This window comes from Haemaphysalis longicornis, unplaced genomic scaffold (genome assembly GCF_048455015.1).
Source record: "Haemaphysalis longicornis isolate Haplotype H1 unplaced genomic scaffold, Haemaphysalis longicornis Haplotype H1 scaffold_5, whole genome shotgun sequence".
In the NCBI taxonomy this organism is placed as follows: domain Eukaryota; kingdom Metazoa; phylum Arthropoda; class Arachnida; order Ixodida; family Ixodidae; genus Haemaphysalis; species Haemaphysalis longicornis.
Genome location: NW_027526385.1, coordinates 183,877,629 through 184,121,421, shown reverse-complemented (window position 1 = coordinate 184,121,421; position 243,793 = coordinate 183,877,629). Strand labels below are relative to the sequence as shown.

At 50.4% G+C, this 243,793-nt stretch overlaps 6 protein-coding genes and 1 non-coding gene across 14 annotated transcripts; 3 read left to right on the top strand and 4 right to left on the bottom strand.

The window, feature by feature from the left end:
* Window positions 1-1,279: 1,279 nt before the first annotated feature.
* Window positions 1,280-43,877, bottom strand: LOC144138880 (lymphoid-specific helicase-like). 3 transcript variants are annotated; one of them, XM_077671379.1, is made up of 16 exons: window positions 43,528-43,877; window positions 39,666-39,878; window positions 36,664-36,772; window positions 35,716-35,771; window positions 34,778-34,894; window positions 32,956-33,186; window positions 28,267-28,541; window positions 26,252-26,390; window positions 25,391-25,516; window positions 23,820-23,962; window positions 20,894-20,923; window positions 17,877-18,105; window positions 15,721-15,866; window positions 13,478-13,728; window positions 7,480-7,685; window positions 1,280-1,585 (listed from the first exon to the last, which is right to left on the bottom strand). In XM_077671379.1, exons 1-16 carry the CDS (start codon window positions 43,639-43,641, stop codon window positions 1,544-1,546), a joined length of 2,427 nt encoding a protein of 808 aa, XP_077527505.1. In that variant the 5' UTR covers window positions 43,642-43,877; the 3' UTR covers window positions 1,280-1,543. The 3 variants fall into 3 exon arrangements, with proteins under 3 accessions (XP_077527505.1, XP_077527506.1, XP_077527507.1); XM_077671380.1 differs by having other exon boundaries at window positions 20,900-20,923; XM_077671381.1 differs by lacking the exon at window positions 20,894-20,923.
* A 155-nt stretch (window positions 43,878-44,032) lies between these two features.
* On the top strand, window positions 44,033-46,126 carry LOC144138885 (intraflagellar transport protein 27 homolog). Its single transcript, XM_077671388.1, has 7 exons — window positions 44,033-44,116; window positions 44,229-44,308; window positions 44,379-44,438; window positions 44,617-44,676; window positions 44,742-44,859; window positions 45,443-45,552; window positions 45,616-46,126. Exons 1-7 carry the CDS (start codon window positions 44,080-44,082, stop codon window positions 45,712-45,714), a joined length of 564 nt encoding a protein of 187 aa, XP_077527514.1. The 5' UTR covers window positions 44,033-44,079; the 3' UTR covers window positions 45,715-46,126.
* Window positions 46,127-46,222: 96 nt separating this feature from the next.
* Window positions 46,223-50,565, bottom strand: LOC144138883 (PHD finger protein 10-like). Its single transcript, XM_077671384.1, has 2 exons — window positions 49,869-50,565; window positions 46,223-47,464 (listed from the first exon to the last, which is right to left on the bottom strand). The coding sequence occupies exons 1-2, from the start codon at window positions 50,469-50,471 to the stop codon at window positions 46,304-46,306; spliced, it is 1,764 nt and encodes a 587-aa protein (XP_077527510.1). The 5' UTR covers window positions 50,472-50,565; the 3' UTR covers window positions 46,223-46,303.
* A 320-nt stretch (window positions 50,566-50,885) lies between these two features.
* LOC144138884 (uncharacterized) lies at window positions 50,886-76,081 on the top strand. 3 transcript variants are annotated; one of them, XM_077671386.1, is made up of 9 exons: window positions 50,886-51,059; window positions 55,178-55,552; window positions 60,126-60,215; window positions 60,323-60,358; window positions 66,567-66,644; window positions 71,403-71,591; window positions 73,748-73,891; window positions 74,139-74,268; window positions 75,479-76,081. In XM_077671386.1, exons 2-9 carry the CDS (start codon window positions 55,178-55,180, stop codon window positions 75,535-75,537), a joined length of 1,101 nt encoding a protein of 366 aa, XP_077527512.1. In that variant the 5' UTR covers window positions 50,886-51,059; the 3' UTR covers window positions 75,538-76,081. The 3 variants fall into 3 exon arrangements, with proteins under 3 accessions (XP_077527512.1, XP_077527513.1, XP_077527511.1); XM_077671385.1 differs by having other exon boundaries at window positions 50,895-51,059; window positions 55,178-55,558; XM_077671387.1 differs by lacking the exon at window positions 66,567-66,644 and having other exon boundaries at window positions 55,178-55,558.
* An 810-nt stretch (window positions 76,082-76,891) lies between these two features.
* LOC144138881 (putative ATP-dependent RNA helicase DDX5) lies at window positions 76,892-101,491 on the top strand. 2 transcript variants are annotated; one of them, XM_077671382.1, is made up of 12 exons: window positions 76,892-77,042; window positions 80,394-80,565; window positions 83,792-83,888; window positions 84,920-85,053; window positions 85,599-85,664; window positions 86,400-86,541; window positions 86,730-87,063; window positions 88,550-88,595; window positions 89,587-89,713; window positions 89,883-89,942; window positions 98,737-98,976; window positions 99,447-101,491. In XM_077671382.1, the coding sequence occupies exons 1-12, from the start codon at window positions 77,020-77,022 to the stop codon at window positions 100,007-100,009; spliced, it is 2,004 nt and encodes a 667-aa protein (XP_077527508.1). In that variant the 5' UTR covers window positions 76,892-77,019; the 3' UTR covers window positions 100,010-101,491. The 2 variants fall into 2 exon arrangements, with proteins under 2 accessions (XP_077527508.1, XP_077527509.1); XM_077671383.1 differs by lacking the exon at window positions 76,892-77,042 and adding an exon at window positions 77,340-77,555.
* A 12,647-nt stretch (window positions 101,492-114,138) lies between these two features.
* On the bottom strand, window positions 114,139-114,301 carry LOC144140101 (U1 spliceosomal RNA). Its single transcript, XR_013316317.1, has one exon. It is a non-coding gene; the product is annotated as a U1 spliceosomal RNA (small nuclear RNA).
* A 3,219-nt stretch (window positions 114,302-117,520) lies between these two features.
* Window positions 117,521-129,149, bottom strand: LOC144138878 (uncharacterized). 3 transcript variants are annotated; one of them, XM_077671376.1, is made up of 6 exons: window positions 126,194-126,308; window positions 126,102-126,132; window positions 122,898-123,004; window positions 121,974-122,093; window positions 120,787-120,860; window positions 117,521-119,318 (listed from the first exon to the last, which is right to left on the bottom strand). In XM_077671376.1, exons 1-6 carry the CDS (start codon window positions 126,291-126,293, stop codon window positions 118,029-118,031), a joined length of 1,722 nt encoding a protein of 573 aa, XP_077527502.1. In that variant the 5' UTR covers window positions 126,294-126,308; the 3' UTR covers window positions 117,521-118,028. The 3 variants fall into 3 exon arrangements, with proteins under 3 accessions (XP_077527502.1, XP_077527504.1, XP_077527503.1); XM_077671378.1 differs by lacking the exon at window positions 126,194-126,308 and adding an exon at window positions 126,955-126,974 and having other exon boundaries at window positions 117,523-119,318; XM_077671377.1 differs by lacking the exon at window positions 126,194-126,308 and adding an exon at window positions 129,001-129,149 and having other exon boundaries at window positions 117,524-119,318.
* Between the last annotated feature and the right edge of the window lie 114,644 nt (window positions 129,150-243,793).

The following is a 243,793-nucleotide window of genomic DNA, read 5'->3' as shown; positions in this document are numbered from 1 at the left end:
CGAAACCAAGCTGAAGGCCAATGCAATGGTTAACAAAAACTCTTGTAACAACCCCAGTACAATAAATGAGCACTAGCAGCTTCGTTTTTTTACTGGCTCAAAAGGGGCTCCCTACATACAGAGAAAAACGAAATCTAGTTTGCTAAGCTAGTATACTAGTATTTTCACACTAAAAGAAGCCCTGCCCAGTTTCTGTTCAGAGAACTTATGTTGTGTTCCGAGGCATTCGGGTTTGGCCATCCAACAAAGCATGTATGCACATTTTCCAGGGGGGGGGGAGGGGCGGTTTCTGGTCTTCCAAAGATAGGAGACCCCAGATAGTACACACACAAGCACGGGGAATGCTGTTTCAGTACACCATTACATACAGTGGCAGTGACTTCAAATTGGAAGTTTGTACTGTGTGGTTGTTCTTTCTGACATCCGAGTTTCTTTTTGTGCAGCAGTACTCCAGTTATGGATTGCCATCGTGCCCGAGGCGCTACCCTAATTATGCACATAGACGAGTGCACTTAAAGCTACAGAAAAATGTCACTCCTAAGCTTTCATGAAATGAAGCCAGCCATCTGTGAATGGCACATAATGTAAATGCATTGCTTGACAAGCTGATTTTCTACAGCTCCACTGTAGCAGCGGCCGCATCAAAGTGCAAGGATAGTGTCAGCATTGTTGACAACGCAATCGCAGTGCCCTCTTTTTTATTCAAACGGAGCAGCGAAGGCATGTCTTGTAAAACCATGATACGTAGGGCCACGTTTTAAAACCTATAATAATTTTGATAATGTAAAGAGTGTTTTTTTTTGTTATAGACATCATCAAAATGTACTGTTGCATATTACTACGCACATGGGTTGTTTTTTGTTCACAACTGTTGTGCCCTGCACTAGTAGTCAAAATTTTTAAATACACATAAGTAACATGGCCCATTTCACGAGGGCCTATGCATCCACATCTAGCAGTGCGTCAGAAGATATGAAGAACATCTCACCCTAAGCTGGATGAAAAAAAAAAAAAAAAGGTGGAACTGGGTGAAGGATGCAGACTGGGGCGTTTAGGGAACCAGCTTCAACAACTCCCCACTGAACTCGACGTTTGAAGTTTGTGTTAATACTGGCACTGTTGTCACTCCGTCATGACACTCTTTCGAATGAACCAAACTTGTGCTTTGTGTTCGCCTTCCTTTTTACCTGTCTCGCAAAGGTTTGGCAATGTGCATACCTGTACATGACTTGGCAAGAAAGAAAAAGCACCGAAAAAAGAAAGAAAGAAGACTGCACACTGTTCCTGGAAACAGTTTTATTTATTTGCCAAACGCGGACTTTGAAGAAGGGAACAATGCAGGCTGAGATGACCTTTGTGACATGACTTTGTGACCTGAGCATGTCGGGTAAATAAGGTGATATTTTACACATAAATAACGTTGTGAAAGACTTCGCTGTGCAACAGGGCCGCCAAACCTCTGGCCCTTCGCCTACAAAACACAAAAATGAGTGATGAACTTGTTGACGCCTTCAATTGCGAAAAGTCTAGCCAGTGGCCGCTTCTAGCTGACGCTGTCAATGGCCGCTTCGTTCTTCACAACCACCTGCAAAATCATACAGGAAAAGGTCACGACACAGACGGAATGTTAAAACATCGGTGCTCAGTCAGTGTGTCGTAACAACTGTGGCTCACAATTCAAGTAAGAGGGCTTTAACGAAGCGCACGGTGTCGGGTGTACCTTTAGGTGAGGACACACCCCCTCACACAGTTTTTTCGTTGTTAAATAAAGCCACAGAACAGATGACACTCAGACCAATGAGGACACTGCCCTCCAGTGTTGGAAAAAAGAACTACCGTATTTATTCGAATATAGGTCGACCTTTTTTTTCCGAAAATGTGCTTAAAAATATAGGGTCGACCTATAATCGTGACCGAAGAACCTCGACCTATAGTCGTGATCAAAAATGGCGAGCGCACCGAGCGATCCGTTTCTCCGTCGCGCCCAGCGCTCCTCAATTTGAGGCGGCAGCGCGGAGCATATAGAACAAAGACAGGCAAGAAAATAAAGGAAAAAATAACAAAACAATCAGCGTAAGAAAACCACCCACAGTCACTGCCGGCTATCGCGCATTACCTGCGGCCGAACCGGACACGAGCGAGCATGCGAGCGAGCTTACGTACTGGCTAGAGAGCCAGATTGGCTTGGCTTGGTGTCTTCGGAGCCGCTGTAGCGGCTAGCGCGAGGTGGGGGTAAGGTGACTTTCGCCACCTAGCGTAGCCACCTCGTGAACGGAACGGCGTTGCCTGCTTCACTCGCTGTCTCTACTATCTCCCGCTCTCCGTTTCATGCGCTTTCTTTGTGTTTGCTTCGTTGTGATTTCCGCACACAACGTTTTTCTCGTGCGCATTTCGCGATGTCACGTCGGACTTTAAGCGGCGGGTGATCCTGTTTTCTGAGAACTTGAACAACTGCGCCGCTCAGCGAGAGTTAGTCGTTAATGAAAAGCTGATCAGGGGATGGCGGAAACAGCGGGACGACGAACTTTTTGCTTGTAGGGGACTGCGTCGTGCGTTTCGTGGTGGGAGGCACGATGCTCTCGAGAAAAAACTCCGGCTGCACGTGGAAGAGGAGCGTGCGAAAGGACACCGAGTGTCCTGCGAAGATATTCAGACCAAAGCTCAACAGTTAGCGCTGCGAGGCGGGATTGGCCGTTCAGCCTTCAAAGCCAGTCGGGGGCGGGGGTGGGTAATGAACTGCGGCGCAAGTTCCGACGACGACGCAGTGTGCGGCTCCGACCAGTGAGGTGACCGCGTTGTAAATAAATGGGAGTTTTAAAAAGTTTCCTCAAGTTTTTTTCTTAAAAGTATGGGTCGACCTATAATCGAATATATTATTTTTTTTTCGGCGACTTCAATTTTTAGGGGGTCGACCTATATTCGTGCTCGACCTATTTTCGAATAAATACGGTACCTAGAAGAACTACCTAAGCAAGTCACTCTGAGTTGTTCAAATCTTTTGAGCTCCTTGCCAGGCCTTTTCGGTGATCACATGCCAAATGAAGGTGCATGTGTGCCCTAATATCTGCTGAACACTCGCACAACGCAACGTAAAAATACGGTGCAAATGCTTTACAAAGGATTGCAAGGCCGACAAGTGCAGCTGGCGAGAGGTGACTTTATTTAATCAACAATCCCTGCGATCCTAAACGAAGAAATCCGTGCGGTGCAGCAATCCCCCACCAAGACCGTCTGTTGACCAGCAAGGATGCCACTTGCAGTCATCATTTGTCCGAAGACGGGACTATGCGAAAACAATACTTTTCGGAGCTTAGAGGGGAATATTCGCTCAATGTCTAAAACGTGTGCGCTAGCGTTACTAAATAAAGGCTTTTAGAGTATCGGCAATCTTTTCTCTCATTGTTATGTGCCACCGGGATTTCCATTGGTCGGTCGGCACCACGTGATGTTTGTTTACATATGGGCGCAGCCATTTTGTTTTTGGGCGCCTCTCTCTCTCTCGGCTGTGCGAGCGCTTGAGCGGCCGGTCGCACTCTGCCCGTCACAACCGGCGGCGGTTTCGTTCAGAGAGATGGCAACACTGCAAGCCAGAAACAAAATGGCCCCCAGACGCCTCCGGGTGCGCGAAGTGGAGCGTAGCTTATTTAGTGACGCTAGTGTGCGCCCGCAAGCAATGCTGCACCATTGATTTTCCTGCTCACGGCTGCACTGCAGCACCAAACCTCAGCACAACCAAAAAGGAAGGGTCTGCTGGTGGAGCAGTCACCACGAAATACAGCCAGCTAAAGCTTGAATGGCTGAAGCTAGTTGCGGGTACGCTGATGTTTCGTTGTCGTGAATAATGAGATTGCGCAACTTGGGTAGGTTGCTACACAAAGCTGCGGAGACAAAGTACGGCGTCAAATTCTCCTGCGGTGCCTAATTTTCAGAAGAGCTCTTTGGCACGGGCTTAGATCAACAACTGAAGACGTCCGCACTTTCGCAGCAGCATGAAAAATACCACCCAGCTCACATGCACATAAAATAGGCATGTATTTCTTGTGAGAAACGGCCAGAATAACCCTGCTTTACATGCATGTTGCTGGTGCCTGTGAGCAACTGCGCTTCAGACAGTTATTGGTACAGCAATCTGGTAGAGGGGGAGCGCGTGATGTCTAGGACGCTGCGAAGTCACAAGTTTTGCCACCAGATGACAGTTTGCTCAACGGTCTGTGTGCGGCACCTCAATGTCATGTGACAGCTTTATCAACCTCTGTGTCCACACCTAAATATAATCTGACACCATAATGAAGGGGTAGCCAAGTTTTCCTTGCTACCGCAGTGAGAAAACGAGACTTGTTTCCTTTTGCCAATGCGACGAGATACGTCGTCACACTTGCCACACACAAGCGGCTTTTTCCTGTCTGGCCAAATTGAAGCTGGCCAAACAGAAATGCTGGTGAGGCCAAATGGCAGTGGCTGCCAAGCTTCGTGTTTCACCAACTGCTTTGCTTAGAGTGGCTTAATATTTTACAGTCAAACCCGACTAAATCAAACCCATCTACATCGAATTATCCTTTATGTCGAACTATTTCTGGACGCAGTACATTCACAGCGAGAATATATAGCAAACACTGCACTTATATAAAAAATACTGGCGACGACTATATATTGAATGAGCAATGCCACAGAAGTGCCCTCCCAAGTTGGCTTTTCCTCGGGGCAGAGGAGAAATCCCACCGGCAGCGAGCAGCTCTCTCCCCTCGCTCTCCCTATCGTGACTGCTCCATCGCGCCCTGTAGGGTGAGCCGTCGACACCCCCCTTGCAAAAAATGAGCCCGGTCCACCTGCCAAGCTTTCTTTTTTTTTTTTCTTCCTGTTCGTTGTGTTGGCGTCATTCGTGCTTTGTGGGCTTCTTCGGAAGTGTAGCTGGTGTGGCTAGCGCTAGTGTCACCAAAGAAAAGCGTACTTAGTGGCTCTAGCTGGTGCGAAGCTTTCCAATTTCCCTTCCACCGTGAAGCTGGCAATCATAAATCGGAGTCGAATTTGGTGAGAAGTCGAACTCCCTTATCAGGCACGAGATTTTCGAGAGCACTTTGTCAAAGTAAGTTCCGGGAAGGTGTTACTAACGAAACCACCCGAAATGGCTTCAAATCTGCCAGCTTGTGCGTGCCAGTGATGACTGAAAATCATGAGTGCCATGAAGCCACCATCGGTGTTGCCGAAGTGCGGAACGGGCCGTCGGAATTCCCGGACGGCGATGCCTGATCAACAGTCATTGAGTTTTTGAGTGTGGATGTTGGTGTCGCAACCACGGGAGAGTTCAAAGGGCCACGCTGCCGAGCGCAAGTGAAAGCAGGCGCAAAGCAATGACGATTCTCAGTGATAGGAGCACTCGCACTAGTCCAACGCTTCTTCGCAAATGTGAAAGGTTGCGACCTCAGCTTCTCCGACCCTTTAGACAGTGTGTAGAAGTGCATACTGTCTCGGGCAGCGAGGTTGTTCAAGCAAGAAGATACAGGACTATTCTGAGTGAAAGAGGGGGAGTTTCATCAATGAAGTGTTTTATAAAGGCCATGTGCTTTTACGACATCCAATTTCTTGGCTTGCTTATATCGAATTATCCCACATACCAAACTGATAGGTAGTTTTTTGCGAGTTCGATATAACCGGGTTTGATTGTATTTACTAATTTTTATGCCATTCTTCTTGTCAGGCGTGAATGCGACTTTCCCATTGGAATTAGACGCAATTTTTGAAACAAGCAGTGCAAGAATAATGCAACACAAGGAAAACAACACAAACAGATGCAGCACCCTGTCTGTTTGTAATTTCTTCCTTCTTTTTAGTTGTTTCGCACTGCTTGTTATTTCAACACGCACCAACTTGCCCAACCTCCTGATTTAAGCAGATGCAATGAAGCCTTTAGAAAAAGCAAATCTTTAACCCATCAAAGCCGTTGGGGCACAGCACTTTTGGTTTCTCAAATGCTTTATCCAGTGCTTCGCATTGCAACTGGCAGCCAGCAAGTTACAAGTCCAAGTTTCTGCCCACTTCGGTTTCAACCTGTGCTAGTCTGTCACATTCACTACCCGCTCTTAATTAAAGGAGCCATGAAGAGAAAACACAAGTTTGGTTCATTCAAAAGATTGTCTCGTTAGAATCATACTGACACCACTTTTAACGTAAACTTCGCTCAAATAAGCTACATAATTAGGAAAAACGGGAATGGTCATGCGACCCACCAGCTCATTTCCCGCAACAGAACCTATGTCGTCACATGAGCTAAGCTCTGCGATTGGCGGAGGCTGGCAGAAGCAGACGCAAATAAGGTAGAGCTTACAAACTAGACGAACGAGCGATTTGCGCTTAAATTTAGGGCACATTCTTTACAAAGCAATAAGAATGATGGGACAAACAGTGGAAGTTACGAAAGCACATGTAAACATAGAAGTACTGATGCGTTCTTGCTGTTCGTACTGCGCACAGCATGCTTGGTTTCGCTGCTCAGCACTACGGGGCTTGGGGTTGTCTCAGACGACACTGGCCAATTGACGCAAGCAACGGTGTCTTACGTGACCCCATTTGTCGAGCGAGCACTGTTTCAGGGAACGAATATTTTCTCCCAGAACAAAAACAAGCCAGGTTTAAATGCGGGCAAAAACAAACCAAACGCTTGCCACGGTATGGTGGCGCCATCTAGGCTACGGAACGTAAAGAAACGCGGGAACAAACCAACACCGCTGTACAGGGTGGAGACAACCTTCGAACGGTCCCGTGCCGCCGCAATTGGGCCAACGGGCTCAGCGCGTTATTCTTTTCGTTTCCCACGGGACCTAGCAACGCGAAACAGACAATATGATTCAAACTTCTTCAGTAAACCGCGTTGCGGCGATAATTTTAGCGCGGTTTTGACACAATGACTTGCTTCGGCGGCGAGCGAGCAACCGAAAATGGCGGCGTCAGCGTATACGTGTCTCTACCCTGTACGGCGGATGCGTGAATGAAGGAACTCTAGGCTGCAGAGCGGTCGGTTCCCGTGATGTCACTTGGGACCACGAAAACACACGATTGAGCGGGAAAATCAAAATTTTAACCTAAATTGTTTAATTTCTCAGTGAATAAAGCACCGTTTGTATCCGGACAAGCGCTGGGGGCACTATAAAACACGACATCTTTAGAATAAAACCAACTTGCATTTTCTCTTCATGGCTCCTTTAAGCACAACGAGATGAGACCCCCAAGAACCCGCGAGCCACTTCTTGCCATCATTCCAACTACAGTAAACCTTCCATTACGAGTTAACTCTTCAGACCGAGAAAAGCTGCTTTGTTATAAGGGTTATTTTGTCACACGGCGTAGTGGGGGCCATGAAACACTCGGAATAAAGCGATGTCGTCACAACAAGGGTGCACTGTATGCTCGAAATTCCAAGTGCCTGGACCAGCAACTGAGAAAACACTTCTTTCCTTGAGGGGGTGGGAGAGAGAGCCAGCTCACCTCGAACAGCTTGCTGTTGAGGGCCGAGGTGTCGCCGGTGGCCAGCCGCTGCCGGTCGAGCAGGGCGTCCAGGTCGTCCCGGGAGAGCACACTCGAACCGGTGTTAATGACCGCCGAGTGGTCCTCGGACTGCAGCAGCTCCAGCAGCTCCTGTGGGGACAGGCTGGCCTCCTTCGAGCCGTCCTTGCCCACCTTGGCAAACTTGCCTGCAGGGGAGGAGGAGGAGGCCGTGAGGAGAATGCGCTCCCTGGAAACTTGCTGCTCTGCCATCCGGGCCAGTTTGCATTACAGCGGAGTGTCGTCGCAGTGACGGAAACGTGCAGAAAACAGCGCACCAGTCGACTGCAGCGTCCTCCGAGCGCACTCACAGTGTTTGCCACTGAGGCATTTTGAAGGGCTAAATTGCTCTTCTAACAACTTTTCACTGTAAGACTGTTTATTCGCTTACTTTCTCTTGGCTGAATGATTTTCTCGGGAATTAATTAGTGTCATCTGCTTGCACACCACTTTTAGCTATGGTCGTCTGTGCTCTGTGGTGAACAGACGATCAGAGGCGTGCTTTGGAGATCTAAAATTCCTAAATAAACTTATTCAGACACGAGAAGGCATGCAGAGAAGTGATAATGCCAGGAGAAGCTATCGCAACAACATCTTAGTTTTTAGAAAGATGTCTCAGTACCAAAAAGGGCCAGTACACTGAGAAGGCGCTGCAGTCGACAGGCGTGCCGTCTGCCCAAGGCTTACGTCGCGAAAAGGAGCCTACTGAAGGCCTTGGACGGCAGACTAGCCAAATGTCTAGGGACTATAGTGAGGACACACCCTAGGCCTTCCAGGCGACACTCGTCCAAGGGAGACCAGGCAAATTTTTGGTTGACGGAAGCCCAAGAACCAAAGCTACAGGCTGGGCACAAGGAAAGGCAAAGCAAGAGATTCACTCCGCTCGCGCACTCGTTAGTTTAAAAAGAAAGCCAGTTGCTGAAACACGGTAAGAATTCAAGTGGTGCCATTACACACTCAGTCAGGCAGACTTCCCATTTCAAAGGAGAACAATGACCCCTTTGCTCTCAACCCTTGTCAGTCTGACCTCAGTCAATTCAATCCTTCATTTCAATCAGACTAGTGGCTCCCATCCGAATATACACCCATCGATTGCAACTTGCTTCATTCGTTTATAGCATCTAATTTAGCCACACTGGCCAGTCCCGCTATAAATGCACCGACGAGAGTCCATTGTCTATGGAACTGATGCACAGCTCAAGAATCTAAGGGGGCCCATTCAGTCAAATCAAGCTTGGAATGCCCGCTGTCGCCGACCTGGACGGCTTGACTAGCACTTTGGATGACCGCTTAGCACACACCATCACTACTGTTGTGCTTCTAGCAACTTTGCACCGTGTGACCTCTAGTCCCCTCTTCCTGTAGCAGTGAGAAGCTTAGCATCTGAGATGAAATTATCAGCCTATCGGACCATCCCTCAGATGCGCATCAATTGTTTGGGAACACTACACCCAAGCTATCATCTCTGAGCTGAAAAAGCATACAGAGAAAATTAGCACACTGCACTTATAGGTCTTTCAACTGGCACACCTTGCTGAGTGATTCGACTGAAAGGGCTAACTTACAACAATTAACTCGTACCCCTGCTACACTAGCGTCCGAATGTCACTTGAACCAAACGTCATTTGACTCAAATGCCAAGTTTTGCTGCTACACTAGGTTTTGAAATGCCATTCGGCTCAAATGACGTTCGAGCCAAATGAGCACCAAGAGAGAGAGACATTTGGGATTTCAAATGCCATTTCTAGCACTCTCGCACGTGGCATCTTTGATCGACAATGCAAAATATAACACTTCCGTACGTAAAACAAACAAAACATTCTCGTTTGTGTAACTTTGTTCACTGCTCATTTACTTAAAATATGAAATCAACATATTTAATTTTCCTACTCTTAAAACCAGTGAGTCAGTTGCAAAAGCAAAAAAAGAAAAACGCCAACTGCCATCACACTAGAGTCGGAACTGGTCTCTCTTCTAATTTGATATCATTTTACTGCCTAGACTGCTCCTAAATTTGATTGCTGTATTACTGCACGAAAACGGAACGGGGAGACAACAGCGCCACTGCAGCATGGCGAGCAATTGTGAAAGCTTTCAAATGCCATTGAAATTGTAGTGTAGCACGGCAGATTCTGAATGGCGTTCGAAGCACCCCATTTCAGTCAAATGACCTTTGGTTCAAATGACATTCAGACCCCAGTGTAGCCAGGGTGTTACACTGTGATAGGATGGAGCTACAGTAGAACCCCACTCTTATGTTCATCAGTGCGGCATTTTCCCGGCTCCTAAGTTTTTTTTGTCTAGTCCCGGTGCAGCTTACATAGAGCCCCACGTATTAAAATCCTCACTGTTACGTCGTAGCTCAGAGTACGTTCCGGGATCATTCGTCGCAACCTGACACTCCGAACCCGCCCGGGCAACATGCGCGGACATTTGTCCAGCCTTGGCCAGGCTTGGCTACGGAAGTGACCGCATGAAGCCGCATGCGGATGCGATTCGTCACCACTAGATGGCCCCATGTTACTCTATGCTATCATCGTCATCACTGCACTTAAAACGGAAATTTTCACTTCCAAATTTCTATCTGCTTAGATCAGGGCTTTCAACTAGAAAATTATGTGTGCAGTGCCAGGTCCCTGAAACAATCGAACATTTTTTTTCTCGCCTGCTACTGCTTCTCGGCAGCTAGACAACTTCTTTTGAAGGACCCAACAGAGCGTTTGGGGTTGACTTTAACGGTTCCACTTACATTATCCATCGGCGCAACAAATTTCAGGTTTGCAAACAGGGATATGTATATATAATTGTAATCAAGTCTACCTTTCTGCTTCCGGCCGCTTGAATTGCTGAAGGGTACCAATTAATGGGTAAATTGGGTTTCAATCATAACAAAGTTTCATTTTACGGCCTCTGTTTTTCCTGAATTAAATTAGTCTTTTGAGGTCCTCCTGAATTTCAGCAACTGAGTTAGCCCTGGCCAATTCACCCTTGCGGGTACGTGCCAAAAACTCTGAGGGTATCATCATGATCATCATCTTCATCGACTGCCAGAAGTGTGTGTTTGGCATAAAAGCACCACTGCGTGAATAGCACATGCTCTCGTCGTCATCGTGCATTTCAAGCTTTGAGAACCCCGTTGAACTTTGCAGCTGCGAACTGTGTCGTGCCTTGATGGTGTCGTGAAAACGGGAGGTGCTTTCCCTTCAGGAAAAGCTTGGCGTACCAAACGCAGTAGACAAGCAGCTGGTGCGGAAGAGAGTCTACATCACTAGGGACATTGTATTGCCATGCGTGGTGTTTTCAGCGATCGCAAAAAGCAGCAATTCTACGTTCTTCAGTTTTTTAAGGTTCAAAAGCCAAAGTTTCAGAAATGCACGCTTGCAAGTCAAACCTACATGTTCATTTTCGAAGGTTTCCTCACTGCTGCGTTTACCTGGTTTGTGATGTTTTGTTTTCCCGGTCTGGTGAAAAACATATGAACGGGGTTCCACTGTATGTAGCTCCTCTATCATAGTCAATGGCCAACTGACCCACTAAATTATTGCACTCTCATCACTACAGTCAATGACAAAACTTCTTGTGCAGAACAGCTTGTTCTTCCCACTGTTGGTGCGAGCTTCTGCTGAGCGCTCAACTGTGCAATCTTTTGCCCGTACCACGGAAAACCTACCAGCACTACAAATTTCCTCTTCGTTTTGCACTCTTGGGCAACTCGTTTTGCACCAATTTTTTCGCAGATAAGCAGTGCTATTGTGAGCAGACAAGACCCGACACAAAGCGCAGCCCTTCCAAATGCCTTGTCGCTACTACTTTTCCTTTCTCGTCGCTGACCCACGAACCCGTGTTAGCAATGCACTACCCACATCGTCGTCTTCTTTCTTTTGCTATCCCATATTCAATGGAAGCACGGCGCATGCCCTTTCAGGGGTTTAACTAGAACTATTCGTGCAGCAGACATGCCGTAACCTGCAGTACCACAGCAGTTTCTTGTGCTCCCTTGTCGCTCCTACAGCTCACCTTCGACTAGAACAGGCATTGAATATCGTCAGGCTGTCCCACATGACTTTCCATGTGCTTGTCCTTTCTTATGTTTGATGGCCCGTCCTTACTTTGATCTCCGTGCGAGTATGGAAAGCTAGCCCACGTCAGTCGCTGCCGGTTGACGCAATTGGTCCGTTCCTTTTTTGACACGCCCCTCATGTAGGCTGTTGTGCACATGCAATACGCTACACTCCTTGTAACACAAGGGTTGAGGCATGTTCTATGTCAGGAGTTTTTAACAGCGGAGATGTTGTAGATCGAGCCTCCTTGTCTGTGCCCTGAGGGTCGCAGGTCACACGGGGTGGGAGCAGGTTCCCAGACCCATCAATAGAGGGTGGTGCAGTGGTCTTTCAGAGGCGGGTTCCTCTTCCTCCTGCTGCTGCTGTTTAGCTGCCAAGTGCTTTGCACGGGCTGCAGAATCTCCGTGATGATGGTGCTGCTGTTCTCGGCAAGCGCCCGTTGACATTCAAGTTTGCACAAGAGAACCACAGCTCCACCATTTACCGTATTTATTCGAATATAGGTCGACCTTTTTTTTTTCCGAAAATGTGCTTAAAAATTGAGGGTCGACCTATAATCGTGACCAAAGAACCTCGACCTATAGGCGTGATCAAAAATGGCGAGCGCAACGAGCGATCCGTTTCTCCGTCGCGCCCGGCGCTCCTCAATTTGAGGCGGCAGCGCGGAGCATCTGGAACAAAGACAGGCAAGAAAATAAAGGAAAAAACAACAAAACAATCAGCGTAAGAAAACCACCCACAGTCACTGCCGGCTATCGCGCATTACCTGCGGCTAGAGTGAACTGCGGCCAAACCGGACACGAGTGAGCTGACGTACTGGCTAGAGAGCCAGATTGGCTTGGCTTGGTGTCTTCGGAGCCGCGGTAGCGGCTAGCGCGAGGTGGGGGTAAAGGTGACTTTCGCCACCTAGCATAGCCACCTCGTGAATGGAACGGCGTTGCCTGCTTCGCTCGCTGTCTCTACTATCTCCCGTTCTCCGTTTCATGCGCTTTCTTTGTGTTTGCTTCGTTGTGATTTCCGCACACAACGTTTTTCTCGTGCGCATTTCACGATGTCACGCCGGACTTTAAGCGGCGGGTGATCCTGTTTGCTGAGAACTTGAACAACTGCGCCGCTCAGCGAGAGTTAGTCGTTAATGAAAAGCTGATCAGGGGATGGCGGAAACAGCAGGACGAACTTTTTGCTTGTAGGGGACTGCGTCGTGCGTTTCGTGGCCCTACAATTGGGAGGCACGATGCTCTCGAGAGAAAACTCCGGCTGCACGTGGAAGAGGAGCGTGCGAAAGGACACCAAGAGTCCTGCGAAGATATTCAGACCAAAGCTCAACAGCGCTGCGAGGCGGGATTGGCCGTTCAGCCTTCAAAGCCAGTCGGGGGCGGGGGTGGGTAATGAACTGCGGCGCATGCGGCGCGAGTTCCAACGACGACGCAGTGTGTGGCTCCGACCAGTGAGGTGACCGCGTTGTAAATAAATGGGAGTTTTAAAAAGTTTCCTCAAGTTTTTTTTTCTTAAAAGTATGGGTCGACCTATAATCGAATATATTATTTTTTTTTTTTTTCGGCGACTTCAATTTTTAGGGGGTCGACCTATATTCGTGCTCGACCTATTTTCGAATAAATACGGTAAGCAGATTTCACACTGGGTGGAACTGCGTTCAGTTGCCCCACTTATAGCGGGGCTCTCCGATTCCTGGTCACTGTGGATAGTCCGCAGGCAGTCCAAGGATTCTCCGTGTGAACAACAAATGCCGGATCGCTTCTCTGATAGCATGCAGCGAGTTCAGGACTGACAGTGAGGAGCTCCAGTGCTGACCCTGAAAATACTTTTTTCCTCTCCCCTCTAGCCTGGCAAGTAGCCCCCGATGAAGCCGTCCTCCTCACCCTTCTGCATGATAATCTTCTCGAGTCGGCGCTTGGCCCCGGCCATCTGGAGCATGCGCTGCTCCACGGTCCCGCGGGTGACCAGGCGGTAGACGAGCACAGGCCGGGTCTGGCCGATGCGGTGGCAGCGGTCCATGGCCTGCAGGTCGCACTGGGGGTTCCAGTCCGAGTCGTACAGCACCACCGTGTCCGCCCCCGTCAGGTTCACGCCCAGGCCGCCCGCACGCGTCGACAGCAGGAACAGGAAGCAGCTGCAGCGTCACGACAGAGCCACAGCGTGCTGCACTGCAGCCCTGCTCCAAAAACTGGGCTGTGCGAGCGCCCCTGCTTCCTTGCTGAAGCTCAGGGGCTAGTGTGCAGTCGCGGCACCTTGCTAGGCATAGAAACTGGGCTCTGCTAAGTGTTTACTTTTGCAGTAGAACCCCAATAACGCGACTTTCAAGGGACCGTACGAAAGCATCTTGTGACCGGGGTGTGGGTAAATGCCGGCCTAGTAGACGGTCTCATGTGACAGGTGGGCTAAGAACTTACTTAAACTACTATATTTGGAGCATTCGGGCGTTATCCGCGAATCTTTAGCTCAAATCCCAAGTAAAAAAAAAATAATAAAAAAGAAACTCCTACTCTGTGTCCCCCTCCCCTCCACAGTGTCCAAGCTATCCCACCAGCCAAGTGCCGCTGCTACGTGACCCCCGTGCCGTCATGCGCTATTTGTAGCCCACCAGCCCTGCACCTTGTGCGAGATAAGGCTGACGTGGCCGAGAAAATTGAGAGGGGAAAAGGCAAGTGAAATTGCCAAGGCCAAGCAAAATAAACGATAGTACAAGGCGGTGGTGGGGAAAAGGGGGCCAAAAAAGGAGTGGAGCGACAATGCCGCTTTGAAAGACACTGATTAGCAGAGAGCAGAGATAGAAGGAGAGAGAGTATCACGAAAGGAAGAAATTTGGATCGAGCAGGTGAGAAAAGTGGGTGTTCGGTCATCGCCGTGGGGTTGCGTCATATGTGGTTTCGCGTTTGTCGGCTGCTCGATGGAAACTTCAAGTTCACAGTCCGCCAGCCACCTGAACTTTGACTTGTCGCGGTTGGCGCACTAGCATTCTGCTGCCATGTGGGGGCTGTCGACAGTTAACTCCCGCTCATGAGTACCTGCCTGCTTGCTTGCGTCCGTTCAGCAAGTGGTCAGCCTGCACACTTTTGCACATCAAGTAGGATCGAATGGGGGTTAAAATAATGAAAGGTCAAGACAAGGTGTACTTGGCTACTGTGTACCACAGCCGCAATACCACAACCCAATACATTAAGGCCTCCTTTCCAAATGAGAAAGCATTAAATTAGGCAGTGTCCACTTATCTTTCCACAGTTTTTGCTTTTATGACTTACAACTGGCGGCAGCTGCAAGCGCCTGAGTACCACTCCAACTTTCTGGTGACAGATGAGAGGCAATCCACTTGCTCTTGTTTGCCCTCAGCGCAGTGGGCCCACCATGGACCGGCTTTTGATACATGCAGCCTATGGGCAGTTTCACAGCAACTGGTGTGCGCTGAGTAACCCTCGTTGCAAGGGTGGGGGACAAAAGAGGCACTGGAGTTTCAACTCAACTTCAAAACAACGCGAGTCTGTGTCGTTCTCAAAGGCTCGGGAAAGGAGCATGCTCCACAAGAGGCCATGCCGAGGTCCCGATGAAATGCCCCCACCTTTGCTCCATGGTGCTAGGCCACATGATCAAATCATGCATGCATGAAAGCTCTGGACTCCACCATTATATTTGCACACCGTTTGCTTCAACTGCTAGGGTGGTGTCCACAACTATGCCCAGCATATTTTGTCAGAATTTCCAAGTCATCAAGACAACAGACAGCTTGAAAGCTCTGGACTCCACCATTATATTTGCACACCGTTTGCTGCAACTGCTAGGGTGGTGTCCACAACTATGCCCAGCATATTTTGTCAGAATTTCCAAGTCATCAAGACAACAGACAGCTATCCATTGTCCATCATCCCCCCATTGGTGCCCCGGAAACTGAACGAATGGCAAGGCAGCCCAGTGCTCAGCCCAGTACCTTGCAGTAGGCACCTTTCCAGTAGGCACCACCCCCCGTGAACCAGGCTGAGCGTTGGTGATTGTCGTCCCACTCAGCAGCTCCACCAGCGGCAACGCCCTGGCAGAACAAACACAGGCCCAGCAGAGCAGCACCCCTCGCTGACGGCCTGTGCTGCTGTCGCACCCTCCCCCTCCCCCTCACCCGGGGTCGGTGTTGAAGCGGTGCATCTGCTGCTGGCGGTCCTCGACATGCGTGCTGCCATCCAGGCGGCAGTAGGAGAAGCCCCGCAGGAGGCAGTAGTCCTCCAGGATGTCCAGCACCCGGCACATCTGCGAGAACAGCAGCACCTGCAAGGGGGACGAGGATGAGCAGGGAGGGATCAGAACTCTGCCGGAGGCTGCAAAAAGACACACACGGCCTGTACCTGTACCCCACAACACACACGGGCTTGAAGTGGAGATCCAAGGCCTAACAACAGTTCCGTGGCAAGCGGCACGTGCATTCAACCTCCCAAGTCAATGCGACACGATTGCCCAGTGCCACTTTTTCGTTTTGTGCATGCGAGGACAGACCGGTTGCATTGCAGAGTGAACTGCCCAACATCTGCAGAAACATTTTGCTTCATAACTCACACTGAACGCACCGCTCGGGTGGGTCATAAAAAGGGTACACACATTCAGTGCAGTGCAGGCCTTGCAATAGTGCTTTTCAATGCCACTGCTCCGTGCCACTTGCGTGCCAGGCTCATCTGCCCTTCCTACGAGTGGGAATCTGGGCGCCCGCTTTTATAACAGCCGTCCTAATGAATTAGTCCTGGCTTCCACTGCAAATCAGCTGTTCCAGTCTCCCCATCCAGTGCAAGCATTACAAGTAGCATGTGCATGTGCCCCGGCATGTTCCTCGAAAAGAGCCGCACGGGCATCTGGAGAGGCATTGCAATAGCCAGTGCAACAGACACACAGCGGCACAAAGCTACAGCAAAGCAAGCACGCTTCTGCAAATGGCGACGTGATCCCCTCAGAGATGTTGGCACGCCTGGCAGAACCCCCGTGCACAGTACGGTGGCTTCAGCAAAACCCCATGCTCACAAAATCAGTGGGAGTTGCTCGGCTTATCTGCACTTAGCTCCGGTTTGAAAACTTTGGAGTGTTTTGTGCACAACATGTTGATGATGCATGTTTGGCCGCTTATAACACACGTTGCAGGAGCTGTGAAAATACACGCTATCAGCGGTACTGCACTATAAACAAAACATGCGCGAATCCAACCATCACTTTCTTTAGAGCTGTGCTGAGAGCAAGGGCAGTTGTGGTTATCACGCAAGTGCAAACGAAACACATGAACAAAAGGGTGCCTTTTTTTTTCTGTGTCTAAGTTAGAGCAGAGATGGGAGCACGGGCTGGATCAAATGGCTCTACCTCGTTCCTTTGCAATCCTAAAACAATGCCCCAGCTGCGCCGGTCGATCAGCAGACCCGCCAGGAAACTGCACTACAAACTGTGCGGTGCTTCGGGCAACCGCATTATAAGTGGCAAGCATATACACTGAGTTGTATGAGAGGCCTACGGGTGGCCAGAAAAACCGGTGTTACATCTGGTCCCGCACTATCAGCGGTTACGTTATAAATGGCCTACCCTGTACACTTGTCCCATGGCGAGCAGTGCCAGTGTGCTTTGGGGCAAAGCTTGGGAACGTTACCCTGGCCGCCTGTAGTTTTCGTGTGCTGTGACGCCGTCTTCCTTTCCTCGCCATCCATTACGCTAAAGTGTGGCCTCTGGCTCCCTGCTGTCTGAACGGAGGCAACTTCTGTATGCAAGCACCCCACCACGCAGCCACGCTACCTCGGTGGCAAAGGCCATCCTGTCAGGAGCCTGCCTGTAACACTTCCCGTACAGTTTGGTTACAACGAGGCCCCACTGTACTTTGGAAATACTCAAAGCGCTGAAGTAGTGCTACTCTGTTCAGCTTTACTGTCGGCAACCTCCAAACATTTGCACACGCTTCTTCAGGGCACTTCCAAGGCAAACAGGGCTCACCACATCCCAAAAGGGCTGCAACTGTCAAATGTGCGTAAATTTTTCCACAAACAGCCGAGCATTAGGAGCAGACCAACTTTTGTGCAGGAAAAAAAAAAAAAAAAAAAAAAAGCCAAGCCAAGCCAAGCAGCTGCTTCCATTCATCGGGACAATCAGGCTCCACAGTGCAGGCAGCAATACCCAGGTTTTCGGCAGGAATGCCAAAGCGCCTCCCGGTGCCCTCACAAGGAAAGGGCGCAGGACGACACATGAACCGCTTGCAGCAGCATTCAAACGAAGAGAAGAAGAACAAGGAGGCTCGTGCCATCAGCGGAGGCCCACCTTGTGTCCCCTCTTGCGCAGCTCGAGGAGCATGCAGTCGAGCAGGCGCAGCTTCCCGCAGGCCCGCACCAGGTGCTCCCCGTTGGTGCCGTCGTCCTCCTCGCACAGGCCGCGGAAGATGTACGGGTGGTTGCACACCTTGCGCAGGTCCATCAGGGGGTTGCGGCTCCGGCGGAGCTGCTCCAGCGGGTCCCGCTCCTCCCTCGGCAGGGAGGACGACGAGCTGCCGCTGCACGGCCAAGGAAGGCGCCATCACGAGCATGCAGGATGCTTTCCCCCGCGGTACTGCACTTCTAGATGGGCACTACAGTCAAACCTCCATGTAACGAAGTCGATATAATTTGTAATTTACTTCGTGGCACTGAAACTTCGCTAGACTAATTCACGGTTAAAATGAAGTGTCAACTGCATAAAGCACTTCCTGCAAACGAAAACCTGCCGTGCATACACGGCTGGCGCACTGTTTCTCTCGGAGCTTAACCCTTTCGCTGTCCCTGACGTAGCGGTACGTTTTTCAAAAGCATTTCCCTTCGGTAGTGTCATTGATGTACTGGTACGTTCTCCATTGTGCATTCGAAAATTCGCACCATAAGGCAAAGCTGGCGCACCTGGACTGTTTGTACCATCTGTCAAATCTTACTATAGTAGCTCGTATTTTCACTCACTAGCTCTCTTACAACGGTATATTGAAGACTACAGAGCAGCCGCACCCACCACTGAGGAAAGAATGGCACCCACCCTTCATTGCTGGGGTTGCTCGCACGAATGTACTTTGTCAGAATGAGCAGCCATGCAGCATGTGTGCGATTAAGGGTGCAAGGGTTGTTCTGCCATCTGCAATGGGTTTCTAGGTTTGTTTTTTTAAAATCATTATTCTGTTCCCGCATCTGCTTTGGGGCGCAGGTTAGCCCAGCCTCTCTAATAGGCCCAAACATGACTCGATCCCAGCTTTCGCGCACTTGCCGCACCCTCACTTGCCACGCTGTCAGCAGCAAACACGGTTGTTGTTATATCAATGTTTTATCCCCCTTTTTATCTCTATCTGCCATCATGTTTTCATAATGAGTCATTTCTGAGCGTCCTGCAGGCTGCTGAAATGTGTGCTCCCTGCCTGCGCGCGGTTACTTTCGGATGGCTGACCATGCAACGAGAGCTTCGACTGCAGACAGGAGCGATGGTTCTTCCAATTCCAATCCAAATACGAGCCGAGCTCGGAATTGCATTCTGAGAGTTTCTCATCCGAGGAAGGGGTGTGAGTTCCATAGCATCAGATTCTAATATTGAAACGGTGGGGTCGTCGTCCAGGAAGCATGCACAGCAAACTGAAAATATCTGGAAGAAAGGCAATTTCTCACCCACGCTCTTTCCTTTCAACACGTTATGTTTTGGACACTATCATAGCCAAATAAATTACTCCGCTCCTTCCCTGATATCATGGAAACCAAACCGACACTGGGGGTGCGTCACGGCCAGAAACACCCGACAGTGAAAGGGTTAATTGTATACGTGTGCACCAGCGCGAACTGCATGGGGCGTTTTCAGCATGCAAAAACGCGCCTTGCAAGCCACAGGCGCACTAACAGAGCTGCGGAGACCACCCGCACGATACGGGTAGCTCCAGTGACTGCTTCTAACCACTTGCTGAAACGCACATACATGCCAGGTTTGCCGGGATGGCATTAGGGAGTTCTGACGGAGGGGGGTTGTAGCAACAACAGAATGGGTAACCTTACAGACTTTTTTTTATTTACTTACAACATAGCAGGAAATGAAATGTTTCTTTGTCCAAACTACCAACAAGCTACACCACTTAATTAAGTGTTCGACGTGGCTGCCGCCGCCCCTTTCTGAAAGTCCTGGAAACAGTACTGCAAGCGCAATACAAAACAGCAGGAACTGAACTGTTTTGTTCTTTCGTCTAAACTAACAACAAGCTACACCACTGGAGACTTGCTAAATCTTCAGAACTGCCGTCCAGAACGGCCGTGCTCGTGCGTAAATGAAAGCGGCGGTGGCGCTGCGCTTCTATCAACAGTAAACTAACAATGGGACGAACAGGTTCACCGTCTGCGCATGGCCGACTACGCTTTTTAAGCACTTCACTGATAACAATGCCGATTGGCGTCGGGTTCAGGTATACCTGCGGCGCATTGTGGCCAGACTGGGAAAAAGATTTGGCCAAAGATGCGTGCGTTTTCGGGAGATTTTTGTTTCGGTCGTACAATCGTACAAGACCATGAAAATACCGGAGTCTCCCGAAAAATTCGGGAAACCTGGCAGGTATGAACACAACGAGAGGGGCAAACGAAGTTGTCCATGCAGAAAAAAAGCTTATAATGTGACTGAAATTTGCACTGAAAAACGTCATACGTGTCGCTTAGGAAAGTGCCCATCAAATATCCACCTGGTGCTAAGCCTAATCCTCTCTGGCAGGGCCAGCCGGCATCCCCGAGTGCTTCGAAGCTCCCGCTATAGGGTGCACGCCACCCCATTGGCGAAAGTCGTCAGGCTCCTTCCACTGCCACGCGCGGTGCAAGTCAATTTCTGGCCAAAATTTCGTGCCTATACTCGAGGACAACTTTCTTTGGCAATGCAGTCAAGGCTAAAAAAGCCCAACCATGCAATTTCGCTGTGCACCTGGGAGTAGTTGAACAAAAATAATTGGCTGGGTGTAGGTAACCTATAAGCAATTCAAAAACATATGATTCTTATCTTTTAGCTTTGTGGTGATAATACCACTAAATTACTAGCCGGAATTTATGAAACAGAGAGCATTGTGTTTTAGATTTCCAGATTTTTTTGGTTGCAACTGTCACCACCAGCGTCGCAATGGTTCTCTTAACCGCGAGGTTGCACTGGGTGCGCACAAAATGTGCTTGCCTTGTTACCACCAGCGTCGCAATGGTTCTCTTAACCGCGAGGTTGCACTGGGTGCGCACAAAATGTGCTTGCCTTGTGTTTGTGCTCTCCCTCGCCACACGTAAGACATGCACGGGTAGTATATGAAATACACGCACGCGCACCAAGTCATTCCGGGCAGCGGGTGCCTGCAGTGATGTGGCACCGTGACGCGGCTTGCACAGCGCATAAGAGAAGAAAAGGAAAAAGGGAGTGCAAGAGGCAGGGCCACAGTCAAGGAGCTGGCTTCCACAAAGCATAAAAATTGCCCAAAATACTGTATCTGCTCAGCTGTAATGGGCACCCTTCTACCGAGAAACTAGTTAATATTGAAATGTGGGAATTAGGACGGCACGGCTGACCACAACTGGTTTGGCAGTGCACGTTTAGTAATGGTGTCAAAGGCATCCCTAGCTTGAACACACCCACATGCTCTCCAAGCCTTGGCTAAACAGAGCTCCCATTATAGGGTGCGGAGGCCTGCAGGCTTAAAGGGCATTGAAGCGTTTAAAACTGGGTAAAATTCCATTTTTTACAATTACTACATTGGTGAGTGTATGCCTGTAAAGTTGTTTTTTCGGCCTTTTTAGCTTGGGGACAGTGGTATTTATCGATTAAGTTGACCCTACGCCCCGCCGGAAGAGTGATAAACCGAGAGGCAGCGACCGGAATTACTAGCGTCACATTCGGAAGACGGCCACCAACGTGTGCCACCACTTTGCTGCGTCCCAGTTTTGCTGGGCGAAGTTCCGAATTAAGCTGCGTGTAATCTGCACTTTATTAATCTTTACTGTCTAGAGTTGCCTCCGCGTCGATTTTTAACCCTACTGCTACTGTGTTTTCAGATTCCCTAAAGCGAATGAATCCTAGATACCCGAAATATCCCATCCAAGCGTCCGTGACTACTACATTGCTTTAACAAGTAGTCAGGGCCGGCCGTGTCGTCGGGTGCTCTGTGCTTCACACGCAAAGTGGCGGGCTCAAACAAATACGGAGGTGCCCCAGGTTCCCGATCTATTATTACAGGAGGATTAGCAACTTTGTGGGACTGCAACACTCTGGGTTTCCCAAATTTTCCCGATCAACATTGCTGGCTATGACAGAAGCTCAGCTAAGTGTCGACAGATTTTGCGCGTTGCATGAAGCATTTCCTGCGCGCAGAAGTGCTCTGCACGCACGCCGGTTGTGCATGCCTTTACAGCCCACGAAGCGGCTCGAACCACACATGCCGCGGCAGCAACCACTCTTCGCTGCTGTCCAGAATCAAGGCAGTCATGAAAAGCAAGGTGAACATGCAAGGGAGTAGATGATATTGTGGTAAAAAGTTATGTTAGTGATCCTCATCCGATTTAATTTTGAAAGATGTGATCGAATTTGTACCGCGATGCGAAGCACCGACCAGCCGCAGAGGCCCGTCGACGGCAGCAAATGCACCTGCCTGCAAATGCACATGCAAAGGCCAATGGATGGCGCTACCTGTGCGCAGGAATGAACACATCACCGATCACTAAAATGACTATCAACGTGAAACTAAATTTCCATTTGCGAGAAAAGAGATGATAGTGTGGTGAAAACCTGTGTTAAAGACAGTCATTCAAAACTGTAGAAACAGCAGCGACCAAATATCTGCCTCAGTGCTAAGCCTAAAGTCCCCAACATCTGAGCTGTTGGGAAAGATGCTCTTCTATAACTCGTCGTGCGCAAGAGCGTTGCGCTTGGGTTCCCCTACCTTTTGGGGGCCAGCAACTTTCGGTTCCCCAATTCTAAAACTGCTTATGTACAGCAATGTCACGTTCCACTGATTGGCCACGCAGCGACCCAGCACCAGCACCTCCGTGCGACGCGGCAACCGGCGGCGGCCGCATCGCTAGCTGCTGCTTGCACACATTGCAGGCCGCTGCACAGAGCTTGTTACTGTCTGGCCGAATGTAAAAACAAAGTTACACATGCAAGGAAGGGGATGATGGTGTGTTGAAAAATTGTGTTATGAATTGTGACTATACTTGGGAACAAGTCAAGAACGGCAATAACTCATGTACGGTATCACTCCGCCTAAGCGACGGACCCGGATGTCGACGGTCGCGCGCGTTTTGAAAGGAGATTGCTATGAATGCGTGATATCGTCTGCCTTTTCTCACGTAGTTTGTCTGCCGTCGCTGCAGTACTTTATAAGCATATTAAGTCCAAAGAATCACGGAAACGGCTCGTGCCATGTTCAAAATATTCCCAGTAACACACCACTTGCGCCGCGCAGAGTAACACTTGGCTGCGGTGATAAGGCACAGCGGAAACTTCCGCTGCCGTTCTTAACTTGTACCCGAGTATAGCACTGGCAGTGAAAGCGGCGAACCAATTTCTGCACAACTTCTCTGCACCCTAGTCAGCCATGAGCCGTTGGGGGAGAGCCCCTTTCTAAAGCTTGTCGTGAGCGAACTTGTTGCGTTTATACTTCTCTCAGGCTCTCCTATTCTGAAGAAAGATTGTGTGAGCCTTCCATTCACCCAAAAACTTTCTGGCCTGTATCTGAACGGGAACAGAATGAACTCATCAGGTTGAGCGGTCACCGCAGCGCTGGCACTTCCGAATATAACATCGACTGCCGCCGGCCAATTGCAAAAGGCAGACAAGGCTCTGACCGCGCCCCCGGGCAGGGGTTGTTTGTTTTAAAGAAAAGAGATGGTTTGGGCGCATTTACACATGAAATGAACATGTTTTTCGAACTCAGCGTCAAGAAAACCATACAGCAATGTCTTGCACAGCTCTTCGCCAGCCTTTTAAAGCATGGGTTCAAATCTCAACCACTTCAGTTCCGTTCTCTCCGCACTGGTGCCCCTTCTGTTTTTCTTAGTCCCACATGCACTCCCTGTGCTAGCCTTCCCTTTCAGGATTACCCATTCTTGGCCAAAAGAGAGGCCTCACTACAAGTGGCTACACACGCATAAGTAACCTCCTCTGTAGGGTGCGGTTCCCTCAATGCCAATGCGACTACAGCAGACGTGCCGGCACCCGCGAAGGGCCGCAAGTGGCACCCATCGAGCCACGCACCTGATGCCGCTGTCGCGCGAGTCCTCGTCCTCGCTGTCGTCAACGTAGATGTCGTCCTCGTTCGGCTCGACGTAGCGGATGGGCTTCCGCGGGCGCCGCTGCCGGCCCACGGACACGCTCCCCTCGTCTATGCTGCTGTCCTCCTGTTCGGGGCCGCAGCGAGAGAGGCAGCAGCACTGTTAGTGCCAAGGACGACCGACCCAGCTGCAAACACAATGGCTCCAGGCCGGCGGATGTGTTTCGTGTGTGCACGTGCCCAGTGATGAAACTTGCAGGTGCGAAACGTACTGCCAGGGGGCAGAAGGGCTTAATAATCACCTGATGCAGCGACAACTCACACCAACACTGGCTATGGTACGGAAGTCAGGTGCAGCCCTCACTTTCACTGAGCCACAACGTATATACAACGTATGCCAACTCCCAACAATTTTCATGTCCCCACACAATGCCGTTCCTCGCCACTAGTTTATCCCGCCGTCAATCATAACAGTCCTGTCCAGAGGATGCAACTCCTTTACAACTCACTTGAGGCGCCTGATCTGAGTATCTTTGACCGTTACAGCACGTTTGTCCGAGTTGTTAAAAATGTGTCTAAAGCCTGTGTTCTTCTGTGTTGTAGAATCATGTGCGAGTCAGCCATGCCATATTTGTTCCCACTGATGTTATTTTCATTTCTTATACTCTTCTTTCTCTATTGTACACGTCTTCTGAGTGTGTTTTTTTGTGTTGAAAAAATCGTGTGTGAGTCAGTCATGTTATGTTCGTTCTATTGGTGTTATTTTCATTTCTTATGCTTTTCTTTCTCTACTGTACACATCTTCCTTTCTTCTCCTTTCCTTTGTTTCTTCTGTGCATTACGATGAAGGCATCAAGCCGTTTGTGGTCACTTATCCAAATAAATAAATGAAATAAATAAATAAAAATAAATGAATAAATAAATAAATAAATAAACAAACATATACTCTCGCCTGCACGATGACACGGTGCCACTGCCCGATTTGTTTTACAGTAGGCTTGAGAGAAAGAGGGATGGGATAAGGGAAAACTGCGAGTCAGCGACGTCCCTTACGAAATTTCGCCCCACACGGCCATTGTTAGTGTGGCCCGGCTGAGGCCATACCACAGCCTCCTCTCCCCGTTATTTCACCATGCGCCGTGACACCGCATTCCTGGTGGAGGAGGAGAGGGCTGTGTCGCAGGACGCTTTGGAGAAGTGAAGGAGATGGGGACAGCTACAGCCATGCTCTGCTTGGACGGAATTTACAAGAGGACGACGAAAGCTTTCAGCTACCGGTCTCTATGCTCTCCCGCTGGCATTATCCAGCACTGTAAGCGGTGTGAATCCATTGTACTGGCTTGCTCCTTCCCCCTAACAACATCTATCGTACATCTCTATATCTGGGAGAGGCCTTCGTCCCGCAGTAGACCCAAATGGGCTGCTTCTGATGAGGATATCTGATAGGGATGCGCAAACAGACACTTTTAGCACCGGACCCGGATCTAGCACGCAGCGAGTGCACGCCTGATTGGATGCAGTGCAGAAGAGCAGAGACAGGAGGAGCCCCGCTTGCCTTGGGCTCGGCCACCACTTGGAACGCCCGGTCCATGCACACCTTGTACAGCTTCTCCTGCAGCGGGCTCATCTCGGCGAACACCAGCAGCTCCGTCTTCTTGGGCAGCTCCAGCACCACGTCCTCCTGGGCAGGGGGAGGAGGAGAGCCAGCAGCAGGCGTCGTCAGAAGGGAGGCCAGGAACAGATTTTGAAAGCACCACACTACTTTCAAAGGCCATCTCCAGACTAGTGCTGCACACATTTTGTGTCCAGTACAGCCCATGCCCACTTCTCTTTGTCCCCACCCAACTGCAGTTTCAGCAAGAATCTTGCTCTCTGATTGAGCCCACTGTTGCAGCCTAAAATAGGTGACTATTTTTGCGACCAATCTTCTACGTAGTCTTAAATTAATTCCGTTTTGCTCCCACGTGACACAGTTTCTCTCCCAAAAGAACACTGTGGGACTGCCTTGCAAGGTTTTTCATCCAACAACGGCTTGTCCTAGGGTCCACTTGGTACAGCATGCGCTGCATACCTAGACGAGTGACAGGGACAGTGTAAAGGACAGACCATCGACTGGTGCACAAACTTGCCACTGGTTTATCGAAAGTGTTGATCGTCACATATATGACTGCTGTTAAGGGGCGGTGTACAGTACAATCATTGTGGAATTGATTAAACAAGATACCGACCTGCTTATACGCAACGATCAACACTTTCAATAAACCAGTTGCAAATTCATGCACCATTGTAAGGCCCGTCCTCTCCACCGTCCGAGTACGCAACACACGCTGAACTCCAATTCAAGGTGCCTTGTAACCAGTGCAGAAGAATAAGAAAAGGAAGACAAGGTTTGAAGAAGGGAAAAAAGAGAGCCCACCTTGGTGCGCCGCAGCAGGAAAGGCCTGAGGATCTCCTGCATGGTGGCCACAATGTGGTCGGCCTCCTCACGAGCGACAAAGCGCGCCGCCTCGTCGTTGGCACCCGACAGGGACCCCATGTCGAACCACGACTCGAACCTGCACCACGGGGCATGCGGTAGCTGGGTCACGGATCTGCCTGCCCCCTCCCCTTCATGCACGTCACACACACGCCGTCACAACCCTGTGACGCCCCCCACCCAACACCGCTTCGCACAATCTGAGTCAGAGACAGGGTCGAGTGTGATCTCGTCGCGTTAACTGGACGAGTCAGCACTAAGTCACTATTGTGGCACAGTGAAATGCCACCTCGCACGCCTCACTACAAACATGACAATAGTTGGGTCAAGGAGGGGCAGCGGACTTTCATAGTTGGCCTCAAAATTGATGGCCAATTATTTTTGCCTTCCTCCCGAACCACACAAGAGGAAACACCTGCAAGGCTTGCAGCATACCCCAAGAGAACTATAGAGTGGCCATGTGGAATCAGACACAAAAAAGAGAGAAGAGCCAACTTCACAGATGCATGGGCGGGACTAGAAGTAAAGGGTATATAGAGGGCTGCATAGAGGAATAGGATAAGAAACTTCGAGAGCAAAGCAGGCTCTTGGACAGGGAAAGATGGGAGTGGTCGGAGAAGCCCATGGGAGAGGCCCTCCCTACTGCAGGGGACACAAATATGCCGGCTGACGACGACGATGACGACTAAGGCAGCAAGAGAACAGCAACAAGGCGTGGCCTCAGCTGACGCTGCTTGCTTCAAGCTGACCCCGTAGAGGTGCACCACACGGTGTGAAACTGAGGGCCCGTTCGATTCAGCCTGCACCTCCTGAACCGGCTCACAACAGTTCTGTGCCGGTGCTGCCATCCCACGTGAACACTGGAACCAGATGTGCACGTTCTTCTGCACGTCCTCGCCAAGGAGCGCAGGCAATGCCGCAAACTGCATCGCCGGTGAATCGAGCGGCGCGGTTTGGGTGCTGTGACCTGCACTACTGAAACGAATGGCCAAGTGCTGCACCACCTCGGCTGGTGCATGTGTGCAGATGCACTGAACAAACCCTTGGTGAAGCGCCTATCCTGAGGTGCCTCACTCCCATTTCACGCAACACACATTCACAGCCCAATTTTGCTGAAGGCAGGGGGGTTTTAGGGGATATAGGGTTACAGGGAGAACCGGGAATGATAGTAGCTCTGAGTGAGTACAGTAAAGGCTCGCCAATTTCGACTCAAACGAGAGCGTGAATTAGTTCACATTAAGTGGAGTTTGAATTGTCGGGTGGCTTCTAAAATGAGTGGCCATTGCACTGCGCTGCCGTGGCAGAACCCAAACAAGCCAGATCAGGACTTGTTAACATGAATTCAGCCAAGTGAATTCACCAGTCAAGTGCACTGTATGCCTCATGCCTTAATGCCTGTGCTTCTCTCTTGTTAAAGCGAAACCTTTCTTAGTGGTACTAATGGCGTTACTCGAAAATTGTGAAAAGGGAACAGTTCTAGATAAGACAATACATGCATCAATTGTGAAGGAGTGCAATGGCATACCTCCATCTCATGAACCATTTGTTCTTCGCTAGCAATTTGGGCCTATGATGGTTTGACGATCGATTGGACGCACTTTCGGCAAAGCTCTTGACACTATTCTGATGCACTTTTGATGCGAGAAAGCTCCCGTGCTTCTGTCAACTTTCCTTCGAAAGGGCTGGTAAAATTGTTTTACACCTCAAGGAAATTTGTTCTGGTTTGGTGCGGCCCTCCACTCACTATGGGCCGACTTCCGTCTCCCAGAGGTGGTGGAAGCCATGGGCAACTGGTTCCAATTACTTGTTCTGAATACTGACGCGCATGAATGGTTGGGAGATTTTCCCCCTGGGAATACGCAGTGTTGGGCGGGAAACCCAGGTGTCAGTTTGAAACAACTGTAAGCTTCGATTAACCGAGCTTTCACGCTGCACAAACGCCCTCGTCTACGCACGCGTGCAGGTCGTCGAAGATCTCGGGCACGAGGAAGTGCAGCAGGGCCCAGAGCTCGGTGAGGCTGTTCTGCAGGGGGGTGCCCGTGAGCAGGAGGCGGTTGGCGGCCCGGTACTGGGTGAGCTCGCGCACCAGGCGGCAGCGGAAGTTCTTCAGCCGGTGGGCCTCGTCCACCACCAGCAGCAGCCACTCCACGGGCGCCAGCCGCGCCCGGTCCCGCATGGCCACCTCGTACGAGGTCACCACCACCGAGGCCGCCGCCAGCCGCCGGGGGCTCTGGCAGGGCAGGGGGAGGGGGGGGAGGACGTTGTGGGTACAACAGTTGCAAAACTCCGCTCCAGAATCCGGCTGAGGGGCGAGTGCAAGGGCCCGGCACCAAGCTACGGGCAGAAGCTGAACTTTGCCAACACATTTATGTTTTAACTAGGGGTGTGCGAATATCAATTTTTTAATTTCGAAGCGAATTCGAATAATAAAAACAAAGTTCGAATCAAATCGAATATTTTTCGAATACGAATACTTATTGTTTTTTGTAAAATTAAAGTTTTCACCATCTAGAGACGCAAAAACTGCAAATTTATTTCATAACAAATCATACAAAGTAAATTTAGAAATTACACAATACCATTGCACTCAACAGATTAAGGTCTGCACTCACTTAAATGTTAACATGGAGAAAGGTTAACTGCTCGACATGTTCGGGGAGCAGTGACAACCTCCTGCTCGTCACGACTCCACCAGATACCGAAAGCAGCCTCTCACTTGAGACGCTAGTGGCTGGCATGCCCGAGCCCGTGCACATTGCCGCGCGCTGATACAGTAAAATCTCGATGATACTAATCTTGCGGGACCGCGAAAAATATTCGTATCATCCGAAATTCGTATGAACCAACACAGACCAAAAAATTGAGGGCTGAAAAAAGTTTTCGTTTATTTCTTCTCTTACTTTCGCATGAAGAAATTCGTGATTTTTTCTGCTTTTTTTAACCCCCATGTCGCAAAGCAATCCTTTCTGGAGCACGTAAAGCTTCGCGCTCGTCTCCTCACTCGCCCAAGCTCAAGCTCGCTACACCCAAGCTCGCTACACGCCGCAACAGTCAAGCGTGAACCGCATGGTGCGTTTTTGCACGCGATTCGCTCGCCTCGGCTCTGCGAGCGCTGTATTTTCATGCCCGCATCGACGATTTTGCGCCCGCGGTAGCGCCTACCTCGGTCAGAAAATGACGCATGACGCGCGCGGCAGAATGGAGGAGCCTGACTACTTGCGATGAGATCAAGACAGCCGGCTTGGCTCCGCGGAGATGGTTAGGCTTAGCACCCCGGCAAATATTTTACGGGCGCTTTCTAGCGGCGCGGATGATGTTTTATAGTACCGTTTTCGCATGCATTATCATCTCCTTTACCGCACAAGCAACTTCGTGCCTCCCTTGAGACGCATTTTAAAGAGCAGTTAGAAACGGTCGCTTGAGCGCCCGCACCACTTCGCGGCTGGAGCCGACGCCATGTTGACGCCACCGGCCGCGCCGCGCGCAGCGTGGGGGTGGTTTCCCGGTGGTGTCAGCGCGCGCTGGGCGTGCGCAGAGCGTTTTCACGAGCAGAAAAGAACAACACCAATACAGTCTGCGAAAGCACGTACCGTTCGCCGTGTATATGCTTCGCGACTTTGCTGCTGAGACGCTCTGAATTTATTATTATTTTTTTTAGTTTTGGGTGGTTCGAATATTTCGAACCATAAAAGTGTTGTTCGAATCGAATCGAATACCAAAAAATTCGAATCGAATATTCGAAGTTTCGAATATTCGCACACCCCTAGTTTTAACTATAAAATTTAATGGAGTAAAGCCTGCTTTCCACCCTAGGAACCATTCACTTGGGCACTGTTCACTTTTGCTCCCATGGTTTTCCTCTGATGACTTACGGCAGCAGCCCCAACAAGCTCTTGAGCACTACTCCAACTGTCTGCCGACTGATGACAGGCCAGTCAACTTGCCCCAGGGGGCTCACCACGAACCGCCATTTGACACACGAGGCCTGTGGAGAGGTTCGCAGCAACTGGTGTGCGTTGAGTAACTCTGATCAAAGCGTCACACGGAGCTTCAAGTGGGGAGAAGGAGGCTTGGCTAGCACGGAAACACTTCTCTAGCGAGCAAACAGATTGACAAAAAGCCTAGCCTCGTCTACCACGGAATTAGAGCAGTGTCCATTCCTCGTTGTGAAGCGTTGCACCACCGCAGGTATGCACTACTCTGTGGGCATGGAACACTTCACTGGACTACAACGGAACAGCAGCAGCTGCCAGGTATGGGATGGAAATAAGGCTTAACATTACACTTCCAGGTCTTCGAATGTCATTCTGCGCCCACAACTTAAAGTACGGAGGGCATTTTCAAGTACAAGCGCAACGAGGCATTGTCCATCGTTATACGGTTGGACAACTCCACATGCCAGATGCATGTGGAGTTCTCCAGGAAAATAAATAAATAAATAAAAGACAAAACGAGCACAAGCCCTTCGTGGCTTTTGCGAACACATAAGAAGTAGTGTCAGTCTGCCTGGCGTTCATCCCAACTGTCCTTGTGATTGAAGGTGCGCATACTGGCAGTTTCTGCGCCAACTAAGCATGGTCCGCAAACAAGGCCGAACCAAAGGGGGCATACAATACAGCCCAACATGCCAAGCAATGTCATGCCTATTGTAGGTTCAGCTCTAAGTGTGGCATGAAGGCTAACGGCGGACCGTCACATCCTCTTCTACTCACTAACCCTTAGGCAAGCAACTTTTACACTGAGCAATATCGGAGACTCCGCCAAATGCTTGGGTTTCTACATCTGCAAAGCTCGCCCAGGTTGCTCTTAAACAGTGCCCCCGCATTAGAAACATCTGCCCAACAAAGTGGATGGGCCCCCATCGCTCATATTTGGTCACAACCAAACGTCCCAGCGGTAATGTCGACCATCCCGGATTTGCTCAGTAAAACTTGTGGGTCATCCTCGCATGGCCCACAATGCTCCCTGAAAGTGTTTTTGTCCAAAAAGGATTTGTTCTTTTTCTAGCGGCCCTTTTATACCTTCAGGGTTTAAAGCAAACCTACATCTGCGAAAAAAAATCATAAAAAAGTAACTTCACTTATAATGGCCACCATTTTTTGTGAACATCATGTTGAGGCCCTGAGCTGCTCTGTGCCGCATTTTTAAAATATTTTTGCATTTTCTTTGCCGTGATTACGCCATTCAGAAAATACACGATGTCGCGCATTTTCAAATATTTTTAGCAAATACGAGCACATTCTCTCAGCCAATGAAGCACTTGTACCTGTATCTCAGCATTGCGGAAAATTGGTAAAAACTATATTTACGCTGAAAAAAGGCGAAATGTGCGAGAAAACGCTTTTCAAACCTGGAAAAATCTCCTTTCTGGCCCATATTCACCTTGAAATGGCGCACTGTTGTGCTCGTAGTAAAAATATCAAATACAAGCCATTCACCAGTACAAGTGATCCCAGTTTATTTCAGAAAGTTTCATCAGAACAGTTTTTGTTTTAGCAGAGGAAAAAATTTTTTCAATTTGTACAGCGACACTACTTCACCCCGTTGTTCCACAGAGTGTCTTCTCTGCACGGCATGCGCCTGCCTGCATGAAAGAGGCGCGAGCCAGCGGGTTCGCGCTACAAGAATACTTTTCGCCGCAATGGTATTTCGTAGCGTCAGTACAGGAAAAAGGAATAATTCGCGTGTTGGTGAGAAAAGTACAACGTGGAGCTAGCGGTGGTGCGCCCATTACATGAGTACTGGCAACTCAACGGCTGGACATCAGATGTGCATTTAAAGCATCGGGTTATGCAATACCCCGCTAACGCATACAAATAAATCCATTTAACTCGATGACTCCACCGCTGTTTATTTGGTAATTTTCGGCATACTTAAAAGATACCACGTATAACATACCCTGCTTCCTTAAATGCACTTCCATGTCCAGCTAGCCATTGAGTTACCCGTACTCATGTAATGGGCGCACCACCGCTAGCTCCACGTTGTACTTTTCTCACCAACACGCGAATTATTCCTTTTTCCTGTACTGACGCTACGAAATACCATTGCGGCGAAAAGTATTCTTGTAGCGCGAACCCGCTGGCTCGTGCCTCTTTCATGCAGGCAGGCGCATGCCGTGCAGAGAAGACGCTCTGTGGAACAACGGGGTGAAGTAGTGTCGCTGTACAAAGTGAAAAAATTTTTTCCTCTGCTAAAACAAAAACTGTTCTGATGAAACTTTCTGAAATAAACTGCGATCACTTGTACTAGTGAATGGCTTGTATTTGATATTTTTACTATGAGCACAACAATGCGCAATTTAAAGGTGAAAAACCGAGGTGCCACATCCAAGCAACCGATGCCACTTCGGATATGAAACCACCCCCAGCACTCCTCATAGCCCTGCAAAGGGCGTGGGAAGTTGGGCAAGTTGGTGCCGGGATATCTTGCACACATTTCCTAGCGCAAAGACAACGAAGGACTAGCACTAGTCCCGTCCGCCTTCTTCCCTCGTGTTCTCGTCCCCTTTGCGCTAAGGAACGCACGCCCTTCAAAGCCCACCGGCACTAGCTCTGGAAGCTCCCCGCAACTTTCAAGTGTCCCGCAGGTCGACGAGGCATCCCCTCCCAGACCCGACGAGTGACAGAAGACGCCAGACTCACCAGGGCCCAGCGCTCCTCCCGGGTGCCGTGGTAGAGCAGCACGGAGAGGGAGGGCGTGAAGCGCTGCAGCTCGCTCAGCCAGTTGGGCAGGGTGGACAGGGGGGCCACCACCAGGTAGGGCCCCGGCAGGCCGCTCTCCACCAGGGCGGCCACCAGCGCTATCACCTGCACAGTCTTGCCCAGGCCCATCTCGTCCGCCAGGATGCCGTTCACCCCGTTCTCGTACAGCACCTGCACAGCGGTGGCCATCGGGCATGGTCATGGGCAACTGACGATGCGGCGTCACCCACCAACTCGGGAACCCGTTCGGCAGTACGTCTAGCAGACACTGTATACACCCAACTGTCAAATCAAAATTGGCATTTCTGGTGTTGTACACGCCGAATCTGCACCTGGGCTATGGGGCGAGCCATAGTGGGGTCTCCAGTTTAATTTCGACCACCTGGGGATCTTTTAACGTGCACCGAAATCTCGGTTTTCGCTTTTCGCCTCCATCTGAAAAGCTGCAACCCGTATCCTTGGGCAGTGGTACACTTGACTGGGACCAAAGCCAAGGAGGAGAGTCTCGTGTTTTCTGAGTCTTAAATACACCCATCAGAATGGCTTCGCCCCACAACTGCAATGCTGAGTGGCAACAGATTTCCCCCCATTTCTGTACCACGGTATCCGCAAGCAGGTGTTTGACGCAAGAAGGCCGTCCTTTCCATTTATTCCCTTTGGTAGCTTTGAACGTAAATTACGAAAATATGGATGAAAGTTTGTCTTATTTTTGTGGGGCAAATTTATCAAACATTTGCATTCCCAACTTTGAAAGCACGAGGGACACCAGCAGACTGACTCCTTTGGAGCACAAGAAATGCCACACCACCAACAAAATACGTTATTTCCAAATTATGGAATCCAAGATGCCAGAGGCCATTCGCTGGTGCGCATCATTTGCAATTTTCAGCTGGGTTTTACGATGTCCCCAGGACATTCCAACTTTCTGCCTGGGCTAGAGTGTTCCAAGCTGCACCGAGGCGGCTCCATGCTTTTGACTGTGTCAAGTGCCCCCTGTCGCCACTGACGAAAGCAGCGCCCTTTGTGCAAATGAAGTTCCACATGCACAAGTGAGTGACTCCACATTGAACGTAACAGTATTACTAGGGATTTTCATGAGCGTAGCCAATGAAAGTGCTAACGAAACGTTCCTCATACTAGGCCTAACATGGCCAGCTGACATACCTTGGCCACTTGCAACCACTTAAAATTGCCATTACAGGTGCATCCTGCCAGACAACACTTCTGCAAGGTGCGCTCATTGCTGCCATGCCCTCCACCAGTTTGTTTTCCCCATTTGTTTGGAGAACAGAGATAGAAGCAGTAAGAGAAGCAGGCAGGCACTTTGTTTCACTCCATAGAAGTGCACCAACGAAACTCCATGCTTTAGCTTCAGCTCCATGCTTTAGCTTTAGTGAACAGCAAAAGGGCCCTCAATCCTAGCTGCCAACTTTGAGCGCAAGATGGACAATTCTGAATGCAGTTTCAAAGGGTGGTTAAAAACATACCAGCAAACAGCTCTTGAGCGCAACACATACACACAGTGGACGCCCTTTGCTTCCTGACCCTTAACCTTTTTCGCGCCCCTGACGACACTGGCAAGTCTAACTATGCTTTTTGTCGCACCACAGAGTGCGGCCCCAAACCTCAGCAAGATCTGCGGAATTCTTGCTTAGGGGCGAAAGAAGAGAGAAAGAGAGAGAAAAGTGCTGCCAATCCATGTCCCCTCCTCCGGCCTTCCTCTTTACAATGCTGTCCCGGGTGAGAGGCAGGCGGTCCTCACCTTGAGCCACTGGTAGCCCTCAATCTGGTAGGGCCGCATCACACCGCCGGTGAACAGCGAGGGCTGGCCTTCGGGGCAGTCCGCGCTGCGGGAGGGCACCGCCAGTGGCTTCCTCTCCTGCCCGACAACACAGCAGGAGGAGGGAAACGGGCACATGCCGATTACAAAAACTGGCACGCAAATGCAGCGTCATTTATTTGCACCGAAAAACCAGACATCTGGTCCCCCGAGTGGACTCCTCTGAACAGGATGTGCAAACTCCCCCCCCAGGACAATCCACCACTTTATTCCAGACTCACTGTTACGTATGCGCTCAAGACCCACATACGAGTTTGACACCAAACCAAAACCCCCTGGGGCAATAAAAAGGGTGTGCCTGTTCCCACCCTCACTGGCAAGCCCCAAAACGTGCAGGGCAAATTCCAACGCCTACTCGCTCGAGATTTACCAGGGGCTGTGACAACACCTGACAGAACGTCGCTGCAATACCATATCCCCCCTGGACTGTCCCGATGCTTGGTCAAAAGGACCTGGCATGGTGGAGCCCGTCAACGCCACAACCACCACCGTATGCATGACGTGGCAGACCCTACTTGGCCATTCACGTTCGGCAACTCAGGGACCTCCACTCTGTTTCCACCAAGCCCAATCTCTGTTCTCGAATATTCGCACCTACCCTCTGCGCCTGCATACAGACACACACGTTCGTGAAAGAAAGCACACAACCCACTGTAATCATGTGCCTACCAGTGCTTGCAAATGCAAAGAGGTGTTGTCACTGCCCAAACAAATGACACCAAAGTTGTGCTGACTCTGCTCATACAAAGCAAGCACCGGCTGCTACAACTGTGGCCCTCAGCAGTGGAGTCATCTTTAAAGGGATAGGCACTGGCAATCAAGAGACGAAAAGAATGGGAAAATGGTGCGTCGCAACCAACCTGAGCGGACAGCAGCGAGGGAGAGTTTGGTGCAGACGCCCTTGCTCGCTTCGGGTCTAAGAAAGAGAAAGGGAAGAGTGTGGCCACTCGAGAAACTTTTCATCTCAATGGGAAAAACATGCAACATGGCTTAAGAGTAGTTTTTTTTTTTTTTTTCTCGCAATGATTTAATTTTCCACAAAGAACTCTCGACGAAGTTGTACTGCTGAAGGAGTGCTGCACCCAGAGGTTGTTTTGTATTAAAAAAAAAAAAACACGCTAATTTTACTTTGCGACCTCAGCAAGACGATGAATACAGAACAAGCTGATCAGTTTAACCGTCACTAGGTGTGGCAACTTGTTATGCGAGCTAAATGTGCAAGCATAACATGCTATCTCAACTGAAATGTAGACTAGTCAACAAAGTGGAATTCACTCGCAATGTCTCCACGCTGTTCTGAAGATATGAACCCACGAGTTCTGCTAAATCTGCTGCACTAACTGAAATACAACAGAAGCTCAAGTTTGCAGCTGGAGCTTCACGCAACAAAGCTACACATGCAGGGCGTTCCCAATCACTTCAAACCACCTGGAGGCATTTTGAATCTCAAACCCAAAGGTGTTTCTGCATTAACCTCCTGCAGAAAAGAAGCAGAGGAAAGCAAAAGACTCTCCAGCAGGGAATGAAGTCCATAACATCGCACAAGCAGCAACAAAACTGCAGAAAAGAAAAAAAAAAAAAGCACTGAAATTTAACGAAGACAGCACAAATGCTGCTGTCATGCAGCACACATGACAAGGCCAAAAAGCATTTCTGCTGTTAAGCTTCCAATGACATCATTTCAGAGCAAAAAAAAAAAAAAAAAACTTTCATGCCAGATGATAAGTGGGAATAAAGCTTCGGCCTCCTAGACCTCAGAGAAGGGTAGTACATAGCTTCGAGGATCAACCTTCAAGGATCAGCCCTACCTTTGGCCTCATCCAGCCCCTTTCTCTTCTGAATGGACGACCTCGGAGATGACTCAGCACTGCCCGCCTCCTTTCTCCTCAGCGATCTGCCTGGACTTTGGGCTGCCTCCTGGATTTGGGTGGGGTCACACGTTAGAGGTGCCTGACCACAGTAGCGCAGTGGATGCTGTAATAGCACAGGTTAGCACCTGTCCCTGATATCGACACTTGGTGAATGTGGCCCTTCTCAACCACACTAGTATTTAACGTACAAACCAGTGTGTAGGCTGAAGCAATCGTGCCCCAAGCCATCGGACGCTGAACCAAAAGTGAGGTTTCTGATGTGCAAGTTTCAAGCTCACAAATACGGGACGCACTAAAAACTGAACAGTAGCTTTCCCCGATTTGCAGCTCATTCGGGTGAGATGCAAGCATGGTGTTTTGAATTGATAAACAGAGTACCTGGAGCAAAACATGGGCTTGCAAGCTTTTGCTGCATCGCACCGGAAACAGAACAACCCCAGTTGGTATGAACCACCCATTGATACACTGCTGGGTTCCTTGCTGAAATTGGCATGCCGACAGTGAACATTACACTTGCTAACACATTCTCTTGAAAGAAACACACACAGCGCGCAAAACAACAGGACGAAAGACGGAGGGATGTACAACACAGCGCTTGTGTTGTACATCCCTCCGTCTTTGTCCTGTTGTTTTGCGCGCTGTGTGTGTTTCGTTCAAGATGATTTACCAACTCGCCCAACTTTCGGTGTTAACACATTCTCATTCACAGAACAGCTGACCTCTGGTTAGTCACATTCCATTAAAGCTGTAAAAGCTTGGGTGCATGCAAGCATGAAGAACAACAAACATTTGCTGCCTTTTGAGTAGCAGCTCAATACAACGTTCAATTTTCACCTTCAACCACCACGAATTGGTGCGCAGGGGGAGCGCATTGCTCGGATGCGTGTACAAACTCGACGCTAGTAGTACGAGAGAAGCCACTGCTCGGTCAAGCACTACACCCGGTGCACTCGAAACACATTCAGGGCTGTTTATACGCACGCAGGGTGCACCAAACACTGCACAGACACACGCTGATTGCAAAAGGGGCAATGAGCTCCTCTACCCTCACACAGTGACCTTATTCTTTCTAGCGAACTGTCTCGACAAAGCTGGGATGGCATGGCAACCCTTTCCCTGGTTGTTTTGGTGCCACTAAGTTGATGCGCTTTCCCTCGAAAAGTATGGCCTCCCTTTCTCGTCCTACTTTTGTTCCGCATTCATGGCAAGTCAAACACGTGCACAACGTGCACATTCGGATATTTGTTTCAGCAAACAAATAGCCCACGGTTGACCAGCTCCCATGCTGCATCCTTCTTCCCCTCTATACGTGTCACCGATGCTTAATTTTTACTACAACCCGAGGGCCCCAACAGCATGGTGTTAAGGCATGTCCTCACTTGCAGCCCCCCACACGCCACAAAACGCCCTTTCGCAGCAAGATTCCTCTGCCGCGCAAGGATGGGTCTGGACCCCAGGGCGCTTTGCGCCAAACTCAACGAGCCAATCAGCGCCCGGGTCACGCGAGCTGCGAGGTTAGTGCTCTCCCCGGGGAGCTCGGCCGGCGCGGAGAGCCGGTGAGCGCGCAGACCCGTTCTTCCCTGCTATCCCGTCGGAGAGGGCGAAAACTGGTTTGCTCCACCGCCGCCGCCAGTTTCGCGCACGTGCACTCCCAGTAGTGTAGCCTTCAAAAAGCGGTGGCGTTTCTGAGTGCACGGCGCGAGATTACTGCCGCAAGTGAGAACGTACCTGTACAAAACTAATGCTTTTTAGAAGCGTGTGGAACTAAGGTCCACTCCTCGGGGCAGGCGTTTGACGCACAGCATCAGATTGGCGCACAGAAATTGGGTTGATACGAGACATGTCACCGCTTTCAAAGTATCTCTGATGCTGGTGAATGCTCGTGAAAAATAGAGAGCCTCAAAACACTGGTTGTAGGCACAACACGCTCATCTGCCATCAAGGTCAGCCAGAAGTCTCAGGTCAGATTGGGTCACGGAGCAATTATTATTGTGGAGGAGAAACATCGCTTGCTCGGGTGTCATAAAGCCATGGCACTGGGCGCAGAACTGACTAGCCGTTCTTCATTATTTGGCAAAAAAAAAAAAAAAAATGCCCACGGCACGTTTTCCAAAGGAGACAAGTGGCTCAAGGTTGTTCAGTGGCACTTTACCCCCTTCATTCTTGCTCTGTGGCCTCGACAGTGCTTGCGGGTGGTGGGATAAAGTCACGGTTGGGTGGGGAGGAAATGCAGTTTTTGAAAATAACCTGTAAACGGGGCAACACACCCTATGCATCATCTGCCGTGCCGTGGAGAAAACTTCATTTCCTCCTCGCCCAACCGTGGGCTAACGTGACTTTATCCCATAGTTCCATAGTAATATACACTAAAGGGAAATCTGGCGCTGCAATCGCAGGCCGCCGAGGGCGCCGCCATTGCAGCTAGTGACGTTCCTCACCCACTTGGTTTGGTTAGCCACATGGCTTCTTTTTCGTCTCAAATCCAAATTTAACAAAGAAGAGCAACATTTTTTGTTTGTTCATCATGCACGAAGCTTCTAAATAGTCGCTCACAAATAAATACTGTTGGAAACTTCAATTTTATAATAACAGAACAAATTTGAATAAGCTTTTACCCTATTATTGTTGCTCTTTTGCAGCCGGAGGCAACTTTTCAGCCTGTTCATGAGCCTCGCCAAGGACAACTGGAACGTGCCCGCCCGGGACATGACGGAACGCTCGCTAAAGCGCAGCTCCCCTAGACAGTGGCGGCAGTTTTCCCTCTGGTGTATATCAGTCTGACACTCTGTGCTTTATCCCACCGCCCGCAAGCGCTGTTGTGTCCAAGCAGACTCCTCTCCTCAGATACGTCTCCCTCCCTGGGTTGGGTTTCCTCCCCGAGGGCCCGCTCTCACGCAAGACGTGCACACAGCGGGACGAAACGCCCCGGCTTCACGGACCTGCTGGTTGTGCCGGATCTCCTGCAGCTGCCTGCGCTCGCCTGCTCCCCCGCCAGTGCGGCGCAACCCCTTGGCGGCCCGCTCGGCGTTCTGCTTCTCGATGCGCTCGACCAGGAACTGCGAGTAGATGTTGCTGGCGTGCAGCAGCTTCTTGAGGCGCGCCAGGCACGCCTCCCGGGCCTCCGCCTCCTGCTCCTGGCGGCTCAGCAGACGCTGTGGAAAGGGGAGGCCAAGGGGACAGCAGTCACACAAAAAACAGGGCAGACGGCTAGAGCTGCCTCCAAAGAATGGCGGGGGGCACAGCCTGTCACAAGTTGGAGCAACAACGTCACGGAGCAAAAAAACAAGACAGGGAGGGGAACACCGCTTCCTGCCACGGTCAGACAATGTAACAAGCCCTTGGCGCAGTTCATTCAAGCTAGTGGCATCTGCGGAGGGAGAAGAAACTGTGCTGATGTCGTAACCGGTATTTCACTGGGAAGCGAAAAGGTGGCATGGCCACTATCATCCCGTTCATCAGATGCCAATTTATCTCCTATGCTGTCACAGCTTCCAAGCTCTGTAGCCCGCATTAGTAGGTATTCATTGTGGCATTATCCGGCTGCTTGCCCGTGACCGCTGCAATGGCTATTTCGCTTCCTATATACATTCTTGCTCCATGGATAACAACATGCAAGTGTTGACAGGTTGGCAAGTCAACACCTCACCACGGCATTCTCTGCTAAGCTATTCCAACAAGCCAGACATTACCTATGGTCGCCATCAGCCCTTACTTTTAGCTAATGATAGCATGCGAGCTTGGAAAGCATCATGTTTGTGCTCGTGTTATACACAGCTCCCCCTGAAGGGTGCCATCACCCCGACATGTGCTTTTCGTGTGCACATTTCTCCAGTGCATGCCATGATAAGGCACCAAACCGGCTGCACACATATGCATGTGCACTTTATGTGAAGTGTAGACACATAAATTGCAGACTGGGTGGATGCAGCTCATTTCCCTGGGACCCATGTACATGTTGGACACAGGCTAACCCGAATCTAACTCTTTTATTAAATTCCCCCATTCCAGGTTTGTATTTCCCCTACGATGGGGAATTCTGGATGACAATTGAAAAGTCTGGATATTGATGGAGCGAGCATCCCTCAACAGAGGAACTCGTCTTCTGACAAGTTTCCTCGTTAAAGTGATGGCTCCAGCGACATTTCCTTCTTCGATAATTTCTCGTGCCCGGTAGCTGCAAGTTACGCAGCTAAGCCCATTCACTGTGCTACATAGTGCAAATTTTTATTTGTTAAAAAAGATTATCATCCTCATCAACACTCTCATAAGGTCTACTGCCGGACGAAGGCCTCTCCCATTAAAGGGATACTGAAGTGATTTGTAAACATTGCAGGAGTACTAGCGCAAATGGTAGTCTGGAGTCTCTCGGCCATGTTTTGACCACTCTCGCTGCATTTACGAGACTTTATTCAGTAGAAAAATCACTTCAAAAATGCTCCCCCCCCCCCCTTTCTGTATTCCCCTTGCCGATTTCCTATGAGGTTTAGTATGACATCAAAACAAGATGACTTGTATTGACTGCGCCGCTGCTCGGCTCGCCGACCCTCCGACAGAATCGGTCGGCCGGCAGCCAGCGGGTCGACGCAAATTCATTTGCTCAGTTGAAACTAAGCCACGACATGTTTGTGCCTGGAAGAATGTGCTTTTAGTTCATTAATTTGTAGACTGTATCAAGCTCAAAGTTCGAGTCGTTCCACACACACGCTTTGCTGAGTGGTACAATAGCAGGAAAACCTACGGCCAATTGAAGGCCGGAGAAGAGCAAGCGAAGTTAATATAGGTACTAAAGAATTAAAATCAACCAAAACTTTTATCGTACAGCATAAAATTAGGGTGCGAGAAGCACTTTTTGCACTGGGTAAACTAGCACAGCGGTCAGCAGCACGACCCCACATCCGCGAAAGCTTTCCCACCTAAGGAATGCAGTCGCTAGGCATGAGATATTGTGAGAATTTGGGGGATGCTTACTGCGCAAGCGCTATTCAAGAAATGGCCATGTAGGCTGCTTGGAATGCTGAGGCTAAATAAAAATGTAAATAGGTTATACATTATATACTTATACATATAGTTATACATTATTTCCACCCTTGGGAGTACTGGCTTATGTCTGAGTGGTTTGTAGCACTAAGTATAGTGTTTTGTAATTCACAAGTTCAAATCACCGTAGTGCAAGTTTTCTTTTCTTTTTGAAGTTTTTTTTTGGGGGGGAGCATCTGAATTCACTATTTCAGCGCTGTAACGTTCATTACTCCACAAGCGAGTTCGCAAAACGCATGTAGACTGGCACTGACGCGCTGGCGAGTTCTCGTTGGCATACTGTTGCCATAAGCGCTGACTGTATCCGGGCACAGCCCCGAATCAGCCGACCCTTGGCCTGGTGCGAACACGCCTCTCACGATACAGGCATGAGTGAGGCAAGCTACAAAGGTGGGGTAAAAGCGCATTGCATTTGAGTGTCTGCGGTGAGGCGGAGGGCGTTTATCCACTGTGTATTCCCCAGATTGTTACAATTCCAAGCCATGCTGGTAGCTATAGGCTTATCTGACGCATCTTTACAGCCAACAACATGGCAGAAGCGCGGTATGCCGATTACTGAGATATCGATAATGCCCATCTAACGATAACGTTGGATATGCCAAGCATGTGGTCTCACAGAACCGAAACCAAAACTGGTCTGAATTCTAATCTTGGACATCGTCCAATCACGTAGCACCTTGTAATGAACGACACCACTGCTTTAGTAGGTGCAGCCACCGCAAACCACACATGGTAGTTTTTCTTCTCTCGGGCTTTATAAAATAAACGCTGACTTATCGCCCGGATAAACAATGGAAAGTGTTTATTTGAGCCAGTCTGCGCAGTGCAAACGAAAACAGGAGCTTGACAAATTCACTTCAGTGTCCCTTTCACTTACAACCGCTCTCCTGTACTGTGCTGCGCCTGCAGGGTACATTCTTTGCCTCCGAACCCCTCATTCACTCCTCCCATCAGGTCACTGACCTTCCCCTTCTTGACTGACGTACCAATGCAACTAGCCCAACCAAATAATCACTTGCTATGCAGCTTCATAAGAAATTTAAGTAATTTCAAGGATGTGCGAAATTCTACGTCTTTCAACACTTAGAAAACAACCTTTTCAAATTCAGAGAGAGGGAGAGAGAGAAATCGACTTTATTGGATCAAAATTCCTACGGAGGCTGCTGGCGACTTTCAAGAACCCCCCTGGCCACTTCCAATATAAGTTTCATGCGCGAGTGAAATAACCCCAAGCGCCCAAAATGCGAAAGGCGCTAGCCCGAAATGTGCACTAAATATCAACCGCACATTAAAATGGGAGGCCATGGCCGCAGCCCTTGTGGAAGCGCTCTTATTGTAAACTGCGCGTGCACGCACACAAGCGTATATCACCGTCTATTGCATACCGCAGTTAAAATTTTCAAAAGCTGCGGTTAAATGGCAACAATAAACAAGAAAGAGACAAAAAAAGAAAAAGCTACGAGCGTCTATTTCATTCAAACTTTTTCAATGCACGTGCTGCTTTATGGAGGGAACGCGATGAATTTTAAGTAGCCTCCCAGGATAAGTTTTTATCTCCATCTTGTGATAGGAATGTTGTTAATATTGTCGGACTTCACCCGCATATACCACCCCTAAGCATGTAGCTACTGTAACATCGTTACATTCCCCTCGAACAAAAAGACAAATGCGTGAACGCGCGCACGCGACACAGACCACGCAGTGCGAGCGACTGAAAAGGCAGCCGCACGAGGCACCGCCGGGCCATATTTTTGCGCAACATACCTTCTCCTCTTCCTTCTGAGCCTGCTCAAGCAGTTGCTCTTCCTCCTTGACCATTTCTTCGGTGAGAAGAATCTCTCCAGCGCCGGCGCCAGCGGCAGCCATGGCCGTTTCCATGACCCTGAACTCCGTGCCTGCACGCAACACTCGGAAGAAAAACTCACGTGCGCGTCTTGCGAACGCTCCTCTAACTGCTACAAAGACTGTGTGAATTACTTTCGGAGGATGTCACGAGGTAACTAGAACGGAAAGTAATGACTCGCCAGTCCGCGCACAAGCAGACGGCCAGCGTGCGAGCAAGTGCGCACGAAAAACGCGGGAACGCAATGGTCGCGAGACAGGAACCGACAAGAAGACAGACGACAGACGAGCGTAGAGCTGGAACAGTTAAATCGCTGAAACGAGTCGCCTGCGTCGTAAGTTTTTAAAATAAATTATCTCTGTAAAATTTTTCAACCCCTCTAAACAAGAAACTTCGACCCAAAAAACTTGTACATTTGTTAGTTACCATGGTTACCATAGCAACTGTCAAACAGCAGACGACAACCAACTACTATGAGCAACATTCTGCGTGTCAAGTGCGCTGTGGCTGGTAACAACTGCTCGTTTGGCGAAAATTGTTTTCCGTGCATATTGAATTCATCCACGTTCTTTACTAATCTATGCGCGCTAACGAACGCCCCCTTCCATTATTTATTCTTCAGGAGATGCTGCTGTCGGAAAGACAGCTCTGATTCAAGTCTTTCTGCATGATCGCAGCTATTTTCCCAAGAATTATTCGATGGTAAGGGCAATAATGTTACGGGACATGAATGCGATGTCTAACGTGTAGCACTTTTTTTTTTTTTAACAAGACCACTGGAGTCACGCTTTCTGTAGGGAAAGTCAACATACCAGATACCAAGGACGCTGTAGTAAGTATTTCCCTTATTTCCGGGATATAATATCACGACGCCTGAAATTCGAAAGTATTAACGCGTCCAAATGTCAACATTACCTACTCATTAGTTTTACTATATATGAATGTGAGCAATTACGCTCAGGATTTCGGCACGAATCGTATACATATTTAAAACTTGTATGACTTCCTAGGAGCTGTACCTGCACGATTGCTCAGGGAAAGAAGTCTATTTGGATTTTGTCCAAGAGTTGGTAAGTGTACGAGTAAGTGTCAATCAGCAACTTTGGAGATGTTTACTGCCTCATTATTGTTTCAGTGGGCAGATGCCCCCCTAGCGATAATTATGTTCGACACATGCAACGAGTCTTCGCTTGAACACGTCTCACTTTGGGCTGCAAGGCTTTCCAAAAACAGCACGTGCGGACCAAAAATTGGTACGCCAGAACTATATCTATTTATTTATATTATCACTAGATTACAGCACTTGCAGATGTGGTACAAATGCAGCTTTGAAAGCCAATGGCATTGTTAAACGGTGCGTTATTGAAATGGGTTGTCTAAAATGTGCAGCACTTTTACCGAGTAGTTCCATTGTTAGGAGCCACTGAATAACACAGATGCTATAAAAGCATTTTCGATATGAATGATTGTGGGGTGTATTATTGCACTGAAGCTACACATACACAGGTGATGATGCACGCCATAGTGGAGGGCTCCGGGTTAACTTTGACCACCTGGGGATCTTCAGCGTGCGCTCAAATCTCAACACACGGGTGTTCTCACTTTTCACTTCCACCAGAAAAGCAGCCACCACGGTGGGTATAAAACTAACTTCACACAAAAAGACACTCCTTTAGTTGTGCAAGTAGTAATGTCAGCGGTTAAGAAAGGTTGGTAGCATTATTCTTGGCTAAAGAGTGCAAAGTAGACGGGGCAAGGATTAATAAACGAGCACTGCTTTCACAGCTTGCCTAGCCTAGCGCAAACATGGAGACCATGCGAGATGTTCATTTCCAGGCATCTTGGTTGGGACGAAGACGGACCTCAAAGAACGCCGTCGAGTATCTCCCAAGGACGGCCAAGAGATGGCTGACCGTATTGGTTTCCACTACTTGGAATCATCAGCGGTGAGAAGTCGAACTTGCCACTCATTCAGTCTAGCGTCTCCTAATGTGTTCGTCAATCTGCAGAAAGAAGCGGAAGGGGTGCAAGAGCCGTTCTTCTACCTCGCAAGCCAGTGGCACAAGACGCACACCGAAAAGAGCGGCTCAACAGACGATGCATTGTGAAGTGAACAAAGGGCAACCCTTTTAACAGTCACTTTCAATAGCAGTTTCAACGCTTGCCCTCATCTTAAATAATATTCCTCAAAAAACAAAAACACTTGCCACCTTACACTGTGTTTTATGGTGCTGTTCACTGTCCCACACCGAAGAAACACTCTAGTTGGGAGATAAGAAAGCCAGGGAGTCGGGATATCGAGTGTAGAGCACAGAAGCTTGACAATAAAAGCCGCACCTACAATGAAATGCAAAATATTTTGGACCGAGTTAATTTTTCAGCACCCTTAATAGCAAATGAGGCTCCCCAGGTTTGTTAGTGCGAACGCTAAAACTGTGTTGCAATCGCGTATACAGGTGGGATAATGAATTTTCCAATGCCTTTCTTTGTGCTAACCACACGCTTCGTATGACAGGATTCTTCCAAGACCTAATCCAGACAGCAAACTGAAAGTGCTGTCTGGACCAGCCATCATAAACAAATGAAACCAATAAACGTAGATTGAGACAGCATTCGTGAATAAAAACAAGAGTTTGCGCTCGTTTATTTACTATGTACACGGACACTGTGCGAGCAACGACGGCCGCCCTATCATCATCACCGCCCTTTCCGTTGCCGATAGCAGTTCTGACAGTAAATGGTGACGCTGCGCTTGTGGTCGACCGGGTTGGGGCCTCTCCCGTACTCGTGGTGCCACTGGACCCTGGGCCCCTCGGGACCTGGCGTGTTGACATTGCACGTCGCGCACCGGCCACACAGCCGGCAGATCCAGCGGCCCGCGGGGACGGACTTCATGCCTACGCAGAAGCTGTGATAGCCGCGGTCGCACCGGTCGCAGAACATCATCTTCTCTTCGTTGTCTGTCGCCATGCAGACATTGCACATCTTGCAGTCCATGCACTGCCACCGGTACGACTTTATGGCCGCCGCCATCTCCGGTAGGATGTCCAGGCAGGTCACGTGGCCCACCTTCCCGCACTCCGAGCACGAGATCAGCTCCTCGCCCGCCTTCGAGGTGTCCGCGTTGGCGCAGATCTTGCAGAAACCTCCCCCTCCGCCATTCTCCACGTCCGAACCCGGCGAGCTTCCGCCACTCGAACTGCTGCACGAGGAACCGTCCGAGCCCGAACTGTCGTCCGAGTCCGACTGACTACCGTCAGAAGCCGGGTGGGCGTACACGGAACCGATCTCCTGGGGAGGCCCATAGATGACCGTGCTGATGGGCAGATACTTGAGCTCCTGCGACGTGTATGCCCGGTAGTGGTCCTGGTACTGTCCCGGTATCAGCGCGACCGGGTACCTGCGGCGGTCGGCGGGCATCACTTCCACCTTGGCAATCTTCTTCACCGGGTACTGTATCGTGAACGTCTGCAGGTCAAAGCACGATCGGCGCTCTTCCCGCCGCTCCTGGTTCAGGTGCTGGTTGTACTCGGCTGTGGACGCAACGGCCTTGCGGACAAAGTCGGCCATCTTGCACTTTTCGATTGAGACTGCCGAGTAGCCTCGGTGCTTCTCGACGGTGTTCTGCTTGTCGCGCTCGCGAATGCAGTTGACGTACTCCTGGTACTTCTCGGGGTAATCACGCATAAACAAGTCCACCACATCGTCAGCACGGAGCGCGGTTAGTCCAAGGTCGCACATGGTCATTGTAACGACACCGTGCTCCTTCAGAAACTCCTTTTCGTCGAACTCGACGGGCCGCCGAACGAGGTCTGGGTGCTTGCGCTTGAACGACTTGACATTGAGGAACTCGGACACCTGCAAAGGGGAAACGGACATCAACACTGGAGTTTTAGAAGCCTGCAGTGCAGACAATGCAAACAGGCAATGGGTGTTTTGGGACAAGGCAGCAAGCAGTATGCAGAACATTCAAGCAACATGCTTGAAGCCTTCGTGATAAGGATGTATTTCTGAAAGTCACCAAGGGAAAAATCTCAAAACAAGCAAAACGAACTACTCTAAACGTCAAACTAGTACAACCATTCACACATAGTGATGCATTTGGGCTTATCTGTCTTCTGTAATACAGTTGTGAGAATTGTAACTGTTAAGACACTTCTGTCTTCACAGACGGAAGTGACTCAGCTCTGCTCTTAATGCTGTTACAGTCTATGTGTGCTGATGGCACGATAGCTGTACTAAAATGAACTACAACTTTACTGTAGGCCTAGTTGACATGCAACAAATCAGCGGGGCCAATAAAGTAGTGACATAAAAAGCTCAATAATTTGCATCACAATGCAAGCATTAGAGAGAGTGAAGAATATAGTAGACCGTAACCCAAGAGAACTTTATGCAAGACTGTAAAAGACATTAAATATATATATATAGCGAATCAGAAAATGGGAAATGAGGGGCTCCGTGAAATAAGACAGAAAATAAGGGTTGGCAGTCAAGAAAACCTCGGAAAGCAAAGGGGAGGTTGTGGTGGGTCATAGAAAGGGATGAAGAATTTTTCGAGTCGAAAAGAAAGTGGTGAAAAAATGCCCGCAGGGTGGGATCCGAACCCACGACCTCCAGAATACCGGTCTGGTGCGATAACCACTACGCTACCGGCGGGGCTGTTTCCCCAGCACTATCTCGGGTAGTTATGTTAAGTAATTTTTGTTTCCTGCACTTGGGAGTGGTAGCCAGCGCCACTCGGACTACTCGGGGTGAAGGGGACCTTCTTTTTAACCCCGGGGCGTGACTCGAGAGTCTACGACATGTCGAGAGTGGTCGACCAGCGTTGAACCCTCTTAAGCTCCCTTTGGCACCAAGACTGCCAGAACAGAGGCCCTCGCTAAGCATGTAGCGAATCAGAAACAGAAACAGCCCCGCCGGTGGCGTAGTCATCGCACCAGACCGGTATTCTGGAGGTCGTGGGTTCGGATCCCACCCGGCGGGCATTTTTTCACCACTTTCTTTTCGACTAAAAAAATTCTTCATCCCTTTCTATGACCCACCACCCACCACAACCTCCCCTTTGCTTTCCGAGGTTTTCTTGACTGCCAACCCTTATTTTCTATATATATATATATATATATATATATATATATATATATATATATATCAGAATGCACTCCACCATGCTGCTTAGAGCACTTTGTTTTGTTTGTTTGGCATTTGGGCGAACTGCCAAAACCTCAATTTATTATTATTTTTTTCACTCTGTCTAAAGTTCCGTGGGGGCTAAATTAATACATCGGATGTACCCAGGACTCCGATTCTATCACCGTGACTAAAGGTACGTTGGACAAATAAACACAAATCGCAGAGAACATCGTACGCATTTGTGACTCTGTTGGATGTAGCGAACGAAAGACAGCAAATGTCCGTCGGATACGCCTGGTGCTGCATTCTGAGCCATATGTACCGCTGGACAGATCACAGCTTCTGCCGTCCAATTTTTACAGTAGTACGATGCAGCGGGCCTTTACGTGTGCCTCAACAGTCCGCCTTAATTTTTACCCAGTCAAACCTCTATAGTGCACCGACTAGTCGGGATCACTGCTAATCATTTAATATTCCTTGCTTTGGCAAGTGACTCCTGGCTAGTCAGTGAGCAATGGGGTTTGGTCGGTTGGGTAACAATCAAGACAGACCGGCTTTTTCCTGAGTAGTGAAGCAGATGGCAAGTGGAAAGCGCCTCTGGACTGCTTCGAATACGCCAGTGGGTGCACCCATCGGATAGGCACTGTCACTTACCGACTTACGTCGCCCCTGGGGTCTGGGTACGCTCAACATACCCTTGGACAATTTGTTCTTTTTCCCTTCCCTTCCATGGCAGTAGGCCCCATTATTTTGTGTCCTCAACATTGAAGACACTGGAAACTCGCGGGCACGCAGCTTTCTTTCAAATTGGGGCTAGTCACCTTCATAGCACTAGGATTTTACATTTCGCGCAGCGGCCTAGCACAGAAGGTGAGGCGCCTTTAAGTAACGAACGGGTCTCTGCGCCTCCATATTTCGTTAATTTAAACTACGTCACTAACTGTTCCCTTCGAGGAGTAACATATACCGCTATAAGGAGGGGTATGAGAATAATGTGACGGATAAATCGTCCACGACAAGACGGCCCGCTTCCCCGCACAACACGGTTAAAGGAGGTCGATCACGCCAACTTTCCTTTCCATCTACAGGCGCAAAGGTGAACAAAGACAGCGATCATAGCACTGCGCACCTGCTCCTGCAACATGTAAGCGTCTCCACAGTCGGCCGGCCAATGGTACTCGAACAGTTTGTCAGCCGTGATGGTAGCCGTCGCTTCCGAAGTCACTTCGTCATCGGAAAATCGCTTGCGGCCGCTTTTGGCACTGCTGCCGCTGTTCTGCGAATCGCAGTCCACCACGGTAGGGGCGAAGCTCACCACAGGCGTTCGCGTCAGGTTTTCGCCCGAATCTGATGCGGCTGGCTTGGACGGCAGATCAGCCACAGACGATGACGGCTCGCGTCCGTCAGCGTCTTCGTCTTCGGGGTCCTTGGGGGCCGCCGAAGGAGTCGCCGTGCCCGACGACGGTTCCAGGTTCCATGAGCTTCGCGTGTCCTCTTCGAACACGGCCACGCCTCCGTTTGCCGCTCCGTCCGGAGGCTTCTCTGCCGGTGCTGGCGTCGCAGACGGCGTTAGGCTTAGCTTGGGTACGTGGGGCTGGAGAAAAGTGCCGGCTGCCGACGCGGATGCCTCCGACGCCGCGTTCTCGTTCGATCCCTGCGAGTCCGCATCGGCTCCCGTGGCTTCGCTGCCGAAACCCGGCGCTGGCCACGCCTCGCTGCCGTCTGCGGACATCGCTTTGAAAATGCGACGAAAACTTCGATGTGGACGCTTGATTTTTGCAACGAGCAGACGTTTTGTTTTGGCGTCTGTGATGATGTTTATTGCCGTTGGACGTCTATGGCTGAGCTGACTTTGCCCGCGACATTTCCTAACAAAAATGCTTTTTTTTGCAACACGTTTATTCCCAACATAATTTTAATAACCAAAAAGCGAACGAAATCGTTTCTGGAATTATTTTCCGGCTTATTGGGTGATACCACAGAAAAGCTACGTTGATGAGATCCGTAAGTCGGGTGTGGCCGGAGTTACTCAATAGTATCTCTGCGTGTAAGTTGTCCTCATATTAAAGCAACGTTTAAATATTGTAAATCGCTTTGCCTGACCTGGCATTTTTGTTATATTTTCTTTTTGAAGTCGCGGTCGACAGCGCCGAAGACGCCAAAGTAGCCGAAGTCGTATCCGGAAACATCGCAGACCGAAAAAAGTGTAGCGCACCAGAATTCCGCGCCGCTACCGTGCTTGCTTTGCTTCGGTCTCAGCACGGCCACAAAGCTCGTTTGAGAGAGAGAAAGCGAGCGTCAGGTTAACGGGCAAGCCAGGGTGAGTACTGGGCCTTTCAACGCACGTTCCTCTCGCCCGCGAAGCATGGTTAGAGCGTGGACGGTAACTTCGCTGTCAGCTCGAAAAAACACCCGAGGCCCAAGCGTGGTTTAAATGTGGCTTCGCTTTCAGGCTTCTACGTATTCAATTTACAGTTTATAGGGTTACCGGTTGTCTTATAAGCGTTCTGAGAGGACAAACACAGCAGTGAGACCAATCTGTGGCATTTGCTGGGGCCAGAAAGGCCGAGCTTGCCGTGGGTCTACGGGCGCTTCTAATGCCAGTATGCCCGATTGCTGCGATATTAGCTACGACACAGCGTGTATTTGTCTTTCTCAAAAGGTGTGGTTTTTTTCACGGTTGATTGTGCCCTGCCGACAGTTCTTGTGAGTTTTCGGGTACAGCAGTCTCCCACGTCTGTCCCTGTATTCGCATGGTTTTCAACGTTACCGTCGACGTAGCCAGAACGAGCTGCCATTTCGTTTTTTCGTATGTCTTCACTCAAGCTTCGGGGACAGAATACCTGTATTCAACGTTAGCGACAAGCAAGCTGCCTTTATGGACTACAAGAGGCGTTTCATCCGAAAATTGGCCTCTACTGGACCTGTAGTTTCAAACTAGTTTTTTTTTTTTTTCTTCACTGGAGTCCGATACGGGACTAAACATTGCAAAAAAAGAGCAGTAAACCTGATTACCATGTAGAATTGCGTTCCAAGTGTTTGTAGCGCGTGCGTGCAAAAGGCGTGTAGCTTTGGGGTGTGCTAGAATGGGCCTAGAGTCGTGGAATGAAGCTAATATTTACTGGCTGTAACAAATGCTGGTTGCTTTTTAAGCTATGGAGGCTTGCATTCATCGTCTTCTTTAAAACCAATACAGGCTCCCTGTGGTAGCCTGTCAAAAAAGGGGTCAACACAAGGCCAAACCACATTTTCTAGACCGGTGTTAACCGACCAGATTTAGGGGAAATCCCAAGGTGGAGTAAGTTTCTGCGAAGGAAAGTTTGACATCCACCTGCCCCGTTGCAGCCGCATGGCTGCATTCAGGTGGATGTCAAACTTTCCTTCGCACATTTTCTAGATTGTGAGCCCTACATTAACAAGGAAAATGTTTAAAACAAAGTTGACTCTTCAACGGTGGATGTGCTTGAAATTTAAGCACTAGAGCACTCTTCAGCTTGGACCCTGACGACCAGCTTTGGCTGTTACAGGGAACCCATGAAGCCGGGCGGTCTTGAGGGGTCCTGGATTAAGGGCTTTTCCTTCCCCAGGCTAATGGTGATGGTGGCTGTGCCGTTTGCAACAGGCTCTCCAACGACATTTATCGACACAATAATTGAGAAAGACAAAAAAAGAACAGCACACGTGCAGCCTCTCCCTTCTTCAAATACTCGGTGGCAGCATGCTGCTGTGGTCCTCACCAGGCAGCAGTTAGCAGACCTGTGGTGTAATGTCACCAAGGCTCCCGCAATGGTTGTAATGGTGAGAGATGCAACAATGAAGGGCTCATCTGCACGCCAGTGGGCAAAAAAAGTTATCGCTCTCAGTTGCGTGCACATGCAGAAGAAGTATTTTGTTTGCAGCCCCTATTACTCGCTAAGTCATTCTTAAAGCGCAGGCACAGTGTTCTCATTGGTGGCGTCTGTAACGCGAAAACGTTGAGGTGGAAGAAAAAAAAACGCTTCCCGTGGCCAGAATCGAACCTGCGTCCCTCACGTAATGAAGCCGGCGTTTATCCGATTGCTCCGTTTCAACATGGTCGAAACTCGTTCGTAACTCAGGCGACAAATCTGTCACAAGAAAGCTTCGCGTTCAACTATCGTGGTCGGTACATAAAAGGCTGCGTGTTTTTTTTTTTTTTTTTTTTTTTCCCTGAACACACAAAGGAGGTTCAGCTTTCAGGGCTTAACATGCCGAAGCTGAACCTGGGCCTTGGAGGTGCGTTGTTGTGAGGGCTTTAAAATGATTCTGACCACCGAGGGATCTTCTAACGTGCGCAAAAATCGCGCCACGGGGACTTTTTCATTTGAAAAGCATCCTTAAGGCAGACTGGGCTCAAATTTTACTTGCTTGGATTTATTTTGAACGAATAGTACGTACCACCAATCCAAATGGCACATGACTGGTAGCCCCACGAAATGCATTAACCCTCTCGGCCCTGGTGCCATCATTTGACGGCACTGCACAAAATGCACCCTAGCGCCGAAGAACAAAACCAGAACTGCTAGTTTTGTGGGGAAGGGTGCTACGAGGATGCCTCTTGCAATAGGCATAACCAATGCTGAGGTTTCGTGGAGCTGGGGGCTGTGGAAAAGTGGACGCAGGATGTGACGACAAAGGCGCAAAGAAGACTGAAGTCCCGGTCTGTAAAAATATTCATAAATGCGTAAATACTTGCACTGCCAGCTTTTTTTTTTTTTTTTTTTTATAGGCTCAGAAAATTCCTTCTCGACAGAAAAATTTTAATTGCCTAGCGACCTGTAAATTCCTGTAAATTAATAAATACTTGCACTATCAGCTCAATTTTTTGTTTTTATGCTTCTAAGGTCCAAAGCTCCGTGAGAACGGGCAAAAAAAAATCATTTTTTGCTCAAAAGAAACAATTCCAGGGCTGAGAGGGTTATAATCAGGTAGAAATGTTTAAAATAGTTCTGTCACAGACTATGCTGCACCTGCCAGCGGATTGCGCAAGCAGCCATGAAGCGGAAATGACACGCCAGCCGGCTGTGCGCTTTTTCCTCTGGCTGGCCGGGAAAACCGGTCGGGCGCTGCTGGGTGCACTTCTCCAAGGCTCTGACGGTTGTCGCCCGCGCAAAAGCTGTTTCGTGCAGGTTTGCTCCCGCCGGCCGGCCTCTCCTGGCTGCTCGTTCGCCGGCTGCAGTCTCACTTCATCCTGGTCGTAATGGTCGCGTTCTTCTCTGTTTCGGTTTCATAACCTCCAATTTTTGCTGGTTGTTTGCCTTGCAAGCCTTTCACACGCGTATTTCAGCTACGATGTTTTGTACCTCACTTTTTAGGCAGGCTATGCGGAAATAGGGTTTTGAAGGGGTTGAAATTTTGAGTGCAGATGACTTTTAAGCTCAGCAGCACAACACCTTAGCCACTGAGCCACCACGATGGGTTGGATACGCAAAGGTGTAAATCTATGACGTGCAGCATAATGTCTCGACGAAAGTTGACCGTTTTGTTTCATCGCTGTACCTTGCAGGGCCGCTAACTTATCCACTCCCCCTTCATTAATTAAAGGCCCTTCTAGTTGATTTGGGGGCAAAATGGTAACGTTCAACAAACATTTGTGTATAGCCCTCTAACAGCTACCATAGCTAAGTTGAAGCATCTATGAATTAAATGTTCCTTTTTATCCCAAGATGAGAGTTGACGCCTTACTTCCCACTGTTCAGGGTCACACGTGAAGTTCGCTGAGTTTGGAATTTTTGAAGGGATCCTGCAGAGAGGGGGCATTTCACAATTTTATGGCTTAATGTTGTTGCTGGTTGCCTGTAGCTTTTTATGTGTAATTACCTTCTAAACCTTCACCATCTTCTTCTAAATTCGTACAACGGTAATAGTTATTGTGCTCCTGAGTTGTCACTCCGCTTAATAAGCAACACTGCAGTTACTATGTCTGTCAACCCTTTATGCTTTTTGGGGGCATCTATTTGTCGAACAAAATAAACATGCTACTTGCCCAGGTCAAACCCGTGGCCTTAGAGAAAGTAGTGCGCCTATAGTCGTGCTGTCCAGTTGACCATCAACACATCAGTACAGCCATGAGCTTTGACGCAGACACGACAGCGTGTGCCACTTGGTACTGGCCGAGGGATTGGGCACCTCTGCACGTAAAGGCTTCCCACTTTCATGCACATGTAATGTGAGGCAACGAGTTTCCCCTCAGTAGGCTCCTAGTATGAACATGAAGTATTGTTTTTGTCTCGTTTCGTATATCAGTTAAGCACTCAAATGTTTCACTGAATCAATGCAACGTTGCGGAGCTATGAACTGTAACGAAAGCTAAGGTGCCAGGCTTGCGTGGCATTTCATAGGCGTAGGCCAGCTGTGTAGAGCGAGCTTGAAGTGTGACTTCTAACAGAGCAGCCCATATGTTTCCTTTCTGGGTTGCAGATGGTAAGCAGCCGTCTGGCGAACCGCATTGGCGTCGCCGGCGCACGGCGGCCCATGGCGGGAGCGCAGCGACCCGTGGGCGGGGTGCGGCGGCCAGTGACCGACGCGCGCGAGGTCCTCAATGCTCGGGCGGTGCGTGCGGCCAGGCCCAACCCGGCCCTGGCGTCGGCCCGCCGGCTCGGCTTGGCTTCGCGCGGCATTGTGAAGACGGGCCGGGCGCCCAACCTGCGGCTGACCACCATGCGGAACGACCTCGCCGGGACTGGTGGTGGCGGGCTCCGCAGCGATCGCATCACGGCAGCTGCGGCGAGCCGCGGATTCGTCACGACGCAGCTTTCGCCCAGGTTCCAGGGGAGGAGTCCGAGGCAGCTGCAGGTGCAGGTTGGAAATTTGTGGTTTCAATGCCTGAATATGCATTTTGGTGTGAAAGTGGACAGTGCAAACTCAAAACGGTGCGCGCACACTCAATAGAGAAAACCAAGAAGGAATGAAAGGAAGGCCTAGCATTATTTATACCCCCAGGACAGGGTGTATCTATTGTCATTCGAAGCAGATGACATTAACTGTTAATGACATTCGGTCTGGCCGTGTGGGTCTACATGGCGAAGCAAACGTCATTTGCTAATAGTTGCAGTGAGTATTAGGAAGCTCGCAGAATTTCAAGATAATAATGCAAATGCGTCCATAATAACCTTTTACTTTTCAAAAACAAAGTGAATTAACTTTTTAAAGGGACACTAAAGGGTGGGAACATGTTGGCCTGTATCCATGTATTACGGTGCCAAGATTCTAAATACACCATTTTCGTAACCCGCTGCTTAGTGAGGTGTAAAACACTGGAAAAGTGAAAACGGGACAACGCCTCGTACGCTTTAGGATACGACGGTTTGTGATGTCACGAAAGTGGGGAACGGCGGGAGCTGATTGGAGAAGCTTCTATACATCTTTTTCTCAAATAAACACTTCCAAAGTGGTTGAGCGCGTGAAAAAAACGTAAATCAGAGCTTTTCGTGAGCTCAACGTAGCTAGAAAACACAGACTACGGCTTTTATACACTGCGAGGCAAGCTACTTTCCTCACTATTTAGTCAGCCATAATGCTTTCAGTTTCGTTTTCGAAAAGCGTTGCTGTGCGAAGTGAATGACCTGCAACGGTGACGCGAGTTTCTGCAAGAAATAACCTAGCAGGAAGCAATTAAAGTCGCTTTATTAGATTTGGCAAAGGGAACAAGATGCACTGCAGGTGGTTAAGCGACCCGCCTGACCTTCTCATCCCCTGTTCTTCATGCGTGAAGTAGGAGGAGTAACACGTCATTTAAAATGCTGCTGTTGGTAAAACTTTCTGCTAGTGGATAGCTGACTGATCCACCCTTGTGCTTTTCCGTTCGCCTCAGGCCAGCGTTGATGCCGTGTTTTCACGCGTACAACCCGCCCCTGCATATAATCCGCACCCGCGCTTTCAGCCTGTCGGAAAAGAAACAAAAAGGAATCCTCGCATATTGCCCGCACATTTGATACAGGAAAGGCTGCACCAAAGCTACTGCCCAAGCAACTCATCACACACTATGTAGACAGAAAAGGCGTATATCAAGTAGAATACCCTGACTGCAAAGCAAAAGTCACAATTCATTCAGTGTCACTGCTCTAGCTAAAGATATCACTTGAGCCGCAGTCCTCACTGTTTTACACGAGGTGATCTTCACGGCACAACGCGCATTGCCGCGAAGCTGCGCAGAAGGAAAAACACTGCGTATTACCCGCACCCCTACTTTGCGACTGAAATTTTCGCATTTTTGGTGCGGGTTATACGTGCGAAAATACGGCAATCCATAAAGTGTGTGTCGTTTGAGCCAGGGGGAACGTGGGCAGAGGTGAGTGATTACTCGACATGGCTGCCATGAAGAGTGCGGCAAGCCAGGTTTGTGCCGCGTGAGAGAAGATAAGCCAGGCGAGGTGAAGTGAAGGCGCCCTCCTGAACGGTGCCAGCTGTGAGCTTGGGAACGCCGCGCCTGATATTCGAAATGGCGCTTGTTGCTTCAAAGGCAGCTTCACCGCGGCCCTCCATGCTCGCAGCCGGCTTAATGGGGTCTGGGACGCCAGAGTAGGCAAGCTCCCCGGCCGCTGGAGCATCTAAACGCATTTAAACATTTAAGCATCTAAACAATCGCAACCACTACAAACTCCTTGGCCAGGAAAATGTTGCCGGAGTCGGCCATGGCTTGGAGACGTAAAAGCGATTGATGCCAGCATTTACGCTCGAGACTGCACTGGGGCTCGACTCCTATTTGGTGACACAGTCGCTGAGTCATGAAAAAAATGAATTGTGAGCGGGTGAGAGAAGCACCAGCTTGCTTTATTTGATTCTCGGCAAATAAGGCATCGTTGCTCGTTGAACAACAGCCCAGAGAGCTACGAGATGCGTAATCCTTTAGTTGAAACAAAATTTCATCCAGTCTTTATTGTTCCTTTAAATGAAGGAAGGTTAGAGACCCCTTTTAGAGGACGTTAAAATCACAAACCAAGACAAGTAAGCAATGAATCTGTACATTGGTAGCAGCAAACATGGCGGAGCTTTGCAAGGTGTTGGTTACTTTTTTTCATGATTGCTTTACTGGTAGGTTTTAGAGACAGCGCTCAACGGCTTATTGTTAAACTTCCTTGTATAGTAATGGGCCACTGCTGTTGAGGTTACTCGCTCGGTTTGGAAGCTGATGCGAATCTGTTCCCTGAACTTACTGGATCCTGCACTGCTGTTTGCGTAAAAGTCACTTACTATTCTCGTGTAGCGCCAAACTGGTGGCATTCGCAGCTAATGTCATTCCCTCTAAATGCCATTAGATTTTCCGTGTGGCACACATGTTTTCCCCTCATGAAACGATTCGCGGTGTTTCTTCCACACTTGGGAGGCTCGCTGAAAGTCCGGACTCTGAGGCAGGTCAAGTGCTATCTGCCATTTGTGCTTGTCTGGCATTGCAAACCGGCGGCCCTCAGGTTTCATCGTAGGATGTAGCCAAAAGTTGCGCATTGGGTGGGTCGAGTGTGTGGGAGGAAATAATTTCAGCGTTAGTTTATTTTGGTAGAGAATTGGTCGGAAGCTATGGTTAACCCTTTCACTGTCGGGTATTTCTGGTGGTGACACGCCCCCAGTGTCAGCTTGGTTTCCGAAATATGAGGGAAGGAACATAGTGATTTACATGACTATGATAGCGTCTGGAACGTAACATGTTGAAAGAAAAGAGCGTGGGTGAGAAATTGCCTTTCTTCCAGATATTTTCAGTTTGCTGCGCACGCTTCCGGGAAGACAACCCCACCGTTTCAACATCAGAATCTGACGCTGTGGAACTCGCACCCCTTCCTCGGATGAGGAACTCTCAGAATGCGAATCCGGGCTGGGCTCGTATTTGGATTGGAATTGAAAAACCATCGCTCCAGTTTACAGACGAAGGCCCCACACGGTCAGCCATCTGAAAGTAATCGTGCGCATGGAGAGACACAATTTCAGCCGCCGGCACCATGCACAGAAATGAGCGAACAAAAGCTGCGGTTGAGTCATGGTTCGGTTTCTTGGAGAGGCACTGGGCTAACCTGGCGCGCTGTAGCAGACGTGGGAACCGAATTAAAAAAAAAAACAAAAGAACTAGAAACCCGTTCTGCATGGCACAACAGCCCTTGCTATCGTAATCGCACGCGTACCTCATGGTCACTCATGCCAACAGAGTACAGCGCATGAAGCAACGAAGGGTGGGCGTGGTCATTCTGTGCTCTTCAATATACTGTCGTAGACAGCTGGCAAGTGGAAATACGAGCTACTAGGAAGATTTGACCGATGGCGCAAACAGTCCAGGCGCGCACGTTTTGCGCTGTGGTGCGAATTTTGGAACGCACAGTGGAGAACATGCTGCTACATCAGTGACAGCGAAAGGGTTAAAGGGGCCATGAAGACCAAATATGTCTGGCTCGTTGAAAAGACTGCTTTGTCCTAATAGCAAAGATACCAAATTTATCGGGGACTCAAAGAAGCAGAGACATCGAAGAAAACATATGAAGCAGTGGCAACTCCCCGGCCACTTTGGCGCTTTCTCCATGATGTCACAGAACCTTGTTTCTGCGGTTGGCAGCCACCGGGCTGAGTTACTGCCAAGAAACACAACTGTGATTGTAGCGGGGGCTCTAGTTACGTTTGGTCTTATCACTCGAATGCTAACATGCAGTGAGAGCACTTGTGAAGATGTTTTTACTGGAGGCTCATGTTACGTCACGGTAGTGTGAAATTTGAACGTTTTTCAATACCTAAGGAATTCATAGCTTTGCAGTAACGCCTTCCGTTGCTGGAATTAAGCTGAGTGAGATACCAAAGGCTAATTCTCTTAATTTGAACGCAGTTGTGTACTGCCTTCATGGCGCCTCTAAAACCGCCTCTTTTGTGAACAAATGTTTTTGCTGGAGCCAGGCGTACGTGACATCCCGTGGTAAAAAGAACTGGAGGAAAGTCCTGTGACCGGGCCTGTTTTTGTGAGGAACCTCCCGTTTCTCCAACACCCCGTTTCTTTCACGCGTGCCCTCCCTCCCCTCAGGTGCCCAAGCATGTCCTGGTACAAATGCCGTATTTTCCCACAAATAAATCCCTGCTTCGTTATTATTGATGTTATTATTTCGGCAAACTACAGGTGGTGTAAGGGCTGTGCAAGGGAGAATGTTTGTTCCGAGGGTCAACTGGTGGCCTAGCTGGGTTCAAGTGGCCTGTTACCTTCAGGATGGTCCCCCTATCCGTTTCTCCCTGGCTCTCACAGCTGCTTACTAGCTTGAGTGGAAAGCGCTTGAACTTAGAGCAGTAGCAACAGAGACCAGAAAGACGGCAACACAGGCGCTTTGCACTCGAGCCGTGCAGCACCATCTGGCCCCCGTGGATGCGCTGCTTCGTGACCGCTTCCGCTCCTGTCTCCTCCCAGGGATACGGGGGGAGCCCACTGATGCAGCAGAGGCGCATGGGCGTCGGTGGCGGCCTCATCAGCAGCAGCAAGCGGCTGGCCGAGTTGCGGGTGAGCAGAGGCTGGCAGCGGCAGTTCAGCCCCTTGCCCTTCCTGGGCCGTGCGTTGTGGTGCAACTAACCCCCGGCCCTTCTCTTCCTCCTCCTCCCCCTTCACAGCAAATGCAGGCCGCACAGATGGACATAGATGAGCGGGTGAGTGGCCTCTGCATCTCGGGGACGTTGGGGGGCCTGCTGGTACCCCCTGCATGGCCCCGAATCTTTGCAGGGCGCAAGGGTGGGGTGCCTTTTTTTTTTTTTTATGGTTTTTCTGGTGCGGTGTTTGCGAGAGACGTGTGGTAATGCTAAAAACTAGGGGTGTGCGAATATTCGAAACTTCGAATATTCGATTCGAATTTTTTGGTATTCGATTCGATTCGAACGACACTTTTATGGTTCGAAATATTCAAATCACCCAAAACTAAAAAAAAAAAATTCAGAGCGTGTCTCAGCAGCAAAGTCGCGAAGCATATACACGGCGAACGGCACGTGCTTTCGTAGACTGTATCGGTGTTGTTGTTTTCTGCTCGCGAAAACGCTCTGCGCACGCCCAACGCGCGCTGACACCGCCGGGAAACCACCCCCGCGCTGCGCGCGGCGTGGTCGGCGGCGTCAACATGGCGTCGGCTCCAGCCGCGAAGTGGCGCGGGCGCTCGAGCGACCGTTTCTAACCGCTCTTTAAAATGCGGCTCAAGGGAGACACAAAGTTGCTTGTGCGGTAAAGGAGCTGATAATGCATGCGAAAACGGTACTATAAAACATCATCCCCGCCGCTAGGAAGCGTCCGTAAAATATTTGCCTGGGTGCTAAGCCTAACCATCTCCGGCGGTGCCAAGCCGGCTGTCTCGATCTCATCGCAAGTAGTCAGGCTCCTCCATTCTGCCGCGCGCGTCGTGCGTCATTTTCTGACCATGGTAGGCGCTACCGCGGGCGCGAAATCGTCGATGCGGGCGTGAAAATACAGTGCTCGCAGAGCCGAGGCGAGCGAATCGCGTGCAGCCACTAGTGTCTCAAGTGAGCGGCTGCTTTCGGTATCTGGTGGAGTCGTGATGAGCAGGAGGTTGTCACTGCTCCCCGAACATGTCGAGCAGTTAACCTTTCTCCATGTTAACATTTAAGTGAGTGCTAACGTGTTGAGTGCAATGGTATTGTGTAATTTCTAATTTTACTTTGTATGATTTGTTGCGTAATAAAGTTGCAGTTTTTTTTTCTCTCTAGATGGTGAAAACTTTAATTTTACAAAAAAAAAATAAGTATTCGTATTCGAAAAATATTCGAGAAATATTCTATTCGATTCGAACTTTGTTTTTATTATTCGAATTCGCTTCGAAATTAAAAAATTGATATTCGCACACCCCTACTAAAAACGCTTGGCAGGTAGCCTCACAAGCTTTGCTACGCTGCCGAATTTGCAGGTGTGATCGCACCATTGGGGAAAAGGCCTGCCAGCTTTCCACAGGGTGACTGAGCATTCACTTAGTAGTGTGGTGTTCCATAGAAAAGAAAGCTCTCCTCCGTATCTCCCTGGGACGTTCCGTGCGGCATTTGCAGGGCCTCCAGTAGCTGTATTCCACTGCCGCAATCCGCCTCTTTCATTGCGGTGTGCTGCCACCTAGCGTGCCTAGCGGAAGTTGAAGCTGTAGGGTTTCCCGGCGTTTCCTCCGGCTGCGTTCTCGTTGTATGCACGGCAATCCCACATTACGGCGAGGAGCAGCCGAAGTTTTTCTTCTGTGTTGGTGTTATAACGCCTTAAGATGACAGCCCCTGGTCATCACATAATACCAGGCGGCTTCTTATCACTGAATGAGGGCTGGCAGAGAAATCTCGGACAGATCCGTGTGCCGTCCGAGTAGCAGAGCGAGCAGTACTTGGAGTCGTCTGGCATGAAGTGCGATCGCCAGCTCGACAAAGGCCGGCAGTTCGCAAAATGCCTTAAAGCGCTGGACACATGTACGATTGGTACACGCGATTCGCATGCGACTGATCGTTACGACTGTCGCCACGAGTAGTCGTACGCGTGAATTTGAGACGGCCCGATGCGCGCATGAGATGCGTCGTCGGCGTCGCTCCGCCCACTGTTTTTGCTCCACGGTCAAGTACGATGATCGCTGAGCTGAATTTGTAGATTCTGCGCTTTTGTTCGCAAGAAATGGATAAAGCAAGCAATCGTGAAGCATTTTCTGCCTTCGGAAACAGTCCGCGCACACGCCGGCCGCGCCTGCCAGCTCGGCACACTCAGCGGCTCGAACCGGCGCAGACCACGGTAGCAACCGCGCTTGTCGCTGCTCTTCTGAATCAATCTGATCGCTAAAAAGTTCCACATGCGAGAAAGTAGGTGTTAGTGTGGTGAAAAATTGTGCTAGGGATTGTTGTCAGGGCTTATTTTAAAAGCGGCGATCAGATATATCTGCCGCGATGCAAGCGTATACGCTGACCGGTCGCCGCGGTGCGCGTTGCGCCGAGCGGCCGAGAGATGGCGATACCTGCGCGGCAGCATCGAAACAGGCTACGCAGATGTCTTGGTCACCGATCGCTCAAACGGCAGTTATAACTTAGAGTTCCACATGCGAGAAAGGGGATGATAGTGTAGTGAAAAGTTGTGTTGCGGATTGTTATTCGCAGTTGAACAGATAGCAGCGATCAAATATCCGCCAGGATGCTAAGCCTAATGTTCCCATCACCCGAGCCGACACGAGCGACGCAAGCCGCCGTAGCCGATCGCGTGCGGTCGACGGGAAGCGATAGAAGCCGACACCGTTCCCTTTTCGGCACTCCGAGTTACAGCGGAACGCAGCACAAGTTGTGGGCATTGTTCCGCGCACAACGAGCACACACAAAAAATCAAACGATGTAAATACACCCACGACCCCTTCCCGCTTGTGCGGGAGCTGTGGGGAATGTCGTCTGCTGCCCCTACTGGACTGCTTAGGGACTTGGCCGCTAGGAGATTGCGCATGCGCAGTAGGGTTGTGAAAGAGGCGGATTGCCCCACCGTGCTTGCCTTCTTGGATGTGCCTTCGTTGCGCCTTTTGCGCCAGTTGCAGGGCATTCTGTGTTCACAGGGTGTCTCAGAAATGAGGGCCCCACGCGTTGTAGTGCTCAGTTCCTTGTGCTAATGTCTGTAATCACTTTGCTCAATTGATGGGCAACAACTCCATCGAGCTTTCAGCATGAAGCCCACTTTGAGGCAAAGGCCCTGTGCTTCTTCATCACTCTGCGGGGTGCTTGAATCACCGACTGTCACGCAATGGGCTAGAGATAGAGACATGGAATGGAGAAACGTCAAAAACTCTTCTTTGCACCAGCCGACATCCCTTGGCACTGAACTATCCCTGTCACATAGAAAATGTAATGTCACTCAAAGCTAGTGACATTCGGTTTGGTCGTACGCGTCTACACGGGGAAGTAAATGTCATTTGTTGATGATGGCGGTGGCGATTAGAAAACTTGCATAATTTCGAGGTAGTAATGCAATTGTTTCCGTAACAAAATAAGTTTTGTTTTTAAATTAAAAGAGGTGCAGCCCTGTTTTAGGTGGCATTCACATCAAGAGCTGGTACACGTAACAAATCTGTATCTGGGAAGCAGCAAACGTGGCAGGGCTTTGCAAAGGTGTTACAGTTGAACCTCGTTATAAGAGACACTGATGTAAGAGACAAATGGGTATAAGAGACACTATTCACCCACATGGTTGGCTGCCCTATCTTTCCCATTAAATCGACCTCTTTTATAACAGACATTGAATATAGGAGATTGGTTATAAGAGACAAGTCATCCTTGAAGTTTAATCAATAATCTTGCTTGTAACAGGCATTTTAACTTCAGATGCAGTGCCACCAGTCACTAATTGCAGTTGCTTCCATTGTGGAAACACAGGGGGACGACAGACGCCTGCAGTCACTATTTATTATAACTTCAGCAAACACAAAGTGGTTCAGTCAGCTATGAAATGATGATGAGAAGCCCTGCCAATGGAAATGCAACTGACAGAAGTGGTTGAAGCTTACTGCCATCCATTGGAGCGCGACCGCACATGCGGGCTCTCCCACTCGCGTAGCTCCCAATCAAGAAACACTGCAGATGTTGAGTCCTGCAAGCATAATGAATAGCCTGAGCACACAGCGGAAGAAGCTGTCCGCTCTGGCTATTCATCAGGCTTTTGAACTCAACATCTACGATTCATCTTCCACAAACAAGGAAAGGAAAAAAAGCGTGTAGAATTGGTTGTAAAAAACAGTGTAAATACAGTCATGAAGCAAACAAAGTTTCATAAATTCTGGGGCCAAACATTAATTAAAATGAATCTTTTGAAACATGCTGTAGCGTTCTTTTGAGCGTATTTTAGTCATACGGTGCCCATATGGAACTAGGGTCTGATTTGTAAGTGGAAAACATGGTTCCCTGCTTATAAGAGACATCTCGTATAAGAGACAGAAACTGCTCCCCGGTACGTGTCTCTTATAAAGGGGTTCAACTGTATTTGTTGTTTTTGCAATATGAAACAAAATTCTGGGGAAATATTGGTTTAGTGGTAGATCTTAAACGAATTTCTCTACTGTTACTATTAACCCTTTGCAATCTGGAACTTTTACCCACCTTCCTGCCATTCTGGTCCGAAACTATTTTGCCAATTTCTGGCACTGCAAAGAAAAACACAAACTGTGCGAGAAAAACTCACGGGTTATTGATTTTGTCTCTTGCATTGTGCTTGCAACTTTACTGCAGGTTTTGAAGAATAACACAGTTTCCTTCCTGTCTGCTTTTGTTTTTGTATCGCTACGAACAGCACACCTGATGGAGGCACGCAATTCTCTTCCTCACTGAAGTCGCCATTACTTTCACTGAGTGCACCACTAAAAACGCACGTGATAAGAAAGCGGCCATGCTTTTCAGCAAACAGTGCGCACGTGAAAGCGCTCTGGGATCCAGAAGGCCCGTGCTAAACAGTGTGCTGCGCCTGTGTGCAAAAAGAAGCAAAGTTCATTTATCCGTCAAGAGATGGCGCATCATGTATACAAAGGATGCGGGCACATCGCAGTGAGGAAGACCACGAAATTTAACCTTGAACGCCCAAGTCGGGCGTACGCTGAAAGCGGATCACTGCGGCCATGTTGTATTTTCGGGTAGGGCCCAACAACGAACCACAACGGGTTAAGCTTCCACATTTAGGGACGGACCAGTGCTGTCGAGGCTATTTATTTGGTTCAGAAACTAATGTGACTGTGTTCCCTGAACTCATTTTATCTCTGAATGCCATTTTCGGAAATTTCACTCAACATTCTCATGTAGCGGCAAACTAACGGCATCCGGAGCTAATGTCATTTGCTCCAAGTGTCTCATTAGATTTGCCGTGTGACAGGGGTATCACCCTAACAGAGGCACGCTTGCTTCGGAAATGAGACTGAAGCATGCGAGTAGATTGGGACTTTCGAGATGCAAGTCTCATAGGGGCTACACCATGCTCTGATCCGAAAAATGCCGAGTCTGTCCTGTAGTTGCAAAGTAGTATTTAGAATGTCTGTGACATCAACAGTCAGAGTTTGTCTTGCAACAAGAACATGGTCGTGGGTATTCCTTTTTGCTTGGATGACTTCTGCTGAGATGGTCGGCAAAGCAAAAAAAAAAAAAAGACAGTGCTTCCCGCCTTGGGTGAATTTCACTGACGCCGAAGCTGTATTTTTATTGAGCAGGTCTCGGTGGCTTCCCTGAGATGGTCAACAGTGCATCGGCCATTGATTTCATTCCTATGCAGTTGAAACCAATTGTCCAGCTTTAATAAATACTAGACATTGTGAAAGCTTTGCAACAATGGCAAAAAAAAAAGCAATGTCATTTATTTGCAGAGACTCCCTGTTTTTGTGCTAGCAGGGTCGCTCAGAGCATTGGGTATCTTACTCATTTGGGAGCATTTGCTGAGCAGAACATCTCATTTTTCCGTACAGCTCTTGTCCAAGCAGTTTTTGGATTCTTGGCAAATGTAGAGTAATATAACAATGTCCAGCTCATGAGCTGTGGCATCTTATGCAAACAGGGGCGTTTTGGGCTGTTTTATGTGTAATAATGACAGCCTTGCTTTAGGTTATTTGCTGCGTATTATAAGCTTTTCCTTTCTCTACAACTGATCCCGACATGCAGTAATGCCATGTGCTGAAAGTACACTGCGACAAACTGAATGCACAAGAACCCTGGGAGGGGTGTTGGGGAGGGGCAGAAAGCAACCTTTTTTCCGAGAAGCCTGCTACACGACATTTTTGCAGTTTCTCGTCGGCTCACTTTTAGAATCGCGTCGTTGCCGGCAGGGCCTTTCGACGGCTTTTCGTCCCAGACAAACCCATGTGCACGTGCCACCACCCCTCTGGTGCAGATCCCACAGGCGCGGAACAAGCGCATTCGAGTGAACCCCAATGGCATCTCCGTGACCACTGCCAACCAGTTCATCTCGGTGAGTGCCGTATCGGGGGTTGTCGAATGTAATACCGTATTTTTGCGTGTATAACCCGCACCAGAAATGCAAAAATTTCAATGTTAAAGTAGGGGTGCGGATAATACGCGGGTGTTTCCTTCAATGCAGCTTCACAGCAATGCACGTTATGCCATGAAGCTCCTGCGCAGTAACACTGACTAAGCCTTCCATGGCAGCGATTGCGCAAAACATACACGGACAAGGAAGAAAAAACAAGGACGAGCGCACTCTAACAACTCAATTTTATTAGTGAATTGTTACTTCCACCTTGCAGTCAGTGTATTTCTACTTGCTAAATATACGCTGTTTCTGTCCACATAGTATGCGATGTGTTGCTTGGGCAGTAGCTTTGGTGCAGTCTTTCCTGTATCAAATGTGCGGGCAATCTGCGAGGATTTTTTTTTTGTCTTTTCCGGGGGGCTGAAAGTGGGGGTGCGGATGTTATGCAGGAGCGGGTTAAACGTGTGAAAATACGGTAATATGGGTCACTCTTCTGGTCTCTGTAATGACTCCAGCCTTGTGAATTTGTAGTGAAATTGCTCGGTGGGAGGGGGGGGATCAGTCTTGTACTGCGACCCCCATGCTGTTTACAGGGACGCATTTTTGTGGCCTGCTTAATTCTCTGTCGACAGCACGCGGGCCTCTTTGCAGCTGGCCGTTTTCCTTGGGGCCACTCTCTACCACTGTGCTGTTGATCAGCCTGGCTTTCAGGAAGCGCTCTCTATTGTGAGCACTGAAAAAGAGGGCGCATTCATGTGTGCAGTGAGCTGCTTTGGATCACTTTGCGCTGGAGGTACTCCTTGAGCACCAGGTGCTTTCTGCATTGCCAAAAGGAGGAACCTCGCTGCAGAAAACAGTGGGTGATGTGGGTGGAGCAGCATTTGCCCACGATGGGGATTTCGGCATTCACAGTGGGTGGTGGTTTTGTACTGATAGTTCTGAATTGAACCAGATGTATAGCAATTTCCAATCTGAAAATTAGAGTGCACACTTTCTCAAGTGTATGTAAGTATCTACTGATAAGAAAAGAAAAGAAGGGGTATTTAAACATCTTCGCAAGTTTTTTCTACGGCGTGGGAGAGAAGCAGTGAAGCTACCCGGCTGATCTATTGATCACGTCACAGTTTGTGTGGGAGTGATTTTCGGCGCTTGTGTTGGCTTCAACCTCAAGTGCTTCTGCATTAGTGTAATGAACGTATAACCCTGACATGCTGTGATTAGCCCTTCAAGCAAAGGAAAGAGAAAAACGTGAGCGGTGGTTTTGCAATCGCTAATTTTGGTTCTGGGAAGCAAACTCGGCATGTGGGGCAGTGCATCATTAAAGCATAAAAACTAAGCCTCGTTTGTGATACCATCGTGCCTTATGGCTTGGTAGTACAAAAATTACACCATCTTCCCGTAGGGGAACCCTGAGTACTATGCGAAGCAGCCATGGGGTCAATTCAAGTGAGTGCCCATGAGTTTTCAGTTCGTCGTTTCCGTTAGGTTGAGGTACGTAGCTACCATTATACTGTATTTACCGTTTGGTTTCCATGGTAACTACCACACTTTTCACTTACCGGAACTACGAAATGGGAAATTGCGTTGACCCCATGGCTGTTTCACATACTACTCAGGGTTCCCCTACGGGAAGATGGTGTAATTTTATTGGAGGGCGGTGGGGGGTGTTAGAGTGAAGAGGCATTAAAGAGAGAGAGAGAGACGTTGTACGTGGTATGAGTTTGTCTTTATTTAAGCATTATCATCATGATGTTCAACGTAGGTGACGTCGAGCTGCGGTTGGCGTTCCGCTTTGATTATGACCGCCTTATGGTCTGTGAAATATGAAGTCAAGGGCTGTTGTAGTGGATGAACCCTGAAGTTGCTGAAGATGAGGTCGATGCATGTTCCCCGGATGGTTGTGGGCTGCTTGTACTCACGGCCGACAAAACGTCGAAGGCGCGTGAAGCGTGCTCGTCTCGTGCCGGCCCAGGAAGACACCGGCAACACTGTCGCTCCAGGAGCCATAGAAGGGACCGGACGTTCAGCAAGTCGAGCATGCGCAGTGGGGATGTGGACGGCACAACAACAACAACGACGACAACGACAAGGGAGGGACATAGTCCCGACCATGAGATGCTTCGCATCTAATAAAACATTGGTATAATGAAATCCCCAATATAACAAAGTTACCATATTATAGTATAACAAAGTTACCATAGTACAGAGAATAGCTCACCTAACGCCCACTGGAAACCGTGTAAACTAGCGAAGTTACAGTATTACAGAGAATAGCTTACCTAATGCCCTTTGGAAACGATCTGTATTTAACCTCAATGTAACGAACTAAGTGTTGCTGTAATTTTAATACAAATACATTTTTTTACTTCAAGACAATGGACCTGGAAGGAGCATTTCTCTGTGACAATGACGGTTAAGGGGAGAGCACTGCTGGAGCAAGCAGCTTGAGTTACCCACGCAGGAGAGCCTCCTGTGGTGCACGGCATGCCAGTGCCGAGAGGGGAATTACACACCTTCCTCTATTTTAAGTGCAGAGCACTTTATGGGCTCGCCTTGTCATCGTGGCTCACTAACGGTCAATGCGACTGCCAGAATCGGGCGCCGCAATGAGATAACGGACCCAAGTAGAGCCTGATGTACCAGCGTCAGGGATTCACGCTGAGGCTTCGAAAACCACACGGTTTAAATAGTCACAGCCGTTCGAACCTCGTGAACCGCTGGCACTTGTCATACATCTCCCCATTGTTTAGCGCAAAGAAAACTGCAGGTACATTTCAGGCAAAATCTGTGTCTATAACCGGCAGCCCCCGCATTCATTTGGTTAGGAACGCTCGTTGGGTTGGTTTTTACGATGGTGAGTGAAAAAACCGGCCGCGCAAGAAAGAAACGTTCAAAATGACGCAGAAAGGCTCCAGCCGCACAAGAAAAAAAATTACCCGTTCGAAATGACTCAAAACAGCTCCAGCATACGAAATTACAACGAGCACAAAAAGAACAGAACTCCCGCTGGCGCAGTTTCTAGCAGGGGGCGCGCAAGCACTGCGAAGGCGGGAAATTTGAAATGCACTGGTTGGAGCAGTGAGTGGATAACGGCGCTGCAGCCCATTATGGTGAATCACTGCTCTGCACTCTTCCGACAGCTTTCATGATGAGTGAAACGGCGTTAATTTTTCATTATTTTCTCCTTGACCCTCAAAGATGGAGGGTGATGCCACGTGCAGTCTTCCCATATCCTTGCCCTCTTGCCATCTCCCTGTGCTTGGGCTGCTTTTTCCGATCAATGTTGCGCGATGCAATAACCTGGCTCAGTTTCACCAGTGGTTCAGAAGTAGAGAGTGCTGAAAGCGTAGCGTTTTCTGCACGCAAACACGCATAGCGTGCACGTCAGCCGTGTACCCTGGTCGGCACACGGCTGTGCGACGCGGCGGCATCATGGCACTTGTTTCCACTTGCCAGGATGGTCTTTGTGGTGCAAGTAGTCATACATGCAAGAAAAGGGGTGGTAGTGGGGGGGAAAATTGCACTGGGGATTGTCGCCCATAGTGCTAATGAAAGTGGCGATCAGATCTGCCATACTGCTGTGCACCGACCACGGTGGGGTTGGCTTATCCAAACGCCTCGAAACTGCAGGGTTCGAGAACTACGCGGTTGTAACAGCGAGTGCAGCTGAAAAATGCAATAGTGCAGAGGGTTGTGAAGGGGTTCGATTCTCCGCGCATGCACTCGGTCATGGCAGCGAAGACGATCAGGCCAGCCCGGAAGAGGGATGAAGATGCCTGTGAAGTGACGGGGTCAGTCCCAGCGGTGTCACTTGGGAGCACCTTCTCTACACCGACTCTTGCATTGTTGCTGCCAGGGTAGTGACAGGCGACTCCATCGTGCAGGGCGCATTGGGTAACTCACAGGGGGACCCGCGCTCTGACGCTAACGCCATGGGCGAAGCCCCAAGCAACCTCGAAGTGGCCGCTTTGCGAGGTCGATTGGGCTGCAAGATGCCATGCCATTCCCACAGCCCTATGAATGCCGTGTGAGGCCATCTCTTACAAAGGGACAAGCCCCGAAAATGGTCGAAAACTACTGTCACACAAAATGAAAGGTCTTCTGAGTGGGTGCATGCAGCTGGCAAGTACATTGGTGATGTTTGCGCATGCTTGTTGCAGAATTTTAATGGAGTGAAATTTCAATATAATAAAGTAAAGTGCCATTCTTTTGTGGCTTCATTAATTGAGGTTTATGTGTACCGTACTCGCATCGCAGCCCTCCGCTCGTAAATTCCTTTCCCAGTACTGACAACACTGACGGTATGTGAGTTTCATTTTCTGCACCTGCCCTGCCAGTGTCCCCCGTGTAAAGATGGGTTTTGCTAATCGTATTGTAAGGCTGATGTGAATGTGCCAAAAGAGGCCATGATTAATGCTTAATAGGGTTGCAGGGTCGCCAAAGAATCAGAATTGACACCACCGTGTCCATAAAGCTGTATCGCGGTGTCTGAAAGTACAGTTTGGTCATTTCCGTCTTGGATCGAAAATGAAAGAATTGTTGCAGGTTAAAAACAAGGATCAACTGTGGCCATAATTCGGATGGGAAAACCAGCCGTGGGCAGCTGGGCTTTCTTCGGCGCATGGTGCTGACTGCAGGGCCTGAGCATTTGCTGAAAGACTGCGTTCCTTGGAAAAATGACCTTCTCTCTCCCTCCTTTTTTTTTTTTTTCTTTCTCCTCCTGGGCGGGTTCCACAGTCTCGCCCGGGCCTGCTCCGGGGCCGTGGCGCCATCGAGGTTGAGGAGGAGGAAGACGATGACGACGACCTTGAGCGGCTGACCTTGGACGATGTCCTCGGAAGGCCGTCCGCGGCGGGTCCGGCCCGCCTGTACCAGTCCGCCGCTTCCGGCCTCCGCAGCTCCCCCCGCAGTTCACCCCGAACGCCCGTGAGTGGGGGCAGCTGCTGGTGGTGGTTTTCTGGGGCAGTGACCTGAGCTGCACACTCAGGTTCCTTACCCCCCCCCTTTCTTCCTAATGAGAAGCTGCAAGTGCTGGGTCGGCTGAAATCGTGTGTGCCCGTTGGTGGCACGGGCTCTCTGAACGTTGTCCCACCACCCCTTGTTTTGGATGAGCAAGGTGACAACGTGTTGCTGCCTTTTAGAACTGGTGCATGGTTCCGGTCACACTCGTTAACAAGCAGAGTAAGCTTGCGAATGCTGTGACGAAATCGCACTGCGAGCATCATCAGCAGGAGTGTGCCATGGTCTCCTCTTCCTCTACCTTGCGGGTAATTTCGTTAGCCTGTAATCTTTTGGGGGATCTTCTTTGCCTGTGGGCTCCCTTTGGCTGCTGTGTTGTGGGACCCCGAAGGTCTTCCGCATTCTCCTGATCCTGTGGATTGTGTGGGTCATGGGAGCCTCTGTGCCCACCGTCGAGCGTGCGTGTGTGTCTGTCAACCGTAGTCATTTTCACCATTTTCGCGTGGAGTAGTGAGCGATCTAAACGTGCTGCGAGGCTGGCTGCCCCGTGGTTAAAGTAATTAGTACGAGGCAGCCACCGTTTCATGTCTTTTGAGACCTGGCAGGGGAGTTTCTCGCAGCACTTGCTTCTTTTATTGTGCACCAGGAAACGGTTGAGGGCGGTCTGTCTGCCCCCGTGCAGCGGCACGTTGAGTTATGTGGGCACTGCAGCGGCTGAAAGCAGGTGGGGAGGCAGTTTCTGGCACAGCAAATCTCAAGACTTGCGGGAAAGAAGGGAAAATAATTGTGACCAGGAATTGTCTTCTGCCGTCATCACAGGCACTGTTTAGGTCATTCAGATAAGGCCAGAGAGTCCGAATGAAGACAGCATATGGGAATTCTGTACCTCTTTATCACCACCAACTCAGATATGTGAGCAGTGGGCACCAACATGTGTGCGGGATAATGTTCACATAAGCAGCATTTCTCTGGTAGGAACCCAGAGGTTTGAACATCTCCTTGTTTCTTCTTTCAGTATTCTTTTTGCTCGAATTTTTCGTGGGCCTCTTTGAGCCGGTGTTATTTCTATTCCTGCGATTTAGTTGCCCCTCTTCCAGTGATAGGGGGGATGTTTGTAAAATTAAGCGTGTGCACGTGGGAGATCGCATGAAGGCAAGTGGGTGCTGGGGAAAGATAGCAGGAAATGCGGAAGTTCGCTTGCGGATACGGCCATCACTGGGTCCCAATTGGCCCACGTGTAATTTGCTGCCGCATGGCGGTGTATTCGAGTACTCCCAGCTGAGCTCATGCAGTGCTGAGTTGGTCCTGCTTGGGGATCACGCACCATATGGCCTGGCAGTCTTCCTTTGCGAGGCTGTTTTGTGCCACCATGTTTTTGAGCCTGCGCACTACATGACCCCTGAAGATAGCTGGACGGCATCACTTCACTGGAAATTGTAATCGGACAGGAGTGCCGACGCATTGTCTGTGCTTGGGCAGAGTGGCGCAAAATTAATTACGCAGTTATGAACAGAAATGAGCAGTTATGTGTCAAAAACACCGAGTAAAAGCAACAGACACGCGAGAAAGGGAAGGTCCGCTGCTGGTGCAAGGGACCTCGTGGAGTTTTGGGGGGGGGGGGGCAATGGGGTCCCGACCACCTTAGCACGTTTCTCTTGAATGGCTGGGTCAGTGGATCAGAGCAGGTCATGCGACATATTATGGCAAGGCTACAAAACTATGCTGGCATGGCATAAAATGCAGGGCTACTGCAGAAAGTGACTCCTGCCAGTGCCTACCACAGAAGGAAAAAGAAATTGTCTTGTGTAATCGCCTCATCATTCATTTCCTGCCTAAGCTCTGCTACTTTGTTGTCGAAGTGCAGTCAATTCATAATTAAAACTTAACTTGCTGCAATGTAAAGAGAGTGCAGCCCAAGGCCTCTGTGTAGTACGCATCAAGCCACTGGAGAGAGGGCGTGCTTTTGTGAACAAGCGTGCTTGCCTTACAAGTAAACAGACCCTTGGGGTCTCGACTTCGCTGCATGCAGACGTCTCTTTCCTGCGCTCGGCTGGCCGCCAGTGTATGCTAGGCACACCCGAAGAACGTAACAGCCCCCTCCCCCACCTCTTCCTCTGTTGCAGACGTCGCTGAGCCGCATTCAGCACCGGCTGGACGGAGGGGGCCTGGGCACCTCGGCCGGGCGCCGGTCACCCTCGGACCCTCTGCAGGGCGTGTCGGTCCTCGTGGCCAACCTTCACCCGCAGGTCACCGAGGGCGACATCCGGGTGAGGGCTCTGTTCGCACACTTCCCCCGCTCTCTGCGCACTGCTGCCCACTGTTGACAATGGCCGTGGCAGCAGACGGAAGAAGAAGGCCCCCTTGCGCACTGCGAGGGGGCTGGCAGAAAGAGGTGCACTTGAGTGTTGGCGTGCTCTCACCGAGGCATTCCCCTCCCGAGTGCCTGTTTGTGTTCCCCGTGCGCCTTCAGCCCAGAGGGTGAAGTTGTACCGAGCCCCCCTGTCCCTCATGCAGGACCTGTTCCAGGACATTGGGCCGATGCACGATGCGCGCATGGTGGCTGTGGGCACGGCCCTGGCCACCTTCCAGAGGCAGGCGGACGCCATGAAGGCCTACAAGGCCTACAACGGACGCCTGCTCGACGGTGAGGCACGGACCACTGGTGATGCTTGCACACGCGGTGCTTTGATTTGGTATTGGTGCAGCCTAACGGGGACCAGGAATGGTCGCAAACCCTCAGGTGTGGGGCAGGGTGGCATTTGTAGGCTCCAAAAGATCGTTTTGGTGGGGCTTGGAAAGTAGTCCAAATAATAGGAAGTTTGGGAGGGGCAAGGGGGGGGGGGGGGGGGGGAGAGAGAGAGAGAGAGAGAGAGAGAGAGAGAGAGAGAGAGAGAGAGAGAGAGAGAGAAGAACACTAAGAAAATGGTATAGTGGGCAGTTCGATTTAAAGTGATAGAGTATTGGGCGAGAATTTTCAGCTCAGCTATGTCAAGTGACGGTTTGCAAGTGCTTTGTTGCTTTCAAATTAAAGAGCAAATCAAATGAGGAAATGAAGACACCCGCCGCGGTGGCTGAGTGGCTAGGGCGTTGCGCTGGTGAGCACGAGGACGCGGGTGCGATTCCCGGCCGCGGCGGTCGCTTTTCTGATGGAGGCGAAAAGCAAAAACGCCCGTGTGTACGAGATTTCGGCGCACGTTAAAGATCCCCAGGTGGTCAAAATTAATCCGGAGCCCTCCACTACGGCGCGCCTCATCGCCTGCGCTGCGTCGGCGCGTTAAACCCTACAATCAATCAATCAATCAATTGAGGAAATGAAGACCAACATTCATTGGTCTCGTGTATTGCCACACGCCTAAACAGGTTTTTTTTTTCTCCCTGCTCCAGGAAGGCAGCTGCGCTGTGCAGTTCACCATTCACACTGCTTTGTGACAGTGTGACTTGCCTCTCTGGCTCCCTCGGTACTTGTGTGTTGTCGTCAAGGTGACAGTGTGCCCGTGGCAATTCGCCAAGCTACACATGTTAGCGTCTGTGTTCTTCCCTGGTTTCTTCCCCCACCCTTTAATCTTTTTTTCATTCCACCTACTAGCTTCAGAAAAGGGCACTGGAAAAGAGGCAGGGTTCCCTTTGAACTGGCACCCACATAGCCCAGTTGTAGCTTCGGTGCGTTGAACTCCAGAATCTGAATCTAGGTGGTTTGCTTTGCTCTCCCCACAAAATCTTCCCGTTTGCAGTGGCTGGTGAATAAAACTCTGCCGAGAAATGCTCAATTCCTGAAACGGCCCTTAACAGCTCCGCCTTTGAGGCCAGTGGTGCAACTCTACGGTGGCTGCAGCGTAGCATTCTCTTCCCTGCAGGTCAGCCGATGAACCTGACCGTCCTGACCCTCGGCATGCTCCAGTCGAACCAGAGGTGATGGGCTGGCCGGCCGAAACCCGAGCATCATCAGTGGACATGGCCTGCAGGGCGGCCAACTCCATTCGCCGGCTTCTGTTTCGTGCCGTTCTGTTGGTTTTATTTTTGCTTCGCAGGATTTGTAAAGACCACCACCTCAATTTGAGCGCCCCCTCCAATGTCTCGGGCTTGCCCCTTGTTCCCCCATACTTCACACTTCATTTGCGCACACCTGTAGAAAAGGGCTCGCTCCTATCGCTTGTGACCTTGTCATTCCGGATAAGTTAGCGGAAATAAAGAGCACGTATTGTCACCTCTCGTCTCTGCACTGTGTCGGGCATAGGGATGACCAGAACGGGAAAATATGGCAATGAAACAGGCACTTTGGCGATTGGACTGATGTATAATTTTGAAATGCATGTAGAGCTTTGAGTAAATGTTCAAGTGTGTGACATCTGTGACACTTTGTTTTTGCTTACACTGTGTTCTATGTAACCACTTCCTCCCCCTGCTTTCATTCTAGTGCCCTTGTTTCTGAAATAAAATTTCTACCGGCAAAACCTGGAGTTGTGCTTTGTGGCCACTAGTGTACGTGCTCTCAACCGTTGCTGGGTATCTACTGGAGACCAAAACCCACTTCCAATTGGTTCACGACTGTCAGTCAAGGGCACCCTTACTCCCAATGTTTGTCATGTTGGTCTTTCTATGCATTTTTTCGTCTCTGGTATGCACACTGTTGCTTGTGTCACTTGTCGTTCCTTCACATTACTTGTTCTGTTCATTTTCTCAGTTTAATTAAACCAGAATTTAACTTTTCAATATATTCTTATGGAGTTCTCTTTGAAGGCACCTAATCCCCCTTCCCTACCCCTTTATCAGCGGCAGGAGGTAATCATTATTTGATATTGATCTGCACGTTCGTGCAGTGAGCAGGTGTTTTCTAACACCATGAGAAATAGTGCGCTTGTCGCCCTTCGCTGACCGTACGGTTCACGTATCCTGGTGACCTTAGTACTACTTCCATAAAGCACTGCAATGCCGGACGGGGGATTGTTGGGACATAGCTTGGAACATAAATGTATCACAACACAACCGATAGCGCGAGCTCTGCCTCGTAGACCTCATGGAATCTTCCCCATGTCTTCCCGTTGTTCTGGTTGTTCTAAGATGGCCGCAGCCGAAGGGCGCCCTTTGCCCCTGCTTGCTCCGAGCAAAGTAGTGCTCCGTTCACGGTTCACCTTCTTCACCTTGCTTCATTTTCCCGGCCAAGATTACGTTGATCGGGCTCCATTTTCTTAAACTGACACCATTTCAATTCAGGAGAACATCCACTTGCACATTTTGCCGAGCCTTATCCCGGCCAAGCGGCACGTGACGTCACGTTATTGCGCCGCCGACGGCTGGTTTGTTGTGCTACGACAAGCTTGAGCGCGGTGCAGTGCCCTGAGTAGCATATTAAAAATTGAAGTCCGTGCTAATTGATTGGCGGTACCTCTGACCACTCATGTCATTCCGAGATCCCAGAGGGTAAGCGGAAACGTTTGCTTTCGTTTTGATCGCGGCGGGAAAATCCGTAGCGCGTAACGGAGTCCACTATTCAATGGCCGATGCGTCACGCGATCGTTTCACTGCCTGGCGTGTTTGTGCTGTTACGTTTCTCAGGGCTATGTTAATCTGTCCTTGAGGGTTCAGAACAACAGCAAAACCACACGAAGCCTACCGTTGCGCTATGGGCAATGACCCATGGGGCATTTCAACGCTCAACTAGGCAACCAATAAACGGGTTATTTGGGTCGGCGGCGCTTCGCGACACAACAGGGACGTCACCTTGGCGGTGTGAACCGGTTTTGACGTAGTGAAGTGACGCAGCTTGACAAAACTTTTGTTCTGAGGCCTTATTGGTCATTAGTGGACGTTTGATGCCCTTCGGCTTGTCGCCGGTGCGCGAAAAATATACGTGCGGTTTGTGCAGTCCCAGCGAGAGTCGACGAAGTTAAGCCTAACGACAGTCCTCGCTCTTGTCCTCTGAAATCATCCTCGGTCAGTGATTTATCGCACTTTGTCGTATCCTGTCTTTTGGCGTTACGCGGGAATTGTTGTTGCTTTATTTAATTTTACAGTTTAGGCGAGGGTGTTTGTAAACATTAGCCAAATATTTTCGATACGGATGTGAAGCCGTGCATTGCTCCCTGTTCACCCACGGTATCGTTTGTGCGTAGGCTTGTTTCTTAGGAGCAACTCAGCTCTTGCATCTAATCTTGTGCCGTAGCAATATGAGTGGCGCCGTAGTGTATGGTTGCTGTCTAATTTTATCTGGCGGGCTTTCGTGTGCGGCGAAATGGCGCGCACACAGGCGTAGTTCTTGGTCATAAGAAAACAACAACAACAACAAAAAAGAATGAAACAGCTGAGTATAATTTTATTTCCTACATCCCGGTGTACGTGCAATATTGAAGGCCGCTGCGAAAGGTGCGTTATCGTGATGAGCGCTTCTGAGGGGCCCGGCGGCAGTGCATTAACTTGCCGCTTATCGCTGCCGCCCGCACTACCAGTTTACTTTACCCATTGAGGTACGCTTTCTTTGTCACTCGACAAAATAGCTCAATGCGGTTACCACTTCAATTTCAAATTTTGGGAGCTTTCCAGTAATGTTCTGTGCAAGGGCTCCGGAAAGGAGGTCAGAGGAGCTCAGCCCCCCTCCCCACCCTTTGTTATCGTAGGGGAATAGCTCAGCCCCTCCTGGTCTTGTCGTGACTAAACAACTTATGGCTGTAAAACTTTTAAAAAATCAAGCTTTAGTGATTTGAACTGCGAGGCTCAAAAGCCAGTCATTTTGCCAGAAGGCTCGTCCGGTCTGCCAAGGTTAATCGTTATTGCATTTCCCTTCTGTTTCTTTTTTTTTTTTCTTGTTACTCGCTCATTACTGTAATTATAGTCTAGCAAATTTGCTTCCCATATTTTATTCATGATGTCGCTTTTATCACGCATCAAGGGGGTATCAAGTGCTTTTGAGTGCCCGACGAGGGCGTCGTTCTGCTGTACCCAAACAAGTATCAGTCGTAAATTAGTGGATTATTTTTGAATGTTTTAGCTGTATGAATACCAGTCACCTGAAAAAATGATCTTTGATTAATTATTTAGTTGGAAAAGCCAGTGCCAACCCCTGTGAAAAGGAAAATGGACTCTGACTTGTCGTAACGAAACCACAAATAGCAGGGAAAGGGCAAATGATTGGCATGCATAGAATCTGAGGGTCTATTCGATTCAGCCTGCACCTCTTGAACCAGTTCACAGCGGTGCAAAGTGGGTTCCGCCATCGGCGGAACCAGCCCTGCACTTTTTTCGTCTGCTTCTGCACCTCCTCGGCAGGGAGTGCAGGCAAAGCCGTGAACCCGTCCTGCACCCGTCGGCACCACCGGTGAATCGAACGGCGCGGTTCAGGTGCCGCGAGCTGCACCGCTGAAACGAACGGCGAAGTGCGGCACCGCCTGAACTGGTTCACGCGGTGCAGGTGAAACGAATAGACCCTGAGTATCTGTAAAATTGCAATCAAGAAAGACATGTCCTTAGGCTAAAATCAGCATCATCGCCGTTGTCGTCGATTTTGTTGAGCCCCTCCACCTTCGAAACACTTCTGATCATTAGGTCAATGGCACATGAAGGCGCATTCAGCAGCTGCTGTTTAGCTGGCATGATTAAATGACCATGGGTGGCTTGGAGACTTGCGTGTCTGCGGTGCACGAGTATTAAGGTCTATAATGCTACAAAAAATGGAACGGGATGTTTGTGGCATCCTGAAAAGCAAAGAGCACTTCTGTTCCACTTGGTAGCAGATAGAAGGCCGAGTGGAAAGGGGTGATGACAGTTGAAGGCATATGGGGAGAGCAAAACGGTGACAGAAGTCAGGAAACCGGCAACACACTGCCTTCCTCTGGGTACCAAACCACAGAGTAATGTTCAGCTTTATTCTGTGTACCAGCCCACAGGGTGATGTTCCACTCTGAGCTGCTGTCAAAAGGGCCCTGCTTGTTGAACTTTGCAGCGCTGGTTGGAGTCTTGGTTTCTCACGCTAACGGCCCGGGTTCGAGCCCGAGAAGCTAAATAGAAAGCTTCTTTGGTTTCTTTTTTTATTTCTAATGTGACTTTTTTTAATACGAAAGTCTTTTATTCCGGAATACACAAAGATTTCATGACGTCATATCCGTCCTGGAAGTGGTGCCAGTACAACGAAGCAAGCGGCCTATGAAGGGTGCACCCCCGCACACAGGGTCTTCTTGCGGGGAAGCAACGTTTAGTACTAAAGAGTACGTTATGCAGAGGGTTGTGTGTTTTTGGGTTTTATATTTTGACACGAAAATGTTTTATGAAGCCGCGATACGCCAAGATTTCACTGATATCATATCCGTCACGGAAATGACGCGATTACTCCTTTGCTGAATCGACCAGCCGGAAGGGCGTTGCTTGCCAAGCACACCCACAAGACAGCCGCCGACCCGCAAATCATGCAGGGCTGCAGATTTCGCTGCGCATTTCACTCTCGTGTTTTACCGATTTCTACAACAGAAGAATCAACCACAGTTTTCTACCGTAAAATGTTCTCTCAGGTCAATTTTACAATTTTTTTGTAAATACGGGTCGTTTGGTATCTTTTAGGTCGGCTTAGGTGAATAAGGTTGAACCATACGGTGGTCTGGTCCTCAGAATAGGCACTGTTGTCTCGAAGGGGCAGTCGGGCAGTGTCCTACAAGACAAAGGTGGTGCGTCTCTGCGGATTCGTGTAAATGGTGCCTTGGTGTGCACACTTGAGGAGGGCAATTGCACGGATGGGGTGTCGTCGGTGGTGAGGGGGTCAGAGCCATCTCCCGTCTTCCGCCCCAGGAGGGACAGCATGAACCGGTGGGGCGGCCGTGGCGACGATGGCATGCGGGGCAGCCTGAAGGGGCGGCAGCCCGGGGAGCGGCTGCGCAAGCCCAAGTGGGACCTGTCCCGCCTGCCGGCCTTCCAGAAGGACTTCTACAAGGAGCACCCCACCACCGCCCACAGGCCCAAGGTGGGTGCCGAGAGGCCGGTCCGGCTAGTCTTCTGCCTGGCTGCATGCTGATGGCCACTGCTTGGAGCAATGGGGTCACCCTAGAGCAGTGCAGGGGCCGCAATTTCTAGGCCCAGTCTGACACGGCCCAGGCCCGGGCCCGAGAAATTTATAAGAATTGAGCCCGAGCCAGCCAGAGTGTTTGTTAAATATCATACCTAGTCCGACAGGATATCAACATGAACTTGAAGAAGTTTGCTGTTAACCTAAAGAGTGTAAGCACAAAGCGAATACGACTACTTTAGATTTAAATATCCTTTAAACTTGGACCGAACTTTGTACAACTTATCCTCACTTAGAAGCTGTATTTTCGGTAGTCATGCAGCTTCATTTGCCACTTCATTTGCCAGTCTTTGAAATCAAGGCACACCCGAGGATACTTTAAATGATTCTAAGTGGATATTTTTATTATTGCAATTCTTCAGCAGATATTGCACCTTTCGTTCTTCCATTCCTTGCTGAAATTTGATCAGACGATGCGTCCGGTTTCACCATTTGATTTTTGTCTTTCCCTCTAGTTACGCTGGCAGCATGATTTTATCTGCGCTTCTGTTCTTTCTTGCCTTTAGTCATGGCTGTAAAAAATTCTTGCACGAAAAAAATCATGGGCCCTGCTTAGAAAATTGGTTCTTCAAACTCTGCACACACTGCGAAATCCAGGTCACGTTTGTTCTGTTTGTTTTAGTTTGAAAAGGAAAGAGAAAATACAATCATGTTGTAGTCTGTGGCTGGAGTGCCCTCGTTTTCTGGCTCGCTCTCTCCCACTAAGCTGATGGGACCCAGACGTTTCTTTTATTGATGTGAAGGCTTTCTAAGTGCAATCGTCTTTTTTTGACGGCGCCTTTTTTAATCGTCTTTTTTTTTTAACGTATCGTATCTTTTAACGGCGCGGTAGTGAATTAGCACTTTTTTTCACTTTACCTGAAATATCAACAAGAAAGCTTTCTCTTGCCAAAATTTAGAATTTGTGGCACAGGATACCCGGGCCTCAGGAACTGCCCGGGCTGGATCGGACCGGCACGGCCCGACAAAATTTTGGTTCAAGCCCGAGCCTGGCCCGGGCCCGTGCACTGCACTAGGGCTGGGACTTTTCCTAGTGGTGGACTAAGAGAGGGGGAGTTTGGGTTAGGAGGGCAGGCAGCGGGTTGCTTTTTTATTTTGCAGCGTGCTGTGGGTCATGCGCGGATTGCGAGGGAGGCAAGTGGTATGTCAGTTATTAAAGGGGCCCTGAAAGGCATTTTGAGCACACTAAATGAAGTAGCGCAATCGTTAGATTGGGTCGTCAAGGTCATCTGGGCCAAGTATTACTCTTTTACGCGCAGCGGAAAGCTCACACTTTTGTTGCAAAGTTTGTCGCTTTTTTCTCACCCTTCCCTTCGTGTTTTCGGACGCCGCCATCTTCACATGTCTACATCATCGATTCCCAGATGTTCGTCATGAGCTAGACATCCTGCTATTGGGCGGCTTTTTCACGCACTTCCGGCAAAGAGAATGAGTCGTCTGCTCAGCGTCGGCTCGCCGGCTGATCTGCCGGCGGAGTGCCGGAGTGCTTGGACATTTTACGACAAACAAAACACGTGTAAACAAACGCTTAGCCGTTCGTATTGAATGCAACACGGCCATAACACGACATGGATATTCTCTTACCCGAGTACGTTCCATAAAGAAAGTCCCGTCGCACTTCTTTCGTGCAATCGCAGAGAACGCCCTGAGCCGAATGCCCGGGTTTGACGGATACATTTTTTTCCACTTCAAAACAATCCAGAGATGCGTTTCGAACGAACACGACGTCACAACATGCGTTGCAAGTCTGAACCGCGATTGACAGACGATGGGTTGCCTCCTCCTGCCCGTCGTAAATTCGGCACTCACCTCGCACGCGGTTTGCGGGGACGAACAGCAAGTCACTTAACTCTGGCGCGCAAGCCGAGATGGCTTTTAGCCACGCACACTGCACATACCCCATGCGAGGTTGAGTCGTACGTCGCTCGAGAAAGATAATCCAGACCATGGGAAGCACTATCCACCCGCAGAAGCACAACGTCGCATTTCATCGCGAAACAAAGGCGTCCACAACACACACACCATCGCCTCCTGTAATGCCAAACGCATCTCACACTTCCTAATGAGAGTGAGTGGTACATCTGCAGTGCCCACATGTCGCGAGGTGGGGCCCCGAGCTGAACCGGGATCACGCAACCGTAACTGACCTCTGGCGCGGTTTGTGCCTTGTTGCCAAGGCAACCGATGTTTGAGATCGTCAAAGAAAGGCGCTCGCTCCAGCGCTAGAAAGCTCAGAGCCGCGCCGGAGCATGTTTTGCCAACGTTGCCACTCTCCACCACGCGTCGCCCCAAGCTTAACTGGTCACATGATTGAAGCGTTTTGTTTGCGGGTTCTGTATCTGTTTAAAATGTCTTTTTCACATGCCGCCGGCAGGAATTACCACCACCGCAAAATAAGACCCGGCACCAGCGGGGCCACATCTGATACGGCGCTTTTTGGATAAACAGTGCGCGGTGCATGAAAGGGACCGAGCGCAAGATCCTCCCCAGCGGCTGCGAGTTCGCCGCCGATTAAAAGTCACGTGCTGCACTGCAGCAACGCACACCGCGAAAGGGCAAGGCCAGGCCACCGCACACATGCGGCCAGATTTTTCGTTCGCTTTTCCAGCCTTGAGCGGAGTGCGGAATTCATGGTGTCAACAAAACTTGCCCGTAGCAGACGGCAGTCGGAGGAGCGTAATGCGGAAGTACGTCACCGCTGTCTAGCGCAGCATCATGGGAGGGAGTGCTCGCGCGCCGTCAACAGTTGAAAAGAGGAGGAAACGCGGCGCGACGATAATGCGCGGTTTTTGATTTACGATTTCTCAGCTAATACTCATCGCTTTAACAAAATTCTTGCGGGAGGAGATTGCTAATACATTGTCTTATTTGGTTACATGTACATCCATGCATCGGCGGAAGGTATTTCAGGACCCCTTTAAATTCTGCTGTTGGGGGCTTTTGGTAAATGCTAGCACTGGTGTTTGTGAAATGCTGCTATCCAGCTGCTGTCCAGGTGGTGTGGAGCTTGCAGAGGATGGGGTGTTGTCATCCCCCCGCATCCCTGCCTGCTTTTGTGGCTCTGCAGTGTGAGGCAGAGAGCGTGATGTGAACCTGTTCTCCCCCTCCCGATGCATGCGCGCAGCACGAGGTGGAGGCGTTCCGGAAGCAGCACGACATCACCATCCGCGGCAAGGATGTTCCCAACCCCATTCTGACTTTCGAGGAGGCAAACCTGCCGGGTGAGTGGGAAGGAGGGCACCCGAGGGTGGAGGGGGTAGTGCCTCCTATACCCCTGCTGCACTAGCGTCTGAGGAGTGTCGTTTGTACCAAATGCCATTGGGCGCAAATGCGAAGCTGTGCTGCTCCAGTGGGTTTTGAAAATGCCATTCGGCTCGAATGAGCACCCAGAGAGACATTTGGGGCTCTCGAATGCCATTTCTTGCACTCTCACGTGCAGCGCTCCAAGTCAGCATTAACAAATGCTTTACTTCCGCACTTAAAACCAATAAAATATTCCTAATCGTGGGGCTTTATTTACTTTTCATTCACTTAAATCGTGTTATCAAGATGTAGTAATTCCATACTCAGCAACGACAAACCAGTGTGGCGGGACAGCACAAATCTTGCGCCCAAAGAGTAAAAAACCTTAATTGCAATTTAGAATTAAGAACTGTGTCAAAGCTTGGGTTATTTATAATGTGATGTCATTTTACTGCCAAAGACTGCTGCTAAATTTCATTATTGCATGAGAAGAGAATGAGACAGCAGCAGCGCCATGCAGCACAGCGAGTGACTGTTAAAGCTTTCAAGTGCCTTTGAAATTGTAGTGGAGCATGGCGGATTCTGAATGGCATTCGAAGCCCCTCATTCAAGTCGAATGACATTTGGATGCCAGTGTAGCAGGGGTATTCGAGAGGAGTACATGGGGGAGGGTGTGGAGATGCGTAACATTGCTGGCTGTGGCTGTGCAGTTTTTGTAACCTTTAAGTACTTCTCCTATTGGTATTCAGAGCACTTCAGTCGGGCTTGTATGCGGGAATGGCCAAGAGTTTCGCGCTGGAGCTGGCTATGGAGGTGCTTGGCAGGTTAAAGTGCAATGGTCGCCTGCTTTTCGCTTTCACATTTTGCAGTTTAGGTTGCATAGCGTGACACACTTGCAAGTTCGCGTAGCATTGCAAACAGGCATGTCAATGCACAGAGCAAACACTGTTTGGAGGGGGAACAGACGCTTCTGCAGCTGATGTCCTGCTTTGCCCTGCTGCTGCTGCAGACTTCTGCATGACGGCCATCCGGCAGGCCCAGTATGCCCAACCGACTCCAATTCAGGCACAGGGTTGGCCGATCGCCCTTAGCGGACGGGACATGGTCGGCATCGCGCAGACCGGATCGGGCAAGACGTTGGCGGTGAGTGGCTGGGCTTTGTAGGGTCCCTCCTCTGATGGGGAAGTTCTCTGTGCCCTGCAGTCTTCTGCTGCACCCCCTCTGTTGTTCTTTTGTTTGAATTGAGGTCGTCGTGAAGATTTACAATCAGGGTGGCAGTGCATGGAAGTTGCAGTTATTGGCAGCGCCAAAGCGGAGGAAAGACTTGGTGCACTGTAGTTGGATGAAATATTTCAGTCAGGGCTAACACCCCGGTATCTTGTGTAGAGGCTGCAGCCGAAACGTCCTCACTGTTGGGTCCTGGCAGTTTGGGCAAGTAGAGCCCACATGCATGGCCGGGCACCAACCACCCCTTTCATTGACTGCTGCAGAAAGTGGTTCTTTTTTTTTTTTTTTTTTTTTTTTTTTTTTTTTTTAATGCCTCACTCGCACTCTTTGAGTCGGTGGTCTATGGTGGGCTCGGCGTTCGTCTTGAGCCAAATGAGTTGGAAAGAGAGCCTGTGCTAGCTGGAGGTTGTGCACCTTGGTGGCGACTTGTTGACAAGCGTGTGCCCTTTTCCCACCTGCAGTACATTCTGCCAGCCATTCTGCACATCAGTCACCAGCCGTACCTGGAGCGTGGGGACGGCCCCATTGTGAGTGGCATTTTCTCTTCTTTGCTTCCTGCATGCATGCGCAGACAGAATGTGTGCGATGTCACCTAGACAGTCGGTCTCTTGTGGGAAGCCATCCACTTGGGAGCCGGGTGAAACGGGACTTTCGGCTTTCTTGTACACATATGCGCGGGGTGGCACACTTGTCTAGTGTGCAAGGTGTCTGCTCCAAATCGGGAACAAGGGTGGGCGGCGTGGTTGAAACCAGCCGCTGCCGGGCAGCATGGGCTGCACTTTGTTGGCGTAGCCCTGATGGTGGATGCTGCACAGAGTTGACCTATCGTGAGCGCGGCAAAGCCTGGCAGCTGTGGTCACCCGCTCTGGACAGGCCTGGTGTACTGTGCATCACATGCATGGCACCATGTTTCCAAGACAGTGGTCTGGAACAGAACCCGGTGGCAGGTGCCTTCTCAGACCATCTCTCTTGTAAAAGGGCAGAACCTAGCTGTGCTCTTGTGAATCCCCGGTCCATCTAATGGCTGCTGGAGCTCCTCCCGCCAAGGGCATTGTAACTGGGCACGAAGGCTGCCCGCAGGGTTCCTGCTTGCGTTCTGTGGTGGCGGGAGAACGAGAGGGAGTGCTGAAGGCCGCACCCTGCCAGCTGGATTGTCTATCTTGCGAGGGCCACTTAGTGTGTGCCGTGGATGAGTGTTGATGCCTTAGCGCTGGGACGAATGGTGCCCAGCAACCCCTTGTATGACGACGACGCCTGTGCAGGCCCTGGTGGTGGCTCCCACCCGAGAGCTGGCCCAGCAGATCCAGCAGGTGGCGATGGAGTTTGGCCGCGCCTCCCGCATCCGCAACACGTGCGTCTTTGGCGGCGCCCCCAAGGGACCCCAGATCCGGGACCTCGAGAGGGGTCAGTGGCGTTTCATTTCAGTGCGTCCCCCTCGAGGGAGACCAGGCTCTGCGATTGCCCTCTGCCAGAAAGTTTCCATTCTTAGGGTCCTATGCTGACAATTAGTGTAAAGCGGGGCATGGTGTGTGTGTGTGCAACTGCACGCATCCTCTCTTGAAGAGCTTCCCTCCCCCTGCCCCTCCGCTCAGGGGTGGAGATCTGCATAGCGACTCCCGGCCGCCTGATCGACTTCCTGGAGGCGGGCAAAACCAACCTGCGGCGCTGCACATACCTGGTGCTGGATGAGGCAGACCGCATGCTGGACATGGGCTTTGAGCCGCAGATCCGCAAGATTGTGGAGCAGATCCGGCCCGACCGGCAGACGCTCATGTGGAGCGCCACGTGGCCCAAGGAGGTGCGCTCCCTGGCCGAGGACTTCCTGCGCGAGTATGTGCAGATCAACATTGGTGCCCTGCAGCTGTGCGCCAACCACCGCATCCTGCAGATCATCGACGTCTGTCAGGAGGCCGAGAAGGACACCAAGTGAGGATTTGGGCTGGGTCCGGTTGGTAAATGCTGCTTGGGCCATTCGGGTCTGAAACGATTGCTTTTGGAATGGGCGCAGATCTTACGGGGTTTAAACTTGGCAAGGTGTAAGGCATGTCCTCATTTTGACCTCCGCTCTTCCAGCTGGATTGTGTCAGTACAGGCTTTGGGGAGCTCTCACAGGCCTGAAAGATCACCAAAGTGTCACGCATGAAGTGCATACAGGCTGATAAAAGAAATGCACAAAGGAAAGGAAAACTAGTCTAGAAGAGCCACATCCTGTCTAGGAGAGCCAGAGCTTTGTGTGCTTGTATAATAGCACCCAGAAGACAGCCGAGAAATCTTTTTGTGCATGCTTCATTTTGGAACCGCAAACCATTTGCTATTGGTTCCTGTATCCTGGCAGGGGCTAGAATGGCAGCATCCGCACTTGATAGTGTGCATAACGGCCAGCCGGCACATGAGTGCCGGCTCAATTTCCAGGTGTGGTACCAGAATTTGCATGGAATGTTGTTGGCCTGTTGGCATCCTGGCTGCAAAAGAAAACCGGTGCACCAAAACGTGGGGCAGTGCGTACTCCGTATGCTGCAGGTGCTGATTACAGACCGTCACGTGTGCAGCCAGATGCGAGTGTTGTGTCTTCTCGTGCCGGTGACTCATCTGCTGCTCTTTTTTTCTCTCTCCTCTGCCCTGCCCTCTCACCGTCCCGTCACCCTCCTCCACATGCGCGTGCGCGGGCGACAAATGGCGTGGCTCATACACCCTGGCGCCTGCTTTCGGCGTGACGGCCTGGTTCCTCGCACCCGCCAACCCTTGATGGCTCGAGGGGGAGGGCCACTGGGCCCTCCCCTCCGAATGTTGCCTGCCTGGGTGCGAGCCAGTCCGCCACCATAGTTTCTTTTTTTTTCATCTTCTCTCGTTGCTTTCTCAAGGGGGGCACTCCAGCCCAGTTGGTCTAGGGGTGCGCTGCTAGTGAGGTTGAGGCAGCACTCGAGCTGATGAGTCGGGGAAAGGCTCAATTGCGGGGAGAGACAAACTTGAGAAAGCAAAGTCCTTTTGTGATGCATTCCCCGTTATATGGGGTGCTTGCTTGCTTAGCCGTCTGGTTCTGTTGGTGAGATTCTGGCTATCGTTGTACCCCATCAAGTTTATTGGGCAGTGCAAATTTGAGGCGTGAGGGTTGCCTGCAAGCTGCATTGAGAACAACTGCACAAACACCACGGGGGAAGTTATCAAGGTGTATGTGCACGCCTAACTGCTGTGTCTCGGGCCACGGTACAAGCAGGTAGCTTTGTCCGAAATGTAATGAACGTCTTGTCGACTTTGGGTCAGATGTGTGTACCGGTAACGTGGGACAAGCTGCCTGGAGTGTTTGCCTTGTTGTAATTTTTCCCTCGCTGCGTGGTCTGCAATGTGTCTTGGGAGAGGCGGTCTCCGCTGTCCCGATCTATGCCGAGTCGTGACCAGGCGTCGCTCTTTCCAGGCTCTTCAAGCTGCTGCAGGAAATTATGAACGAGCGCGAGAACAAGGTGCGTGTCCCTCAGTGTCAGGCTTCGCACGCCCAACTGTGCTTTATTTATTTATTCCTCCTTGTTTCTTGTTCATCTTCTTACGTTTCTGCCTTGCCGGGGAATGCTTGAGCACGGACGCCGTAATTTGGTCTTCTGGAAATAGCTGTGGTGGTGGTGGTGGTGGCGGCAATGCGTGATGATGCGGTCTGTTGCCCTGGCTATTTTTAGAAATCCAAAGATCAGCACACCCCGGTGTCTTCAGGCAGCCTGCTGTAGCTTAATGTGGGCATTCAAGGCTACGTTTTGCATGCGATCAGTTTTTTTTTATTTTATATATATTGTTTTGCACCGCTACTTGCTTGAGCTCTTGCTCAGTGATAGCTGTTTGGGGCATTAGGAGCAGCTGCTCATCTGCTGAGCCACGTAGTGGGGACATGGGTGGAGGCAGCCTTGAGGGGTGGCGACCTGCCTTCACGTTGGTGGCTCCCCTGTCCTGTCCAAAAATTGGGTGCATGCGTGTGGTGTCGGTGCTCCCCACTTTGCTCTGTTCCCGTCCTTGTAGCCGCGGGAGGCAGCGAGAATCGTGGGGGAGGGGGTGCGGGGGGAGGCACCTAGGCTGGTTCCCGACTGACGCGATCGACTGCCCCCTCCCCCAGCAATTCCGTTCGGTCCAGCGAGCTTCAACGACCACCGCGCTGCAAGGCCGCAGGGCAGGAGGCCTCTGTCCGGCAGCAATTTAGGGAAACTGGGTCGACACTCGAGGCCAAGGCCATTTACTCGGGCACACTTTAGTGAGAGAACACCCTCCGACTTTCCAGAAACTAGGTGGGCAAAGAAAGGTGGAAGTGCTTTTATTTCGTAACCGTGGCTAGTTGACAGGCAGACAACGTACACACGGTCGTGCGCTTGCACTTGTTTGCCCTGCCCTGCGGCGTTGTGAGCCGTCCAAGAGAGCCCCGTCTTGTGCGCTTGCGTGAGAGAGACCCCCCCGGGGTGCGTCACGTTGCAGACCATAATATTTGCCGAGACCAAGCGTAAGGTGGACGAGCTGACGCGCAGGATGAGGCGTGATGGTTGGCCAGCCATGTGCATCCACGGGGACAAGTCGCAGCCCGAGCGGGACTGGGTGCTCACAGGTGGGTGCTCTCCTCTCCTCTCCCTCGTTGGTCGCAGCTACGAGAGCATGATGTTGCTTTCAAGGGGCACATTTGTGGGAGAGGGCTCCATTGGAAACTGCACAAGTGCATTAAGTGGACCCTTGGCTCTGTCAAAGCACTTACACGCATTGTGTTTGCCCGCGAACAGAGTTCCGAAGTGGGAAGTCTCCAATCTTGGTGGCCACAGACGTCGCTGCCCGAGGATTGGGTAAGTAGCGCCGCAGCAGCTGGAAGCTGGCATCCGCTCGTACGGGGAGGTCGGTACATTGGAGCCCAACGCGCCAAAGCATGCACGCACACATCGACTGGCAAGACCGTAACGCCGACGCTTGGGACGAGGGCGCAAAGTGTGGCGGGCAAAGGCGGGGTTGGCGGCGAGGCCGCGGAGCGGATTGGTCGGGCTCCTGCAGATTGGGTTGGCAACTGATGTCGTGGGGGGCCCTGTCTGTGGCTTCACACGGGCTACGGGTACGTTTCGCCGGCAGGGGCCGTTCCAAACGAGGGCGGGTGAGCGTGAGCAGGATGTTGAATGCTGCGCGAGGGGGGTGCGGGGCTGCTTCCTCCCCGTGGTTGTTCCGAAAGCGGCTCCTCTTGTTGTTCTCTCTCTTCTCTTTCAGAGGCACCGTAAAACGGAAGTGAGCGAGAAGGAACGGCCTCTCGCATTGCGCGAAATGGTGCCTCTGTTCGCTGCGGGGAGTGCGCACACTTACTCGAGACGACCACGGAGCACACCCGCCGCCGCCGCCCATCTGGTGGCGTGTCGGGGGAGATGGAGGAAGGCCGCCGCCGCCACTACTCTCGTGGGCCAAGCCCGGCCGGCCGCTCTGCGTGAAAAACAAAAAGGGCCCGCGAAAACCCCACCGCCCCGAGGAGGACGAGGGCACCGCCGTCTGGAAGCGAAGGACGGGGGTGGCACCTCGCCCCTTGGCCCACACACTTGCGGGGCTCGGCCCGCTTGCGCCAGACCCGTCTTAAATGCGGGAGTGCGGGCTGTAGCTCTAGGAGACCCGCCTGGGGCCTGGCTCCCAGGACGGGACATCCGAAGGACGGTGACCAGTCCACAAGCGTGCTCTTCGGCCGTAGGGGCAGTGTGGAAGGGACACTCGCTATCCGCTGGGCAGGGCCACTTGGCGCCACCATGGGGGCAGGCAGCACCCCGGTGAGGCTCGTTGGCCCGTGCCTCTCCTCCGGCTCTTACCTGTGGTTTCGGCACGAGAGTGGTAGCGCTGTAGAGCGAACTCTGGCGGTGCCTGCAAGGGTTGGCGAACAGTGGCGAGGGTTGGAGAGCGACGGCGTAGAGGCACGTGCGAGCGGAACGGACAAGGGTGGCACGGGGGCAAATGGCTGCAGCCCCTGAGCCAAGCCGCCCTGCCCTCTTCTGCCGGCACAAGCAGGTAGGGCACACGACGGCTGGCGTCGCCCACTGCTGTCGAGAATGACATAGAGACGCCGCCGCACGGCCCGGGTGCCTCTCCTCCGACCTCCGGACCGCCTCCCTCGCACGCTGGCAACGGAAACCACAGGTAAAGATGACTGGGTTCCCGCTTGGGGGGGCACTCCGAGTTGGTACCGTGTCAGATGAACGGGCCAGCACCTTGGTGTTGTGGAGACCCGGATGGTGCACTGGTCGGGCAGTAGGCACACAGGCTGGATGTCAAGAGTAAAAGAAAGGCCTGTGGCACCAATACTCGCTGCAACCGCTCTATACTCTTATACATGTCAGCATCATGTAAGTGGCACCTGCAGAATATTTAACGTAGTCAAATGTGTTGACAAGCAGTTTAGCTGTGGGAAGCACTAAATATCGTGCCAAAGCAGCATCCATTCCTTCATACGGCGCTCAATATACTACCGAGGCTGTGTAACACTGCTAGAACGACAACAGCAATTGGCGCCATGAACTCAAGTTTAGGCCAGTAGTTGTGCTTCGAGGTTTTGCATTGTCTACCTGTAGCTTTGAGAATGAGTAGTTTGCCATTCTAAGAGTCAAAACTTTCAGGTTTTGGCTAATAGAACGCTTTGCTTTGAGGTCTTGCCTGGCACAATCTACTGCTGCGTCTGGGCATGCAACGCTTTGCTGGAACAGCACAACAGCAATTGTCGGGAATAGGCTGTAGCTTAGAACATCATGCTCTGACATCTGGGGATTCCAGCCATTACCCGTAACTTAGAGTGTTGCTAGAATAACAGTAGCGACAGTCCCGTTTTGCTTTGAGGTCTTGCCTGGCACAATCTACTGCTGCGTCTGGGCATGCAACGCTTTGCTGGAACAGCACAACAGCAATTGTCGGGAATAGGCTGTAGCTTAGAACATCATGCTCTGACATCTGGGGATTCCAGCCATTACCCGTAACTTAGAGTGTTGCTAGAATAACAGTAGCGACAGTCCCGTTCGTGCCAGAGTTTGTATGTAGCACTTTGCTACAGTAGCAGCAGCAGCTGCTGGGTATGTGCCTGAGCTTAATTAAGCAGCGTTCAAATCTGGAAGAATGGGGAGTACTTTGCCAGGCTAGCACCATCGACTGTTTAGTTTTAAGTCAGTTAGTAACGCTTAGCTAGAATAACAGGAGGGACTGTCTGGCATAACAACATTTGAGCATAGGCAGGACATCAGGCTTTTGCATCTTGAGGCGTCGATGGGCACCCATAACATCACCAGTCTCTGCCGGTATACATTTGAGCTTAGGCGGAACATTGGGCTTTAACATCTTTGTACGTCGATTGGTGCCCTTAACATCACCAGCCACTGCCTGGTATACATTTGAGCTTAGGTGGAACATGAGGCTGTAGCATCTTAGGACGTCGATTGGCACCCGTGTAGCATCACCAGCCACTGCCTGGTATATATTTGAGCTTAGGCGGAACATTGGGCTTTAGCATCTTGAGACGTCTATCGGCACCCATAACATTACCTGCCACTGCCAGGTATACATTTGACCTTAGGCGGAACATTGGGCTTTCTCATCTTGGGACGTCGACCGGCACATGTACGAGCTTAGGTGGACCATTGGGCCTTAGCATCTTGAGACGTCGATTGGTACCCGTAACGTCAGCAGCCACTGCCTGGTATACATTTGAGCTTAGGTGGAACGCTGGGCTGTAGCATCTTGGGACGTGGATCAGCACCCGTGTAACTTCAGCCACTGCGTGGTATATATTTGAGCTTAGGTGGAACATTGGGTTAGCATTTTGGGTCGTCTATCGGCACTCGTAACATCACCAGCCACTACCTGGTATACATTTGAGCTTATGCGGAACATTGGGCTTTAGCATCTTGGGACGTCGATTGGTACCCGTAACATCACCAGCGACTGCCTGGTATACATTTGAGCTTGGGTGGAACATTGGGCTGTAGCATCTTGGGACGTGGATCAGCACCCCTGTATCACCAGCCACTACCTGGTATACATTTTAGCTTATGCGGAACATTGGGCTTTAGCATCTTGGGACGTCGATTGGTACCCGTAACATCACCAGCGACTGCCTGGTATACATTTGAGCTTGGGTGGAACATTGGGCTGTAGCATCTTGGGACGTGGATCAGCACCTGTGTATCACCAGCCACTGCCTGGTATATATTTGAGCTTAGGTGGAACATTGGGCTTTAGCATCTTGCGACATCTATCGGCACCCGTAACATCACCAGCCATGGCCTGGTATACATTTTAGCTTATGCGGAACATTGGGCTTTAGCATCTTGGGACGGTGATCGGCACCCGTACGAGCTTAGGCGTTACATGGGGCCTTAGCATCTTGAGACGTTGATTGGTACTCTTAACATCACCAGCGGCATCAGTTTGGCGACTTTGTTAACGCGAGGAGTATGTGTTTGTTTTTAAAGCTGGGGGTTCACCTAATAGTATATCTTACACCGTGGGCAAAACATTGGGCTTTAGCATCTTGGGATGTCGATCGGCACCCGTAACTTGGAAGTACAAGTGCCTTGCTAGACTGACAGCAGTGCAACTGTCAGGTTTGCACCAGAGGTTGTGCCACTTTTATGCCTTGCCTTGTTACAGGTAGTTTCACAATAAGATCTTCTGCCTGGCAAAACCAAACGCTTGTTTTTCTATCCTGATAAGAGCCCTAGCACGCATATGATTAAATCGCTGCAGACATGTGCTAGTGTGTGGGTATGCGCTCAAGCTAAGGTGGAAGTTTCACTGTGACGTCTTGCATCATTCAGTGCCCATAGGTTGAGGTGCCACTTTACCAAACTAACAGCAAGGACTGCCAAGTTTGTGCCGCAGTTTAGACCCAATACTTCGCTTTAAAGGGACCGCGAAGACAAAATACAAGTTTGTTTTATTCGAAAGATTTCGTGTTCTATAGTTTCCCCAGCACTTGTCGGGAAGCACACGATGCTTCATTCACTGCGAAATTAATCAATCCAAGCTAAAATTTTGATTTTCTTGACTTGGTTTGCCGTGGTAGCAAGCTCGATACTGAAGATGCCGCAGCCCGTGGTTGGAGATTTTTGCTCTGCCGCGTGTCTGCAGATGCCTGACTTGGGATGCTAAAATAGTCCTTGAAGACGGAGTGCAACCTTTCCTTATATAAAAACTAGACAATGGTAACTTGCTTAACTTCATTGTGGCCTCGGGAACGTTGCTTGTAGGAATATGAAACCTCCGAAACCTTTCTGCTACACGTCACTGATGGCGTACATAGGGAAATAAGAGTTTGCAGTGTGTTAACATATTATTTGCATCCTGTCAGTACGATAAACCGAAGCAAGAGGCATCAGTAAATGCCAGTCATGAGTCTTGGCGGTGGCTTTATGCAGTCCGTAGGTCCACATAAGGTCAGGGCGAAAAAGCAGCCAGCGCGGTTTTCTTAATGTCTAGCCAAATTGTTTAAAGTTGACTCTCAGATTGCACACTTTATTTTAAAATAGCAGTAGTTGGAGTCAACAAAAATTGTATTTGATTTTTGTGGTGGCTTTAAGCCACAACTTTTTTCTCGCTTTGCTAATTATTCAACTCTTTGAACTGGCTCGCGAACCAGTTTCAAGCTTGCTATCCAATTTGCTGCCCGATTTAGTCGAACCGTAACTGAGCTGGAACTAAGTTAGACCTCAAAGCGTGTTAGGCAAATGTCTATGCCCTCAACAAGTTGTTGCCTTGGCTTGAGCAACTCGTGCAGTGGAAAATGTTGTCGCAAAACAAGCTGTGCCTGTTTCTATGTCCACGAACTGTGCCGAGGTAGGCAGTAAATAACGCTAATCCTTTAAGGTTGTGTAAGGAGTGCACGGAAAGCATTGAGAAAATGGATAGCTCATGGTGTGTCACAGACCTGCTCTAGCTGTATTGTCAGGCTAGCGAACAGTGCTGATGTAGCGTCTGACAAGCACAGTGACTTCACAGCTGACTCCACTACTGTATTTATCAAGAGGGTACTTGGGAAGTGTGCAACAGAGGCAGGAAACGGACACAGCCGTGTCAGCTGCATGTGGACAGTGCTTGCTAAGCAACAGGCATGCCATTAGTCCAGCAGGCTGGCCTAGTGCAACTTCGATAGGGTCATCAGCGGAGCACTTGCTACGCATTGGGAAAAAGTGGATAGTTCACACACACAGCTCAACCTAACCTTATGAGCTCTACATAATCGTAACTCGTGAAGCACCCGATGGGCATGGTAACGTGACATGCCGTCCTGTCTGGGCCATGTAAACATAAGCAGAGGTACTGGGCCTGTCGAAAGTAATTGGAACACGGAAGCTGGGGTTGAACTGCAATGGTGCGCCGAAAGGAAGGAGCAGAACACGCATGCGCGCCTGCCAACTACAATAACCCATCTATACCTCTCAACCAACTCCTTTTAACGTGGCCAAGGGCATTCTCCGCACTGGTCTCGGCGATGACGCTGATAGCAGACACACATCCGGCAGCGTCTCGCACACTTTCAGGCCATGCGACCTGCTGGAGAAGCAGCGCTATCGCAGGGATCTGCAGTGACAATTTTCCTTTTCAGATATTTTTAAGTGTGTCTGGTATCAGCACCATCGCCGAGACCAGTGTGCTGCGGGGAATGCTCTCGGCCGCGTTAAAAGGAGTTGGTTGAGAGGTATAGATGGGTTATCGTAGTTCGCAGGCGCGCATGCGTGTTCTGCTCCTTCCTTTCATCACAGCATTGCAGTTCAACCACAGCTTCCGTGTTCCAATTACTTCTGACAGCACCTGTACAAAGGTCGGCTCACCTCAAGCTGGTTGTGCCGAGCAGAGAACCACTTAGAAATACCGACAGCCCAGATAACCTAAACTTTCCCTCGGTATTTTCGTAAAGGGTGCCTTTAAGGGTAAATGCGTTTCAGGGCACCAAAAGAAACAAAAAAAAAACAGTAGTGTTGTACCTCCCATGCAGCCAGCGCTGTCCTCTCCCCTCTGGCTTGGCTGCAGCAAATGCAAAATGAGGCGGCCTTTTGTTCACTCGTTTCAAGTCGCATGATCGCCACGATTGCACCTTCCTGTTGCGCACCTGGAGAGGCAGCCAGCAGACACGCCACGAGTTTTCACCCGAAAGATCGGGAGGTGCCTTTCCCATGTTAACACCTTGGGAGAGGGCAAGCTGCCACGATTTTTGTGGAGTGGATGTCCTCTAGCTCGCATTTTGCATTCGATATGGTAGGGTAACCACATGGAATTTTTGAATAAACTGGCGGAAGTAATTTTAGTTTGGTGTTAAAACTCTCTGAAAGGTGGCGTGTGTAGTTTCTAAATGTGACATTACACTGCATATACATGCATTTTCGTCGGTCTTTATGCGCGATTCAAAAACCACATAAGAAAAACGAACAGAAAAGACTGCGTTTTATTATTTTAGCTGCAGTTAACTGTTGAAGCACCATTTTTCATCGCGTGTACGGATAAAAGTACTTTGCCGCGAGGCTCACTGTTGTGGTCGCCAGTATTCGTTTTGGCAGCGTGCAGGTCAAGGATGGTGAATCTGAAAATTTCACTTTCACGTGTTTCAGGGCCCCCATCAGTTCAAGGTGTTTGCAATTGGTGCCGTTTCATTTGGGATAGAGGGCGTACATGCCCACAAAAATCGGTTGGCTGCCCCTTAGCGTAACCACGTGCGACGTTCACCGGAACCTATGCCAGCTACTCTTGCTTGCACTTCTCACACTGCTTCCTTGTCCACAACCCTGTGGTCACTCCAAAGGCTCGGCAGTTACGTTAAAGCGAACTGGTTTCTTTTATTTCAAAGCTTGCTTATGGTTGGTAAGAATATTTGCAGCCTACCATGCTAAAGAGCCTTGATGAGTGCATTGGCAGAAGTTACGTTGGGAGTTGTGGAAACAAGTGCAACTGGCACCCATAATGTCTGTCAGGGCTTCCCCCTACCCCCACTCCCAGATGGAACTGGGAAAGCATCTTTAACTGTTCTGTAGAGTTCCTGTCCATGCAATTGGGACAGCTTGTAGAAGTGCCAAGTCCAAGTGGACTGCACATTTTGTGAGCATAACCGTGCATCTGGGCTCCATTGACCGCATTGATTTGTGGTTAAATTCGAAAATTTCTGGCAGACCGCAACGGATGCTAACTTTCGTTACGTTCTGGCCTTCGTTTTTCTTGTGTTGCGTTTCCGCCTTGTATTGCCAGTGCTAGCAGAACACAGCCTCTTCTCTTGTTTTCTGTTTTTATTTTGCTGCTAGTCTCCAAGGTGGCAGAGTTCAAGTAATTTGCATTCGGTGAATGCTAAAGCTGCCGATCTCTTGTAACACAACACACAGCTTTAAGATGGGCTCAAAATGGCATCTCAGTTGTCTGCTGCACAGACGTGAATTTATGGTCAGGGCTGTTTTTGGTGATAAAGAGACAGACTTGAAGGTAAGTTCTGAGCTGATATTTTTGGGCTTGGAAAAGAAAGAGGTTTGGGTGCGGCAAGTCTATGTAGTGGCAGCAATGATATATGCAAGTAAGTATATATACATATATATATATATTATACATATGTAGGGAGCAGTAAAACTTGGAAGATGGTAGAGAACATAAGAAAACTTCTGCCCTGACGAAGGCAAGTCTTGTTGCTGAAACGTTGGCAACAATCGTGGTTTCTACCTTGTTCGAAGTTTTTTTTTTCTTATACATATATATGTATGTATGCAAGCTTCTAAGTAGTTCCCTGTGGGGCTTTTAGTGGGACATTGGCTGGCAGTTTAGTTAAAGAAGCCATGAAGAGAAAACACAAGTTTGGTTCATTCAAAAGATTGCCTCGTTAGAATCATACTGACACCACTTTTAACGTAAACTTCACTCAAATAAGCTACATAATTAGGAAAAAGGGAATGGTCATGCACCCCATTAGCTCATTTCCCACAACAGAAGCTATGATGTCATACCAGACAGCTCTGCGATTGGCAGAGGGCGGCAAAAGCAAACGCGAATTAGGTAGAGCTTATAAGCTTGCAGAACGAGCTATTTCCACCTAAATTTAGGGCACATTCTTTTGAAAGCCCTAAGAATGGCGGGACAAACAGTGGAAGTTATGAAATCGCACGTAAACGTAGAAGTCTCCCTTGATCGTTTTACAGGGTGACCGTCTTTGAGAGTGATTTAGTGGGGTGCAGGATAAAGGGTACAGAATCTATTGCAGGTGGGGGTTGGGGTTGCTTTTAGATGCCGTAGCGTGAGTGTATTTGGTTAATTTCTGAAAGAGCACCAGTGTCACTTAGTGTTGTATATAATCGCTGAACTAATGTATTCCGTTCCGCATATTTCGATGGAGGGGTAAGAAAAGGAAGTGTTCAATAAGGTCAACTTTGTGTTCAGTATCTGCACAGAAGGTAGTTTCAGTAGGATTGGCAACGCATTTAGTTCTAGCAGTGTTTGCCAGTTCAGCATTGAAAAACTTAGTGCTCCAGTTCAAATGAGGCGTCATTTACAGTCGTGCAATTTTTGGTTTTCTCCTTTGGGGGTTGCGGGGCAGTATGTATTGACGTTAATGGTGTTGTTCCGCTCGCTGATCTCGCTCCCCTTCTCCCCCCCCTGGCACGGCAGACGTGGACGACATCAAGTTTGTGATCAACTACGACTACCCGAACTGCTCGGAGGACTACGTGCACCGCATTGGGCGGACGGCCCGGTCGAACAAGACGGGCACGGCGTACACTTTCTTCACGCCGGGCAACTCGAAGCAGGCGCAGGAGCTCATCTCGGTGCTCAAGGAGGCCAACCAGGTGGTCAACCCCAAGCTGTACGAGATGCACGAGATGTCCCGCTCCTACGGTGGCCGAGGGGGTGAGTGTCTGCTTGGACGCATGCCCGGCTTCTGCTTCCAGCTTCTTAATGTGGCACATTGCTGGAGAGTCGCAGACGCATTTGGCTCTAACTGGCCTGTTCAGCTTAGGGTTAGTCAGAAAAGGTGCGGTTGAACAGTTATTTGCACCGTGGGCTGGCACTGGAAGCCAGCTGTCCGAGTGTTGGTCAGCATAATGTTGGAGCAAAATGAAGTGCATGTCATGTTGCTTTCCAGGCTTTAACTTATAATGAGCACTACAGCAGATCTTGTGCTGAGTGTCACTTCTGAACTCGTGTGTGCAAGCTTCCAATACAGAGCTCTGTGTTGGGTAGTTGCAAGTTGACTGCTGTGGGCATAGTTGCCTCACCAGCAGAGCTATTCCCCGCTTCTTGAACTTGATGGAGGGAGAGGTGCCAACGGAGGCCAAGAAACCTGCCTGCAAAAAGCATTCCCCCGGGGCCTGTTGCAGGTCGCAACCGCTGGCGCACGGGTGGTGGTGGCGGCCGGCGGGACGACTACGACGACGACCGGCGTGGCCACAACCGCTACGCCACGGGTGCAAACGCGTACAACGTGGGCAGCAATGACTACACCACCTCCAACAGCAACTCCGAGCTGCCCAACAGCAACTACGGCTACGGCATCTCCACCAGCAACAGCGGCGGCGGCGGCAACAGCCACCACCAGTCGCAGCAGCCCCAGCAGCAGAACCACCACCAGTCGCAGCAGCAGCAGCAGCAGCAGCCCCAGCAGCAGCAGTCCATGCTGGGCGGTGGCGGGGCCACCATGATGGCCATGACCCCGATGGGTCACATGGCGCCCATGACGCCCATGATGGGCCAGATGGCGCACATGATGCCCGTCATGCACATGGCCAACGGCCAGCCCTACATGATGGCCCCCATGGCGGGCGGCCAGCAGGGGGCCGCCGGCCAGCCGCCGAGCCAGCCGCAGCAGCTGCCCCACGGCCTGCTGGGCCCCCCACCCCCGCCCCCGCCGCCACCGGGGGTCGCCAACGGCGCCGCCTGGTGAGCGGTGTCCCGGCGGACGGCAGCTGGGGCCGGACTGTTCCGCACTGTGCCGTGTGCCCGCTCTTCCTCCTCCTCACGGCCACGCGTTGTGTGTGCTCTTGGCAAGGGCTGCGGTGGCACGGCACTGTCGCAACTTGACTGCCCCACCCCCTCTCTTTATCTCTCGCTTTTTCCACACGGCTCGGAGGGAGGCCGTGCCAGAGGGGATGGGGTTAAGGGCTAGCGTGCACCGCCCGAGTCGTAGCCACCTGCACTCCTTGCCACGGCCTCTTCACCACCCTGTAGGAAGACCGAGCGTGCACGCCCACTCGTGCAACCCTGCAACCCTGCTTGGGCCACCTGCGGGTGCAGGGTCGTTCACGGCTGCCCTTGACGGGGACGCCGCTGCAGCCCTTGCCCCCCAGTCTGCACCCTGGGCTTGCGTATCTGGCGGCCCACCGCCCCGCCCTTGGGTAGGATGAGGGAGAACACAACTGGCGGGAGTCCAGTTGTGTGTAGTCACATCCCATGTCACGTGCATTTCTCCTCTGCGTCTTGTCGTGAGAGCGTTGGCTTTGCTGCTTGTCGGCTAGGATTTCAAGTGTCGTGAATGTGTGCATGTTAGGGCACTGGAAATTGTCTAGGTTGGAGCTGGAAATCTTCTCTGAGATTGCTTGCTTTTCGGCCAGGAGTTGAGACGACATTCGGGGTGTGATGTTGCGGTGAAGGTGTTCACCTTGTAGAAGCATGCGGTTATTGCAGTGCGGCGGTTTTTGTAGCTCGCCACTCGTGGTCGGGACCCACGAATATTCGATGCGGCTTAAGGCCCTTGTTTCTCATCCTGTCCACGTGACTTCATTTTTCACTGCAGTTTCTAGTACACATGGTCCAAAGCCATCCGCACATTGTGTTCGGCGTTTTATTTGCAATGTCAGCAGCTTTGTCTGTAGCTGCCATGCGGCCAAGCGCAGAACTGGTGTGCTGCTCGTGTCAATTTGTTTGGCGATGATGCTTTCAGTAAAAGCCTTTGAGTGATGGGAAGCACTGCGACATTGTCCTTTCCCGATTTTCACCTTTCAAGCAACAGCAGCCTGCAAGTGCAGTGTCTTGTTATTTATAGGTTTGCTGATCTTGGCCTTCCCCCAAGCCTTGGAAGAACGTACTTGATTGCTATTGCTAGTGACCGCAGTTTTTCTTTGAGTTTTTCTTGCTCGGTGACAGTAAGTGAACTGGCTTTTGTTTGTGCCTTTTTGGTCAGATGTGCCCTGGTTAACACTGCTTTGGTCATGATTGTTACGCTTGTCGTGTATAGGAGACCCCCTTTTTGCTTCTTCTGGCCCCGTCTTCATTCAGTGTGTGTATCGGTCATTTGATCTTCACGTTTTTTAGTCTGCCATATCACTCTAGCTTTGAGAGAGCACTATTGTGCAACCCCCTTTCCTGTAATCTATTCGTGGGAAGCCATTAGAATGGATGCAGAAATAAAATTTGTTCCATTGGTGTACACGCCTTGTTGTCTTGGTTTCTTCCGTATTGACGGTGAAGACGCATAGCCACTTGCGCAGGCCATGTTCTGAATTTCATTTCTTCACCGAGTCTTTCATGTTCTTCTGCCATTGTCCCCTTATTCTTCCCCCTCTGTGATTTGGGGACATTTGCTGTGACGGCAAAAACACGGTTGACGTTTTAACCCAAACTGGCCGCAAGATTCAGTTCCCCTGTGGGTACAAGTCCGCCACTTCCAGTGTGCACCTAGTGCCATCTACGGGTTTGCGTGGAACACTCCGATTCTTTTGAGGTGCTGCAAAAAAAGAACCCATTGTTCTTCATCGGTAGCCTAACAATAGAACCATAAATTTTGGTGCAGACGACCCAGGTTTGAGCCCTAGCAGTGTCGAAAGTTTTCCAAAACCCATAATTTTTTTTTTGCTACTGTAAAATGCTTTCTTGGATCGGTTGTACTTGTTCTTTTCACGAATAACGGTGGTTTGGTATCTTCCAGGTCGGCTAGGGGTGGAGCGGGGCGCGTCATACCAACACGTTTAATTGACATTTTGCGTCGCACTGAGAGTACCTGGTTTGTACCTATTTTGGAACGTAATATTGCAAAATGGCAGAAAAGTTTGGTGTAGCGAACTAGTGGATGAAATGTTTCTTGTGGTCACTGCAAATGAAGCTTGGTTACCCTCGCAAGCTTTACAAATACGCTCCCCATAAATGATGAAATGAAAGACTTGGCTTCGTCAAACGAATCAATGCAGCCATGAATAGCAGTGAATTGCATTGTCCCTACAAGTGCAGTTTTGACCATTGCGGCAAACAGGGGACATTGGAGTGTCTGGTCACAGAGCGATCTGCAGACCACCCACAGCGAGCAGCCCGGGAATGGGGAGTATGTGGTGGTGCTTGCAAGGGAAAAAAACTAAGCACTGTCACTATCTGCAGTGAAACACCATTGTCGTTTGAGGCAATACTAGTAATGAGGCGAACCTGGTTTGATGCCTGCGTGTGTCCTGTGATCTTGTAGTAGACTTTGCAACAACTGCAAGGGCGGCCCCTAATTTCTTAGCCGATGGGCTGGAATTTAAGTGTCTGCTACTTTGATAAAAGGTGCCCAACCTGGTTTCATAAAGCGGCAACCACATGGCGCATTTTGCTTGTTTGCGTATGGCGTCCGTCGGCGTCTCCTGGCGACATGAAACAGAGGACCAAATTCAAATAAAGAAAGTGACCAATTAGGCAGTTTTTGGCTGACAAAGCAATCTGGCAGATGTTGGTGGGGTAAACTGTGCTCTCCAACGTTTTTCACGTCGCCACTAGAAGACGCCGGCGGCCGCCAGACTGGAGCGAAACACTCCACGTGGCTGCCGCTTAACAGTAGGCAGTTGCTGTACCACGAGGCAAATCCTGTTGTATTTTAGAAGCGATCTGTGGACATCCTGTTGCTTTTTTTGTTGTTGTTAGTAAAGCACAGCGTAGTGGTCGTACATTATTTAGGCCACAGTGGGGGTCACGGGAGGAAGAGTTGGGGGACGCTCTCTGTCTCTTCCTCCTCTAGGCGGCGGCCAGGAATCCCAGGACCTCGGCGACGTCTTCAGCCTTTTGGACGGGCTGGACTTGGACGTCCGGATTGGTAATGAGGTCTCCCACTGCTCCGCGGTTATGATGTGCAATAAAGAAGAGCATTACCTGTTCTGCGCCATCGTATTTTTTAACGCAAAGCTTAAGGGCAAAAGGGGAATAACAGCATGGGTCACTTTAGCCACCGGGCCACTGCAGTGGGTGGTCTCGAGGCTGGTGCCTATTAAAGCGTAGCTTTGTACGACTAGGCGAAAAGAAGTGGAATTTAAACTCCGGCACCACCCTATGCACATTTGTGAGAAAACGAAGTTGGAGTGGAGAGAGAATCCTGGGTTCATAGATGCACTCCCGCATCTATACACTGGTCTGTATCTATACACCTGCATCTGTGCACCAAGTGGCAACGGCACATCGGAGGGAGCAAAAAAGTGTTTCGAAGCAGAGCACGCACACAGCAAGCTACTGAGCTAAGCACAGCGGGAGAGAAAACGGCAAGCAGGGGGGCTGTGGGCGGAGCGCCGTCTTCATGGCAATGGGGATCACCAGCCACAGGTTTTGTTTGGGGTGGTCCTTGGTCACCATTTATTAATGCTATGTGTATGCCTTAATGGTGGCGACGGCTTCTTCACCAAAACGCACTGAAGGAAAGCCAACCTGCGCACAATAAGTTTCACAAAACCACAAAAAGCGAGGGCACATCAAGCGCCTCAAGGAACAATGCTTCCCGTGATTAGAGTCGAGCGTGGGTCCCTTGCGTTATGGAGCCCATGACTCTCCCACTGCGCCATCTGACGTAGTCGAAGCAGTTTGGGTTACGGACTTCTGACTCTGGTTGCATTGGAGAAAGCTTTGTTGAGAAAAGAGCTTTGATTTATCACAGAGTGGATAGTGGGAGGGGAGGCAAACGTTTGATTCGACAAAAAAAACAAAGTGGGTGGCGTCCTCAGTTTGGGAAGCCATGCGCCTTTGCGGCCCTGGTGGTTTGGTTATCAAGCATTGCTGGTCCTCCAGGTGCAAGGTGGTTGGTGCGTATTCCCATTGCTCGGTGGATGGAAAGGAATGGGATGGGGGTCTATACAACATTGCGGGGAGAGAGAGCACAACTTTTTTGACCATAGGACCTAGTTCCGCATCCTAACTGCAGTCCTCAATTGACCGTGTCCACAAAGTGCTGGAGAGTGTTCGTGCGAGTCCGGTGCACGTGTTCAGAGAGCTGCTGTACGTCTGTATGTTCACTGTCGGCAGGTGGGACAGCCAAAGTCCTATAGGAAGTGATGGAAACGGGAGATGGGGCAAGCGATCGTGGGGTATTCCTATTAAGGGAGATTGCAGGAGACGTACAGGTAAGAGAAGGTGGCGAGGGAGATTGTACTCTCACGAGAGTACCTATATGGTAGAGTTGAATTATGTGCCGGTCTGTGATTCCACGTCCGTGCCCGCGCAGTACACTGAACTCGCGTTACGACGAACTCGAACGGACCATGATCGTTTGTTCGTCTTATCAGAGGTTCGTCCTATCAGAAGCCCTACCAAAAAAGGAACCTCCAACACGCCCAGGTGCACGCAAATATCTTGCTTCAAGACGGTGAATTAAGTAGACTTACAGTAGACTCCAAGTAGACTTAAAATTATTTGAGTGTGCAACTTGATAGAAGACTGTCTTCAGGTGCTCTTGCCTGGGTTTATCCAGTTAAAAAAGCGGTGGAGAGTGTACACCTGCTACCTCAAGTGACAATGCAGCAGAGATACTACTCACTTTCTAGGCGGTGACGCACTGTTACTTGCTACGTGAACTGACGTGAACTCGCATGCTCTCGCTGATTAACGGCATTGGTCAGGAGAGCTGCTACGTTCATGAACAGGACATCCATGTCTGCCTTGGCAATCAGCTTGCCAGGGACGTAGAGAACAGTGAACTGATAGCGCATAAGACGGATTCGCAAGCGCTGGATTCTGGGCGGAATCATGTCGAGTTCTGCTGATCCCAGGAGCGTGACTAAAGGACGATAATCCGTTTCGAATTGAAATGCGATGCCCCTCAGAAACTGGTCTAATTCCTCTCGACAGCCCACGTTGCAGCCAAAGCTTCTTTTTTCGTTTGACTGTAGCGGCTTTCAGTGCCCGTTGGAGATCGTGAGGCGTAAGCAACCGCTCGTCGTTCTCCCGATGGTTGATCTTGAAGCAATACGGCTCCGAGACTTGCGTCAGCTCGCTTGCATCAGCTTGCGTCAGTTGACAACCGTGGGGTACGATGGGTCATATTTAGCCACGCAGACCTCTGAACTGAGCAAGCTTTTGAGCTTGTCGAAAGCAGCTTGCTGGCCAGGTCCCCAAAGCCACGAGTTTCTCTTTTGAAGCATTGCCCAGATCGGTTCTGTGATGTCGGAAAGATGAGAAATGAAGCGGCCCACATGGTTCACCATTTGCAGCAGTCTTCAGACACCGCTGACATCCGATGGGGTTGGTAGCTTGGCCAAGGCCTCGACCTTTTCTGGATCGGGACTGATTCCTTGTGCGCTAACCATGACTCCAAGAAACTTGACTTGGTTTGCAGAGAACGTGCATTTCTTGCACTTCAGGTTGATTCCCGCTTCTTCTAAGCGCTGTAACACCTGCTTGAGATGTTGGTCATGCTCTTGCTGCGATGCTCCGAAGACAAGAATGTCAACAATCATGCTCACAACTCCTTCGAGGCCTTTCAGAATTCTGCTCCTCTGCCGCTCAAAATATTCGGGCGCTGAGCAGATTCCAAAAGGTAGCCTTTGGAAACGGAACCTTCCCATTGGTGTTACGAACGTAGCGAGTTCTTGATTTTCTTCGGAAAGTTTCACCTGGTGAAAGCTAGCGGTAGCATTGAGCTTAGAGAATACCTTTGCTGATCCGAGGCGTCCCAGGATGTTCTCGACTGAGGGTAGTATGGGACGCTCCCGAAGCACGACTTCATTTAGTCGGGTGAGGTCAACACATATTCGGTAGCCTCCTCCTGCTTTTGGAGTAGCTACCATACTGGAACAGCATGGTGTGGGACAGTCCACCCGTCGGATGACTCCCTGGGATTCGAGCTTGCTGAGCTCCACTCAAACTGGTTTGTGAAGCGGAATTGGTACTCTTCTCGGTACACTGAGTGAGAACGGTTTGGCGCCTGGTTGGAGACGTATCACGTATTCGTCTTGCAGCTCGCCCAAGCCATCGAAGAGACTGATCCTTCAAAGTGACGGTAGAATCCGTTACGCTGTCCACGAACCGTATAACTCCAAGAGCCTGTATCGCAGGGAATCCAAGAAGGGGTGGGTCTTGCGATGGCACAACATACACTGTTTGCACTGTAGACCTGCCTTTCCAGCTCAGTTTCGCTTGGAATGTTCCGAGAACGGTGAGTGAGTAATTTCCTTGGCTCGTAAGCTCACCTTCTGGCTGTTTCGGTATGCCTGGGAACGAGTCCAGTACCACTGTCACTGAGTTAGCGTTGTGACTGTTGACGGCCACTTTTACAAACTTGGCTTTGGTGGTGGCTGCTACGGAGCGAAGTGTGAGAGAACCTATGTTCTTGCTTTTCTTTTCGCAGACTGCTTCGAAGTGTCCAATCCGATTACACCCTTTGCACTTGGCTTGCCTAGCTGGGCATTCTGCTCGAGGATGCGTTGGTTGACCGCAGGATGTGCAGCTCGTGGTAGCGTCGCTTGTGTTGGACTTTGTAACACGCTTGCCGGAGCTCCCTTGAGAATCCGAGCCATGTTGCGGCTTTTGGAAGCACTTTTGAACTTTGGCCTCAGTGACAACGTGAGCAGGATTCGGTTCTTTTTGGAACACCGCTGCCCGGCCTTTCATGGCATCTTTGTTGATGCGAGTCTGTAGTCTTGCTTCTTCAAGGGTAAGCATTTGTGTTCGGCACAGTTTGTCCACAAGGTTAGAGTCCCGGAGACCCACGACGAACCTGTCTCGAACGAGTCGTTCTTCCACTTCCGCTGAGGCGTAGTTGCACTTTTTGACAAGTGTACGCAGCACAGTGTAGAACTCGTCTACGGTCTCGCCTTTACCCTGGGTTCGACGGTGGAAGCGGACACTTTCGTAGACCTCGTTGACCGGGTGGATGAAGTTATCGGTGAATTTCTTGACTGCTTCTAGCAAGCTCGTCTTCGCTGGACAATGCTAAAGCGTCGAGAACGCCGCGGGCGCCTTGGGAGCCCATGGCGTAAAGAAGCGTTCTGACCTGTACTTCTCCCAGCGCTTGGTAGAGCCCAGATGCATAGCATTAGTCGTCAAACTGGTAGACCCATTCTTTCCAGGAGCTTGGGTTCGCAAGATGGAATTTCGGTGGCGGTTGAAGCCCGGTGCCGCTGAACTGGATAGAAGGCTTGATCTCTGCATCCGCCATAGCGTGTATTGCAGGCTAGCAAAACGCGTCCACTACAACTAATCTGGACACCAAGACCCTGGATGGGAACTAACGAACACATGCATCAGCCCTGGAAGATCAGCACAGACTGGTCGAGAGGGCCTGGGTGACAGCCAAAGCTACAGGGGCACTGGAATGAGAGCTCTTCCACTTGGGAAGACGAAGATCTATTTTTGCCACCAATTAAGTTTTCTCCGGGAGGAGGAAGAGGAAGATGAAGGTGCGGCCGTAGCTGTTTCCTTGCTCTGTGTTATTTTTCCAGTTTCGTACAAAATTCTACGTTTCCATAAATGTTCTATGTGCACTGCAAGGCAAGAGATCCTGTATCACTACGGGAAACCAGGAAAAAGCAGGTGAGAGGATTCAAAACCCTGCATTTTCCTTCGCCACGGCGGTGGTCAACCAAGATCATTGGCAAGAGCGTCATGCTCGGAAGCAGCATACAAAACGCGTGAGTGCCACTCGTAAATCAAATGAAGAGACTGATGTAAAGGAACACTTCAGTCATGTCGTAACACCACCGGCGTTTGCATTTAGTTCTTCAAATAAGTATTTGGAAGACATGCCTGACAATTTTGCAAGCTCGAAGAAACCACGCTTAGAAGGAAAGGATGGTACTTTAGAAAATGAAACCTCACCTCAAGTTTCAGGAGAAAATGAAGGCGTTGACACCGACAATACTCCCTTCACTCTTGTAACTTATAAGAAGCAGAGGAAACAAGGCATTCGGGTGGCGTTTAGGCCGTTGAACACGACTCTTAATTTCTGGCATGTAAACCCTAATCGGGTTGCGTCGGAGATTATTTCTACTGCAAAGGAGAACATCAGAACGCCCTTCAGAACGCACATATCCAGCGTTCAGAACATCAAAGGCCCTCTCGCAATTCAGCGATACTCCAGGATCCTGCGAAAGCGCTCCCATCAGCAGACATCTCCCCAAAGTCACAGGTTGGAGCAATGCCTGAGTCGGCGTCCAACTAATGCCAACGCCTTTTCAATGGATAAATTGATCTTCCCAATGCTCTTTGCCGCCGTTCGAGCCATCGTGGCAGCAGTACCACAAGCAAGCGACGTACCCGAGGTAAAAGCGCTCCTTGCCATGGAACCTTTACTGTGTTCACTGCATACCCTGGTACCTCGAAATTTTGACAATGAATAACTGGTATAAGAACACCATTATATTTCAGTGGAATGCAAACAGTTTGCGATCAAAATGTGATGATTTTCGTAAATTAGTTGCTCAGTTCAATTTCCCTATTCTTTGTATTGAAGAGCCTGCCATTACGGGCACTTTTCGATTAGCAAATTATGTAATTTACAAATCTTCGCGACCTGCAGGAGTGAGCAGAGCAATGTTATGTGTTCGAAAGGACTACCCTTCTTATGTGCTTGAGGTCAGCAACTCAGATGTTGTCGAATATGTTGCCTGTAAGGTCTCTTTCGGTAGCATTTCTATCACTGTTATGAGTGTATACCTCCAGGGTGCCTGCCGTGTTACTGTGGATACACTGACCCGCACGTTTCAGTTACAGACGAATAATGTAATAATATGCGGAGATTTCAATGCTCACAATTCAATCTGGGGAAGTGATCACTGCGATGCCCGCGGATATGTCATTGAGTGCGCTGCCGACAGATGTAATTTGACAGTTCTAAATGATGGGTCCCCGACATTTGTTCGGGGATTTCGGTACTCGAGCTCCATTGATATAACTTTGTGCTCCCAGGACATCTTGAACGGAATCAGCTGGACATTAGATGTTGAAACCCGTGGAAGTGATCATTTCCCTATTTTAGTAAAGCATTCTCAGCTGTGCATTAGTGCGCCTAAGAGGTACGCTAAGCTCACAAACTGGCAGCTGTTCCGTCATCACATTTCCGCGAATATTGGTGCACATGTGGATATTGAAAATTTCACACAATTTATACATAGCAGCTTCCGGACGTGCACGCGTGCAGTCACCGTTCCAGACTATTACGGTGCAGTTGGCAGTGAATATGAGCATCTCCGTGCTCTTGGAAGGCGAGCGGAGCGACATTATCGCCGAACTGGGAGTGTCGAGGCTTACAATCATTGCCAAAAAATTCACTCCATTACACGGCGTCACCTTCAAAGGCTAGGAAGAAAACGGTGGCGTGATTTCTGCAGCTCGTTATCACCAGTTACCCCCTGTCATAAAATTTGGACAGTTATAAGGTCCTTCTGTGGATCAGTACCCCAGAATTACCCTTTCAGAGCTCTTGCTGTTGCCCGCGGGGACCCGGAGAGAACATGCATGTAGCCGATAAATTTTGTAAAGTGGTAATTCAACCAGGTGTCGAGACAAACTCTCGAATATAGAACCTCCGTGCAGATTGCCAACGACGAGGTGCATCACAAGCTCCACCTCCAGCACCCGGAAATAGATTGTCCTTTTACGATCAGTGAACTACAAAGTGTGCTTGCTTCATGCCCCAACAAAACGGCTCCCGGGCCCGATGGCATCACATATGCTATGCTTAGGAATCTTGGTCCAACGGGTACGTCCACACTGCTAGCTTTATTCAACACTTTGTGGAGTCAAGAAGCTGTTCCGGAATCTTGAAAGACAGCGCGTCTCAATGCAATTCTCAAGCCCGGCAAGACACCATTGTCGCTTGAGTCTTTCCGTCCAGTGAGCCTGACAAGCTGTTTGTGCAAACTTATGGAGAAAATGATTGCAGCAAGGCTTCAATGGTGGTGTGATGTGACACAAGTGTTCCCTGAATGCATGTCGGGATTTCGATGGAAGCGTTCATCAATTGACGCAGTACTTGATATTGTGACATGGGTCGAACATGAGCGCAGTCGGGGGAACATAACAATTGCGGTTTTTTTGGATATAAAGCGCACGTTTGACACTGCCAGTCACATTCACATCCTGCAGAGTATGTTGCAGATGGGCATACATGGGCGAGCTCTGAGATGGATACAAGAATTCCTTACCAACCGAAGAGTTTTCATGGAAACATCTAACGGTCGTACTTCCGAGCACGTTCCTTCTCAGGGTGTACCACAGGGTAGTGTCCTCAGTCCTTTCCTATTTAATTGTGTCATGGTCAACTTACCACGCAGATTGCCACCAGGCTTGCAGCATTCCATCTACTCCGACGATGTCTGCACGTGGGCGTCGGGTCCCAATCCTCTCGTCCTTCAGTCCATCTTACAGGAAGGTTTAACTAGTGTGCGAAACTTCCTAAAAGAGTGTGGGATGACGTTATCGTATACAAAAACAGCCGTGTTGCCTTTCACGAGGAAGCAACTAAAGACTTTCATTCTCTCCCTTGAAGGTCAACCTATTAAAACCGTAAAAGAACATCGCTTTCTGGGCGTAACATTAGATCGGGAACTTTCCTGGGCTGCACACATCAAGATGCTTGAAGGAAATGTCAATGCAATTTTTAATATTCTTCGTAGGCTTACGGGCACATCATGGGGTGGACGTACGTACATCATCACTACTACAGGTTCACTCTGCATTAATTAGGCAAAGAATTGCGTATTCAGCGCCAATTCTGCACAGGCTTTCCAGCACCGCTGAAGAAAGACTTCAAAGGTTGCTGGCTAGGAGTTTGCGCGTTTCTTTGGGTGTTCCTAGACCATCGTCAAGTCCTCATGTAATTGCTGAAGCTCGTCAGCCTCCCTTCCCAGTGATGCGAACTGTAGAAACGTGTCCGCATTTTTTTCGATTATCAACCCAGCATTCCCGCCATCATCTCAAACAAGGTTTTTTAGAAAGGAAAGGTTGTAGGATGCACAGGACGCTTGAGGCAAATAAAAGCATTTTACCTATGTACGAGGTTTGGCCAGGTGACCCTGTGTATCCGCCATGGCTTCTTTCAAGTCCTGCTATTCAGTTAACTGTGCAGGGTCTATTCCGAAAAGGGGATTTGCCTGCTGTCGCCGCGCAGCAACTGTCTTCTCTTTGTCAAATATATATGCTCTACCCTGGCTTCACACATGTGTACACGACGGGTCTTGTCTACATACCTCCTCTACATCTGCATTTGTGATACCGAGCCTACACTATGAACACAAAATTAGGCTGTCCCATTACACCTCCTCAACTACGGCAGAACTTTACGCTGTTCTGTTGGCCTTGCGGTTCATCGGCAGTGTGGCAGTTCCACAAAATTGGTTAATTCTTTCTGACTCTCAAGCAGCATTAGCATCTATGAAACACACTAGCAATGCTTTCAACGATTCATTGGTGTGTCGCGTATAGAAAAAGCAGACTGAGATGCTTCGATCTTCGAACGCAGTACGCGACTAGGTGCGGCAGAGGACGAGCGTCCGAGCTAACGAGGACAGCGGGGGAGCTGCCTCAGGCGCTAGCATTCGGCGACGGCGGTTAACTGCGAGCCTCCGTGCATAACGAGGGCAGCGGGGAGCTGCCACAAGCGTCAGCCTTTTGGCGGCGCGAAGCGCGGGCGGAAGCGAAGAAAGGACAGGGTCCAGCCAAGTCTCGGTTCTCGCTCCTGCTCACGACCGACCGCTGTGGCTCCCCGCGCCCTTTTTTATACCCTCCCGTGAGTGCCCGAATGGGGAACGCACGGGGGGAACGGTAGCTTTTCCTGGAACCCTCGAACGATATGCTGCGCTCCCTGCCGGACCCTAGTGCGACTGCTCTCCTTTATTTTCTGTGTCGGAACATAGGTGGCACCACACTACAATACATTTCCATTATACTAACATAGATGGCACCATGCTACGCTACAGGTGTATGAAACTTTGAAAGCATTAACTAGAGCCTCTGAGGTGCACCATATTGTGTTTCAATGGATTCCTGGCCACTGCAATATTCCCGGCAATGCAGCGGCAGATGTGGCAGCTCGCCAAGCGCACCAATTTCCAACCTCCGACATATTGCCCCTCTACATTTCGGACTTGCGACATATTTTAACGAGAGCTAGTAACAGCCTTTGCCATATGCTACATGGTTTGATGAACGGTCCCAAAGTAGCCTGCTCTTTGAGGGTGATCCCTTACTGCGATTCCAAATTCCAACACCTACATCCAGATGCTTAGAGACACTTATACACCGCTTGCGTATTGGCACTGCTTACACAAAGCACGATAAGCAAGATAACCGCTGGTCATTAAGGGTAACAGAGTGGATCCCTAGAGAAGGCAAGCGTTGCAGGGGGCGGCAGAAAGTTAGATGGGCAGATGAGATCAAGAAGTTTGCGGGGATAAATTGGTCACAGTTGGCACAGGACCGAGATAATTGGAGAATAATGGAAGAGGCCTTTGCCCGGCAGTGGGCGTAGATAGGCTGGTGATGATGATGATGATGACAAAGCACTTTCTCCACAAAATCGGCAAAGTTGATTGATTGATTGATAGTAGGGTTTAACGCGCCGACGGAACGCAGGCGATGAGGTGCGCCGTAGTGGAGGGCTCCGGATTAATTTTGACCACCTGGGGATCTTCAACGTGCGCCGAAATCTCGTACACACGGGCGTTTTTGCTTTTCGCCTCCATCAGAAAAGCGGCCGCCGCGGCCGGGAATCGAACCCGCGACCTCGTGCTCAGCAGCGCAACGCCTTAGCCACTGAGCCACCGCGGCGGGTAAAATCGGCGAAGTTCAAAGTGCAAGATGTTTATGCGGTCATCCTGATGAAACAATTCATCATGTAATCTTAGAATGTCCCCGACATGACGATGCCAGGAGGAACTTTAAAAGTGTGCTCATGTCCTTAGACAATAGGCCGTTTAACCTTGCCAAAGTTCTCGGACCATGGACAACACCCAGTGAGCGACGGCGTTCTTTTTCTGCTCTTAAACTCTTTCTAGAGACTGCTTTATTAGGACTTTATTAGTAGGAAATGTACCTCTACCTTTGTTATTATTGCGCTTAGAGTCTCCAACCATGACTGCCCACACTACGTTTTATTGCGTTTCTCGTTGTGCCGTTTTTCCTTCCTCCATTCTGTACTGCATATTGTGACTTCTTTAGTGTGTGATTTGTTGTACTCTTCTGTGTGATTTGTGATCTCCTGTTTTGTGTGACGTTCCCCTAACCACCATCAAGTGTCTACCATAGTTGCTGACTCCTTCTAAGAGACACCAGGGACAAATTTGTGTTTGCAGTCTATTGTGTGCATTGACTCCATGAACATTGCAAGAACTCTCCCGCAAGAGCTGCCTTCGCCGAACTGGCCAGTGAGTTTGAGACTCTTGAAATGTCTATTACGAACAGTTACTTATGCGATAAGGAGTAGCCGGCGCTTCTATAAAGCGTCAACTTCTCCTATTTTTTCACCAGGTATTAAAGAAAGAAAGAAAGTTTTCTCCTCCTCCTCTTGCGCGCGTTCCACCCCCTCCTCACGTACACTTCGACAGACGCTCCTCTCCATTTTCTTTCTACCGTCGCTGCTGCATTCCGGTGTCTCTGGTTTCACATCTGTAGAGCCAGGTGTGAGTGTATTCAAGTGACTTCGCATGTGTAATCATTGTGGGTGTCATTTACAGCTGCGCAATCCAGTCACTTGAATTTTTTTCTTAAGCATTAGCAAACTGTTGGGAGATCTGCAGCATCGACGCTGGTAGGGTAAGACGTAGGCTTCCGTACCGGCATTTCTAGTATGTTGGGCTCACACCACATGCCCCCAGCATGTACGCAATACAGTTCTAATTTTGGCTTTCGAAATGGGAGGGCCTGGCGCGAACGCCTGAGCCCACTACCAAAAATTGAATGCCCCATCTACCCCAGTTTGGGGAAGTGGCAAGCTTCAGCCTGCCGCAGTGCAATGGCAAGCCTCCACTTGGGGCGCCGGCCATCATGACCACCGAACGGCCCAGCACCAGGTAAGTATGCCTCAGAAGCGGCCTAAAGCAGACGGGCCGGCCCGTTAGGTTAAACAAGTGCCACAAATCTGCAATAAAATGGGCAACGGGGGAAGGATACAAAGTGTGTATGCTATTGTCCAAATTTCTTTTATCCGAACTGCCGCGCAACCCACGTCGCCATAAAACAGGAAGGATTTTTTTTAATCTGGCCTGGTGCAAGCGGAGGCACGGTGCGAGAGAAGGCACATGGCAGCGTCATATCTGTGTCAACGAGGCGAACTGAAGGTGGCAAATGTGGCCCTTGATTCGGAAAAACGAGCTGGCACGCATGGAACTCTGTAACAGGTTACTTAACCCTAACCACACTTGTATTCAGTGGGGAAGCCGAGGGGACCGCGTCACCCCCCCCCCCACCTCTTTCACCAAACTTTCCAGCAGGGGGAGGGAATGGATGAGGCGACCATTTAAACCTTAGCTGTTGCTAATTTCTATGCACCGACCTCCCATGGCTTCAATGTCTGCTCTCGCCACAAACGTGCAGTCATTTCTCAATGACCTGAAGAAAACAATGATCACAAATTTCAAAAAGAAGTACCTCCACGGAAGTGCTAAGCTTTTCATTGATGTGAAAGCATCAGTTGCCTATGTCGGTTGAAAACCCGGCATCCACAGCACGCAAACGGCTGACAGATGGTACATAAAATGGCGCAAGAATGGCACGCAAAATGGCTCAGTGCTCTATTTTTTTAATTGCGTAAGTATGCCCTTCAGTACAAAACACATGAAATCGACTAGTCCCGCGTCAATGAAGTTCGGAGGCGAGGGAAGGGGCGCATTAATATTGGGGACCGTGTGTGTGTCCAGTGGCACAGGTCAGGCAGCCATCCTGAGTGATACTCGGACCCGCATGTGGCGATCTCCCACTGACTGTAGGCCTCAAGAAATGGTCCGTAGACCACCTCTTGGGTCTGCAGACTCATTTCTCCAGCAGCTATGGGCCGTACAAAAAGGACATGTCTGGGGGAACTTGCATTGTCCAAGAGGCCCTAGTCACCGGGATCAAAGCTGCACCCACGCGGATTCTTTGTAGCACCGCATCCTCATAATGTCGGTGAAGCCACCAAGAAGGTCCAACCCATGCGGAGGAAGACGGGCACGCGCGGAGTTTCGGAGAGGCTCCTTGGGAATGAGGAGGATATCAGTACTCATGGATAACTGTAGCATGGGAGGCGGCCTAGCCGCCCTCTGGGGATGTCAGGTCGTGTCAGTGTCAGTGTGGACAGGTGTTGAATGTCGATTCCACAGAACTCGCATTGGGGGGCCATTTCCCAAACTGCCCGAGCAGGGGGGAAGTGGAGGCACGGTGACGGAGGCGACAAGTTGTACCTCGATTGAAGGAAGAGGTGCCTCGGTCATGTCTGCTGCACTTTTGGACTAGTGGGGGACACTGCCCAAAGGATAAGAAATGGGTCAATGAATAGTAGGAATGACGCCACGTCTCAGGCATCCCTCTACAAATGAAGTAATTAACCAATGGATTTGAAGAGAAAATTTGGTGTGTGAGCTTTGCGCTGTGTGGTGAACTTCAAACCAGAGTCCTCTTCAAAGGAACAGGAGGGGAGCCTCCCCTGCTGTCAAAAGGAAGGGCCTGAGGACCCCTGCAGGTTCTGGCACGATTAGATATAGGTTCAAAAACAACGAAAAAAAAAAGAGGCCCACCTGCTGGAGTGCTCCAAAACGAGGTTCAGTACAACCGAGTCATTTTTCCAGGACACACGTCCTGTCAGCCGACGTTAACCGCTATTTAATTCCCATTCAGTCCTGCTCTTTCAACACATCACTATACTAATAATCGCAGTTCGTATGTTCCTCCAAAGAGAAGTAAAGAATTTCCCTCCCATAATTCTATTCACAATGTGGATTCTATCACTCATGAAGGCGTTTGCAAAGGCATTTCAGGTGCTATGCAGGGGGTATGACTGAAGCTTCCCTGGCCAAACAAATACTATAGCCCTAATTATTATCCTATGAAGGATGTTTGAAGTGGATCCATGGAGTGCTGTTACTTCAAATAAATGGTGTTTGATTATACAGGTTCATTTAGGAACGGTTATAAGGCTGACCTCTGCAAAAATAAACTATTGGGACACTGAAAGGACACTGGTTTTTTAGATCCACAAAATGCAAAAAGGCAAAAGGTTGGCGTCCATAAACTCTGTGCAGCACAAAAATAAGAATCAAGCAAAAAGTGTCCTTAACAGGATGATCGTCACCATTTTCAGCATTTGCACCACCATCTGCAGCTACTGCCTTGTGCCCCCTCATTCAAGGCGTACATACTTCCGCAGACACCAAAATTCCCCAGAATGTAACATAGTGTCTTTGTATCCTTTGTAAATAAAAATTAGAAAATGCATATTACCACCACCACTGAAACCTCCGAAGCCTCAGCACTTTCGAGCTCATTAGAGTGATTTCCCTTTCTCTCTGAGGCCTTTGGCTCCTTTGAATGCGAGACGAGCATAGAACCACAATTCCGGATGACTACGGATGAACCTCCTGGATCGGTTGTGGCAAGGTTTGACTGAAAAATGCGTTTTAGAGGCATGTACTCATTACTACAGAAGAAATCTACGCAAAACCTAGAGTAAACAGGTTTTGTTTTGTTTGTTCTAGAGTAAACAAAACCAAAAGAACAGTGCAGTCTTGCTCCGTAAAGCACGAAAACCGGTTTGTTGAATGTGTTAAAGGCGTCGCCTGTTCCGTTCCGCTGTCTTGTGGGAAAACGTACGTAGGCCAAACTGGACGATGCCTAAATGAAAGATTAAAATAACATAACTATAACGTACATACGGCGATTAGTGGCCACTTAGGTGTCCACTGTCAGGATTGCCGCGACTGCGCCCCAATATTTCAAAAAACGCAGGTCATTTCACGACACAAAGATAAAATAACAAGAGAAATAATTGAAGCCGCAGAAATATTGCGCAGAAAAGATAAAATTTGTTAGCGTTCCTTCCTTGTCCCTCTCGCAGAAAGAGATTAATTATCTGTCCCTCAATAGTACAGCAAGTGTTTGTGGCACATGGCGTCGGTGAAGCGTGACGAGCGGCTTCGTATCTCCTTCTATCGTGAAATTTTCGGTTTTTCTTGTGCTTTTGACTATTGGCTTATATATGTGAAAAGCCAAGGAATAAACCTCAGTTGTAAGTCAGCGCTCGTGTTTGTCACCTCCTTCTTCTTGTGTCTTGTCTGAGTTTGCGCTGTTCCTTTTTTATAATTCAGGATGTCACCTTTTTTATACAAAAGGTGTGCTGGAAAAACGTTGCCAGACAGGTACATTTTATTTTTTATGCACCATGATGATGGCATCGCGGGTTTGTGCAAAAGGCACAGCCACATGGCAACAGTATAGCCACCCCGATGTAGCCTAATTTACAATGGTTCTTCACAGCATTCATTACACTATTACACATTGTACATATGCACATAATGTACAAAATGCAAGTGCAGTGCACAACACACTTGTCTATAACAGCGAATGCAACTACATCTAGTAGTTGTACCTCTGGAAACTACACACAGAAATGTTTTACGAACACGTTGAGGAGGAAAGTGGTTGACTTAGATTTCACAATGGAGCAGCAGTTTTCATCAAATCCTTTTCAGGCTAGGCAGGATAAGGCTGGAAGCATGAAAGCTGTGTTGCAGACAAGTGTGCTGCCCTCTGTACATTACTCTAACAAATAACAGTTACAACGGTTGCAAGTTCTCGAGCACAACGTTGAGGTGACTCGTGACAGTTCGGTGGAGATCTTCCGAGATGCCCAGCAAAACCTGGAAGTTCTCCCGGCAGGCAAGGACGCCCGAAGGCATCGCAAGCGCATCGCTGACAGTTTTGAGCACTTGGGTGACTTTGGTAAAGGTCCCATTGTCCAACGGCAACGTGGTGAGGTTACACATGGACGTGAAGCCCGCCAGCCAGTCGTAGTACGCTTGGCTCCCAAAATCTGGCCGATTCACAAAGTCTAATTCGGACTGCAGGGCGGTGCAATCGCCAGAATTCTCCGCTTCGGCGCAGTCGATGGGTAGACTGCCCAGTGAGCGCTGGAGAATGTCCCCCTGGTCCAAAACTTGCGTTTCTGCACAAACGTCACCGCCAGCATCTTGCAACAGCAGGGAAGCTTCTCGACGGGCTTCTGGTTCGGTAACTGCCTGTTTGACAAGTCCTGCAGTATTACCCGCATCATCACTCACTTGGTGCGGGTCAGAACAAACCTCAGTTCTTGTCGTACTTGAGGTCACCGGTACGCTGACCACCTCTGCGCTCCTCTCTGGTCCTCTGCTGTCCCCAGCTTGGAGGTCATCAGCCAATGCCACTTGAACACCACTGGCTAACCTCTCCCTTAACAGGCAGTCAACGTTACTTTCAGGGCGACCGCTTGGGCCATCGATGCAGTCGTTCGTCTTCGACAAGACATCTTTACGAGGTCCCAGCGGTGACTTCGTAGTCTGCGCTACCTCCGCTAGCCTGCCATTCCTACCGATCCGCCTTCTCGTCTGGGCACGCAGCTTGGAAAGTGCCGAGTCACCGTGCTGCCTGACCACGTGCTCCCTCATCTGGCACGCACGCTTGAATGTGGCCCCACACTCTGGGCACGCCACCCTTTGCGCCGGGTCGTGTTCCTTCTCGTGGCGCTTCCGGCTCGCCGCGTTCAGAAAAGGGCGCTTGCAGACGCCACACTCGAACCGGCGCTCTCCGGCGTGGGTGCCCCGGTGCCGGTTGAGATCCGAGCTCTGCAGGAAAGCCCGCTTGCAGATGTCGCAGACGAAGCGTCGCCTGTGCTGCACTTCCTCGTGGCTGGCCAGGTGCTCCCTGAGGTAGTCGCGCCGGGCAAAGTCCCTTCCGCACCGGGGACACGAATAGCGCCGCCTCCGTGCGTCCGGGTTGTGGGTCCGGAGGTGGCGCCACAGGCCGGTGTTCTGCCGGAACTGCCGACCGCACGTGGAGCACGAGTAGAGCATCCGGTCCTCGTGCCATGCCTGGACATGAAAGAACACGGTTGTGTAAGCCTAGCATGAGAGCAATGCACGGTGCCAGTGCTTTCTGCAAGAATTAGTTGGTCACAAAAGCCCAAATCTCAATGTCGGCCAAATTGCTTAGACACGTAAAAGAAACTGTCGCTAAAATGAAGACTGATACTGCTGTAAAGCATGCTTCCTGAATGTTTTAGTTTTGAGGGTGGTTGTGGTACTCAATCTGTTGACTGTAAACAGTGCGCAGCTGTTCACTGCTTATTTGACATCTGCTTTTGTAAGTTTATTTCGGAGAAAACGTTTGCTCTATTAAGCTATGTTATTTGCTGATGAAACACCTCTTCGCCTTGGTCTGCGTGGCTGTGTGCACAGAACTTCCTTCACAACTGTTCTGGCCGGTAGGGTGAAACTATTACCGCCAAAATCTCTTGCGACTCTGTTCTGACACCAAAAGTGCTAGGCAGGATGCATCTGCGCTGTTCTTTTATCTCTGCACCATGACTGTGCAGCCATATGCTGTACGTTGCTCCGTGCCGTAACAATGTCGATGAAAGTGCTGGTCATGTCACCAGTTAACAGGTCATATAAACACATGGGCCGAGAATTTTCTTATCTCATTCCCTACCTCTTTACTCTGTTCATAATAGTATGTTTGTTCCTTTGCACAATTATGCTTACAGGAAGCTTTGTTTGGTGAAGTTTTGCATATGTTATCCCCCACTGCCTGCAACAGCATTCACACTACTATACAATTTAGTTTAAAAGAATGGTTGGATTAAAAAAACACTTGTCATAGCCTCGCGTTAATTAGCCATTACAATGTAAGCTGATTATGATTAAACTAGCAGGATAGTGCTTCCCTGCTTTTTAAGCCAGTTCTTAACTCAGGTTGGCTCTTTAAAAAAGGTTTCGCTGTAGGAGGTTCAAGTATTATGTTAGCTGGCACGCACACACAAAAAAATCAGAGCTTTGCTTCAGTGAAGCAACACACGTAGCCCCGAACAAAGTCCATGGCAACATCTTGCCACTTTTCCAAGCGGCAAGTGTAGAATTTGCGCTTCACAGATTCACCAGCACACTTCCACTGCTGTCGGTTATTGCACTAAAAGAGAAAACACAAACACAGATGAGATCACAGATGAAAACACACACAGTATCAAAAGCACACGCAATATGCTCCACACAAGATTGGCCTCCACCTATCTGTGAGTGCAGGGAGCCTGCCACTTTTTCGCACACCACGTATTCCCAAGGACTCTTATTTAGCGCCTGGCTACACCATCACAAGGTGGAAATAGATATTCACTTAGATCACCGATTCCCAGCTCTATTTTTGTTTGTCCGCCCCTGTAAGTTGTGAAAAGGCACTCAGAGAACCAATTGGAGGTTGATGTGTATTGAGTTCCTTAATTACATTACAACCTCGCCGAACAGCTGCCGCCGAGGGAAGTGTGTCTACAGGTGTCGTATTTACCTGGTGCTCCGCTAGCGCGAGACGGCTCGAGAAAGTCCGATGGCACTCGACGCACTCCAGGGGCGAGCTGGCTCCTGCGGCGCAGGAAGTCGGAGCAACCATTGTAAGCCCACTCAGAAAACCAACGTTAAGCGACCCAGACTCTCCATTCTCAAAACGGGGCGATTTATGATGGGGGAACGGTGGAACAAGGGAATAATAACAGTTGCGAGATCCACCAAAGCTGCTATTGGGAACAAGTGCAAAAAACAGGTGCAAGAAAAGAAAATGTAGGCCACACCAGATCTAAAGATTATAATGCTGCAAAGATCTGTTCGGCCCAGTTTCGGAGCGTTCAGGGGCCCTTGTTCAAATGTACTCAACTATTCATTAATATTATCACTTTGAAATGAATCATTTTACAATTGATAAAGAGGGAGGTAATTATCCTTGGTTGCTTGCTCAATCAAGCGGAATAAAGGAAAGTACAAGCACCTGAACACAACAGCTAATTATTTGGGGATGCTCTCAACCACAAAAACGAATCCATCTTTCTTTTTTTACATATATCTTGGTGCATGCATAGGAACACCCCGCTGGCTATGTGTTCTGTTTTTAGGGCGCAAAATTTTTAAAATTAGCTGTTACAGTTACAAGCACATCATCGGTGTCAAGCGCTCATATGGGCTCAGTGGTATAAGCGAATTATCAGTCACAATAACTCAGCTACTCGAGATACAGTAACTAACATGATCTGTGTAGCAGACGAGGGCACTTGGCCGAAATTAACACAGAGTACCAGAATTTGTTCAGTCATATTAACCACGTCTGTGCCTTGCATGATTATCTAGCAACTAACGTCCAAAAAGTGAAAGATCAAAGCATTTGCTTCCACTTCACCCATCATTGCCAAGTGTAGTACTAAACCAGTACACGGTAAAGATGAAGACACCAGGCTTGAGCAGCAATTCAATCACCACAACAGACTGAACGAGGCAGTTCAACACGGTGGCGGAAGTTAAGAAAGAGCACTACAGGCATGGGACAGAGGCAGGTAAACGCAGCCTCAGTGTCGAGGCCTTCCTTCTGTATCCACTGCCACTGCCTGACCGTTGCAACGTGTATAGGTTGTTGAAACTATATTACTAATAGCAGGCTTGTTATACTCCCGCCCAAGAACACTTGCGGCCAAGTCGAACCGGTCCCACCTGAGTGGGTGAACTGATGTTTTGTCCTCTTCAGCCTGGAGTCAAAGCGGCGGCCACACGTCTTGCAGGAGAACTTGCCGCTCCCCTTGGAGCTCGGCTGTACGGAGGTTGCCGAGGCATCTGCAGCGGAAACAGCACCCGCGTTGAGTTTCACTTCGCAATTCAACGTGTTCACAAAACACCCAACGTGTGAAAGGCGACAAACACTTGGCCCAAACTCAAGAGACCTACACATGTAGTCTGGCCTGAACTAAGTTTTTTCAAACTATTGCCCGCATCAAATACATCCCCATAAATTATTTTACACACATTGCACACTTTGTACCAGCAACTGCCACTTATATCCAGCTGTTTGTTTTTCTTTTGCTCCATTTCAAGTTTTGAGATGGAATCCGAGTTAGACTTGGCAAACAGTGGAGCCCAGTTACCGAGAGAAAGGCAAAAAAAGTCACAGTGGACCTGATCTACACAAGCTCTGTTGGGAGAGGCTCAATGCATAGAATATGCTTCAACAAGCGATATTGCCATGCTGGAGATGGTTTACAAGAACCACTCAAAATATGTCACAACACCACTTGCTTGGGAGAACCCAACCAGCAAGACAGCCTTTAGGGAGAAAATTTTACTCCAGCCACTTGTGAGCCCTATAACCTCGTTGTGCACAGTACCCAGTCCTTTGCAAGGTTTTAATCACCCCTCCTCCCCCCCATTTCTTTTTTCGTGTACTGCACTCTGGTGACCAATGTATCTAATGTGCTACTGGTTTGTGCATAGTGTTTATATGATCACCAGACTTTGACAATGGTAAACTGAATCGAGCGACTCACTTTCACGGGTGTGACCGAGTTTGTTCAGCCACGACCTTTCATTGAGCGCACCAGGAGCAATTCAAAGTGGAGCCGCGCTCCTTGCGCAACCACTCACGTTCGGAGTTGGTGTTCCCTGCTTTGGTTTGCGCCGCAGGATCGTCAGCACTCTCTTCGTCCACTGCGTCCGAGCCATCACTCAGGCTGTCCCGAAGGTCGAAATTCCTGCGGGAACATGGGTGGGCGGCACAAGAATTGGTGCACAGAACCCAAGCCAGCAAGGGGAGCGAAGCACTGCCGCACTGCCTGCTTTCGGTGGTTGCTTGCCTGCGCCGTTTCGCTCTTCCGTTCGGATTGGATTGGAAAAGACTTTATTGACAAAGATCCTGCAGTAGGCGGGGGCCGATTTACGGCTCCGCCTCAACGCGGCCTAACGTTGCATCCCCTTTCGCAGCCCTACTGAGCACTAGCCCCTATTCGGAGCCCATGCCTTTCAAGCGCGGTGAAGATCAGCTGGATGGCCCATTTTTGATCTACCTTGCTGGCTGACTCAATGGCTCCTTGAAGTTTCGCTGGATACTTCTCGAAACTGGCACTGTCCGGTTCGGTGGCACAGTCCCACATAACGTGCCACCGGTTGGCCGGTCCCTTCTTGCACACACTGCGCAGGACATCGGGGTCATCGTCCGGGAACATCTGATGTAACACTGCCGGTGATGTGACCGACGCTGTCTGGAGTCTTCTTAGCCACACTGCTTCCTCGCGACCCAGAGACCGATGTGGCGGCGGGTACGCCCGTCTCGAAAGCCGCATGTTCTTGCGTGTTTCGCCATAGCCTCTCGCTCGGTCCTTGGTCTCCGACCACCATTCGCACTCGGGACGACTCTCCACATTGGGAGCGTGGTGAGTAATAGCGCGCGCCTCCCTGTGGGCCGTCTCGTTGTGGTTGGGGGTATTCGGAGAGCATTCACCCGCGTGCGCAGGGATCCACCTTACTTCCACTCTTCTTTCGTCCTGCGCAACCACTCGTTCGATTATCTTGGCTGCCTTGTCATTGATCCGGCTGTTGGCTAGGTTTCGGACGGCTTCTAGCGAATCGCTTAGGACGGTGTCACACCACGGCTCGGCCATTGCTAGGGCGATGGCAATCTCCTCTGCTTCGGTTGCATTAACACACCGCATAGTGGACACTTCCCCCGTTCTCGCGTTGATGGTAACCGCTGCGTATCTGTCCTTTCCATAGTCTGCTGCATCCACGTATCTCATTCTCGGGTCACCACTGTACTGCTCGTTGAGGTACTTGGCCCTGGCTCGCCTCCGCTCCCGGTTGTGCTCTGGATGTACGTTCTTCGGGATGGGACTCACCCGCACGTTTTCTCAAACTTTATCACAGAGCTCGTGAAGCTGCCTCCCCGTGACCTGATAGCCGTACCCCAAGGTCTCGAGTATGGCCTGGCCCGTCTTGGTCCCCGCCAGTCTCTCTCGCTGCGCCGCCAGCTGCGCCTCGATGAGCTCGTCCAGAGTGTTGTGAACGCCCAACTGCATCAGCCGCTCGGTGTTCGTTGACTCCTTCAACCCCAATGCTCGCTTGTACAACCTTCTAATCATGGTGTCAATCTTGTTCTTGTCCGTCTGCGACCACTTGTGGTAAGCTGCCGTGTCCGCTATGTGACTGACAGCGAAGGATTGCACTAGCCTCGTGAGCCCTTCCGCACGCATGCCCACCTGCTTGGACGACACGCGCTGGATCAGTCGCAGGGTACTTGCTGTCTTGATCGCCAACTTCTTCATCAGAGTATCCTTGCTGCCGTTGCCGCTGATCAGCATGCCCAGCACCCGGATCTCAGGAACCTCGGGAATTCTCTGACCGGTCTTAGTGATCAGAACCAGGCGATCGCACTCTCTCGGGGGCAACAGAGGTCGCCTGGCCTTGCGAGGCGAGTACACCAGGAGCTCTGACTTGGATGGCGAGCACTGCAGGCCCGTCCCGTCAAGCCACTCTTCGATAGCCGAGACTGCTCTCTGCAGCCTCCTCTCAATACTGGCGTCCGTGCCGCCGGTCGTCCACAGCGTAATATCGTCAGCATAGATGGTATGCCGGATGCCCTTGACGCCAGCCACCGCTTCGGCGACCAGGATCATGACGATGTTAAACAGCAGCGGTGGGATAACAGACCCCTGGGGCGTGCCTACGCTGCCAATATCTCGTTCTGGTAGCTCGATCTCTCCTGCGAACAGCTCAATCTTTCACCCCGAGAGGAAGTTCTTGATATACTCATAACTTCTCTCGCCCATGTTGAGCTTCGTCACCTGCGCCAGGATGGCCGAGTGCTTGACACGATCAAAGGAGCTTTGCAGGTCCAATTCTAGGATCACCCTGCTGTCTCTCGTCTTGGGTGCTCAGGCCTCTCCGAAACCTGATCATCGAGTCAGAATACAGCCCCTCTTGCTCTAGGTAATCTTGCCAGCGCTTCGCCAACTCGTGCTCAAGGACCTTCCCCGCGCACGAAGTCAGCGAGATGGGGTTCGCACACTTGCTTTTCATTCTTTTCACTGTTGCGCTTATTTTGGACAGGTGTAACATTACCCAGTGGCGAGAGTATGCTGCAACTACACCGAGTGACAAAACAAGTGTCCAGGGAATGTGGCGCACACGCTCACTCCACAGCGCACGCCTGAAAATTATGCGAGGAATCTCAAAACTGCACGCTGTTTTCTGCGGGACCCTGCTGCCACATGACTGCCACCCAGACTCGATGAAACAGGCACACACACGCACACAGAAGTAATAAAAGAAAAACACAGAAAGGAGAAAAATGACTCGGAAGAAAGGCGGCATTGAAACAGCTATGCTCAATTTCTCACAAACTGCTGCGTACACGCATATTTTTCGGACAGTAAAACCCAGGCTACACACTGACTGTGACACGGAAGGAAGTTCACAGGCACCATTCACAAGGCAACGAGAAGCAGGAAATCTGCTCCCAATGCCCCCATCTGTCCTGCAGTCAGTGATACCAAGAGAAAGCACACACCACAGGCTACAGCAGCTAGTTTTGGCCACGCCAGCTTGCCCCCCACATGATGCTAAATTCTTTGTCCGTCCGCTTAGACAAATGTAGAACTAGTACAGAATATGGAACTCTACAGAAATCTGCTTACATGAAACACAATGCACATAATGGACAACATTACGCAGTACAGCAGGCAAAATAATGTAAGCAATCCACTCCAACCGACCGACCAATCTGCCTCCAGAGAGTCACAGAAGACAACGTGCTGTCAAGATTAAGAGAAGAAGAGCAAACTATACAACACTCACTGGAACCGTGCCGGCAGGCTGGTCTTCCGGGCTGCAAGAGAGCGGGAGAAAGCATGTAATGCTGTTCACGCAACAAAATGAGCTGCCAGTACCATTTGTGACACCGGTGTTTTGGCAAGGAAAGAGTGACAGCTCTTGGTGTGGGGAGTTATGGCACTTAAACTTGCACCGGAGGAATGAGCGGACAGGCATGTTGCAGTGTTGCCAAAGCATGAGGTGACAAGAGGGGGAGGAAACGTCTCTTTCCACGTCATGTTACGACGGATTTCACCGACCAGGATTGCACCAAATTTTTCGCTTTGATTCATGGTAGGTAATTATCAGTGTTTTTCCCAGGGAGATTATTTTAAGCCATGAGAAACGAGACTTTGGCCTTGATGCCGATTCTCAGATGAGCGCGCTCTGCTGTAGAGCGCTCCTTCTTGGTCTGAAGAGAGCTGGGACTAAGACTGGGTTGATAGTGCTTCACTGGTCCATTTGGAATGGCCCATCCCGAACTGCATTTTGTTTATCTGTGGTGGATTTGGTTGCCGCTCCAAACCAACCACTGTGAATCACCATCGGTTTTTTTGTGCCAAGAAAAATTTGACATCCACCCCAAATGCAGCCACACAGAAAAGCTATACAGCCTTCTCAGAAAACTTTACAGTTGAGGAATAAATTCGTCCTGGACTGAGATTTACACCCACGACCACCGCATATCTAGGATAGTTCTGCCAACTAAGCCAACTAGGAGGCTAGCATTTCAGGCACTGGAAGCAACACTACCTGTGTAATGTTGCCTGCCTTGTCGGTTAAAAATGGCAGACAATCGCTTTCTTCTTACCCTTGTCTTTCCCTCCCCACGTCCCACCTTTCGTGAGTGGTTCCGTCTTGGGCTCATTGACTGTTGCCTTGCCGGACAGTGCCACAGCTTTGAAGGAACAGGAAGTTTTTTCCCAGCCTTTGCAAGGCCACTGGCCACCCCGAAATGCCCGCTAGAGTGCGCAAAATTGTGGATGAGCGGTCCACTAAGCTGTCACCATGTATACCATTATTGCAGAGAGAGAAAGAGAACGCCTTTAATGAAAGCTGAAGAGGTCAGCCCCACTAACGGTAGGGCTTGCTACTCCAGATGGGGTGAATACAGTGAGCCGTGACAGCGAAAAATAGAGAGAAAAAGAAAAGAAAAGAAAGAAAGGGGAGTAAGAGGGGAACCTCTTCTAGCCCTGTTTCCGCAAGAAAAGTAAGCAGTGTTTTTGTACCCAGCACTGCTTCCCCACGATTTCGCCAGGGTCCAAGGAAGTGTGAGAGTTTCAGAGGACATCCGTGTCATAGTTGCACAAGCGCTTTCGATGCTGTTGCCCGCTGACTGGCATATCGCGAGCAGTGGCTTAAAATGTGCCTGATGTTGTTGGTAGTAGAGTACACTGTACACAATGGCGACTCTACCCAGCCCAACTTAAACAAGAAGCTTCCGGTGTATGCAACATTAAGTCGCAGCCGGTGTAGTACACCTTCCGTGCGCTTTGGCAGACCCCGTGGATACGGGAAATCGCACTGAGGGTCTATAGCACGAAGAGGCGCATAACTGCTCAGAGGATCCTGCCAAGCCGGCAGCTGGAGTTGCCATCCTAGGTCGATTGGAGCTGCTTTGCTATCCTCGTTGGAAAACGGGATTCCAACGGTGAAGTTGAGGTCGTGGGCTTCTCTGGCGACCGCATCGGAGATCTTGTTGCCCGTTATACCAGAATGCCTAGTGGTTGATCTCAAAGGCAGCTGGTACAGACAAATGTCTGCATCTTATAGAAACTATCATTCACAGCTGCATGAAATGCATAATAGAGGATACCAAAAAATAAATGCAGAAAACAAGCTGCCTCAACTGCTGTGTTTCACACAGTGAAATAATGCATGTCTGCAAAGAAGTGCACGGCATGGGAGGTGCCTATAAAAGCAGGAAAACAAAAATGAACATTAACATGAACAATAACTTAGAACATTTAAGTTAATACAGCAGCACCTCTGTGTAACAGAAGACTTGGAAGCAAAGTATGCACGGAACAGTGGGACCACAAGTGACAAAGTGTCTATTCCAATAATGCTAAACAGTGGGGCTCTTCGATTTGCAGTCTCGGACTCACTGCGGATAGTCCGCGGGTAGTCCGAGGATTCCCCAAAGCCATAGGTATACATGGGAAAATCGAATGCCGGACTGCTTCTCGGGGAGTCCGCGGTGAGTCCGAGACTGTAAATCGAAGAGCCCGAGAGTGAAGGGAAGTGGCAAACATGGGCAATATGGTCCTGCCCAGAAATGCCAGATGCGACAGGGCTTATGGTACACACAAATTATTCGTCTCGTTGGCAGCAGAAAATTGGCTCCATGTGGAAAGTACTTTCCCCTCATTTCCTCTGCACGTTTTCAATCACCTCACTGTTGTTTGACAAAGGTGGACCTGTTTAATGTAGCGCTCAGGTCACCCATTTCAAATGGTCAACCTCGAAGCCAAGGCAGTTGAAGGCAGTGCTGTTGCGAAGGCCAGACCAACAAGTGGTTTCTACCTGTCTGCAAAGCAGCCCAATATGGCACATGCTGAATCTGGCTTCAGAGACAAATGTTTAGCTAATTGCCAGGCAATTCCGTTGCGCATGCGTTCCCTTTACCCACCATCCTTGTCATCTTTCGTGTTAACCTTCTCTCTCACCCGTCAGCCAATCAGCGGTGGGTCCTTGGACAACTAGCCCAGCATTTCACGTTAAGATAGCAGAAGTATGTGCACCAGCACGGTGTGCCTTTTAAACGTAACACTGTTTTCGATCAAGACAAAAAATGTCTTGCGGAGTGACGATTTTTTGTTTTAGCTTTAACACCAAGTGAGTGAAACCGAGTTGCGGGCTGCGTTTGAAGTTCCAGACGCACCTTTGCATGAAGGTTCCATGTCCTAGGGATATTTTCATTACAAAAGCAACTGCTTTTTAACCACCTAAATTAGTTCAATCCTTGCGCAAAATTCACAACGCAGCGCCCAGCAACGCATCGCTGCCTGGGCGCTGCCATTTTGGGTTGATCGCAATTTCGCTCCAATTAAATAAATTTTTACAAAGTGTGCCAACTCATTTTAATTAATTTTTTCTTAGATTAGAAGCGCTGCTGCTTGTTTATTTTGCATAAGCATTTTATTTACAAATATTTAACCATTGGCGCGTACAACCCGCTAGGTGGCAAATAAACAGCAGCAAAAACCAGCAAAACAAACTTTCCAGCGCTAACGTGCTACGGACGAAGCGAGAGCAGCGCGAAAATTCCGAAAACTGCAAATACTGGCAGTCAAAGCATCAAACCGCTGTGTGTCGTACTGAGGTGCTCCCGAACACTGCGCTCGCGTAGGGCCAGACTGCCGTGCGCTCGTCGAATGTTTCCACCGGACTGCGTGCCGTGCCCGAACCGCGAACTATGGTGACTCCGCTCTGCTTCGTGCCCAACTGCGACACGGGCAGCGTGTCGTGCAAGGAAGACCGCTGCCTATTCGCTCCACCCGCGGACGAAGCGAGATTGATCGAGTGGCGACGGGCCATTCCGCGCAAGGACCGCAAGCTGACGGGCGACGACCGTATCTGCGAGAGGCACTTCGAGGCGCGTTTCGTTCAGAGGACGTGGAAAATCGAGTACGAGGGGCGCGTCCTCGCGGAGGGCGAAAGGCGACCGTACCTGACCAAAGACGCCGTCCCGACGTTGTTCAGCTGTGCGCGATATTCAGATCGCGCGGGCTCCCGGCTACAAGCTGGCGGGGATGATCCCGACCGTGCTGAACTGCCTTCGCCGTGTAAGATGCCGCGCCTGGAGGGTGCGGGGAAGATGGGGGAAAGACAGAGCCGAGCTGACGGTGGCCAAGGGCGGGCCGTAACGATGAAGTGCTACGGGAGGTCGGTGTTGAAAGCTGCCAGTGAAGGTAAGACGCCCGTGTCCACCGCACAGACGGGTATTGAGAGCGTGGCAGCAGACGAAGAGGCTGGGAATTGCGAAGAAATCAGTGGCACTGAGCCGCCCGCTGTCAGTTGCCATGGAAGAGGTGAAAGTAGAACGATGAGCACGCCACTCGACACAGAACACGATGTTCCGTCTAATGAAATACCAACAAAGGGCTGCACGAATGCACTCGAAGAAAGTTCTGAGGAGAATCCGCCTAATGGACTGGCACCCTGTGGGAGTGCGCCTCTGGCCGAGGAAATTGGGGACTTCGAAGACACAAATCACGGAATACAGAATCAAAGTCAAGGTAGCCAAGCTTTGGGAGTGCCAACTCTTAGCAGCAGTGTTGCCAGGACGACCACTTCACCTCAAATTGTCGTCCTCAAAGCCAAGGCCATCGAGGAGGCCAGTCCGGAAAGTTCCTTCGACCTGTTGTTCAGAACTGCAAAGCAGCTCAGACTGCCAAGCGACTCCTGGGCTGTCCACTGCGTCGAGGCTAATGACGTCCGCGATGTTGTCTTCTCCCAACTTGTCGTGAAGCACGAACCGGCCATGATGACTGTCCACTCGACCAAGACTGTGCTAGTCAAGAGCGACATGAATGTGACCGTCCTGTTGCTGAACAAGCCGGTAAAGTCCGTCGGCGACATCAGCACTGAAGTATCCAGCATTGCTGAACTGGAGCGCTTGCTCAGTGCCGTTGATGCAGCTCGCCTCTGCAGAGGGGGCCCAAAGCACAAGCTCTACCCAAAAGCGCGACCGGAATGTGCCTACCTCGACTCGATGAGGACCTGGAGGCACAGTGAGTGCCCGCTCATACTGGCCGAGCCGGGAACAGCTTGCAAGCAGTGCCAGAGATTGTTCCAGACGTTGCGGATTCACACGCGCCGGCTGGAAGCCAGAGAGAAAGCCGGAAAGTCGCTAGAGCGGATCAGGATTCCACGGCTGTGTGATGAGAACAGGGTGGCGGTGCTTCGAAAGGCCAGGGTGGATCTCCAGAGGTCCAACAGTAGGCTCGAGAGGAGGCTGCAGATGCTTCGCGAGGAGTTGAGAGCCGTGAAGCAAGAGATTAAGGCTCTGCAAGAGGGGGTGTTGGAGCCAGAATGTGAGCAAGTAGAGGGCGCATACGAGATTGAGGTCGACAGAAGCCAAGACTCACTTGAGGAGCAGATCGAAGAAGGAGGGGAAGCCCTTGAGCAACAATTTGTGGATGGTGAGGAAATCTATGAGCACATGGAGGCTGGACAAACCTTTCAGCCCGTGCAGGTCGAAGAGATATTCGAGGGGGAAGTTGTCGAACAGGCTGTTTATCCGTCCGACCAGGGTGGTCCAGCAGTGTTTGTTGTGTACTGACGTGCACTCGTGTGTTATCAAAGGAAACTGCACGAGTGCTGTCAAAGCGTTGCTAGCTTGTTTTTATGCGTGTGCAAGTGTGTGTGCACTGAAATCTTAGTCACGGCAGGCCTTTTATATGCCTTTTTTAATGTGCACAACTTATTTACTACCTGCTGTCTTAATTGGCACAAGAAAGTGCGAAGTTTGCCTTGCCGGTTAGTGTCCCATAGTGACAGCGCTTCAACCGTAGTTTTGAAATTGACTGGTTTGCTGGAAGCTTGCACAGTGCTGCGGCTTTCCATTCTCGGTGGTTAAAACAGTGATGCAGTAATAGACCTTGATTAAAATGCAACCTGCCCCGCACAAAGTGCCTCTGAGAGCAACTGACTTTGAGTGATTCTTTATGTGCTACTTGGTAATATCATTACAGCCTCATGTACCAGGCCTGAGCATGGCGAAATAGGCAGTTTCCAATAGCTGAGTCGCTGTTGTCATTATCATCTGGATATTGTCTCCTGAAGGCGATATTGTGTTCCAAGATAAGTTTAGGCCAGGTACTTCCAGTGCAATACAGTGTGCTAATTAAACTTGATGATATGCCGCACTCTGCACTTAAACCAGGCGAAAAGATGCCAAACCAAACTACCCTTATTTACAAACAGAATGAGTAGAGCTGAGCCAAGATGACACTAGAGTAAAAAAGTATCGGGTCTGCAGAATTTTAGGCACTGCTTGGTCTTGAATCCAGGCCATTCACGCTTAAACCGATGGTTTTACCACTCTGCTACTGAGACCAAGCAGCGGGACTCTGTTAGCAGTTGATTAAAATAAGAGGAGTGTTCGAGGTAAATCAGTAGGTGGCGCTGTGTGCATACCAGAAGTATCTGGAAAGGGTAATGGTGCTGGCACTCACCTTCTCTGATGCTGTATTATGTTTGCCACGGTCAAGCTATATTTAACCACCTGCTTTCGCGTACTCTTCCGCCTTTGGGTGTCCACACTTTTAAGGTACCGGTACCTGTGCACTCTGGCTGTTCACTTCTTCTCATCTAAACGTCCAAGCCTCTCCTCAAAATGCATTTTACTTAGCGCTTCCCTGGCCTCAAATGAAGCCCAGCATATATCACTTTGTACCACCTCATTTGTAGTCTTAGTGTGAGCTCCCAGTGCTAATCTGCCGACTGCCTTTTGGTTAACCTCTGGTCCCGACAGGATACTTGACTTTCACAGTAAGACTACAAATGAAGCTGTGCAGCCCAGCGGTATGGGCTGGGCTTAATTTGAGGCCAGGGAAGCGCAAAGTAAAATGCATTTTGAGAAGAGGCTTGGACGTTTATATGAGAACTGGGCAGCCAGAGTGCACAGGTATTGGTACCTTAAAAGTGTGGACACCCAAAGGTGGAAGAGGACGCGAAAGCAGGGGGCAAATAAACAGTGGGGGGCAGTTAAAAAGCAAGTGAAGGAAACAGACGCTCGTGTGGGTGAAGAGGATGGAAAAGAAGGGATCACTGGGAATCTATAAAGCAGGCAAATAAGAAATCAGGCGAGATAACTTATGTGACAAAAATAAAGGCAGTGCGTTGCTCTTTCAGGCTAGGGCTGGCTGCTTGAGAACCAGAACTTGCATGTTCAAATATTCTCCCCAGGATGAGAGAAGTGCGCGCTGTGCAGGGATAGACAATCAACCACACATTAATCCCAAAGGATGCAGCCAGCAAGAATTGGGGGTAAAGTCCTATAGGCACTGGGTATCGCAGTTGCTGGCAGCATTAGTGGGCCAGCAGTGGATATTACTAAAGAGCAGCTAGAGTATTGGTGGAAAAAAAAAAGAAGGGAAAAAGTTGATAAAGGGTCATCGCAAGCAGAGATAGCGGCTGGGCAGAATTAAAGAGATAATAGTTGTAGGTTACCTAAATTCAATCAAATGACTAGTGCAGGAGAGATGGCACATGCTGTCACCCCGATTCGAAGGGGAGGCCATTAATCACCATGATCAAGTGGCCAGTGTGTACCCTCAATGAAATGGAATCTCACGTGCTGAAGTCGAAGGACCCAGCCAGTGGCTTCTTATTGCTGCTTTACTGCCTCCTCGGCCTCCCCTTCTGCACACCTTCGTAGTTCTGTTTACTGTACTTCTCTCTGTGGTCCGCTAATTTGAACCAAAGTGCCTTCCGCATGCTTTGCTAGTTCATGTGAGTGGCCTTGTGTGTCCCAGTGTGATGCCTATCCTTGTACGGTTCTCTGTGTGACTTGAGCTATTTCAGGGTGCATTGAGGGTAGCCCAGTTTCTGCCCTGCAAGGAGGGGCTGTAGTATGTCTTTCTTCTTGGAGGGACTCTGCAACACTTGCGCTAAATGCTTCCACTCTTTCCTTTGCGTCTGGAAGCTCTGCGAAAGCTGCAGTTGTCGCCAGCCCACAGTGACACTGCGTGATTTGCTCGTCGCACCAGATGCGCCTTCCGTTACCGCCTTGCTTTTGAGGCTTTTGTTTCCAAGGTGCCTATTGAACGCATTGATTGCCGCAACTGAATGAAAGCCGGCAAATAGCTGCCACACAGCTGTAATGACGTAATTCGAGCGCTTGAAGACCATCAAGACTGGGAGAGAGAGAAAATTATTTTGAGCAATTATCTGATGGACATAGAGCAGTTAATTTTTGGCTGAGGTACTTTGTGTCCCCTTATTCGAAGTACTGAGTTCGTTTGTTGACTACGTTCCACAGGCATTCAAGATTTAGAAAAAAAGTTGAAGAAAAGGTTGCAGGGTGCGTTTAGTTGACAGATGCCAGCTACTGTTTTGTTCTTCAAAGCCCTTCTAAAATGCAGCCAGACCATTCTACTACATCAACACACACGGATGGATAGAAAGCGGATAGCTATTTTTGACTAATATCATTTGCCTGGTTTTATATATCGGTTTTTTTATTTGATCTGGTTAGTTTTCCAAGATTGTTGTATTAATCCAAGCTGGCAGGGTGTTTCTTTTCAAGAGGTTTGTGTGCTTTGTCAGCAGGTTGAAAATGACACTGCAGGACTTGTTTAGAATCACTGAACATACAAGCTTGAAATCTATGGTTGAGTTAATTTTTTCCTATGATCTTAGCCTACTAAGAACGCCTCTGAAGTGCTTCATGAATGGTTGCTATCCGATGAAAGCAGTTAAGCTTCCCTGCGTAATCCACCACGTCCCATATGAATGGTTCGGCCCCCGATTTTTTGTGCGTTTGTTCATGCGTTAGAATTATAAGTAAGCAAGCACTTGCATCGGCAGTAATATACACAGCGATGTAGAGTCGACTATGTATGTTTTGTTTTATGCATGCATGTGGGAAAGTTCAAGAAAGAAACTTGCAATCACTTTCACCTAAGAATATAGGCCACTTTCTTGACTCTTCTAGGGTGTTGATCATAAAGTGTTAAGATGGTTTTAACAAAGGGTGAACTTGGAAGTTAATGCAGCTGGAATGCCTTGCCATACTGGACAGCGCCAGCAGGGCACCTGGGCAGGGAGTGCTAAAGGGCAGTCGCAAGGTCCAGATACACCTCGAGCATATCCCAGCCGGCCGTTCTTCACGGATTCCTATAGCTTATCGGCACACATGCGCAAATGATGAGATCCTCCAATTCTTCGTAAATACTGTTTATTTGTCTCAATCTGCATCGCAGGCTTATCATTGAAAGTATTTGAAGTTTTCAGATATTTCAAATTTACGACTGAAATGTGCAGAAATTCAGAGAATTGTCTCTTAAAACGTAAGCATTGTTACTCTGCCTGTCTTCATGGTTTATAAGCCAGGTTTGGCTGTGAATAGCCAGATACGGTGGGTTATTTTATTTTTCCATAGTTTTACTTTGTTTCTCTTTATCAGTCATCTAGATTTACACTAAATAGGGGTTAATTAAACGGGCCATAACTTCGCCAGTTACATATTTTTGTGCGGATGCAAAGTTTTTAAACTTATACCCTCGAACAATTATCTCCGTTTGCAATAATTTAATGATTAAATCAGTTAGCGCTGTGACGCTGTCAATTATGCATCTCTGTGGAAATGCAGGGCGTTTCACGGTTGACCCATTGCCACGATTCTTTTATTCGTGTTTCTGCCATTCTTTTCAGTGCTTTTTCATTTCAGCCTTCATTTTGAGGAAATAGTTTATAAGATACATATTTTTTTTGTTCATAATTATCTTTTTTTGTGTGTGTAATTCCGTGTTTCTTCTTTGTTAAAAAACTCTCTTCGACCAATTATCTCTATTTATGCTAGTATAATGAGTATGAGAGTGAACTCCGCTAATAATTAACGCATTAATTTGTGTGTAAATGCAGACTTACACTGTAGGTTCGTTTTCACGATTTTTTTACTGCCTTCGGACCAGAAGTCGCATACGAACACATGGGAAAATCGAGCGCCTGATCGCGGTCCGCGCAGTCCGCGGACGATCCGGGACCAGCTGGTAATCGAGGAAGCCCGATATTTTTTTTTTTCGCTAGTTTATTTTATTAAGTTTTAAAGGTTCTTGTTTTTTTGTTTTTTTTTTTTGGTTCTGTGAATTTTACTTCTAGCGGTTATCTCCATTTATGCTATTACAGCGATTAAGTGTGTTAACTCCGCTAATTATGCTTTCCCGCGCAAATGCAGGGCGTTACACAGTTGGGGCTGGAAGGGGGAGCTGGGGTGCAGTGGCTCTGTCGCATGACATGCTCCTTTGGGTTGGCTTGTTAGCACGACACCCAAGTTGTGCAAGAAAGCTTGACACGTGAAAGCCTTGTTTGGCGTGCGTTACGTCAAGTGGAACCGCACTGCGTAAAATTTATAATTCGAAAAGAAGTTTCCAGTAAATATAGTGGCGTGTGTGAGGAATCGAAAGTTGGCAATGCTTGCAGTAAGGTACTGATGAGAACGCCTCTCTTCAGTGACGAGTCAGATACACTTTCGGTATTCACAGCTGGTTGAGTGAGGAACTCGCATTTCTTTATGGTAGTGTGTGCCAAAATTTTTTGCTTTATTGCGCTGTCATTCTGCCTTACTCGTTTATATCTAATTTTGCGGTTGCCAGCTCTCACGAAAAGTAACGCTATCACGAACTCCCAAGCGACCGTGCCGCAGCGGCCTACGCTCCTTCGGCGCGGTCGTTTCCCTTTCCCGGAGTGCGCAACCCAGCCCGCGCTCCCGTGTAAAGATTTCCAAGTTAGGGTTCCTATGGGGTGAAAAAAGAGGTGACTGGAGGAATAGTGGAGCAGGAGAACATCAGGGGGAGGGGAGGAAGATGAGAGCAGGGAAAGATGTTCGAAAGGGAGAGGAGGGAGGCGAGTGAGGGTGGGAGAAAGAAAGAACATAAGTTAAAGTGCAGGGAGTGAGGAGACAAGAAGGGTGGGGGGGGGGGGGGCGAACGGAAGGAGGGGGAAGAAGAGGAGAATTATGGAGGAAAGGAGGAGTAGTGTTCCTTCCAGTGGCTAAGGGAACCAGCCAGTTTTAGAAAAATGTTTCTGAACTGTATAAAAACAGAATAACTAAAGAGGTACTAAATGTTGCTACGCGGCGGCAGGAGAAAGGTAACGCGAACTACGGCAGGTGTTGAAGCGATGCATTTACGAGGTGATGCGATCTATGTAGTACAAGCGCGAGCAGTATGTTCGTGCCATCACTTCGTCGCCGACAAGGAGGTGGCCTACTTCGTCTTCCTTGACATCAGATCGGCGTTCGCCTCTGTCCCCCACATCACCATCCTGGAATCCTTGGACGGCTTGGGCGTCGTGCACGTGGGGCACGTTAGGAGCTATGTACAGGCGTTTCTGGCTGGCCGGACCCTTCGAATAAAGGCTGACCGGGTGATTAGTATCCCACGAGACGTCCGCTCTGGGGTGCCCTAGGGGAGCGTACTGAGCCCGTTCCTGTTCAACTTGGAACTTGGTGCTCGCTCTCCTGCCAGACTGCATTCCTGCTGGCTTCCGGTATCTAGTGGTAATTGCGGTCTGCGCGGACGACGTCGTAATCTGAATGCACGGGCCAACAAGACAGCTGTCCAACGTGAAGGCGTGCCTCCAGGAGGTGCGGGGGCGGTCGCAGACTTCTTGAGAAGCCGTGGCCTGCAGCTGTGCGAGGCCAAGACAAAGGCCTTTATGTACCACCCACGTGGTTACCAGGAACGCAGGGCAACACCCCCCTCACCCTGAGCGGCCAGCCGCTCCCGTGGTGCCTCAGGGTCAAATACCTGGAGCTCCGCATTGACTGCTGGCTGACCTGGATCCCAGCGGTGAGGGCACTCCAGAAGAGCGCGGTGGGAGTCCAGCGGGGCGTGCGGAGGCTGCTGGCACGAGGCTAGAGATGCTCGCTCTCCGTGGCCCTTCGAGTGCTTCATGAAATGGCGTCCTCGGCCGTCCTGTATGCACTGCGACTGGTACACCGGCAGCGACTGCGGTGGAAGAAGCTGGACCAGCGCCGGGCCGTACGCCTCTGCCTGGGCCTACCGAGCACGTCCCGGCTGCGGCTACCCACACAGAAGCCGGTACCTGGACCATACAGATGCGGGCCCTGCAGACGGGGCTGCACCATATCCACCGGCTCCATAGCACACCGGACGGGGCAGCCGTTCTGCAGCGCTACCGCACCCGCCCCTACTTGCAGATGGGCATGCTGGCGTCCATTTACGATGGTCACATTGAGCTGCCGCAGCGCCCCCCCCCCCCCCACCCCCCCCACCCCCCCCCCCCCTTCGAGACACCACCATTTGCACCGGGCGAGCTCTTCGCAGCAGCACCACGCTCCCTATTCGAGGCAAACGGCCAACACCAACCCAGGCTATCCATCAGGAGGTTGCTGCCCTGCTGCACGACGAGACGGCCGGCTGAAGGTCTACACAGACGGCTCCGTGCAACCCTCCGTGGGCAGAGCTGGAGCTGCCTGCACGGCAATGGAGCTTGGCACCAATCGAGTGTGCTGCCTGCCTTTCCCCGCCTTCTTCACCCATGCAGAGCTGGCCGGGGTGCACCTTGCTGCAGACCTGCTGCTGGAGAAGGGCAACCAGATCCAGGGGGCCGTCATCCCCACCGACTCCCGGTCCGCTCTCTTGCGACTGCGAGCGGCGGACCAGCCATCGAGCTCCAGCGGCGACGTGGAGCTATCGCTGGCGACGAAGCTTCACCTGGTGGAGCCCCGCGGTTGTGACGTGCGGCTCCACTGGTTGCCATCTTATGTCGGAATCGCCGGCAATGAGGTGGCTGACGCCCTGGCCTGCGGTGCTGCTCTCCAGGAGGGTGTCTCTGCCTCCCGCGACCTGAAGCCCTTCTACCCCGCACAGCCCATCCTGGCATGGGAGGTGGAGACGATACACCCGGACCCCAGTGTCATCAGCGGCCAAGCTCCACAGGTCCTGCCTGGCCGCATCAGCGGGGACACCCGCTCCATACTCCTCCGCAAGTGGCTCGATTGCTGCAATGTGGCAGCCGGCTTGCACCGACAAGGCCGCCGTTCGTCGCCCACATGCGCTGACTGGCCAGAGCCCGAGACCCTGGAGCACCTGCTCTGCTCCTGCCGCCAGCACGACGGCCCGAGAACAGAGCTTCGGGCCGCACTCCAGCGTCTCGGGCTGCCCAGCCAAACCCTGAAGGCCCTGCTTTTCCCGACAGGCCGCCCCAACTCCATGCGACGGGAAGCATTTCGACTTGTCCTGGCCATCCTCGAGGAGAACAACCTCATCCAACGGTAGTAGCCCAATGCCTTCCGGCCAGCTTTACGCACTACTTATCTCTTTCTTCCTCTCCCTTTTCTGTCCCCATTTGTTCTCACCTATCTTCTTTCGCTCCCCCTATCCCCTTCCCCCGGACTGGGTTGCGTGCTGGTGAACTCCCAAATGAGTTCTAAACATCCCCCAGTCCGCTTCTTTTCCACTTTCTATATCAATAAAGCACTCACTAACTCACTCGTCACAGTGCTACGCTCCACTGCACACACCTAATTCTGATTCTCTTAATATAATTAACTTTTGTATATGTCGTTTATAGATTACAAAAGGCATTTGACACGTTCCTCAGTGCTGCGGTGAATAAGGCGCTTGGGCAATAATGGAGTCAATAACTAGCCTTTCTCTGTTCCAAGATATATACGAACAATGCACGGGAGTGCTACGCTCGTTCACCAGAAGAGTAACAAGTGCCCTAGAAACAAAGCTTAAGACAAGGGCACATGCTCTCCCAAATTATCTCAGGAAGCTTAATTGGGAAATATTAGGGTACGGAAAAATGGGGGAATACTTGATCCACCTGAGGTTTGCGTTGCTTCCACCCGACGCTGATCTTCAGCAGTGAACATTCAGCCTGGTGCTGCGAAGACATCACAGGAGAAAGCAGCCTGCATGGGTCCCGAGTTACGAGGACTGGATGGGCCGCGCCCTTACTTTCCCTTTTTTTCTCTTTCTTTACATGGCGCTCTGGCGGTGACGCCTCCATGATAGGATATTCTTGGCGTCTTCATTTTTCCGCCCGGCCTTGTTTCCCCATGCGGCTTCGCGCCGCCGCCACCATCATCATCACCATCAGCCTACTCAGGCCCACTGCAGGACGAAAGCCTCGCCCCTTGACCTCCTCCCTCTCCTGACCTGCGCTGCCCGAGTCCATTCTTCGCCTCCGAAATTCCTTATTTAGCCCCTCCACCGAGTTATTGGCCTTCCCCTTCTTAATAAAGACCTGTCTTTCGGTGTCCACGCTGTCACCCATACCCACTCGCGCCATAGCTGCTACTAAATGCCATTCAATTCTGCTCGTTGCCTGGGACTGGCAAATGAAAGCTTCAGGGAATCTTGCACTCATCCGCAAGACTTGAATGCCGAAGATGTTGTAGGTGAGGATTGCCAGACACATAGTTAAGTTTCAGTATCTTCTTCGCGGTGAGTGGTGAATGCAAAGTTATCCTCAGCATTGTAGGGAGAGAGGGAGATAGCATTTATTGCAGCAGGAAGACGCTAGGTCCAGTGGGGGAGGCGGGCGTAGAAAATGTGGTGTTTGTGGCTTGGGACATCTGGAAAACGTACAGTTCAAACCGAAACTGATTGGCTCCTTGAGAAGGTGGGAGAGGCCGCGTGGGGTGAGGAGAGAAGGCTCACGGCTGTAAATTGCTCGCGCTAGACCGCTTTCTAGACCAGACGGTGGGCACTGGGCTGAGGGGCTGGGAAGCTCCGACCTGTCTACCCAACGGGTGGTCACGGCGAGAGCTGCTTCGGTCACCGCTACGCCGGTCACCCCGCCCCCCTCAGGGGCCTTTAAAGGCTCAATAAAATGTTTTTCCTCACCTCCTAGAGAGCAGTGTTGCAGAGTTGCCACTCCGGAATTGGAATGATTCCGGATTTATTCCACTTTTCCGGGATGCCGGAATTGAATGGGAATGGAATGAGGACAACGCTTGGAGGAATGGAATGGGAATGGAATTAAGGGGGTTTTGAGCGGAATGGAATGGGAATGGAGTCGGGATTTTTAGACGGCGGCGTCGCCATTGCTGGTGCCTTCCGGCTAATTCATTATTTCATATGTGGCCACGACTGCGTCAGTATATCTCAAAGGGAGCACCGGCGACGAAAACGAGAGAACGCGTACCCAGCATCTCGAGTATCTGACTCCGCGCGGCGCGTATGGAAGTGAACATCGAGCGGCGCAAGCGCGTCTGGCCCGTTGCGCCGTTAGTTCGGCTCTTCGTGCTTCGGTAGACTTTCTGAGGCATAGCTTTCTCTGTACAACCGTCCGTGGCGCCGATGGCAGATTAACGTCTCTCTCAGTGGCAGGCGCCGTGTGTCCAGGCCAGCGGGCGGGGAATATCATCGAGAAGCGGTCGGGGAGGGATATGAACGGCGCGCATTCGAAGCCGCGGTGTTTCTCAACGCATGCTGGTACTGCAAAATATTGGAGCTGGCAATATAAAGCGTTCGCACATGAAACAACAAAGCGTTTTCCTCCGGCGCGCAATGGATAGCGTTGTAGCTTGTAAGCCGACCTGGTAAGCATCCCACGGGAATACGGCGCCAACCTGTTGACCGTCTGTCCGTGTGTTGCAGCGGCTGCGGGGTTCCAGCAAATCAATACCAAGATAGCAAAAAGAAAAGTGAGGAATTTGCGTGCCCGGCACCCGCCAAAAGTTTAAGAAGCGAGCTTGGAATATGTTACTGAGCTTTCTACCTCCTCGCTCTGCTACGGAGGCTGTGGTAGTGAGAAGATGGGATATACAATTACATAAGACAAGGCAGAACACAACTGTCGACAGGCGTTTGTTTCTAACAGTTCTGGCTCCAATAGCGCCCTTTTTGCGTGTGCTGTGACAGTTTTCAGGAGTGCGACACCGTGCTTTGCTTCGTTCCGAATGTGCCGCCCTCTCCTGCAATTGTGCCAAACTTGTTCATGCTTTTGTTGCTGTGCTTCTGTACATGTGGCCGTTGCAACTGGGTACAAACGTACCTGATTACTTAAGCCTTAGTCGTCGGCTTGAAAGTTGGAGCATCGGCACTATTCAGGTAGGTAGGTGTCGTTTAAAAATTTTGATCAGGTCCCTGAGCATATGGTTCCGCATTCATGGAAACAAACTGCCTGACCATATTTCTTTACTTTGACAGGGCTCCCGTCCCGATATGGCTCTGTCACTTTAAATGAGGGGGTCATAAATAATTTCCTGTATTGGACTGATTGGGCTGCGGTAGTGGAAGGGCAATAAGCAATCGCAATGGAGGTCAACGTGGAAGCGGTGGCGACTTTTGTAGAGTGAATGCGAAACCTGTAAATGGTGTTCTGTGACTCTGCCCTGCCGTCTCTAGCGTTGTTAGTGTATCGTTAGTGCTCAATGCTGTAGGTTCACTTGAAAACATTCAAGTAGGCATTTGGAATGGACATGTGAGCAAGCTCCGCGTGACATGCCTGGGAGTTATCCACAGCATATTAATTACGCTGGTATGACGGCACGCAAAGCCGGCAGCAAGATAGTACTCCAAAGACTGTGCAACAAAATGCAAAAAGACATCAACGTTATAGCTGCTTCATCTCGCGTCGCGCAAGAACAGACCGTTAAAACATGTTAACATGCAAATACTACAACAAGTAGTGGGATCCCGCCACTTATTATGAAAAAAGGGGCAGTGTGACGCTGCCAATTTTTAAAGCAAAAGCTGTTTCAGTGGCACCGATCGCATTTTATCAAAAAACTAATGCATTCTCCCTTAGACCGGTTGCTCAACCGAAAAGCTCTGATAATGTCTCTACGCACACGGTGCGTGCGTGAAACCGGGGACCCCCAATTTTTTTTCTCTCTCTTTCTCTCTGAAACTGAGCTTCCATTACTCGAAAATCGGAAAAAAACGAACTGTTACGAAAAAGAAAATTACGCCCACCTCCCCTCGCGGGAACTCTGGTGTGATTCGACGCTGAGGGGGGTTCAAGCGCATTCGGAGAGCAACCGTCGACAGAAAGGCCGCCAGAGAGCGGCACACCGGTTATATGCACAGCGCGCCCGAAGGAGAGGAGACCGCGGAAGAGAGAGTACTGCACATGCGCCGGCGCCAGTGTGTCTGCCGCGGCTATGACGCAACACAATCCAACACAATCCACTTTAATCCAATACAAATCCAAGCCAAGCCAAGCCAATCCATTCGAATCCAATCCAATGCCCCTCGCGAGAGAGGGGCATCGGAGAGGAGAGGGGGTGAGGGGCGGAGAGAATTCTCTGCTTCTCGTCCGCCCCTCCCCATTCTCCTCGCGCGGCGAGGAGAATAGGGAGGGGCGGACGACAACAACGCCGACGACGCTGCAGGCGAGTGAACAAGATGCAGTCACATCTAAAAACATTCGCGTCGATCATAAAGGACTACATTAGTATACCTTTATCTCATAAACCACGTAACTGTGTACATTTATACCATTCGTAGTTGCGTTTGCTTAGTGCGCAAACAATTGTCGCATGGGTTCGTACTTCGGTTGCAGTTTGGGTGTTTGAAGGTTTGACGATTGGCTAGACACACTTTCAGCGAAAGTTGGGCACACTTTTAGCTTTCGCGCTTCTTTCTGCTTTCGTTAGGAAGGAACGATAATTTTTTGCACTGGGTAGTTGTTATGCACGACATATGTATCCAACCTGCAACTGCCTCCAAAGTTCGGTGACAGGGGACAAATTTTGAATACTTTTGCAGTTTTCAACCCGTATGGTAACGTCAGATTCATTTTCCGTTCCTGAGTAATTCGATAGAGCACCTGAGGCAGTTTTTACGTTGAGGAATTAAAGGAATGGAATTGAACTTCCCGTCCATTCCAGGAATGGGAATGGGCTAACTTCTGCCATTCCGAGGAATTGAAAGGAATGGAATCACGACAAGTTTTAATTCCTGGGAATGGAATTGGAATTGAATGGGGATGCCCATTCCGCAACACTGCTAGAGAGTAGCGCTCAATTAAAGTCAGCGTGGAGGGTTTCAGTGTACGAGGGTCGATGTATGAGGAGGAGCCATTTGGAGGAGGGTTGAAAGTTCTGCAACGCGTAAATTTCGAACAGTGCCAAATTAGATGCTGCATAGCATAATAGACTTCCGCCAACTCAACTGGCGAACCTTGCATTCTGTTGCGCAAGGCTGGAATCAGGAGCGAAGCTGCAGGATTTGTTTATTTATTTATTTTATTTATTTATTTATCGATACTGTCAGCCCATTGTTGGGCTATTACAGGAGTGGAAGGGTACAATACACTTGAATACAGGAAGAAACAATACGTGAGCACTTAAGGACACATTATGTACCACGCATTTTACAAGTTTGAAATTGTTTATTTACATGTTCCTTCGTTGCTTTGGGCTGTACTAGTAGCTGTCATCGTCATATGCATCGATATCGTCGTGTTCCTGAGGACAAGCATTATGTGCGCGATAGCGCGTGATGTTGTTGTTGCAAACTTTATTAGATAGGATGGCCAAAGGCCAGGTGGGGGTGGGGGGGGGGAAGGGAAGGGAGGACGGAGCACTGTTCTTATAATGCCGGCTTCAAGGGTTCTCTTCAGGAGTCGTGCAGACCACTGCTATATTGCCCGTACTAGGCCGCTCTTTGTGGCATAAATGGCGATTTCGAAGAGTGTGTCGTGTGAGAGGGATGTTGGGTCGATGTAGGTAAAGGTGTCGTGGTGTGGGGGAGTGAATGTACGAAATCGAGAAAACTTGGGGCAGTGCCAGATGAGGTGGTGGAGATCGGCTGCGATGGAGTGGTAGCAGTAGGGACATCGGGGGGCGTGCTGGGGATAATACCATTGTCGAATGGTCTCTGGTGCCGTACAGGTGTTGGTCAGGAACTTGTTCAAGAAGATCTCTTGTGCTCGAGTTAGGGTGGGGAAGGAGGTGAGGTGGCCTGAAGGAGTGAGTGACTTGAGGCGTTGTTGTTTCAGCTGCTTGAATCTACGGAGCCTGATTGCGGGAGCAAGATTGGGGTCATCGTCAGGGCAGTTGGGCCAGGGGTGGTCCGAGAAGGGCGGCGCCGGGGGTCCATCGGAGGCTATTGTGAGAAGGGCCTCCTGTGCAGCCACGTGAGCTGCTTGGTTCCCAGGAGCGGCTGGTTCATGACCGGGGGTCCAGTCGATTCGGACTTGGCAGCCTGATGTTTGGAGCGCAGTGATTTGATGAATAATGTGGTGGACAGAAGGGTGGGTGGACATGGGATGACAAAGTTCTTGGAGAGCTTCATATGAGTCTGTTAGGATGCGAAGGTTGGGGGGAATGGGGAGATGGTAATCGTACATAAAGTAGTCGAGAGAATCGTGGATAGCGATGAGCTCCGCGTCCGTTGAAGTAATATTGGGAATACGGTGATATTGGGCTCCCATGATGGATAAATTGTCCGGGCTGATCCATGCTGTGCCGACGTGTGGGTTTATGTGGCTAGCGTCGGTGTAGACGTCAGTTTCACCCGGTCGTTTAATTGAGGCAAGACGTCGGCAGCGTTGCTGTCGAAGCTCGGGCTTCCTGCGTGCGACGGGTTGAGAGGTGACGGATTGAGTGAAGTGGGGCCGCTGCCATGGGGGTATTGGGGCTGGAAAATTAGGTAAGGGAATATTGCTTCGTTGATCCCACGCGGTGAGGAGCACGCCTTGGTGGGTGAGTTGTCGTTTAAAATTGTATTGATCCGTTTGTTCCTGAATGATGCGGTCGATTGGTGGGAGGGTCGCTGCTTGTTGGAGGTTTGCAATTTTGTATGACGTGGGAGGCCAGTGATGGTGCGTAGGGTGGAATTGTGAAGAACTTGTAGCGTGCGTCGTTGGGTACAGTTGAGGTCATAATGTGTCCCTCCGTACGAAAGAATGCCCACCGCTACTGCTCTGCCGAGGGTGGTGATAGCCTTTTGTTTGGCTCCCCCATGTTTGTTTGAGAGCCGTCGGAGGGTGTGCTGCACGAAGTTCCATTTCTGCTTAAGGCGATTAAGCCATATTGTGGGGCTGTTTCTGGTTCCAATGTAGACTCCGAGGAGTTTAATTGGTTCCAGTCTGGCTGACACAGAAATGGAGGCGACACTGACTTGAGGTGGCACGTAATCGGTGGGGGGTTGACGGCCGAAGATGGCGAGGAATTCTGTTTTGTGAGGTGCGAGGGACAGGCCAAGGTCGGGGAGGACCTTTTCGAGTCCCGTCACTGCGCACTGGAGGTCGGTAATCATGGCGTCTTGATTTGGGTATTGGGCTGATTCGGTCCATATAGTAATATCGTCGGCGTAGATAGTAAAGCGCGCTGTGGACTCAGTGGTGATCCGTCTTGCTATTCTGGTCATGGCTAAGTTAAAAAGAGTTGGGCCAAGTATGGAGCCTTGTGGTACACCTCTATCAAGGTAAAAGACTCGGGGAGACCAGCCGGGGTAGGTTCCGTGTAATTGAATGGGGCGAGCTTCAAGGAAGTTTCGGATCCAGGTTTGAGCTTTCTGGCTGGGAAATGCCTCAGCAAGTTCTTCAAGGATTGCTTGTTGGCTAACGCAGTCGAAGGCTTTCTGTAAGTCTAATGCGAGAAGGTAGTCGGGGGGTTGTCGGGAGTATTTCCGGTTAATCACCCGTCTGAGGAGCCAGAGGCTGTCAGCGGTGCTGAGATTAGGGCGAAAACCTGTTTGTGAGGTGTGAAAATAGGGCCTTACGAATTCAAGATAGTGGGCGATTCGGTTATGGATGAGCCGTTCTATTAGTTTGCAGATAACGGGAGTAAGGGATATCGGTCGGAGATGCGAGAAGTCGTCGGGGGTTTGTTGCTTCTTGTTTGGTTTCGGTATTGGAAATATAAGCGACAGTTTCAGGTGGTTGGGGACGAGTCTGGTTTCCCACGAGTGATTGAGCTGTTCGAGGAGGTGCAGCTGGGCTGGTTCAGGTAGATTTCGTAGGTGAATCCATTGAATTCCATCGTGGCCAGGGGCGGATTTGGCCCTTCCTTGACGGAGCGCTGTAGTGAGTTCAGCAAACGAGAATGGGCTTTCAAGTTCAGGCACTGGGTCGTGTATAGTAATATTTGGTAAAGGTTGCGGAGGAGTAAGTGAAGCGTGAGGAAAGAAGCTGCGAAGGAGAGTTTCTTCAGTTAGGGAGTAGTTTTTGCTGGTGAGCATTAGAGTTGCCACTATTGGTGTGCGGCTGCGTTTTTTGTCACCAAGGCTGCGATGAAGTTTCCACAAAGAACTGAGTCCAGGGAGTCTGCCGAGGTCGTTGCATAATGCCGCCCAGTTGTTGGCGCCCAGTTGTTTTTGGTAAGCCGTGATCGTTCTGTATTGGTCACGTATGCGACATAGAAGGGAATGTCTTCTGCCGGAAGTACGATAGAGTTGCGTGAGGTACTCCATGCGCTTCCATAAGTTGGCCAAGTGGTTGTCAAAAGGAGGGGAAGTTTCGTCGCAAGTTATGGTCTCTGCTGAGGCAAAGTACGAGTTCCTAATTATGCCAGTCATTTCCTCCAGTGAGGACGGGGGATCGTATTGTAGAAGCTTCTCTCGGAAAGTGGCCCAGTTCAAATGAATGCGAGTAGTCTGACGGTCTCGTATGCGTTTTCCTCGAAGAGTTATGAGTATAGGAAGGTGATCACTACCCCAAGTAGTGGAGTAGGGGGCCCAGGTTTTCACAAGGCCCGGGGAAGCCCATGTTAAGTCAGGGGTGGTATCGGTATGATTGGGATGGAGGGCGATCCGAGTAAAATAGGTGGTATCATTGATAAGATGAACGTTGGCCACTTCGGTAGAGTCGAGGAGGTATTTGCCCTACCGGAGTTGGTGGGATAGCCCCAGGTAGTGTGGGAAGCGTTAAAATCACCTCCGATGAGAATGGGGGTGGAAGGGTATTCATTTCTGATATTTTGGAGCCATGAGAAAGCATCTGAGCATGTTTGATATCTGGGTCTGTAGTAGGCGGAGACCAGGATGAGCTTCTTGGCCCTGGGAGGATAGGCGATGATTGCGACAACTTCGTAGAAGGGGGAGGAAGAAAGCGGCAAAGACAACTGAGTAGCTGGGACAGAGGAGTCAAGCAGGATAGCTGCGTGGCCAGGAACTTGGGAGTTGCGTGGAATAGAAGGATTGATGAAGACGTTGTATCCTGGCAGCTGAGGGGTGGTGAGGGTTTCTTGAAGTAGGAGGGCGATCTTTGGCTGCGATTATTGTCTTGGCCGTCGAAAAGCTTCTGCAGTTCCATTGAAGAATGGTGGGAGGGTTATAGGTCATGGTGTGGGTCGTGGTGGGACTTTGCGAGGGGGTTCAGGTATGGGTTCCGAAGGTCGGACGTTGGTGATGACTTGATGGAGGAGGTCTCGGATTTGCCGGAGCTGTCCATCGAAATACTCATGCATAGGACGACCATCCTCTAAGCGGGCGAGGCGTTCCTGATGTATTTCGGTTCGAATAGTTTGAAGCGTTTGAGTTAGTTGGGGATCGTTTTTTGATTGAGAATTAGTGGTTTTCTTGTAACTGGGGCTGCGGTTGCGGCGGGGGGCTGGAGTACCAGATCGGTTTGGTTGAGAGGTAAACGATGTGTTCGTTTTAGTTGACTGGGCTAGCTTGAGGTCTGCGATTTCTGCTTTGAGTTTCAGATTTTCAGCGCGGAGAGCATTTAACTGGTTTAGGATTTCGGTGAATTGGGAACTTTTGTCCGTTGTTTTGGAAGAAGTTTTGGGATCGTTTTCAGGAATATTTTGTTTGAAACGGTCAGCCCATGAGATGCCTTGAACTTTGTCCTTGTTGGGAGAGTTCGAGCTTGCTGTGGGGACGCGGCCAGGGCATGTGGGATTCAGCGAGATGTGGCCAAATTCATCACAAACGACACAATATATGGATGGTCCGCAGTCTTCTTCATCGGGATGAGTTTTGCCGCAGGAGCGGCAGACGGTTTGGGAAGGGCAATATTTGGACAGGTGGCCTATATTGTGGCAGTTGTAACATACCATACGGCGGGGTTGGTAGGGGGACACTTTTACTATGGCCATGTAGTATTTGATCACTTTTGGGGGAGTAGGTGAGTCGAAAGTAATAACGGCCTTATTAGTGCGGCCTAGTCGGTGGCAGTTGAGGATCTGTGCTTGTTCAGAACGAAGCCACTTTTTGATTTCATCGTTGGAATCGCCAGGTTCTACATCGATGACTCCACGTGAAGAGTTGGGGCGGTAGAGAGAAGGTCTGATCTCGACGGGCAGCGTGAAGGTTGCTCCGGCATGGGGAAATTGTAGTTGTGTGACCGTGAGCAGTCGCTGCATGTGTGTTTCATCGTAAGTGGTGATGTGGAGGCAGTTTCCGAGGGTATCATATCTGTGGGAGGCGAGCTCAGCTAGATATGACTGGGGGGCAGTGTTGCCAATCAGGTGAGCGAGGGCGTGTTTGGGGATGTTGTTGACACTAAATTTGGAGAGCGGCCTTAGTACGAGCAAGAAGCGTTGTCTACTCACTCGGTCTGTTTGGTTGATCGGGCGTTGTGCGGCAGAGCTGCGCTGCCACGTTATGGACGTGCGGCGGGGATCTTGGTTTTGAGGTTCCCTAATGGCTGGGGTTCCATGGTTGACTTCGGCGGTATCTGCTGCGGTGTATTGCATATTTATGTCCTGGGGGCTTGAGGGTCGGCTCCGGATGCTCACGGTGACTGACGTGGAGGGGTGGCTAGGCGGTGCAGGAGGTATGGGTTCGCACACTGGAGGAGCGGTCGACGCTTCTTGAGATGCTGGCAGCACCAGTTGGTTCGAGTAAGGCAGCAGCGGCGGGCGAAGCAACGGCGGCGGGGCCGACGACGACATGCCGCCGGAACGGAGGCGTTAGGCCTAACGGCCAAAGCCTCGGATAGTAGGGCTTGCCGGGCGTTGAACAGGGCGCTATGATAATCCAGGTGAGTAGGTAGATGGTTACACACTCACAAAGATCGGTGAGGATGGCGAGGAGTCATTTTTGTGGAAAAAAGAGACATTTGCACAGACACTAGACGAGCGCTGTTTCCATTGTCCTCGTCTTCCTCGTCTTTCTCCCAGCGCTTGATGACAACGCTTGAGTTCTTTTTTTTTTGCGTAAGCCACTGCGCGTGCCGGGAACGCTCGGCGGTCGCAGCGAGGCGCGCGCTCACGAGCACTCCGCAATTTATTGGTATTTTTTCGTGCAATACCCAATTACGGCTTGCACAAAAGCTCCGCTGTTAGAACGTACGCTAGCTATCATCTAGTAATGTGTTTTGTAGGAAGAAAGCGGATCCGTGTGATATTTTAGCATTCCTTTTCTGAGGTTTTGGGGGGTTGGGACAAGGTATTCATGAGGGGTTTGCCTTCTCACCGCGCTTCTTCAGACTACCCCTTCAGAGAGCTTCTATAGCGCATCAGCCACTTCTCCAGCCCTTAGCCAATCCCCCTTAGCGAGAATGTTCCGCACCCATAAAGGAGAGAAAAGAGGCGGACCGCGGATCGCGCGCTATGCGCGTGCGCGGGTGCCGGCTTCACAACGTCGCCGAACGATCGAGGCCTGTGTGTGACACGTCCTCGGCAGCGGAGCTCCAAAGGCGGCCCCTCCGGTCGCTCATGCGAGACAGCCGAAACGTGGACGAGGCGGCGGTTCTCCCCACCGGAGACCTCGGCGGACGGGTCATGCCGCTGGCCGTCGGCCTGCCTTCGAAGCACAGCCCCTGACGCCAAGGCGCGCCTCGGCCCGGAGCATCCCATCATGGCCCGTCTGGCCGCCGTCAACATCCACTAAGAGCACGCGAACAACTCCTCGGCTGGACCCCCTGGCGCCTTCTTGTCGGCGGACAAGCCGCAGTACGTGCAGTTCGGGCCGCCGGGACCACAAGAACCCCGAGCTCGACACACTGCAATCAAAGGAGTTCCCAAGAGTTACAACGAGGGACTTAAAAGCGATCAAGGCAGAAAATCTTTTTAGTAGCCCTGTTTTTGTCCACAGGGATTTTCACTGCTTGTTCGCGGAATTCAGTGCGGACTTTAATGGAACGTTCACATGGCTGCATATGCAAAAAGCTGACCTTTCTTTTTCTGCCGCCTCGCCTTGCTGCCGTCCCATCAGGATATTCGGAGTCAGTAATAAAAACAGTCCTCCCCTTATTGCGTTACTGTTTCTTTAAGCACGGTTTATGCGAAGATGATCTCGAATTTACCCAGCACCAAAGAACCACGCAAATGCGACGCCATGTTACAGTACTTGGCGATTGTTTTGGGCGACACTGGGACCGCGATTCATTGTGCTATTCTTTCTGCTTTCGCCGATATCATGAAATGGCCATGACATTTGAAATCATATTTGTTACGCGCTTTCTATTTATATACCGAGTTGCCGAGTGCTCTTCGCGCATGACCAAAAGATGATAGGAGGTAAGTAGGAAGACAAGGTTCCTTGTTCCATCCACAAGAAATGGAAGCAGCAGCGGCACAACAGGAAGCTACGGCAGAAGGTCGCAGATCTCAATCGGGCCATTCAAAAACACTGCACCGCGCTCTGCCGCCAGCAATGGACGGAGGGTCGCAGTGCGGCGGACGGTGAACTCCACGTGGGGAGGTCGTGGTCGTTACTACGCCACCTGCTGGACGAGACCAAGACTAAGTCCCACCAGCGCGACAACCTCAGTAAGATCCTGAACAAGTCGATGAGAGAGCTCGGCCAGGAAGAGACGTTCAAACGAATCGGCGACAAGTACCTACCCGACATCCCGGAGGAGAGCCACCCTGACTACGGGGGTCCGGCCAACGAGGAGCTGGACAGAGACATCGAACTCTGGGAGGCTCGCGCCGCGGTCCAGGAGCTGAACTGCCGGTCGGCAGCGGGCCCTGATCGCGTGACGAACAAGGTACTCAAGCATCTGAACGAGTTGTCACTCGCCAGCCTGACAGCCCTGTTCAACAGGTGCTGGAAGGAGGGCAAGCTACCCAAGTGCTGGAAGACGGCGAAGATGATCTTGATGCCCAAGCCGGGCAAGCCCTCGGGTATCGAGAATCTTCGCCCGATCTCTCTGAAGTCCTGCGTGGGGAAGGTGCTGGAACACGTCCTCATGAACAGGTGGCAGGCGTACCTAGAGAAGAACGATCTGTACCCCCACTCGATGATCGGCTTCAGGAGCAAGCTGAGCACCCAAGACGCCATGTTGCAGATCAAGGCAGAGGTCATAGACAACACGACGAAGAACAACCAGGCGATAGTGGGACTGGACCTGCAGAGTGCTTTCGACAAAGTAAAGCACTGGCCATCCTGTCCCAAGTCGGCTCCCTGCGGATGGGGAAGCGCACGTACAACTACGTGCGCGACTTCCTCTCTGGACGCACGGCCAAGATTCAAGCGGGAGACCACTCCCTGAACGAGCGGAAGACAGGAAGCGTGGGCACGCCCCAGGGCTCGGTGATATCGCCGCTTCTATTCAACCTTGTTATGACCGGAGTCGCGAGGCGCTTGGAAGCCATACCCGAGGTCCGTCACACCATATACGCGGACGACATCACGCTGTGGGTGCCGGGCGGATGCGACGGACACGCTGAGTCTTCCCTGCAACAGGCGGTGGACGCCATAGAAGACCAGTTGAGGGGCACGGGCCTGATCTGTTCACCGAACAAGTCGGAGTTACTGATAATCCCGCCGAAATCCAGACCCAAGCAGGAGAGCGACATCAGCCTGCTCACGAGCAACGGGCAGGCGATCCCGAAGGTAGCCAAGATCAGGGTGCTGGGGTTCCTGATCGAGCGCAACCGCCGGAACAACGACACGGTCACCCGTCTGGTAGGCAAGGTAGCGGCCGCAACGCAGCTGATCAGGCGAGTGGAGGAACAGAAGATCCGGGATGAGGGAGGACAGCCTGCTCAGACTTATCCAGTCCTTCGCGATAAGTCACGTCGCCTACACGGCATCCTTGCACAGCTGGTTACTTCAGGAGCGCAACCACCTGAACGCGGCCATGAGGAAGGCGTACAAGGCAGCCATAGGCGTGCTCGAGGAGGAGGAGGAAAATGACTTTATTGATATCAATCCGGCATGTAAGGGTGGATCAGGCCGCGCAGGGCTTCACCAACCCCCTATCTCACTAGACCTCAGCGTGGACCGGTCCGGCGCTAGCTACTAGGAGTTACCTCCGTTCGCTTTTGCCGGGCCAGGGCCGCGTCGAGCCGCTGGATGGCTTGGAGTTGCGCCTGATGGTCAGGCGAACTGATGTAGTGTTCCATGTCCGGTGGCAGAGAGTTCCGCACGGTTCCCCCCGCACACGCGTCACACCCCCACAGCACGTGGGCTAAGGTTGCCAGTTCTCGCGCACACACACTGCACGTAGCACATTCAAACAGTCCGGGACACACGTGCCGGGCTAGGGCCGGCGTGAGTACTGTTCCAGTCTGTAGCTGTCGTAAGAGGACCCCCTCACGTCGCCCTAGTCTCGGGTGAGGCCCAGGCAACGCTCGGCGGCCCTCTTGGTACCAAGCGAGGATTTCTCCGTAGTCCAGTAGCGGGTCCGGGTCCAGGAAGTCAGCCTCATCCGCTTCCGAGGGGCGGGGGGGCGCCGCACGGTACGCGAGCTCACGCGCGACGACGTCCGCCTCCTCGTTGCGGTTGGCCGCTCCCCCTGGGATGACTCCGACGTGGGCCGGGAACCATCGTAGATGGGTCGTGGTTGACTTGGTCCTCGGCAGCAGGCTCGCCGCCGGCGTCCCGACGCTCCCGCGGCCAAAGTTGGCGATGGCCGTGCGGGAGTCGCTCAGGATCGTGGTCGCCTCCGGTGTGCCGCTCAGCGCCAGGGCGATGGCGGCTTCCTCCGCTTGCTCCGCAGACGTCGCTCGGACGCTGCAGGCGTTGAGTACTTTCCCGTCCGTGGCCCGGACAACCGCTGCCACGTACGTCTTCGGCTTGCGTTGGTGTTTGGCTGCGTCCACGTACACCGCCGTTGCGTCGTCGGCGTATGTTTCTGCCAGCGCTCTCGCCCTGGCAACCCTTCGCTCCTTGTTGCGGTCCGGGTGCACGTTGCGCGGGAGCGGCAGGACCACCAGGCGCCTTGCTACTTGCTTGCTCACCTCCTCCCGCTTCGGGGCTTCCTCCCAATAGGATTCGGCCCTTGGCGGGCGCAGGCCGACCCTCTGTAGGATCGCTCTTCCGGCTTTGGTTGTTGCGAGGCGAGTCAGCTGCGTCGTGCGCTGGGCCTCGCTCACCTCCTCCAGGGTATTATGGACTCCTAGTCGAGCCAGGGCGTCGTTGCTCGTACTGGCGAGGAGGCCCAGCGCCGTCTTGTGGGCCTTCCTTATTGCAGCGTTGATTTTCTCCCGCTCGTGCCGCAGCCATCCGTGGAACGCGCCGACGTACGAGACGTGGCTCGTCACGAACGACTGCAGCAGTCGCAGGAGATTCGTCTCTCGCATCCCGTGTCGTTTGGTGGAGATCTGCTTGACCAGGCGGGTCGCCACTCCCACCTTCGTTAGCAGCCGGCTCAGAGCGGTGTGGTTGCCGTTTCCCGCGTCGACGTGCATGCCAAGTACTCTGATTTCTCGGACGTGCGGGATGGTGGTGCCGTCTTCGGTCCGCAGCGTGATGTTAGCCGCCTCCTTCTCCGCCGACTTGCGCCAGTGGCCAGGAGGTGGCAATACCAGTAGCTCCGACTTCTGCGGAGAGCATCGGAGGCCTGTCCCCCGCAGGCAGTCTTCTATCTGCCAGATTGCCTCTTGCAGTGACTCCTCTATGTGGCCGGTCGTGCCTCCCGTCATCCACAATGTGATGTCATCTGCATATATTGTGTGCTGGACCTGCGGCAATCGGGCAAGGCGTTCGGCCACTGGTATCATGACTATATTGAAAAGAAAGGGGGAGATGACGGCCCCTTGCGGTGTGCCGACGCTGCCCAACCTTCGCTCCTCCAGCTGCAGGTGACCGACGTGGAGGCACGCCGTCCGATTCGAGAGAAAGGCCCGGATGTAATCGTACGTTCGCAGTCCCAGCCCGAGCCTCTCGACCTGTGCCAGGATTGCGGAGTGCAGCACGTTATCAAAGGCACTCTTGAGGTCGAGGCCTAGGATCGCCCTGCAGTCGGTCTTGCTGGGGGACTCGAGCAGGTCGTGCTGGATCAGTAGCATTGCGTCCTGCGTGCTCAGCCGGGCCCGAAAGCCCAGCATCGTCGCAGGGTACGCGTCGTGCTCTTCCATGAAACTCTGCCAACGGTTGTTTAGCACGTGCTCCAGCACCTTGCCCGCGCACGACGTCAGGGAGATCGGGCGGAGATTCTCAATGCTGGGCGGCTTGTTGGGTTTAGGGATCAATATCGTTCGGGCGGTCCGCCACTGCTTGGGCAGCGGCGTGCTCGACAGCGCGTGCACGGAGAAGCTCTTAACAGGGAGGAGCATTCTCGCCCGGCTCGGAATGGAGACGGTGGCCGACGCTCAGAGCCTCGGCAAGCAGGAAGAGCGCGAAGTCCCGGCGGCAGTCCGAAACGCTGTCAGAGTGTACCCGTTACCCAAGAACATGGATCCGACCCACGACGCAGACAGGAGAGCGGCCAGAGCGAAGGCTGTGTTGGAACATCACCTGAACGTTCCGGGCACCAGATTCATCGACGCCGCGGAGTACGGCGACCGCCGGTGCTTCGCGGCGGTAGTGATAGATGGGAAGACGGGGGTCACGGTGAACGCCGCGAGCATCGTCACGAGAGACGCGCAGCGAGCGGAAGAGCTGGCCATCGCCCTGGCCATCGCGGACCCAGATACGACGACGGTGCTTAGCGACTCAAAGAGTGCAGTGCGCAATTTCGCCAAGGGTTGGCTGCGCTGTGAAGTGGTGCGAGTGCTCGAGCGGGTGAACATCGATGAACGCAAGGTGACAATCAAGTGGTTTCGTGCCCACGCGGGGAACGAGAAATCGGAACTCGCCACCAACCACAGCGAGGCGGCGAACGCAGTCGCGCGAGGATTAGCTGGCCGCGCGGCAGCAGTGGAATCGTCTGCAGAGTGATGGACCGAGACGAAGGACAGGTACGATACCTTTCAGGGTATCACCAAATATTATAGAAATAGTAGGAGGGTGCTGGCACCGCCTCACCTTGAGCTAACCAAGGAGGAAGCGTCCACGTTCAGACAGCTGCAGACGAATTCACTGATGACCCCGGTCTTCATGAAGCACATACAGCCAGAACTCTATACGGACGACACGTGCGTGTTGTGTAACATGATGATGATTCCTATTGGTTTCCCCTTTGAAGCCCGGGCGATGACATGTCGTCTTACCAAAAAGGACTAATATAACCATGTTGGTTTAATACTAGCGCTGCTTATGGCAGGCCCTAAAGCTTATTAGGCCCGAAATACTTTCTTTTCCCTGTTACAGGTGGTAACTGTCCTAGGCAATATTCCCCTCTCTGCTTTTCGTCCACCAGCATTCTAATCTTCTTTTCGTCCCCTCGACAGCCTTGAAGTTAACTTCCTCTCTGATAGACTTAAATCCTAGGGCTTCTGAAAACCCAATATTCCCTTCATGTAGATTTGGATGGATACCCTCACATTCTAACACTATGTGCCGCATAGTTTCTGTTTCTTTGCTAGGGCCTCGACCGCCCACTTACTGTGGGACTATGAAGTGCGACCTAACGAGGCGGCAACCAGGACAGACCTACCGCCGTGGATCCAAGAAGCAGTGCGCAGTTGTGACGAAGACACTCAACTATCAGCCGTCCAGCAGGTCCTGGCGGCCCTCGAAAAGCAGCACCGGAGCGAAAGCTGTGGGGCGACGCCCTTCCTTACGGGGCAGCGGCGTCCAACCCCGTAGCGAGTAGCGAAGGGGTGGTTCGAGTAGGGGTGACGTCGGGATCGACGAGTGGCTACGTCAGGGCGCAGTGCACACACTGTGTCTGTTGCAGGCATTCAACAAAGTCTTCCTTCCTTCCTTGTGCATTGTTTTTCAAATAGTAAAGACCACCTTTAGGAGCTTAGGTGATGTTGATGATGGTAACCTGAATTCACATTCACAGTTCTATAAATAGGCCACGGGTGATTCGTCCGGTCCAAGAGCAGGCGGTTATTCGGGCACGCGCTCGTGAGCGTGCTCGTAAACGGCGTGCGGACGACCAGGAACGCGATCGAATTCGCCAGCAGCGACACGCCGGCTACAATCGCTGTTTGTTCGGAGTTGGGTTTGGCCAAGTATCGGGTGTCTGATTCATTGGTTTACGTTTAAGTACGTCTGCGTGAACGCATAGACTTTTGCCATGTCTATTTTTTCTCCCGGCCAGGGGTCTTCTCCCTGGTCGGCTAGTCTCTCGCGCAGGACTTACCCCTGGACGCCTTCCTGAGGAATGGTGTGACGGCCGTTACTGTGGCTACGGTCCCTACGATCGGCGGAGCCATCCGGCTGAAAATTTTCAATACTATTCAGAGGGATCTGCACGTGGCGAGTGAGCACTTCATGAACGTGAAGGAGGTGAGGCCATACGGGAAGGGCGGAATCGCCTGCAAATCTTCGGATAAGGCCTGCTTGGTCGATCTTCTGAAGTGCTCGACTTTCGCGTCGTTCCCGGTGAGTCCTTTTGTTCCCCCCCCCACCTTGCCTGCACAAAAGGAATAGTCCGAGGGGTGTAGACACGGAGATTTCGCCCAGCGAGCTCCTTGAGCAGTTTCGGCATGCCGGGGTAATCTCGGTGTATACCATTGCTCCCGTGTAGTGGAAAATACCACTATTCCAACAGAATCCGTGATCACCACCTTCGCGGGTACATCGTGCGCATCGGAAATTAAAGCAGCTCTCATCTACAGGGTAGAACCGTTGTCCCCCCGACCTCGTCAATGCCGGAACTGCTGGCACTTTACACACAGCGCAGGGTCATGCAAGTCAGCATCCCGCTGCTGATATTGGGGGGGGAGGGGGGGGGGGGGGGCGAGCATTTGGTTAGCCAATGTACCGCAGACGACCTCTCCTGTTGCCTTTGCGGGGCGTCTCACACCGCTGATTATTCCATCTGAAATCAGTATCCCTGAAGTTCTTGAAAAGCGCCGTTGCTCTCGCAAGGAGGCGGTAGCGATAGTTAAAGAGAGAACGCATGGATAGGCAGGTGCGGCTGCCCGCCAGGCACCATCCAACAAGGCTTCCCTTGCAAAAGCGATAGCGCTTGCTCTCAAAGAAGTGCTACCGGAGGTTTCACGGAATATGGTTGCGTCTGTAACGGAGCAGGTGTCCAATCTTTTGGCAGCGCAAACACATCAAATCGCGCAGGGACTCTCTTTGCCCGTGGCTCCCTTCCTGCGGCAGGGCAGCTTGCAGTCCTCATTCCCGCCTCCCAGGGATCAAGAGCCCCTGGATTCATCGGTGCGAGCTGCCGATCTGGCAAGGAATCCTTCCTCAGCGAGCGCACTCCAGAGTGCGACTTCGAAGGAGACAGTAGGCCTAAACTCTACTCCGATGGCAACTGTCCAGGTTTCGGCACCTTCTGACTTCCCAAGGTCAGCCTTCCTCTTCAGATCTCTGCCCATACAATGAGTCCGAAATGGAACTTCACATTTCCACTACTCCATCCACTTCGCAACTAGCCACTTCTTCCCCAGAGTCTTAAACTTAAACTTAAAGAAAGCATCTTGGAGGCAGCCATGGCTGTCATTCACTCTCCATAATGTCGATCCGAGTACTTTAGTGGAACTGCCGTTCTGAAGTTGCGGCACTGACAGATTTAAATGTCTTATAAATAATCACTGCCCAGATATTATTCTCGTTCAAGAATCGTGGCTGTCTAGAAGCAAACCATTTACTTTACCCAATTTTCGCGTGCTTCGCTTAGATAGGAACACGCGAGGAGGTTGTCGACTTATTCGAATAGCTACAAAGATTTGCTACAAAGATTTGCCACAAAGCCAAGCTGTCCTTCCAGTTTTTGTCACCGGTTAGCGAACTCATGGTGGTAGATATAAGTCTGCCAGGTTGCCTTTCATTCTCTCTACTGAATGCCTATTTCCTCAACGGAGTGTCCACCACAGAACAGCTGGATCTTGCCCTTTCCTCCTGTAATGAAAACGTCATAGTTGCCGGAGATTTTAATTCAAAAATTGTGAGCTGGGGCTTCAAGACCGACACTTCTGGTTGGCGTTTATTAGACTGGACAGAAAAATATAATTTAGTATGTCTCAACTCCGGTAGTGCGACTTCTTTTCGGAATCAAACGCGCGGTCTAAGACCTAACATTCGCGAAGGGTGTTTTGGTTTCTACTTGGCGTACAATAGTTGGTCCTACAAGTAGCGACCACGTTCCGATAATTTTTCATATTGCGGTTTCCCCAAGCACACCTAACCGTGTTGTGCGGACCTTGGTTAGATATGAACTCATGAAAAAGAAGTTGAGTTCGTCCATTGCATCTCTGCCCAGTGATTCTATGGAGCTTAGGGCCCTAAACGTAACAGCATTAATGAAAAGTACACTAAAACATTCGGAGTTTGTTGTTTCGTCAACCAAGAGAGACGGTATAAGCCCGTGGTGTAATAATAATTGTACGAGAGATTATCGGCGCAGGAAAGTGGCGTGGAAAAAAAAAGAGCCCCAATAATTTGACCAATTTCACGTATTATTCCGCAGTCTTTCGCCGAACCATCTCAACGACTAAGCAAGACTATTATTCGCAACGGTTCTCCGCGCTTTCCGAAACGAAAAACCGGCGTATTCTTTTTGCTTTTTTGCGCCACCGCAAGAGCACTGGCGATAGAAGCAACGGGGTATTCATTGTGGAAACGCCGGAAGAAAGCTCAGAGTCGCTCGAAAAAGTCGCCCGGGCCTTGCAAACAAGGTTTACGGCTACTCTCCGACCATGATAATTGAAGATGCCCCAGTTTTAGACTGTCACGATAGAGGAAATGGCGGATATAGTTATGCGCCTCCCGACAGCTTCCCCAGGACCCAATGACATCTCGACTACAGCGATAAAGCTTCTCTTTGAGGAATCTCCTCACGATCTGTTAAACATTATAAACACGTCATTGGAGAAAGCATGTGTGCCCGAAAATTGGAAAATTGCAAAAATTGTACCACTACTAAAAAAAACCCAGTCTTGGCCTTTTTCCGGACAAAATTCGCCCAATTGCTTTGACCAGTAACTAAGCCTAATTGATCAAACGAATTGTGAATGCCGTTTACTTCGATTTCTATTTAGGGAAAATTTACTGAGTACACATCATATTGACTTCCGTCCAGGCTGCTCCATTTGGTCCGCCCATGTGGACCTGGAGAGCCGTATCCAGTTTGCCCGTAGAAACAAATCTGCGCGCTTGTCACACTGGGCATTGCGAAAGCATACGACAGTGTAGAATACAGCGTCCTTATAGCTAAACTTGAAGAATGCGGGATACCCAATTACATTATTTCATGGATTCAACAGTTTTTATCTGGCCGCAAGTTTGTTTGCTCGAAAAATGGTTTTAAGACTTCGACACTACACCCGATAAGGGGCGTTCCACAAGGGTCAGTGCTTTCTCCGGTTCTGTTTAACATACTGACGAGATCCATTCCTACCAACAATGAAGTCTGCGGTTATGTTTATGTGGACGATATAGCCTTTTTCGCAGCAGCACGGGACATCCATGAGCCTTATCAGGCGTCACAAAATTATTTGGATTCTCTCGAAAGGTGGCTGTCCAGTCTGAATTTATCGATTAACGTTGCCAAGTGCGCGGTCCTGGTATTCCCCGTGTCAGTGCCTGTTACCCTCTGCCTTAGATACCGGGAGGAATTTATTCCGCATGTGACAACTTTAAAATACTTGGGTATTATTTATGAGAGTAAGCTTGATTGGCGGCATCATATAAAGCACATTACGACGAAGGGGGAACGGGCACTTGGCCTGTTGCGGTGAATTAGCAACCGGAATTTCGGGATTAGAAGAGACTCTTTAATATTCATTTACCGCAGGTACGCGCGCTATCTTAGAATTTGGCTGTGCTCTCTTTTCAGGATCTCCAAAGTACTAACTCAATCCGCTTATACTATTGAGCGACGTGCCCTGAGATTGTGTCTCGGCCTTCCGAAATACGTAGCTAATAACATCCTGTATTTAGAGGAGGAGGAGAAATAAACGTCCATATAAAGCAGTTCGCCTCGGGGAAGAGTCCTTATTCCAGGACCCCTTGAGACCGTCCGGCTTCTTGGGCTCTCTTCACAAGCCAAAGCTGGTCATCAGGGTCCGAGCTGGACAGTGCTCTCTCCCAGTGCTCAGGGGATGGGAAGGGCAGGGGGTTAGGTTGGGGTTCTTATCACAGCCCCACACAATATGGTAAAGCGTGCAATTCAGTGATGTGGCCCCACTGCCCCGGAACATGCACCCAACGCACCATCAGGATCGTAGAGACGCCAGAGTAAAGCTATCTTCAAACGGTACGGCCAAAACTCCACCACAGTATACACGGACGCAGCGTCCTATCCCGGGAGGAGAGCTATGACCGCTGTTGTGACTACAGCTCAAGCCCTCCTCACAAGTGCATCAATTCCTACCACCCATGCACTACAGGCAGAAGAAGTGGCCATAGCCCTAGCAATTGCTCAAACCCCTGCAGAGATCATCATTACGGACTGCCAACAAGCATGCAGAACTTTCTCCAGCGGCTTCGTCTCACCCCCCACCACACAAAGTCTGCTGCAGCATCCTCCATCCACAACACCGCGTAAGGATTATTTGGGCTCCCGCTCATGCCAACGTGCCTGGCATTGAAGCTGCCCATCAGCATGCCCGCGAGCTGATACACCGGGCTAGTCAGGAGTTCAGCGAGCAGTGGCGTGACTGTCCGCTCTTGTCCTCCAAGGAAATCACGCAGCACTACCGCCTGCAGCGAACAATGTACCCTCCTCCACACAAAAACCTCACAAAAGAACAAGAACGCCACCTTCGAGGAATCCAAACCAACACCTTTCCCCACCCAACCAGAGCCCGCATTCTGGCCCCCACCCTGTATTTAGAGTCCCGGCTGCCGGCACTAGAGTCTCGGTTTAAGCTTTTAACTGCGCTGACGATGCTTAGGATTTTCCTTCAGGAGAGATTTGTTGGTGATGGTAGCTCGACCGGCTTTATTTTTTAACTCGTGGTGGCCCCACCAATACCGCCCTCAATGTGTGTATGTCCAGACATTACTTTCACCTCTTAATATTAACATTCCGTCCGTTATGCAGGGGTCCTGGGAAGCTTTCCCTGTTCCCCTAACCTTCAATAAAATTTTTCCTAACAGTGCGAAAATGCTGCCTACACGTTTACTAACGGGTTTGTTGAACGACTATCTCACTAGCTTGGATTCATACGTGGTTGTAGCGACTGGTGCGTCTCAACTTGAGTAGAAAGCAGGTGTGGGGATTTTCAGTTCACAACTCAACGAGTCGCTTTCGATTCGCCTACCGCACTTCACCCCAATCTTCTATGCTGGGTTTATGACAATAGTCATAGCATTAAAAAACTTACCTCCTCAGATATTAAATGTCGTAATTGTGTCCGATTCATTAGCTGTTTGCTCCGCTTTGATATCACCCCAAAATTCAGCTCTTCTTCGCACATTTGGTTTTTTAGTTCCTTCCCACTTAAAGGAGCCATGAAGACAAAATACAAGTTTGGTTCGTTAGAAAGGCTGCCTTGTCCTGATAAAAATGATACCGATGTCATCACAAACTTCCAAAAAAATCGGGCCCATCTCCCCACGAGGGGGGACTCTAGTAAATGCGTCGCGTAGGGGGTGGGTGTATTGCGTTAACATTAGTGTTTGGGGGGTGGTGGTGGGGTGGTAGTGAATGTGTTAACTATTATTGCTTATTACTATTAATTATCATTATTTCTTTCATATATTAATTATTACTTTCGTGATTTTGCGACTCGAGTCCCCCCTCGTGGAGAGATGGGCCCAAATTTTTTTTTGTGGCGCAAGAAGTGAAGGCAAGGAGTAGGTTGTTGTAAGTCGTTATTTATTTATTTGTTGCTGTTGTCGTTGTATTGGACGCTGAGAACGACGGCTTCGTGGTCGCTAAAGTGTACTGTTAAGGGGTCTTTAAGCAGTGGTCGTGCGTTGCAGCAACTGGTGAAGACGAGATCGATGCAACTGCTGCCGTGTATCAGCAGCTTCTTGACGTAGTTTGAATGAGTCAAGGATATCAGGCGCGTTCGTACCCTTTGATTCTGTGTCGTTTTTGTGGCGCAGTGGGAAGAGCACCATGTACCTCGCGTTCCGCCCACAGGGTCGTGGGATCGTAACCAGGCGCCGATAACTATTATTTTTTTATATAGTCTAGGGGGAGGGGTGCGGACCTGTTGTTGAGAGCGAGGAGGGTAGCGTGATGCAGGAGAGGAGGAGTGAGGGAGAGGGCGCACCTGCGCGCTGAGCTGTTTCGGACGAACGGCGGACGCTACATGTGAGTTAAAGAAATGCTCTGCATTTAAAATAACGGAGATAATAAAGGAAACGTGCGGAGCTGTGGCGACTCGCTGGACAGTTTCCAGCAACTTTTCTATGACGTCACAGAATTTTGTTTGGGCGATTGACGGCGGCCGAACTAATCAATCGCTAGGACACTCGACTGGGCGATTGTAGTGGGGCTGCTAGTTCCGTTTGATCGAATCACTTGAATGCTAACGTGCACCTAACCTACTGAAAATTATGTTTTTAGTGCTGCCCCATATGACGTCACTGGCGCCGATAACACGTCACTGTGGCGCGAAATTTGAAAGTTCTTAAGTATTTCTTGCGTTTTTATCGGTTAAAAAACGTCTTTCGTTGCCGGAATGGAGCTGAGTGAGGTACTGAAGCCTAACTCTTTAAAGTTAAACAAAGTTGTATTTTCTCTTCATGGACCCGTTAAGAGAAATCCGTCTGATATGGGTGCGTGGGCATAAGGGTTTATGGCTGGATGAAGAAGCATACTCTTTAGCGAGGTCATCACTAGACGGCCCTCCGATCGACGTCTGTCCATCTCCCTCCATACTGGCCGGAGCACGGATACGTCGGCATCAACATCTGGCGCGGTGGCAGGAGGGTGTCATCACCTCGTTTGATGATTACGCCCATTTGGCATATGCGTGGAACTCCCGATGTTGGGAACCTCGCCAATGCGAGGTTACTTTAACTAGCTTACGTTGTAGAGTTCCGCAGCTCAACTTCTATATGCGCCGCGCTGGGCTCACCTCCTCTCGTCGTTGTGCTCTTTGTGATGAACCCGAAACTATAGAGCATTTTTTCTTACATTGCCGCGGTTTCTCTTCAATGAGAAGAAAATACCTCGTGTAGCCAATTCACCGTCTTGGACTTACCCTTTCAATGTCGGTATTACCTTCGTTTGGTGCCATTTCGCTTGGGTTTACTCACAGGAGTTTGGCTACAGCTGTCCACACCTACGTCTCAGAGATTAGGCGCCTACCCTGTTAGCCGCTCTTCTTGTACACAGACGAAAGAAAAGCCTTTTCTTGCAAATTCCTGCATAGTGCCCAATTTTCTTCTACAAATTCCTGTATTTCTTGTGTGATTACTCTGATCAACATATTTTTTCCTTCAAAACTTAGTTTCATAAATCGGGCACAGTAGCCCCAATAAGGCTCCCGATCCTGTCCAATCCCCCAAGGGGGTATGCGCCACAAAAATAAGGAACAACAACAACAAGAACGATGTTCGTCTGGCGGAAGTGGAGGCCGACGTTGCGTGTTTTCCATCAAAATTTGTGCGTTTATTTTCCGTTAGGAAAGGGACGAATAATTTTTATAATCAGCTATAAAGTACAGTCGCGCACGACTGGAAGGCTACTCGCGAACATCTGTCGGCCAAGCGTGCCAGGGTCTAACGGTTCGTTTCGGAACCATGAAAACCAAGTTTTAGCACTCTTTCTTCTCCCCCTTGTTGGCTGTTCCGTGCTATAAAAATGGCCCCCACGACCAACTTGCCGCCTTTCTGTTTTAAGCTTTACATTCGTTGTGATCAAGCACAGACTTGGTTGCCTTTACGCGAGGATAACGAAATTGGTATGCATGATCCCCTAAAGCTAGTGTTTCGTCTGCTTTATTTGAACGAGTTGCGCTCCCGGGATGACCCGCAAATCGCACTCGACTGTACTTGCGGCAGATTCGCATAATCGGCAGTGAAGCAATCGAACGTGCGTCGTCGTCGTTATGTAGTCGTCTTTGTTATTTTTCTTTGCCCGTAACGTTAGTAACTGCACTCCGCGGAGCACCTTATTGCACTGCTGCTGAGTGTTGAGCTTGTTGCTCGTTTCTCAAATTTCGTTCTATTTCTAACTGTTTAGTCGAACAGACATGATCAGGGGCTCCGGAACCAGGGGGGGGGGGGGGCAGTGGGTGCAGTCGGCCCTACAGCTTCTAAAGCAGGGGGGGGGGGGGGGCTGCCTCAACACCTAAAGCCGTTTCAGGATGGGGCATGGAAGAAGAAAAAACTGAGAGAGGATAGATGGGGCTGGAAGGAGGCGAAACCTGCGTTCACACCGAAAAGGAATACATCACACTGCTGCTCGCCCGCTACTTCAAATATGCCGCCCCGAATTTTTGAAGCTTTCCACTTATGGCTGTCGGTAGTTGTGGGTTCCATTTCGGCAGTCGTACAGTGGCAATGTTTTGGTTGATGACGAGCGGTGGAAATAGTGCCGGCGCCCGAGGAACGGGAAGCAAACTGGGAATCGCCTGTATGAAAAACGGTGTCGCGCGCGCACCCTTTGGCTTTCCAGCGACTTCCGTTGGAGACGACCCCTTCCACGGGCGTCGTGCGTATTTATCTCGATGTGCTTTCCCATACCGAGTTCGACCGAGTATATCTGTCGCTGTTCCCCTGCACTGTGTGGCAGAATCACTGTAAACGGCGCGATTTATTTTAAGCCTAAAAGGGGCTACTTCTATGCGTCACCCTGTGATGCTAAAAAAATTAGCAGTGGCTTAGCTCGGCTATGCCAGGGTATACGTAGCGTCAGCTAAGGTTGACCTGGTTATTCTTAGCTTTCCTGGTTGTCTAGGATTAGCTGATTAGGCTTACTGCTGCTAAAACGATTTCCAATCCAATCTAATTAAATCAAATCCAGTCCAGTTCAGTCCAATCCAATCCAATCCAATCCAATCCAGTCCAGTCCAGTCACTGCTCCTCGCGCATGCGCAGCACGGCTCTCCAGGAGCCACGCGAAACGGCTATACAGCGGCTCCTGCGCAGCGTCAGACTTAGCTACTGCGCAACGGAGGTGCACAGCTAGGCACTTGCCGGCGCCAGTGCGTCTGCCGCGGCTGTGTCGTCACTCCTCTGGAATGCGCAGACCGGCGAATGTGCAGACCTAATTCTCTACACACCTTTACTCCAATTGGATTGGATTTCAATCCAACAGAATCCAATTTAATCCAATCCAATCCGATCCAATGCAGTCAAATCTAATCCAATCCAATCCAATCCGATCCAAACCAATCCAATGCTCCTCGCGCTTGCGCAGAACGGCCCTTCACGGCCCACGCGAAACTGATCAACCTCGGCACCTCGGCCAGTGTAGCTTACGCTACAAAAGGAGCGCCCCCCAGAGAGGTACGTGCGCTTGCGTGCTGGAACCGACCCAGTGTTGCACATACCTGCCGGCGGTGGCGCTGGGTGTCATGCGCACCGTGTCGTCCTTTAGGCGCTATCCGGCGCCTATACACGGGCCGGCCGGCCAGCTTTTCCTCTAGAGCCAATAACTCTAGAGTATTAACTCTATGCGTCATAGCGAGGCTCCGCGGATCAAGGTGGGATCCCGTTAGCAATCTTAGACGTCACACCAGTGTACTTCGGTTGAAGAACCCAGGTCACGCTCACGGCGACTGCGTTGCCCGTGTCTGCACGGTGTTGCGATTCAGCGCGTCGCTACCCTGGGCGCGCGTGACCGCAAGATGGGTGCACCGTAGAACAGCTCTGCTGTGCGGCGAAGTCAACAAGCCCCACACTCTCTGACGCTCTTCAACCGGCTGAATCTGGTTTCCGGTGATTCGTATTTCGCTCACCTGCTCGCTCTCCTGCTCACTCTCACTCTCCTGCTCGCTCTCCTACATACGTATGGCGGTGATGAGCAGCAACTTTTGCAAACTACTAAGGACCTCTGATTTAAAGAGGGGGACCCAGAGCCGTTGCCTGAATACACTGGGCCTGAAAACGCCAAACTCGACAGACTTCTAACGGACGCTGAAATCCGAGTTGCACTAGCAAACCTCCGGACCAAATCGTCGCATCGCTTCGATGAAGTCACAAATAAACTGCTGACTAACTTGGACGAATAATTGTTCTATTACCGCCCTCACACGGTACATGAAGTGCTGGGAATGAGGGCAAATCCCACCGGCCTGGAAAACAGCGGAGATATCCATGATACCGAAACCGGGAAAGGAACTCAAGTTGGAGAACTTACCGCCTATTTCTCTTACGTCTTGCCTGGGCAAGCTTGTGGAACACGTTGTGCTTAATTGGTTGTACAAGCACATGGAGACAAACCACTTGTTTCCTCACACGATGGTGGCTTTCAGGCCCAAGCTTTCAACGCAAGACGTTATGCTGCAACTAAAACACCAGATTTTGGACAATATGCAAGGTTCGGACCTTGACACGAGAGTTATACTTGGACTGGACCTCACCAAGGTATTTGACAACGTCAGAGGCGATACTATTCTATACAATCTGGCCGAACTGGGAGTCGGTCGCCGCGCCTATGCATACATAAATGACTTTCTCGCCCATCAGTCCACACTCGTCAACTTCTGTCTCATCGCACGGCTCGTCTCACCATGGGAGGATTGGAATCGAAGCTAATGCATATGGGGAGTCAGGGCACACTACAGGGATCCGTACTGTCGCCCTTCATCTTCAACGTCGCCATGATCAAGCTGCCTCCACGTCTAGAGGCTATCCCGGGAATCCAACATAGCCTCTACGCAGATGATATTGTCACGAAGCCAAAGACGACGCAGTTGTCTTCAAGGAAAACAAGTTTATTGGAGAAAACTTGTGCTCCCCTAACAACTCAAAGAATACACAGGCGGCGAAGCAGCAGTCAACAAAGTGAGGTGCGCAGGCGGGCGTCGGTGAGTCGAATACCGCGGCGTTTGCTCTGCAGGCTATTATCGTTCGGCGCAAGTGTTTCTCGAACCATCGATTTGCATTCTAGAACATTGTAGATCAAAGACGATTATTCCAGGCCAGTGACGTTAGGGCGAAACGCTGTCCTTATTCGAATGAGATAACCCGTGCTGCATAAAAATAAAGAATGGAACATGCGCTTCGCTTGGGACACGGATAACACAGCCGGGTGCAGCCGGGCAGTAAAAACAAACCATAAGTAAATAAACCCAATGCATGGTTCGCGGCAATATTACAATCTGGGCGACTGGATGGGGACCTGGAATAAAGGCTACAGCAAGCTGCCGATGCAGTCCACGCCTGCATCACCCCGAGAGGTCTTGTTGCTCACCTCAAAAATCAAAGATCCTTTTCTACCAACCTCCCAAACAGGGAAGAACAAAGAAAGACGTCCCGAACATTCAAGTGTATATACAGGGCATCCCAATTTCACGTGTCGAGTGCATTCGCGTTCTTTACCTACCTGTTCAAGCAAATGGAGCCAACACAGCTACTATATCGACGTTGAGATCTAGTACGGAGGAAATCAGCCGACTTATTGCCCGCATAGCAAACAAGCACCACGGCGCGCCTCGTTCATGCTTTCAGTGTGTGGTCAAAATTAATCCGGGGCCCTCCACCACGGCGCGCCTCATCGCCTGCGTTGCGTCGGCGCGTTAAACCCAACAATCAATCAATCATGCTTTCAGTGTAAGTCGCATCATATACCTGGCTCTTTTTCTGAACTTCAAAAGGACAGAAATAGAGAAACTTCAGTGCATCATCCGGAAAGCCTACAAGCAAGCTGTAGGAATACCTGTCATTGCATCCACGCATCGCTTTCAAGCAACGGGGGTGCACCATCTCCTGGAATAGCTAGTAGAAGCACAAAGGATGGTGTAGCTGCACAGGCTGTCGTGCAGCGAGACTGGGCGTGCAATTCTAAGGTCCCTGCGCATCCCCTTCGCTCAACACAGTATCAAATGCTCTCTGCATGACAGCACTCGATCGTAGATTCATGGTTTTCCCATACCACGAAATATGCACCCGGATCGTCATCAAGACAAGAACCGCCAGAGCTTCTGCGCTTCACCGGCAGCTGTGCGGGAACCCACATGTCCTCTATGTGGATGCTGCGGATTATCACGACCGACCGGCTGCGGCCGTAGCCATGGTAGACAAGCAAGGAAACTCAGTGACCTCGGGCACAATCCTGACGACGCACCCTGAGGTGGCGAAAGAAGCGGCTCGCAATAGCTAGCACAGAAGCAAAAATTATTGTGTCTGACTCCAAGACGGCAATAAGAAACTTCCTGGCGGGACAAATATCGCTTCCAGCGACCAAAATTCATTTTTATCTTTATTGCCGACAGATGCAGGCATGTTCGCCTTGTATGGACACCAGCACACTCGCCCCTGCCGGGGAAGGAACTGGCTCACGAGGCAGCCCGAGATTTCGGCAACCAGGCAGACCTCGACGGAGACATCGCGCCTACGTTCACGGGGAGCAGAGACAGGCTGGCCACATACAGGGAGATTGCGCACCACTACACGTTGAGCCGCTTCAAGTACCCTGCAGCACACTCTTCCCTCAACAGATGGCAGTCGGTTGCGTGGAGACGAATACAGTCGAACACCTTCCCCAACCCTGTTCTTTACAACCGATATTACCCAGACACGTATTCCGACAATTGAGAGTGATGTGCAGACAAAGCTACCCTACAACACATCATATGGGCATGCCCACAGAAACCTCGTTCACCTAATGCAAAATTAAACATCAGGACTAAAGAGCAATGGGATACCGCCTTGCTCAGCTCTCACCGCGACTTACAACAACTACTCGTCCAGCTGGCGGAAGATGCCGCTAGGACCCACGGGCTCAAGGCCGCCATCTAACAAGGAAGGCTAGGTGACTTCCTTCCTGTCACCCCCTTCCTTCTACCAGTTTGGGCTAAAAAAAAGTTCCTTCCCCCTCTCTATATCTCTCTCCCGCCACTCATGCATGAGGTAGACTGACTGCAACTACCACCGTGAAAATCGATGACGGAACATGGAAATAAACAATTTCAAACTCAATACAATGCGTGGTGGAGTGTCTTTCAGTGCTTACAAGCAAGAAATCATCCAGCTGCGGTACGGTTCAAGCCTTTCGCGGCTTAGTGCAATCTTCGCCAATTTTTAGATGCGAAGCATCTCATGGTCGGGGCTATGTCCTTCCCTTGTCGTTGTTGTTGTTGCGCCGTCCACACCCCCACTGCGCATGCTCGGCTTGCTGAACGCCCGGTCCCTTCTATGGCTCCTGGAGCGACACCGTTGCCGGTGTCTTCCTGGGCCGGCACGAGACGAGCACGCTTCACGCGTCTTCGACGTTTCATCGTCGTCGGCAGCAGCGTGCTTTGGCGAGTCTCGGCGGGCCGTGATTGCAAGCAGCCCACAACCATCCGGGGAACGTGCATCAACCTCGTCTTCAGCAACTTTAGGGTTCATCCACTACAACAGCCCTTGACTTTACATTTCACAGACCATAAGGCGGTCATAAAGCGGAACGCAAACCACAGCTCGACGTCACCTACGTTGAACATGATGATGATAATGCTTAAATAAAGACAAACTCATATCACGTACAACGTCTCTCTCTCTCTCTCTCTCTCTCTAATGCCTCTCCACTCTAACAACCTCCACCCCCCTGCAATAAAATTACACCATCTTCCTGGAGGGGTACCCTGAGTAGTATGCGAAACAGCCATGGGGTCAACGCAATTTCCCATTTCGTAGTTCCGGTAAGTGAAAAGTGTGGTAGTTACCATGGAAACCAAAGGGTAAATATAACGGTAGCTACGTACCCCAACCTCACGGAAACGACGAACTGAAAACTAACGGGCACTTGAATCGACCCCATGCCTGCTTCGCATACTACTCAGGGTTCCCCTACGGGATGATGGGGTAATTTTTTATTGGTAATCTCGTCGTTCTGTCCACAGCTTTTCTTGTTTTGTCTTCGTTTTGTCGGCAAGGTTTATAACATGATACTTTTCTAATATCGCTAGTTCATTTCATTAATTTTTAATTTTTTTGTTTTTGAAAATTTGGTTCTTTGAATTTTTTTTCTACCGGTTACCTCCCTTTACGCTATTATATCGAACAAATGTGCTAACCCCACCCACTATGCTTTTCTGTGCAAGTGCAGGGCGCAACACAGTTGAGGGTTGAAAAGAGGGGGGGGGGGAGGGCAGTGGCTCTGCCTCATGACAACGCTCCTTTGGAATGGCTTCTTTGCGCAATGCTACAGGTGAGCAGGAAAGCTAACACGTGCAAGCCTTGCGTCGAGGAGGTTGTACTTGCCTTGCGCTACGTGCGGAAAATTAACAAGCCGGGAAGAAGTTTCCAGTAAATGTAGGGGCGCAAGTGAGGAATCAGAAGGTATAACTCGTTGTAGAGGCTTGCAGTAAAGTACTGGTCGTACCAGCCAGTAGCGTGCACAGCCTTTCTTGAGTGATTGGAGTGACGAGTCAGATACGCTTCCGGTATTCACAGCCGTTGAAGAACTCGCATTTATTCATAGTAATGTATGCCAAATTTCTATTCCATTGCACTGCCATCTTGTCTTAATCATTTGTATTTAATTTTGTGTACCGCAGGAAAGGTAGCGATTGCTTCCTCTCACTAAAAGTCCCATTATCATGAACTCCCAAGCGGCCTGCAGAAATTTTCAGAAGGGTCGTATCTCCACAGTGGCGCTAAACATTCCCTTTAGGCTAAAAACCAGAAGAAGAAAACGTACCGGACATAAACACCATGAAGACACCGCCCGGAGAACGAGTTTCTAGCAAGTAGGGAGGCGGCTGATGCCATTGCCCAAGGCCATTCCCACCAGGCAGCAACCACTTCACAGGAGCTCGATCGACTCTCCCGTCGCTGTTCCCACCTATCTCACGACGCATCGGGGACATACTGGAGCATCGCAGATTGGGCAGACGGAAATATCCACCTCCTCATCCGAAACTCACCAAAGAAGAAGCAACTTAGTTCAGAAAACTTCAGACGAAGTCTTCCCCACACGCCACAGGGTTGCTCATGATCCACCCCAGTCTGTACAGATGTGAGGGCGAAATCCTTGACTAGGGACGCCACGCACCAAGGATGATCAACGCTACAACGATCACCGAGCACTTAGTTTTTCCCTTTAAAGGAAGACTGAGGTGCCTTAAAGGGGTCCTCAAGACAGAATAGGCCTTGTTAACTGTGACAGAACTAGCCTTTGGTAACTCCTACAGCTCTATCTCAGCCACGGAAGACGTTCTTTTGACCACTAACACACAAAAAGAAAATCACAATAAATACTAAGAACTTTCAAATTTCGCGCTACACGTCATCAGCAGTGACGCAATAGCGACAACTGTGTGCACTAGAGGAAAACACGGAAAACAGTTATAACTGCCCCTTGGCATAGAAAGGATTGGTTCAGCAGGAACTAGAGTCCTTACTTTAATCGCCCGGTGATGTTCCTTGGATATGACTTGCCGCCAATCACACAAACAGGATTCTGTGACGTCACAGATGCATTCCTAGAATGCGGCTGGGGATTGATTGATTGTAGGGTTTTAACGCGCGGACGCAGCGCAGGCGATGAGGCACGCCGTAGTGGAGGGCTCCGGATTAATTTTGACCACCTGGGGATCTTTAACGTGCGCCGAAATTTCGTACACACGGGCGTTTTTGCTTTTCGCCTCCATCAGAAAAGCGGCCGCCGCGGCCGGGAGTCGAACCCGTGACCTCGTGCTCAGCAGCGCAACGCCTTAGCCACTGAGCCACCGCGGCGGGTTGGGGATTCGTGAATAACCTATTTATATGTGCATTGCAGGACGAAGGCCTCTCCCATTGACGTCCACCCGCTCCTGTCCCGCGCTGCCCGAGCGCATTCTTTGCTTGATCAGAGAGCGAATTCGTGTAGGAGATATCATAGTTTTAATGAAGAAAAAAAGAAATGCACTTTGGCTAGTTGTACGAAACGACAACGGCTGGATCACCAGGATAACAGAGTGACTACCGAGAGACGGGTCTGGAAGAAGGAGAAGGCCATTAACTAGATGGAGGGACGAAAAAAAAAAAATTCGAAGCTGAAAGTCGCATCTGCCTAATCTGTTTCCTTCGTTGTCTAGATTATTTGCTTGAAGCTTGCGACAAAACATTGGTAATGTAGTTTTCGGGACGAAACGGTCTTTTTAATGAAGCGAACTTCTACTTTGTGTTCACGCCCTTTTCATGCCCTACGGTTTGAAGCTATCGTTCTTGCAGCTACATTTTAAAAGCTAGTTGTATTCGGAAATATTCGGTTCCACGTGCAGTAAGTTTTTGCTATCCGTATCCGAAAATATTCACATCGATTTGCGGACAGTTTTAGGGGCGAAGCTCCTTAAGAACTCGGGCTGTCGGCGTCTCCTGTGGTCGTCGTCCTATCATGCAGTCACGGTACTAAAACACCGGGACACTCGTTGTCCACAGCCTGGCTCTAGAACGTAACGCGTACTAAAAGAACACATCGGGGCACTTTTTCCAACGTCTTGCTCTAGAACGTTTCATCTCCATGTTGGGACCGCCACCAGGTGGCCGACCGATGTGGGCGTGCTTTGCATCAGCTCTGCTAAGCACCGCTCTGAAGACTCGCCAACGGCCTCCAAAGCCGCGAAACGTACACCAGCCGATTGACCTCGTCAATGCGATTACCGGGGCACCAAATTTGCAAGCCCCTACGTTTTATTCTACGATTCTGAGAAAATTCGAAGCGGCGACCGCCACGCTAGCCCTAAATGTAGGGTTAGCCGTGGTGACGGGGTGGCTTCTTCGGCAAGCTCGCTACATCGCTCCAGCTCGCCCACAGAGACGCCGCCGCAGCGACCGGGGCTGCGTTCACAAGCCTGTTGCCGCGCGTTCACAGCAGCCTTGCCCTCCCGACCATGACATCCACGGCCATGACCGTTGAAGTTGAAGGCACCGAAAAACCCCCGGAATCGTACAACGCCAGCAAATGGACCCTAATACGAAGGCGACAGCAAGCCCACCAAGCAACGCCGGCGACCGGCACCTCGCCTGCTAGCGCGGTACATCAAAGCAACAGCCGTGGGAAAACAAGACACGCCCGCAAACTACCGTCCCTTTGCTCCACTCCCGCCCACAGATATTGAAGTCGTTTTCCGATCTCGTGGAGGTATTAATATTTCTGAGACCTCCACCCTAACCATCGCCACCGCCATTCAACAACAATCTGGCTTGGACATGAATGACACGGGCCAGCTGCGACTTCACAAAAAAGCCAACTCCATGGTCGTCAGCACCCCGTCTGAGGAGAGAGCAACACGATACACAGCCCTCCAAAGTCTTCAGCTGGCTGACTGCACCTACCCCTTGGCCACACACGTTCCGGCCCCACCGAACACATCTGGTATCGTCAAAGAGACGTCCGACGAGATCATTGAACAACTGATCCATTACAACCCCCACCTCAAGGTGCTAGATGCACGCCGCATGGGAACCACCTGTCTTGGTCAGATCTTGTTCGATGGGCCCAGGGTGCCGTACTGGGTCAGGTACAAAATGACGACCCACCGATGCAAGCCACTGCGCCGGAAAGTGAAAACTTGTTCCCTGTGCTGGAGCACTCGACACAGGCAGGATGTCTGCCCGCAGCGAAACCCCCCAAACCGGTGCCCAACGTGCGGTACTCCTGACGTCACTGAAACGCACGCATGTGCTCCCAAATGCATTGTCTGCGATAGAGCACACGTGACGGGCTCTCCGGACTGTCCTCAACGTTTTCGTCCAAGACCCTAACCAACGTATGCACAGATGCTGCAACGGCAAACCCCGAAGAACCAACACCAGAAAGATCAACCCTGCTCGAGTCACCCTCAACATGCCAGGAATCCCCGTGAACACCCATCGACAGCGCTCTCCGCCGAATCAACACCACACCCAAACCAACCCTCAGGAGCAGCCAGAACCACCCATCGTAGAGCCACGCTCCCACCTCTCTACCTCAAACGGACCTAGGATGCACCAGACAGGACCCTCCCGCCAGCCAACCAACCTCTCACAGGTGAGCGGCCCAAGGGCCTCCAATCCAGTGGTCACTCAACAACCCCCCATCCCATCAGCACCCGCCTCCCACTTCCCCCTGCTGTACTGCAAGAAATGCAGGCCATGCCCGCCGAGCTCACGGCAATGAGAGCTGAAAATGCCTCCCTACGACAAACCCTGGCCCTACTTCGCACTCCCCAGCCCTCCAAAGCGAAAGGCCCAATCCCTCTCTGATCGCTCTGCAAATACGACCCCCTGGGAAGAGAGGTTCACGCGTCTCGAGCAGCTTCATATAGATAACTCAACTTATCCAAAGCCTCTTGCAGAGCCAAGCTACAATGCAATCTCACATGGAATCCATAAAACAAGAGGTGTTCATGCACTTCCGTGCAACATCAGCACAGACGAATGCCCTTCCTCCTCCAACTACTGCTCCTTCTTTTTACATAACTGATAATGGCTCGCCGTAAAGGGATTTTGGTTTGGCAGTGGAACTGTCGTGGTTTTGGCAGAAAGAGAGCCCCCCTGGAATGCATCCTCGAGTCCCAAAACGAACAACCACACATCATCACCATACAAGACCCCGCCGGTCCAGTAAAGTGTCGTGGGAATACCACTTATCAACGCACCAACGACACAGCCATTCTCGTACAGTTCAACATCTCAGCACAATGGGACAGCCTTGTTGACAGCCCTATCCCTCACGACTTCCTATCTTCCCCGCCAACAGCACCCAACCGCCAATTTACATACTCAACATCTATAGTAAACCCTCTGAACATCATCACAACTTCAAACCCTCTTTGTAGCCGGCAAAGCCCATGCTGCGCAGCACCCCCTCATTATTACTGGGTTCTTCAACGCTCCCCACACGGCCTGGGGCTATCCACGCGATACTAAGGAAGGCACCTATGGGAGCTCCTCCAAACTCAGCATTTCACTCTAGAGACACCTCCTGATCAGACAACGCGAGAAGGAAATAGCGTCCAAAGAGACACTACTCCGGACCTCACGATCACCTATCGCACAGGGCCAACCACCTGGCAATGTCTAGACCATACACTAGGTAGCGATCACTGCATTATACAGTTAAAAGCTTCTAACCAACCCCCCACGCAAGCTCCAAACTCATATAACCGATTGGGCTGCCCTCCGGGACTGTCGTGCTTCTGCTAACTTCATTGACCCAACACTTAAACCCCTAGCACAGTGGACACAACAACTTCTCCGCGATGTTCACACGCACCAACGTCCCCTAGACCGAGCCATACCATCTCCCCATGTAGACGCCAAACTACACCACATGTGGGAAGCTCTTGGCAGCCTTAAACGTCGCTGGCGTAAACAACCTTATATTAGGCGACTCAAAACCCGCATTGCCCACCTCGTAAAGGCCATAGAAACCCACTCCCAAACACTAGTCCAGGCAGCCTGGGACACTGCATGCGACAACATTCGAAACGGCCTCAGCATGAAGCGCACGTGGGCTCTCCTAAGACACCTGATGGATCCCACTTCCTCTCGAACTATCCAATCTACTCGAATAACCAAACTAGCCCGCCAGCCAACAGACTCCAATCCCACCTGGCCCCGTACACTAACCCAGCAGTACGTCGCCGCAGGCTCATCTGAGCCACTGCCTCAATACACCGGCCCGCCGAATGAACCCTTTGATCTACCAATCCTTGAAGCGGAAGGGCAGTCCTACATGACCTCCGACTGCAGTAAGCTCCCGGTGGTGACCGCATTACCAATAAAATGCTCCGTAATTTAGATGATCCTTCAATAAAATAACGCGTACCTGGAAGCAGGGACCCTCCCGCGAGTTTACTCACGCAGAGCTCACTCTCATCCCTAAACCAGGGAAACCCCTCTCCCACATTAACCTTCGGCCTATATCGCTAACTTCCTGCTTAGCAAAACTGATGGAGAGAATACTACCTGCCCGACTCAATAACTACGTTGAGGACAAACAATTACTTTCCCCACACATGTATAGATTCCGTGCAGGCCTTGCGGCTAATGACGTGCACCTGCGCTTGTACACGGATCTCCTCTAGCAACCCCCCAAACACGACTATTCGGCCATCTTAGCCCTACACTTACAAAAAGCATTTGATCAGGTAACTCATGAAGCCATATTTCGAGGCCTTGCCAGCATAGCTCCTGGTGATCGTACATACAATTATGTGAAGGCATTCCTCTCAAATCGCACGGCACGCTACAAATTCAGTGACCTCCAATCCCCCACCTACCAACTCCCGTCCATCGGCACTCCACAAGGTTCAGTCCTCTCCCCCTCCTCTTTAATCTCGCTGTCTCCCATCTTCCCCCCATCCTGGACAATATCCGTCGGCTATTCTATAGTACGTACGCTGATGACATCACCCTTTGGGTAACTGGGGGCAGCGACGCGGATATAGAAGCATAACTTCAAGCAGGAGTCTCAGCGGTACAACAGGCAGTCCAGGAAGCTGGTTTAACATGCTCGCCATCAAAATCCGAACTCCTCATGCTATCCCCACACGCCACTACCCCTAAAACAGCCCCCAGCGTGCATGTATATCTGGATAATGCTCCTATACCAACTGTGAATCGCATAAAAATACTCGACCTAGTCATCCAATCAAATCGCCAAAACACATCGGTCCTACACGCCCTTTCCTCACATGTAACGCAATCATTGGCCTCCTGAGGCGCGTAACTGCTAGGGGCCACGGCCCGACGGAAAAGGACCGCTGCCGATTTATCCAGGCATTTATACTGAGCCGCATTACATACTCCCTCCCCTATCTCCCTTTCTACCACGGAGGTCACCAAAGTAGATGGACTCATCCTTAAGGCCTGCAGGGCTGCTCTCGACTTGCCTCATCACGCATCCACTGCCAAACTATGGGCCACCAGAACCTACAGCTCCCTGGACGAATTAATTCAAGCGCACCGTTCGGGCCAGATACATCGCCTGGCTAAACACACACCTCGTCAACTCTTACTTAAAGGAGTACTGACACCAAATTTTGACGCCTAAAAAATCATATAATTGACTTCACTAGTTTGTACAGATGCCTCACAGAAATTTTTGCAGCGATCCCAGGCCGGAATCACATCTAAAATCGATTTTGATTGTCCCGGCCGCGAGCTTCCACAAATCGGCAGCACTAGCGAAATCGCTTTCGGCGTGACGAAACATCGGCCGGCGTGTCTAGCCGGTTCAGGGTGACGTCATATAGTCGTTTTCAGAACCGGAAACGATATCCTGCGCTGCTGTTGTCGGTGGTATTCGTTTGGGCAGGAGACGTACGGGTAGAGTGTATATCTGTACGGGTGTAGCTGTGTGAGCAATGCTTGTAAACTTTGCGCACTTTGCGTGTTCGACGTCTTTGCTCTTCAGTTCGTGGCCGGCGTATGGTGTTTCCTTGCACTGGTGCCGTAAGCTTCCCAGTGCCGGCACCGCGCCGAGCTCGCTTAAGTTGTACTATGGCAAGCTCGCGGAATGCGAAGTACTGCTCGTGGACGCCTTTCCGAGTAAATCGACGACGACGCCAAGATGCATTATTTTCCACGCGACGACATGCAGCGCTAAACGTGGACTGAGTTCGTGCGCGGCGGCGGCCGCAAGAACTGTCGCCCAAGCCAGCGGGCTCGGTGTTGCCCCGGTCAGCTTGAGTGTTGGGAACTTCAGGCTTAGTATCGTGGCGAATATTTGATCGCCGGTATCTGTACAACTGCGAATGACCATCCCTTACACAACTTTTCACCACACTATCATCCCCTTTTTCGCACACTGAGCTTTATTTTGGCAGTAATTGCCGTTTCAGCGATCGGCGACCAAGACATCTGCCGTGGCCTGTTTTGATTCTAGCGCCAGGTGGCGCCATCTTTCGACCACTCGCCGCATCGCGGTGCCGGCAGTGCTGGGTCGGAGCGCCGAACCTCCGCTGCCGGTCAGCGTACGTAGGCTTACCATCGCGGCAAATATATGAATGCCGCTTTTAAATTCAGCGCTGATCACAACCCCTAGCACAATTTTCACCACACTAACATCTACTTTCTCGCATGTGGAGCCTATTTTTTGCGATAAGATTGATTATAAGAGTGGCGACAAGCTGTTGCTATCAGAGTCTGCGCCGGTTCGAGCCGCAGTGATATTAAAGAACGGACGACGGCGAAGACCTCGCCGACCTAATCGCCTGGCCAAATAAAGTTGCTCTGTCTGTCGGGTGGCAGCGACTCATCCGAGTCTGACGATTCAGACGACATGTCGACTGCTCGGGCGAGTGCGGAACATGTGCAATCGTAGCAGACGATGCGGCGAACGTCCCTGACGTCACGGGTGAGACCGTGACGTCAGACGGGCCCGCTTGCAGGCTGGCCTTCGAACGTCCATTTTCCCGCGCAGCGACCGAATTTGAAACTGGTTGCAATAAACGTGCTATAATTAATTCTATGTTGGTGGCTGACGGCTTTCGGTTCGATTTTCGTAATTACTGGGCCAATAGGTATTCTTTACAGCATAAAAACTGAAAGCGAGAAATTTAGTGTCAGTACTCCTTTAAGGAAAGTGCAGTATTGGGCGAGTTGGTTATCCATCATTACTAAACAGCGCAACAAAAACACGGACTATAGCTGAAGTACACAGGACGAGCGCTGACTTCCAACTGATCTTTTATTAGAAAAAAACATATTTATACCCCACACACCTACACACACGTGCCATAAATGCACACAACAAAACAAGCAATTCATCACAGCGGTGCTATGACGCGCCACACACGCTCTAAAAATTCCCATTAGAACACACGCACTTGAAATGATAAAAACCCTCTCAAGCCATGACACACGTGTTGCGCCCCTAGATTACTTTCTATGTTGCGTTCCTTCCCCCTTGTAAAAAATGAAGTTCCTTGGCTGACAGAGCAACCGAAGGTACGCTGACGCAATTTTCCCCCAACCTAGCAATTTTCGCTGCCTCCACTATCTCCCTTGTCATCTGGTCACTATGGCGCTGAATGACTTTGCATTTGTCGAACATGGGAATGCACTTTCCGGTGGTGCCTTTGCAATCTCGGCAGGGAATGCCTAACTGCCCTTTGACACTTGTTCGTACGTGGTTGCTATGCTCCCGGAGCCGTGTATTAAGACACCTTTCCGTCTGGCCCACGTACTTTTTTCCGCATGGAAAAGGAATCTCATAGATTACCGACTTTGCACATGGGACGAACTTCGTTTTGTGCTCAATGGAGCACTTGTGGGAATCCTTTCTCGGGAGGTACGTCTTTTTGCAAAGGGCCCCCAGTTTGCGAGGGGCGGAAAAAACCACTTGTACGTCAGCGGCATTCGCTATTTTTTTCAGCCTATGGGCTATATTATGTATGTATGGAATTACTGCAACCTTCCTTTTTTCTTTTTCCTTTTCTACCACAACCGTAGCCTCGCCCTCGCTCCGGCGGCGGTTCTTCTTCAGCTCCCTCAGAACCTGCCCGCCACAGACGTTACCACGTCATGTGAATAGCCAGAGCTATGCAGGCGCGCTTCTTGTGCATGGATGCTATCCTGCATCCTGTGGGGGCACGATCTTCTTAGTGCATTAGTAAGGCACATCTTCACTATCGCCCTTTTCACCAGCTTGGAGTGACCCGATGAGAAAGGAAGTAGTGGCTTCTTACTGCGGGGCTCATACTGCCAGCAAACGTGGTTCTCAAAAAACTGCAGTCGCAGGTCAAGGAACCTCAAAACGTTATTCTCGGGTACTTCATGCGTCAACGTCAGCGGGTGAAAGCATTTCTGGAACACACCTAACACTTCCGGCACCTGCTCGCCACCGGTTGCACCCAAGCAGTCTATGAACACTAAAAAATCATCTACATATCGAACAACCTTGAGAACACCCATATCCCCCAATTCACTGGCCACTCAGTGGCTAGTGAATTGGGGGATATGGGTGTTCTCAAGGTTGTTCGATATGTAGATGATTTTTTAGTGTTCATAGACTAGTGGTTTTTTCCGCCCCTCGCAAACTGGGGGCCCTTTGTAAAAAGACGTACCTCCCGAGAAAGGATTCCCACAAGTGCTCCATTGAGCACAAACGAAGTTCGTCCCATGCGCAAAGTCGGTAATCTATGAGATTCCTTTGCCATGCGGAAAAAAGTACGTGGGCCAGACGGGAAGGTGTCTTAATACAAGGCTCCGGGAGCATAGCAACAAAGTACGAACAAGTGTCAAAGGGCAGTTAGGCATTCCCTGCCGAGATTGCAAAGGCACCACCGGAAAGTGCATTCCCATGTTCGAAAAATGCGAAGTCATTCAGCGCCATAGTGACCAGATGACAAGGGAGATAGTGGAGGCAGCAAAAATTGCTAGGTTGGGGGAAAATTGCGTCAGCGTACCTTCGGTTGCTCTGTCAGCCAAGGAACTTGATTTTTTACAAGGGGGAAGGAACGCAACGTAAAAAGTAATCTAGGGGCGCAACACGTGTGTCATGGCTTGAGAGGGTTTTTATCATTTCAAGTGCGTGTGTTCCAATGGGAATTTTTAGAGCGTGTGTGGCGCGTCATAGCACCGCTGTGATGAATTGCTTGTTTTGTTGTGTGCATTTATGGCGCGTGTGTGTAGGTGTGTGGGGTATAAATATGTGTTTTTTTCAATAAAAGATCAGTTGGAAGTCAGCGCTCGTCCTGTGTACCTCAGCTATAGTCCGTGTTTTTGTTGCGCTGTTTAGTAATGACTCCTTTAAGGATCAACTTCCACGGCCCGAATTCCACCTGATTACAAAGATTGCATAACAATTCGTCACTCCCCCGTAATATGAACCCTACTCATACTGCCCGACGAGCTGTTCGAGCGCGTGGCCTCGTTTCCACTTTCCCCCCTCGCCAAACACCTTCTACGTAGGTGCTGCAGCACACAGGCACAAGCCAGCCTTCACTGTAGCTGTCGTCTCCTCTCCGACTACTACTCCTCTCACGTCTCTCACTACTCCCACCACAACCCCACATGTTGCAGGAGAGGTGGCCGTAGTCCTGGCTCTCGCACACCGGCCTCCCCCTGATCTAATATTATCTGATTAAAAAACGGCCATCAAAAATTTTGATAGCGGCACTATTACCGCGCTAGCCTGCAAAATTATGCTTGGCACACACGGGACTAGAAGGCGCGGAGTGGGCTCATAAGGCGGCACGAGCACTCGTTACCCGTGCGCCTGACGAGAGGAGGAGGAATAAACGTCCCTATAAAGCAGTTCGCCTTGGGGAAAAGTCCTTATTCCAGGACCCCTTGAGACCGTCCGGCTTCTTGAGCCCTCTTCACCAGCCAAAGCTTGTCATCAGGGCCCGAGCTGGACAGCGCTCTCTCCCAGTGCTCAGGGGAGGGGAAGGGCAGGAGGGTAGGTTGGGGTTCTTCTCGCAGCCCCACACAATGTGGTAAAGCGTGCCCGGAGCCTCACAGAAGCGGTATTCCGAGGAGTAGAGGGTGGGGGCAGAATGTGGGCTCTAGTTGGGTGGGGAAAGGTGTTGGCTTGGATGCATCGAAGGTGGTGTTCTTGCTCTTTTGTGAGGTTTTTGTGTGGAGGAGGGTACATTGTTCGCTGCAGGCCGTAGTGCTGCGTGATTTCTGTGTATGACAAAAGGGGACAGACACGCCACTGCTCGCCGAACTCCTGACTAGCCCGGTGTGTCAAATCTCGGGCATGCTGGTGGGCAGCTTCGTTGCCGGGGACGTCGGCATGGGCGGGAGCCTAAATGATCCTTACACGGTGTTGTGGAGGATGCTGCAGTAGAATTTGTGTGGCGCAGGGTGAGAGGAAGCCGTTCGAGAATGTTCTGCATGCTTGTTGGCAGTCCATAATGATGATCTCTGCAGGGGTTTGAGCAATTGCTAGGGCTATGGCCACTTCTTCTGCCTGTAGTGCATGGGTGGTAGGAATTGATGCACTTGTGAGGAGGGCTTGAGCTGTAGTCACAACAGCGGTCATAGCTCTCCTCCCGGGATAGGATGCTGCGTCCGTGTATACTGTGGTGGAGTGGCCGTACCGTTTGAAGATTGCTTTCGCTCTGGCATCTCTGCGATCCTGGGGGTGTGTTGGATGCATGTTCCGGGCCAGTGGGGACACATCAATAAATTGGCGAATCTCATGCGGAAGCTGAGTTGCATCGGCCTGTGGGTGTTGAATCGGTGAGCGCATGCATAGCTGGTTCAGAATTGTTCTGCCGGTGGAGGTGGAACTCAGACGTAATAATTGGTTCATGTGATGAGCTTCGAGGAGTTCATCCAAGGTATTACAAACTCCCAAGTGTAGTAGTTTCTGTGTCGAGGTGCTGACAGGTAGTCCCAACGCCAGCTTGTATGCCTTGCGTATGATAGTCTCTACCTTGTTCTTTTCAGCCTTCGAGAGCACAGCGTAGGGGATGGCGTAAGTAATCCTAGAGATGACAAAGGCTTCGACTAGCCTTATCACATACGCCTCTCGCATACCTTTCGTTTTTGTGCTGACCCTGCGGATGATGTGGGAGACTTGCTCCGTGGTGGGCTTAAGTCGGTCCAGCAGTTTGGTATTGGAGCGATCCGCTTGTAGAAGCATGCCTAAGATTCTCACCTGCTGAGTTGGAACAATAGGGTGGCCATCCACTTCTAGGGAGATGGTTGGCGACCCGGGAGGGAGTTTTTTATGTGGTGACACGATAAGCAGCTCAGATTTTTGCGGCGGACACGCTAGACCACATTGTCGTGCGTATTCACAGACAATGTCGGCTGCCTGTTGTAGGTTGGTTTCCATTTCACCCAGTGACCCATGAGTGGCCCATATGGTGATGTCATCCGCATATAATCCATGGCGTATGTGTGGTATGGCATCCAGGAGCGGAGGGAGGCCTACGAGGGCTACATTAAACAGCAAGGGGGAAAGGACCGCACCCTGGGGTGTGCCCTTGTTGCCGAGAGAAATTGTATTGGACTAAGCTTCCCACCTTCAGAATGGCTTTTCGGCCGTCGAGGAAGTCTCGAATGTATTTGTAGGTACATTCCCCGCAGTTAAGGCCATTCAGTTGTTTAAGTATGGCCGCATGACTGACATTGTCAAACGCACCTTTTAAATCCAAAGCTAAGATGGCTTTCGGGCTATCCCTCAAGCATTTCAGCTAACCTCTCCCTTCAGTTGAAGAAAGATGTCCTGCGTGGAGAGGTGATTGCGAAATCCACACATGGTATGTGGGAACATGTTATTTTGTTCGAGGTACTGCTGTAGCCTTTTGTGGATGACGTGCTGTAGCTTTCCCAAACACGAGGTTAGGGATATCGGGCGCAGGTTTTCTGTGCTTTGTGGTCTTCCGGGCTTCGAAATAAGGCGCACCTTTGCCGTCTTCCAGTCTTCCGGAAGTTGGCCCGACCTCCATACCGTGTTCAGGTGGGCGGTGAGTTCAATGATGAAATCATCATCCAAGTTCGCTAGAAGCTCGTTGGTGATACCGTTTACCCCTGGGGCTGTGTTGCGTCTGATGGTCGGCAGTGCCGCTTTTACTTCACAGATGTAGATGTCTTCATCCAGTTCGAGATCTGGCTGTCCCGAGTACGTCGGTAGTGGCGTTTTCAGATGGACGTGGAGGTACTTGTCCAGGAGGGACTTCATGACGGCACTGGAATCTCCTGGGTGCGACTGAATTATTTTTTTGCATGGTTTGGTTTGAATCGGTCTTGCTTTTTGAAGGGTTCATAAGATATCTGAGCAGTCTCCAGGTCTTTGATGTACTGAGTTGGCCCCGGAGACTGTCGCAAAGGGATAGCCAGGTTTCTATGCACAGGTGAGCCGCATAGCGGGCTGCTTCTTCTGTTAGAAGTTCTATTCTCCTTTTCAAACGACGATTAAGGCGCTGTCGTTTCCAGCGTTTGATGAGGCTTCTTCTCACTTCCCATAAGTGGAGGAGGTGAGGGTCTACACAGGGGGTTGTAGTGGTTGTCCTAATTTTTTTGTGAAAGAATTCATATCATTGCGGAGTTGGGTAGCCCATTCCTGTAGAGTGATCGGTGGGTTGGTTGCACTGTCGAGTCGGGCTTGTTCCCTTCGCTCACGAAATTTAGGCCAGTCTGTGAGGCTCGCCCTGCCCAGAGGAATAACGTATTCTTCTCCAAGTATTGTCGTGGCTAGGATCGAATGGTCACTTCCCAGGTTTCCCCCGGTGTGAGGCCACATAGCCGTTACGTTCCCCGAAGTGATGGAGAGATCAGGGGACGTGTCTTGGGAGACGCTGTTACCCATGCGCGTGGGAGTATGCGGGTCCTACAGCAGGATGAAGTTTTCCTCTTCAAGGATGGAATGCAAAGCGGTTCCTCTCTTGTTGGTGTAGCTGTATCCCCACAAAGGGTGTGGCGCGTTAAAATCTCCCACGATGATGAGCGGATTAGGCAGTGCAATTCGTTTTGCTTGCTTGATGACGAAAGAGAGGTTTGGATCTTGGCCTCTTGGACGGCAATATATGTTTAGTAAATAAAGGCTCTGCGCCACTTTAACTTTCCTCGGGACAATTTCCGTTAGTATTCCAATTTTTCCGACTGATGGAGCGGATGCTGTATAGCTGTGATTCGTTTGCTCTAGCGTGGAGAGAGAACTTGAGGGTCCGTATTCGTATGAGATAAAGCCGGGAAGTTTTGCCGGTGAGTTTGTTTTCTGAAGAGTAATGACATCTGGTGACTCCTGACCACTTCCCCTCAAGGAGGTTACTCTGCCAGAGACTCCCTCACCACTTATAGGGAGGTTACTGACTACTACCGCCTCTCCCGCAACACGTTGCCCCCGGCTCACCCATCTCTAACCCCGTCGGAGGAACGGCTGTGGCGCCTGCTCCGAACGGAATCGCTCCCCAACCGAGCCCTCCTTCATCACATTTACCCATCCGCCTACCCCTCACCGTTCTGCCCACATTGTGGCGCTAAATCCACAGTGCAACACCACATGTGGGCCTGCCCCTCTGACCCCCACCCCACTATAACTTCCCCTGACCACTGGACGGAGGCCCTGGGCCGCTCGGACGAAGACTCCCAGCGCCCACTGGTCACCCGAGCACAAGCCGTGGTGGCGGCCCCTTAGGCCGGTGGTGTCAATGGAAGTTTTTATCTCTCCCTCTCCATGGTCGAAGACGCGTACTAAAGGGACACACCGGTATACTTGTTTTCCAACGCCTCGCGCTAGAACGTTTCGTGTTTCAAAGACGCGAGGCTCAGCAGAGCTGTATACCTGTACCCTCCAACAATTTCATCTCGGTTGGCAAAAATGCCAAGGCGCCAAGAATACACTTATACACTGCATCCTTCGCCCCTCCCCAGGTTTCAGGTTAGTGGAGGGAGATAACAAACTTTTATGTTCCACAGGACCTATGTCCAGGTTCTAATTTGAGTGTTCAATTCACCGGTTCCACGTAGTACTGCAGGATGCCCGTGCTGATTTGATGTACGTATTCATAGAGGGCTTCCTGGGTAGCCTGGATGTTTACTGTCGGCGGGGGAGACAGCCAGAGCTCCCAGGAGGTGATGGAGGCGAGGGATGGGGCAAGAGATGGCGGGATGCAGTCCCAATAAAAATGAGGGATGGATGGGTAGGAAGAACAGGTGGGACAGGAAGGATGGCCAGGACGCTGATATATGCGGCGAAGATTGTGCTGGGAGGGGAGGAAAGAGGTTTGAGCCTACCGAATGATGCACGCAGCTTCACTAGTTGGACGGGATGTGGCGGGTGGGTACAGTGTGCGTGAAAGGCGTTCGGCGTATAATTGGTAACTGCGGGAAGCACGATGCTGACTACGAACCGTCACTGATTAGGGCATGGTTGGCCAAGACATGGGCGGACCCGGCAAAGGTACTCGGGTAAACACGTCTCCTGGGGCGTTTCCGCATATGCTGTCGTGGCCAGGAACCCAAACCAGTGTTAAATGTGGCCGAGGATTTGAAGCAATTATCGCAGGGATGAAGTCAGTGGTGTGTGGGTGGGTCTCATGGTGAGCGAAATTGCGAATGGCTGATTGGCAGTCGGGGAAGATGTATACTGGCGTGGTGGTAGGAACAGTGAGAGTAGCGCACTCTATTGCAAGAAAAATGGCGTATTACTCGAGGGAGGCCGAATGATGTGGGGAAAGAAGGAAACCGTGGCAGTGTATAAAGAAGGGAGTTGGAGAAATGAAGCCGTGCCTGTTGAGTTTGAGGGAATGTAGCTGGCGTCAGCAAGGTAAACGATGGAACCGTGGGACAGTAGAAAATGAATTCGCTTGAAGAGGGCCTTAACGCGCAGTGCACAACGAGCAGGGTGTCGATCAGGGTTCATGTTGCGGGACAAAGGCTCAACCCGTAAAGCAGCGAAAGTGGCCCAAGGAGACAGTTTCGGTGGTAGCGGGTAGTTGCGAAGTGGAGTTGTTGAAGATTCTCAAAGGCGAACGGAAAGCAAGAAAGTACAGTACAGTAAGTACAGGGCATGAGAAGCTTCAACATGGCGACCGAGAATCTTCCTTCTTTCTCGTCTTCGTCATTGTTGTTAACTTTATTAGAAAGGAAGGCCAAAGGCCAGGGGGGGGGGGGGCAGAAAAGTAATGGGGAGGGCGGAGCACATTACTTATGACGTCGCCTTCAAGGGATCTCTTCAGAAGTCGTGCAGACCATTGCTAAATTGCCTGTACTAGGCCGATTTTTGTTGCATAAATGATGATTTCGAAGAGTGTGTCGTGTGAGAGGGATGTTGGGTAGATGTAAGTTGAGGTGTCGTGGTGAGGGGGAGTGAATGCACGAAAGCGAGAAAACTTGGCACAGTGCCAGATGAGGTGGTGGAGATCGGCACAGATGGAGTGGTGGCAGTAGGGACGTCGGGACGCGTGCTGTAGATAATACCATTGTCGAATGGTACCTGGTGCCATACAGGGGTTGGTCAGAAACTTGTTAAAGAAGATTTCTTGCGCTCGGGTCAGGGTGGGGAAGGAGGTGTGGTGGCCTGAAGGGGTGAGTGCCTTGATGCGTTGTTGTTTCAGGTGCCTGAATCTACGCAGCTTGATTGTGGGAGCGAGAGAGGGATCATCGTCAGGGCAGTTGGGCCAGGGGTGGTCCGAGAAGGGCGGCGCCGGGCTCCATCGGAGGCTATTGTGACAAGGGCCTCTTGTGCAGCCACGTCAGCTGCTTGGTTGCCAGGAGGGGCTGGTTCATGACCTGGGGTCGATTCGATCCGTAATTGGCAGCTGGATGTTTGGAGCGCAGTGATTTTATGAATAATGTGGTGGACAAAAGGGTGGGTGGGCCTGGGATGACAAAGTTTTTGGAGAGCTTCATATGAGTCCCTTAGGATGCGAAGGTGGGGGTGATGGGGAGATGGTAATCCTACATTAGGTAATTTAACAAAACTTGTTGGGGGCTTCAGAATGATTCTTAAAAAAGCGCAAAAACCTAAATACAGTACACAAGAAAGAAGACGGGACATGAAGTAGTCGAGAGAATCGTGGATAGCGATGAGCTCCACGTCCGTTGAATATTGGGAATACGGTGATATTGGGCTCCCATGATGGATAAATATTCTGGGCTGATCCATGCTGTGCCGACGTGTGGGTTTATGCGGCTATTGTCTGTGTAGACGTCAATTTCACCCGGTCGTTTTGTTGAGGCAAGGCGTCGGCAGCGTTGCTGTCGAAGCTTGGGCTTCCTGCGTGCGACGGGTTGCGAGGTGACGGATTGAGTGAAGTGGGGCCGCTGCCAGGGGAGTGTTGGGGCTGGAAAATTAGGTAGGGGAATATGACTTCGTTGATCCCACGCGGTTAGGAGCACGCCTTGGTGGTTGAGTTGGCTTTTAAAATTGTATTGATCCGTTCGTTCCTGAATGATGCAGTCGATTGGTGGGAGGTTCGCTGCTTGTTGGAGGTTTTCAAATTTTGTATGACGTGCGAGGCCATGGATGGGGCGGAGGGTGGAATTCTGAAGAACTTGTAGCGTGCGTCGTTGGTTGCAGCTGAGGGCATAATGTGTCCCTCCGTACGAAAGAATGCCAACCGCTACTGCTCTGCCGAGGGTGGTGATAGCCTTTTTTTTGGCTCCCCGTGTTTGTTTGAGAGCCGTCGTAGGGTGTGCTGCACGAAGTTCCATTTTTGCTTCAGGCGATTAAGCCATATTGTGGGCTGTTTTTGGTGCCAATGCAGACTCCGAGAAGTTTAATTGGTTCCAGTCTGGCTGAGACAGAAATGGAGGCGACACTGACTTGAGGTGGCACGTAATCCGGGGGGGGGGGGGGGGTTGACGGCCGAAGATGGCGCGGAATTCTGTTTTGGGAGGTGCGAGGGACAGGCCAAGGTCGGGGAGGACCTTTTCGAGTACCGTCACTGCGCACTGGAGGTCGGTAATCATGGCGTCTTTATTTGGGTATTGGGCTGATTCGGTCCATACGTCGGTGGTAAAGCAGGCTGCGGACTCAGTGGTGATCCGTCTTGCTATACTGGTCATGGCTAAGTTATAAAAGAGTTGGGCCAAGTATGGAGCCTTGTGGTACACACCTGTCAAGGTAGAAGACTCGGGGAGACCAGCCGGGGTAGGTTCCGTGTAATGGAATGGGGCGAGCTTCAAGGAAGTTTCGGATCCAGGTTTGAGCTTTCTGGATGGGTTATGCCTCAGCAAGTTTTTCAAGGATTGCTTGCTGGCTAACGCAGTCGAAGGCTTTCTGTAAGTCTAGTGCGAGAAGGTAGTTGGGGGGTTGTCTGGAGTATTTCCGGTGAATCGCCCGTCTGAGCATCCAGAGGCTGTCAGCGGTGCTGAGGTTGGGGCGGAAGCCTGTTTGTGAGGGGCGAAAATAGGGCCTTACGAATTCATGATAGTGGGCGATTCGGTTATGGATGAGCCGTTCTATTAGTTTGCAGATAACGGGAGTAAGGGATATCGGACGGAGATGCGAGAAGTCGTAGGGCGTTTGATGCTACTTTTTTGGTATAGGTACTGGAAATATGAGCGACAGTTTCAGGTGGTTGAGGACGAGTTCGGTTTCCCACGAGTGATTGAGCTGTTCAGGGAGGTGTAGCTGGGCTGGTTCAGGTAGATTGCGTAGGTGAATCCATTGAATTCCATCGTGGCCAGGGGCGGATTTTGGCCTTCCTTGACGGTACGCTGTTGTGAGTTCAGCTAACGAGAATGAGCTTTCAAGTTCAGGCACCGGGTCGTGTATAGTAATATTTGGTAGTGGTTGAGGACTAAGTGAAACGTGAGGAAAGAAACTGCGAAGGAGAGTTTCTTCAGTTTGGGAGCAGTTCTTGCTGGTGAGCATTAGAGTTGCCACTATTGTTGTGCGGCTGAGCTTTTCGTCACCAAGGCTCCGATGAAGTTTCCACAAGGAACTGAGTTCAGGGAATCTGACGAGGTCGTTGCATAGTGCAGCACAGTTGTCGGCGGCCTGTCTCCTCTGCGCGCCGTCGCGCCAAGATTCCCGCCATTTTTCCACGCTCTGGCTTTCAAAATTCAAAACAGATCGCAGTTAATGGCAATAAGAAACAGCCTGGGTAGTTAAGTGTGCTAAGGGTAGCACGCGTCCCTTGGACGAAAGTTTGCAGGTGTTCGAGATGGGCCCGGAGATGGCACGCGATGCGTTCTCCAAGAGTGTTGTATACCCCGAGTCCCAGAAGGGAGGCGCTGGGGGCGCAGGAGGGAATCCCATAGCGATGCGGCAATATGGACGGAGGGCTGCCTCGACGAACGAGAGCTTAGATGGCAAGGGTCGTAAATACGGAATTGTATATAGTATTGGGGGCATAAATAAAAGCATCGATGATGCAGAGAAGGGGATGTTCGTGCAGTCCAGCTCTTCGGTTGGCGACCCGGCAGATGAAATGGGAAAACTGAGCGATCGGATTGTGGAATGTCCGCAGAGTGTGCACAGAGCTTCCCACATAATGAAAGGTAAGACCGAGGATCCGGAGGGCGTCAACGTGCGGTATACGGCTGCCAAAAATTTGTATCTGAGGAAGAAAACGGTCCGGTGCCACCCCACTCTTGTTACTGACTTTGTCCGGTGAAATGCGTAGTCTACATCATCGAGTTGCGCATATACTTGGAGAAGCAAGATGCATGGCTGTCCGCAGTTGCGACAGGAAAGACGTTTAGCGTCAGGTGTATACGGTGACCGTATACCTTTCAGATGAAGCCACGCAGGGTCACGGCCAACTTTGCTGGGAAAATTTTGCTCGTCAAGGCCCATGGCTCACGTTTTTCAACAAAACCCAACTGTAAGGTCCCCTCATGAGGTCAGCGGCCAGGCGCCCCGGCCGCGCGTGTGAAAGGCATTGCATCCCCGCCGCTCGGTCTATCGAGACATTGCACAGCCAACGCGACGTTGTGGTTGCCGCCAATTCGCCACGGTGCGGTCGGGAGGCGGCTTGTCTGGACGTGGGAATACCGCGGGGATAATCCCCCTTTAAGAATGCAGAAGGCCCCGCAAGTTCCCATTTATCCCATTTATTTCCTGCCCTCTAATGTACACACTAAAAGAAAAAACTAAAAAAAAAATCGAGGACAAAACCCGCACCAACAAAGCTATCGCAGGTTTAAACCGATTCAAAATAAATAAAATAGGCACTAGGCCAAAAATACTTTTAGAAAAAAGCCGATTCGATGTTGACAAAAAGAAAAAAAAATCACACTCCACATCCAAAGGCGCTACTGTTACACACACACTAAAATAATCCTATACATCAGAGCTAATTTTTTAAATCTAACAGTATGACAGTGAAGTTGCGAAAAAGTTGAAAAGCGTTATAAAATGAGAACACACAAAAATACATGCAAAACAGTCCACTAGAACAATGTCCTTACAGTGAGTTCCAGAACTATGCGAAATTAGTTGGTGCATTAATGACCCTTTTTTCACCACATGCAGACCCATGGACACAACGATCACTTTAAAACAAATCAACCAGAAATAAACCGGCTAGAAGTGACAGAAAACCACACAGTTCAAATAAACAGTACTCGGCGGTAAAGTAAAGACTATCGCGCACTACAGTTTGCACCGCTTTTCACATTGTTCAGTCATTCACTCTAAATACACTTCACTGCGGTTTCGTGTCTGCATCACTGTGGTCCAAAACTAGAGTTCATCATTCACCAAACCGTACTTAGATCACGTACGAGCCACTACTAACGCGTATTAGGTCGATGGGAAAGTCTCTACAGATCACCGCACTGCTGTATTACACTGCGCAACACATCAGCACACAAGTCACGTGACCGCTTATGACTTCGTCTCTTGTTAAAGTTGGCTTCCAGAAAGACAGGCGAGGCAGTCAAACTTCTGGTACAGACCTAGCCACGTAGTCCACAAGGTCTGTAAGGATTTTAATTGCAGCGTTGTCATTAAGTAGAGATCTCAGGTGTGGTGGTTCAAGGGGGTGCCTTGTGAGCCTCTGCAATTTGTGGATGTAGGGTCTTGTTTTAACACAGTCCAGTAAGTAATGAGCCACAGATGAGGCACTATGTCCACAAAAACACTGGCAATTGTTCTGCAATTGCAGGCGGTAAAAGTAGTGCGGGAAACGTCCATGGCCTGTTAACAATGTGGTCAATTTCCTGGGGGGCGGGAAACACCTCGGTATATCCAAAACACTCGGGGTCCATCGATACAATTCTGTACTGCAGTGATTGGTCGACCAGGAATTCTGCCAAACTAAGCGACCAGCTTTTAGTAAAGCAGAACGCACCATGTGCTTAGTGATTTTACCGTGCACATCTACACCTCGCGTTGCGGCGTGAGTTGCTATGATGTCAACAAGTTCATTTCCCCAGACTCCAGAGTGACTGGGGACGTGGTACATATGTACTGGTACGATGGATGCAAGAGAGCTGATGTTATCCTTGAGGATTTGGATGCTGCTTGAAATGGTGAAAGGGTTGTTCAGTGCCATGAGTAGAGAGAGGCAGTCTGTATATATGTGCAGCTGGGAAGTGGGTGTGTTACAGAAGAAATACTGGATTAGTTGGTGCAGGGCTATTGTTTCAGCATTGAAAGAACTAGTGGGGGAAACCAAGCGGAATCTTTGGACGGCTTGTATGGTTTCAAGGTCTGAGAAAACGACAAATGCAGCACCAGCAGACGTAGAAGTGTGGGAGCCATCTGTATACGCATGCAGTCCCGGTCGTGACATGATGTGAGGTACCTGTTGGACGCTCAAGCGCTGGTAGGGAATGCTAGTTCGTCGTGCCGGATGAATTGAAGATAAGTCAATGGGAAAGTCAATTTCAGACGGGTTAACTGTAAGTGTGTGAAACGTAATGGTTTGGTGCCGGTGAAACAGAAGGAATAATCAAGTTTGAATATCCAGGTGAATGCTCAGTGGCAGAACATTTGCAATCACCTCCAGGGCAGCAGTGCGAGTGGTGGTGTATGCTCCTGTAACGGCAAATAAAGGAGATCTCATTAGAGAATGCACACGAGCCTGCAAGCTGTCGTGTTGGTGTGTGTACCACCACGCAGGAGCTGCATATGTTGCCACGGGCAGTACCACGTGTAGATAAAGTTCTCGCAAGTGATCTCTGTTCACGTAAGTATGCATTCGGGCAAATTTCGTTAAGGCCGCCGTCATTTTTTCCATACGTTCTTTCAAGTAGTTTGTATGAGCCACAAATGTCAAGTGACGATCAAACATGACCCCTAATATTTTTAGTTCGGTTGCGTGCTTAATACTGACCCCGCCCAGTCTCACGGTAGGCTGACGTATGGCTCCTCGCTCCCCACGAGATACGAGCAGACAGGCACATTTTGCGGGATTTAGTACCAACTTGACGCCTTGACACCACCGATGTACTCTCTTCAGCGCCTCCTCCGCAATGGCTTCCAATTGTCTTCTCGTACGACCCTTTATTAGAATTATGGTGTCATCAGCGTATGCCTGTATGTACGCATCTTCTGGCATTCCCAATTGGAGTAAATCATACAGACAGGCATTCCACAGCAAAGGACTCAGTGGAGATCCTTGAGGGCTGCCTTTTGTTGTCGTTGCCTGTATCTCTCCCGAAAACGTCTTGTAGTGAACTGTACGGCCTTTCAAAAACGAAGACAGGAGGTTGTAAATGTTGGAAGGGCAGTTATGAGTTCGGAAGAAATAAAGCAGAGCAGGATGCCAGATGGAATCAAAAGCCCCTTCAAAGTCGAGAGAGATGATTAACGCAACACTTCCCTCATCTCTACACTGCTGCAGCTGTAATCGAAGAGCATATAGAGCAGAAGTGGAGCTTTGTCCTTGAGTAAATCCGTATTGATTGGGGTGGAGGAGTTGCGCCCGGTGCATGAAAAAATAAAGACGTGCGTTTAGCATCCGTTCCAAGACTTTGCCAAAAATGGAGCTGATGCAAATTGTCCTATATGATTTTGGTTCTTGCGGAGGACGACCAGGCTTCAGGAGAAAGGTAACCCTAGCTTTCTTCCAGTGCGGTGGGAAGTGGCCGAGGTGTAAAGCACCATTAAATATCAGAAGCAAACACGGAGATGCAAAAAGAAATAACAGTTGCATCATGTAGGTCGTGATACAATGAAGCCCTGCAGCAGCGTTAGGGTTCAAATCTCTGATTGCCTTTTGAAGTTCCGTAATGGTGAAATCATCATCGTGGGTCGGCGTTGCATACGTGTTTCTGCTAACGAATATTCTTAAGGCACGTTGAGCGAGCGTGTCATTTTGAGTTAAGTCAGTTGGCAGGAGCCGCTCCAGAAGAAGACCTGCAGACTCCAATGTGTTGGTAGATAGGTCGTCGTTGGACGTCAAGAGGGCCGGAAGTGCCGACCGGGAGAAGCATTTTTGAAAAGCAGTGGTGAAAGGGAGGCCGAAGATGTTTTTCCTTGACGCCGTTGTGCAATTTCTTCGAATGGCAATTTCTTTAGCTTGCTCTATTCTGCATCTATATCTGGCCAGAGACCTATAATAGATAAAACGGAGATCATTCCTTAATAGCGGATCTCGGCATCTTTGATATCTTCGGCGTAGTGTGCGAACAGTAGATCTTTCTTTGGCTAGTTCATCAGTCCACCAAATATTGCCGTTCAATTTTGTAGGTGCACGTTCATGTTTTTGTTTTAAGCTAAGAATTTTTTTATAGAAACAGTCTAAAGTTTTGTCGAGTAAGTCCGGTGACGCCACGTGCTGCGGGTTCAAGTCGTTAAGCCAAGGGTCCTCAACGAGCTCTTCCACGAGTCGTCTTGCTCCAGTCTTGGTCAGGCGTTTCTGTCGGGAAAGAGAAGACGATCGAAGGCCAAACTCGATATATCTGTGTTCCGAAAGTGTAGGGGTGTCTCGAACCTTCCAGAAGGTTTCCCTGGTCCAGATAGGTCCAGCAACTAAAGTGATGTCAATCCAGGTATCAGCATATGGCGTTGCGTATGTCGGTATGGAGCTGGAGTCGTTCAAAAGCAGTAAATGCCGAGCGTGAATAAATTTCGCTAGCTCATCTCCACGGCTGTTCAAAACGGTGCCACCCCATAGTGGATTTCTCGAGTTAAAGTCTCCGGCGATTGCAACGTTTACCATAGGATGACTGTCTAAAATTCCTTCTATTGATGTTAATATATAAGAAAGGGGTACTGATGGTGCTGCATAAACTCCTATCAATAACAACGCCAGCTTGTCAGTTTGCAGCTGCAAAGCCACGATGTATGGTGAGATGGAAATAGGGAACACGTCGAACCTGGGCCGTGGAATAACCACCACACAACGGGGTGTGTGTGGGTGACAAAACATATGCCAGCTTTCTGGTATTCCTGGAATCGTAGATCCACGAGCATAGGGATCACAAATCACTGTGATGTCAACGTCATTCGATTTTATAAAATCTACAAGGTGACCGGTGGCGGCACGGGTGTGGTCAAGGTTCGCTTGGAGGAATATCAATGAAGCCATTTCACATTTTTGAAGTTCCGGGCGTTAAAACAGGAGATAATTAAATGGAAAACTGAAATGGCTATAGCATATTCACAGTGCTTAGTAGGCGAATAATAACAATACAGAAGGTGTTTGTTTGTAGGTAAGTAAGTGGAGTTAAATGAGTAATATATTTCCATTGTGATTTTTACGATGTTGCGGAAGGAGAGAGAGCGGGCGTGGCATCCTCATAAATTGTTTTTGCACGCAGTCTTGTAATGCGCGAGGCAATAGTAGAACAGCACGGCGCGTTGAACGTGTGATCATGGCGTCTACCCGCTGCGCGGCACTCACGGCATACCACCTTATTTTTATCTGTGAGTGTGCATTCTGCTGCAGAGTGGTTTTCAGCGCAGTAAGGGCAACAGACATGATCCGAGGTACAACGGGTATAAACATGACCATACGAACAGCACCGGTTGCAAGCAGCCACATAGAAGTTTTCTTTTATAGAGCAGGAGGTCCAGCCAATAAGGAGACGGTCTCGGTCTTTCAGTAGTTTGTACACAGAAGGGGAAACCTCGATAATGTGTACATTATTGCCAGAACGATCTTTGAAGTAGGTGCGATGTCTAAAGCCTTCTTCAGGTATGTCCAGGCCATTGCGGGCGTTAATGTTCGCTCTCAGAATTCCAGGAATTATACTCGGATCCACTCCAGATATTTTGAACTGAGGCATACGGCGAGGCGGGCGAGAAATTCTGAGCACTGTTTTTAACTGCAAGTGGTTCTCGAGTGCCTTTTCCAAGTTATCTATGGAGGCGCGGTCGGCAGACACGACGGTGAGCCCCGATCTTGTGGGGATTAATTTAACTTGTTTTACTCCAATTCCAGAGGGGTCATTACCAAACGTAGACTTGAGGAGTGATATTGTATCACGCCCGGGATGACCAGACGGCAGAACCGGAGAAAGAAAAAGAACATGACTGGGGTCGTTCATGAATGCGGCGGTCTGCTGCATGTTGCTGGACTGACGAGTTCTATTTGCCTCTGGAAAATTGGGACCAACCGACTCACTGCTCCGAGCCGTTTGATCATTTCTGAGAACGTCCACATATGAAACGTGCGGTGGTGTTGGCAAGTGTGAATCCTGGGTCCCACCTTGTTTAGCGTCTGCCACCTGAGTACGTAGTTCTTCAATTCTACCCTCGGCACGAGAGAGCTGTGTAGAGAGAGCGATGACCAAGCTCTGCATATCAAAAAACATTTCCATCACTTTTTCTCGTACCGAGACGTTGATCTTATTCCGAGAGTCAGACAAAATGTTCATTAGAATTTTCCCCACTTCGGTGATCTTGTTGATGTGTTCACTGGAAAATTCGGCACCATCGGTGACCAATCTCCCAAGCAGTTGATTGCAGGAAACACGAGAACATGATTGCTCGATGTCAACAGGCGGGGGATTGTCCACAACATCCTGATGTGGATCATGGCTGGGACTGTCCGCAGTTAAAAGAGAGTGGTTGGAGCCACGGTCAGCGATTGCAGCTACCGTTTCACTACTCTCTTGGGAATTGACAGAACTTCGGGATGGCGCGGATCGAACCGTCTCCTGTCGCAGAGATTGCATCGTCCGATTCAGATACTCCATGAAGGGTGAACTCTAAGAGGGGGTGGAGCAAACTCCTTCGGCGACCAACGGCTGTTAAGCCTAACCGGGCCGCACAACCCTTGCAAACCTAACAGGTCTCTAGAATCAGTAGCAGCCGCTCACCCTCTTGCCTCCAGATGTTCATGATCCCGATGCAATGGTCGGAGAAGGTCAGGAACCAGTGGAATGACTTCAAAAGGTCATTACAGCACAGAACGCAAAATTCCGCACCTCTTCTTCGTCTGCCCCGCAAGTTCCCAGAATTGTTGACATAGCGGACAACGGAGGGGTGGTGATCGTCGCCTTATCACGTGGCGCGGCACGGCGAGACACCATTGTTGCGCGCCCACGTCGGTACGGTGTATAGCCGCCGCTTTTCACCCCAACCCCTCGCCGCCGCATGCCTGCTCGCCCGCGTGCCGGCTTTTGACGCGAAGGTGGTGGCGTCGTATTGAATATTCCGAAGGTGGCGGAGTGACAGCTTTCTACGCGAATTGGGGCCCTCTTTAACGCGTGTACGAAAGCTAGAGGGGCCTGCCCGAGAGAGAGTAATACCGAAGTGTTATAAGGCCGAATTTGGCCGCAAAATACCGTTCCTGTCTGAGCTCTCAGCTGGGCAGTTCCCGGCGAAACAAGGAATCTCGACCGCTGAAGCTATATGTTGGCATTTGTGAGCCCCCTACGCGAGAGGTGTACTGGAGGATCGCGTCGGAAGTTTAGGGTACAGCTGTGTACCGCGCAACTATCCTGCGGCGCGAACAGAGTCCCGGCCGTCGTTTCTCGAGCGGTTTGTGTACGCTCCGAGGATAGGAGAGTTAGACGAAATAGAGAAGCTCGAGTCACTTGTACGCACTTGGAGCTGTAGCGTCTAACCCAAGTTTGAAGTTTTTCCGTTTTTATTACTCATGTACCCAGTTATCTTACTGTAAATAGCTGTATATAAACTCTTCGTTCCCCTTCATCAACTACGAACGACTCGACTTCGTCAATTCGCTCACCATCTCCGAGAACTTCAACACCATCTCCCAGCCAGCCTCCTGCCAAATCAACCGGAGCCCGGGCGATTGGGTTCCTGATCGCTACCGGACTTCGGGGAAACAAACAACATCAATCTTTACTGGCGCAGTCGGCAGGATGTGGCAGAAGAAATCACCAGGCCACAGCCAAAGGCAGCAAGCGGACGCAAGCCCGCCTTCCTCGGCACCAGCCGAGCTTCGCGCGGAGCGGAGCGGCTGAACCAACCCAGCGCACGGGGCCAACGACGCGGCAGCCGACCACTGAAGGTGCGGGTGAGTGGGATTTCTTGCGCTTCGTTGTGGCGGTGTAGGCTGTGTTAGGGTACATGGTAGTCACGCGGAACATGCTGGCGGTCAGACAGATCAGATCAAATGGTCAGACAGATGAGGCACCACCTCAAGGAGGAACGGCGGCTGGAGGGGTGGCCCGAGCGGAATCTGGAACAAAAATTCTTAGACGAATGGAGTTTGAGTTTCAAAAAGCGAAGCTCGAAGCAGAGGAACGAGAGAGAAAAGAAGTGCGCGGAGCAGCGGAACGGGAGAGAAGAGAGGCGCGCGAATCGAAGGAGCGCATACAAAAACTTCGGCTCGAATCTGAAGAGCGGCTGCGAAGGTACGAGTTGGAGCTGGAGCGGAGAAGGCAAAACACCACAGGGTCGGACACCGTTGAGCAAAGACAATGGGAATAGGCCCAGTCAGTGGAATAACGACAGCGCAGTTGAATGGTGCCGGCCAATGTTTCGGAGTTGAACTTGGCGATGCCAAAGTAAGTAGCCGTGACTCCCTGCACGGGGCTATAGCATTTCCGCCGGGGTCGAACGCCGGGGTTGAACAAACAACATCTATCTTTACACAAACTCCACGGCGCCGCACCTTCCCATTCTTCTAAACCCGTCTCGCGGTGTCCACGCAGTTACTCATACCCACTCGCGCCATAGCTGCTACTAGAAGTCATTCAATTCTGTTCGTTACCATGTAGGGGCAAAAAAATTCAGGGAAGCTTGCGCTCACGCGCAAGAGTGAAATGGCAGAGCTCTTGAAGGTGAGCATTGCTGGACACATAGGTAAGTTTCAGTATCATTGGGCATTTGCGTAGTTGCAGAGCTAATAACCGTCGTCATATGCATCGAAGAGGTCGTCGACTTCTTCGCGTCGAATGGTGGATGCAAAGTCATCCTCAGCAATGTAGACTTCCACCAGCTGAACTGGTGAAGCGTGCACTAAGTCGCTCGAGGCTTGAACCGTAGCAAAGCTGTAGGCTTTCTTTCTCCGTGAGCACTAAGGGACACATTACCATGCATTTGTACTAGTTTGAAATTGTTTATTTACATGTCCCGTCGTTGCTTTTTTGCACTGCGCTAGTAGAAGTCATCGTCCTATGCATCGACATCGTCGTGTTCCTCGAGCAAAGCATTATATTCGCGTTAGTGCTTGACAACAGCGCTGAAGCTCTTTTTTTTTTTTGCTATAGTCACTGCGGGTGCCGGGAACGCTCGGCGGTCGCCGCGAGGTGCGCGGTCACGAGCGCGCAAGGTATTTTTTCGTGCAACACCGAACTGACGGCTTGTACAACAGCTCTGTTTTTAGAACGTACGCTATCATCTTTAAATATCATTTTTAGAAAGAAAGCGGAACCGTGTGATATTTTAGCATTCCTTCCTTGTTTGGGGTTTCGGGGGGTTTGGACAAGGTATTCATGAGGGGTTTGCCTTCTCACCGCGCTTCTTTAGACAGCCCCTCCAGAGAGTTTCTAAAGCGTAACAGCCACTTCTCCAGCCCTTGGCCAACCCCCCTCCGCGTGAATGGTCCACACGCATGAAGGAGAGAAAAGAAGCGAACCGCGGATCGCGCGCTATGCGCGTGCGCGGGTGCCGGCTCCACAACGTCGCCGAACTAGGCCTGTGTGTGACACGTCCTCGGCAGCGGAGCCCCAAAGGCGGCCCCTCCGGTCGCTCACTGCTGTGCGAGGCAGCCGAAACGTGGACGAGGCGGCAATTCTCCCCACCGGAGACTTCGGCGGACGGGTCATGCCGCTGCCCGTCGGCCTGGCTTCGAAGCAGAGCCCCTGACACCATGGTGCGCCTCGGCCAGGAACACCCGGTCATGGCCCGTCTGGCTGCCGCCAACATCGACTTGGAGCACGCGAACAACTCCTCGGCTGGACCCCTGGCGCCTTCTTGTCGGCGGACAAGCCGCAGTACGTGCAGTTCGGGCCGCCGGGGCCACAAGAACCCCGAGCTCGACACACTGCCATCAAAGCAGTTCCCAAGAGGTACAACGAAGGACTTAAAAGCGATCAAGGCACAGGAAATCTTTTTAGTAGCTCTGTTTTTATCCCCAGGCATCTTCACTGCTTGTTCGCGGACTTCAGGGCGGACTTTGGAACGTTCACTGGGCTCCATATGCAAAAAGCTGACCTTAATTTTTCTGCCGCATTGCATTGCTTCCCTCCCATCAGGCTATTCACAGCCAATAATAAAAACAGGCCTCCCCTTATTGCGTCCCTATTTCTTTAAGTACGGTTCATGTGAAGATGAGATGATCACCAATTTACCATGCACATAAACGTCACGCAAGTGCGACGTCATAGTACAGTATCTGGTGATTGTTCTTGGGGACACGGGGAACGCGATTTATTCGTGGCGCGATTCATTCCGCTTTCGCTGGTGCCATGCAATGTTCATATTTGTAACGCATTTATGATTTATACTCGGAGCGAAAGGGCTCACCAAGGAAAACACAAATGCTCATTTATCATGTGTTAATCTTTATTAATGCGTATCATTCTTTGCCGAGTACTCCTACGCGTATCCAGGACCGCGTAACCGGTGGTGTACCTAGGAATGTTTATCGGGGAAAGTTTCTTGTGCGCTGTTTTTCAAACTAAGGTTGAAATGACTGACTTGAACGCCTGGTTACAGGGCGATCTGGTGAAGCAGGTAGGGAACAGCCCATATAGCTAGCCAAGACCGCTGCTTCCGCAACAAAAGTACGTTTGTGTATACGGGCTGAGCGACGTTGTTCGACGAGTTCGTCAAGCGTGTTCAGCTGAGCCTCAGCTTGGGGCGATGGTATCGGGGTCATTGCAGGAAGGCAGGTGATGGTGCGCATAGCGGCTCTGTTGATAGCCTCAAGTCGGCCCCACTCCGTCTGAGTCATGTACTGGAATTGGGCCTGATAAACCAGTCGAGGCTGCAGTACTGAACTCACCAGGAGGCGAGCCATCTTAGAGCAGGAACCACCAGACTTCTCCGAGATGCGTCGAATCAGGTGAAGCATCTGTCCTGGTTGTAGCTGTCGCTGCGCTAGCGGAGGATATTCGGTGGTGTCCTTGAGTAACCGGTGCGGTGCCCTGCCCTCAAGACTTATGTTGGAGGCAACGTCAATGAAGAGAGCGTTGTAGCTGTGTCGCAGGTGGTTGCACCGCTTAGAGAAGCAGCGCCGTCGTGTGGCACCTGAAGGCGCGTGAGCGAACATGGTGCGGCGGGCGCCGAAGTCGCGCCAGGTTCCACACAACACGCTTAATTCCCCGAAAGGAGGCTAAAGTGGTTCCTTCGAAGGCCAGCCCAGGGGTTCAGTGCGGTCACCGGAATTAGCGGGGACTTCGCTCATCGCAGTACCAGCGTCAACAAGATAGCGATGACCACCTGGCTTGTCCGTGACGTGGAAAGGACGACTGTCGCTGCCAGTGGAATCGTTCGTCGCCGCTAACGATCCCGCGCCTCGTTTCCCGGTTGGCTAGCTGTGAGGGCGAGTACATCGTTTTGCCGCCCCGCCAAAGCGGCGATGGCACCAGCAAAACGGATCAGGGTGTTGGGGCTGCTGGGGCGACGTGCCTTCCTGGGAAGAAACGTGCGGAGGTGCGGGTCGGAAACATCGGTGAAAGCGACGAGCTCGAGGGTCACGAATCAACGACGGGTGGGATGAAGCAGAGGCCACGAGCTCTTTTAAGATTTGCATGCGGTCTCGTAGAGTGACGACGTCGTCGGACGCCGGCGAGGACAAGGTTGCAGCAGGCGCCCCGCGGTGGTATCAGAAGACCGAGCAGACGCCGCCGCCGATGTAGGCGGATGTAATGTGGCAACACCCAGTATCTTGTCAGCATGAGCGACCAATCCGGGGAAGGGCAAGCCGGATGCCGTCGCGAGAATCATCTGCACAGACGGAGCAAGTCGTTTCAGAAAAAAACCTCCCACCTGCCCTCGCGGGAACCCCTGTGTAGATGCGACGCATAGGCGGAGCGGCGAAGGGACCGCGTTTTATAGCGCGCATAACGTTGAGGGGACTGCGTAAGCCGGTCCCAGTCGATGACGACGTTGGCGTACTTGTAAAGCGGCGTGGACTCTAGGTGTTTGAGCCAAGCGGGGATGTTGCTTCGCCGGAGAACGGCACACCGGTTATATGCGCAGCGCGCCCGAAGGAGAGGAAACCGCGGAAGAGAGAGTACTGCACATGCGCCGGCCCCAGCGCGTCTGCCGCGGCTATGACGCAACGTGCCGCGGCTATGACGCAACACAATCCAACACAATCCACTTTAATCCAATCCAATCCAATCTAAATCTAATCCAATCCAAGCCAAGCCAATCCAATCGAATCGAATCCAATGCCCCCCGCGAGAGAGTGTTCGCTATCAGAGACGAGAGGGGGTGAGCGGCGGAGAGCGCAGCTGGCGCGGCGAGGAGAATGGGGGAGGGGTGGACAACGCCGCCGCCGACGACGAGGACGACGACGACGCCGGAGGGACAAGGCGAGTGAATCAGATGCTCTGCATCTAAAAATGCGCTTCATCAAGGGAGAGTACGTGGCAGAAGCTGCGTCTCTGAGCAGGCTTTGCAGTTCGCGAAGGTGCTGCGGTGGTCGACGGTCACCCACTCCTCGGCGGAAAGGAGCCGCTAGAAACGCTGGCGTTCCAAAAGGCTCGTGCGGCTCAAGATGGCGGCCTTCAACACACCGTACGGGTTCTCTGAGGTAGGGGTGGCGAGAATGTCCCGAACCTAGACCGCGACGCAAATGGGCAATGACTGCTGTAAATGGTTGAAGCGAGCCGCTTGCGAATTGGCGGAAGTGAAAATTTCGATCCTTATATTCTGCGGAAGCAGAGATAATTGGTCGAACAGAATTTGGAGAAGGCTGTGTCTAGCGTTCCTTCCAGACGGAACGGCAGCTGTCACTAAAGTTCCGTCCAGAGGAAACACAACTCGCATTGAGAACAGTCTCTCTTGATTTTTACCCAACCGGCCAAACCGCTACCGCTCACTGACTAGCTAGAATCACTGATAATTATTAATCATTATTAATAATTACAGATGGTCGGACTAACTCTAGCTCTATCCGAACGGATCTCCAAGCCGCCACCCGACGCCCGCTTCACAATATTTCAGCGAGAGCAGTCGGTCTTGATCTTTACCTAACCGGCCAAACGGCTTCCGCTCACTGACTAGCCAGAGTCACTGTTAATTATTAATCACTGGTAATAATTACAGGAGATCGGGCGTAACTGGCGATGGCTACGTCGGCCTTGGCTCCAGTGAGCGGGAGCGGTTCGGCCGCTTGAGTAAAAAACCAAGACCGACTGCTCTCACTGCGTGAATTGTTTTGCTGTTATAAAACGCTAACCACGCGGCCACACACACAAAAACTCCCACCTGCTTTCGCGGGAACCCCTGTGTAGATGCGACGCATAGGCGGAGCGGCGAAAGGACCGCGTTTTATAGCGCGCATAACGTTGAGGGGACTGCGTAAGCCGGTCCCAGTCGATGACGACGTTGGCGTACTTGTAAAGCGGCGTGGACTCTAGGTGTTTGAGCCAAGCGTGGATGTTGCTTCGCCGGAAAACGGCACACCGGGTATATGCGCAGCGCGCCCGAAGGAGAGGAAACCGCGGAAGAGAGAGTACTGCACATGCGCCGGCCCCAGCGCGTCTGCCGCGGTTATGACGCAACGTGCCGCGGCTAGGACGCAACACAATCCAACACAATCCACTTTAATCCAATCCAATCCAAATCCAAGCCAAGCCAATCCAATCGAATCCAATCCAATGCCCCTCGCGACTCGCGAGAGAGTGTTCGCTATCGGAGAGGAGAGGGGGTGAGCGGCGGAGAGCGCAGCTGGCGCGGCGAGGAGAATGGGGGAGGGGTGGACAACGCCGACGACAACGACGACGACGCCGGAGGGACAAGGCGAGTGAATCAGATGCTCTGCATCTAAAAACACGGTGCGAGAATAGAACCACGGACTACAACGTCTGTAGTCAGCGGCAAAACCACTACACCAAATCCCAGAACGAGAAACGGCGGCTTCATGGCGATGCACGAGATGCGGCTTTGGAGGTAGCTCCTACACGCTGACTGTGAATCTGTGACTATCACTTCCGCTGGGGTCTGCGTTATTGCCAGCGCAATAGCTACCTCTTCGGCCTGTAGCGTCGAGACGTTGTTGAGAGTGAGGCTCGAGGCGTGGCTATCTTTCTTCGTCACAGTCGCTACCATGGCTCCTCGTCTGGCATAATCTGCGGCGTCCGTATAATAAACCATATCGTTTGAGCCGTAGTTTTTCTCCAGGGCTCTAACTCGCGCCTCTCTCCGACCCTCGTGGAACTGCGGGTGCATGTTTCTGGGCAGCGGGGCCACTCTGATGTTTTGGCGTAGTTCGCGAGGGATGTCTACTGTGGTTTCCAGAGGGCGATCAGGGATGTTTATGCCCAGTCTTAGCAGAAGGGCCCTGCCGCTTGCGTTATTGCGCTGCGTTATTGGTCTGCGTTATTGCGCTGGCAATAACGCAGACCCCAGCGGAAGTGATAGTCACAGATTCACAGTCAGCGTGTAGGAGCTACCTCCAAAGCCGCATCTCGTGCATCGCCATGAAGATCCTCGGCCAGAACCCTCCGAGGAAAAGGGTGTCGATTGTCTGGACACCAGCTCACGCTTCCCTCTGCGGTAATGTCTTTGCTCATGAGACTGCTCGAGGTCTGACCAACCGAGCGCCGCGAGAAAGTTGGCTTGAGACAGCGATCCCTGTAACGTCATACCAGGAGGTGACCCAATTCTACAGGCTCACCAGACTTATGCTACCCGCTGGCCACCCCTCCCTCAGCAAGGCAGAGGAGCGCTCCTGGCGTCTCCTCCAAACCAACACGTTCCCCCACCCGACCAAACTCCACTTATTCTGGCCAACAATATACTACCCACAGTGCCAATTCTGCAACGCGCCCTGCACCTTGTATCACATGGTGTGGGAGTGCCAGCTTAACCCCTCACTTTCCCCGATATCTAATCCCTCGATTGAGCAGTGGGAGGAAGTGCTGACCAGCTCTAGCCTCGAAGAGCAGCTTCGGCTGATCCACCGAGCTGAGGCGGCTGGACGCTCCAACGGGGTCCTGAACTGAGGAAACCGCCCGCTTGACTCGTCTCATTAAATAAAGTTTATTCTCTCTCTCTAATCGGCTGGTTTTGATTTGGCGTTCAGTCTGGACGGAACTAGCAGTTTTTAGCGTTCCGTCTGGACGGAACGCTAGACACGTCCTTTGGAGAAACACAAAAAAATAGGAAAAGAGAAAAGAAGAAGCTGGCGATTACTATAATCCCCAAGGCTCAATTTGAAGCGCGAACACCAGTGTTCTCGGTAAAGGCGCATAGCTGCGGCGTCCCATGAAGTGATCGCGTGATCAGCGAATGCAGGGCGGCGCGCGCGCTACTCTGTCGTTATCTCGAGTAGTAGTAGTAGTAGTAGTAGTAGCAGCAACTTTATTTTGCCCAAAAGTTGTGGTGACTGCACCACTGAGCTGTTCGCTCAGTCATCTAGACAGCGGGGCTCCCGGTGTTTTGGGAGCTCGGTGTCTTCAGCCAACTGAGCGAGGGCTTTTTGCACGTGCGGAGCTGGGCTAGAGATGGCAGCCTCCCACTCTGTTAAGGATGATATGTTATGAAGGATGGGATGATTTCTTCTACGTGATGCGGGTATTAATGGGCATGACCAACTGATGTGGTGAAGTGATGCTCGTTCCACAGAACAAAAGGGGCAAGCGTCCTTATATTCGCCGGGATATATGATGGACATGAGATGCGGAGTGGGGAATGATAATGTTTGGAGCTGCCTGAGAAGGACTGCATGCCTTCGACTGAGCGATGGATGCGGTGGTGGAAAAATTGCCCGATTCTGGCGGAAATGATAGGGACGATAAAAGCGAGTGATATTTACGCCATGAATCAACTTTTAGAAGCACCGCTTTTCGACCAGAAGAACTTGAAGTTTTGTTTTACACGGCGGCCACGTCCCGAATCATTAGCTCAATCTCGGCCAGTCAGGATAGTGGTATTATGTCCTCCGTAGCACGCACTTCCCGGCAACGGAAAGCGGCATGTAATCGTCCCTCATATATCAGCCCCAGAAGGCACTTGACTTCGGGAGAGCAGTATGCAGTTTGTACTGACATGACAGTTCCGATGACGCGGTCATGTCGGGCCACATGCCATAGGGACAACCGATCGTCCCGACCGTACTCCTGCCGAAGGCCAAACAAGCGGTAATATCAAAGTACGTGCTCCGCGCATGCTTGGCTAGAACTGAGTAGAGGGAAAAAAAAAAAGGTGGGAGGCCTCCTTGGTTCAGGAGGCCGTGCGGCTCCGCTGCTTGGATAGCCCGCTAACCGTGCAGGTCCGAGCTGGTCAATGCCCGTTCCCGCCGCTCGGGGCTGGTGGAAGGGAGGGATCGGGTTGTTGAGGGCATAGGATGCCTAGGTAGGTAGTGGGGACGGGGGATTCACAGTCCACGCAAATATACGTGAATCAAGAGGAGGCGGAGATGTGGGAGATAATGATGGCGCTATGGTATGCGGCTGTGTGTGCAGTCAACGCCAGATTCGGGATTTATCGACAGAGACGGGTGGATTGTACTTTTGGCGACTGTGACGGTAGTGAGATAGGATGTCGGTCATGTGGCAGTGAGGGGGTAGCGAGCGGCAGTCGTAGACGCCGAGCCGCCCGTTTCTGTTGAGGCTCGTAGGCCGCTGCATGTTCTGCGTCGTTTCCTGCGAGTGAGGTATCTTATCTTCCAGGGTCCATGTAACGGGGATTACGGGTGGGTCGGAACGGGCTTCGAGGATCTTGAGAGCCACCAGGTGCACTCTTCCCAGGAGGTGTATATGGTGTGGGCAGGCGGGAATTGGGGTTAGGTGAACGGCGGGGGTTTGAGTGGCAGCCAAGAGTGCAATGGTGGTGGCTTCGGAAGAGGTTGAAGGGACATAGGTAGCTGCAATGAAATCGTGCCCTTGGTGTCCCTGACTGCCAGGGTCGAGCTGGGTGACCGTGGGGTTTGGGCGATGTCGGTGTAGCGAGTGCCAGTTTCCAAGGGGTGCTTTTGTTGGAGGGAGAGAGAGAGAAAGCAAACTTTACTCGGCAGCTCAAGTCCGAGCCGCGGAGCTATCAGTCCTCGGAGGAAGGGGTTGTTCCACGGTCCTCCGACGATGGCGGGCTTGGCGGAGGTGCTCAAATAGTTTCAATGTGGGCAGCCGAGAGGGAACCACTGTGCGGCCCGTAGGTTTTTGGGGGAGTGGCCCAGCTAGACCATAGGGAATATCAGGGGGGAAGGGGTTGGTCGAAAGAAATGTGGAAGACGAGGTCACCCGTGCACAGCGCCAATGTGCGTGTTGATTGTCCGGATAGCCACCGCATGCCTGACAGTGCGGACGGCCTGGTGACTTCTGTATGTAGTGGAGACAGAGATCACAGGGGAGGGCCAATGTCTGCGCCTGTCTGATGTATGTAAACGTGTCTTCGTGACATAAATTTAGATGGGGAGGGATGTAGCATTCTTGCTGTCCGGAGGTTGTCGAAATGTTCGCTGCGCCTTTTGTAATGCATTGCTCTATCCTCTTTTGGATTGTATTCCTCAGGCCACGGCTGAGGGCTGCCCGGAAAATGAGCGTCGCGGGCCAGAGCGTGAGCTCGTTCATTACCCGCTATGCCGTGGTGGCCAGGGATGCCGTGGTGGCCAGGGTATACTCCAGGAGAACATGTAGGTGGGGATGAGCTGGCATGTATGTTGTCAGAATGTCATTCGTGTCGAAGCTTCGTTGTGCTCTTTGGAGGTGTACCCTGGCTTTGCGTCGGCCGCGGTTATACACGGTATGCATGTGACGAGGAATAGATGTCCCTCTGATATTGGCCAGTATGTGGGTGTGAGTACGTTTAGCTTGAACTGTTGAGGTTCCAGTCGCACAAAGGGGATGCCGCATGTGAGGCGGCTAAGCAGCAGGGCGCGATCGAGGCGACAGGTGTCCTCTTCCGGCGGTTCTTGTTTGTGTGAACCGATTCGCCCGATGAAGTGGACGTGTTGATATTGTATACGTTGCGTGGGGGAGGGCTGCTCCGGACCCACTCCCGTGAAATGGTACACCGAGGATGCGGAGTATTCTGACTTGCGGGACCGGTTGCTCCTCGATGGTCACTTGGGCATCTGGTGTGGGTCGCGGGAGTCGACCGCGGGTTCGGGCACAGTGGACCAAACGGCCGGACCTATTGGGAGGAATTGTTGGTCATAAAGAGCAGTGTATATGAAAAAGGGAGGTAGGTGGGCATCCTGTGGGTAGCCTGGCAAGCCTTGTTTTTACCCAGAGTGTAAAATCGTCTGCGTAAAAGGCGTGGCGGTGTTCCTTCAGTAATTCCAAAAGTCGGAGTTATATAGCAGGGACTGATCACCGGACCTTGGGGACTTCCTTTGGCTTCCGTGTGGAAAGTGGAACAGGCGTGAGGTCCACGGGGATAGTTGCTGTGCGGTCACCGAGGAAGGTGTGTACGTAGTCGAAGGCTCGAGGTCCGCATTGTATGTTGAGAAGACCCTGTAATGCGGCGCCGTGGTGCACGTTGTGAGACGCACCCTGAGAATCTAGGGTGAAGATTGCGCTAGGGTGGCTTTTGCTCAGGTTGTCTATAATTCTCTTCTTTAGTGAAATAAGGACGTCTTGGGCGGACAGGTAGGTGGTTTCCTGATATAAACATAGTGTGCAGGAACAGCACCCAAGGCCATGGCTCTGCAAAAGACGCTCTTTAACGACCTCTTCCTTATCTACTATCTCGTGTTGACGATGCTTCCTTTGGCACGCCATCTTCGTCCTTTTTCTTATTAATAATATGGGGGAACAGAATATAATCATATTCATGGTTCGGCGTAAATTAGCATCATGGAAAACCGCCGATGTCATTTATAGAGAGCGAGGAGATCTTTAAAAGCAGGGCCTCGGCGCACGGGTGGAAGTAGCGCGACCGTGGCCTTAGAGCTAGAGATAGACCAACCGCTTCGTCCCTTAAAAAAAGAAATATTTTCATACAGGGTATATTATTGTGTGTGGTTCAATCAAATATGCAAAAAACATTCTGGCGGCACATGCCGCTGCCCGCGAATTAACTACCCGGGAATTCCCTGAAGGCAGAGAAGACCCACCGGAATCCCTCATTCACCCCCCAGTCCCGAGCCGTTACACAGACATCTTGTACCACTACCGTCGAAATCGCCTCATCTACCCTCCTCCTCACCCATCTCTCAACATCAACGACGCACGCCTTTGGCGACGACTACAAACCCAGACATACTACAACACAACAATTCTACACAACATATCACCAACCATGTATCCCTACGAATGCCCATCCTGTAAAACCCCCAACACCACATACCACCTTGTCTGGGCTTGCCCCTACCACCCAAATCCCATCCCTTCCCCCTCCCTGGAGCAGTGGTAGTGCGAGCTGACCAGCTGCCTGCTAGAGACGCAGGTCAACCTCGTGTCTCGGGCAAGAGAAGCTGCCACGACTCGCGGCTATCCGGACTAGGAAGGCCACCCACAACAGCACTTTCCGCTCCAATAAACGTTTCTCTCCTCCTCCTCCTGACATCTTATCGGAGTACGCACCTCCTGGTTAGCTTACGTCGCTGCCGTGGCTGGATGCAGCCAAAGGCGGGATTTTGTGCTGTGTCCGTCTCAGGGATGTCCATTTCGCGTACGTTTCAGGACCTCACGTAGTTGTCCTTGTGGCGAAACGCCCAGCTCGTATGAGGTTACGCCGCCGGAGAACGCAGCCTCGACACCCCCCAATCGAACCGCGTTAATGGCGAAGGATGAGAACAAATGTACAGCCTTGTTGACTCATGATACTGGTGCGATATGTGCCACGAGCTACGTCTTCCTCCTCTCCAACTCCCTACAGCCCCTGCGAGGCCTTTAAACTGCGCCACCTCTTGTCTTGCGTCACGCGTGTGTCGTTTGTGCTCAGCCAATTAGTATTAGCACACAGTGGACAGGTAAAAGAGATGAAATGAACAAAATACAGATCGGTCGGATTTGGCCGAGAAGGCCGGGCAAAACAGACGCAGCCTTTTCTTAGAGACGTGTGCCCACAACCTGTGCACGTGAAACAGACTCTTTCCCTACTTATGACAGGACAGATTACCTATATAATAATCTAAATCTAAGAGAAAAAGATCCCCGCCCCTTGCTGGCAACAGCAAGGGTCCGTTCGTCAGCAGTGTTTAATTAACGGAGCAGCGTACTTGTCAAAGAAAACAACAAAGGAAGCGCGGTGAAGCAGTGGGAGTCCTGAGCATAAAACAGATGGAAGTATAAGCTGTCCTTAGCTGTTACACATACTTTGATAATAATTGTCTGAAAGGCTGGTTTGATCCTGGCTTGCGCCGTAAATTAGCATGCGGAAAAGTGCCAACTCGACCGCTGAAACTGAGGCACTCCGACCTCTCTCTCAGCTGCTCGCCATCAGCAATTTCACTACAGTCTTGCCTGAGATGGTTTTTTTTGGTTGTTGTCACATGGTTCTTGTCAGATAGTTTTTGTCAGAGCAGCCCCACCAGGGGCTGCTGTGAAATTGAGTGCTGCTAAAGTTGAGGCCAATTGGAGGTGCAGGTGGATCTCGTGAGGTGGCAACGTGGTGAGGTTGCCCCCATCTGGTCTGCGTCGTCTGTCGGACAGCCAGGCATGATACGCATTGCAACTCCTGTCAAATGCAATTTAAGATGTTGACCATATTTCGACACTGTAAAGGTAAACAAGCGGTTAACAGACGATTATTGCGACTGCATGGGATGTAGCCGTAAACGGAAACAGTCTTTATTTTCCCTCTTCACGGGACAGTACAAGGCGGTTTCGCAATTACCCGCCACAAAATTAAACGTTAGCAGCAGTCAGCCGCTGCAGCTGCCTCAAGTGAGGGTTTGGCATCTGTCGCCCAGGCCGCTGGGCAGGTGCTCGGAGAGTGTGCGCAAGAGCTTCACCCGCGAGAAGTGGCCCGGGGTGCCAGGCGGCGGGCAGGGGTCGCTCGTCTCGTCGAAGTTGACGTCGCACGCGGCCAACGAGAACGCACGGAACTGCTTCTGCACCGTGGCGACCTTGCATACCTGGCAGAAGAAACGAAGAGAAGAGGCTCGTATATCTCGTATCTCTTATCCCTTCTCGCACCCCTTGTGTCTGATCTGATGCTCGCGTTTCATTAGAGGCACACTAAAACCGAGGAGCAAGTTGGTTTCCTTCGCTGCTATGACGGGCTGCACGCGAGGTCCGCCATGCCTTAGGTAAGCTATACATGAAATGAAGAAATCGCGAAGAGGTGGCGCGGGAACAGTTCGTTGTTTTTTTTTTTTTTGCTCGACAGTGTGTTACGACAGAAGTTTCGAAAGTCGATTAGCGCAGCTTTTTAAGCATCCATCTACAAGACCATCTACAAGAGGACTTGAAAACATACGGGGAATTTCGGGTTTGGTTTCTCTGCTCTTATGCTCGCAAATGGAAAGCGTTTTTCCTTTACAGACGAACTGACGTCATACCACATGCCCAAAAAGGAGAGGGGGTAAACAAGTGACAAAAATAAACTGTTGTATGAACATTTCCAATAATCTCTAATAGCGGAAAGCAACTTAATGAGATCATTAGAAGCCCCAGTTCTTGCACTTTGTCAAACGCTTGTTTACCTTTACAGTGTCGAAATATGGTCAACATCTTAAATTGCATAAATCCCGTTCAATAGATTAATTTGTTTTATAGATATTATTTCAAACGTACCCCCGAAACTCAGTTTCAAAGTAATATGAGGTATAGTGTATCTGACTGGCGTGGAGAAGCTGGGGCTACGTATACGCAACATCGCGTTTGCAAACAAAGCTAGCAAATTGCCGATACGATAGCGGCCAGCCACCATATTGTAGGTATTCGCTCCTGGAAGTCCGGACACTTGTAGAATCACCGCAATGGAAGGCCACCCGCTTTCGCAAGGCTGACACCATCCCTTTTGTTGTGTTAGCATTGTTCTGTTACGTTTTATTTTAACATATCAGCACTACGTCAAAGAAAACCGCGGGAGTGCATCTGGAGACAAACGCGGAGAGGGTTACGCCTGCTAAGCGGATCCTAGCCACGGAGCACCAATTATGGAAAAGGAAGGAACACGTGATAAGGCAGAGGCCAATGCGGGTGCGTCGCGGCGCATGCCGGGACTCGGTGCCTCATTTAAACTGGCCCTACTGCCCTGCTTCTGTTGCAGAAGCGGCATTAGACAACATCCTGCAGGGACGTGTCCACGACTCCAACCAGCCCGAACGAACCCGGCACACGGTAGCCACGGGGCATAGCCCTGGCCGTTGTCCCGATATTAGTCGGTAAACACATGGTCCTCTCTACAAGCAGCTCTTGGACTTCCTTGCTGATACTGGCCTATATGCTGATATTCTTTACTGCGTAAAGCCGCCTGTATACCGTCACTTCTTTTCCCTATTCAGTTTCTCTGTATTTATGCCTACATTTCAACTTGAGCATTTATATAGTTCCATGCCTGGGATGTCCTGTGGCAAAATGGCGCAATAAAAAACAAGTCAATCACTTTTCTTGTTCTGGTGCTCGTGCATTGTTTTTTATGTGCCTTTTAAAGACGATAGTCTTTCTTGGGCTACTTACACCCAGGCATTTTGGTCTGTCTGTATGGGGTTCTGTCCGTCTGTCTGACTGGGACTCGATTCAGCCACCCGGCCAAAGTAAAACAATGCCTGCGCAATAGTCTTATATAGCCACAGCTAAATGTGCCCGTCTAATTCCGGTGTAATGATCATACTTGTCAATATTGTTGAAGAACAACAAGACATTACGCATATATAAGACAACAAATTAATACAGAAGTGATATTTGCAGAGTTCCTTCATAAAAAATCGTACATGTTTGATTTTGGCGAGAATAAATACTTCATCAACCGAAGAAAAAAATATCACTCCGCCGTCGCCTGCTGTCGCCCACGCCATATAGCTTCAGGTGGCATTTGAAGAAATCAAGTGGCAACAGTTACGAAAGGTTCCACTAGATAGATTCCACGTTCTGCTTGGAACGCACGTGGACTAGGGAAACGCGGTTCTATAAACGTGGAAGTAGGGCGCCTCGATTCCCGCGCGTCTTCGCCGTACGGCAGCGTTCGCATCGATACACCCGGTTTGGACCAGTGGAACGCGGGAAATTTAAAATGATTTAAGCAAACCTTTGGCGTCTTTACCTTGGGAGGAGCGCGACGCAAGAGGAACAACATGAGAGGTGAGCGGGAAAGCAAAGAGAGGCATTTACTTGGCAAAAGTCGATAAAGACTATCGTCTTCTGATGACATTTGCAACGAAAGGAGCAGATACGCGGCCAATTTTTTTCACTCAGCTTGTCTCTTTCCGGCAACCTCTTTTACAAAGAGTTGGTTTTGTTTTGTATTCGTAGCAACCAATCCAATGTCTATTTTTGATAAAGTAGCATCATCACCCAAGGTAATAATGTACTTCGTTGTGCCTCAAATAAAACCAAGGTTTTCTTACTCGTAATGAAGTCAACACGTGTATGCCATGACGTGAGAGGCCGATTTGTATAAAACATGCTTTGAAATTACATGGCAGGGCAAATGTGCCATTTGCTCGCTCGCTCGCTCGCTCACTCACTCACTCACTCACTCACTCACTCACTCACTCACTCACTCACTCACTCACTCACTCACTCACTCACTCACTCACTCACTCACTCACTCACTCACTCACTCACTCACTCACTCACTCACTCACTCACTCACTCACTCACTCACTCACTCACTCACTCACTCACTCACTCACTCACTCACTCACTCACTCACTCACTCACTCACTCACTCACTCACTCACTCACTCACTCACTCACTCACTCACTCACTCACTCACTCACTCACTCACTCACTCACTCACTCACTCACTCACTCACTCACTCACTCACTCACTCACTCACTCACTCACTCACTCACTTTGTTGCGAATGGAGTCTTCGTTGTCGAAAGCGATCGTGAACCCGTCAGTTTTGTCGTAAGTGACGACGGTCTGCTGCTCCGTGTTGAAATAAAGGTGCTCCTTGTACGAGCCGGGAAGCTCGCACACCTGCGAATGGAAGCCAATCTCACCGGTGCATAAGGGCGCGTCGGCCGCGCCCTCTTATATCTGTGCAGCGTGTTGCAACATTACTTAACCAATTTTACTCTCTGCACTCTCCCAGCATATGATGACAGATCATGGCGCGGCCTCTGGCGTCGTTTTTCGGCGTCGCTATGTTAAAGCTTCGCTGTTATGAAAACGTGCCCACAACGATTTGACACAAACCCCTACACAAAAATATGTATGCCCTGTTGAGTCCACCGTGTGGTGTATGTGCTGTCAACATCCCAATAATAGTAATAATAATAATAATAATAATAATAATCATCATCGCCGTGTAATCGTGTGATTAAAGCGCAGCAACCCGTTTCTGCCAGCCATGACACCGAACCCTGCTGCCGTCCCCGTCGGTCCCTGGTTGACATGCCCCACCATATCCTTGCCTTACATGTCCCACCAGATAGCCCTACTTCTCTGTGGGCAGAAACGTTCAAACCGTCAATATTCTTCAGTTCAAATGAAGCAGTCGACCCATTCGCGAGAGAACACGGTGCGAACTTAAGATGAGCAAATATACGTTAGGCATTCTGTAAGAACCCACGCAGAACGAAATACACAAAATGGTACGCAACCTGCCATCTCGCCACATGCCCAAGAGTGGAGGAGCTCTTTAAAATTACGTTGCGAGCTCGGGTGCATACCTGAGCCGAGGGTGCCTCCTGATCGTAGTTAGTCTCCTCGGAGCACTTCTTGAACACGTCAAAGTCCCCGATGACGTCGGGAATCGTACGGTCCGGAGAGGCGGGCTTGTAGCGGCGTCCCTTGAGCGACAGCGACACGAACAGTGCAGTGTTGAGCCGGGTGGCCGCGCTGCTGGCGCTCTTGATGCACACGTAGAGGTCTACAGCTTCTCGCTGCGAGAATAAGGCCACGTGCACAGATGTATTTTCAGCGGAAAAAGGACAAGCGTGACCTTTTCGCCTGCATGCCTCGGACAGTCTCTGGAAACGTAACCGAATATTTTGAATTTAAATAAGCCCCCCGAATATCGGAGTCTGGTGAGGGAGAAAAAAAAACGAAGCAAGCAGTAACTTGGCACGCATTTTGTCATTATATATATGATCATCGCGCAGGACTGCTTTCAGGTAACGCGAGGCGTTGTGTCCAAAAAAAAAAAGGAGACATTGATGCAAAAAAAAAAAAAATCCTAGCTAAACTTGCTTTGAAATTTCCTACCGTATTTGCGTGATCATAAAGGGCCGCTTTTTTTAAAAAAAATAGGTGTTCAAAAACACCTGGGAGTGACAGATGGACGCACAACTCGAAAATCTCGAAATCGAAACCGCCAACCCAAAACCAAAACAAAGTGGCACAATGAATGATGGGCGCTTTGTTTAGGCGGTATGAAAGGGAAGAGGCGTCTGTTGATGACATTATTTCGAGTGCGCGTTAGAATCTGCGCCAAGGTAGGTTTGTGGTTGCGGGGTGTTAAATTCTACTGCTAGTTACGACTGGCAGTGCGTTAGAATTACGCAATTACGATAAATGAGGCGAAGCACTTGCTTGTAATAGTCTTGTGTTCTGCTCGTATGCGCTAATGTTCTGTGGCTGGAAACACCGCTGAAGAATCGGGAGAACTGAGAAACGCGGTTACACGGTCTACGTGTTAATTATATCAGCATTACAGGACGAATAACTGGGGTTTGGTAGCAATGTTAACGCATCATCTTGACTTCAGCGGAATTAGACGTGACTTAATTTCAGGAAGACACCTATAAATCAGGCAAATAAATTCTTATTTACATTACACTGCCGCGTAGCCAAGAACGGTGCAGGGCTGTTCCAGTAAACAGTTTTTATTGGAGCGAACTTGTGCTCCGCAAAAACAAGAAGTCAACCCAGGGAACGGAGAAGTGGTCAGCAAAGCGACACGCAGAGTAGAAGGTCGACGAAATGGGATGCCGCGACGTTGGCCCTGTGAGTCTTTATCTTTCCGTATAATTCTTTCTGGAACCGTCGAATTAGATCTAAAACACTGGCGATCAAAGACGAACAGTCTAGTACGTCTAGCGACGACAGGACGAGTCACCCCCCATCAAATATGGTAGCCTGTGCGGCATACAAAGAAAAAGGAAGGGAACACACGCTTCGCTTTCGACACAGATACAACAGCCGGGCGCGGACAGACGCTGGCAACAAAACACATAAGTAAACAAAACAGAAGGCATGGTTCGCGGCATTACACCTATAACAGTGCATCATAAAATAAAGCGGCTGCCCAAACAATAAAAAATGGCAGCATCTGCAGCGATAAAAAATGGCAGCGAGGGTGCGGAGTACGGGGACGCGAAATGACATCCAAGTTGCGCTCCGAGTGACATCGGATTTGCGCACCGACCTTCATTCGATTTGAGCCGTGAGTTGTAACTTGAATTTCCCCTAAATCGCTTGATGATGCTGTGCGCACGGATGGACGCGGACGGACATTGGGAGGTCATAATGTACTCCGCACCATTACAGGCGGGGGAGTAAGCCGTTTGACTCTCGGGTACTAACTCGCGGTCGTAGCCCAACATTCTGCTTCCGGCCACCGTAGTGAAAGGACGTAGGGTCATGTGCTCCCAAGGGGTGGCAATTGCGGCGCAGTCTATCCGCGGAAACACGATCGACGCGGATGCCAACGAAGAGTATCAGATTATTAGATGCGACTGCATCTCATTCACTCGCCTTGTCCCTCCATGTGGCGTCGTCCGTCCACACCCCTCCCCCTACACTATAATAAAAAATAATAGTGAGCGGCGCCCGGTTTCGATCCCGTGACCCTGTGGGCGGAACGCGAGGTACATGGTGCTCTTCCCACTGCGCCAAAAAACCGAGACAGAATCAAATGCTACGAACGCGCCTTATATCCTTGACTCATTCAAACTACGTCAAGAAGCTACTGATACAATGCATGATGGGGCAATGATTAACACTTGCAATAAAAGAAAAGAAGCGCCCACTTACAGCAACAATGATGGAGTAAAGGTCGTTGCGACAGCGAAGCCCCAAGCATACCACTTAGAGAGATTGACCAAGATTGGCCAATAAAACATAACAATAATCATGAAACATAATAATCATACGCGTTCCCGACACGTTTCACGCGATTTCAGAATCAATCCAACGGAAACACGAAGTGAACCCCACGATGCATCGCATCTACACAGGGTTCCCCTCGAGGGGAGGTGGGCGCAATTTTTTGACATCTCTGCCTACCGGGCGTATCGTTTTAAACACACTTTTTCTTCATGGTGACGAGCGCGCTCGACCTCTTCGAGTAGGAGATTTCAGGGATACGCTGGCCAAGTCTGGTATGCTTTCCGAGGTAGCTGCCTTGGGGGCATACCAGATAAACCACATCTGGGCCGTGACGTTTAACAGCCCCGAAGCGACGAAAAAGATGCTTGCGACCGGCGAACTGCAATGAAGGGACGACGCTTTCTGGTCATCGACCCGCAGGACCAAGAGGTGATATTGAAACTTCACTGCGGACGAAGACATTTGGGCGGCGTTTGCGGGATATGGCAAAGTTAGTGAAGTCACCCGGGAATACTGGCGCGTACGCACAAGGTGTGCACGACAAGGGTTCCACCACCCGTACCGTGCTCCCCAAGCTGAAGGCCGGACTGAAGGTTGACGACTTGCCCCACCAAATTCGCGTTGCAGGTGAACTGGCTCTCGTTGTGGCCCCCGGTCGTCCCATGCAGTGCCTGCGCTGCCACACCGCTGGCCACGTCCGCAGGGACTGCCAGGTGCCGCCCTGCTCCCGATGCCACCGGTTCGGACACCGAGACGAGCAATGCGTCAAGACGTACGCGAATGTGACCGGGTCCACGGAGAGAGAGCATTCGTCCGAGCTGCTCATGGACACAGCGGAAGCTGAGGAAGAAGTGAAAGGTGTGGGGGGATCATTCGACGGTGGAGGCGTCGGCGGCTTCAGTGGACCCAGAGGCCATGGTCCCAAGGACCCAAGCAACGGCCGGCCGGCAACCGACAGACGCACCGTCACAACAAACATACACACCGCGAGGTGTGTACTTGAGTGTTGTGACGCCACTTGAGATGCCGTCGAACTTCTACAACTAGACCTTCAAAAGGCATGATTGCGTCTCACACGATATTCTGCTCTCTATTTTGGACCATGTCAAAGTGGGAGCCGTCATTAGAGACGGAGTGACCCTGGCGTACCACAAGTGTACGACGCGGTTAATTACAAACAAGTCACTGGGAGCGCCCATTAACGTGATACGTTCGGTACGCGAGGGCTGCCCACTCAGCCCATTGCTTTTTGCATACACATTGGAATATTGTGTTTAACTATTATAAAGAACAATGAGATTCGAGGTTTCCGTTTACATATATGGGAAGTGAAATTTCTCGCCTATGCGGATGATGTCGCGGTGTTTTATCACAACAAGGAAAGTGTCGTTCACGTAGTCGAAATCGTGAACCGGTTTGGCGGTGTCACAGGAAGCCCGGTGAACTGCGGAAAGTGTGTCGGATTCTGGCACGGCGATTGGCCAACAACCCCAGAGATTTTCGCCAACATCAATTGGGTTACACATCCCGCCAAGTACGTGGGCACTCCACTGGAGTATTATAGAGGCAGTGAGCGCAAGCTCAAGAGCTGCGCGAGAAGGCTGACAATTGGAGGGGCTCTGGTTTATCTATGCTCGCAAGGGCAAACGCATGCAACGTTTTCCTTGCCAGAAAATTGTGGTACGTGATGCAAGTTCTACATTGTTCGCGAGTGAATGTGCAGAAACTTCACCGCGTGTTCGCGGTATTTGTTTGGGCCTCACGTTGGGAGAGAAGTAGCCGAAGAAATGTTTTCAGGCAAATTTAAGAGGGTGGGCTAGGGCTGACCCATTTGTTCGTGCGACAGCTTGTTACTAGTTTTTTTTTTTCGCGATGTACGCGATCCTTTTTGAGTACTGTCTGTCAGTTTCGACTCGGACGAGTTTTGCACAATTTTGTTGTGACGAGCGGCCGCATGAGTGGTGGCCTCACCGGCTATTTAAAGAAAGTAGCCGACGCGGTAAGGTTTCTGAGGGTGCGTTTTTCAAAAGAGTATTTGAGTACTGTTGCACGGAGGAAATTGTATAATGATGTATGTAGCGTTATCCTCCCAGTTCCTATGTACGGAGCCTTATACGCTGGAGGCCCTAAGCAAAATGTTCTTAAACGTGTGAAGAAAATGTCAGTACCGTCAGGGGTGAAGTCTTTCTTTTTTAAACTTCACGCCAACACATTAAGCACAGAGACATGAATGGCAGAAAGGGGCTTGTTTGTTCTGTGGGGTACGCACTGTACACTGTGTAAAACACCCGAAACAGTAGATCATGTTTTCTTACAGTGTTGGGAAGGTGTCTTCTTTTGGGACGTTCTTCAGAGGACTATGCGAAAGAGCTCCCCCTGAGGCCCACACAGAATTCGTTACCTGGTAGTGGATGACAATGAAGGTATGCCATTGGACATGATACCGTATTTTCGCGCATATAACCCGCACCGAAAACGCGAAAATTTCAGTGGCAAAGTAGGGGTCATCTCATCTCATCTCATCTTTATTTCAACATCAACAACTACAAGAGTTCTCGATGCTGAGGGCAAATCAAAAAGCCGTGGCTCGGCTTGACTGGGAGAGTGCCCCGTATACATGGCAAAACACACATTAAGTAAAAAACACACAACTAAGTAAAAAGTAGCAAACGCACGAGTAACATAAATGCGTGTAAATTTTGCACAACTATACAAATTACACACAACTAAGTAAATTTCACACAACAGTTCAAATAAGCGTATTTTGTAGATACACAGATGTACTACATCGGCACATTCACTTTTAATTCATACAAAAAAAAATAAACAGTCAACAACACTCAATCTGCGCGTAGGTTTGCGCAAACAAAGAAAAAAAGACGAAAAAAAGGAAAACGATTATGAACCTGGAATTGTTTAAAAATGTTATTAAACTTTGTTACTGAACACCTGACGTGTTCAGTAATTGAGGAAGCTGGTAAAGCAACATCTGGAAGCCGTAATCTGTGGGGGACATTTCAAATACCAGTATTACGCGTAGGGTAGTTTATCTTTTTTAAACTTAAATCGGCTATTGTGTTCAGGTACGTGTTTTGATTTTTCAGACATGTTCTGTACCGGCGGAGTAGTTGCAGCCTATAGAGGTCATTTACAGGCTTTACAGGCATTATTGATAAGGACCTGAAAATTGGGGCTGTATGCGCGTCGTAAGGGGCAGCTGCTACTATGCGGACTACCTTTTTTTGTAATAGCATCAGTTTTGATGCGTTTGAGTCGGTACTCGGTAGGGGTACCCCTCACCAGGTGACCGTACGAAATGTTGGATAGAAATAAAGAGTTGTAAATGATCATCTTAACTGATGGTGGTACGAAAAACCGAATCCTAGATAGCATGCCTGTTATCCTAGACAGTGTGCCTCTTACTTTATCAACATGCAAATCCCATAGCATGTTTTCATGAAATATTATGCCTAGGCTCTTTACCGATTGAACAACTTCAATGCTCTCCGCATCAAGCATAAGGGGGGGGTGATGAGCACAAGGCTTTATTTTTGGGTCTGAAGAATACAGCCTTTGTTTTATTAATATTAATTTTTAAGGAAGAGTTGTTGCTCCAGGAATATAATCGCTCAAGAGTTCTGTTGGCTTTTTTTGTTATATCTGGAATATTTCGGCCACAAAAAAGTAGGGTTAGATAGTCAGCATATATAACAAATTTGGCGTTTTCATCAATGCGGACAACATCATTAATATAAAGGCTGAACAGCAATGGGCCAAGTATACTGCCCTGTGGCACACCTGAACGAATGGGCTTTGTTTCGGAATGGTAGCCGTTAACTACAACCTGTTGTTGTCGGTGCTCTAAATGTGACTTTAGAAGTTTCAAGAAGCATCCCCGAAATCCGTAATGCTCCAGCTTTAAGCATAAAGTTTCATGATTAATGCAGTTAAACGCTTTTGAATAATCTATAAATATTCCGAGTGTGTAACAACGTTGCTCAAATGAGTTTAAAATTATCTCTTTTTGAGTTAACAGTGCCGATTGTGTAGACTTCCCTTTCGTGAAACCGAACTGGAAAGGTGTTATTATATCACGTTTTTTTTTTCAAGAAACTAGTCATCCTGTTATGTAATAGCTTTTCGATACATTTGGAAAAAATTGGAGCTATAGATATAGGCCTGTAGTTAGATAATTTATTTTTATCGCCGCCTTTGATGATCGTGGTGACTTTAGCAATCTGAAGCTTTTTCGGAAATATACTACATAAAAATATTAGGTTTATGATATATTCCAACGGAGAGGCAATTATACCGGATACATCCTTCACAGGCTGTATTTGCAGCTCATCAATATCACAGCTTTTGCTGTTGTTAAGTAGTTGGAGCGTTTTCTGCACTTCCTCGCTTGTCACAGGGCTTAAAAATGCGCTATTAACGACTTCCCGTCCCATAAAATTCGTACAGCTGTGAGAATGAGGGATGCTCGGAGCAGACACAAAGAAGTCATTGAAAGTGTCCGCTAATTCTGTACCTTCTATAATGTTGCCATTTACACTAACCTTATCGCAATGAGGGTTATGGTTGGGGTTTATTAAATTGTTTAAGAGTTTCCAGACAACGTCTGTTTTTTAATTACTTCTTCATTGAACAAGGTGTGCATGTACGTTCTCTTAGCGCTGCAAGTTACCGAATTAGCCTTGTTCCTGCAAGCTTTAAATTTCCTGAGGTCATCTGATTTTCTAGTTTTTCGAAATTTTTTAGACATTACGTCTTTAGCTTTTATTGCTTTTAAGCATTTTTCGATATCCATGGTTTCCGAGCCTTCGATGGTTGCTTTCTTTTCTCGCATGGGAAGTACTCTTTGTATTATTTTTCAAATGTCTCAAAAAACGCCGCATATGACTCATCTGGGCTTAACTGTGCATATACGTCGTCCCAAGCGACTTGCTCAAGTTTGATCTGAAAGTTTTGTAGCGTATATTCATTAATATTCCTGGCACGTTTAGGTAGCAACTGCTTGTTGTACTTTGTCTTTGGCGTTAAATTATTCATGAATAAGTATTTTGGAAGATGATCACCAATATGAGCTGCTATGGTGCCACACGCCTGGATTTCTTTTGCGTTAGTGATAAATATGTCGAGGAGTGTTGCTGTGTTTTCTGTGATACGAGTAGGTTCACGTATCACACTTACACAACCATTGGTTTCTATAATTAGGCACAGTTCTTTACGAACTGAGGAAGGTTCGAGAAGGTTTACGTTAATGTCGCCGCCAAGAATTAAGTTGAGGTTATACTGGTTTACCCAACCCAAATACCCATCAAGAAAAGAAAAAAAATTAGTAGCATTTCCGCAGGGGGGGGGGGGGGGGGTGAGCGGTATGTGACGCAAAACACCGATGTGTCGCATCGCACAGAAAGCACTTCATAATGTTCGGTTGTTAAAGAAAATTGTTCCACCAGTTCACATTCAAGTTCACGTCTTGATAATAGCAGAACTCCCCCACCCTCCTTGCCAGGCCGATTCAAGAAAAAAGAGGTGTATCCGGGCATGCGCAATACCTTATAATCATGCTTAAACCATGTTTCCGTTATGAAGATAACGTCAAACTGAAAGTGTAAATTTTCCAAGAAAGCGCATATTACGTCTTCCTTGTTCCGTGCCGACTGGGCATTGAAATGAAAAAGCGGCTAAATTCGTGCGGTGTTAAATACCGGTTACTTCCCATCCCTTCCATTGTGGCATTCATCATCCTACATCTGCTGCCTTTATTTATTGCATCTTGTCAATATCTGATAGGCATGAAATGCGCAGTATGCGTGATGACTCTGTTTCCGGCCGAAGATTTTGCCGTCCCTTGTCCAAACAAAGCGCCATCCCGAGTCTTTCTTTTTTGCAACTGCAGCGCCAAGCAGCTGATAATACGCGGATAATACGCGTTTTTTTCTCTTTAGTGCAGCTTCACGGCAATGCGCGTTGTGCCGTGAAGCTCCTGCGCAGTAACACTGACTAAGCCTTCCATGGCAGCGATTGCGCGCTACTATACGCTTTTTCTGTATCCATAGTATGTGATGTGTTGCTTGAGCAGTCGCCTTGGTGCAGCCTTTCCTGTATCAAATGTGCGAGAAATACGCGAGGATTTTCATTTTCTTTTGCGGCGGGCTGATGGTAGGGGTGCGCATTATGTACAGGTGTGGGTTATACGATCGAAAATACGGTAATGTTGTTGGGCCTCCAGAGTATTTGGCGAGCACGCTCGGCTTATGTCTACAGCGATGTAGACACTCGGTCGACGCGGGTGTATTTCGGTGAATATATTTCAAGGTATATAGAAGAACAGAAATTGCAGGAATGCGTGCCGAAATGCCTTTCAAGTGTCGAGCCACTGGCAGCGTTAAAACTCTTTTAAAGTGACAACGCCAGCCCTGGTCGGGTTGGGGGCGTTTTTGCAGTTTGATGTTATACGTGTGTTGAACGCTGAATGTATTATGTTGTAAAGTGCAAGCCTGGCAATAATAATAAAAAAACGGTCGTAGCTCAGTGGGTAAGACGACTGACACTAACTTTGTCTGGTCTACCAGACACTGGCTCGAATCCTGCCGTACCTGTGGGATTTTTTGCGATTGTAAATGCTATGCGCACGGACGCGGCGGACATTGTGAGGTCCTAAGGTACTCCGCACCTAAAAACTCCGTCATCAGGCGTAGTAAGCCTTGAGGCGACGTGGACGACCTCGGGCTGCGTGCATTGTCGTGATGTACCGGAGTCACCGTCGGGGACAAGTTAAGTTGGCCGACACGTCGTTCAGTTCTGTACGGCCCGAAATACCGTCGCACAAGCTTCTCACTGAGTCCTAGTTGTCGGATTGGAGTCCAAACCCACACGAGATCACCTGCGTAGTAGTCGGTGTCTCGGTGTCAGGGGTTGCAGAGTCCGGAAACCACCGACGACTGGCCCGTAGAACGTACGCGATCAAGCTCGCGGGCCGCCGCCGTCGCTGAATACCCTTGAAGTCGGCGTTGAGGTCGCAGTCTTGTACGTGCGGTAGCATAGCGTCAAGCGGTTGCCTTCCGGAAACAAGCTCGAATGGAGTTATATGCTTAGTTTCTTGCAGAGCTGATGTAATCTAACGTGATTTAATTCTCTTCTTATGTATTACGTCGACGTACACAGGCAGCATATCCGCGAGTGTCTTGTTCAGGTGCTTCGTTACCCGGTTCGTTTGGGGAGGGTATGACATAATTCGTATATGATCCGTGTGGCTATAGCATAAGACTCATTGCATGAACTCCGTAGTAAAGGCCGTTCCTCGGACCGTTATTAGGAGTTCAGGGCCCCGTGCCGCAGCCCAACCTGTTGGATGAAGAGCTTGGGGACTTCTTGTGCAGTCCCCTCGGAAGAGCGGCGGCCTTTGCGTAGCGCATCATGTAGTCTGTGGCAACGACAATCCACTTGTTCAGGCTCGTGATGCAGGAAATGGGCATAGAAATTCTATCCCGATCTGTTGGAATGGCCTTGGTGGTGGTGCGGTGAGTTTCAGATTATTCGACTGGTTTCGCCAGCGGCGTTTTACGTCGCTGGGTCACGGCAGCTCCGGACGTAGTGGGTCACATCGCATGTTAGTCAGTCCCATCAGTGTCTCGCCTTGACTTTTCCAGGTGTGCGAGCTGGGCCGAGGTTTCCAAAAAACGGGTTCCAATGGCATGTTTCCAAAATTTCGGCACGATGTTCTGGGGGGGGGGGGGGGGGGGGGTTTGCGAGAAAATGCGTAGTTTTTGTTCCGGCGTGGAAGTTTTTTAGAGGGCGGATTTTTGAGGCAGAATGCTGGCAACTTTCGCTTGAAATCCCATTGGCACGGCTACGTTGCGTCCTTCGAGGAGGTCAATCATGACGCGTATCTCGAAGGCTGCTGGGCGGCTTGGTCGCTTTCCGTCACGATTTAGAAACACACGCCGTCTTCTAGAGAGTACTCGGCGGTGGATCTACGGGTGCGTACAATAGGCAGTCGGCGTCCGGGTGTTCCCTGCCGGATTTGTGAATGACCATAATGTCGAATTTTGGAGGCGCAGGCTCCATCTCCGAATCAGCCAGAGTCGTTCAACAAAGCCAGAGTCGTTCAACGTTCAAGCCAACAAAGCGCCTGGTGGTTTGTTACCATCTTGAATGGCCTGCAATACAAACATAGACAGAATGTTTAAATGGCCCATATAATAGCGAGGGACTCTTTCCCAGAAGCTGAGTAGTTTTTTTTTCTTTCATGGTTAGAGCACGGCTAGAAAAATCGAGAACTTTTTCGTATTCTTCCTGGTTTTGGACTAGGACAGTACCTGTAAGCCGCAGTAGAACGGAAAGTTGAGCTAGTTGGATTTGATTCATATTTGAAGCGCGGACAGGCGAAACACGCGTGTTGTCCTCTTCTTGTGTTTCGCCTGACCGCGCTTCACACATGAACCTATAAGCCTACATAAGTTGCGTCTGCGTGGATTTCCCTCTCGGCACACTCCTCGAAATGTGCAAGCACAAACGGGCGCTGTGGGCGTTTTTCATCTCCCGCATTTCCTTCCCAGAACACTGAACGCAGTCTTTCGACAAGTAGGGCAAGGCGATTTTCCGGAGTTTTGCGAAGTCCGAGGAATCCTTCGGCCGCAGAAAGTTTCCTATGGCTGAAGTTTTCGCTGGGCCATGCAGGACTCCCTCAGCGTTGACGACGTGGCCCAAAAACTTCAGTTCCTTGTAGGCGAAGCGACACTTACTTTAATGTTAAACCCGACGTACGGATATCCTCGTGTACAGACTCTCACCTTGCGATCTGTTGATCAAAATTTCGGGAGAACACGAAAAAGTCGTCGAGGTAGACGAGGCAAATATGCCACTTCAGGCCACCTAGCAGTGTCCACGAATTTGGAGCGTTGCTGGTGCCGTGGCATTTCCTTGAACTCGCACAGTTCGTCCGGCGTTATAAACGCTGTCTTATCACGGTCCCTCTCGTCCACTTCGATTTGCAGTACTCGGTTTTCAGCAACATCGAAGAGAAGTACTTCGCATGGCAGAGGTTATCTAACGGCGTCGTCGATTCATGGGTGCGGGTATACGTCTTTTTTCGTGATTTTGTTCAGTCGCCCGTGGTAAACGCCGAACCTCAGAGTGCCGTCTATTTTCATCACGCGCACAACTGGGGCATCCGAAGGCCTTTTCGATGGTTGTATGATGTCGTCGCCAGGCACGTCTTGAACCTGTGTCCGGATAGCTTCGCGCTCGTGTGAAGACACACGAAACAGTGACTGTTGCGTAGGTCGGGCTCCATCATTGGTGATAATTCGGTATAATATAATATATACTTCGCTGCATGAGCGTCTATCGTAACTTGGAAGTCGATGAAAAGCAGTCGCTGTAGCGTCGTAGCAAAGGCTTTAACATTTCCTGTTTCCCTTGCGGTAGCGCCGGGATCATGTAGAATGAGTGAGCCGGCTTGCACGCGTCGTCGGACACGTTTTGAAAGTAAACGAGTGCGATTGCGTCACTTGCTTTCTCAATTCCTTCTTCGAGGGAGAACGCTTTGAAAAGGTTAGCCGTGCATAAATGGCGGGGCTTGGTACTTCAGATGGGGGGAACACAGTGAGGCGACAAAAAAAAGAAAGGTGAAAAAACAATGAATAAAAGGGAGAAGAAAGAAACGGCATAGATGTGCCTTTGTTTAGACGGTGATACTTTTCAGTGAAATTTGTGACCAAAACAAGCGATTTTTGTTGTTTCAGTCACACAACGCCTTTGCGACGGAGACGCCATGGTCGAGAAGCAAGATGTGGCCACCATCAACGATAACTCGGTGTTAGAAGCAGCATCTTGACACTACACGGCGATCATAAGGCTTGCAATAGGAGGCAGTATGGCGTGGTCATCAGCAATCCCTAGAGGAGCAGGTAGTTCGGGGCCAGGTTTCGGCGTCGTGGCGTGGTCGGGGGAAAAAGTAATCCGCTTGGCCTGTGAAGCCGTTATAGCACCGTTGTCGCTAAAAAATCCATTCCGATAATTTTGTCGCGTTTTGAACGTTTGGGGAGTATGAAAAATTCCCCCGCATTTCCCCGAGGGGGAGAATGTGAAAGTGCGAATGCACGGTTGTCGGCCCGCTTGCGGCGCTTGCGCTCGGCCCCCGCAGCCCACAGCCTCGCCGCCTTCTCTTGCATCTCTTCCATCGGGTTTGTAGTATCACGTGTACACCACGCAGTTATCAAGCCGCTATAACGCCGCTGAGTCGCCAACGCACGCCGCTGACGACGTAGTTTGAATGCGTTAAAGATATAAGGCGCGTCTAACTCTGATATCACCGTCGCGTCTGTGGCTTGGTCGGTAGCGCGTCGCGCTGCGGCCCGCAAAGTCCTCGGATCGAAACCTGGCGCCGGATGCTGTTTTTAAAGACGATAGTCTTTCTTGGGCTACTTAAACCCAGAAATTTTGGTCTGTCTGTATGTCTGTATGTCTGTCCGTCTGTCTGTCTGTGACTCGATTCAGCCACCCGGCCAAAGCAAAAGAATGCCTGCGCAATAGTCTTATATAGTCACAGCTAAATGTACCCGTCTTGGTCCGCTGTAATGTTCATACTTGTCAACATTGTTGAAGAAGAACAAGACATTACGCAAATATGAGTCAACAAATCAATACAGAAGTGATATTTGCAGTGTTCCTTTATAAAAATTCAAACATGCTTGACCTTTGCGAAATTAAATACTTCATCAACTGCAGAAAAAGAATTCACTCCGCCGTCGCCTGCTGCCGCCCGCGCCACTATAGCTTCTGGCGCCATTTTAAGAAATCAACCGGCAACTGCTACGCAAGGTTCCACTAGATAGGTTCCACGTTCTGCTTGCAACGCACGTGGAGTAGGGAAACGCGGTTCTATAAACGTTGAAGTAGGGTGCCTCGATTAACGCGCGTCTTCGCCGTACGGCAGCGTTCGCATCGACACACCCGGTTTGGAGCAGTGGAACGCGCAAAATTTAAAATGATTAAAGCAAACATTTGGCGTCTTTACCTTGGGAGGAGCGCGACGCAAGAGGAACAACATGAGAGGTGAGCGGTAAAGCGAAGGGAGGCATTTACTTCGCCAAAGCCGATAAAGACTATCGTCTTTTCTCGACATTTGCAACGAAAGGAGCAGATACGCGGCCAATTTTTTCTTTTAAGAGCACTGCGGACGCCGCCGCCGACGCCGGCGGTGGATGGTTTGGGGTCGCTTATAAAGAGCATTCGCTCTTAAAACGCAGCAGGGTTCGGGCACTCCCGTTTCCGCATTAGACGCGCCACGTACGCGTTCATATATCGGCGTGACGAGTTGGCCTCCTGCGGTGCGGATGTGTGAACCGTTTCAACTTGTCGTAACATTCTTCAGCTTCAATGCTGACGATCCGATGATCACTGAGTAGTCGGCGCCCGTGTCTATTTGCGCCAGTCATGACCGTCGACAAATATTGCGTATTCCGCGTCATAGGAGCGTACTGTCCGGACTTCTTTTTTGACAGACTGAGCTCTTCGCTTGCTCTGACGATCGGTGTTTCGATATCGCAGGACTCGTGCTTCGTCCTCATCAGATTGGTCAAAACGATGGCTGTACCCCGCGCTTGCATTAGCCGTACTTGTTCTGTTTATCTTACGGCTTTCCCTGCAGCGTCGCTGCTGGAGGCTGCACTAGCACGCCGACATTCCTCTTCGTTTGTTGCGTCATTATTGAAGACGCGATGCTTTTTTGCACAGTTTTATACAATATTGTATGAAACTCTATGGCTTTTCTGTCTTCCGTTTTTTTTTTCCTTTGCACACGACGCGCTAGCTGTCGCTCGCCATTTCTGCTTCTTCGTGCTTCATTTGTCAGTGGACGCGGTCGTCCAGGCGCCACTCCAGTACCAACAGTGCGGTCAGTGTCGCAAGTTCAGGGGATGAACGCGGGACCTGCGCAGATATGAAGCGAGCGACTGCGCCCTCCACCGCCACGTAATCACTCTCAGCTGAGTGAGTTGCTTCCAATGGTGGCGCGCGTGTATTTTTTCGACTCCCAATTTTAACTGAGAGAGAGCCCCTAGAGCTACCGACAGCATTATCACGAAAGGTGCGTGTGTTATTCACTAAGCCGCACAGCAAGCAACACATGGCGGCTTTCTGTCGCGGCATTAGGATATTCTAGGCACCTTGGCCGCAGGCAGGGGCGAGTAGTATCGCCAAAACCCTTCTTGCACTCAACAAGACGCACACACGGATTTTGCAAACCGAGTGATAAAACTGCCGTGGTTGCCGCATTAAACCATCCACGTATACGAGACTTTGTGCGCCGCATAAATAACCGCATGAAGCGGTCATTTGTGTTGTGGCGTCCTCCAACTACGGCGCTACTTGTAGGCAAGGACCTTCGGCGCATTGAAGCCCGAATGTGAATTATGAGGCATTGGGGTTGATCTCGCGTGGGCTCTTTAAAGGGGGCGAGCTGTGTTTCAAACGCCTCTGCCAATAAAATGTAAAAAAAGAAGAAAGCAGCAGCACTCACGAAGAGGTATCCATATCCTGATAGGGTCGCCTCCAAGTCTCCGTATAACGCCGGAGGCATTATACGGCACAGCCGCTCGGCGTTGTCCTTGTAGGAGATGTGGCCAAGTACGACAACTGCGCTCGGGCTGAAGATGCTCCTGCGGCGGATGAAGCGAGGCTACTAACACGACGTGCGCAATGCAGGCTGTTGAAGGAAATGAACTTGAAAGTAGATTTAATGGTTTAATGTCATGCGGCTTTGTCTTGAACGGAGTGCGAACATTTGAGTATTAGGGCATCTACCGCGATTTTGCTTTGAATAGCAGTGCACTTGGATCAACAGCTTCTCCAAAAGGGATTACTGAACATAGCCCGCTTTAGTGTAGTAAACAATGCGTTGCATTTATACGGCACGAAATGAAATGTGTGGAACGTTCCTGGTTTGCATAATAAGGAAGTAAGCTTAGGGGAGGCCCAGCCTTGTTGACGAAAAATGAGTTTATACGCGCGTTTTTCTTAGGGATATCCGTCAACTCGGTCACTAGGGCGTTTTACGCGAACGCTGGACGCACGACTAACAAAAACACTAGAACTAGATTAGATCCCGGGACCAAACGGGTCCCAGAAGGATACACATACATAAATCAGAAACCCACTATAACAGATGGCGAGTGAAACTTCAGAAGGAGATTCGTTGTCCGGGCCCCATTTCCCGATCAGGAATCCTGTCGGGGTATGTGTAGAGGTGGGAAAAACTGCTCACTTCAGTGAGCTGCTCAGAACGGCTCAGATAACTGAAGTGAACCGGTTAATTTGAACGGCTTAGCGGTTCACTTAATTCTGTGACCGGTATTAGGCATATTCTAAATGATACTTAAGTACGGGAACTCTTCCTTGTTATGGAGGCCTTTCTTTTGTTAAAGCATTCGGTTTATTTGTATAGACAAGAATTTGCTTCATCGTCATTGCAAACGTTTTTATGTATCTTGGTGGTATTTCAAGATCACGCTCGGTCGAAATATAAACAAAAAAAAAACTGTGGTTGCTTCCTCTGTCATCGGAACTGGTAAAACACGAAAGGGAAATGTGCAGCGAAATCTGCAGTTGAGCATAGCTTGCGGGTCGACGGCTGTCTTCTGGGTGCGCTTTGCGAGCGTCTTCCTGCTGTCGGGTCGCTTCAACAAAGGTGTACAGGCGTCATTTCCGTGAAGGATATGACGTCAGTGAAATCTTGATGTATCAAGGCATAACACCTTTTCGTATTAAAGTATAAAAACCGAAAACGAACAACCCGAAGTATAACGTTCTGTTTAGTAATAAAGGTTGCTTCCCCTCAACAAGACCCTGTGTGCAGGGGTGCACCCTTTACAGGCCGCTTGCTTCGTTGTACTCGCGTCACTTCCGCGACGGATATGACGTAAGTGAAATATTTGTGAATACACAAATAAAACACTTTCACGTTAAATAGAAAATAAATTTCGCATTTACGGAGTGAAGGCTGTTTTACAACACCAATGAAAATGATAGTAAACGTAAAAAAAAACTGTAGAGGAAAATTGGGTTACCCAGAATAATGCGAGCAGAAAAAAATACAACCTCAGCATTTACACAGTGATGGATGTTTTTTTCAAACACACGAGACGCCGACCAGTCAAAAAATCGTTCTTGACGTTTCGGCTTCTTGACGTTTCGGTCGGCGTCTCATGGGTTTGAAATGTATTCTCTCGGCCAGACGGGATTTTAAAGAAAACTCGAAGAATGACATTGTAGGAAGGAGAAAAAAAACACTGTAGTGACTAAAAACAAAGAAGCAACCTATAGACGAACAATGCTGCCGTAAACCTTTTTGAGGTGCTCGAAACTGGTAACAATCTCTTGCAAACAGTATTTTCATTCAGACGATGTAGTAAAGATGAAGAGGCTGAGTGAGCGTCAGTGCGGCACAGCGGAATGCCGGCTTTTGGGGCGCGGTCTGTGCTAGCAGGAAGGCACGTGGGTGCTATCAACAGGTTATATTTAAAAATACTGCTTTAATAATAGACCTTTAAAAAGAGACAAAGTCGTGAAATTTTTCAGTTCGGTTCAAGAGTTATCTGGGGTAAAGTATTTTTCATTGAAGTAACACTTGCCGAACGATGACAGTTGGGGAGGATGAACCGGGCAGCGTGATTTCTTACGGCTTACAATGCATGTGCGAGTGATTTAGTAGCAGGGTTTCATATTGAGGTCACAAATTCACGTCTTGGACGAACGAATCCCGTGGAGAGTTGGAGTTTTCTGTCTGCTGGTGACATGGAATAGTTTCCTTTTATATAGCCATACATGCGGTTTGGACTATCGGTACGGTGCGCTATGTTTTCGTTTCATTAAATGTTCCATATTATGGAAACGGCTAGGCATTTGTGTGATGTAACTGATAGGTGTGGCTCGCCGTGAACGTTGTACGGGGATGTGCACGTGTTTCGACGGCGCGAAAACCTGTCATGCATTTGGAAATATGCAGGCTCATTTTGCAGAAATCATGCGACTTGGATATAACATCAACATCCGACTGTTCTGAAATATTATGGAAAGGACTCTTCATTTCTCGGTGGATAAAACAATCATCTACCAAGAGTTGAATTGACGACGTAACGTTGTTATATAGGTCACAGGTGAATTATTAAAATAAAGATAGCTAGTGCAGTAAAAGCTCGTTAATTCGAACTCCAAGGGGGCGCCAGCTCATTTCGAATGAACGAGAGTTAAAACTAATGAAAGAGAAGCTCAAAAGCCGTACAATGCGATTGTGGAGCACTACAACAAGTCAGCAATTCAATGTTTGAAAAGGCCACGCTTGAAACCTGTCTTTTATGCTTGATGGCGAAAGCTAGAACTTTTTTTCTCTAACGAGCGAATGTAGTAAAAAGCCTCCTTTTCGCGTGCTGCAGATATTAAGATAGACGGGAAGCATTCCATTCGGTCCTTACTTCCGAACGATGGTCGCGCTGGTGTTTAGTCCTTGTCGTAGTCACTGGCAGAGACAGGTTGTACGCTTCTGACCTCAGAACTGACGCCATGTGTCAGCACATCCCCAACCCTGAACTCGCGTGTACATCCACGTAGTCCGCAAAGAAGCTCCTTCAAAACGTCCGCTATGGGAACTTTGGATTACTTTTACCCAATTTAACTTCTCTCCTTTCCAGAGGCGAGGCAGCCTCGTGCGTAAGCAGGCCGCGCGTAAGGCCTCAAACTGCCGGCGCGGTGGCGTGTAGTTCGAATTTTCCGCTGCGGAGACCCCTCGCATTCGAGTTAACGGGCTTTTCAATGCTGAGGCTTCGATGATTATTTGACCGACGATATCGTACAGACAACCATACATAAATTCTAGTTATTGAAGTTGGAATCAACGAGCTTTACTGCAAAATAAATAAATGTATCGCAATTTTTATTGCAGTCCCGAAAGTTGCGTGCCATGGGTGCAGCCACACTCACCCCTGCGCGCCCTTGTCGATGAGCGTCGACAAGTGCCGACACAGTGGGCCCCTGCCGAAGACGCCCAGCACGGTGAGGGGCATCAGGCCGGTCGTCGACTGCACCACGATGGTCACCGTTTGCGACACGCAAGCACGCGCACACTAAAAACAGCTTCACAGTAAACTGAGCTCAGCAAGCGTGTTTTGAATGAACGGAGAAGCGAGATATACAACCTTAGTCCTCGCTGCAGCAGAAATGGGGAAAGGGTGTCAAGGTGGTAAAAGCCGATGTGTTGCCTATTAGACCACGTCTTTAGTGTGTTAAAACGCTTTTCTTGGCTGTTTTTTTTTTGTTGGTTTCTTGTTGCCGTGCCCATGCGCAGTGTGCTGCTCGCTGAGTGTATAAATAGACGGTCTAGATGAACAAATGTACCATCGCTTCCACAGAAAGTTAAAAGAAGAGCGAAAGCGAAAAGTGCGCCCAACCTTCGCTGAGAGTGCGTACAACCAATCGTCAAACCTTCCAGGACCCAAATCGAAAACGAAGAATAATCCCATCAGACGATTTTTTCCCGCACTAAGTAAACGCGTCTACGAACGATACGTGCTCAGTGAGATAAAACGTGTACTATTGTACTCCGTCATGATCGGTGCCTGTCTTTTGTCTTATCTAGGAGCGTTCCTTTTTCGCGATTTTCAAGTCATCGTTTTGACACAAGGGAGGCCCGATTTCACACAAGCTCCTTGTGTCCGGAGTCGGCGATGTAATCAGAGCCTCTCGGTCGACCAACTGGTCTATCGGGAAATGCATTGGTTTTTGGCAGGACGCCATCGATGTCACAAGAAAGCTTTCGCTTTAAGAAATTCTTAGTTGATCTCGTCCTGTGTATCGTCCCTTGTATCTTATTTATTGCACAGCATTTACACTACGGACGTACAACTTTGCTGTTACTGCGAATGTCGACGTTTCGTACGTCACTGCTTACTTGTTCGGCAGGAAACAGCGCTGGTCTCCAGAGTGTGCGATGAACAAAACTAAATACGACCTGCTCACCTCGATAATTATACTCGCGGTGTAATTGAGGAGACTGCTGTGAGGAGATTTGAGATAGTGCGGAAGCATCCTGGCGCATCCGTCACACTTGCAGAAAGAGCTCATACGCTTTTTTGTGTGGCTCATTTACTGCCGAGAGTTTTCACTGCAGTACACCGAAGCGACAAGGGAAAGCGAGGGTTTGAAAGACCCAGTTGAAGATTTCCACCCGCTCAAGTTTTTCGAATCTTTTGGATATTCCGAGTTTGACCCGTGAAACGAGGGGGGTTCCCGTGATGGCTGCAAAATGGCAGGCAACGTACTAGCGGCGTTGGCCATGGCCGCAGCCTCTTCTTTCATGGATGGCCTTGAAGATTGATTGATTGTGGGGTTTAACGGGCCGAAGCAACGCATGCGGTGAGGCGCGCCCTAGTGGAGGGCTTCGGATTAATTTTATCACCTGGGGATCTTTTAACGTGCCCCGAGATCTCGTACTCACGGGCATTTTTGCTTTTCGCCTCCATCAGAAAAGCGGCCGCCGTGCCCAAAAAACGAACCCGCGTCCTTGTGCTCAGCAGCGCAACGCCTTAGCCACTGAGCCAACGCTGCGGGTTGGTCTTGAAGAAGACCGAACTACGGGGAACTACCTCTTCGGCGGCTGGCACGGCTTGGACTTGCGTGGCGACTTGCCGGGGACCTAGGGTGTATGACATGTGCCGAGCACCTTTACTAGATGTCACGAATCGAGGGATGGCGCCTGTTTCTTCAAGGAGCAAAGTTTATTGAAGCGAACTTGGAGTTCTCTAAGAACTCAAAGAATACACAGGCGGTGAAAGAGCATGCATGCAACAAAGCGATGTGCACAGGCAAAAGTCGGCGAATGAAATGCCACGGCGTCTACCCTGAGAGCACTCACCTTTCAGCGCAATTCATTGTAGAACCGTCGAATTAGGTCGAGAATACTGGCGATAAAAGAACAACATCCTAGCCTAGTGACAACGGGGAGATACTCTCTCCCTATCAAATAAGATAGCTTGGACGGCTTACTAGAAAAGGGAAGGTAACACGCCATTCGCTTCGCACACGGATAGCACAGTGGGTGCGGCCAGACTCTGATGACAAAACTGAAGGTGTAGTTCGCGGCAATATGAAGGCGAAAGCCTGGCTGGAGCTTCCACTGTTAAACGTCCTGTTAACTTTTGCGGCCATCCCGTCAGCGTTGGATCAGCCCCCCGGACAGCGCACTCCGAAGCTCGTTCGGCTCGCTCGCGATCGCCACGAGCCACCTGTTGACCCCCGTGGGTACCTTCACCTGTCAGGGTTGCTCTGTTTGCACGTACGGCAACGGCCTCCTCTCCTTTGGTGGGCGCCGCGTCGGCCTTTCTCAGAGCCCTTCCCCGACCCTATTTTAAAGCAACCTCTACCAGCCAACGGTTCTTTCGTGGCGTGAGGGACAACACACTCCCAACGCGTCCGGGGCGGCGACGCGGGGGGGTGTCGCAGGATTTCATACCCAGGGTACCGGCGGCGGCGGCTGCGGCGGTACGGCTTTGTCGTCTGCTTTAGCGACGGTTGTTTTAGGGCCCGTCTTAGCGCCGCTTAGTGTCCATTGCGCGCTGCCTTCGTACGGCTTGATTACCTTTTAAATGCAGAGCATTTCTTTAACTCACGATGTCACCCGGCGTTGGCGTGCCTCGGCGTCCGCAACAGCCGTTCCAGGTGCGCCCTCTCCCCCACTCCTCTTCTCCCGCATCACGCTACCCTCCTCGCTCTCAACAACAGGTCCGCACCCCTCCCCCTACACTATATAAAAAATTAATACTTACCGGCGCCTGGTTTCGATCCCACGACACTGCGGGCGGAACGCAAGATACATGGTGCTCTACCCACTGCGCCACAAAGCCGACACAGAATGGAAGGCTACGAACGCGCCTTATATCCTTGACTCATTCAAATTACGTCAAAAAGCTGCTGATACAACGCATTCACTACCTGTGGGCGGAACGCGAGGTACATGGTGCTCTTCCCACTGCGCCACAAAACCGACACAGAATGAAAGGCTACGAACGCGCCTTATATCCTTGACTCATTCAAACTACGTCAAGAAGCTGCTGATACAACGCCTTCACTACCACCAACTCCCCAAACACTAAACGTTAATGCAATACACCCCCCCCCCCCTGCGACGCATTTACTCGAGTCCCCCTCGCGGGGAGATGGGCCCTTTTTTCGACAGCGCCTCCAGGGTAACCCGCACCCGACGGAGTTAAGTGGTCGTACGGCAAAGATGCGTTAAGGATTGGTTTGCAGGGCGGGATCTGGCCGCTAGAGAAAGGCTACCTTTTGCGCACTGCTTGCCACGTATGGGACTGCGTTTTCTAAATTGGTTAATACAAATTCGGTTGTGTTTTAAGAGGTATTCTAAAAGGCGAAAGGAGCTACTGGTTCTGATAGATAGGTGTTATAACCGTTCCCTCAGCTTTCTCGCAATTCTCAGACTTACTAAACTAACTAGTTTAAATCGGTATGAATGGGAATCACTAAGCTAACATGCCGAATTGTTTCGGTGTCTGCGCTTGTGTCACGCGGTGGTGTAGCCCCGAGCTAACACATCAGAATGGCTAGGTTCTAGGTTCTGGTTCTGCTAGGTTCTGCTGTATCTAGGTTCTGCTGTATCACCATTCGAAAGACGCGCATCCGTTTTCTTTCTCCCGATTCACGGCCGGGCTACAGCGGCGGCGTCCGCCGCTGTAGTCCGGCCGAGAGTCGGGAGAACTTAAGCATATTTGAGGCCAGACATCAGTACATAAGGGATATTTGAAATGTTCCTTTAATTAGGAATACATGGCTGCTGATTTCGCGATATAAAAAGTACGCCGTGAAAAAACGAGGTAAGCGCTCGCGGCGCTCCCTCGCGGCAGTGTTCCATGTTGAAGAGTAACAAAAGGTTCCAGCAGATGGCGCGAGCAGTGGAAGACGGGAAAAATGGATTGGCGCGAACGGGAATCAATCTGCTTGCTTTCAAAAGTTCTACGAAGCGTGGCATTGCGATTAGGGAATGCCAGCCAGATAGCTTCACCGTTGACATCAGCGTTTGCGACGTTAAGTGCAGTGAAGTTGGGATAATTCTTGCCCGATGACGCGTACTTCACAACGTTTTTAAGGCGAAAGCACATTATGCGAAAAACCGTCGTTGCTATTGTGTGATCTAAAGATTGCCGGCGCTGAACAGAATGAATGAGTAAAAAACACGTGTGATCCAAAGCGATTTGAACCCGGCTTCACTAACAGTCCGATGCACTTCCCACGGCGCTAATCCCGGCAAATTGTCTGCGTAGAAGAAATGTTGTCGTTCCTTTCTTCCGGGCAGACACACATTTGGGGGATTGACCAGGAATCTGGAGCTTTGAGGGTAAAATATGAATGGGAAACCTAAAAGTGGTAGAATGGTGCGTGCCGCGTGACACTTGAATGTGATGGCAAGTGCCTGCAAGAGGTGCACACCAGCCGCGAAGAACCCTGATTGTAGGGAAGCTGTGGCCGGGGCCAGTGTGCCTGCTGTCATAATTCGCGGCGTGAAACGAAGAAAGGAAAGCGAGGAAAGACTCGAAAACACGGGTTAGCAGTTACGAAACCGGTCGAAGTAATCTACGCCAAAATGCAAAAAATAAGGAGAGAGAAAAATACAAAAACTATGATTGATGCCTCTTTCATAGGAATCGGTAGAACACGAAAGGGAAATGTGCAGCGAAAATCTACGGGTGAGCATGATTTGCTGGTCGGCGGCTGTCTTGTGGGCGTACTTGGTGAGCGACGTCCTGCTGGCGGGTCGATTCGGCAACGGTGTACTGACGTCATTTCCGTGACGCATATGGCGTGAGTGAAATCTTGTTGTATCCCGGCCTAAAACACTTTTGTGGTAAAATATAAACCCCGAAAACAAACAACCCTAAGTATAACGTTCTCTTTAGTACTAGCGGTTGCTTCCCCGCAAGAAGACTCTGTGTGCAAGGGTGCACCCTTTACAGACCGCTTGCTTGGTTGAACTGGCCTCATTTCCGTGATGGATATAACGTCAGTGACATCTTTGTGCATCCCGGAATAAAACACTTTCGTGTTAAAATATGATGTTGCAGCAACTAAGTTGTTTGTAAGTATCGCCAACCTTCCGCCTTCAAATCCCGTAAATAGACTTAAGCGGCCCGAGGCATTTTTTAGCGCCTCACGTGTGCTTGAATGCGATGGCAAGTGAGTGCAAGAGGTGCACACCAGCCGCGTAGAACTGATTGTACGGAAGCTGTGGCCGGGGCCAGTGTGCCTGCTGTCGTAACCATAGAGATCTAAACAAAGGTTTCTTAAAAAATAAAATAAACTTGCTACAGAATTGCAGGCAAGACCCATTACCACTTTGTTTATTTACATCTGCCTACCATTGTAAGAGTGCCTTGGGGAAAGCAACCTCTAAACAAAGCTTCTTAGCGACTACGTTGCGGAAAACGGAAAGGGAGGCTCTGGAGCCGCCCGAGGCAGCAGTGCTCCTTTCAGTAATCCGGGAAAATCTCGTGCCTCTCAGCATTTCAAATACTTTCCCACCTGTCACGTGAATATATTTATGTTCACGTAAGAAAGTTGCCCATTCTGTGTTTTGTATTCGTGCAGCCACCGAAGGGCGTATGAATGTTTACTGCAGGCCCATTTGCCCATTGAGCGTCATCATTTTTAATATTATTATGTGTGCAGGGGTGGCTCAGTGGCACACAGGCGTCGTGCTGCTGAGCTCAAAGCTCAAAGACGCATAGTTCGATCTCGGCTGCGCTGGCTGCTTTTCAGGTGGTGGTACGGAAAGCGAGAACGCCCCATTGTTGAGATTTCGGCGCATGTTAAGGATGTCAAGGTGGTCGGAATTCTTCCAGAGGAGCCCTCCGGTATACGGCGGCGAATTTCATAGCCAAGGTGAAGCGTCCGCGCGTTAAGCCACATAATCTGAATATTAGTTCTATGATTGTGGGGAGAGTGCTAATGTAGGTAGACATGTGGGAATAGAACTTTTGTTAACGCCACATTCTTCTCTGTCGATTTGTGCTTAACTGGCGAGAGGCACGAACAGAGCGAAGACGACCCGGGAGAAAAGTAGGAAAAAGCGGGCCCACCTTAAGCGCTATCAAGGCAGCCCTGACGTTGGAGCCGCTCGACCTGGGCTCGTCGAGCGTGAGGAACCCGTAGTGGAACACGTTGCGGTCTCGGAATTCCCGAATTCGCTGCTTGCCCTTCTGGTCTTGTATGTGATCGCTGAAGTCCGGGTGGGAGCTGCAGAGGGTCCCGAAGCGTTAGAGGTCAATTGTACTGAAAAGTTCAGCCACCTGAAAACCCCGTTTCCGCATAGTCTGCCTAAAATGACTGCACGATACAAAATGCGACATTGAGCAATATGGCGTAGACGCCTACCGGTTCCACCATGAGCATAACCGGTGCACAAAATACGACAGCCGTAACAGCGTATGCGCGCCGCGCGGCAAACGACCAGCGAAAATCGGTGATTTGGAACCGCAATTGAGAAGAGCGCGGCCATTACGGGCGGTTGCAGCCAAGGAGCGAGCTGCTTGTCGACAAGAAGCTTCGGTGCAGAGGCCTGTGCACAACCTCTTCGCGTGTGTCCGTGGCAGTTCCGGGAGATGCGCGTTTAGCGGAATTTGACCGGTTTTTGAATGACGTGCCTGGCCGGCGGGCCAAGCACCCGGCCGGCCGGAGTGCCACTTCATCTTCATGGCTGTTTGCGCGATCCACCAGCAGCTGCAGGGTCGTCTGCCACGGAGCTATGTCAAACAAATCTAACTCATTAGCAAGGCATTTCACGGGGCTCTAGTCACGTCCCATTTGATTTGAATACGCGCTGAAAATAGAGTAGGCGAAGCTGAAACTTGCGGGCAGTTGGCCTTTAAGTGTCACAAGCGCTGTTCTCAGAGCGACAATTCGGTACGGAAAGTTACCATCAAATGCAGGTTTACAGACAGCCAAACAGCGGTTGCTGTAGCAACCGCGTGATGTCGCTGCTTTGCAGACAGGGATCGACAGCTACAGTCGGTGCAGTAGCTGATCTTTTGGGCAAACTGAAATCATCTAAGGTGGAAAATGTTCCAGGGGGGCTGGTGATTAAAGCAACACAGAAATCGAGTCATAGCGAGTGGGGTGGGAAAGTGGCGGAAGGTTTTGTTTAATGGGGCGGAAAGTGCATATTGTATGACGCCCACATATCGCACAGTGAAGAAGGAAGCGAGGTTCCGCTAGAAGTGGACGTTTATTGGAGCGAAGTCAAGCAGCACCAGACACAACACACCCCTCCCTCACTTCGCTCGCAGCACCATAATAGAGGGAGAGGCGGTCGAGTTGAAGCGCAACAGCGAAAGTAAGATTCAAAGGGGCAAATGGCCAACAGGGACGCCGCTGACTACGCTCGTGCTCATGCTATAACGGCTGTGGTTACCAGACTCAAAAATACCCTAGCGAGCCTCACCACCGCCACTCGACCACGCTCCAAATGGAAGGAACGGCTGTAGAATGGGCCATCGCGCCATCCGACGCAGCTACCATCACCGATTCCCAAAGGGCGCGTAGATCCTTCATCAAAGGGATACTGCTAACTACCAGGTTGAGACTTCTCCCACAATGGCTACCGAAGCGAAAGGTTACCGTCATTTCGACACCCGCTCACTCCAGCCTCCGGGGGAGCCTCGTCGCCCACACTAGTGACCGACAGCTAGCCGTCCGGGCGGACCAAGTGCTGCTGACGTAACGGGCTATCACCCAATATTATAAACTGTCCCGCAAGGTGTACATGATAGGCCGCAACTTCCTGGCCAAAGAGCAGGACACAACGATAAGACAGGTTCGATAAACACTGTTGCACGCCCCACCCGCTACAGACCATGATTCCTACTTTTTGCCCATCTACGTCCCCACATCGTGGAGAGCCTGCCGCACTTTACCCCCTGGAGCGCGCCTGCATATACCTCTTCCTTCTTGTGCAAGTGGTGAAGCAACAGTCAACAAAGCGGCGTGCACACACGAACGTCCTCGAATCGGGTGCCGGGGCGTTCGCTCTCCGCGAATTTTCCTGTTCCGTTTTCGTGACTAGAAACATCGATTTAGATAAAAAAGAAAGCACAGTTTCACCCATTGTGGAATCTACCGAAAAAGCGGAGCTGTGGGTTTCCTTTATGAAGATTGCGTTTAGTTTCGCCTTCTTTCTTGTGCGTAATGTTTGAGCCGTCTTAGCAGCTAATTTTCCTACAATTTTTTTTCTTCCTGATAGTTCCGGTGAAACAACAGTTGGAGCCGTTTACTGTAACCGAACTCCCTCCGTGTATGGCCATGTATTCACAGCCGACAGTAATTCTGTAACGTTTGCACCTCCACTGTGGACTAAATACATAATTACAAGGGAATAAAACTGGGCGTAATGGTAAGTCGTCTTACGGGCAGATTGTCGTATAATCTGTTTGGGGAGGATTTTGATACCACAAGAGTTAGAGCCGTTTTCTGTGATCATACTCCCTCCGTAGAAGGTCATGCTTCACTGCGTAGCAGGCAATGTGGGAAAGCCAACTTACAAGCACCTTGCTTACATCGATCTCCTTCAAGTCGGCTTCACTTTTGAACTCAAATGCATCACTAGGAAAACATTTTTTCAGGGGCAATATGAGCCGTCCTATATCAAAATATCAAGGCACTAGGACTTCTTTTGTATTTAATGAATTTTTTGATAATGGGTTCCGTTTTTTTGCACGACGGAGAAACCTGCTCCTGGGAGAGCGTGACGCGATGCCAGCACAGACCGCCGTCAAGACCAGTGCTAGAACAGCTACGCTGTTGAAACATTTGTCATTAAACAAGAACAGTTGGAGATAGTGACCGCAAAGTAACAGACTTTGCCTATCAAAACAAGATTACTGGCATAAAAAAGCGGAAAAAACTGTGGTTGATTCCGCTGTCATACGAATCGGTAAAACACGAACGTGAAATGTGCAGCGAAATCTGCGGCTTCGCATGATTTGCGGGTCGGCAGCTGTCTTGTGGGTGTGTTTGGTGAGCGGCGTCCTGCTGGCGGGTCGCTTCGGCAAAGGCGTACTGGCGTCATTTCCGTGACGGATATGACGTCAGTTAAATCTTGTTGTATCCCGGCATGAAACACTTTCGAGTTAAAATATCAAACCCGAAAACAAACAACCCGAAGTATAACGTACTCTTTAGTACTAAAGGTTGCTCCGCCGCAAGAAGACTCTGTGTGCAGGGGTGCACCCTTTACAGGCCGCTTGCTGCGTTGTACTGGCGTCATTTCCTTGACGGATATGACGTCATTGAAATCTTTATGTATCCTGGAACAAAACACTTTCGAGTTCAAAAAACGCACGCTTCGCCTGTAACAGAGGGTTCGAAGACACCGCGGGCCGCTAGGCGCTGGTAACACAACATAAGCAAACAAATCACAATGCGTGTTTCGCGGCAATGTGCATGAACCTGTGCATGTCTAACTGTTCGCCTGTGGTTGTGTAATTCATTCTGCTGTTGATAGCGCTCCTTCGAGGCTTTACAATAACAACCCCTGTGGAGTTACAGATGTGAGTGGGAGTAATGCATTTCTCTGAAGCTGTTTTCATCCAGTGACAGCAACGAAAATAACTCACTGCTACAAAGTATAGACAGACATAATCGATGCTTTATCATCGGTTAATCACTTTAGCCTTAGCAATCGCAAATGAGTTTCACCGGGACACGAGTTTGAACAACGTTGACAATAGGACGCTTGGCAGGCTGTGCTTTTCACGTGGAGAGCTAAGGCACTCTCGTAGACA

Bases quoted from the DNA above. Each gene is read 5' to 3' on its own strand.
- LOC144138881 (XM_077671382.1), top strand. From the start codon at position 77,020: ATGTCATTCCGAGATCCCAGAGG. The intron at 77,043-80,393 runs GTAAGCGGAAAC...CTTCCGCCCCAG, and splicing joins TCATTCCGAGATCCCAGAGG to GAGGGACAGCATGAACCGGT. The intron at 98,977-99,446 runs GTGAGTGTCTGC...GGCCTGTTGCAG, and splicing joins CTCCTACGGTGGCCGAGGGG to GTCGCAACCGCTGGCGCACG.
- LOC144138878 (XM_077671376.1), bottom strand. From the start codon at position 126,293: ATGCCTGTCCGCTCATTCCTCCGGTGCAAGTTTAAGTGCCATAACTCC. The intron at 126,133-126,193 runs GTACTGGCAGCT...GCTCTCTTGCAG, and splicing joins AAACACCGGTGTCACAAATG to CCCGGAAGACCAGCCTGCCG. The intron at 122,094-122,897 runs GTGAGTGGTTGC...TTTCCGCTGCAG, and splicing joins AGGGAACACCAACTCCGAAC to ATGCCTCGGCAACCTCCGTA.
- LOC144138883 (XM_077671384.1), bottom strand. From the start codon at position 50,471: ATGTCCGCAGACGGCAGCGAGGCGTGGCCAGCGCCGGGTTTCGGCAGC. The intron at 47,465-49,868 runs GTGCGCAGTGCT...TCCCCTTTGCAG, and splicing joins CTTACATGTTGCAGGAGCAG to GTGTCCGAGTTCCTCAATGT.
- LOC144138885 (XM_077671388.1), top strand. From the start codon at position 44,080: ATGAGCAACATTCTGCGTGTCAAGTGCGCTGTGGCTG. The intron at 44,309-44,378 runs GTAAGGGCAATA...TTTTTTAACAAG, and splicing joins TTCCCAAGAATTATTCGATG to ACCACTGGAGTCACGCTTTC. The intron at 44,860-45,442 runs GTACGCCAGAAC...GTTCATTTCCAG, and splicing joins CACGTGCGGACCAAAAATTG to GCATCTTGGTTGGGACGAAG.
- LOC144138880 (XM_077671379.1), bottom strand. From the start codon at position 43,641: ATGGAAACGGCCATGGCTGCCGCTGGCGCCGGCGCTGGAGAGATTCTT. The intron at 36,773-39,665 runs GTCCGTGAAGCC...ACCCAAATCCAG, and splicing joins AGATCCGGCACAACCAGCAG to GAGGCAGCCCAAAGTCCAGG. The intron at 35,772-36,663 runs GTAGGGCTGATC...TCTCTTTCTTAG, and splicing joins GGGGCTGGATGAGGCCAAAG to ACCCGAAGCGAGCAAGGGCG.
- LOC144138884 (XM_077671385.1), top strand. From the start codon at position 55,178: ATGGTAAGCAGCCGTCTGGCGAACCGCATTGGCGTCGCCGGCGCACGG. The intron at 60,216-60,322 runs GTGAGCAGAGGC...CCCCCTTCACAG, and splicing joins AGCGGCTGGCCGAGTTGCGG to CAAATGCAGGCCGCACAGAT. The intron at 73,892-74,138 runs GTGAGGGCTCTG...TCCCTCATGCAG, and splicing joins TCACCGAGGGCGACATCCGG to GACCTGTTCCAGGACATTGG.